Raw genomic sequence first — 246,558 nt, forward strand, 5'->3', positions numbered from 1 at the left:
GGTAAAAAAAGGAAGAAATCCATCTTCTGATCCTCTTACACTGTTTTACATCATGTCACCGCAATACTAAATTCATTAATTTGAGTCATTTGATAAAGCTGCAAATTCACTTCCCCCTAGCCTGACTCATAAACTGTGTCTGAATTTGAAGACAGATTGCGTTAGGGTGGTGCGACAAAGGCTGTTGCATTTAGAGTTCTCCTTCATATGCAGCTATCTTTACCTTGGTCTAAAGTTATCCCAGGATTCACTGCGTGACAGCTGTTGAGGTTGCCAGATCTGAGTTGCACTTCATGACAGCTGTTCACACAAACAGGAAATACTCACCAGGCCTCAGTAGGATTTCTTTTTTAATTACAATGCCCATCTACAAAGACCACACCTTCATAGAATGCAACCCCTGAAATGAGACCCACTACTGCCCAACATTTCCCACAATGGCTTTGGCAACACTCACAGACACTAGGACTGTCTGTGTAAAGTGTGGTCTTTTGTCTGACTTGTTTGTGGCTCTATTGCAGACAGAAAACAGCCCTGATGTTATGCTCTTATGACTCCATCAGCATTAGATTGCATCAAACCTAAATTCTGTATTCACTCTGTAGTTGTGGAGTTAAAAACCAGCATGTATGATGTGATGACTCGTGGGAATTGTAGGACTCATTTTAGAGTCCAAATTTATAGCTATTTGCAGAGCTATGAGTCTATTCGTTAAGTGCTGTCCCTCACTCCATGGTGTCATGGCTTCTGCTTGATGATGAAAAAACCCTATTGTTCAGCTGCCTTATTAGCATTATTAGCCATGCTAGAAAGCATGCTTGCCTTTGAGCTGTCATACTTCACATAAAGTACGAGCACATGGTCAAAACGTGAGGAAATCTCATATATCATGATCTTTTGATTGACATCATAGATTACCTCCCTCGGTAGGAATTGAAAAATAATATTCCTAAAAACCATACAGTGTAGTTTCGGCTTAAGGCAACATATCTAATGTACAGATAATCCTGATTTTACTGTATTCCTTCAATAGGAATATAAAAGTACGCAATTCTACTGGACCCAGTCATTGGATGATCTGTTGAACAACATAGTGATTGTGTTTGTGTTCCGTCTTTAGGTCAGTAATAGCTTTTGTGTCCTGATCCGATCTTTCTATAGATGTAGGCAGTAACATCAATAACAGCAGCATGATCCTTTGAATCCAAGACAAACACACACCCTTCACACAGCTGCTTTGAAAACAGACTAAACAATGACACAAAACCATGGCATACTATTAAATGACATCTAATGCACATGCTAATATTGGCAACAATAATTTGGCTTGATGTGGTGTGTCAAAACCATTGGAATACATGATTGCTTATAGAAAACAATACCTGATGCTTTAAAGTCACTTTAAATTCTCTGTTCTGCAGTGAGGCAAATGGGATAGTACATAACAGGTTCTTCAAGTTAATGTGAAACAAGCATTCTCCCTTTTGAAAAATAGCATTTCCCCAGTGTGCGTCATTTGGTATGAAACCAATGTTGTTATTAATTCGGTTGTGTAAATCTGTAACAAGTAAGGTCTTTTGTAGATTGTGTCTTTTAAATGGAGCAATCTCTTGAAAAAAATAGACATCCATGCTTCATGCTTTACATCCCGTTGTTGTGTCCACGCCGAAGTCTCTTCCCATGAATACTTATATTACATACAACCAAACCAGGAAAAAGTGCTGAAATAAGATTTGGTAAGGAGCAGCATTGGAAATGTTTGACCTTGTGTATAAAACTGGTTTGTCCTTGTGAGGGGTTCAGATAGATTTCCTTCTCTTCATGAGCTGGTGATTGTCCGTGAAGCTGTGGAGACCCGGAGACACCGAGCTAATGGGCGAAGGGAAGAAGCTGTTTTTCAAGGTGCTGGGCGAGATCTCCTCGATCCTGTAGGAGACCGAGTGAAAGTACTGATTGGGGTTCAGCTGTGAGCTGAAGGAATTCTGATGGGAGAAGGCACAGCCCAGGCCTCCCATCCCTCCCCCAGAGCTGCCGAAGTCATGCGAGTGGTAGTGCATACAGGAGCACACTGACTGCAAATCTGTCACTTCCGCTCGGTACGGCTGGCGCCGCCGCCGTCCCCGCTGCAGCGTTTCATCCTGAATGTGGATGATCATGCTGTTCCGATTTCCGGCTAGCGAGGCCCGTTCTTCGGCGTCCCGACGTTCATCCTCACTGTTCATAGTGAGGAACCGGAGCACCACCAGGTTGAGGAAGGCCCCAATGACTGTCAGGCCCACCAAAATATACATGAAGCTAAAGGCCACATACAGGGGCTTCTTCTGAAGGGCCCGGTTCTTTTGAAGGGCCACAAAGTCCCCAAAGCCTATAGTTGTTAATGTGATAAAGCAGTAATAGTAAGACTGGAAGAAGCTCCAGTCCTCGTAATGAGAGAAAGCAGCGGCTCCGATGCACAGCGTGCCAATGCAGGAGAAAAATCCCACGGTCACCATGTTCTCCATGGACACGTCAGTGATTCTCATACCACAGCACTTCTTGATGCGTTTAAGGAGGTACTTGACAAAAGTGTTCATCCTCTCACCCAGACTTTGGAACATAACAAGGGTCAAAGGGATTCCCAGGACCGCATAAAACATGCAGAAGGCCTTCCCGGCATCGGTTCCCGGTGCTGCATGCCCATAACCTGGAAAAAGAAAGCGGAGAAGTTAGTGGAAGATTTTTTGGGGAAACAATATTGTACGTCTACTCAGCCTTTGTTTACAAACATGACCAAGCAAGAACTCTCCCTATTAGTCTGAAAACACTGCCAAAAAGGTATTGGGTAGGTGAATGCCACAGAAATGTGTCCCCTCATTAATCTTATTATGGGAGGGGGAGGGGCATCCAATTAGTCAGAAGTTTCCGGTGAGGTAGAAGAGTTTGGAGTAAGGGATTGGAAAGAAGTCATGGGGGAGCCAGTGAAGCTTTTAGCTTAATTACACTTTATCTTTAGACCACAAGCTGCTGACTCACACATAAACAGACTTTTGAAAATCAACCTTTGGGGCCTAACAATAGGACTCATTCACTATATCAATTTAATTTTTTAAATGCAGCATAAATGATTTGATGTGCGCAGCGACATATATTTACTTCAGAGATTACAGCATGAATGAAGCCTGCTGCTCTTGAATACACAGGCCTTTAAAAAAAGTGTCTTATTGATTATCTCTTCTCTAGCACAGCCCATAACTGTGAGTATTAAACACCCAAATCATAGCCAAGAAACACCCACCATCAGTTGGCATGTGAATCACTTCAATAACTCCCTTCCAAAAAGAGACATCATATTTTTGGTGCGATGTACAACATTTTGTTTTTCCTGTTATTTATTTATTTATGTATTTATCTGCATGTCTTGAACAGGTTCTGTGTTCAAATATTGATCCTGTGTTCCTCACATATGGCTGTCCACCCACACCAGGATGTGTTTAGTTATGCACTTTAAGAAAATGGGAAAGAAAAGAAACTTACTGTATGTACAGTGTATGTGAACCCTGTCAAATATTCTAAATTTCTTAATAAATAGGAACTATGACATCAGCAGATCTTCACACAAATCACCCATGAGAGACAAAAGAATGTAAACCTTTGCCTATGGTATCTGATGTGACTGCTGAACAGTTGTTAAGCCTCTTTTTTTCCTTTGTAAGCAACACCAGAGATATTTTAGTTTATTTTAGTTTCATGATCAAACATGTGATACTGGATCATTTTACTTAATACATAAGAGGCAAAGTATCATTGGCTGATGTTTGGGGTCACATTTATGCAGAAATATCAAATAAATATAAAATTCACCACTGTACTTATGTATTATGTGTATAATCTACCTGAGTTCTGATCAAAGCTTAAAAGCAGTATTGTGTTTAAAAATTTCTTTTGATTTTTTTTTTTAGTTTTACATCAGAGTTCACAACCTTTTATTTTAATTGAATTACATATCAGCCAATGCTTAAATGTAAGTATATAAAAGGCCTTCTTCATACTTACAACTACACTGTTATAGCCTCTCTTTTTAGCAAGTGTCTTGACACAGGCTAACTCAGTCACCAACAGGATGGCTTTCTGCTGACACTCCCAAACCATAAACAGTCTTGTGACTTCACACACTGTGCACTGATTGGTCTGAACCAGTGCTGTTCGGGGACAAATGCACAGCATGAAGCCTGTGAAGACAAAGATACTATACTACTTCTAAGATACTATAGATCTAATGCCATTAAAACCAAACTAAAAACTGCACTAAACCTTCTGTGATATGCACTGCATTCTCTTAATGTATAAATTTAAAGTAAGCTAAGTGAAGCTAATGTTCTGAGCTTAGTGTGCCACACCACAAGCCCGTCCCCACAGCAGCAACCTAACCATGGTTTCAATACGAAGCATGGCATTGGTGTGTATTACTACACACCTGAAAGATACATAGATCTCCTGCTGAGTTAGTAAAGACACAAACACAGCAAAAAGATGAGTGAATATATATTGTGTATAAATTCCAACTGCTCCAAGCACTGGCCAAGACAACAATAAAAAGAGAGGCCACTGTGTTTGAACAATGCAAACCAATTGAAACGACATTATTATTAAATGCGAACAGAATTATGAGTTAAAATACTTTTACATGAATCTGTGAAAAAACTTATCTATTATACAATAAAAGAAAACTGATGATACATTCCTCTGTAGCCTTGTTGCTATCTGCAGGAAAACAACAATTAGAGATCATATCTCAGGTTTAGTATCAAGGTGGCTGGGTAATTCACAGGAAAATCTGAAGAAGGGATTGGCCTCTGATTCTTGTTTCTTTCAAAGAATAAGTGGAATTTGAGAACAAAACACGAAATATATCAATAACTTTCACGTCCAGATTGAACCGATCACACACAGATGTGATGTCACTGTTCATGTGGAACACAAGTAAAACTCTTCTTCTTTTGTCTGAATATATCAAACACTGAGACACACTTTTAAGCATAGGTGTTTGTTTTTAAATGCAATGTAAAAAAATGTTGGTCCTTGAAGTTTAAGTTGTGTTCTGATTGCAAATGAGCTGAAGGAATTCATCATTTCCTTGCAGGGTACGCACAAAGGGAGAGCAGTCGCAGCCAACAGAATGAACACATGACCCACTCATGCAAAGATAGCATGTTCAAAGGTGATCTTGTGGCTTATTAATCCTCTTAGAAAAACAAAATTCATTCTAATTCTTTTCTTAATACAAGAAAAAAACTGAAAATAAAGATGCAGGAAAACAGGCTGTTACTTCCCCAAAAAGTGTCAGACTGTTATAATTACATCTCAGGACAGATTTGTACATGCAGCCATCTGTCTTATCATGCTCACATTAATTGGTATTGATTCTTATTGCTTACATTTGTTCTTGTGAGTGATTAGGACATAATCAGAATCAGAATCGTGTTTATTGCCATGTAAGTGAAGGGGGTTCACATTACTAGGAATTTGCCTTAGTGATTGGTGCATACAAAGAACATATAATAATTAACATGAACTGTAATGAATTACAGTTGGAGCTTTGACAGAACGACAGCTTTCATTTCATTTGCAGGCCACAAATGTAGTCTGCAGATAATCTTTTGTGTGTGTTGTGCGATCAGACCAGAGCGTGTTTGATATCGATTCAACAATATGTGCGTAAGCATATTAAAAAACCTTCTTGTTGCAAAGATGGGCTTTAAAGCATCCATGAAAGTTCAGCTGTACAGGAGGTGATTTTGAATGATATTATAATTATACATAAATATGGGTGAGCATCCCCTTTCACTTCCTGTCACTTTTCTCTTCATGGCCTGCGAGCAGACAACATCAACCAGATGCCACAATTTCATCTGTTACAAAGTAAGTGGTCATGAGTGTATAGGCTGCGCCTTATGTGTCTGCATGTTTGTCTACACATTACAGGAAATATTTCTGGGGCAAATATTTCTACCAGCCTGTTCTCACCAGGAAGGCATAACATGAAATCCATATTACAGTTTTTGTAAACAGGATGTGGCATGTTGTTCTGGCTGCATCTCATCATGTTCATCGGAAAACAGTTGAGATTGCATCAAAATGGCGACCTTGCCAGAGTAAAGAGTTTGTCTTTTAAATTGTCTTTAAGGTTATGAACTCATGTGTTTTAAGATGATCCTAAACCCCTTACCCTGTTTTTAATGCCTGACCTTAACCACAATTTTGTTTATGCTTAAGTTCATCCATCCATTATCTGATCCTGCTTCGTCCTGCAGTGCAGGATCACAGGGGGATAGAGCCTATCCCAGCTATCTACAGGTGAGAGGCAGGGTACACCCTGGACAGGTCACCAGTCCATCACAGGGCAACATACAGACAGACAACCATTCACACTCACAACTACGGGCAATTAGAGTGAAAAATTGACCTAACAAGCAGGTCTTTAGAATGTGGGAGGAAGCCGGGGCACCCAAAGAAAACTTATGGAGGCACAGGGAGAACATGCAAACTCCACACAAAGAGATGATGATTAAAAATAATTACTAAGCACGGATGAAAATAAAACTAAACGAGTGAATACAAAACAGCTCACAGTGTCAGGGGGTTTGCATGTACCCTACCATCCCCCAACCTGCCTCCTAACACAGACGTTAGCTGCTTTTGATCAGAGTGCATGATCCATTAGCATAAATGTTGCCATGTGTCATATCTGGGTGGATGTATCATCAACCATGTGGTGTTTCATTTGAGGTGTCAGACATGTCGATTTCTTCACATAATGTGGATGCCGTTAATTGATTTGTTATTTTTCAAACTTATTAAACTAGGTTTTCTGCATCTTCCACCTTAAAAAGGTGAGAGCATAAGCTCTCATGCTTCATCAGTGTCCTTATATCCATGGAAATATAAATACATGTTGATTAAGAGGGATTTTCTGGGCTGTAGAAGGATGATCTATGGGCCTACGGAGTGGATATTAACTTGTGAAAGTAATCTTTGACATTTATCTTATCAAATAATGTCCACTGTCCATCATTGATTTACACAAGATGATACATTTAAGATCCTCTGAAAGGAGAAGCTCCATATTTCACAACTACAGTTATTACAGAGCAAAGAATGTAATTGTCAATTGTAGCATAATCTACTCCGGAGCAAGTTTCTTGAAGTATTTCGTTTGATGTGGTGGACGGGGGATGTGTGGTTTTCTGCCGCGGCGCCGCGCTGTGTAATCTGTTTGTCCTGTTATAATGACTCTATTATCTGCTGTTGTCTTGGGAACAGACATATTTGCTCTGCCACACAGAGCCCTGCCATGCACAGGTGCTTTTGTGTGAACAGGTGAACATTTGTGTGAGAGACAGTGTGTGTAGTGCACAGCAGTAAGAGAATCACACTCCTTAATGAATTATAAAAGCACAAGATGAGGCCGTCACTCAAATATCACATAAGGTGCATTTTTGAAAATGGAGGTTTATGTTGAGCTAGTAGGAGCTCCTGGAGAGGAAAGAAAGATGACAAGTGACACATTTTCAATTTGTATTCTCCAACAAGCTGCTGCAGCAGGCAAGATTTGTTTGTAAAAAAAAAAACACACACACACACAAGTCTTATCAGGCAGAAGCACAAAGTGTGTCTGCAACAGAGAAGAGATCACAATGCATTAATCAGAATGCTGCAAATTCTGCCAAATGGAAATCTGATGCTCACATAAAAAACTCATAAAAATAAATGTTTGATTATAATAAAACAATATAACAAGTGATTTCTTTAATAAGACAGACACATTTTTAATTATTTGCAGCATTGCTACAAAAGCCTAACGTTCCAAAGTCAATTAAAAATAAATCTGTTGGGCATCTGTTAGCAGGATGTAAACAGACACATTTCCTGTGTGTTTTCTTAAATCCAGTGCTCTCCTTTTTTTTCTTTCTTTCTGTATCACTGCACATCTGTTGAGTCAGTCTTCAAATGTTTGAACAAACCAGAGTGGGAAGTGTGATAACACGTCGACACAAAGGTGCCTCCTGAAAATAGAGCTGGTGTCACTCGGAGTGGGAGGAGGGATAAAAGCTGTAGCTCAACATGCTTTCATGTCACAATCTGAATTCTACATCCCAGTGGTTACTATTAAATTAGTCCCATATGTCAAAACCCCAACACACTGACACACACGGAATGGACATCTTAGTAGGCTATCTTAGTATGGATGTGTGATGTGATGATACACAATTAATCTAGCAGTTATTTCATCTTCTGATTTTAATACCTAAAGTGTTAGCAAGGGCTAAAATATCTAAATAAATGATGACTTCAGCAACAAATACCATATTTCTGCCATGTTTGTCTTTTTCTTTTTCTTCTTACCACAAGGTTTGACTGATTATTGTGATTGCACCGTCTTCTTCTATGATGCCTGCTGATTGAGAATTAAGGCTACCAGCTCTATATATTCCTTACAATATAGTGGCACATCTTCAAAAGGGTGATTAGAGTTATTGAAATGAACAGTGTTTACATTGCCGTAATTCTGCTGTAGAAGTGTCAATAAGTGCAGGTAAAAAAACTACAGATCAGGTTTCCGGCCATCACCATGGTAACCAAGAAAATGGGAGAAAGGCTTGTTGTAAATGGAATATATTTGCTCTGTATTTTCTGTGTGTCTTAACCATTGACAGTATAAACTACGGACAGAGCTTCCGTGACGTCACCCGTTTGTTTCTGAAAAGCCATTTTGAGGCTCGGTGGGAGGCTCCAGGATGCTCCAACCGCCGCCAGTTTTGACACTTCCGCATGGGCTTTAAGTCTGCGCCCCAGAGGTTGCCGCTTAGTCTTAAGTTTAAGCATGATGGTTTCCTGAAGTAATTTTGGTGTCCATGTCCAAACAGCAACTGAAAACAAAAGTAGTAGAAAATAGTTCTCTGTCATATGTCACTCATATGTGTTGGAATAGGATGAATTTGGTATAATTTCTGGATCTAAATGCTTGACATCATAACTATCTGTAAGGAGGGAATTGCAGCACACCCTACAGGCAAGGGGCTGTAATTGCAAGGACAAGAAAACTATAAACTTGGTTCTAAAATTGGCCATTGAAATAATACAAAAATCATCTGGAATAGTGCACATCATTTGGTATTAGGCCATCATATTGACTCACCGCCAGCATAATGGCTACCATAGGTGAAAGCAGTCCAGTTAACAGTATGTTATTATTCAAGAGCATTAATGTCAACATCATTGTTGCACTACAGTAGGTAGTTAAACCAGATCAACAACTGTAAATCCATCCTCTGGGGAACATCAGTGTCTCCTTACTATGTCGTGGAAATCATAACCAACTATCTGACAGACTATTATTAAATACTTACTGTTGACAATCAAAAAGTAGATTCTGCATCTAATTAAAATGATTTAAAAAAAAACCACAGACATCTTTGTGCCGCACTTTGCGTGCTGTCACATCCAGAAGTGCCTAATGTAGCTCACATTTATGAATATACTGTAGCAGCTTTCATCATAAACGGTATGACTCAACCTTTGTTTGGCTCCAATCCACTTTACTATGACTTATTTTCAATGTCTGCCCACACCCACAGTGTCAGCTCCATATATGTCTGTGTGTGAGTAAGTGAGTGTGAGTCATTCTTGCTCAAATTTAAAATTGACACAGCTGGCAGCCTAAATCCAATTATTATATCATTCTATTATTATATTGTGAATATTTCATTTTTTTCTGCTACTGGAAGTAAGTAAGGAGCATCACAGGGTCACGGAGTGCTTTAATGAATTAACCAAGAGCCTTCTTTGATGGACAGACTCATTAATTAATATTAGTCTTTAAACCAAATATAGATTAAATACAAATAGCCTATATTATATTTATCATTCAGTCTGGATGTTGTTGTGCTATTCAACAACCTGTTATCACAACACAATGGCTAGTCCATCTACCTGTTATTGTCCCATAAATAGCTATTATCACCCACTTATTATCATCCTGTAAAAATCAGTATGTTTTATAGATGTGTTAAAAGCCCAGGGTTCAACTCTCACTGGTTTGGGACATTCATTGTTTCCATTTGCATGCATTATTAATGTGGAAACAGTGTTTAATATTCATAAAAGTAATAAAAAGAAACAAAAAACATGGGTGACATTTTGTAAACATTTGATTGTCTAAACACATCTTTTTTTTTTTATCAGACTGCCGTCGGGCAGTCTCCCTGTGCTTTTCATTTATTTCCACATGTAGCTGGTTATATAATACATATCATCCATAATTCATAACACTATCAAGGTAGTCCCTCATTAGCACCCACACACACAGAGGCTGGATAGTTACTCTACAAGTGTCGAGCAGTTGCTTAAACCAACGCCTTGTGCTTCTTTGATCCGCGGGTTAATCTGCCTTGTGTTATTTCAGGTGCCCCAGTGGCATTAATTGCTACAGGCCGTGGCATTTTAATGAAAGTCAAGAAGAGCAGGGAGCACAGAGGTGAGAACACCTTGTTCAGTCTCCACACCACAGCGCCACAACAAGAGCTGTGTGTGTGTCTGGGAAGCGGGAATGCCATGGTTACCTACAACAAGTCCTTTCATTATCAGGGCTTTTAAAAAGTCTCCAGACAATTCCATTTTATTATGGTTATGGGCTTTCACCTGCTGCTCATCTTAACTCTATTGTTAAGGTAAAAATGTCAAATCCTACACACCGTCATCAACAGGCAATTCCACCGATATCTTGCAATGCCTGCCAGCAGCATGGAAAGATCACATTTACATTTTATGTGTTTTGTCCAACACTGTGTGCTATTCTGTGGGAGCATACTGACATAAAGTAGATTCACCTTATAGGGATAGTATTCAATATCCTGAGATGGAGAAAAAGGGCTTCAGTCACTGAGAGTGTGATGCACTTTCACCACCTGCCTTCCCCATTCATGTCTTTTAGTTTAGGTCCCCATGTTTCCTTCTGTCTCATGTAGAACTATTTAATAACAGTATTTATTAGGGCTAATCTCCTCCTATCTGAAGAACAAACTGGTTCTTTTTCTTTTAAAACTTTGGCACCTTAGATTTCTCAGAACAAATTGTAACATCAGTGGCACATATTGTGACCTCCCTGACTGTTCACACAAGCAAATAATGCTTGTGTTGATACAAAGTCACATGAATGCATTAAATTTGCAATATGCACTTATAGTCACTTAAATGGTAGAGAGACACAAAAACCAAAATGGTGGAAAAGGTGGGGTACAGGCCCCCAGTTTATGACAAGGTTAACACTACACTCAGACCTTGGGCCACCTAAGGCATCAAGAGTCCCTAATTAATCCAAAAATGCATTTTTGATATGTGGTAGTAAGCCAGAGCTACCCATGAAGGCAGATATTTAATGCTCTTTTGTTTTGAAAGGGTTAAACCACACCACAATAAACACATGTCAAACTTTCCTATCTGCAACAAGCTTCTCTTCTCTTTTTATTATTTTGGTTGCCATGGTGACAAGACACATTTTGTATAGACTTCAATCACAAGGCCACAGGAGGGCAACAGCCATGGAAACGTTGGCTGTTTTAGTCTAAGAGAGATTGAAACAGTAAGCAATAAGAGAATTGAAGCAGAACTATGTGGTTGGTACTCCGACTGCATTCTAATTTCACCATTTCCTGTCTGGGAAGTCAGAGAAATGTTCAAGGTCAGGGCATCAGCATTGGACTGCATACAGTAGCAATTAGGGGTAAATAAACAAGAATGGATTCTGTACATGTGGGGTCATTTTGTATTTATCTGCTGAACAGTCCAACAGTCTCGCCTCACAACTGTACTCTCATTTGCTCAGAATCGGCAAGGCAGAGGCTATATAAAGAGGTGCCAACAGCTGAGCAGCCTGAACAATAACACTGATAATCCACAGGATTGCCTGTGGATGTCGGATTCTGCAGCTCCTGAGAGAATTTCGAGATTCCTCAAATCTTGAGGTGTGTATACTGGGTGTGTAATCTGTCTCATAAGTATATGTCCTGTTACGTCAATCCTGACTGAAGATCTCTCTGTGACAGCAGCATCTTTTGTTCCATGAATGGTGAGACGGGCTCATGAACAGTGATACCCTGGTGAATCTGAGCAGCAGTGCAAGATTCAGCAGGAGGCGCAACAAACAAACCCCCGAGGCCATAAAGAACAGACACCAACAGACACACGTTGCTAAGGTATGGGATACATTGCATGTGTGAGGCAAGAGTTGCCATCGCCAAGTATGGTAATGAGAAAAGAAGCTATTATGGCAGAGGGAGGAACAGCACTACACCTCATTAACTTACAGTCTAACACCAGTGGAGACTTTTTCAGATTCTACACATTCACAGTAAAGCTGTAAGTGTAGAAAGACTGCTACCTTATATTCATGCTAATCAAAAGGAGTTATAGGCTCATAGATTATTTCCATAAATTGACCAGGTCACTTGACACCTAAGTAAAAATAGCCTTTATTCTGAGCTGCTACACAGAGCATTTAAAAAATGAGGGACCATTTCACATACTGTATCACTGTAATATCATTTTTGGATGTAGAAAAATTGCTAATGAAGGACTTGCTTCTTCCACTACATTTCCACTGTGGTATGCAACACCCATTTAACACTGGTTGAGCTTTTAGACTGCAGATCCCAACACTTTCTCACAGATAAACACTATAAACAAACTTCAGATTTGGACAAGGTGGACAGGTTTGTCTCCAATAATGTTCTAGTCCTTTTACTTTAGGAACACACAATATTATTGGCATATATGGGCCTTAACATAAGTAATCCAACATGATGGAGATACCCCCAGATAGGCTGACTAATGTTCACTGTGTCCCCTGTGGATTCTCAGAAAATGACATTATTACATCAGTGAGTGTGTGAAAGAGACAAATCTGACTGTGCTAGCATTGTTGCTGTCATCTACTGGAAGTCTTTCTATACATGTTTCATTATCTAATTCAATAAATTAAATTCAAAAAATCCCAATGTATGGGTATCAGCAGCAACACCTGGTAGTGGCAGCAGTTCAGTTCAGGATGAAACATCCATTTTGTCAGATTTTAAATAGACTTGCTGACAAAATCGCAGGTGTATGCATAACTTCTTCTGCATCTGTATATTTTTAATGTATGCAGCGGAGTGACTAGCATTTATTCCAGGTGAGCTGGACCAGTCTACCTGACCGACTTGATATTACAGCTTCTCTCTCAGCTCGATTAGCAGCTAGAAACGTTTTCTCTCCAGGCTGATCTGCTGCTTAGAAACGTTTAATCCACATATAGAGCAACAACAAAAGTCATCACCTCCATTTTTAGTCAGAATCTCAGTTGTGGTGCACAGCTGAATTATTTATCAGTCCTTTCTTGTTGTTCTCTCTCTGCTTATAATGTCTCAGTAAAGCTGCTGCTGAGGCCAAAATTATACCAGCTGTCTGTGGTCATGCTGAAAGCCACTTTAAACACATTTAGCAGGCACATGCTGCAGGAGCAATTCTTGTATCCTCCACCAGTGAGAGAAACCTCCTCTGTTTAGTTTTTACCTCACACAGATTTAAATATCAATATGTGTATATGTTTATTTTTCTGACACGCATATGCATTCAGTCACACACACGCACAGAGGACTCAGAGGTCGACCTGAGGAAAAACTACTAATCAGCAATGAGTCACTTTATCAGATAATCCTTGTAGCACCCTACTTCTGTTTTTACTACCAGCATAACGCTGTTTTTTTTGGTAATAAATACCACAAGTGTTGACCAAGGTGACTCATGCTCCTGTCACCTTCAAGGCAAATCATAATTCCATATTTTATTTGATAGGATGTTTCACTAATTCTCCTCTTTAAATGCATGCTGTGAGGTGTATCCCTCTGAAGACCGTCTGTGTCTGTCCTAAGACTGTGATCGAGCTACTACAGGATCTCCAATGATAAACCCGAGCAGAGGAGTTTACTACACAATGGTCAGCTGTCAGAAGCACCCCGAGCCCACAAGAGACTCACAGCAGGCCACTAAAGACAGAAGGGGTTCTACGCTTTTATGAGGATCAGTGTGAAAATTTAGCAAAATACAATCTTTTAAAAAAGATCAATGACCTTACACACTTTAAACAGAATGGATGCAGCTCTGTAAATTGTTATTTGCAATATGTGGTCCTGGCTAAACGGAGGGCCACTGATGCATGAAATGGACTAATTACTGGGGCTAATGTTGAGCTAGCCATTAAGGGTAAAATCAGAATGGCTCACTGTAATATTTTTATTAGCAGACCACATCATTGATGAAATATTTAAAACATTCAGACCAGGCAAATTGCTAACATTGGCCAACCAATAGTAGGCTAATAGCACATAATTTGGGGTGACCAAAAAAAGGTCTAAAACTTAAAGAAAAGTGTGGGGGAAAAAAAAGAAGACATTTAAGTAAACATAAAAAAGAACTTTACTTACTACTTTGTTAAATGCCATTTAGTACAGGGGGAGCTGCATGGTTGGTCTTGACAGTAGCCATCAAAAACAAAAGCTATTTTCGAAAAATAGATAATCAAACTTGAAAGTTATTTCTCCAATAAATGGTTGAGGAAATGTCAATGGGCTGTCAATAAAGTAAAGGTCAGCAATTAGTGCTGTGCAGGGAGGCTTACTTTCTTAGCTGACAATTATGGCTGAGAGCTGTATGGATTTCTGCTTCATCCCTGCACCATGTTTCCACCTGATATAACAGCTGGAAACTAAAATGCTGCTGACTTCTGTCACAGTAACACAATTGCTTAGTTTTCAGTTACATTTTTTCAGATTTTATTAATGTCATTCAGAGTTTCCTTCTGGACCCCAAATTTTAGGTTAAATTGAAAGTGAGTTATAATTTATTTTATATTATTATTATTATTCTGGCTAATGAGCACGGGTATGGAGTTTGGATTCTGGCTTCACAGGCTCCATTAAACATTAAAGGTAGGGTAGGAGAATTTGAAAACTCAGTGAGAGTCAGCCAGATTTCAAAAATAAACACACGCCCCTTTCTCTCGGAGCTCACCCCGAAGCCACGTCTCCCAATCACATGGACGTGCATTACCTGAAGAGCTACGGTCTGTGACTTCGGCCATCATACGCCTACCTCTCTGGTGCGCGCAGAGTGACAACCAGCCAATACTCCGCACAGGGTCGGAGGATTGGCTGACGTTTTATAGCTTCCACAGATGATTAATATTCTTTGTTTAATGCGAAACTGCTGAACTAATCGGTTGCTGTCGGATTGTAAAGAGAAGTTACACTAATTTAACAAAAAATGCATCAGAATGAAATCTCCTACTCTACCTTTAAGCCTAAGAGTATTTCATTTTAGCTCAGTTTCTGGTCATTCTCACCTAGTGGTTTGGAGGACAAAAAACACGCCAGGTTAAGCTGGATTGTGTGTGATAGCCAGATGTGAAAATAGGTCTGAACATATCCAGCTTAAAGGCTATCCGGATACAATCCCACTCTAGCTGGATTGACTTTCTTCAGTGTGAACAGGGCTCAATAGGACCTATCTGTGGTCTCCATTTAAACCAACAAAACAACAAGCTGAAAAACACTCAAATTCTTTGTAAGCATGAAAGTTTCAATGCTTTGAACAACCCTTACATACACACACTTCAGGTGGACACATTCTGGACCCCTCTCCTCACATCTGCAAATTAAAACGTAAAAAAAAATGTATATAATAATATTTGCTATTGCATAGAGACACATACCGCTCTGAATGAGCTTCTGATGGGACTAATTGTAGTGGTGTGTTCTACCATCTCAACCAAAAAACCAAGGAAAACCTGCAGCACAGCAGCATCAGCTCTGCTCACTGTCATGACAGCTAAAGTGACAACTTGAAAGCATAATCTCCTCCTATAAAATGTCAATCGAAGTTCTGTAGAGAACATTACACTGAGTGCATTCTACAGCAGCTGTAGCTCAGGGTGGTCTTCACAGTCCTCCCATTAAGAGTTTCCTCAGATATTTAAAGTCACGTCGCATGTACATCCTGCAGCTGGCTCCTGGCAGGACTCTGGAGCTGTCCCAGGGCTGTCCCACTCTGTATCCCCCCGTTAGGCTTCACCTAATGAAGCTCATTGCCTGGCATCGGGAAATATGGCCGTTGAATGCTGCTAAGCAACAGGCACTCGTGCTGTTCTCACTAAAATCACCTCCCTGGAGAAACTGACACCACTTGGCCTGGTGTGCCCCTGCTGCCTCTCTGCCCACAGATGTGGATCAGGAAAATGTTTTGCGGTAGTCCCAAGGTCATCTCGAACTGAGTTTATTTTCTTTTTTTTTATGAGCCGGACATTTGTGATGTTCATCCTGGCAGGTCTGTGATTATGTTGAACTGCAGCTTGCAATAGTCAGTGTTGCCTCTTGGCTCCACATTAGAGCTTGTTGTCACATGGACTGGAAGCAAGGCTGCACACTGCCCTTCCTGTTTTCCACATACAACTTATATCTGAAATGAGTTTAGATAAGACAGATATTGATCCTGAGGGAAATTCATGTTTTTTAGAGCACATGTATATTTGTTATATTTTCACTGCATCAACATATTTGAGTGAGTAAATTCTGCCTATTATTAAAGGTGACACAACAAAATTTAAGTACACTTTATTTATCACACCTTCTAATCCATGAAATATGAATTAGAATTATACTAGAACTTCCTTTAGGAAGTGACAGATGGAACTATTTTTAAAAGCTGCGATACCTACAGCCTGCTGTGGATGCCTCTTAGACATAACAGAAACTCAACAGTTAAACACAAAACAATCTCCAAAAATCAGAGACAGTGACTTCACTGGGTTGGTTGCCAGTAGCTGGCATTAGCTAACCAGCAGTGACAGCTTTGACAACAGCAATACAAGGGAGACCCCATTTGTATTGTAGTGATGGATGTGACCTGCAAGTATGTCATCCTATGTAGGTGTCAACACAGCTAGTGTTTACACATCTAGGGCTTTTTCCGTGTCCGTGTATAAACCTATCATATGTCATATATGATACCGTAAATCACATGGTATCCTAGAAAACACTGAAGAAGTAGTTTACTGCATAGACCTATCTGCAAGCAGTCCTTAATGTCATGGTTTCAGCCAGGTCTTTTATTTTGTAGTTTATTTTCTGTTTATAGTAGTGTTAGTTTTACTAGTCACTTCCTGTTTTATTTTGAAACTCGATCTTCCCCTGGTGTTTCAGTTCTGTTTACTTCCCCTTCCTCATGTGTGCTCCCTTCCCCCTCCTGTGATTACTAATGTGCTTCACCTGTGTCCAATTGTCTTCCCGCCCTCCTGTGTATAAAGCCTGTGTGTTTCCTGCCCCTTGTTGCCAGTTCGTTTTGTGAGTTATCCTGCGACACAGCCGTCCAAGTAGCCTTCCGCTCTTGTGATTTCCCCCAGTGAGTTTTCCGAGTGAGTTTTGGAGTTTCTGAGTGAGTTTTGGAGTCCCTTGTGAATGAACTATTTTGGATCTGACTACTGTTCGTTGCCTTCGCCCCTTTGTGATACCTTTGCCTCGTGGACTGTACTCCTGTGTACTGATTACTGCTTTGGACTTTGACCACTGGTTTTTGCCTGTGCCCTTTTGGATACCTCTGCCTCGCGGACTGAACTTCTGTGTACCGAACCTTGTCTGTATTAAAACACTGAGAATTGCCTGATACTTCCGGCTCAGCTGCATTTGTGTCCTCCACCTTATATTAACCCTGACACTTAAGTCGCCAGCACATTTAGAACCACCATCCACCTTGATTTATTGTCCTTTAGTTAGATAGCCAGATAATGGTTTAACTTCAAAATCTGCATCATACCTGAGAGTCTTTGAAAAATAATATAGTGAGAAATTGATATTTTAACAGGATATTGGAGTTAAGTACACAAAGAAGTCCACCATAGAATGGCTTAGAGAGAAGAAATAAAAGGTTATGGAATGGCCTGGAGTCAATATTCCAGCAAATCTGAGCTTCTCTGCTCATCTAGTTAAAGGAATGTGACTTAAATAATCAAACATTGCAATAACAATTAAACATGCAGACACCTTTACAAACTGCAGGTGATGCTGTGAGAATTATATCACATACTCCTTTTTTTATTGTTTTATGTTTTCCCTAGCCTATGTAATTCTACTGCCACTGTGCTATCACACTGTATTTGCTTTTCTCCCTCCAGGGGTACCGCATTTAGTATCAGAGACATTACTCCTGTATCAAAAACGTTAGCAGACCACACACTGCGCACACAAGCCGCCGACGCTGATTTCATGCTGCTGTTCCATGGCAATAACTCATACAGGAGACCACACACTCCCACTCCTTCTACAGATGGAATAAAGTGGTTGTGATAAGACCGTGTGGGAGTGTATTACAGTGCAGAGCTACAGAGGGAAGATGATTGTCAGGGTCCAGCAGGAGAGAATTAACAGCAGGTGGTAGATATGGAGTAGTACTGGTCATCTGCACTCTTACTGTATATATGTTGACAGATTATATAGAATGCCCCCAGAGCATTTTGTGCTTGTTCTTTAAGGAAATAATATGCCAGGGAGGAATATAAGTGACTCCGGGAACACAGTGTATGAACATAACAATAAGATGAAATGTAAATCCTCCTTGTGTCTGAGTAGGAACACCCAGCTCAGTTTTGGCAGCATGGTACTGTGTCATCCTGACTCACAGCCCGGGATGGCCATAGTGCAGCAAAAATGTAACAAGCAAGCCAAAGGGTGATGTGAGGTAAATGTCACATCTTATGTTACACAGCCTTCTTCACTGTCAGACTGCTGAAAGTCATTTTATGATGAATATGAGTCAGTTCATATTGCAAAATATTCAGATTTACCCCCAAAATAAACATGTTTATTATGGTATTATAAGTATTATTTTTGAAAATCATCATTATTTTTTGTCTAATAATAAGTTCACTTCTTGCATCATTAGGTGTGTGACTGTGTTAAGTGACAGCCAGGTGCCAACTCACAATGCCTGCCCACCACAGCACCACTGGTGCTTCACCTTTTTGCCTCCATTTGGAGTTTAGGCAGACTATGATGCTGCCAACATGGCGACAGTTGGAGTCCCCTTACTGGTCTGCAACTAAGTGGCCCCACACACGACAAACTGTGATGCAGACTGACCTTTCTGTCCAAACCAGGAGCGATTCCAGCTACAGAAGCTCTTCTTCTCTGTCCTTAGGACACCTTTTTGGAGGTACTGACCACAACAAACCAGGAACACTCTGTGGTCATGTAGCCATTACAATGTGGCCCAAATTTCTGCCTGATATATCCCACTCACTGACAAATGCCATGATAACCAAATAGTCATTGTTGTTCACTTCACCTGTGTGGGTGATCAGTGTGTGTTATTTAGTTACTCAGCTCGTTGTGTCAGTACATGTTGACACAGTCATATACATACTGGCAAAGCAGAAAACACAACAATAGACAGAATGTGCTGTCAGAGAGCTTCAGCGGGTGCCAAATGATCTTTTATCCTAGACATTTCACTGTTGCTAACAGATCAGAAGATTTGCAGTTTACAGGGTGCATGTTTTATGCTTACTACTCCACAAACACAAATCTAAATTCCATTTGAGATGAAGCACTAACATGTAGACAGATGCTTTAAGTTTCATCTCATATTCACACTTAAAGTTGTATGAACCAAGAATTATCCATGAGGCTGTGTTCCTCGCATGTTAAACAACATGAATGTTATTTTGTGGTGTGTGTTTTCAGTGAGGGTACTGTACATGACAGAGCTTTGGATATATAAGATCCCATCAATATTTCAAAGAACTTATATCTGCATATTTAATAAGCCCACCACTGCATGAAAAGCCATGTTATGAATCTGGCTATAAGTGATTTACTGTATGCACTGCAGCTTTTTGGTTTGTATCTGTTCATGTTGGCACACAATGCTGTTACTGTGTGCTTATTTTATTAACTGCAATGTGAAGTATTCATGTTTAATTGAGCTTTTACACTGCTTAATTACTGCACACTGATTGGATTATACTCTAAAGCATGTTGTTTACATGTTACACCAAGGTGCTGAAGACCATGACTCCTCTCTGTGAGCTGGACTCTGTGAGAGTACAAAAAGACACCACAGTAATATCAAGGTACAACTCAAACTAGCTTATTTAACTCAAACACTCATTTAAGCCTGGATAAGACCCCCTATGCCACTGCTGTGCTCCACTCCAGAACAGATAGAATGGAGCACAGCGGCGCCACCACTTGAATCCTCTAAGAAACTCTAAAATGCTTCCTTTACCATCCCCAAACTTTTGTGGCCTTTCAGCTTTTGAACACAGTATCGGTTTCACTGTTGGTCACATGTCATTGACTTTGTGATGGATGAAATCAGTTGTACAGTAAAGAGAAGCTGGAGGTGTACAGTAAAAACTAACAGATTGTTTGTTATCTGCATCTTCCTCTCTTCATCCTCACTTATGATTTATCTTACAGAAGCCTGTGTACAAGTCATTCCCCTGCAGAGGCAACCAGTGAGACCAGTATGACACCACTAGAGCACCCTGAACACCCATAAGTCCCATAAAACAGAGATAATCTGTCTAATTATTGCATGCAAATGAGAAGACTAGAATGTAAAACCATTCATATAAATTACAGGCATTTCAGCTTCATTAAGTCTAGTGATGCTAAATGTGAGCTAAATGCTAACATTAGCATACACACTCAATGACAATGCTAATGTTCTGGTGAGAGGTAGCGAATACTCAATTCATCAGTTTTGTCACAGTAGATTAGCCTGTTAGCAAGCTAATGTTTGCTAATTAGCAGGCTCCAGAGGCTGAAGGAAACACCATTAGCTGTGCAGGTACATGGTTGTAAATCAAGACCTGATGAAAAAATGGATTACAATTTGTCCCAAGAAACACATGAGTGTAAAAAAAATAACAACAGAACCCTATGCTAAAGTCACAAAGGTCAGGGAAGTTATTGTATTCTAAGGCTCTGGTCCTACATTTCCCACAATGCACATCATCAGCTTTTTTGATGATGCCTATCATAATTATGACTAGCATATGACACTTTCTAAACTCCTTTGGTTTATAAATTTGTGCCTCCAAGCCAAACAATTATTCACAAAGCTGACATCATCGGGGTGATGGATGACATCACCAGGGCTATTTTCCACTTGGAAATGTTACATTCAGAGCTGCAGACACAATGATACAGCTGTGTTCACAGGCTGTTATACAATGAATAAACAGATGAGAACCAGAGGAAGAGTGCCCCTTTAAGATAAGGACCTATAAGAGTCTTTCATATCTCACATCATTTGTTTTTTTTCCCCAGGATAAAGCTAGAGGAGCAAACTGTGCTGCACACAGGGACCTTGCGTGCACAGTTTACCCTCTGAGCAGTGAAAACAGACCAGCCGGCTCCAAGAGCCACCGACTCCCACAGAGAGCATCAGCACCACAGGAACACATTCCCATCGATCTGTGTGGAGACCTCCATCAAGCTCCCGGTAGGACGCTCCGGCAAAGTGAAAATAATCTACTTGCTACAAAGTGCAAGTAAGGTTAATGGCTAAAATCATTTTTCAATAAGCAGGCAGACAGTATATTAACCGCTGTCTTGTTTTCAGAAGAAAGGCAAATACAAACACATTGTGAGGAATTGCAGAGAACAGCAGCTGCCCTAACAGCGACGTGTTCATTTACAGCACAGATTTGATCTCACAAAATTGGGGACACAGAAATCTCAAGTGAGCAAAACCACTAAACACTCCATTAATCATTAATACAACTTGCTGGATGCATCAAAGGTAATGCTGCACAGGTGCCAGGAGGATAAGAAGCAATCTACATGGATTTAGAAAAATGTCCTACTTGTTTTTTAATCAAGGTTCTTCCATTAAAGTGCTAAATCAAAACACTGTTAATCAAAAGGTGTAGACTGAAGTACTGAACTGCATGACAGTTGTGCAGATTTTCCTATAGCCCACTAATAATGTCAACAAAATGTTTGCAAGACTTGTTGATGAAGAGGATCGTCTGTCATTTAGGCATGCCAACATTAGTAACTAGTACGTGCAAATTAATGGGGAAATTGTTGTCTGGTTGCTGTTAGAACCTTCTGTTTGAACACTTGAGCCGCAACTACAGCACAACAACTGGATGGCATGAAATGGTGATGGAATGCAGCAGGGATGTTGAACAACAACAAAAAAAGTTGGACAATATCAATAAATCAGCAAAAATACTGCAAAGTCCACCTTTATCCAGCCTATAAATATCATAATGCATAATTGTTATGCAACCCAGAGTCATGCATTATAAATAAGTGGATCACCTGTATTATATTATTAATATGCTCAATCACTTTATTGACTGCTGCTTGAGAAAAGAAGTCATACAATCCGTTTGATTTACATAATCCATACTAAGTGATGGGAAACCAGCGGTATTACAGTCCATTTGTCATCAAGAAAACTGGAGGAGTGGGTGGCCTGGTTGACCCTGGTAGTGGCTGGGTGCTTTTTAGATGCTCAAATGAGTGTATGAACGACATGACATACAGGAGGAGGGAATAATTCCCCCACTTTAAGAACCTGTGATATTGCACAACATCTCCAATCAGCCCTTGTCAACGCGATGGATGGTGTGTGTACGAGCAAATAAACACACAACAATCACCGTCCACATGCTTCACATCTCCACGACTCCACCCAACAATCCCTGTTGAGATGACAGTGTTTACTATCGAAGCAGAAGATGACAGCTGACAAGAGGCAAAGTGCAGCTTTTAGCAGCCTTCGGCTGACGAGGAGGCACCAGACAAATCACAGAGGGCACCTGTTGTTTGCAAATGAATGCCCTAAAGACACAACACTACGTCCCTGCATATAGCATTTAATTTACATATGCTTTCCTGTGAGGCTAAATATGCATTTATTCTTTGAGTATATATGACATACAATAAATAAACATCAGGTTTAAAGTAAAAAAAAAAAACAAGGAGCATCCGGTCTCAAAGTATGAATTATAATGATAAATAGAGTGAATTGTGTACGATGTACTCTCATTGTACTGCCACACAAACTGGATGAAATGTTTAGACGCAGGTTAGCAGAAAGGCCTGCGCTGGAAGTGACTGTTGCTGCGTAGTGTAATGGAAACTGTGACTGGCACAATAGCTACGACAAAGACACGGCACCTGACTCATCTCCACAAAGCACCTTCATGAGGACGGACGGCTGACGGACTGATCTGGGGAGAACTCTGCTCACAAACTAAAAGCATTTATAGTAACTACTGCTTTCAAGCTATCAACTCATGGTAAGGAGTTTGGCTTGTAATATTCAAACACAATGCTTTACTATGTTGAAGTTGCACCAAACAATATACAGTATGTGACCAAAAGTAAACCTGATGATCTTTGAAAGTCAGCAAGCAATAGTTAGCATGTTTGACCAATTATAAGCATAAAAGGCATGAAAACATGTTCATCAACATTCAAAAATAATGTAGCCCCTTGTTAACATAAAACACGCCCATACGTGTCAACCATCTGTGGTTCAGCGATCTGCACATGGCTTGAAGCCAGGCGAGGCTGTAATTGTGTAACTTTGTGCTCTCAGAACTCTCTCCAGAGTCCAGCCGCCATACCAGATAATGACCAACAATCATTCCCAGATATTTAAAGGGGATAACCTTCATTGCAGAAATGTTAAAATTCATTTTGATTAAAGGAACAGTTTTGTTCATTTAACCGCTACTAGAAGCAAATATATTCGTGATTAAAAAGCAATTATGTTTTTGTGTGGCATTTTATGCGCCATTAAAGTGCTGCTCACGCTGATTAAACTTCATTAGTGTGGGAGAGTTTTGGTGCAACCTCTGAATCTTCATGGATATCAGTGCTGTCAGTCCTTTCCAGAACTCTACATATCTACTGAATATACACACGTTGATATTTCCAAACATTTAGCACAGATGACTTTTTCCTTTTATGCTCTCCTCAGTCTCCCGGCAGCAGGCAGGTATATACACGTACATGCTGCTGCACGCCATGGCTGCTTTTCTCTCCTGTTTCATTCGCCACATGCTGTCATCACTAAGTGTCACATTTGGTGCAATTAATCACAAGGAACAAATAGGGCCAGCTCCCAGGTCGGTGTGGACGGAGGGGAGGACACTTACAGCCTGACTATGGCAGATGAGATGGGACGCTCAAGACAGCTGGACTGACATGTGCTAACAGTGTCACAGCTGGGATCTGGTTTTTGGACCTCTGGCCATTTTTCCCCTTGATCACATTAGATGAGCTGCCACAGTCTGTGTTATCAGTCAGCTATGAATGATGTTACTGTAACTATACTGTTACTGCCACTATTATCTATAATTTGGTGAGATTTGGAAGGCATGACTTTGTATAATTAAGAAAACATCTAGCTGATATTGTATGTTGATCTTTATTTATGGGTACATAACTCAGGTATACTGAGGCAGAATCTTAGCATGAAGTAAACAGAGTGAGCTGCTTTGGAAAGATGTGTAAAGTCTTAATTTAGATCCATGAAAACAGAGAAGCTGCCTTCATTACTATTCTGATTTCTTTAGTGTCATAATTACACAGCACTTGTTTTGTTGGTGATTTATGGATCCAGAAATCTATTTCAATCAGTGGCCTTTATTTATGGTTGCTTGTATTTCATCGTGATCTTTGCGTCATGACAAACCCTGCTTGAAGCCCAACCTAACCAGCAATTATTAAGGATCAAACTCAACCATGAGTGACAACAAAAGTGAGCTAAAATAAAGCAAAGCAATTCTATCAGAAGGGACACAAACCCCAAGACTCCTGGGGGGAAGTCTGCTGTATAGGATTGGTACTACTAGTCATCTCTCCAACAACTTTACGCAAACTGTGACCTGATGACATCCTTATTATTGCTACTTCTAGCCCACTATTAGCACTACTGCATATAGGGATGTCCCGATCACGTGATCGGAAATCACGGGCCCGATTACACCATTTCAGACTCAATTGGAATTGGATGTTACCTCCCGATCAGGACTCAGATATATATTTATTAGGGCTGTCAAAGTTAATGCCTCCTTTACAGTATGCCTCTTTGCTTGTAGTGTAGGGGTATGGTAGTAGATAGTATTCAAGACCTTGATGACCCAATTTGGAACGGCCGAGGTATGTATAGTTTGCAGGCATGTGTAGTGGGCAGTTTGGCAAGGTAGCACATATGTGGAAATGCACAGTAGATGTGGCTGTGATGAACAGTCAGCACTGAGTGCTGTGGACACACACGCAGACAGTTTTGCTTGCAATAACAGGCAATTGTAGCATTGTAGCAACATTTATATGCCCTGCGAAGGTGCAGGACAGCACAGCCAGCATAGCATAAATGATAGCAGCGAGCGCCTTGCTATTTGCCTTTGTAGAGAACCCTAAAAGTATCGGATCGGGACTCAGTATCGGCAGATACTCCAAATCAAATAACTCGGACTCAAGGGTAAAAAAACCTGATTGGGACATCCCTAACTACAACCAATCTAGCTGCTGCTATTATTACACCATCTGCTACCTTAGTAGCCTACTGTTGGTACCATCATTACCACTGCAGCTATATGGTGCAATACAGCCAACATGGCCTCCACTACTACTAAATACAGGATCCTGTACTGATACCATTTCTACTAGTGCTACTGACAGCACTTCCCCCATTACTACTGTTTTAACTTGTTATTAACCAGTTTATTATGATGATAGAGTGTGCTATGATAATAATGGGAAAAGCTCTTCAGGTTTACAGTGAACATGCGATGAATGCATAAGGCTGAATGCTGAAAGCATTTACTGTATTGTTAAAATGATCCCAAGGTTGGCTATTGAGCGTTTGGTGCTATTTGTTCTGATGTATGTGTACATATCGGGCAGCAAGAGCGTAAGCACGGAAGCAACACATATCTTAATAGACATCTTTGTACCTTATTTTTACAGTCCCACATGATGACACTGAATTTAATTAGTTTCCACAAACAGCTCACAGTTGACACAGCTAAAATTGTTTCCTTATCTTTGCGACAGAGTTTCATTTCACACACAGCTACTTCCACTTTTAGTGGCCGAAATGATGATTTGAAAATCCATCAATCCGCTGCAGATTAACAAATCTGGTTTCGGTTATTCATAAAGACAATAACATCTCTTTTAGGTGTGAGGTGATAAATCTCATACTGTCTGTCAGAGGCACGCTGTGAGCAAGGGCCTTCCAGTAAAACACACACAGAGAAAGAAAAAACATCAAACTGCCTTAAGACACGGCTGGCTGGGTCAAACACCACCTGCAAATGATTCTTAGCTTTAGGTTTAACCTACTTGGAGTGCAGGATGAAATGGGTCTGCCTTATGAAGTCTGAAGTGACCGGCAAATCACAAAGACGATATCAAACTGACTTCAAGACACTTTCCTGGTGATTGTCTTAACTTTGCAGCCACACATAATGTCCCCAAGGCACTGAGAGAATTCCATCTGTCCAGATCTTAAAGTAATACCACCGAGAGTACCGGACATATTGTACCCGAGCAGATGAGTGTGTGTGAGGTAGAGACTTCACCCATTTTATTCTTTCCTAGTTTCTCTTTTCAGCCTTAAAGAAACAAAGTTTACTTCTGACCTGTCTGTGAACCATTCTAAAAACTAATTTATGTTCCTATTCTTAAACTATTTCCAAAATTTTCTTCAAAAACACAGATGCACTGGTTCAACATCAAAAACGTACAATTGTTGGGGGACTATTTTCAGCTGCGGATTAGGACACATTTGGTGAAAACGTGAACATAAGTGTGCATTTGGGATTAAGGAGCTACAGTGGTAGTAAGAAGTTCTTTTCAGGTATATTAGATAAAATCATCAGCTTATTTAATGTGCAATTAGGGGACCTTTCAAAATAAAAGCACCCACTTCCTTTCATTCCCAGCTTCAATGAAAACAACTGCGGGTCCTCTTGTTTAGGATTTCAGTCAAACAAGAGTCAAGTAAAGGTCATTCCAGCGCATGTGCGATGAAAACTCTGCCTTTCCTCCATTTTCAAAAACACTCGTTAAGAGCGTGATTATACATAACGATGTTATGTTTCCTACAGAGAGGCCGTACAGTAAATGTAACCACTTCACAGAACTTGAGTATTACAATGGCTCTCGTGGCTGTAGCCTAGAAACAACGGCGGATCCAACTTCTCTGCGCTGTGCGGTCGTCCCTTTTAAAGTGTTGCCTGGCAAACTAGAGGACAGGCCTTAGTGCATTAGACACCCTCGCGCCCACCCCCACCCCCATCACCATCATCACCACCTCCACCACCAGCAGCAGCTCAAAGTCCTCATCTTGAATTACAGCATCTGACTGCTGTAATGGAAAACACGCGTCTCTGTGGCCGCTGCGCAAAAGAAGTGACTGATCTAACTCAGCTGACTGAATTTGCCTCTTTTGCTAATTGTGCCAAACGCCTTTGTTTTTATTTAAATCCAATTATCTGCACGTCACGACAGCTTTGTTGTGGGGATTAAAATGCATTAAATGTGATGTGATTGCGGTGCGTAAAAGGAAAACACAAAGTTCAAACCTTCATAAAGCAAATGCACGAGGGTGAGAAGCCGTGGTGTGTGTTTTGTGGAAGTGGAAGGATTGTGCAGCTGATGCTATCAGACTGTAGTAAATTATTTGTCTGAAACCCCTGAGGATAAACACGTTATGTTAGTTGTTGAAAGTAAATCATGATGGGTGGAGCTGACATCACGTTTCAGTTGGTAAACTCCAGTCCTGCTTGCGGCTGAAGAGGAGGAGCTGTTCTTTCAGCACCACAACCGGTGTTGTGGTGCTGAAAGAACAGCTCCTCTGAGTTCAGCCGCTCCTTACATCCAGCCTTTCCCATACAGATACCCGGGGGATGTCTGACACCCCTCAGCTCGCTCTGTTCTCTCAGACTTTTTTTTTAGGCTGCCCCGGTGACGCACCGTCAAAAGTTACATTCTGTAGCCGCAGCAAAGGACATGATGCCTGTGCGCTCCGGCGTATCATCACTCTCACTGACTGTAGAAGTATATAATAATCCAAATATTCTCGTATGTTTGCACCGTGATGGTGGCACTGAGCTCCATCCTTGCAGCACACCTCCCCCCGCGGAGCACGGAGTGAGCGCTGCAACGTGTTGCTTACAAACTTTAAAGACTTGTTGTACAGTAGAAATGTCCCTGCTCATGTCTGACTGTATGTGCTCTGAATATGAACACGTGCTCCCTCCCTAACTGCAGCCTACAAACCGCTTTATAGCCTCGAAAACCTTAGTGTCCAGATAATAAACTGTGTCCTGTTGCGCAACAGTGTGTGGACCTGTGATGATTACAGAGGCTCGTTTACACTGATTTCACAGCCTGGGACTCAGGAAAGAGACTGAGGCTTACCTATTGTGGTTATAACCGTGATGGCAAAGTAAAATGACCCTGCGAATTTCCACTGCACCCCGGCTCTGTGGGGCTCAGCCTCCATGATGATGGTCTCCAGTTTGCGGTAATCATCCTCGCTGATGTTATATTTCCCCTGGAGACGCTTCTCCTCGGCTTCCAGCTGCTCTTTTTCGCGCATCTCGAAGTCGGACTCCAGGGCGTCAAAGACGGCGGCCCCAACGAGCAAGTATGTAAACGTGCAAATAATCAGGGACAAGGTCCGCACGTTTTGCCGCTTCATGGCCAACAGGAACCGGCGACCGAAGGGCTCATGTCCCCTCGGATTCCCCGGGAAGGCGCAGCAAGCGTGGGGATAGCCGTGTGGACAGCGCCTGGACGCGGAGGCGCAGAAAGGTGCGCTCCGGTGACTGTGGTCGCGGTGGACGCCGGAGTCGGAGCACCGGTGGAACTCCCCCGCCTTCTGGTGATCCCGGTGACAGACTTCAAGATCCTGCTCCTGGTTCGCGGAAAGACACAAGAGACTGCTCGAACGCCTGGACCAGGTGCCCTGCAGCCGAGAGACCCTGCGCAAGACCTGCCCAAACCAAGTCCTCCCGGTGCGTAGTGCCATCAACAAGCTGCTTCCAAGATCGCCTGTTGGTCTCTGGTCTCCTCAAGCGATTACCGATCAGAAGAAACGCTTCCAACCAAATAAATTAGCGCGGAGTGATTCTTTTCCCCCTTTCTTTCTCTCTTTGATGCGCCTCACTAACTTCAGTCTGTGAATCAAAATGTTCTGTAACTGGGCATCTTTCTGTAAGTTTCAGCTAAACAGCAACCTGTTCATTGTAACCTCATCAGCATTCAGGCTATTTTTAGCAGCCATTATCCATACAGGCAGAAAAAAACTCAATGTACTGTCCGTGAAATCCTCAAATCTTCCTCCCAAACAGCGGGCATCCTCATCAGAAATTTGCTGAGTCGTCCATAAGCATGGGGAATGGCGGAGGAGGGGCGGGGGGGTGGGGGACATCAAGTTGGGAAATAATGCGCAGGTCTTCACATGAAGGAAATATCACAGCCTGATATGTTGCTTTATCCCTGCATCAAGTCACCACTTGTTTTAGGAATGAAAAAATATATTCCAAGAAACAAAAGCGTCGACAACAGGTTCCATCACGGAGAAGACTCCTCAAACCTTTTTAGAGGCTGGAGCAGAGGTAAGAAAAGTGCGGGGACACACAGACCTGACCGAGGGTTACAGCGCGCTCCGTGCCCGCAGTGGCACTCATGCTCCGTTGCGCACATCGGCTGAACTGTCTGCTGATCACTTTGTGGAAAAAAAACACAAGCACATGTCTCTCTTTTTCTTCCTTTTTGTCGTCGTACGTGGGGGCCTCTGAGTTAACCATGCGTGTCACGAACTGCTCGTATTTTGAAGGCTCCACATTTTATGTCTCCACACACTCTAGACTCTAATCGGTGGGCGTTGCTCCTCCTGTCTCTGTGTTTTTTTTCTCTTTCCAAGTATCACGAGTCATCCGAGTTTTGGTCTGAGTATCTGCCTGCTCCTGGAAGCTTTCTCTATGGGAGCACAGCTGGCTGATCGCCCCCACCGCACCCCTGCGCTCTCCACACCACACCACACCACACAACACAACACCACGCGACCCCTCCTACAATGACCACTCCTACCCATTACACGGACAGACAGGGGTTTAGACACAGATTGTGTCATTAGTGTTTTATTTTTTTTTAACATCCTGACAGAAGCAGCAGGGAAATAAGCTCAAACAAACCGGCCTCAGCTGCACATGTCCGTGCGCTGTCCACGGTGCTGAAGGTGGCGGCCTGCGCACGAGGAACTTACTGGAGCTGTCACAGTAACGCGTTAAAGAAGGGAAATTTACGTGATTTTAATAAACCTTCATGACACAGTAATGAAATCACATGTGGGGCCTCACTCCTCAATGCACCGTGCCCCGCAACATTACGCAGGGGGCAAAGTATAACACGATATTTATACGAGTTTAATAAATATTGTTAAACACAGTGTCGGACGTGACAAATGGTTTCATTGGCTCACATATCAAAGAGGAGAGATGCAGAGTTTTTTTATTCTATTAGTTTGTAAAATGTAAAACTGGCCCACGTTAGATGTGTCATATGTGTGACATAAGATTCACACCAGTGCTGCTGATCAGTGTTTAAATAACGACATGTCATTGAATACAGTTAAGTTAATGGTACAAACTGATTGCTTTAGTCTTTTAATCAATTGTCTAAAATCCTAAAAGATTTAGGAAAAAAATAATTTGTATATACTACCCAACATGCAGTGCAGCTAAGCTAAAATCTGCAGAAACAAAAATCAGCTAAAGGTATGGCTCTGCCCTCACACTATATATACTCATATTTATATTTAAGTAAAACTATGACTGCCATGTTATATTACTCTTTTTTTAACGATACTGTCATAGATCAACAGATTCCTTTAAATAAAATGTTTTATTTCAGTGCACTTCCTTAAATAAGCAAATGAACTCAGCAGTACAACACAGATCTGTTAGTAGTTTACTATAAGATCCTATAATCTGCCTGAGAAGAGTCTAAGAGCCTGTTAAACAACTGATTCCAAACCTCTGCATGCTCTTGAGCAAGGCGGTATTCTTTAGACCTGAATGACTGATGTTACATAACACAGCATGATCCTAATGGCTCTATTTGTCTCCTGGCGCCATGGTCAGAAAGGAGAACGCCAGGAGTTACACTGACCTAAAACACAGTACAGGAGAAAAGATGTGAAACTGTAAATACCTTCAAACTATATTAGAGCTGGTGACTGCTGTCTGAGGTGCAGCCCTGTTGACCTGATGCAAAGGTTTCTGTACTGATCTCATTTTTACAGAGCAATAATTAGAGATTAAATCCATAAAATTATACCTCCTCCCAGCCCACCCTGCACAGAGCCTGGGTCACATAGTCTCTGCTCTGAAGCTGTTGTCTTCAAATGCATTGTGTACATTTGTATTGTTTTGTTGCCTGTTGATCTTACATTCTAATATTTTAAGGACATTGGTTGAGATTGTGATAGTGTTGATAAGTTTGCTGTTTATTAGTATCAGTGTAAATGACAATTTAGCTGAATTCAACAATAAACTTAAACTTCTGTGTTAGTTAGTGACAAACCAGTCAGAATATATCTACTCCTTAGCACTGTGCTAGTGATAGCATTACATAGCAAGCAGGCTAAGCTTCACCAGCTAGGTGTGATCATTGACTGTATAGAGATAAACACAAGGTTCCACCTCGGCTCATTGTGCAAAAGTGAGGGCAAAACATCTCGCTTATGTGGGCTGCCATGTCAGAAAAAGATCTAAAAAACAGTCTGCACACAATTCCGCCCAAACACACTCCCACTCCTGCTTTAAGCTTTCAACGCAGGCTGGTGTGAGGATAGTTGGAGTTTTTAGTTTGATCCCATCCACTAAAATTAAAGGAGGTGGGGTTCATGACATACACTGCAGCTAGCCACCAACTAAATGCTTTGACATCACAATCAGGAAGCTGTTATCCATCTTTATATACAGTCTACACTTGTGACTCAGATACTGGAGTAATGTTAGCTGATAAGCTAATTTGCAAATGGAATGCAAGTCCATTTTACTTATTACATTAGTTACAACATTTGCAGGCATGTGTCTTGTATATATACGGGAATTTAAGTATTTCTTGGAAAACAGAGAAGATGTGCGAAGTTCTATAGTTACAATAAAACGGATTCTTCTTTGTTAACTGATGAAATAAACACAGGAAGGAGTCTTGAGAGTGATTAGGGCAGCACAAGCTTTTATGAACCACTAATGTTGTGCTATGCTTGGTTTATTGGAGTTTTTTTTAAATATATTGCACTGATGTAATTTCCTCCTTTCAGAGGCTTTTAAAGGTTAACCACATGAGATGTTTTTCCCCCCCTCCACTATCTGACTATTTTTGGGTTTAAAACGAAACACGGTGACTCGTCCATCGTCTCCAAGAAAACAAACGAATGCACATGGTAGCCATGGCATCTGCAGCAGCATGTCATAAATGCAGTCATTTAAAGAGTCTAAACAGCTCTGCTAATCAACAGCAGCGTCTGGATGTGAATCTCTTCTATATTTAGCTCCACGTTCTCACATCTCAACAGCCCACCTATAGAACTCCTAATGCTTTTTCTGGAGACGCTCTGAGATGAAACTTTAATAATGGCAACAGCTCAGATTAGTCACCATGGTAATGACACTGAACTCACAGTGTGAACGCTCAGCTCATCACACAGGGCCTGCACAGACAGATGATTTGTCTGCTGAATTTATCAGCATATGATCAGATAGAACATGTAAGCAGTGCTACAGGGGAGATTACAGATTATCCGTGTAAGTAGATCCAGGTGGGAACTATACTAATACACAGTCTGGAGTCGTATTATGGTTACATGACTATCTCTCGCTGCATACTGTGTGGCATCATGTTTGACATCATTTACAGATCAGCAGCAGCAACAACCAACAAAATCAATTCAAACTCATGGGTCTTGATGATTCCAGTGACGATGACATAATTTAGCTGTAATCTCTGCATCTGCTATTTCACATCTATGCACATCTTTACACGCACACACACACACACATATATATATATATATATATATATATATATATATATATATATATAGCCAATTGGCTGGCATAGTGTACAGGAACATCTGTACCGAGTATGGCCTGGAGGTCCCAAGGTCAAAATGGGACACACCCCCAAAGGAGAGAATGACGGAGCTAAGATCCTGTGGGACTTCCAGATACAGACTGACAAACTGGTGAGGGCTAACCAACCGGACATAGTAGTAGTGGACAAACAGTCATCCAGTCAACAATCCAAGAGGTGGAGATGCAGTATGTAGGTCACACAGTTCAGATACAGAACCCCACAACCTTCAGTCTCTCCTGTTTGTTTTTGATGACATCACACAGTTTGTGACCAATGGAAACCTGGGACTTTCCATGTGCTGTCCAAAAATGTGCTTATTAGACAAAAAATGTATATAACCAGAACCAATGAAACTGATCACATGGTGCAAATAAAGTTTCATTTCAAGTTCTTTTAAGTTCATGTTTAGCTCTTGCTGTAATAAAAGTTAATACTTTTATTATTCTAAAGTTCTTCCATAAACTGCAGACTCTTCAGAGTTAAGCTTTCATATTTACCTGGCTGTGTGCTGCAGCAGATAGACTATTAATTAAGTCAGAGAGTCACAGTGGATCAGTAAATAGGAGGACTACTGTGCCAGGTTTTTCTCTCTCTGCAGTGCTACAGGCGTGAGAGTGAAAGAGCGGTGCAGATGTCAAAGCCCTCGTCTTTCTTCAGCACACACCTTAATCCCCTGCATGCCCCCCCACCTCCCCCTAATGGCTCCACTCCTCTGTGATCATTTACATATCCAGGCTGCAGACGTATATGGATGGACGTGACTTACTGCTCTGTAATGACAGAGAGGAGAAGGGGGTTTAATCGAACTTCTCGAAGAGTCATTTGCATTAAAGTTGTGGCACTGTACCATCTTCAGGAGCACTCAGGGGGATTTTTTTTCTGCCACAAAATGAAAGGCTCTTGTTGTCGCTGAAATAGCTGGCAGTGAGGAAGTGCATCAGCACAGATTGATGGGTAATTGTGAGGATGAATATTATAGCACAATCTAAGACAAGTCTGACTCCATTCTATAAAATGTCCATTGAGGTCACAGTAGCAACAACAGGAGCCGAGACACACAGACCTGCCTTCAACCTCCCCCGAGAGATCCTACTAGTCCAGATGGGAGACATAATTATGTGTCGGCCCCAGGGGACATCCTTATCAGGTGGCCAAACCCCCTGGAGGAGCAGCAGATCTCCCTTTAGCCACTCTCTGATTAACCAACTTGATGGCCACGAGTAAGGGGAGGGATCAGGACAGGAAGAACAATAAACTTACTGCACCACTCTCTGGGACAGACGTCTTTTGTTCTAACCACAGCTGCACCTTTATGCCCACCTCAAACATGTCTGACTTAAGGCCAAGCATGCAGCGTCACATAAGCCTTCTCCAAGTCCACAGAGGACATGCATCCGAGACTGGCACATTCCCAAGGCCCCACTTTGTGATCTGTTACAGTCTGGACACATTGACACACCAGGATCTGAGGCAACACCATCACTTTTACATGTTTTCCAAAGCTGTGACAGCATTCACCATGGAAGCTGTGATCATTTTACACACACAAACACACACTCTGGTTATTGCAGAAACATAGGGACCACCACCATAGCCTGCCAATCCAGAGACCTTGTTAATAAATAGAATGTTGTACCAATACAGCCCAACAACTCTGAATAACCCTCCACCACCTCTGGAGTCTTATCATTCCACAGTTTTCAATGACAATTGAGGCTTTGGCAAAATCAGGGCTTAATACTTGGGCTTAACATCATTTCCCTCTATGTCTATAGATAGAGATAAACAGTACATTTGTATAGGAATACCTGGATTGTGAATCAATGAATTGCAAAAACAAAATTTCACTTTTGTAAAAATATTGCAAAAAAGTATAGTTTTAGAAAAATGTATAGTTTGGTGTCTGACGTAAAAAAAATATATTTTGTTGCTTTCAACAATTCCAACTGTTCCAACCATCACAATTAATTTCTCTATAAATTATCATCAAGTTTAACAAGTGTAAAAAAAAAACATATGTATCATCCTAGACTGCTAAACAAAAGTACTCACGTGTCACAGCACTGGGTAAAAGTGCATTTTATGAAAGCCTTGTATAACTTAACTTAACATTTATGCACCTAAACATTCCAACTCCAGTGCTAGCTTCCTGAACACATAGATTAGGCAAACACTACTTTGTGCTAACAAAACAACAATAATTCAACTTTTTCAACTCAAAAAGTTGAACAATATTGCAGCAGAGTGTCTTTTTACAGCCTGTAGAAAAATTCCTTCTTTAGAAGCTTCTTTCTGAAGCTGCAAAAGTTGAAATGATCACTCCTATGTCCACAAAATCACAGGAGGCCTCAAACACTGGTGGAAGGAAAATCTTCAATATACTTAAAACAAACATATTTACATACTGTCAGATGCTGATGTGACATTTATCAAGTAGCTACACCAAAGAAAGATATCTTAACATTGGTGACTTTACTCTTTGGTGTCACAGTGACAACTTTTAATTGCCTTGTAATTTTGAAGAGTTACCTTCCCCCCGTAAAGGTCACAGTGAGGTATATCCAGAAGGTTTTATTAGCATTTAAAAGTGAGGCTGCATTGTCCTCTTCGTGCGCACTCTCATATTGATATGTTAAGTTTTAGTGTTGCGTGCCGGAGCCTGTCTGCTTAGAGATAAACCTTTGAAAGGACAGAATACACACAATACGTTGCAATTATAATCAAAGAAATAAGCAGATAAACAAACTAATAAGCACAGAGGGCACGACTTTGGAAGTGTTTGTGTGCATTAATGACGAACTCACGTGTTAGAGGAAGGATACAAATTGATCTTACCCACAATGCACTTCTTTGGCGACTTTAAAATGACGGAGAAGTGAAAAAAAACAGTTCCTAGATGTATATAAGTCTGCACTAGTTAAATCCCAGTGCAAACAGAAACACACTGAGTGAACGGTGGCACAGGGGGGGTCTTAAATTTAACATTTAATGCTGTGATAAACAATGTCCATGTTCCTCAATCATAGATATACCATAACACGGTGTTCAGTCTGCATTCATGGTGTAAATCCACAGTTTTTTTTAAAAGGATTATTAGTCAGTGGTGGTTTTCTCTGTAATAGCTTCACAGCTTATGGATTTTAAAGAATGGAAATGTCAGACTTGAGCTTCCCCAAAAAAGCTGTGATAAAAATAAAAGGTCAAAAAAAAAACAGACACTGCCTTCTTTCAGCATTTATTTACAGCAGCTGCATTTCACACACATAATGTAGCTAATCTATGACAATAATCCAGTGTGCTGGCACAGAGGTTAGCATGACTGGCTAAACCCAGATTGTGGCACTCAAAATAAACAGTGTAGTAAGGAAAAGTCAAGATGTAGAGACAATCTAAGGTTAGCTAAGGAGTCCTGCAGTCCAGATTACCTAGCTGCTAGCAGCCTACTGCTAGTAAGCCAGTGGCCACACTGTGCTGCTAAAGTGATGTCAGAGTTTTTCTGTGGTGGATCACGTTGTTGAGGAGACTCCACTATGGCAACAGCTAATCAGTGATCATTTCTCTAAACTCGACCAAGTGAGTTTGTTGCCTGAACATAACACAAAACACAAAAAAATGTAGTGACACCACCTTAAACTGATTTTCTTTATAGCCAGCACATCTGCTGAAACATTCAAATGATATTTACATGTCTTTCAAATCAAAGACTGCTGTATTTACATACAATGATCCCTTATTCAGACATATAATATTAGTATCCCCCAGGTGTCCTCAGGCTCCGGCCTGTAGTGGTGCATCACGCGCTCTGACGTGGACACTGGGCAGAGTGAACCAGGCCAGAGGGAGCTCTCTTCCAGCGCTGTCATCTTGGAACTTAATATTAAGGTAGAAATCGCCGGTGTAGAGGAAAAGCAGGGCGCCTTCACAGACAGAACTTTCTTTGGCATTAACCTGTTGATAGACAAAGACACACACAGCTGTGAGAAGCGTAATTTGTTAATGAACCCGGAGCAGCCAGCGTGAAGCCAGCGGGGGGGGGGGGGGCTTTCTCTGAGAGGTGAGAACAATACCGATGTGAAGCTGTACTGCACATTCACCAGTATGAGAAATTCTTTCTCTCTCACCTGCTTTCAAAACTCTTTGTTCTGGCAGCAGACGGGTCTTTTTTAACCACCTGCAGCAACATTCAGGAATGATAATTTTTTTTTTACATACAAAGATACAAAGGCTCGCTACTAGGATCCTTTTGCTGCTAATTTAAAGGTTTCTGTCATGACTCTTTTGGAGTCTCTTTTAGAAAATGTAAATGTAATTTTGGACTAAATCAGAAAGAGGCATAACAATGTATTCAGGGAAATTATTACAGGTTACTGAATAAAATGAAATGAAAGGAAAGCAAAAGCTCGGTGGAGATAACAACAAGAGCAGGATGTTGGACTTTTTTAAAATATGCATGCAAAATCAGTAACTTTACAGTAACAGAAAAATAGTTTGCTAGGTCTGGTCTGAATTTTTGATCATATTTAAACAGAAGCACAGCCATCAGATCTCTTTAAAGGACTGTAGATGAAGATGAAGATTTGATACATTAGTATATAATTAGTTATTTTTGACTAAAAAAGAGAGCATGTAATGTCCAGGTTAACAGCCAACTGAGCAACCAGGCTATGCAAACAGATGTATGAGTAGAACAGCAAGAAAATGCATCTTCACTCTTCATCCTCTAATGTGAAGAAGTCGGTACCCATAAGCAAGATATTTTGGCCTTAGTATTGTACAATGGGCAGAGCATGGAGGTGATGCAAAATCTGCAAACATGCCAACTCTGCTTTGTTAGCCAAATCTCTTTTGAGCAGAACATTTTATCTGGTTTTCCAGTCCCATTGCTAAATTGGCTAACTCTAAATTGTTTTGCCAGCTAGCAGGCTGTTCGCTCTAAGATTTCACAATAATGATAGCTTGCTAACAGCTAGCGTTACACAAGCTAAAATCAATGATTTACTACTTCAATTTTATACGACTCTACAAAGTGTAAACATGACCTGTGAGCCCATCCAATACTCCATTAGTGAGCAGAATTAGCTGGCACTGAGTGGATATAGAAAAAACACCAGCCACCACCGTGAGTCTTACCACACAGAGCTGGCACAAAATGATGCTGAATGGTCCAAACGTTTGTTGCTGAGACATGTGTGAATGAAAACAGAGATGCTGCAGTCTCCGATTAGGGGAGTAAAATTCATTCCTGGGAGCTGTATTTGGTTCGGTTTGTACTTTTACGAGCACGGACGAGACTGCATCAAAGACCCTGTAGACTAGGCGCTACTTTGGCTCATTGACCCATCTAGTGGTTTAAAATGGGATTACAGCTTGTAGCTAGCAGGTTAGCATTTTAACTTCAAAACTTCAATAAAATTGAAAACTATGAAGAATTCTGATTATATAATGGTAAGCGGTTAAACATGTCTCTTGGCTGTTGCTGACAGATGACATCATTTTTATGATGCTCTTGCCGCGACTGACCGTATCAATGTAGAAGGTGTTGGAGCCGATGAAGGTGACCGCGTCCTCCAGATCGTAGTTCTGAACTCCATTCTGGAAGTCCTGATAGGGCACCACGGTCAGAGCCAGGGGGCCCACTGGGTTCTTGCTCAGATTGGTCAGCTTTACCTCCAGGGTCACAGCGTCACCCACTTTACAGTCAGCGATGACATCGCAGTCACATGGCTTCCCATTCACTAACACATCTGAAAGCAGAGAGAAAAAAGGAGAGGGTTAGTGAGTGTGTGAGAAAAATTGAAGAATTTAGCAGACACAAGAATAAAGACCTTTCAAACCAACATTCAAATGTGGTGCATGGCCATTCACAGCCTTCCCATCCAATCTACACTTCATTTGCATTGATCAGAACCCAACCAGGCCATTAACGGCCAATCATACCGTTTCTCGCAGAGGATCAATAGGCTTTGTTTGTCCTAAAATACATGTTATTGACATCAGTGGAGAGCGGCAGAGCTATGGGTATTAAACTGAATTCCCTCCTGTTAATCTCATGCATGACTAATTTCTGTCTTGAGGGGAAGAATGAGTTTGTTGGAACAATCCTACCATCACACACAGCACCCAGAAGTACATTTCTTTCTTTGCACACCCTCTCCTGTCACAAGCAAACAAGGAAAACTGAGTGAGTTCAATTCAATTCCGCTAATGTGTGGCCACTGACTTCTGATGTGGCCTCTATTTGGATGAGGTGCACGGGGAGACACGATGATTTGTTTTGAACAATGAGCTTGGTCAACTGAGTGCTTGTTTGCTCTTTGTGGGTTGAGGAGAAGGTCAACTTCGAACATGGGGTGGGGGTGGTTGGGGGGGATTCAGGGACGCCCGAAAAGATCACCCGAGTAACAACTCATCTGAGAGTAACGTACGCACACACACAACCGCCTGTCATACGCTTTCTAGTGTCACGCCCCGCGGCTGTGATAAACACTGTGAGTCAGAGCGGCTGAGCCTGTATGACAGCCTGATGAAAGAGCCGAGTGGCGTTCGGTGCCGCTGGTGTGCCGATCTGTTGCGTGCAGTGAGGAGAGGGGGGGGGTCGGATTGGAGGAGGAGTGTTGAGATAGAGAGACAATCCAGCAGGAGGGATATGAGTGGGGGGAGTCGAGGGTGGTGGTGTGGCTGAGGCCGTGTTGTCAGTGAGGGAGAGAGAGAGAGAGAGAGACAGCCCTAGGGGGAAGCTGGAGCTACAGGAGGGTGACATTCAGCTCCATGATTGTATTAAAAACACACTTCACTCAACAAAGACAGCCACGAGTATGCTCAGAAGACAGGTTTACAGGAGTTTCTTCTAAAAAAAAAACATTGTGGTAGTCATCATTTTAATGATTACATCCTACAAACTAATCATAATCCTGTGAGGTAGTTCTGGCAGTCAGTGTATTTAAAATGTAGAACTCATCAAAGTCTAGGTGTTTGTAGATGTTATTGCATGTACAGTAAGAATATAAACATTTTTGAAAGTCCATAATTACATTATGTTTTGCCAGAATGTTGTGGTTTCAATGGGATTCTGTGAGAAGCATTATGTGTTTGAGAGCGAAAAAGACATTAATCAACAATATCTCATTTGTGAAGCACGGTGGTGGCAGTGTCATTGTTTGCTGCATCTGAGCCAGGATGGCTTCTCATCATTGATGTAAAAATACATTCTGAATTATATCCACAAGTCCAAAAATAAAAAAATGTCAGGACATCTATCTGTGAGTTTAAGAGAAAGTGAGTATTGAAGCAATTCCAAGCACGAGTTGTAAGACAGAAGAGACAATAGCCCTGACCTTAAAACATTGTGTGAGTACCTGCACCAAGCAGCACCAACAGAACTGAAGCTGCTCTGTGTTAAAAAACAGGCTAAAATTCCTCTGAGCTGCCATGGATGATTCATCAGCAGTTATTGGAAACATTTCAGTGATGCTATTGCTGCACAAAGAGGTCACTGACAACAAAGATTCATACACTATTGCCAATCACAAATATGTAAGACTAGGGCTGCAACAAACCACTATTTCGACTATAATCAAATACTCCGCTGCAAATGGGTTACACTTGCATGCCATTCGATGACGTCACTAACGACTCATCGAATACTAAATTAGTTGTTGATGTATTTTGCTCAACAGGTTTACATTTTTTTAAGAACAAGGTGTTCTTTCTACAGAATGTGGGCAAAGTGTATAAGCATCAACACGAGGATTTGATGCAAACATGCTGCAAGGCAGACCTCACCAGACTCAAGCTGAAATGCAATTATCTGCATTTCTATAGTAGTAATTTGGATTTAAAAACACTGTTGGGATGACATGGCATTAGACATTAGTCAAGGATGTACAATAAAACATTCACCATGTGCATACTGCACAAGAATTTAAATGCACATCCGATATAGCAGGTCCGATTAGCACAAATGTAATGTAAATATATGACATTATGTATTTATGGTTTTGCAATTAGACCTATGATGATGGTAAATGCAAACACATAACCACACATGCATCACAATCCCTCTCATACCCAATAGCTCTGAGCCTATAGTGACACCTTGGCAAGTAGTTATATTTAGTTTATTCAAAGTCTTGTTGCTAGGAGATGTGCAAATTATAGATAGCCTACATTGGCTCTAAAACTGGAAATAAATTCTTTCACATTAAAAGCGGACAAAGGAGGATAGTTAGTCTGTAATGAGCTGATGAACTCCCACACGCAGCTCAGTCACACACACACACACCCACAGCCTGCTACAGAGTTTCTCTTGGATTGTGTGTCTCAGCAATCAGCTAGCTTAGATAACCAGCATGTACATAGAAAAACAAACAACATGTCTAACAGTGGCCCCACCATAGCGAGGGACATGGACATGGAACAATGGACCTCATTATAAATGTGCTGAATTAGAGTGATTAGACAAGACCCTGCTAGCTACTGCTTTACATTTGTGAGGATGCATTCATTATGTAAACTGCCAACAGCTGAAGAGATGAAAGCTTCTGACTGGCTTCAGTCCACTGGGGGAACTTCAGCAAACATCTTTGTATCTCCCCAAAGAGAAATCCAAAGGTCAGGGAAAATCATTGCTCTTTAGAAGCATCTGTTTGAAAGCTGTGTGTTTGATTCCCTTGTGCTACTTCCCACAGCCTACCGTGGAATAATTCCTCTGTCGAGGAATGCAACTTGTGCTACCAACAGTAGTGGGTCCAATAAGACATGTTGGAACGCTTCCAGTGACTTTGTTCACCAGCTGTCATTTGGACTGTTTGGACTTCACAAGCCTGTGAAGAAACACTTTGAATCTAGTTAATACTTGACGGAATTGTATGGGTGAAACATTATCTGCCATTTAAAATCACTTGGAACAGTAGAGTCTGAGTTCACACATGCTTCTCTTTGTCTGGACAAAAGTAGTTTGTTCACACTAACACTAACAAGAAGTTATAAGAATAAAAGGTTGCATGGCTAAGGTCCAGCCTGTCCTAACTAAGGAAAGCATAATAAGTAGGGATGTCCCGATCAGGTTTTTTTGCCTTTGAGTCCGAGTCCGAGTCCTTTGATTTTGAGTATCTGCCGATACCGAGTCCCGATCCGATACTTTCAAGATTCTCCATAAGATCAATAAACTTTAATTTCTAAAGAACATTTAACACTGGAAAGGCCCCCAATCATCAATATTATTATTATTATTATTGTTATTATTAATGATATTAATATTAATGTTGATATTATTATTATGAGTAGTGGTAGGCCTATTACCATAGCTTATCTGAGCATAGTCAATGGAGTTAAGTCAAACCAACTAGCACGTCATGAGCAACAGAGAGCCAAACAACACGCACTCTCTGGGAGTGGGCTCACCTGTATGCACATGTGCTTGTGTGCGCACGCGTTTGCATGTGTGTATGCGCATCAGGCCGCTGCAGTGAAACAAACGCCACCATGTAGACAGAAACACATAGAAACTGACAGCAGAGATGGCACAAGAGGACTGGGCAAGAGAACTAGAATGGGTGGCGCTGCAGCGAGTGCCGCCAGTGAGAAGGCAGAGAACTTCACTCGCACAACGCGGACTCTCTCTGAGAGCAGGTTCTATACATGAGCATGTTTAGTGTTGTGGTGAATTGTGGCAAAGTGTTGAACCGGTGTTGTGCAGCTTCACAGCTCTCTGTGTTGCTGTAACGTCCAAGCCCTGCGGCGCTGTGACGCAACCGTGGCGACGCAGACAGCGAGCTGACCGTGGTCTGCTCAGAACATCCCGTAAACATTACACAATGAGTTAAAAAAATAAGAACCACCTGTTGATTTGACACATTTTAAGACAGAAGCCGCGGGCCATATAAAGTCCGACGGCCTTTATACGCTACGACGCACTGGAGTGACGCCTTTTGTCATCCAGTCTCTTTGGCAGCGAGAGAGAGAGAGAGAGAAAGAGAGGAAAACAAACCAGCATGCAAATGTAATTTATCGCGGCCGAAAAACTTAATTTATCATGCAATTAATTGATTTATTGTTTATCGTGACAGCCCTAGTCATACCCCTACACTACAGGAAACAGAGCCACCCTGCACAGAAGGCGTTAACTTAGAGAGCCCTAATAAATATATATCCGAGTCCTGATCGGGAGGTAACATCCGATTCCGATCGAGTCTAAAATCACGTAATCGAGCCCGATGTCCGATCACGTGATCGGATCGGGAAATCTCTAATAATAAGAGATCAATACTTGGAAATTGCTGATGGGTATATATCTGGTGCCCACTGATTTTATCTAAATATTTCATATGATGAGTTGTTAGAGGTTGAACTTGTCACCATGCTAGCAGAAAATGGCAGCAACATAGTAAAGCTTTGATTCGTAAAACATGTTTTAAAAAATGACCACTGCTGGAAGTGAACCGGTTCATAAAGCATAAATCCCAGCCTCCAAGGTAAAGGTCTTAAAAAGAAGACACAATCCACCCCTCTGACTTCCTTTCACAGATTTTACAGTTATATTACTCAATGCGCTGTTCACGGTGTTGATTCTGAGGTAGTTGATAAGCGACTGAATGTGCCATTTGTTGGGAAGTCTTGCTAAAATCTTTATCTGACTCCACACCTCATAAAATGCATAGTGTAATCAATGTTCCAAAACTGTGCTATGAGCTAGGCTAGTCAATTCAATTGACCTGTTTGTCCTTCTTATTTTATGTTTGGGCTGCTTCTGTGTAAACAACATGATTTTTGGTTCATTTACATGCATTTGAAGCATAATGTGTTCATATAAAGCTTTGCCTCTGTGTCGAGTTATCATTTTACACATAAATATAGATACCACTACCATATACTTCTGTGTATGATAACAAGCTGTTTCACTTCATGCCGCCACATTTTGAAACCTACGACTATAGGCATCACTTTTGCAATATGAAAATCTAAAAATAGTTCAGTACAAGAAATCCTCATTGCACGTGTTAAGGAATGCGACTTACAAAGGGCCAAAGAAATGAAATCCTCTCAGTGTGATGACGTAGTGTCGAGCTGTTTGGTCTATTTAAATAAAAATGGCACCAGTTAAACAGGACACAGAATAGTTGAACGTCATCAAGGAGGACCAGGGTTTGAAATGCGACAAGATAAAGCTCCAACAAGTGCTGCATGAGCAACAGGTACAAGTCAGTGTGTGAGCACTGTTTGCTAAGACTCTAAGGCTTATTTTTAATGTACTGATTTGTTTTCTTGTCTACGCTAAAGAGCAGGTACAGCACTTACAGCATGTTATGTAACACGTGCAGCTGTGCTTGGCTTTTAGGTTGGCACACACACTTCTGCCCAGATGCTGCTGGGAGTCTGCAGAGGCGAAGAGCTGCAGCAGGCGTCGCCACAGCAACCAGGAGGGAAACAGAGAGAGAGAGAGAGAGAGAGAGAGATGACACCTCCCTCCTGTCTGAGTATGAAAGCAACTGATCAAACTACGACTCGGAGATTAAACAAGCCTCTCCGCCCCTCGCTGTATTGGTGTCACCCTTGAAGTGTGAGCGCAGGTGAAGATAAAGATGACGACCGACACAGGGTGATTTGCCAATGTTTACAAGATTATGCCGTGCGTCACAGCGGGTGTCGATTCAGCTCATTAAGATTCACCCACAAATATTGTGCAGTGAGAGAGAAGGGGGGAGAAAGAGGACACGTCTGATCCAAACAAATAGAGATGTCATGCTCATCACACCACCTCTGAAGGGAACGCTCATTAAACAAAAGCTGTGTTAAAACTGGCTACATCAGCAATATGTGCACACTGACTATGCAAGAAAAGCAGTGAAGAAGGAGCCTTATACAACCTGAGGCTTCAGTTTCTGAGCGATTAGGTTTTGTGCAGTAGAATCCAAGCAGTCCTGTTTTTTATTTTAATTGTAATTAAGGTTTTTGTGAGAGATCGAAATGTGACAAAGAGAATGTCCAGCTACCAGGAGAAGCATGTTGAAATCCTACATTTTTGGACATTGTTGTCACCCAATCTGAATCTTTAATTTTGCTTTCCCCCATTGTTTGGGTCCTGGTAACCATTACTCTGAACACGAGTGTGAAAAATATGTGCAATACCCAGAGCTGCAAGATGCATCTCAGTATCATCACAGACAAGCAACATGATGTTGACAGGTTGGAGCGCTGCTTGTGATGAATCATATTACATTCAGTCTGCCTTTGGTGGACTGTTGGTGATGGAGATAGGCTATAGGTTAACACAGAGCTCAGAGAAACCTAATGTCATGGAAGGTTTGACCATGTTTGCCAAGATGACTCCTGGCCAAGCTCACTTATATCAGATAACCCTATACTATATACAAGATTGAGTGTATGAACTGCGGCCGAAAACATCACCGCTTAGACAAGATTTTGATTGACAGATTAGTGTTAGATTTACCTGAATGACTTCATTAATAAAATTTATTCAACAACACATCCCAGAGACTCAGATAGGGGATCTGTTTCTTTTAGCTCCAGGGTAGAAAAGAGCACTGGTGTCCAAAATGTATCATAAAACACTGGTAGAACAAAAAATCCTGACTAAAGCAGCACTAAAGAACTGCAAGTAAAGCACTACACTGACAGTGAGTTACTTCTTCCAGGATGAACATTAACAAAGAGCTGTGCTCTAGCCCAGATGACCAGGTCATCAGGGTTTAACAAATCCCGGGCCAGGGGGGCGCTAGCGGTGTCAGGGTCATTGATGAATGCTCTGATGGAGGCGGAGGATGTGCTTTAAAAGGTTGAGGTGTGCAGCAGTAAGTCTAAAAATAACCTGCCAGCCTCTGATATCCCCCTAAGCCATCTGCCCCTTTTAGAATTATCCCCATAACAACCACTCACTTGATATCTGTTGTCTTTTCCTTCAGCGGCTGTTTAAAGATTCCATCTGCTCTGATGAAGAGTGGCCAGGAGCATGTTTGGCTGTTGTCCTACTCACTCGAATTGGACGTGAAGCATTTTCACGTAGACCGGGAGGCCCGTGCATCTTAATCTCTACTAATTTTGGACTGCCCTGCCGCAACATATGCGGTCCAAAAGATAGTAAATTGGTGCAGGTATTAAAAATGGAGCATATTTTAGCAGACATAACCTCTCCTATCGCAGCTTCTTTCTGAGTAATAGCTGTCCATTGAGTAATCACTGTCCATCTGTGCCTCTCAACTGTTAGCAGGGACATATTTAAAAACTGTCACCTCAAACAGGCAAAACACTGTCCTGTCCGTTTTTCAGGATTAGCAGCCTGTAGCAAAAAAGATTGGACGTTATGTTGCAGCAACAGTTTAAAAGCTCCGCAGAATAATATATGCTCGTGTCCACACAGGACACCTAGCTGAGCAGAGCTGCTTTCAGCCTGTACACAGTCATCGCTGCTCCATGGGAGCAACAGCATTACTCATCCAAAAACATTCCCCACTGCCGGCTATGTGACTTGTGTTTACGTAAATAATATTTTTTTTTTTCAGCCTTCATTCGATCTCTCAGTTTTCCCCCTCTGTGTACTCACTGCTTGCATGGTAGCGGCCAAGGTTATCGTTGTTTAGCGTACCTATCCTACACTTTCATGAGCAATCAGCAGCAGTGAGGGGCGCGCAGGTTAAGATGGATACACACACTTATTGAGACATTTAACGATGCACCTTAATGCTACGTGTCAGTTTACAAGTGGGAATAAGAGTGCACTCTGCAGTGCTTCACAAGAGAATCACAATAGAACTGAAGAGACTCTCGTATAAAAGAGAACAGGAACATAATGAATGAATACAAATCTGGGCTGAAGATTGGCTCTTAAATGTTTTAAACCTAATTTTAACACAGAGGAAGGCCTTGGATGTGATACAGAGGGTGAAAAAAAACTGCACATACAACAAAGGTGGTGGAAAAAAGGCATAAATATTTAAAAGATTGTTTGTCAGATTGTCTAGCAGCATATGAAATACATCTTTTCAAGAGGACTGGTAAGCTGCATTCCAGTCTGAGAAATAAAATTTAACACGCACACCTACAAGCCCCAAAACGAACTCTGCTGAAATGCTGCAGCAGCAGATGAATAAACAAACCAAAACAAGAATGTCCCAACATGTGAGCCATAACAAAAAAGTTACCAACATCTGATCTGGTAATGAGCTTTACCATATAGTTTTGAACTTTTGTTTTTGATAGATGATGTAAAATCTGTCCAATTAGGTTTTTAGCCTCAATGTAGCAGATTGTAAGCACATTTTTATTATTATTATGTAATTTATTCATTTTAATATGGGAGTCTATGGGACTTCAGGAGACACCCTCAAGTGGTCACTCAAGGAACTGCAAGCCGTTAGACTGCTGCTTTTGTTTATTATAAATGAATCTACTCATTTATAATATGTATGAAAATTGTATCTGTCTAGAAATGCTCAGCTTACCAGGTCCAGGTCAAAAAGGACAAGATTAAGATTAGGATTAATTTATTTAATCCCTCTAGGTGAAGCAGGTACAACAAGTCATCCTGAGATCCAGCGAGAGAAACTGTAGGTACAGATTATTTGTACTAAAAGCTAACATCTGCATACTCACACTGACACAGGCTGTGTGCATGTGTTACAACAATAATCATAACATGCATTTTTATGCAAATAATAAATCTTGACACACCAAGGAGCACCTCTGCATATAAATCCATGATGTTATTTGATTGTCTTCCTATGAAATGGGAGCCAAGTTTATTTCAATTGTCTGGCTGATCGGGTAAAGAAATAACACCATTCTGTAAGAACTAGTATCTCAGCTATACAGCAACACCCCCAAAATAAACCAAATCAATAGTGTGGGAGAACACTACTGAGATGGCTGTGTGCCATTACACTTTAATGGGCCCCATACTGGGATGGTAGACTTGGCATGGGCTTTTTTTGTAAAACTCGCACAAAGTTTTTGAGTTGCTGCCAGATTAAACTGTGGCAAAAGCAGGATAAAGAACCAACCCACGACCCTCTGTGAGTGTCCTCCACAGCACATCCACACAAGAACAGACATTAGTCCTGGACAGAGCAGTGTTATATAGTACTGTCAGCATCTCAATGGATGAACACAGCAGTCGGAGAGGGTTCCTATACCAAGACTCACACACAGAAATATACACAGTATAGTGAAATAAATTGTTTTCCTTTGTTTAATTTTACCCCCCTACACTGTCTGAGTCATGATTGACATGATTCAACGTGCTCAGCTCACAGAGAGGAGGAAGCAGATAGAATTTTGAGGCTGAAGGGTTTTCATTTTCTAACTTCAGCCACAACAAGTCACCTCACACACAGCTCTCACCAGAGCATCAAACATCTTTTCTTCACATGCTGCAGTCCTCCTGAAAACAACAACTGATGTGCAAAGTCAGGAGAATGTTGAGTGTGAAGTGGATTTTATTTTTTATTTTTATTTTCCTCCTTGTTGGAATGCAGGCAGCAACAAATCATAAACTCAGCAACCTGCAATTCATTTGTCTGGTTGATGTGGCCAATTAGCTCTGCAGGGGTGATTTCTGGCTGTGTTTTCAGTGCGGATGCCGGTGTAATATTTATTTTGTACATGGTTTGACATTGCTGGAGATAAACTTTTAGACTGTAAGTGCATTAATGTTGGGACACACTCAATGTGATTCAACACATTTACAATAAAGGCTGGAACCCAAACAAAGTTCACTAAAAGATAAAATAAAAAAACTGTATAGGTTAATGGTAAATAATGGTATCGCAAAATACTCCCACTGTACTCAGAGGTATCTGTATGTGATAACTGACTGTGAAGTACATAAAAGACATGCTGTCAGCTTGAGAGTGTTATGTCATAGGCTAAAAATAGTCATGTGTTCTAAAAAACTTCCACTCCTTTAACTTCGAAGGTTAAAAATCTGGACATACTGATAATTTTGTAATACTGTGTGTCCATGTGTGTACATGATGATAAGTGAGGTGTGTATCCATGTCCTGGGGGGGGTCATCAGCCAGTATCATGAAGACATCTAACTGGTCACAAATCCACTCTGCACCATACCCTACAGTGCTCTAGGGATTAGAGCCATGGACTGTAACATACATACAGTACATCATACTCTGTGGACCAACTATTCGTACTGCCTCAAGGGGGAGACAAAATGAGTAACTTTAGTGACTTAGCTGCTACATGCTCATGATGTTTAGTAGGTCTTAGTTTAGCATATCTTTTTGCTAATGCTTGGTGATTCAAGTAATGGACGTCACTTTCTAGATGATGGTGCTTCAACTCAAAGAGTCACCCAAATAAAGGAATACAATCCCCTCTTAGAGGAATATGTAAATACCAAAATTAGTGAGTTGAAAAGGGTTATATCCAAAAACTTAAATCCAAGTCTACTGGAGTCATAACATAGTTTTGAGTCCAGTTGCCTGGATTTTAAGCTTTTGAATACCAAAGTTAATGATTCATCAAAAAAGTGTATTATAATATTGTAGTAGTAGTAGTCATTGTTTGAGAGTTTCACCCAGATGCACCCACTGAGGTACTCCACCACATATAAACCATGTTTCCCCACCAAACAGTTAGAACTGATGAAGTTGAAGAAACGTCTTCAAGAAAACTCTACAAGTCCAGACGCCTGGTGAATGTCCTAGTGCAGCAATTTTAGTGCTACTTCAACCTTCACCTAACTTTGCTATATGGGCCAGATGATCAGATGATGTTGAACCACCTGCCCAGATGAGTGGTTCTAGCCATCTGGTCTAAGTGCAACCATCAGTTACTGGGGATGTAACAGTCAATCGAATGTATCATTTGTTTGTGAGGATGTGTTTCACTTCACATAGTGTTCATAACTATGCTAAATTTGCAACCACAAAGCTGTAAATATTTTGACATAAAAATCAGATTTGGTTTTCTCACTCGCCCACTCTGCATTCGGGAGAACATCAGCGCACACCAGCACAATATGAGCTGTGCTGAGCTTTTTTTTTTACTCCCTCTCCCTAACACTTACCTGCAACCAAACAGCAATAAATCTGTCATGATCTAATTTTTCAATTTTCGAAATTTAATTCATTACCACTTGGCCTCAATTAGGCGAAAGAAACTCTTGATTGCAGACTTCAGTTTGGGAACGATGTCAGAAAAGTGAATCAATTAAGCTTAATCACGTACACGGGTGCCGCATGCACTCATCTGCTTGAGGTGCAACAATTACACAGACCGTAATACCAACAAGACACAGGCCAAGTAGCAGTTCCTCTTACCCCTGATAAGTTTACATGATAAATAGCTTCAACAGTGACTCTAGACTTCTATAACCTTCCTGCAACACAATTTGTACTGAATCTCATAAAGCACATTATTGTAAATGTGAAATTGCAGAGGCAAAGTTAATAAAAAACAAGTTAGAAAGGAGACTTGTTGTGAATTTATATTCCCTTATTCCCACATAGGCCTGCAGTCAACCACAAGCTCATGGAGCATGTCTGAAACTACTGGCCCGTGTCTGAGCTGAGTCTAACAGCAGATAAGTGTTCAACAGCCTTGTGTAGCGAGCGTTTAAAAGCAAATCTCTGTTAATCACATATGGATGGGAAATAATTAGAGCTATCTTCCCCCCCAGCAGATGTCGATAGCCTGAGTGCGAGGCAGGAAAGAAAAAAAAAAAAACAGCTGCCGCAATAAATCTGATCTGATAATCCAGAATACTGATTTGAACACAGCAAGAGCAGTTATTCTCACGGTCAGTGACTACACACTGAAGGCGAAATGTGTCATTAGTTATAGCAAAAAAAAAAAAACTTATCCAGAGGATTTAAATAAAAACGGCTTTGAAGGTATTAAGCTGTAAAATCAAACAGCCTTGATGTTGGGCTGCAGGCAAAAATTAAAATTACAGAGTTGTAATTTTATCTACTCTAGCCACTGTCACAATAAATGCACTCATCTGTGTACTGTCAATAAAGCAAGGCTTGAAAATGTCTGCTGATTAAGCAAAAATGATTAATTTGGGGTTAGAGAGGTAGCTGTCATGGTTCAAACAACATTGTCATTTACAGTGGAGAGCAGCTTTGAACTAAGGAAATATAATCTGGCCACCATTTTGAAATTCACTATGTCGGTTTCTATGTGATGATTACAGTCAATATCAATTTCTCACTAGTTTCACTTTGTTGGTCTGTCCACACAAAAAAAAAGTGCCATGGTTGGTCCACATGGAGAAGGTGGACCGACCAGCACCTCCAAGTCCAAGGCCATGGTTCTTGACAGGAAAAGGTGGCTTGCCCTCTTCAGGTTGGAGGAGAGCTCTTGCCTCAAGTGGATGAGTTCAAGTAGCCTACCTTGGGGGCTTGTTCACAAGTGAGGAAAGGATGGAATATGAGTTTAAGAGATGGATCAGTGCAGATTCTGCAGCAATGTGGTCGATGTACCGGTCTGTCGTGATGAAGACCGGTACAATTTAGTTTACCGGTCAATCTATGTTCGTAATCTCACCTATGGTCATGAGCTGTGGGCCATGACTGGAAGGACAAGATCACAGATACAACTGGCAGAAATGAGTTTCCTCCATAGGGTGACACTGGATTAGAAGATAGCTGGATGGATGGCGAGTCCACTTAAGGATCCACTCATCTCCAGGTATTAAAAATACAAAAGCCAAAGACAGAGTCCTGTGAACCTATGCTACGACTGCATCCATGTGATGTGGTGGGAATGCCCTGAACCACCTATCTGGCTTTGCTGTTCTCGCTACCCAGGTAAGCATGACCATCAACATCAGACTAGTGATGTTTTCTGGTCTATTTGCTCTCAATGGCAGCTGCAGTCCAACCAAAACCCAAAAAGTAATGGTCACTGAGGGCCCAAATCAGGCCTCAAATTGGTCATAAAATCATCCTGTGTACAGCAAGAAAACACAACTCCAACTAGTGCTTTAACATAGCCCTTTATAAGACATATATTTTCTTTTAAGTCATATAAGGCTAATGAAGGCTGTAGCCTGGCATAACCTATCCTTCATTATGTTAATCTGGTGTCCTCTCCAGTTCTACAGGGAGAGACAGCTCTCTCTCTCACTTCAAGGGCTTTGATTCTTTCTTCCCTCTCATTTTGTAAAGCACGTCTGAGCATCACGCTCTGCGACATGCAGTAAGACGGTTCTTAATCATATCTGTTATTACAAGTCTGTGCACATCATATCTGATTAAATTTAGATTACTTTTTTCTTCTAGAATGATCATTTCTTGAATGTATCACTGTAATTAATTGGGTTCTTTTTCTATGATGTAGGAATAGACTGCAGATTTTCCTGCAGTGTATGGAGGCTCATTTGGTTTGATAAATATTACCATACTTAAGATGGCCTGACAAGCAGTCTGCAGGGAGCTCTACGGTACATAAATGTCATCGAGCTAATTAAATGGATACAATATTTACATTTTTTTCTGTTACGATGCAGTAGGGCCTAAAACAAGGGTAGCCTACACATCAGGTAACAGTGGAGTACATCTACAATAAGATGCAACAAAGAGAAGCAAACTAAAATTCTGCACACACAATGTGAACTGCATGGCCTGAGAAGAGTTTTACCATCAAATATTTGCTCACTGGGAGGGTATGGCACTCACAAGTGCAGAGAACAAGCAGCACTGTAAGGTATCATCCAAGAATGGAAAATCAAACAAGGCCACAGTACAATACAGCAGCCTGCTGTGTCAATTCCAAACTGAAGCAACAACACCAACAGACGGTGGGGTTCCTTTTTTGAAGAGTCAGAGTTGGAGAGTAGGAGGAAGGGCGGGCAGGCGGGTGACGAGTTTTGACTCATCTCCAAAAAAAATCAAAGACATTAGTAATCCTCCCCAGAGAGTCACAGCAGTGAGGTCTAAACATGTCTGCTGTCATATGCCATGCTGCACACTCCCATTTCCCTGCCTCATTACTCATTGCTGTGCCTCGTCTCTTAATATGTTCCAACCCTAATTATGCAAATGCATCCACTTTACCTTCAACGGTAAAACTCTAATATGTTGGAAACGCCTTCAAGCGTGTTGGTGGAATTCCTGTCAAAGTCCCAACCTCGCCGGCTGATGGAAAACAAGTGAGAAAAGATGCTGCCGTTGTTGTGCTGACATCTAAATAGATCTTTGCCTAATGAGGTGGAACCTCCACTGACATGATTAGCTTTCAAGAGACTTCGAAGAGAGACTAACCTTGTAGAAATGTGTATTTCTCATACGATAAAATACACAGAAGAATCCTAACTTTTGCAAAAAAATCAAATGTTCTCCCTGCATGTACTGAGAAAAGTTTTTTGTTAGGACACCTGAAGCTGCAAACAAGGTTTGTAAAGAAGCCAGGGGAAACACCTCTGCTTCCTATTCCGCCTCTGTTTGTTTTATAAGCTTGCTGTCATGTGGGAGGTTGAAAGCTGTAAAAATTGCTCCTGATGACGCAGATGCAGTGGTGACTAGAAGAGGATTTCCCAGGCATGAAGTAAAGGGTTGCTGCTGAAGGGGATGTCGTCTTTTTTTATCATTTTTTTTTCTCCTGTAAAAAAGGGGGAGTACAACAACAAATCCCTGCCTGCTCACCCACACACACACACAATCTGGTGGTGCATGATGTTCCTGGGGCTGCTTTTATGTTTCCTAAGCAGATAATACTCTGTGCAGAAACACTGCAGGGTACAGTACTTTTTATGTGGCAATTATGTCAAATTAAACCCAGGGGTATTTAAACATCTACTTAAGCTTTGACAAACTGTCTGAGAAAGAACACAAAGTTTATGCAAAAAACTTATTTTTGTTGTTGGAGGGGAAAATAAAGAGAGGTAACAAATAGGTGGTATACTGTACTTTGCACCATGACCCTGGAACACTGGCTTTGGTTGTCAAGAGTTTTTTAAAATTATGTATCATAACATTTCAGCCACTATGTGCAACTTCACAGACTTCAATCTGCTTGGTTAGGCTTGGGTAAAGATTAAGTATTTCTGCAAGTCTACATAAGGTAACATTTCCCATCAGCAACAAGCAGCTCCACCATTTTGTGGCTAATATGGGGCATTCAATGGCTAAAGGAAAGCACAGTACAATGTAAGTACCGGTCACTGTAGGGTTTTAAACATTATGAACCCGAGAATAGCCTTTAATGCTCAGTTTTCAATGGGACCTGTACTCCAAAAGCCACTGACAGGGTTTTATCATCAGGAATAGGCACATAACATTACTGTAGTTTTTTTAGACATATTATAGAAGGGCCAGGGGTGCTAATACCCAAAGCCAACCAAGCAGAGACTAAAATCAATTTTAATAATCGGAACAAAATCATATAAATCAGCAGGACAAGGTAAACAGAATAACTAAAACAGGAACAGGCTAGTTCATGGACAAACTACAACCACTGCTGTTGTTTTTCAGCTGAGGACAGACTGGTTAAAAAAGTTTGTGAAACTAGTTGGCTCATTACAGAAACTTCAGAAATGCTGTTTTACATTTAACTGCAACCTGTACTATTCCTCCATTTTGAACTCGACAGTTTTCTGTTTCCTTATCGGTCAGCACTGTCGGGTCACTTTGTGGTTGGTCAGTTATGCAAATTCTTATGTTTAAGATCAACAAAGCTGAACTCTACATGAAAGCTTTAATCGGATTTAGTTCGCCTCAGTAAGCTAATCCACTAGCTGCGGTGATTCCTTTAGAACAAATACATTTTGGTCCAAGATGTTTTCTGGTATCCTTTTATTCATTTGACATATCTGCGTACAAGGATACCAGCCTTTATCTATTTACATCCATCTTCTAACCTGCTTCATCATTTGGGTGAGAGGCGGGGTACACCCTGGACAGGTCACCAGTCCATCGCAGGGCAACACACAGACAAACAACCATTCACACACACAAGCACACCTACGGGCAATTTAGAATGACCAATTAACCTAAGCACATCTTTAGGAATGTGGGAGGAAGCTGGAGTACCTGGAGGCACAGGGAGAAACAAACTCCTCACAGAAAGGCCCCAATCAGAATCGAACCAGGAACCTTCTTATAGTGCTAACTACTGCACCACCTTGCCGCCCCTCTATCTATTTATGACACAGAATCAAGACCTTTCAACTACATAAATGAAGCACAATTTTCACACACACAAGAGTGACATGACGTGTGTGACTGTCTGGGTAATTTATCAGTGTGAAGCAGGAACAGTAAGGTAATGAGCTGTCCGTATAGCACACTAGGGGGCAAATCATTATAGACAGCAGAGCTACCTGCAAGGTTATTATTTCCTCTGCTGAATGAGTGGCAATCAATGTCTGAAAAGTTATTTCAGTCACCTGCAGAGACATCAAGGATTCTACAATTGATGCAGTAAAGTAAAAAGCCTCATCCTCAGACACAAGAATTCAGATCATTACTCAAAATATGCACATAAACTAGTGAAAAGCTAAAACCAATTTTTTTGTGGTTAAGTTATAAATCAGAGGAGCAGATTTAACTAAAGCACTTGTCTCTGTTGTGATCTGTTAGTAATGCCTCACTGCAGTTCTTTTTAAAAGGCTGCCCTGTTGTATTCTTTTAATTGCCACCCTTCTCAGTACACTGGAGATGAATGCACTTAATTTCAGATGTAAGACTTGCGAGGCAGCACATAAACAATGCAGATCATCACTGTGTGTGACTCAAGCTGAAGAGCATTTTACATCTTATAAAAGAAAACCTGTTGCGCTCTTCTTATGACAAGATTTCAGACTCTGGATTAGAAGAATTGTCTGGGAGGGAGCCAAATGATTCCATTTATATTTTGCTAGAAAGCCACTGATCCATCTGAGGGCAGGGTAATAAACAAAAACAATACCTTGTTAAATAAGACATAAGACATAACGTTCAACATTCACCTGCATAGAAAGTGGAAGAAAGCAGCACCCTTCAGGGGTAAACTTTGACAAATATGTACAAAATGTAACAAGTGCTTAGAGGACTGACACCTGATTAATGAGTCTATTGTGGTTTGCATACAGTCCCATTTGTTGCTTCTGTTACACAAAATGTTCTCTCTATGTAATGTAAACAAGATAATAATAGCTGAGGATGGATTTTTTTTAATATCCAGGATGTAGTACGGTCGCTAAACCTTCATTCTACCTCACAGGTTATATGATTAAAAACAATAATTTAAAAAAAGACACGTTTAAGACAGAATCTAAGCTCTACTTTTTAATCATCGGTCTTCAACTGAAAAGAACATGGCATTCATTTCATTTCAATTTCAATTTCAATCAAAAAAAATTTGGGGCCTTAGGTGTTGCATCACATTCCAGCTGCATCAAACGCAGCCACAAATGTGATGCCCTCCTGTGATGGTGCCAGAAGGGCAAGGGTTAACATCATCTGCATAGAGCAGAAATAAGACATCCTCATCATTATGATCATTGGTCATCATTGGTGATAGTTTGCTATGCATAGAATTGATATGTTTTGTGTGGATATTGCGGGTGTGTGTTTGGTTCAGGCAGATCTTTTAGGTACATATACCTTTAGTATATGTTTGACTGTAGGTGTAGGCAGCTACTGGACAAACCACACATTCCTAACATTCAAATATTATTTCTTTGTTATCTGTAGACAATTTGTAGACATTTGTATTTTTAGGGAACACTGGGAGGTTAAAGTAACAGGTCATTATTCCAATGCACAAACGTTGTTTGTTGTAGTCATGTTGCACACTTACTGATGTGGAACTGTTTGTCGCTCCTGTGAGCCGGCATCAGTTGACATAACACATGATTCTGATTGGACAATGTCTGTATTTTCTTTAAAAAGTGCAAACTTTGGCTCCATTATGGCAGCTTTAGCATGGCCTTACACTGCAATCTCTTTGTGAAAGAGAAGCAAGAAGTGGGAAAAAAAGTAGTCGAGACTTTACTGTTGGGATCATTATCTGGAAGGAATGGCAGCATTCACATCACTGGAGTAAAGTTTAGTCTACATGATTAATGGGGAAATAATGTGGACTCTCTCTAACAGCCTGAAGAAGGTCAAACAGAATTAGCCTATGCTAAGCAAACCAAGTTCCTAGCCTCTAAATTAAATCACCCTGAACGGCATTACATCTCTAACCTGTCCGCCATCAATCACCCTCCTAAAGCAGGTATCAGAATGCACTTGCTTCATCAGTCTGGCCTGTATCTCCTCTTTTTCCCAGATCACTCAGTCAGCCAGTGAAACTCTTTCCATCCTCCACAACTGTCTACCGACTGCACTCCATCTCCATTTCTCACCCTGTCATTTCTCAACTCTATCATTCCCACTCATTAAGTGTTGTGGGACTTGCTTGTCGTATCCATCCTCACAAGTCAAAGTTGATTCCTTTGTCCAGCTCTGTCTCATTCATTTATACCCCACCCCCCCCACCCCCGTCATCTTCTCAGCATTTCCTGTCCGTCTCTCTTCATTAGCACTGCTGGCTCCATCGCTGTGATCTTTCATTTTACTTTCCATTAGTCAGTTCTGTCTCTAAAAGTGGCCCCAGACTTTTACTACATCTGGGGATTCTTCACTAAGTAAGTTATGCAATACCGGAGTGTGTTTTCATTAAAAACTTAGTGTGTTAGTGTGCCTGTATGTTTGGACTGCACATCTCCAAACAACTCACTGTGGCTGCTGAAAAATTCAAACACATTACTTACCCTACACCTGATTTTATCAAGGTTAAGAGAAATGAAAAAATAACTGCTGTTTAACTGCAAAAGAAAGCTGATTATATAACATTTAGTAGGCTATTTACATTATTTAAGCTGAATTTAATTAGAATTCAGCATAGCAAAAATAATGAACACAGGGGGGTATCAATTACCTTTATGGGAGATAAGTGAAGTAAAATAGCTTTTAGAAGCCATCACAAAGGTCATTAAGAGACAGCCAGAGGTGTATTAAATGAGTTCACATGAGTTTCACATCCTGTGTTACTACACACAGGCTTCAATGACATACACTGAGTTTTCTATTTGATAAAATGAAATGATCAGCTGGAAATTTCACAAACAAAATAAGGTTCAACTCTTGTCCATGCTTGCAAGCATTACAAAGGAATGCACTGTCGAATTTTATGATAAATTCAAATCTTCATGATTTCAACATTAAGGAAATCAAATCTAGAATTTGATGCCAGAATTGGTCTGTTTTATTTTTTTATGTGATGTCATGACCGAGTTAAGGGCATAAGAAGTCCCACTGTACAATAATTTACTGGGATTGGTAACATCAGAGTTGCTCTTTCATGCAACAATTAAAGTATATGGTTTAACTGCAACAACCGACCCTTGTGCTTCTGCCAAGTAGCCATGATGGCGACCAGTGAAGGTGTGAAGTGTCTGCCATTTCACACATTCTGTTTCAGCACATCATCTGGGGACTTGGAGTGCCATACTTAGCAGTGTAAAGGCACTAATGTGCTCACAACAGTATGTGTGTAAAAGGTAAATACGTACTCAAAAATAAGTACTCCAAGAAAATGATGCAGGGCTTATTTTATTAGCTATGTAGAACAAAATTCTTAATGCCATGCTTTTAAATAAACTATGCATACAGTCCAAATGACCCTCCCTGGTCTATTTTCAACCAATATGAGTTTATTCAGTTAATTGAAGTGCAAAGTGGCCAACCTGCAGCTGAATCTGTTCAAATTCCACTTGCTGCACTTGGCTGAGTGATGAAAGAATGATAGATGAATAAATCTCAAGGTTAATCTGAACATGTATTATACAGCAGCTTAGCCGACCGCCATCTCCTTGATGTCAAAACTTACGCTACAACCCTTTTCTAGATCACAGTCTTGGATAAAATGCAAAACAATATTATTGCAAGGTCTGTCACTGAACACAAGTGGAATAAAAAAAATCTAATATCTAATACTGCTCAACATCTGCCCATTCATTTGCCATCTGTGCATGGACCAAACTTGTGTTACAGCATTTTTTCAACACCTGTACATATTAATGCAATAGCTCTGCAATAAATGTAGAATTTGCACACATTATTATGCAAAAATGTAGCAGAGTTACAAGGGCGTCTACTGTATGAAATATTTTGAAGCTGAAGTTCCAGGTTTGAATTGCAGTTTTTGTTTATCTACAAATAGACAAGAAAAATTAACAGAGTTAAGAGAGCACTGTTTAATTTGTGAGATGAACTGTGCAAGAGTAATAAAAGAGAGTGGGGATGGAGAAAAAAAAGACAAAAGTAGACCCCTGGAGGAGGTAATAAATGAAAGTGTAGACGGATAAGAATCAAGTGGAATTCTCTGTGGCTCTTTAGCCCTGCTGCATACAAATGACTGACTTGACGTGACATTTTCTGATGTTCAATCATTTCTGGAATGCATTATAATAAACAACCCAATAATGATAATCTCTCGCTTATTAATGCGAAATCTAAACAGTTAATCAAATGGCTGCTATTGAAAATCAAAGCAGCATCAGAGTGAGGAAGAAAGGTGACTGAATTGACTTTGAACTTGGCAGAGTGGTTCATCTGAGTGTTTTTCAAGGATTCTTACACACGACCATCTCTAAAGATTACGGCGAATGCTCTGAAAAAAAGGCAACACGCCTTACTTTGACCTTACTTGAACAACGGTGTGCTGGAAACACTCTAGCTCACCTCTGACCAGTAAATTGCACAATCAAAACCAGCAGGGGTTAAAAGATGACCACTTTGCAACGCTGCAAAAGTAACAAGTAACAGGGTGATAACTATTACCTTGAACTTGGAAAAAGAACATGATAATGTGATATATATTGAAAAAAGTATACAATAAAATATATAGATATATATAAAATAAATTATCAGATATTTTTTAAACTAAACATGCCCTTATTTCAGTGTCAACAGCTGCATACCTGCTCATTGAACTGAGTTGTAAATGCAGTGGTTATTAAAATTCTAGAGTATCTATTGAAATACCCGTCCCAAATTATATATATATATATATATGTATATATGTGTGTGTGTGTGTGTGTGTGTGTGTGTGTGTGTGTGTATATATATATATATATATATATATATATATATATATATATATATATATTCTTCCTCTATCAAAAGAAGTGACAGACAGACTTATGACTAACATTAACACACTCTATTATGCCGTGTAAAGTAAAAGCACTAGGATCACTGACACTGCGGTAAAGATGGGATACTTGAAGCTCAAGCAGCTCTAACAGGCTGGCTTAGATCGACTGCCCCCTGCCCTCCGATCAGAACTTTATTGTCTAAATGTCAATAGAAGGTTAACAAAATCTTGTTAAGGAATGAATATCAGATGCAATTATACAGGAGGCATGAGAAAGACCTCTGTGCCTCTCAGCGCAAGGTCTAATTATGCTGGGCAGGTCTGACAGAGTTTGATATAATTAAGAGGTGGAGGAGAGGCTGTGCCACTGATGAGGACCAAGATCAGAGCACAACCTGTTGAGATGGAACCATCATCCAAAACACTTGAGTATTTTATTCTGGTAATAAAATACAGAGAATGATTTGAATAAATATTAAAGTGGGCATGCAGATGCCCACTTTAATGAGCGTGCCTAAACCAGAGTGCATTAGAGCGTTGTCTCTTATGCATCACTATTACTGGCCCTGCAGCAATCTTTTACCGTGAGGCACTAAAATAGTGTTTGGAATTGATTGAACTGTGAGAAACTCTATCATAAACTAAAAACATAAAATATTTAATGCATAAAAAACAACAAAAAACAAAAAAAATCTCAAATTAACATTACGTATTATGAAAATGAAGTTATTTTTTAAATCCATCCTTTTTACTCATCCTTCTTTTCCTTGAATTATTTAATTTTAATACTAGCTGTGTAAGAGCTTCCTCAGAAATAGCTCAGACTTCTAAAAACAGCCAATGGGGGCACCAAGTTACCAAAACCTGCTAAATGATTTATGTGCGTCTGTAATAATAAACGGAGTCTGATGTATTTTGAGAATGTGGAAGAAAACACTGGCTTTGCTCTAGATGGAGGTCTTCGAGGGTGTGGCTCTTAACAACCTCTGAACGCTATACTGAGACAAAACAGACCTTCTAACCTCACATAGCTGCATCACCATTACACAGACCTCACTTCATTGCATTTGAAGGAAGCAGCTCAAGGCTTCATTGTAAAGACTGGTTTTGTGAGTGGAAAAGCAAACAGAATATAGTAAAGTAGTAAAATAATGCTTATTTTATTTTTTTTAAGTTAACTCTCAGTGATGGCTCCTCTTCTAAAGCAGTCATATGTTTCTTTATGGAGTCAGAGACTAATGGAAACACTGGAAACAAGACAAAAGTCTTATTTAATGTTATACCACTGGTTTACAATAAGAGAGAAAGTGTTTAGTGTCAGGGGTAGAGCTTCTTGGGATGTACTATTGTTAATACAAGGTATTAGTTTGAATATATGTACATTGTTTGCATGTAATTCCTCAACATTCATGGTCTCCTGAGAATGGATGACTCTAGTGCCACCGGCAGGGAAGGCATTTTACTGTAGTTTACACTGGTAAAATACTGACATAAGGAGTTAGGAAGATAAACATATTCATGGTCTCCAGAGAATGTATCCTAATGCCTTTGAAGATTTACTTGTGACTTATGTAGTGCTACAAGCAGCAAAAGTTTGCAAGATGTTAGTCAGCCCCTTTCATAAGCGATGGTACTATTTTACTATTTGCGAGCATTCATGGTCTCCAGAGAATAAATCCTATTTACTTTGGTGATGTCCTGACTTTTCATGTTGTGCCAGCAGGTACAAGTTTTCACTGTACAATGTAAAACCTAACATTACATCTCAACAAAGGAAATACTTTAACATTACTCAATCTTGGAAAAAAAGTTGTACTTACTCGTTCCAATGAATTTTATCAACTCAAAACTGAATTGCTGAAATAATAATGTTTTGCTCACCGTTATCGCTCTGGACTGGCTAAGCTAAGCTAAGCTAATGGTAGCGTAGCTAATGGTAGCGTAGCTAATGGTAGCGTGGCTAACAGTAGATTACGTAGAATATGACGTGGCCTATCTTGCCCCGCCCACTTCTAAAGAACAACTGTTGCCACGACAATGGCAGCTTCTTTGAATAGAGGCAAGTGGGCGTGGCACGTGTTGCCGTGGCAACAGTTGTTCTTTAGAAGTGGGCGGGGCAAGATAGGCCACGTCATATTCTACGTCATAAGGATCAAAGGAAACTCATTATGATGTCATATAGAAGGTTTAAAAAGAGAAGGCTGGATTGTTTTTACACTTTGAATTCAATATTGATGGTCTTTCCTACGGATGCATTATTTGCAATAGAAAGAAATAAAGATAAAATCTGTGAAGTTACCAAGGAGGAGGTTGGTCCCATTATAAATGCATTCTGTAATGGGACAACTCAAGAACAGTGGGCAGCATTGGTTTCAGTTCAGCCTGACACTGAAATGGTAAACAGGCTTACAGATCTGTTTAGGGATGTCATATTGAGGATCACAGAATGTATTGTGCGGTCACTCCCAAAAAAGCATCAAGTTTCTGAACTGGAAGTGTTTCCCATAGTGGCCGCCACGCTTCCTCAGATGTTTGCCAATGCTCTGGAAATTTCTGAAGACGTCCACAGTCGGGCGTCAGACAAGTTTTTATTCTTAATTGCCATAGAGGTCACAGAGGCAGTTAATACTATTGTCTCTAGCTGGGCATGTGAGGAGCCTGTTATCAAAAGGCCTGTCCCTTGCAGGGGTAGGCTGACGGCCTTGATCTCCTGCATGGGACAGATGATGAAGGAATTCCTCATCAAGGTGAAGCAAAGAGGAACAAGTCTCACAAAGAAGGCAGATCCTGTCGACAGTATGTCCTCTGGCAGTACTGACACGGACAGTCCACCCAGTGATGACACTCCTTCACAAGGGCTCAACCAGGTTCCCACCAAGCCTCCTGGAAAATCTAGGAAGTTGTCTCCCCCACCTCAGCAGCAGTCACCTTATTATGGTGATTGGATAGAGCCTTTGCACGCATTTCTGCAAGATCTGATTTTAAGAGTGAATAGAAATTCAAGGACAAAATTTACCATGGAGGAGCGTTTGACCATCCACTTTCGGCTTTTAAAGCAAATTCTGGATGTACTGGAGAAGGATTATTATTATATTCCTCCAGAAAATTTTAGGGATCTTGACAAACTTGTTTATTGGAACCTGATTAAAGACTGGAACAGTGCATTGAATGTGACTATTGTCATGACTGCAGGGCAAACCCTGACGGACAGAGTGATAATCAATTGTTTCTTGCAACATGCTACAAGACAGCGCCTTAGCGCTAGGCTCTCAGGAGTTCTCAGGAATGCTGCTGACAACATTAAAGTCTTTTGGGAAAGGTTTTCAAATCCTGTGCGACGCTGTTGCTCCAAATCTGTTGCCAACATTAAAATCTATTGGGGAAGGTTTTTAGATACTGTGAACCTAGCCTGTTGCTGTGGTACATTGTGGTTACTCTACTGACCCAGACCACAGACAAAGGTAGTAAACTTGTCTGCCCTCTACACCAAGTAGACACACAGAACCCACAACCACCTGTTTTGAACTTGTCTGCCGTCTACACCTAGTACATGCACACAACCCACAACCACCTGTTGTGAACTTGTCTGCTATATATCTCAACAGTATGTGTGGAGTCAAGAAGTTGCAGATATTCATTGTCTCCAGAGGATGATTCCAAATGACTTATTAAGTGTCTCCTCCTGTATGGTAAAATATTATATATATATATGAATGTTAAGAGAAGGGACTATTTTCTGCAGATATGAATGGTCTCCAGAGGATGAATCTCATTGTACTGTATAGCTCCGCTGATATTATTCCAAGCTCCAGACACTCAACTTCAAGCATCTTCCTGTTAGGATGGTGATGTGTCAGAATGCTCACATAAAGCTTATGATGTAAAGGCTGTTCCATACTCCACAAGAACAGAGAACAGAGAACTCGCTCCACGGGTGGTAAGAGTAAAAAAAAAAGTTTGTTTCGGCACGGAGGTACCATACTCCGCGAGACGTGTGTGTGCAGAACTCCTCATAGGGCCCTCCTACGCAGCGCATGTCACACACAAAAGGTTGACAATGCAATTGTATTGTAAATTGTGAGCACAGTCATGGTTACCTGGCCTAATGAGCTGATAATGTTCAGGGAAGATGGCGTACAGCATGACAATAGATAGAAGATCAGTGTAGCTGACTGTAGCAGTTTTTATCGCCACCTTTTGGACAGACACTCACCTCTGTGCGCTGTGTTTCTCCTTCCAGGAGCTGTTTGCCAGCTGCTCATTTAAACTGTCCATCGTCGTTGGACTTCCACATTCATCACGCCCACAATAAATTCCGACCAATCACAGCATGGTTGACGCACAGCCTTGAGAGAAAAAGTTCTGCCCGGGCCATGTGTGCGAGAGCGCTGCACAACGGGCGGTCCGAGATAAAATATGACGTCATTTTGTGGGCGTAACGTCTGCAGGGGGAAGGGAGTTCTCTGTTCACGCGGAGTATGGATCCAGCTTTACTTGTTTACACTGAGGCAGTAATTGCTCTTGCATCGAAATAGTCAGCAAAATACCTCCTTATAATCACTGTAATGAAAAAGGCTATTTAACAGCTAAAAGCTTTAACTTGGACAGAATCTGGAGTCTGCTAACAGTAACAAGAATCTGTAGTTACTACACGGTGCTTCACATCTGAGAGAAGACAGAGGTAAAAAAAGTAAGAGTATAACATAATGAGGGAAGATAGGAGAGCTGATTTAGTAACAACACATCAACTACATCTAACATTGTACAACGTCATCATCTACAGGCAGTTTCATTCTGTGTGCCAATCAGGTAACCTGGAATGGGTGTAAACTTCCTACATACTTTTTCAGAACTTGCCCTCTATCTTCCTATCATCTGATTCACTGCTCTGTCTTAAGAGACGTTTGACTGGCAATGCCAGCATTACACCAGGGCACGTGGCCATTCATGACAGACAAGCAAGAAGCAAGGAAGGAAAACAGAGCTGTCTGACAGCATGTCAGCAGAGTCTACTGAGCGCTGACAGCCGAGCACGGATTGCATTTGTCAATGTAAGGATTGCTTCAGATGTGATGTATTACTTTATGTCTTGACAAATTATGTGGAAGTTTAGATTTATATATCAAGTCTCGTTGGGTTCCTATTGTGGCTCAAGTACAGGTACAGGTCTTACACATTGATTATATAAAAAAAAAGGAAAGAAAAAAGAAACCATTTTAAGAACCAAGTGGAAAAGCAGCAGACCCCAACCACCAGTCTTTGGTAATAGACTGCACAACAGGAAAAATGTTCTACTTTTTAACCAGTGGAAAGGTTTTGCTGTCTATTGCATCCATTTGTGGGTCTAGACTGTCAATACTTGACAAAACACTTGACTAAAAACTATCACCTTTGAAAAGCCTGCCAGGTGACCATGAAAGGTACCTTTAAAGTACATTTGCCAATGTTCTGGATTAAAGTGAAGGTGGAACATTCTGAGCACTAAAAACCCTGCTTCAATTCCTAACAACATATCCTCGTGAAGCAGGAAAGAGCAGGGTAGACAGGACGATAAAGAACACGCTGTCTCGATGCAAGGAAACAAGCTCACAGCTCCCACTGATCCTACGCTGTGCTCTTTAGCCTTTGTTGTTACGGGTACCTGGTGTAGACAAGTCAGGGAAACACTGATTTAAAGAGAAGCGAGGTTGAAAAAGTGAGGTTGCTTCCTATTTAAGGGTGCCAACTAAACAAATCTTTTCCCAATATCAGCCAGTGTTGCAGCAGGCATGTGAGCAATTCAATAAACCAACATTTCTGTGTATTCTTTTTATTACCATGTATGTCATTCTTTTTCCATACAAGCGACATGTGGGACTGCTGTGCGACTGCAGAGAAACTGAAGAAGGCAATGCACCCCATATGATGAATGACTGAGACAGGAATGAGATTAGGAGTAGTCCTCTGAATAAATGAACAGATTAATGAAGTGAGGGGAAGAAAAAAAAGAACAGCCGCGATGCTGCCAACGACAAGACGTTCCTCTCCTTCTAAATAAAAAGTGCTGCTTCTAAGAATAGCCTCACTCGCCTCTGGTTACGGGCTGCGATCGCCATCATCATTAGCACCCTCGCGGTGTGATTCTCAACATAGCGCGAGTTGCAATGTGACAGTGGGAGATGATGGCATACTGCTAACTTGTCCTGTTTCATTTTAGAGGTTTGCTGCAGCTTCACTCACTGCCTGTAAACAACTTTATAGTTATGCAGTGAATGTGGCATCTTTAGTACCTGGCATTATAATGCATTGTGGGTGTTTTGGATAGTATTCAGGTCCAGCCTGCACAAAAAAAATATATATATAAAAAAAGGTTGAAACTTGACAAAACAAAGCGTCACAAAGCTCGGTGTAACTTCAGGTTCTCGTACCCTGCAGCAATAATGTGCTGCTGTAACTATGATTAGCTTGCATATTGCAATAATAACTTGTCACTGTCGCCTGTCACACATTTATTTTCCAACTACAGTTTAGGATCTTAAGGGAACATTTTTGAGAAAATAATATATTTGTTTGCTTTCTTGCCAAAAGTTTCACCAAAGAAGATTGATACACGGCCTCACAGGTGAATGTGTACCTCATGAAATGTGTTAATAGGTGTTGTTTCTCAGGCTATGTGAGCACCAGCTTGAGTCACTCCTTCTCCCTTTGTCCTACCAGCTGCTGAATCTAGAAACCATTGACCAATGACAGCAGAGATGAGAACTTTTATAGGCTTCTATGACACTTAGACAGTTTCCTGTACATTTAGCTGCTGTACGTAGTAAATGGTCTGCATTTATATAGTGTTTTTCTGAGTGCATCTTCAGTTTCACCCATTCAGGAACACATTCACTCAGTGATGGTGCAGACCCTGTCTTCTTCCTTCTCACATGGACTTTCACTTTTTGTTTGTTTTTTCACCATGGCAGAGGAAAGTCTGCATGTAGAAATTAACCATTTCACGAAAAAAGTACATTTTCATGTGCAAAACGTACATTGTACAGCCAGAAGACAGATTAGCTTAGCATAATGAAGTCATCATATATATTAGCTGTCATATTTCACCTGGACTTAGCACAAGCTGACCTCATTGACAACGTCATCTATATTTTTGTATGCACATACTAATGCTTCTTGGCAAAGTCACCAGCAGGTAAAGCAAGTCAGATGTGATGGACAGGTGTACTAAAAAGATGAGGTAATAGGAGACCGTTTTACTGGGGCAGAAATTTAAATATGTGTGTGTGTTTTTCCAGCAGCAGCGAAAAGGACTAGAAACTCAGCGGTTGGCAAATAAAGGTGAGCACAAGACACGCCAATATAACTTTGTTTCATAATTAAAAGGTGCCCGGTGGTGGCTTCAGACCAAGAAACCAGCCAACAGTTGATCGTAGTTGAGAGAAGGCTGGCCAGAACGAGTAATTGTGGAAGTAAAATAAGTAATTTCTTTGAAGTAAACACAAAGCCAAGGGAAGACTCACCTACACATTAAAACACAAGAAGTGGAACACAGAAAAAATGGCAGCAGGTGCTCTGGACTGATGAGTCAAATTTTAAAATATTTAGCTCCAACAGAGGAGGCAAAAACAAAGAGGGTGGAGGTTCTCTGCAGGCTGCGTTTCTGCCTCTTCTATCCCAAGAAACACAGGCAGGTTCATATCCATCACATAATACAATCACTGTCTTACTGCAAATTCTCATAATACTTCATTATAGTTAGTGATTAAAACACTGGCATTAATGCTACATAAACCAGATTCATTTGTAGGACGACCATGCAGTTTCGTACATTCTGACAGAGTAGAAGTGAGGCCAGTCAACCACTTGGGAAATGTAGGCCAGACTTTTTAAAGATGGAGGATACAGTATTTCTTATCCTTAGCTGTAGATTTGCAACCTTTTGGTGGCTTTAATAATGTGGATGGAAGGAATATATTTTTGTATTCTGAGTAATAATCCACCTTCACTGAGCCTCCTAAATGTCACAGACTTCATCATTGCAGCGGCTGGTATCTTAACAAGAGCTACTTTAAGTTGTCTTACAAGACTAATATGTTTGCTGCTCAGCAAGGTCCCTAAAGGCAAGGCTGCTTATGTCAGAATGCCATTTTATTCATGCGGCACGAACCGTGCCAGTTAACATTTTCACTACTCATTTTAAAACCCTCAGACTCAGTTTGCAGAGCTGGAGTTGATCTCTGCATTCTTACAAAGTAGGTCCACTGAATCCTGTATGAGACTGTAACAGGTTTTTTTTTTTTCCTTGCTCGGTGAGTTTTAATAATCCTTTCACCATAAATACAATGACAAAAACATGACTGTGTTGGGCTATGACTATTTTGAGAGAGTAGAGATGAAGGCATCGCTGTCAATAACTGCGACAATGGAATCACTCCAGGATGGTGTTAGGTAAAAGGAGAGCATATACCAAAATGATTCATTGAGCTAATTAGAACTGATTTATTGAAAGCATCTACTGGTTACATATGCTAATTCTCCCTATGTGTAATCCGTCAAGTGCGGAGGTCTGCACATTACAAGAAAGTGAGAATCACATGCCTGAAAAATACCAAGGTTGATTGATATTTCAGTTATGAATATGTGTGTTTTAAGATGATCTTAACCTAACCCCCTACCTTGTTTTTAATGCCTAACCATAACCAGTAGTTTTTTTATACCAAGTCCAACTGTGCTTAAAAATGAAACTTTACTGCAGGAGGTGCAGTAAAGTTTCAGGTGATGCATGAAAACAAAACAGCGGGTGGTGTCAGAAGAACTTGACCTCAGGACGCAGGATTCAAAAGTCTGCCACGTAGCATTTACTACCAGCCAAAATCTGCCTCTTAGACTTCTGTGGCTGTATCAGTCCTATAATTGGATGACAACACACAATATGATCATGTTCCGTTAAAAGTAACTCAATATAAAAGTAACCATTTGTCATATTCTGTAGATGTATTGTAAACCAAGTGTGTCTCTTTTTTAGGAGGATGTGTTGCATCAAACACAAGCCTCCTGTAGTTCTATTACTCTTTATCAAGTGTTCTCAATAAATGCTTGGTAACCTGCTGTCTTGTTTTATTTGTGAGCAGGTCTTCTCTACATAGAGGAATGGAATATCTGGCATCCCTCAAAGACGTTTGAGCTACAGCCGCAGGACAATCACAGGCAGCAAAACGATGACAGCTGAGAATTAATAAAAGGAAATAAATCCTCTTTGAACGTGTTTATCAGCACTTTGCCAAACAACTGCTTGAATAAGCACAACATGAACTAGAATGTAAAGTATGTGAACTCCAGCACAGCCTTGAAATAAAATTATTTTTGTTTGGTTTGGTTGTTTTTTTTTTAGAACTAAAAACACATAGATCCTGCTGAGTACAGGTCAGTCACATGCTGCTGCCGGCATGAGACAGGAGGATTATTTTTAATACAGTGAATACATCTTATTGTGTGTCGAGCCTTAAACATAAGTCATACCCTTTTTTTTAAAAAAAGCCATGTTCTGCTTTAGATGTAGGCCAGATTTCAATTCAAATGTATTTTTGGTATATAAATAGTATAAGAGTCACATTGTCACTGTAAGGTGTTTGTATGATTCCATGGTTGTATTGCTTATTGCTCATATTTGTTAACATTTTTCCCCAGTCATACAGGTACCCACTTATCTTAATCAGGGCTGGTTTGTGCTGTTTTTTCAACTAGCTACAGTACAGCTGTGCACATCTGCTTAAGACTTGGATCAGGTAAATAAATTAGGGTTCAGCGGGTCATGGCTAAGGCAACACCTCTGCTTCGAAGGTGAGGTCTGCTGGCACATAAGCTTAGGCGTTATTGAGAGGTGATAAAAGTGAATCATGCAGCCATGTTTTTATTGCTGTCTCATAGTTGACCACCCCACCCCGGCAGACCACCTGTGTGCACTCACAGTACAACAGTGCAGGGCATGTGGTGCCACATCACTTTGTCCACTGCAAAGTCACTGTGTAAATACAAGCAAGCAAACACTATATGTCTTTAAAATAAACATTCTAGCTGTACTTTCTCCAGCATTACATCATTTTTTTTAGAGTTGTAGATCAAGACATGTCAAAAAAACACACACACACACGGATGGATGAATGATCATGTGAACAGAAAGACTACCTGACAAGAAGAAAAAAAAGGATCTGAGGAAAGAGCATCGGGCTAATGTTGCTGTAATGAGGAGAGCAGCAACGGCCTGTTTTTTCACTCCAGCAGTTAAATCAATGAAAATCTAAAGCATTGACAGTATGCCACCCAACATTTGTATGGTGACGCTTGAGATGCCCCACAATCCCAGCGCTATTACACAGTGACAGGTGAACTGCGCTTTTTTTTAGTTACACCTAAACTGGAAGAAAAGCTAAAAATTCAGGAGTCAATAAGGCACGATGCTGCATGTTGCCACATAAATGACTCCAGACTGGATCGTTCTCCAGTGGCAAGCATGGCAGATTAATGCTGCATTTACCAATATCTGTACTTGTGAGTGTTTTGTGTGAAATCGGGAACAGACAGTTTAGCCCACACTTCTGCTATATGATGAAATCATTGTTTAATCCTTAATTTGTCCATGTAGTTTTAATAAAGGAAATATGTCTATTGTCTCAGAGATAGAAATTGCATATCAGTACATATAAATCTATCTAATATAAACAAAATCTATCACTATTTCCTTGCCCATATATGACAGCATGAGGTACAAATGTTTCTGCTCTAACTGCTGCCTCATACAAGCCCCGTTCACACTGGAGAAAGTCAATCCAGCTAGAGTAGGATTGTATCCGGATAGCCTTTAAACTGGATATGTTCAGACCTATTTTGAAATCTGGCTATCACACACGTGTGTCCGCGCTCAATCCAGCTAAATCCGGTTTATTTGTTGTCATCCAAACCACTAGGTGGCGCCTCGTAATATACATAGTAGGACCGTGTGTGTGCATGCGTTGTGCGTTGTTATGTCGCTCATTCTTTCAGTTTTTTTTTTGTTTAAAAAGCAGTTTATTCCTTTGTAGCCCTGTCAAAAATAAACTCGGGGCAAAGCTGTCATAGTTCAACGGTTGTTTACATACAGCTTTTGTACATGACCCAGACACTGTCCCCGTCAACCCAGAAGTATCACGTCGCTAGTGGGATTCGCTAGCTGCATTTGCATTCAGACCTGAGCAAGATGTAAGCCAATCCAGCTAGATCCAGCTGGATTGGATGTAAGCCAATCCAGCTAGATCTGGATTTCAATCCAGGTGGATTGAAATCCGGATTTGTGTTGTTCAGACTCAGAAAAAAATATCCGGGTATATCCAGATACGACCCGAATCCTGCTCTAGCCGGATTGATTTCCCCAGTGTGAACAGGGTCATATTGCACCTACTGAAGGTGCCATGATAACCAGAGTGTTTTTCGCTTCACCTGTCAGAACATGAAGGTTAATCTGTGTCTGTTGCTGTTTTGTTTTAGAGCACGTCAGAAACATAACCCTCAAACTATGTGCCATACCACTTTACATTCATAACTTACAACAGAGATCAGAAATAAAAGTTAAAAGAAGTAACGGAAGACAAGAATCACCCAGTCAGGTAATCGGATGGACTAGGACTGCACAGCACCACATTCCAAGTTACATAAAATCTGAAAATTAAAGAAATAAATACAATTTCAGTATAGCAAAGGAAATTTAATGTTACACATTTCATGGGCTCTGTTAGGACTAGCTTGTAAAGGAAGAGGACATGTACAGTGTGGGTGAGTATCACCCCATTAGCATGTTGCCATTTTAAACGTTAAATGGACAACATTTCGCACCTTCTCCTGCCTGCCATATCGAAACATGTCAAAAACCCACCGTCATGGCTACCAGCGTTATGCCTACACATCAAACTAAAATTGACTGTTTATTATTGGATAATACTGCAACAAAGTAAAGCATTTCTCGATGTAGCAGCATGAAACAGCCAAATCTCCCCAGAAAAACTTCACAGATGGTGTTATAGTTTTCATGTAGCTCTGTGGCCTCCTGTTGTGTAAAATAGTGCATATAAAGGATGGTTGTGGATCTAAGTCCATAGACCATGAATAAGCAAGTGGAATCCTGTCTGGTCATGTGACTGCAGCGGTTACATTTTACAGCAGTGAGAGCAGAAATTTGAATATAATCTTCAAGTTGGGAGAAGCTCCTCTGGCCCCTCTCCACTCTATTATCAAACTAGTAGAATGTCATGGTGAGAAGAGCACAAAAGGAGCAAATGAGATTGTGATTGTCGCCAGCCCCTATAGCACGCCAAATGATAATGGATTCTGCCTATAATCCCACCCTGTTTCCATGTGAGCCCCAGGTGTGCTGCGTGCTTTCAAGCACAAAGGTTCACAGCCCAGTTCTGCACACACCATACGCTCAACTGCACTTTGTGCTCAGCATCTTGACTTCTATAATTAGCTCTCACATTCTAAATCTGCTTCTCGACAGTCTGGGACAGAGAGTGAGAAAATACTCCCTGTGAACTGCAGCACTTGGGGAGACAAAAGAAAAAAAATCTGATGAGGAGTGAAAGAGAGAAGACATCTGCAGAATGTCACAGCCTACGCTACACATCTGCTCCCAGAGAGTCAGCAGAAGAAGTTTTTTTTTTTTTGGTAAAAACTGTCATCAGTTATGTCACACTGACATTGATCAAATTTTGAGGAACAAGCACCTGAAATAATCATTTGTAACAGTTCAATATTACACTGAGATGATTAACTGTTTTTGGGAAACTGAAAATGTTTTTTCAGTTTCTTTTTCATTACCGATGAAAACTGTAAAAAGTAACATTTTATTTTCAACCGCCATTGAATGTAAATGTATAATGAGACAAATGATTCTGCTGGTAAAACAAAGCTTATGTTTAGGATATAAACACAAAGCTAGGGAGTAAGGGGTGTGAAAATTCATTCTTTTTGGTTAGTGTGAAGCTACACTTATTATACTGCATACAGTATACAGATAATACATTAGGATGTACACCACCGTGTTTTTTTTCAATGAAGATAACATTAAAGTAATCAGACATACAGTCTAGACCAGGGGTCGGCAACCTTCAGCATAAAAGAGCCATTTGGGCCGGTTTCCCACTGAATAAAGCACACTCGGAGCCACAAACCCCTAACTACTAATCTACACCTATTTGACCACTAAATTGTAGGTAATATTAATCTATATATTGGCCTAATATAGATAGATATAGATAATATTTATCTGAACAAAAAATGCCAGTTTATGTTATTTTGATTTCAGTGTGCTGTCATTAATTTCCTCCATACCGTAGGCTACAGTAGTCAACCTGAATATGAATCAGGGTCCAATATAAAAATATGTATTTTCAGAATAACGGCTTGTGTAATTATTTCTTTCACCTCGTTAATGTAAGTTCTGCTCTTGAACTTCACTGCACAGCGTATCGTATCCATTTCAGGGCTGTAAGACGTCACTTTGATTTTCCCGAAGGATTGAGCTCTGATCTGTGAGGCTCGAGCGATGTTTTTTAATGTAGCTCATGATGGAAAACACCAGCTCGCACAAGTATGAGTATCCAAAGATCAACAGGACTCCAAATGCATAGGCTACGTTTCCATGTTCATATAAGTGTCAGGAATGTCATTCCATGTAGGCCGTTGAACACGAGTTTGTCCAGTGTCACAGGTGCTGTGCACAGGACGCCACCATGACGCATATTTTGACAAAATATTAAAAGTGTTGTTTAATATCACAAGAGCATCTCAATCTCCAACGAAAGAACCATTACTATGAAAAAACTAAATGAATAAAATAAAATACATTTTAAATTAAACAGCCATTATTTATTCAGATTATTATTATTTTTTTTTAAAAATGAGCTCGCCGGCTGGGAGCCACAACAGAGGGATGAAAGAGCCTCATGCGGCTCCGGAGCCGCAGGTTGCCAACCCCTGGTCTAGACAGTGTTAATGTGGTAAATGACTATTCTAGTTAGAAAAGGCTGATTTTTAATCGAATATATACAAAGATATAGAGGCACTTTTCCAGCAACCATCATTTCTATGTTCTAATGGTACATTGTGTTAGCTAATTGTGTTAAAAAGGCTAATTGATGATTAGAAAACTCCTGTGAAAATATGTTAGCACAGCTAAACTGTTGTGCTGATCAGAGAAGCTATAGAACTGGCCTGGTGACCCCAAACATTTGAACAGTAGTTTATTTGTATTTATTTATTTGTAATTATTTATTTATTTTAAAAAATAGGAAATGTACTGTCCAAAAAAACAGAAAAAGGGGTGTTATGAAAGTCCTAATAGAGTTTTGAAATGAGCACAGTGGTTTAAAATACTAATTCTGCACTTCTCTGCAGCCCTGTTACATTACAGTTTATCAGTTCAGTGTGTCAGCCCAGCTTGAGCACATAATAATTCAAACCCTCCAAATCATTTGTTCTGGAGTAGAAGTACTGCTGCTCCAGCCAGTTTACTTACTAGCTGGAGTGAACGCAGGAATACAAGCAGGGCTTCATTTGCAACAATATGAGCCTCCACCTAGTGTTGGTTATAGCTGCCTGTTTAGAAAAAAAAACAAAAAACATTTCTGGCAGGTGAATGTGACTCATACTAGACCGCAGAGGTGTTTGGAGGTGAAAAAGGTCTCTGCTTTCAAACCTATGGAAGGGCTAGGAGGTGATGGGTAGATATGGCAACATGCACTCCAGACCCTGGATACTGTGCAGTATGTTGTTGCTCTGTCAGGCGCACAGATACTCAGACACAGTTTGCAAGTGAATGTGCTGTTTATATGTGAAGGATCTTGTTCCTCTTCATAAGTCTAAACTTTCATCTTAACATAACAAATATGGTAGAATGATGTGAAGATGCTTCTCAGCTTGTTAGATTTGTGCATCTCTATAGCAGCATTAGTAGGACTTTTATTTCCAGTGTGGCCTCTGTCTGTGACTGAGGACAGTACCGGGGAGCCCAGTGCTTCATCCCCTGCTCCTGTAATTGGTGCTCTAATTACATTTAGTCACTGCCGCGAATGGAATTAAAACGTACAAAGACTTAATGCACATCCCTGAACCCCCTCTCTCACACCTTCACTCATTCCTTCCCTGACTCTCCTCTTGCTCTGGATGACTCAGTAAGCACAATCTTCCCAAAAATCTCATTAAGGCCCACCACAGCAACTGAGTGCTGTTGCATTATTCATATGTTTTTTTTCCAAGCACTCACAAAATATGGGTGAATAATTCCATCTGATGTTTAAAATGCACAGGAAGAAATCAGCTAGGTTGCATCTGAGCATACCTTTAAACTAACAATACTGTGGCTGGCTCGCTAATGATTCACAGACAACTGTTCATAAATAACAAGCTGGATTAAATCACAGAATTTGATTAGATAATTAAACATAGTTCCCTAAAGTTTAGCGATATTTAGTTATATTTAAATCACCATGTGTAACTCATCTGAGGACAGACATAAATTCGGCGGTCATTAGCTTGCAAACATTATCATTTTATGTATGCTAATCTACTGTGTGTGTTTTTAACACTCCCTGCACAGCCATCAGATCTATCCATTAGGAAAAGCTAAAGATATCTGCATTAAATCTTTATATGATGTCAGAGGACCTGTCAAACTTTAGAGACATGGAGAACTTGTCCTTGTGAGCAGACATAGGTAAAATGTCTGAACACTGTTGCACCGCAGTGAATGTAAAACACCATATCCAAAGACCTGCTCTTAAAGGGACAACATGTCTAGTAACCGGAAGGTTGGTGGTTCGATCCCAACTCCTCCCTAGTCACTGTTGTGTGTTCTTGGGCAAGACACTTCACCCTAGCCTGTGGCGCGCCTTGCTAGTCATTGTATGACACTGCTTGGCAGCAGCCGTAAAGAATTTCCCTCTGGGATTAATACAGTATCTAAAGGTAATTTGTAGTGCATTCTGCTACATTTTCCATTAATACTATACATATATCACAGTGAATGGATGTTGCATTTGCACAGTAGTGCTACATAAGAAAGACAGAACAGAGGAGTCCACCTCATAGTGTTGATGTCTGGCAAATGGCAAATGGCCAAAAAAAGACTTTCCTTGACCTTTAACTGTACTATTACATATAACACATACGCTTCACATATAACAGTTAGAGTGACTCCATTGTCTTGTAACTAGTTTTAAATTTAACATGACATTAAATAAGTGAAAAGAGAAGGCAGGTCACACACCAAAAGATTTTCAAGTTTAAAATTGGCATTGTATGTTTAAAAAAAATGATACAAAATTAGACGAATTCTATAAAAGACATACAGCTTTATAGAACAAATAATAAATGACAGCTTAAAACTGTACATTCATATTTATATTATAAACAAACAAACAACTAAAAACATATACACGCATTCATCTCTTGCATTTTCAGCATTTATCCAGCAATAAGTTAAAAAAAAAAATCATTAGATAAACTATCACTATCTGCCCAGTACAAAATGTTAGAAAGCCTACAAGTCCTTCTTCTTCTTTATCAACCTGGAAGCATTGCCACTCACTACCCTGACTGTTCAGTCAGTCACACTATATGTGTCATGTATACTACATGTTCGAAAATCTATGTATTAGGGCTATCGATTGTTTGTCGCTTTGGGTGCAAGAGGTCCTGGGTTCAAGACTCGGAGCAGCTGTTTCCTTCCTCACAAAGGCAATGCACTTTGGGTAGGTCAAAGGATTGTGCACGCTTACACACTTACACGCACACACACATAGAAAGTTTTGCCTATGCAGAAAGAAACGTGAGCAGTAACAGGTAACAGGGTTGAAGAGGAGAGAAAAAAAATGCCCTGTGACAGCGCAGCCAAGATAGCACAAATGAACGCAATGAGCAATCTGCCATTTGTCTTTGTGGAGAACCCTAAAAGTATTGGATTGGTATCGACAGACACTCAAAATCAAATGACTCGGACTCGAGGGCAAAAAAACCTGATCGAGACATCACAAATAATTACCTATGGAGTAGGAAGCACAACATTATCAGCAAGCACCATCAGCCACTACAATAGAGATATCAACAGATAACTGACTAATGCTAACTCAGAGTCTAAAGTATTAGCACTGCAAACCATCCAAAGAAAGTTGAACAATATCAACAAATTAGCAAAAATTCAATATCGTGCATCTTTACTGTACAGTTTGCAAGCTAGCTAAGATGCTATCTGCTAGCTAAATATTCAATTTGTTAACCTGCCCTGTCCTCATGCTACCTTCCTTGTTGTGAGGGTAAGTGAGGTAAATAAGGTGAAACAAAGTAGTCATAAAAACATATACATATGTTCTGGTACTGGTCACACAATGCTAGTATGAAATGTGTCAGATGCTAAAAAATGTAAAATGACACTGCGAAAAAATACTGACCCACATTATCTAAAGTGAGTCTATACATTTTCACAAGGAGAGCTCTGGCACTAGAATCAGATCCTATTTGCTTTCTTTGACTCTGATTCACTGTGATCCAGCACATCCTTCCTGCCTTCCTCTCTGGGCTACACTTATAACATGACTGTGTAAGTAATAGCAAACCTCTGAGCGAATCATGTATGAGTAATTCAAGTTGCGGTATCATATCATGACTCCATTTTTACCATCACATGTGACATGTGCTTTAGACAGGCAGGCCCCTAGAAAGGCAAGGAGATTCCAAAGCTGTTGCTGTTAAAATATGCAAATTGGTAAAATATGTTCCTAACTAAATATAACCCCTCATGAAAATTTCAGTGTTGCATTAAGCAGGAGCATAATGCAATAATGACCCCCACTGAGTCACAACCTCAGCATGATTTAACCAAACCTATACATATGAAGGCTGTAGATGTAACCAGATAAGAGAAATATATGCAAAAATGAGTTACAATTTAGTGTGTTTAATTCAGCTAAATAAAGCATCAAGAGTCTGTGAGTGTGGCCAGATTTTTACACTTCTGATTTGCTTGCAGCATGTAACTACCCACACAGTCTCATTCATGTTCTCGGCTACATAACATAAAAGTGCATGTGCAATGGTGTGTTTCCACAGCTCCAAGTGCCATAAGGGTTAAAAGTGCCTCTCATCTCCATGTGCAGCGAGAGCAGAGACTAACTTGGACTGGCAGATGGGTAGAGGGCATCCTGCTAACAGCCACACAGGTCAGAATGACATTAAAATGTCTTTCACTGGCCAGCTCAACAAAGACAGGAAGCCCTCATGCATTCATGCACAGATAGCTGTCACATAACACGGTGACTGGCTTTGTGACACACTCACATACTGTATCCCTGCAGAAGACCTAATATTATTTTCACATTTTTTTGCTGTATTATGACATTTCTTATGAAATGTACTTGTATAGTTGAGCTTTTCCGTAGTTAATTCAACTGTAACAATAGCTTTTGTCACACAGAGATGCAAGGAATGACAAGCTCTATGCAAGCCCTGTCAGCACTGAGGAGGGTTTTTTTGGATGCCGTCTGCACTGACCCCAGACCAGTAGACCAGGACATCCTGCAGTCTGCTGAGCACGTATCAGCCAGCTGGCCATGAAGCTGAGGCACGGAGCGTCAGAGAGACCTTCTCTCTTCAAGCGCCCAACATTTACAGCACACACAAACCAAGAAAGTGGTAAATGGATTACACTTACATAGTGATTTTAGCAGAGCCAAAGCATTTTTTTTTTTGCAGTTTATTCACCCCATCCATAGTGATGGGGATGCAAGGCAAAGTGCTTGCCTGCCATTGGAAACAACTTGCCCACTGACACTAGACTCAAGAGCCAATGCTGTAAATAAAGGAACTTTATCATATATATAAAGTATTTCTGATTCTGAAATGTGAATACTGATTTGAAAATGAAGGGCAAGCTCCATCAACATTCAACATTCATTAACATTCTAGAGGTGGGTGTAGCTTTGAGGAGCAAACTATGAACATGAGGTGTGCAGGCTTAAATAGGCGGAGTCTTCCCTCTAATCATAGTCATTTTAGTCCTATGCAAGCAGTGTAGTTTAATAAAATAGTGAATAAAGACTATATCAACTTTCATCAGAATATATGAAAAACTATGAGTTTTCTGGCTGGTACTTGTAACGAGCCGCCGATTCCCACAGATTGAGTGTGTGTGTGTGTGTGTGTGTGTGTGTGTGTGTGTGTATGCACAAGTGTCTGCCTCCACCTGTTATGCACCCGTGTCCTGCTCACGCCAGACTGTCTGAATCACGCTCGGGCAAGAAGGCAGAACTAAGGCCCTTCTGCTTTCATTTATAATTCAGAGCAAAGCCACATACCATTTGTCTGCTGCTGAATTACAATTTCATATCTCCATGTTTCTTGGGCACTGCTTTTTCCAGAGAAGTATAAAAAATGGGGTGCACACTTATTCAAAGGTTTCAAGTGTTCTTTTACGAGAGCTCTTTTGGGAATAAAAGAGCATCATGTTAGGAAATTTATCAGTAAAAAAAGGAAAAAAGATAAGGTATGAAACCAGTGAGATATTTCTATACAGAAAGCTTCAGGGGATTGCGTGCATTTATCAATAAGAAAATCGATAAATCTGCTCCGCTCTTGCTGCATATCATCTTCTGTCTCTGTCCAACTGTACTGACACTTCTATACAAAAATACCAAAATCTCTTTATATGTGAGTATATGAGCATATACTGTACTGGGCTTGAGGCAGTGAGCATATAAAGGGTTTTTAACCACTTAATTAGGTGAAACAAAGAGATTGCACATTGCCTGGGCAACATATTATGCACCACACAACTTCAAAGAATTTAAGCATGCATACTTAACTGTATTTTTGTGCAAAATTTCAATCAAGCAATGCTAATACAATGCCTTTTTCACATATGAGATATGTAATGCGACCACAAGTCAGTGTACATAACAATGTGACTAGGGCTGCCACAAATGACTATTTTGATTATCGAATAGCCACTGAGTGTTTTTGCGATTATTCGAGTAATCGGATCAAATGTAAATCTAGTAATTTCTTGTAATCTTCTTTCTATACTACAATATTTTGTACATTTGAAAGTATACGTAAGACTAATTGACTTCATGTCCCGATAGCAAAATTGGCTGAACTAATCCAATAACAAACTGCTACTCAGGTTCAACAAGTCTTTTCTTCCTGATCAATCCCCTTCTCACATTTCTCAAATCCAAAAAAAGCTTCCTGTAGTACAACTTAGGAAAGAAACACTGTTTGCACTGTTTCCATTGTTGCATTTAATGGTGGTATGGTATGGTATGGTATGGTATGGTATGGTATGGTATGGTATGGTATGGTATGGTATGGTATGGTATGGTATGATATGGTATGGTATGGTAAATGCAATACTAGATCAGCAAGTGTGTGGCCCATAAGAGAAACATTTTCTGAGCTCCTATAAAAAAGAGGAGTCAGTCTGCACTGTGACTCTAAATTCTACCCAAATAAAGTGATTAATACACTTTTGCTAGTCTGCTGGCAGTGCATCCTGCAAACTAATCCCACTACACAGAAGAAACTACAAAAGTTGTTTACACTTACAGTGCTCTGTTGATCTGCGCTGTCAATCTGATTATGAAGTACACTTACACATTTACAGAGAGATCAGTATAGAGACAAAACAAGGACAGTAAAATAACAGCAGTCAATCTATCATTGTATTACCTCAAAGTCAGTAACTGCACTGGAGAAGGAATACAGAGGAAAGATTTGTACTTTATAGAGAAACAGTGCACAAAAAATTCAATAATGTCCAGTGAGCGTGTGTGTGTTTGGTCTCATCTGCTGCACAGAGCAGCCTGGCTGAGACTCATTGGTCAACCTGTCATCACTGATTCTGACTCAACGCTTAACCTTTTTGAGCACACGCCATTATTTAGTATAACACTGGCCCCCGTGGGGGTGGGGTGGGGTGGATAAATGGACGGGGCATCGGTGGACGAGCTTTCCCCACCAGCCACACAGAAACTGTACTTCTTTAGTGCACTCAGCCACTAGTTGATGCATTCACAGTTCAGATTTGGTTAGTGTTCATAGGTAGCAAATGAAACAATACAGTGGCAATTTGTACTCAAACAATCAGAATCAGAATCAGAAATACTTTATTGATCCCCGGGGGGAAATTGTTTTCGTTCCAGGTGCTCCATGTATACTCAAAAAAGACAGAAATACAAATAAGGTAAAGTAGTGAGCGTAAAAAATAAAAAATATAAGATAAAAACCTAATAAATTCTAAACATTAATGTACATTCAAGTCAAAAAGAAGGGCCTTTGAATTGCTGTCCATTCTAGTAAAGTAATAAAAAAATAGCTTTGCACTGAAGAGAAAAAAAACTGGAGCATTAGTTTGACTCTAACCCAACAGCCTGCAGCTGATGCAGGTATTTCAGCTTAGGCACTATGGTGCAAGTGCAGGAGCTGTTTGGGGCATGAGCTACTGTTTTTTTTTTTTTACTTGGAAAGCAACCAAAAAGCCTTGAGGGATTTGGCAGCAATGCTGACAGTGTCACTAAAAAACTTTGCTTAAAATTGTCAGAATGGTGCTGTGTGATTCAGCAGCACAAACAGAGGCCTTCCCCTGCTGTCTAATCTCTTTCCAACATTAAAAGACCAGCCACCTGTTACAAGTAGTTGTTGCTTCCTCCTGTGATCGCAGCAACTATGAAAAAGAGTTTGGTATTATGTTTGCAGACAGTCAGCTATGAAAATAGACCTGCAAGTGGGATCCCTGGAGGTAATTACTAGCCGTGCCATGACTGTCTTTAAATACCAGGTGGGAAGAACAATGGCAGGTCCAGACAAAAGTAGAGAACAAAAGGCTGCCCCTGCTGCATTAAAGAAGGACATGAAGTGAATCAGCAGCTAAGCACACGTTGTGGGTATAAGCCTTTTTTTCCCCCGTCTGGATCCGCTGTTCTCTTTCTATATGCAGTCAGCCTCGCCTGAAAGGTCAGCGACAGAGTGATAATAATCTGTACTCACACCTCAGATTATTACACTAATAATAATCAGTGGACCAGCAGGCTTGATCAAACTGTTTAGTCGCTGATATACACAACATGTTTTCTAAAACATGACATGCCTCAGAACTATCAAGCCTTAAATGCATTAATCACAGACAGATGGTACCACCTTTTCACTTAACAATAAACTGATTTAGATAAAACGTCCACTGAGTCCATTTTGACCCCAGCAAGCTATAGTGGATATACCAGCCAGCAGGTGCAATGTACAAATTAAGCAAATCACATCATGGTATAGTATAGTATAGTATAGTATAGTATAGTATAGTATAGTATAGTATAGTATAGTATAGTATAGTATAGTATAGTATAGTATAGTATAGTATAGTATAGTATAGTACAGTATAGCATAGTATACTATAGTATAGTACAGCACAGCATAGTATAGTATAGTGCAGGTGTGGTGCGGTACCGCTAAGCAGCGTATAGGCACAGTATTGTATAGCAGAATATAGTACAGTTATGCATTGTGTAGGATAGCATAGCATAGTATAGTATAATAGTGCAATGTACTCTCATGAATACCAGGAGAGAGAACTGTTTTGCTGGGTTGAATCCTATCGACAGAATATTTAATCAATAAAGAAAATAAAATCTACAGATTACACCAGAGTAAGTTAGTAGTTATAGTCTTCCAGTTATACTGCTTTTTTCCCATCTAATAACTTTCCAAAACCAATTGCCTTTGCCTCCACATGCTTGAGTGAGTTGCTGATGATTTAATTTAACCACTATGTCTCTAATTACTGACCTAGCATTGGTGGTGGTATACGCCAAGTCAATCTCAGCAGAGCGGTCAATAAGCAGCACAATTTAGTTCAACCATGACTCTATAGTGGTGGGTACAGGTGGGGGGATAGATGTGACCACAGGGGGGGAAACATATGAGTCCTGCCAATCGATTCATCCAGGCCTACAAACCAATTACTTCTCCTGGCTCTGCGACCATCCCGAGACTTCGTTTTATTTCCCCTTTCAGTCAGCGCTCTGGTATATACGGGCAAGGCGACATCTTGGATAGGTATCACACACCAGGATCAGGAGAAAAACTACACTTTTATTTGGGCCAATCATGAGTTGACTACTTTTTTTTTTAAACCTGTAAGCAATGAATGCTGCTGAGCATTGTATACTTTGTATTGCTTTTGTATTGTGGGACGCAGATTGGTCTGCACCACTGTAGTTCTGCCATAAGAACAAAACCTGAAGCCTGGCAAACAGATTGTTCCTTGAACAATAAATACCAGAAAAATCCAGAATTGTATAGGTTAAATTTTCTGAGGTAATATAACGATTTTCGCTAGAACATAATCATTGCTCTTAAATTGCTGGTTGTGGGTTCTGTACTATATATTTCAAAAGCATGCATTTCAGCCTACAATGTAGAACTTTCACTGTGGTTCAGGTATCCTATCATTTGCATGTTATGGACTTTGAATAAAATTTGGTTTAAAGCTCCTAGCATTTTTATTAAATTGCTTTGAACTGATGTTAAATTGATATTGGATGATCTGTCCAAGTTAGTTTCTGGTATTTCTAGATATAAAGCAAAAAACTGCTGCTTTTTTATAAGCTAATGTTCTACTGGATGAAGGTTTCACTGAAAGGTTAAGAATACATGACAGCCTGTGTATTGTGCCCTGGTTAATTGTTTTTAATGGGGTCAGCGCAATTTGAATCCAACATTAGCTTGTTTAGCTCCGACTGTATCAATTTAGCGGCTTCCTACTGGGACATTTAGACTTTATTAATATTCTGTTGGTGAATGTGCCTTTGCTGACAGCTATAAAGCTGCTAATGAGTGACAATTAGGCCAATAGCTAATGATAGCATTCAGATTTATGTAGAAAGGCAACATTCATGACTGTCATTCAGATTGATAAATTGTGCTGTCTGCCAGCATCGTTTCAATTGATCTCTTGCGCTACAAAGCTTTTATCTTCTGACAATGCCAGTTCTAGTGAGCTGAACTGACCCCAGTCATTACTATCAGCACCATGAGAGGCGGTTTTTAAACTCGATGTCAAATTACTGTGTGTGTGTGCGTAGGCATGTAAGAGAGAAAGCAATAGAGTGCAAATAAAAGGAAAGGGGAAAGCGAGAAAAAGATAATGTGACAATGTGACAATGTATTCACATCAAGTGTTTCCCAAAATATACCTCCTGAGCATTCCAGGCACAGTGGGATGCTTTCTTAGTCTCCTCATAACATGCTGTCACGCAGTCGCATATTACTTTTTGCAGCTAGCCCTGCACATACAGACTCCTCATGCTCTCCTTGAAGGTACTGTTTGTATTTCATGTCAGAGGGGAATGACAGGGTAACAGTGTTCGCTCAGTAGGCGTCATGCCACAGCGATGGCCAGTAAAGTGTCCAGGCCAGTGAGCTGTCAGTAGTGAGAGTGAGCAGGATCAGTCCATTGAATACTAAAATGTGCCAGTTACCCACAGGGTTGACATGGACCTGTCAGGGGCTGCTGTTCCTGTGAATCCCAAGCCAGGCTAACATCTGATCCGCCGCATCCAAACATGATGGATCGCCTGATTCTTAGTGACGCCATGGAAAGAGATGTATAGCATGTCAACAAGGGGGAGGGGGGCAGATGGGTAGTGGTAGGGCAGCAAAAAGTATATCTTAGTAATAATGCATGACCATCAGATTAAACAATGTCCGATATAAATATGGAGTTCCCTCTGGCATGAATCACAAACAACTTATTCTGACGTGCAACTGCAGCACACTCCTGAGGCAAGCAAAGCCATTTTTATACTGTTGTGACACATCCGTAAAGAAACATGTTCATGTACAGTAAGTTTTTCCCTATTATAGACAGCCAAATCAACTCATTGTAGGCAATGTAAACAGATTTCACAGCATCTACAAACTGCAAAAAAAGCAGTCTACAAAAACCCCTGCATGGGTAAAGATCAGATTACCAGTTAGTGGCACCAGAGCATTACTGAGGAGGATCAATAGAGACAGATGATGCAGTGGAGTGACTTCTCCCTCTGAGGGGCAATGTCACGTCCCACCATCGTCAAAATGGATGGCAAGTTCTGTGCATGGACAAGAATGAGACTTCAAACCTGGAGAAAAAAAATGTCTGCAGACTGGCTTAGATTCTTTATGGAAAATCCTGGGCAGAATATAAATCTTGACAATGATACCTAAAAATAAAATATTCAATCAGGTGGCTGAGTTGGTACTACAGCCAATAAAGAGGTAGAAAAGGGGGAGGATTTGGCATTAACACAAAACCAGACTCTTCACACTAGAGTTTGTGTACTTATATTTTGGTATGGTTTAAGAAAAGGTCATACTTTTTATCTATACAGATATTTCTAGACAATGGGTTTGCTGCAATTTTCTTAGTTACCATGGTTACAATTCCTGCCATGACCAGGAGGTGTATATGCACTTATTTATATGACCACAAGAAGATAACTCCAGCTTTTCCAGTTAAAAATTGAGTCAGACAATATGATTACACTGTATTGGTTATTCCTCTCAGCACCCCTGACTCTCAGCCATCACCAAAGACTAACCAACATTGAGCCAGAAGTCTTTATTTTTAATTTTAAGCTCTTTCTAGATTATAAAGAGATGTCACTAAAAAGGCAAAGATATTCCGATAAACATAAAATATTTAATGCACTGGAAACAAAATCTTCACAACAAACCTCTGCCACATCAGGCTCTCAACTTATATATATTTTAGCACGGCTAGGATTCATTAGCATCCAAACTGCATGACAGGCTTCCACTGTTGTTGCAGCCAGTCCTTACGGACGCGTCCACTGCTGATCCGTTTCCCTACATTTGAGGATTGATGGTGCATGGCCGAGTGTAATAATAACACTGCAATACACATTTCTCTGTATCCCAGCAGGTGAAACAGCTGTGTCACAACAATATTCCCTCTTTTAGCACAATGAAACCAGAGGCTGGACTTTTGTTGCATTTAGAAAATGTCAGGTAATCTGTCTTTCAGGGATGAAAAGGCAGCCGTTGGGGATACTCGTGTTTCCTCTAAAGAAATCAATGAAGAAGGTGGTTTTATTTGATAGAAGGCGAGAAAGGGGGAAAATAGGGTTTAAGCTGAAAATAGATTTCCAGAATAAAGGGAGGCGGGGGGGCAGGCACATGGTAATTAAATGGACCCTAATACTGTAAAAGAATAGGTAAAATGAAACCAGACAAATTAGAAGAATTATTTCAAGTGTAGCATTATTCAGATACAGAATCCTAAAGTACTTCAGTTGCTATACACACCTAGGACAGATACTTTATTTGCACATTTATCACCAGTCTAAAAACAGTCCAATCTCTACTACTTTATGCCTTTGCGCCTCTGTTTTTTGCTCAAGTTTCCTTTTCTTCTCTCCCACCCCAGCAATCTAAATGAATGGGTAAGTGTGCAATGTGCTATCTGTGGCAGGCCGGAGGAGTTCTGATTTATTTCCACAGCTCACCCAAACTGACGCACTGACAGCCTGGATTGTTCTGTAGCCATGATAAATGCCCCATAAACAGACGCTCCAAGCCTGTTAAATGTGCTAACTCCAGATTCAGAGGAGAAAAGGAAAAGCTAGATAGGGAATCATAGAGTGGGCTGCTATACTCTTCCTTCTCATTTCTACATTAAAAGCTAGAATAAGACTAATGTGGTAAAAATGTATTAACAAAGATTTGTTAAGCACTCCTGTGTTATGGTAATCTTAGATGGCACATATCATTACTCACATTCATATTGGGTTAATTAGCTGGTTGAAAAAACAATTGGCAATTCCTGTCAGATGCCCGAGAGGAGGAACAATTCAAGACCTCTGAGGTGCTACCTCGCCTCGTGATTATACACGTATCCCAAGTATTTGTCTCCATCTTCACCACCCATCTTACCCTGTGTGAGTCAGCGCTGCCTTTGTAAATCACACCCAGGCCCATCAGACAGCCTTCCCAAAAGGTGCGAGTCACCTTCCTATCTCACTCTGGGTCTCAATAGGAGGCCGTCAGGATGGCTGACTAACAGAGCCCAGGTGACAAAGCTAAAAAATAAAAAGCTGATAAATTACCCTCTGAGCTCCTCATACCACTCATCAGTCAGCTAAATGGACCACACCCGCTGCAAATTTAAGCTTGGAGTTATGGGGTGAGGGAGTGTGTGTGTTTGTTTAGGTGTTGGCAGCAATGGAAACTTACGAGCCTTAAGGTCTTTAATGTATGAACTGAGGGTATATTTCAAATTCTACTTTAAAAGTAAACTGAACTTTTCCAATGTTTAGTAGAGCTCCTGAAATTAAGTTTGAGCTAACATGGACACATAGCATCACATTACCTATTTCTTCTTATTATTTGGATAAAAGACTACAGACAGGAGTATTAATATTAATAACAGGCCTGCTTCTCTGGGCGGGATCTGAGTCTTATCGTATCTTGTTTTAATTTAATTTAATCATAACAAATCACTCTGGAGTGTTTTTCTAATCACAAAACATTAACTTGAATGTCAAAAGGAGCATTAATTGAATAGTGGTTTGAAAACAAATTGATGACAATTTAGACAGTTTAAGCAAAATGTCAGACTTCTTCTACAGAGCACTGCTTTGTATTGTCTGTCTATCGTCTGATGATCTCAGAAACATTGCACTACGATTAAAATTTATCATCAAAATTATTTCTGACAACCAAATATATAACTTTGTTTAACCTGCTTTGTCTTCTTTAGGGTTATATGAGACTGGATCTTTTCCCATCTGTGGTAGTGAAACATTAATGCACCCATTTACTGGCACCTGCACAAGGAAGGCCACATACAGTATATGGTATCTTTATGTTTTAATTCTACACATTCTTCTTTCTAGTAAAAAAAGCTATAAGCCTACATTTCCCATAGTGCAACTTGCTGCAAATTCAGTGATTTGTGTGTGTTGTGCTCTATTCTATTCTATTCTATACTTATGTGTGACCGTGTTAAATAAAGCAGGTTATCTATAGGGACTTAAGCTAAAATGACAGCCATGTTTACTTTCCTTTAGCCAGCAGAATGTTATTTTCACAGCTGTAACTACAGCTTGGATTTACCGCTATTTTTTTTCCATTTGGTGCCCCATAAAGTCAACAGATAAAAAAGGGCACTGGGGATAAAGTTGAGTTAATTTAATAAATGTTAAACATCAGTTGCAGCAAAGGAAGCCTAAATAGAGTTTTGTTTTCAGTATTAGTTTTTAGATAATGTTGAACAACATTTCTGCCATCTGTCTCCAAATCAGAACTTTTAATAAGCTGCTGAATTTAAAATAAAAAACAAGATACTGGTAACTGGATACAGGTTGGCAGTGTATCACAAGGCTAATATTTGGCACTGTTTAAGAATATCTAAAATAAAACAAAAAATAAAGCACAGCAGCCAATAGATGTGTTTGCTTTTCTAGGAGCTACTGGCAGACTGGTGTGATCTCCTGCAGTAAGATTGGCCTTTAGAAGGCTTACCCACATCTCCCAGAAGCCCTATCACTGCTGTGCAGGTAACTGCAGAAGAGCCCTGAATTGATGGGCTCACAGATGTGACACATCACAGGTTATAGGTGCAATCAGAACACTTCTCTTTCATTCCAGCCATGCATGCATTCATTCGCATCCACCCTCCCAGGTCAGCGCTTCTAATCATTATCACCTGAACAGGACTTCAGTGTTTACAGGTGAGTCTGGCCTGCTTGGCAGCACCATTTGTCAAACCTGCAGCACTTGTGGCAATTGAGCACCTGACAAAAAACTTAAAGGCATATTATTCCATGAGGCGTCCCCTGTGTGTGCTGAAAAGCCACCGCCTGCGACTCCTTCACATGTCCATCTGTGTGTGTGTGCAGGGTAGAAAGGGGGAAAAAACGTGTGAGCCGGTTCAGTGCTGTCTTATTAAATTATCTCCCCGTCTTTCACAGCGAGGCCCCCACCCTTTCTCTTTCCATCTCTCTGCTAGGCTAAACATTTGTCTTTCCATTCATGGGTGAATTTGTATTCCATTGAGATGGGTTCCTGGTGGCAGAACGAGGAGAGAGGGGGGAGCAGGGAACGGGTGCAAAGTCCGTATTCAGGCTCGCTGTTTTCCATCTCACTGCTTGGTTACAGCACTCAACAGGCAAACAATGCTGAAAAGCAAAGCCTGTCCACAGCTTGAAATGAAGGCAGTTCATTATGAGTGCTTCTTTATTGATTACATAATTTTATTTAAAAATATGCATTATTATATTAGCATCTTATTTGCATATACTCCTGACTCCTGGTACATTTTTCATGTACGGTAAATGTTTTTTTTATTTGTTTTTATATTCTCTTGCTGGCAGTTTACTAATTACCTTAGGTCTGCAAATAGATTATAGTAAGGCATTAAGTACAGGGACAGTTATATTGTTCTTGTCCACAATTATTACATTTAACCTGTTTTCTGCTACATTTTTTTAGATTACTTTTAACATTTTATACACCTCTTATAAACCACTCAGGCGGCAGCCATCTGCAAAAAAAAAAAAACCTTCCCTCTGCTAACATTTAGGCTGTTCCAACAGCACTATGAGATCCACAGTCAACATATAAGGTTTAGAAAATTTCTTTAGCAGGATCTGTGGCATTTTCTGCTTGAGCAGAAAATGAATCATCATAACAATAAGGATTGCTGCAGTAGTCATAATTAATCATATTTGCAAGCTTAACTTAAATATGCTGTAAATATATTGTATACTGAAATAATAGTTTTTAAAAAATGGCAAGACAGTAGGCTTGGGCAATAAACATGTTCAAGCTGTCCACATATTTTAGGCAAAACGGTTAAAAACAAACTATGCTCGATACAGGATTGCAACCCTCTCATCCATGTTTTGTTTATTTTGAAAATAGCATTCATTTGTTTTGTTTTTACGTCTCTTATTTTGAAAAGGCCTTCTGTTTGACAGAAACACAATTTCTTTCCCATTCAGTAAATTACAACCATTCCTCTTAACCTCGAAAATGAAATTCAGCAGCAGCATTTGTAATTAAGAAATACAATACTTGCATTATTCTTTTGTAAGGAGGCTGTGAATTACATCATACATGATGCTCTGCTCATGCGACTGCCTCGGAGGTAGAATCATTAACTAAATGCCCCCCCTTTTTCCTCCCCATTCGATAATAATAATGAGCTTGTAAACGAACACAAAGCCATAAAACAGATTCTGGCACTTTTTCCATGTGCTTCGTTTACTAGAACCTGTGCGATCAAATATTCATAGGTTTCTATGGTAGCAAATCATGAAGAGGCAAGTTCCTCAGGGCCACACAATTGGCTGAGCTCAGGCAGAGATGTCACAGCCTCTATCTTGTAAGCCCAGCCTGAGGCAGAGTATCTATAAATAAAAAGCACAGACGCTGTTGACTTTTGAAATATTTCTCGGCACTATTATTTACTGCAGTACTCCTTTTGATTGATAATTAATTTTCAGGTCATCTCTTCGACTTATAATGTAAAAAACTTATCCAAACACTTACTTACTAATTACAATCACTGCACATAGCACATGATGGATTACAGTCCAGCATCAACCAGTGCTTAAGCACTGTGATTGAGAACAGACTGTGTAGAAAAGGCAAGCCGAAAGAAAGGCACACAATGATGGCTCTTAAGGAATTTACTGTATAATCAGCAGCTGGATCCTGAGGATGAAGTGCTGCTTAAGGATTTCCTCGATTAGCTAAGGAAAGACCGATGGAGCTGACCACAGGAGAGGCATCGTACACTATTCTAGCCTGTGTCCTGTATCATGTAATGTATGCTCACAGCATGTTTTCATGCATAGCTTGTGGATATAAACAGATCACGCAGACTGTGAGGCAGCGTTAATAATTTATTACTGCATAGCTATGCATACGTGTCCATGCCACACGCCACCCAGGTCATCATGAAGCTACTTAACATAGAGACAACCTTTCATTGTGTGAATAAAACGCATTTTCTTCCTAACTGCAAAAAGTAGGGAAGAAATGACTCCCTATGGCTTACAAAAATTAATTTAATAATTCCAAAGTACACTCTTCCAACATTCTCACTCACACATCCATACACACTAAGGAGGGAGCAGTGTCACTTTGAGAAGCTACAGAGCATCTGCAGCCAGCACTTGTTCTTCTTGGCCTTTTTTTGCAGCCAATTCCATCAAGTGAGCTTCCAGAACTTCTTTTTTGATTCTTTCTGCAGCCACAAGTCTGGAATCATACATGTGCTGCTTGTGTTGAGCTTCTAACAGTTGTTGCCAAAGAGCTGCACTGTCGTTGCTGTGCTGTGCCAGCATGACATGAGACTTGTCTGAGGTGATTGGAGTAGCTGAATCTGGCCTAGTTTCTTTGGTATTTGAGTGGAGCTTGGTAATCGAACAGTTCAAATAATGTAATTGTAAAATACAATAAATGTTATGGCAAAACCAGCAAAATGTTAGATACATGCACATGCACTTCTTTGACTCATCACACAGACATTTTCAAGTGAAGCCATCTTATTCTGATAGATATGATGTCCTCTCACCAACACACATTTTGGACCCCCTGAAAAGTCTGCACATTTCTAAAGGGCAATAGTTGATTTTTATACTAAGGTTAAGATCTAAGATTATGAATCCTTTAGGACAAGGTGCACTCCAGAGCCTGTCACACAGAGCACACTGTCTAGAAAAGACAGATACTTTTTAAAAAAAAGTACTGAGCCGTCACTGTCAATCACAAGCCGACCAATCAGATCAACATCCAACAAAAATGACACAACAAGACACAGAGGAGCAGTCAGCATGTCTGAAAAAGCTGCTGCAAGTACCTAAAACAGGTGTTCCATTACTTCCTAACATGGACTAGTCCGGCAAAACCTGGCAAGATGATTTGTTTGAGCTGGTGTTTTCAGAAATCTATCAATATAGCTGCCTATGTAAGAGTTGTTTCTACTATAGAAATGGAGAAGAAGTCAGAACCAATAGATTTGGTAGACAGGTAGTAGTAATATTAGTGCTATACTCACCAATGACCAGCCACATAAAAGAAAATGCATTATGTGCTAAACGACCATTGTCACATTCTCCCCCCAAAAAAGTCCTCCACAAACATAATAAATGTCTAATCCTAATATTTTTAGTCTTGAATAAACACAGACAGGTCTATCTGAACCAAGCATTTATTGCCCTCAAATATGACTTCTGATTGCAAATTTACAGAAGAAAGACAGATTCTTTTTGTTACTCGCTCTAAACAAGCGATTTTTTACTTTTATATTCTTTAGATTCTAATTTACCAAATATTCATAATATAGCAAGACAAATGCAACAGTGTCAATTATGATAGTCTCAGCTTTCATATGACACTTTGTTTGTTTGTGTGACTTGAAGTATCACAGAGCTAACAATAACCATGTGGCAAGAAGGTCGACTTTGATATGAGAGTTTTATTTTGATGATTGATAATTGATTTGCATGTTGTTGAAGTTATGTTTGATGTGTGTAAATATGACTTATATGTGCTTGTAGTAGAGTTTCTCCTGTTTAATTTGATATGCAATATGATTTTTTTTTAGTTTTTGTTTTTTTACATGGTTAGTACAGCGTTATATGGCTTTTATTGTTGGGTGCATGCAAAAGCACCCAAAAAATGGCGGCTGTGGGGTTGAAAGGGTTAAATAAATCTGTTTTTCAATAGAAGAGGTGGAAGCAATCTGGTGGTATTTGGTCAAGTCACTGATTATCAGATGTACTACTGTCTCTGAATTTGTGGGAAAAGGATGGTAAAGGCAACTATAACCAAACAACGTTTTGATCATCAATTATCAACAATTTTTTGACAGCCAGTTTCCATTCATCTGCTGCTGTGAGTGTGAAGCTTACAGAACAACAAATGCATTAGAGGCATCCTCTCAGACTAACGGCTTCAGACACAGGGGAAATGGTTGAACTGTACCCGTAATTGAGCCTCTGATAGTCTTGGCAAACCCCGATAAAGGCATCTTAATGGTCTGAGGCAAATTATCTGGCTCACAATCAGCAAGCCAAGCAAGGACCTTCAGACTGAACTGAATAACTACCTATGCAGAAATTAAGGAGATGATCAGCGCACTGAGAATGCACACATTCTGTAGTGTCAGTCTAAACACAGGTCTTATACATATTTAGAGATGATTTATTATTAGGAATGAGATTTGACTGAGGTGCATGTCGAATTCCGAAATAGCTGGAGAAGAATGAATCCAGTGATATTTGCTCCTGATCCTTCCTCCTCCTTTTATTTCTGTCTCAATAGCTTCTTACATTTCCATGCTTGATCTGCTGCGTCGCTTCATTTTGCAGATTGCTTTCTCTTTGCAAAAAAGCAGGACAGCCCCAGCTGACTAATCAAAATGCTGGCAGTGCCCAAAGAGAGGCCATGGAATCTCAGAAAACAAACACCCGCAGTAAATCAAAAGTGATTTCGGAGGATGATCACAGATGGTACGACCGGAGAGAGTGCTCCTACAAATTCTGCGCGTCCCCGGTGATTCACACATTTCCCAAGCTGCTGTCTACACTTTTCCAAAATAGCCTGTAGCCCATTATGAATGCAAATAAAAAACATGGCTTGAGACCAGTTCTGGAGGGTTTATGCACTAACTGACAGGTGAAGAGATGGCCATGTCACGACTGAGATAACAGCAATTTGCAGACAAATAAAACATGAAACATATGATGCAAAAGCAAAACTTGTCTTCCTCTTGTGTGATTGCAAGACAAGTGTGTGTGATCAGGTCATTATCTTTATCATTAGAGACTCACCCCACTGCAGAGGAGCAAGCTGTAGGTGCTCCAGGACCAGCTGGTTGAGGACCCCCTCCACGCTGGCCTCTCCACTGCGCCGAAGAGACGGGTGAGTGTGGTTAAGGACAACAGCAAGAAACAACATGGAAAATGCTGCCCGACCAATTACAGATGAAACTTGTAACACCAGGAATTAGATATAAATGGATGACAGTAAAACAGGCTAAAGATTTAACTGATATGCAATAAATACAATGTTATACTTTATGTGATATTTCACAGTAGACGTCAAACCACCACTTGATTTTCAGCATGAGAATAAAGGCCCGATGAGCACCTTGACATAGGCGTGTATCATCTGCATAAACATGAAGAACCAATAATAAAGTCACAGCTCATAGACAAACAGAAGATCTTATTGATAAGATATTGCAGAGTATAATACATTAAAACAAATGAAAAAAAAGAAAAAGAGAAAAAAAAGTAACACCCAGACCTGGGCTTGAAATAGATCTGTGAACAAATGTGTTTTACCTGTTTAATGCTAAAACAAAATCTGCTTCTGCCTAGAGACTGTTCTATGCAGCCCGTCACCACGAGGAAAAATGTGGTTGATATTTTTTCTACTTTTTACAAATGCTACTGTGTATATCAGCTGGTCGCAGGATATAAGTGTGGTTGAGGGCAGGACTCGTTTTTTTTTTTTTGCCCCATGGTCAGTTGGGCCATACGTCCATATGTTCCTTCCAGGATAAACACACCATAAAATGTGTTGTATTCTGGGAGATGTAATTATCAACTGAATGTAGGGTTTCTTCCTGCAGCTGTGTTAGGCTCAGATATGCAAAGTAAATCACATTCAATCACATTCAATCACATTTGATCTCCGGCTTATTCTTCATATATATATATGCAGGCAGCCACAGATGCTTGCATAATCTTAGATTTGGAAGTACAGCGCCTGTATAGCACACATTTCTGTGCTGTCTTTTTGTCATCCTGTGATCATAACAGTGTGCTATTTTTTTTTCCTTTGTTACACACTGCACTCCAGACAGATCCTTAAAATTATGTAAACCGTAGGGAAAATGAGCAATTTATATGACATTTTAACCCCTAACTACTACCTCTGAGGCTCATGACAATGACAAGTCCTTTCTCAAAGTGTTCTAATTGTTAATTATAAGCTTATACTGTAGTCACCCTGTGTTCTTTTTGTGCCTGACAAAGTCTAAGAGAAAATCCATCTGATGTACAGCTGCAGAAATGTGATATATAAATGTATTTAATCACAATTCTGTTAAAATAAAGTCAATCATTAACCATCAGTTGAGAGGAAATGCATTTCTGCTTCCATCAAGTCAATTAAGTCTACTACTCGCATCTTATCATCTGTGCACAGCTGCCTATGTGGTTTATTCAAAGAACTGAAATGCTAATACGATCAATACATTTAAAGGGCTACATCTACTTTGTGTGTGAGAGAGGCTTTATTAAAGATGCAACAGCTGCTTACCGTATACACAATATGTGGTTTGCTCCTCATATTACACAAACATAAGGAATTAGCATTAGCAGCATTAAAAGCAGCCACACCCAGTCTTATCTTTGTGTCATGCAATCATTTAGATGTCAAAGGTCCACACACGGGAGCATGTTCCTATAATGACAGACTAGAGTGGTGGCGGCGAGGCTATCAATGCATGAATACGGCATTGAAACAAATAAGGTTGTCAAAGAGCAATTACCCAGATAATATGTGATGATAATGACACCGCTGATCATTTACACAGCTGACATTTGGAATAATGGGTGAGACAAGCAGTGCCCAGAGCACCAAACCTGTGTCTATTAACCTTTGAGGGCGACTACAGTATGCATACAGACAGAGAGAGAGAGAGAGAGAGAGAGAGAAGATGCATCTACAGACAGCGCTGCTGGAATTGTTTTCAAACTCAAAGTGTGACTCATGATGAATCGCATGTCACAACATGCACCTGCATCTTATTCTGATGAACAATGGCACAATGGAGGTGTTGTGGCTTTGACCATTCAAGGTATGAATGTAGGGGGTTTCTAATTGAACACTTCAGAGGCGGTGGTGGATAGCAGCTGCAGCATGGAACAACCTGGATCGTCCGTTTGTTCATTAGCAATCCTCAAGTCTGCTTAAATATAGTTATGTCTATCTGCTTTCGTTTTGTTTTCAGCTTTTATATTAAGCTTAATATTTAGCTTAATGGGTCTGTCTGCAAAATGAACTTTTAAAGCACGATCAGATGAAATTTGGTGGTTGTGTGAAATGGTATTATATTACTTTTACAGTAAACAAATCAATTAGAACCCACCAAAGAGGTTATACAATCTCAATTATTATCAAGGTTGTACATTGAATCTCTTGTGTGTCCTGCACCACAGTTTTACAAATATAAATGCCTTTGGAGTATTGTTTGGAGAATTATACCTACTTTAACAGAGATAAATTTCAAGCTACTAATCTATCTTAGCAGTATTAGCTCTTTCCAGTAGCTTGCAGCATAAACACAGGCACAGATGCTTTAACAGTAATGAAGACCTTTAAACTTATGTTGAAACTGAGCTGAGCATGAAGTCTTATAGGGGATCTTTAACTAAGTCAATTTGACATGCTATTGCTTCTTTGTGGCTGCTGCATTCTAAACAAACTGTTCTGGATTTACAGTATTACATGAGCAATGACAGCTTTATAGAAAGTAACAATGATAACGAACCGTGAAGTAGACTTTTAGTGCCGGTTGGGACGGACACAAATGAACTTCTACACTGTGCATTCAGAGGGGATGAATCATGAACTTGGCTGTGACCTTCTCAAGGGGACGGCACGCAACGTTCCCCTTCATCTCCTCCGTTTTGCTTAGTGGCTGTACCGTACACTCCCTGTGAGTAAATCACAACCACTGAACATCCACTACAAAAACACGAGTAGTATTGTAGGGAGCTCATAAATTACAAATTAAAGTGACTGTTACTTTGCTCAAGGCCAAGTGAAAGGCTTCTGAGTGTGACGTGCAGTGTAATCAAATCTTTTTTTTCTTTCTGTGGTTTTTCATGTTGTGAAAGGAAAATCCAGCCTGAAGCTGAATTTACATTGTGCTTTTTTAAATGACTTCAGACAGTCAAATCACTATCTGCACAGAACAATGTGTCTCTGTGCAGGGGTGGTAACATCAGGACTTGACTTGGTGACATAACAGTAACAGTGCACGTTCATTGACACTGAAATAGTAAGTTACTAAACAGATGTTATATTCCATTGAAACAGGGCTACAGTTGAATTATGGGTATCCATAAATGTGGCTGTGCTGTAGCTCTTTCTTCAGTTAAATCAACAGGGAAATTGCCTACAGAGACCTAACAGTTTATTGAGATTGTTATTCCATATTATGGGGACGTTTACTAGGAATGTTTCAGATGTGGAGAACTTGTGCTGCTCGTCTGACTTGTTTCGTAACATTACAAGTTTGCCTGAAAGTTTCAAGATTGAGTCACAACCAGGAGATCACACAGTAATCTGCATTTTTAGAGAAGAGAACAACAAAGAAATAAAGGGCTTTTTTGCCTTTCCTATTTCTTCCCATTCCTTTTTCTTTTCCTTGCTGTTGTCTTATAAAAAGGATATGTAGTGCCACATGTAATGCTGCGCTGTTCCACTTTAAAAATGAGCCTGTCCTCTTCCACGGTTAAATTTTTTGTGTGGCGTCTCCTCTTGAGACGTATGAGTTGGAGTCTGCGTATGAAGTTCCTTCCTGCCTGCTCGACTCTGGCTGTGGTTAAAAGCTACAACAGACTATGTATTTTTAGTGAAGCTTTTGCATTGGAGGGGGCATGATTGAGTACATTGGGTTAATGCGAGCATCCACTTACCATCTGGTCAAGACATTGGTCTTGTATGCTGTTTGAGCAGGTAATCAACCTATTGTGTGGTTTAGGTATAAGGGCATGTGGGATTTGTCTTTTTAGCTTTGAAAGAAGTTTAAAAACTACACATTACATGTCTCAAATAATATCAAAAAACTGTCAAATAAGCTGTTTCAGGTGTTTTTTTCCCCCTCCTGCAGTTAAAATAGTGTGGCTGGGAGCAACATTTGTATGTCACTTTCTTTCTTCATTTCTGCCTACACACTGCCAAATTACTAGTAGATAAAACAATGCATATAATGATGGGAGTGTTTATGCCTTCATAAAAAGGGGAAAATATAATAGCAATCGCAGGAGCTGGGAGAATGGATTCATCATTAATTGCTTACCATGCTCACTAACAATCTGACAGGCAGTTCTTAAGTCTCTAAATATGTGCGCCGGTGACTGCCAGCTGATGAGTGATGGGCTGGTACGAGGCACTGAATCTGGCAGCTGATTATGTGATGCGCTCTCAAGCTCTGCTACCGTTACCAACAGTAGAAGTAAGTATGTCACACATCATGGATGTCAATGTAAATGTTGTGCCCATTCCATCCATAAATATTAGCTTAGAAATGGGTTGTTACACAAGCAGAAATATTAACCAGCACTGAAGAAAAGATGTTGGGTAATAATGATTATGAGGGAGTACTATGTTGCTACTTGCTAACTACATCATGTGCAACTACACACACACAAAAAAAAACACACTAAGACATTACTTGATGGTTTTACAGTAGCAGGCGCTTCACCATATGCTTGCCCATCTGTCAATACATGCAAACAAGTCTCCTACTGGCCAGAAGGCCCTCCAGATGAAGCATCCAGATGTGCCGTATCACTGATTGACTCATATCAAATCAACATTCAGCAGATTGAATGCTGATAAAATCTGTTTTACCACACAAAACTATTGGATATTATTACCTGCAACTGATTCACTATTGTCATCACTCACTCTGTCTTTGTAGTTGTAGCCACTAAAAGGATATAATGCTCCAACAGATTCCCAGCTTGCTGTTGATCTGGCAGCCCTGGGCGTGCTGTCGCTCCTCCTCTAGCTGTTTGGGGTTACTGAAGCGGACGGTTTCCTGGTCTGGCTGTGGAAGACTTTCAAAGTCAAACTTGTCGACCTGGATGGCCATCCTGTAACAGGAGAGAGGAGAAGTTTATTTACATATGTTGCTGCTTATGTAACTTTTGACGGGCCAAAAGGAAATTCTAATACTTGTCTCTACTATAACTGAATGACAGTTATATAACTAGCATTTGAAACTTTAAACAGAAGTTGAGGCTGTTCACAGCTGATTAAGTCACAGCTCAGGTTTTTTAAGAGATTAATGCAGGTCTTACACATTAAAGGTGAAAAGCCATTGAAAATGTAAAAATTACACTTTCAGATTACCTGGATTAGACATGCCAGAGTAATATGCAGTAAAATAGTGTTTATCACTTACAGCTTACTGTCTTGACCTAAATAAATTCAAAATGTGTCATGTAATTAGATAAGCATACAGATGCATATAAACCTATAGCAGCTTCAGAAAGCGTGTATGAATCCCCCTTCCTGCACGCACTCTGCATAAACCCCAATGACTGACTCTACTGTTGTAGCAGTGGTGCAGCGTTGTTAGCATCGTTGTCTCACAGCAAGGTAGTTCATGTTTGCTTTGAATCTGTGCCATTATTCTCTCTGTGCCTGCCTGGGTTTTTTACTCAGCACTCTGGCTTCCTCCCACATTCCAAAAGATGTGCATGTTAGGTTAAATGGAATCGGAGGCCAGATTTGATTCTCATGTTAGAATCAACAAGGCTTGTGGTCCTGCTGCAATAGATTGTGAAAAATGGACAGAGCAAGCACTCCAGCTGAAGGGGGTCAAATGGTATGCAAATGGGTTTGAAAAAGGTTTCGTAAGCCAATCCCTACACACTTGGGAAATTGGGAGACTGCACAATAGGAGGGGCCTTCAAAACAGTGGCTAATAATGCATCAAATGTGGCTGTGGATTAAGGGCGGGTCACTCTCTGGCTAGGTTGCCTGAGTGAGGTTGCATACATATTAGAAGGTGGTCTCTTTTTGGATCAAGAAGTAACATTAAATATATAACAGTAGAGATTTAATGACCAACTACTTTACATTAAGAGGTCATTGTGAGACTATGGTGGGAGGGAAATGACTATGCCAGGCCACTACAGTGAAGGGAATAAACAGAAAACAGTGCTGTTTTTGTACACTGACAAAGTAAAAATGTTGCAATAATGCAGTAGAGTCCTATGTTTGTGACTGTCATAGCAAGGGCTGCAACTTTCAAAGATTGTCCTTGAGTCTTGTAATAATGTGAAATTTAACCATCTCTGCTGTGTGTATATACAACAGAATTACAAACCATGTTTCCCCACCAAACAGTTAGAACTGATGAAGCTGCTTGGATGAGCAGTGAAACGTCTTCTAGAAAACTCTACAAGTCCAGACGCCTTGCTTCAACCTTCTCTACGTATGATGACCTGGATGACTGAGAATCTTCATCAACATGTTGCCGATCACTTTGGGAAGGACACCCTACGATTGGTGAGGGAACATGAAAAGACCTCTAGGAAACTGGCAGACTACAGGAACCACCTACGCTTCAGCCTGAGATGCAGACAGGAAAAGTTAACCCCAAACAGCCTACGTCTCGGATCCACTGTCAAGGGCCACAGAGCAGACACCATCCTGCAGAAAGCCCAGAACCAACTCCTCAACGAAAGGATCAGACAGATCAACTTCACCATAGACGCTCTCATGGTCACCATAGAGCAGACAAGATCACAGCTTGCCACCCTCCTACCCAGCGAAGTCATGGATGAAGTCATCAAACTGACTGAAAAAGTCCAGACGGCACAGCACACCAGGGGTAAGGAACGACAATAACGCAAATTCCATAAATTGAAAACTGTTTTCTCTGTTAAAAATGCAGCTAACCTTCACACATGGAGGAGGGAAGACCACTCACTGCCACAGCAGGACACCCAGGACAAATGGGTAAAGAACCTCTCAGACAGACAACTGAGCCAGCCGGAAAAAGACGTGTTGGCCAAAGGACTCAACTTTGCCATCTCGCTAGAGCAGATTCCAGTGGTGGACCTCATCACAGCCACAGAGTCAGCCATCAAGAACAACAACCTGACAGACACAGAAGCTGAGCAACTCCGCTTGAAGGTCACAGCCACACTCTCCACTGCTAAAGCACCGCCATCCAACCTCTCCAGTGATGAAAGGAAGGCCCTGATTGCACTACAAAAGGACCGGGACATCACCATCTTATCAGCAGACAAAGGAAGATGCACAGTGGTGCTCAACACACAGGACTACCACTCCAAAGTGACAGATCTCCTCAGTGACACAGCCACATATGAGACACTGAGAAGGGACCCCACCGGAAACTACAAGAAGAAACTAGTCAGCTACCTACAAAAACTGGAGAAGGACCAAATCATCAACCGCAAGCTCTACTTTCGACTGTATCCTGGGGAAGCCACTCCACGCCTGTATGGACTCCCCAAGATACACAAGGAAGGAGTCCCCCTCAGACCCATCGTCAGCAGCACAAACTCAGTCACATACAACGTGGCTAAGCACTTGGCTGAACTCCTGACACCACTGGTAGGTGACACACCACATCACATCCACAACTCTCAGGACTTTGTGAACAAGGTGGAGAAGATCCGAATGGACCCAGACGACACCATGGTCTCATTTGATGTCACCTCCTTGTGATGTCACCTGCATCCCTACATCAGAAGCCACAGAGATGGTAAGGACGTGCCTCACACAAGACAGCACACTCAAGGAGAGAACCAACCTAACGCCAGACCACATCTGTGACCTGCTGGACCTCTGCCTGACCACCACTTATTTCCAGTACAATGGGAACTTTTACAGACAGAAGCACGGCTGTGCGATGGGATCACCTGTGTCTCCTATTGTGGCCAACCTCTACATGTGGAGAGAAGAGCCCTGAGTTCCTTTCCGGGAACCACCCCCACCTACTGGTTTAGATATGTGGATGACATCTGGGTCAAAATCAAGACCAACGAAGTGGAACGTTTCACAGAACACATCAACGCAGTGGATAACAACATCAAGTTCACTCGCGAGGACACCAAGGACAACAATCTGGCCTTCTTGGACTGCACAGTACATATTGAGGAGGACAGGAGCCTCAATGTGGAAGTGTACAGGAAACCCACACACACGGACCAGTACCTGTTGTTTGATTCACACCACCCACTGGAACACAAACTGGGAGTCATCAGGACCCTGCAGCACAGAGCACAAACTGTACCAACCAGCTCAGAGGGGAAGAAGAAGGAGTAACACCACATCAGGAAGGCCCTGCAAACATGTGGCTACCCGAAGTGGGCACTCATCAAAGCCACAAAAATAAGACCCCCCAACAACAAGAAGAAGGACAACACCAGGCGGAGAAAGAACATCTCCATTCCATATGTGTCAGGAGTATCAGAGAAACTCCGCAGGATCTTCAACAACCATGACATCCCGGTCCATTTCAAACCTATGACAACACTGAGACAGAGACTGGTTCACCCGAAGGATAAGATTCCCAGGGAGAAACACAGCAATGTGATATATGCAGTCCAGTGCAGTGAGGAATGCTCTGATCTGTACATTGGAGAAACTAAACAACCACTCCACAGAAGAATGGCTCAGCACAGGAGAGCCACCTCCTCAGGACAAGACTCAGCTGTTCACCTCCATCTCAAAGACAAAGGACACTCCTTTGAGGACAACAATGTTCACATTTTAGACAGGGAGGAAAGGTGGTATGAAAGAGGATTCAAGGAAGCCATCTATGTTAAGCTGGAAAAACCTTCCCTTAACAGAGGTGGTGGCCTCAGACATCATCTTTCTACCACATACAATGCAGTGATTCCATCCATTCCCAGGAAGTTTGAACATACTCACAGCAAGAACAAAGGGCTGTCAACCAGTCCACCTCTGACAGTTTCATAGTCGTTAGCCAGTCGTTAGACACACCTGGCCCAGTCAGCCAGAACATCACAGGTAAGTATGGAAACATTTAGTGCTATTGTTTTTAATTTTTTTTTAAGTTTTACCGAGACCCACCCACATAGGTCTGTAACCACATATAAACCATGTTTCCCCACCAAACAGTTAGAACTGATGAAGCTGCTTGGATGAGCAGCGAAACGTCTTCTAGAAAACTCTACAAGTCCAGACACCTTGCTTCAACCTTCTCTACGTATGATGACCTGGATGACTGAGAATCTTCATCAACATACAAACAGGATGGGAAAAGACAGTTTACACCACATTCTACACAAATGAAATTTAAAGCAAACCAACTTGTTTCAAGCAAACCTATTGTTTCCAGTAAAAGTCTTCTTATATAACAGAGGGAGGAATATTTATTACCCAAAATATACTTGGGTGAAACATACATAAAACTAAACAGTACTCATTTCCAGTTCCCTGTAGAAAACCTCCTCACTCTCCTGCTTGATAATAACCAGTGCACGCTGCTTTGTGCGGTTTGGCAAGTGATAAATTATTTATCCAGTCTGAACAAACACCCTGAGGTCCAAATTTCTCCATCTATACAGTTTCTAAGTTATTTATTAACCTTGGAGTGTTTTGTTGCCGAGGTTAAATCAAGTGTCACATCCTGCATTCAAACTGTACCAGTAACAAACTAAGCTGAGACCGTACCTGCGGTCATTAAAACTGACACACAAGGCCGCCTCTAATTACCGCCACAGCACGCAGGCCCTCCGTTTAAAGATGAACATATCAATTGGATATATTCTTTCTCTGACTGCACAAACCTCTGTAGAGTTCAGAGCTGATTACACTGCGGCAGACACAAAATGATTGGGCTGATGTTGAGCAAGCAGCAGCACGGATTTTCACCAGGGCCATCTCATTTTTCCACAGGCAAAGACTGATGCTTAGGGGCTGCATTAATTGTGGTTCTGGTGTTGTATCAGGAAAAGGGTAAATGGTTACCCTCCTAGAAAGCTCCACTAAAAACAATTCAACAACTACATATAATGCGAACATGGCCAGGTTTTTACTGCATGGTTACTGTGGTAATAATGTAAAAATATCATAGATATGAAGTGTCTCTACGTGTAGCTATGGCATCAAGGTGCAATATTGCACTTACTAAGAATGTTACATTGGTTTGGCAATAACATTATACATGTATTATTAACATGATATTACTATCAGTGGGGGGTTTGCCTCCTTTAGGTCACAGCTCCCATTACCCCCCACTCTCAACAACAAAAGCATCAATGTAAAGAAAAAGAAACTCTGACTAAAAATTCATGCCACTGATCTGCATAAAAATAGCCAATGGAGACTGATGCCAGGAAACATTGTAGATTTTGACCATGTGCCAATGCCAGGTAGAGAATTTATAAAGATGGGTGGCATGACAGCTTCCCAAAATCAGGCAAAAAACATCTTAATCGCCGCCTAGCGGCTGGCTGCAGTATAGGTCATGAACCCTGCCTACTCCATGTAAGTATTTGGGACACGGACCCAAATAAACAGTAAAAGTGGTACACAAATACATTTTTACTAGAAATAGTTTATGGATTTTTATGCTGATCTGTGATGCATATATTTATATATATGCCAGTAGCTAATGGAGCAGTCGATTGACACCTGAATCATCCACCCAATCAGTGGCCCCCATCCATTCCTGTGAAGCCATCCATGGTGGCTGTGAGTCTGTCTGTGCCTCTCAATTTGACTTTGGCTTTTGTGGTTTTTGAAATTGTTTGCTAAGGCATTTGATTTGTCGAATCTGTGCACGCACTTGTTACAATTTGTATTCCACTGCTCTGAAACACAGAGATGTTGTTATCTGTGTTGGGACTTTGGTTTGGGCTGGGAGACAGCTTTATTTCGTGTGTTTTTCTTTCGGTAGCCGTATGAGAGCATTTTGGCTGGTTTATTTTTTTTTCTTTAATGAATTTAGCAACTCACGCCTCTGTGCACTCCTTTGTAAATGTACTTGAACACATAACAACTAAATGATTATTTGGCAACAAACAAAACAACATCTGTTTTATTGTTACTACGCTTTTCTTTCAATGAACTCAGTTGTAACAGTAGGCCAACAGGCTGTGCAGTGTGACATCAGAGATTTACATCTCATAAGACTCTTCATCCAATTGAATGCCAGCATAAACAGTGAACTAAACTAAATGACTAAATGCATACTATATACGTGACTAAATTAATACAGGTTTATCTGTTGGATGTGATTATATGGAGATGTTTGGGAAAAAAAAGCATACAGACTGTCTGTTGTTATAATCCAATAACCATTAAATAGACCACTAAACTGAACCTGCAGCAGCACTTCACACAGAGGCACAAAATATCTAAGGCCTCTTACCGGTGTCATGGTGACTGATAGGCTTTACTTCCAAGTGTTTAACTGTGAGACATACACTATCAGATTCATCTTAAAAGAGGAAAAAGGGTATAACCAGCAGTCTGTCTTCAATGCCCTCAGTACTCTCGATTCTCCTTACAGAAGTGACACAGTGACACTGAGGTGGGCAGCGAACTGCAAATTACCTGGATATCCATCTCCACAGGAGGTCCACTTTCAAAAAGAGCTTCCTATAAAAAGATTGTCCCACTCTCAGTGTGTCTTTTGAGCCTTAAGCTATATCACTGTTTAGACAGAAGCCAAGCTGATCAATGCAAATGATCCCACAGAGAATGTATTCCACAGATGAGGCCACATATGCTTAGTTTTTGTTTTCCTCACTCCAGTAGATAGGCAATGCACACCCGATCCATGTATTGATCTGTATGTTTAATTGTGGATTCCAGTTCAGAAGCCACACCAGCTCCCAGAGGAGTCATTTTCTGATTCAGTGAGAGGAAGATTGGATGCAACAGCCAGAGCTTTGTTGTCTCAATATTATCATCACTGAGAATGAAAGAAATTGATGGATTAAAGAGAACTGAAGATTTATGTACTAAGATGAAAAAAAATCATAGAAACAGGTGTTTGGCTTACCCACCTGTTTAAATCATGCAGGCCAGCAGATCATAAATTAAATTACACTACATGAAAAAAAAAATCTCTGGATGCACATACATCAAAGTGAGGTGGAGGAGGAAAAGGCAATGCAATTATCATTTCACAGCCTTTACAACAAAGCACAACACAAATTAAATAACAATTAAGACTTCAAAACAGAAACAGAAAAGAAAAGCTGCTGCCACACTTAAATACATCCGCCTTTGAAGATTTGTGGTGCTAGGCTTATGTCACTGACTGACTGACTTATGTCCCATCTTCAAATAGGTGCTGTGTTTCATTCAGTCATCTTCAAAAGCGCACATTACACACTAAAGTCTAAAAATACCAACAAGGCAAATGGTCCCTAAATGGGAAGATGCAGTCTGGCATGGCCTGGGACTGGCTTTCTTCAGAGAGGTAATTACTGAGAGCCAGACAATCACACACACACACAGCTACACCTCCACACCTCCACTGGTTTTTTATGGATAAATCAAACATCTGAGGAATAAGTTAGCTATTATTGTGAATTTAAACTAGACGCAGCTACTTTGTCAAGAGATCAATAATTTCGCTAAGCTAAACATAATTTATTGGAGTTTTTTAGCAGATTGGGAGTGATCAGAACTGCATCAATTAGCAACAGTCAGCTTAGCATTGCAGTGGTGTGCTCTTTAGTAATAACTGAGGTCAGAATGCTCGACTGACCAATCAGAATCAAGCATACACACATTTTCACCTGGCCTCTGCATTAAACAAAGATACTGTACCCACCTGCATATCAAACAAAGAATGGCATCATCAATCAGCAGCCAAAGGGACATCTTCTACAGTATCTTTGCAGCAACAATGTAGAGTAATAGTAGCTATGGCTTCCTCTCTCATGTTAACAAGCTGTCTTGTTAATATGAGAGAGGAAGGCTCTTATATTGGAATGTTGCTATCTGGTAATATTACCTACAATGAATATGTTGCAATATATAAGCAAGCCCTAGCACAGTAGTTAAAGCGTGCAACAACAGCTGCATATTGGTCTAAGGCAACCCTAAAGAGCTTTTAAAGATCGCCAAGTTCTCCACCAGCTTCTTTTTTATTGATTTGATGGTGGAGTTTTTAAAGGATTAGGCCATATCTGTAGACTAATCTAGCCTAGCCTATTACAAAGCTTTTAATAACAACCTGTGTGCTGAGCTGGGATGTGGAACATCTCTAGGCTTGTCTTTGGATGCTCTCATTCATCCAGGTCATAGCCATGTCCAAGACTTTAAATTTAAGGCTGTTCCATACTCCGCGAGACAAAGAGCGGAGAACGCACTCCACGGGTGGTAAGAGATACAAAAAAAAGGTCTTTTCCGCACTGAGGTACCATACTCCGCGAGGCGCGTGTGTGCAGAACTCCTCATACGGCCCGCCCACTAAACTATAAGGAAAGACTTTACTGAGTTTTTTAACACACCACAAGGACTTGTGCCATGGCAAGAGGGCATTATACAGAGAGGGTGCCTGCAACAGTGTGAGATGTCCGGCGATGAGTTGTGAAAATGCAACATTAAAAGTAACAATAGCAAAGATTCAGTGTTTGTGCCTTTATGACCACATTTGCACATCTACTGTGTTCCAATGTGCCTGCGATACTTCAGACTGTCCGGTGATGAGCTGTGAAGATGCGACATTAAAAGTAACAATAGCAAAGATATACAGACATTGTTAACGAGCCTGTTATGCCCGGGTATGTAGGAGTATATAGAATGGTAATAACAGTCACCATCTGGTATGTGTGAATGGCTGTCTGGAGTTATTGGTGACAAATCACCCTGACTTGCCTTTCTTTCTTTCTTTTATTGCTCATCATGCAAAACCGGTATGGTCTTATCTAAATCTGTTGAATCAGTGCTGTTTATACACCTACCTATATACCTGGAGAGGCTCTTGCGCTTCTCCACTTTCATCACGCCCACAATACATTCCGACCAATCACAGCATGGTTGCCGCACAGCCTTGAAAGACAAAGTTCGGCCCGGACCCTGTGCACAGGAGTGCGGATCAGCGGGCGGTCAGAGACAAAAAATGACGTCATTTTGTGGGCGTAACGTCTGCAGGGGGGAAAAATGTCTTTGTCTCGCGGAGTATGGATCCAGCTTTAGACTCTCTGCTTTTTCAGCAGAACTGAAGAGTGGTAAAGAATGCCTTCCAAAAACTCAAGTCCAGTTGCCTGGATTTAAACTCTTGGACATCTCTAGGTTTAATTCCCAGTCCATTTCACCTAACCCCCTCCCCTTACTACAGCACCTTACTGATAACAGACAGCTTGGCCTTTTATTTCCCTGGCTGAAAAAGGCAGATGGGAGATTGGATGGGTGGACGGATGGACCGATTTCACACAAACTTCTATGTTTCTGAAGGGGCTGAGCTGCGAAATGGTTAGTGTTCAAATGAATTTTAAAAAGGCGTGCACATACGAAAGCTAGACCTGCAGATAAAAGCACTATTATTCGTGCCCATGCATATAGATAGAGGGGTCTATTTTCTTGTCAGTTTGTCAGTCGGCGAGCCTTTGCGCTGGCCACATGCTATTTTATAATTGTTTTCATTTGTTTTGTGGACCTGTTCAGTATTTTGATGGCTCACAATGAGCTCGACTCTCAGTGACAGTGGAGGCAAAGCAGAGATGTACTGCAAGTATATGCATTGCTCCTACGTCTTGAAAGCTTATGGGTTATGCATGTTCTATGCTATTTTAATGGCTTTATCAAATAATGCATGAGTATACAGTAACAGTAACAAGTTTGTCATCCTATTTTTTCTGCAGAAATAAGAGGCTAGGCAAACAAAACAGAGGAGTTTAACTGCAAGATTTAATAACCAGCTGACCAAGCTGCCAGGAATACTGTGACTGAGTTACTTTTTAGGTTTTGAAATAAAGAAGATTATGGATCCTAAAGAAAACGGAGGACACTAACTCTTGGGTCAGCCTACACAAATATACCACCCTTGCTGCACTCAACTGAATGCAGGTAACTAGCTAAAAGCACAGTGTCAGAGGAGATAAATTCTGCTCCCCACAAGTGAGTGGATTCCGGCTTGTGGGAAAAAAAAATACATGTCAAACAAAGTCATGCATATTAAAAAAAGATAAGAGTTTTAATCATGCAGCTTACTGACACTGACTACTGGCATCATCATCATGAATCAATTTCAGTCGCATTTTAACTAGCAACTGCGCTGTTGTCTAACTTTTTAATGGGGATGATTATAATACAGTATGTGCATGCACAGATTGGGAGAAAATCAGAAAAAAATCAGAGCGATCTTAAATAAAGTTAAATAAATATGTATACATACTGTACATAAATGATTTTAATATGAAGTCAACATAACATATATAGTGCAGACAGGCCATGCCCAAGGACACACAACAATGACTAGGAGTGACTTGGGATTGAACCACCAACCTTCCGGTTATTGCTCTACCACTGAGCCACTGCTGCCCTATCTACTATGCGATAACAAAGGACACCAAAGAAGCCCAGTATAAGAAGTCTGATTTTCCTGTTTAACACACATGCTGTTTTTTTCTAAGAAAAAAATATATAAACAGACACTATTACAGCAATTCATAGATGTTATTTTACCTGACCTGCATGTCTAAGTACCGGTGTACCTAAAAAAACACACACACAGGTGGAAAAATACCACACACCAGCAGGTTTTGAAACTAGGGCCTTTGTGTTGTTAGATAATGCTGCTTACCACTGAACCAACCAAAGGGAATGATTAAATATTTGCAAGAGTTTCAACAAACAGTGGAAGCAATTTCACAACTCTTGGGAGATACTGCAAAAAAAAGGGAAACAGCTTAAAAAGTAAAAAAGAAATCCATGGGCCAGACGCACTGAGCTACAGTTATTGCGTGTATCTGTGCATAGAGGTGGCTGAGGTTTGATTTATTTTTAGGAAAACAGGCTTCCAAATCGAACCTCTATCACTAAATATCATCTCGTCCACCGGGTGTGACTTTTGACTCTGTATTGCTAATTACCGCCATCCTGCAATAAGCTGTGACACTGAAGCCTTTTTTTTAATGGCAGTAATAACAGCAGCTTAGGATGAGACGGTCACAGTGAAATGACCTCTTCCTAATTAAATGCTGTGTTGCCTCAGACCAAAAGTACATGATAATCACATTAAAGCATACGGGGGTCGCTTTCATCTGGCCACAGCAAAGTCATGAATCATTTCAACTGCCAGGTCTATAAACTCATCCCTTTTCTGCTTCAAACAGCTTGGAGCGGTGCAAATGGAAGGGATCTGATTCTGCGAAAAACAAACCAAGTAAATACATTAAATATGTTTCTGATGATGGAAATGCCGATGCCTCACATAAATACTCAGATACTGTTGTAGCAGTATTACTGTAGTCCTGCTATTGAGTTTTAAGCCAGTGTTCTGTTCTTTGAAAAGATTTTGATAGCAAATACTAGCATTTGAACTCTATAAAAGGAGTAAAAAGATGTTGCAATCTGACAATGATTGGTTGGAGTCTACGATGAAATGACATGCCTCCCTCCATATGTGTACTCTATCATTAGTGTGCACCAGCCTGGCCAAATTGCATTGTACTGCTTGCATTAGACATGTTGACATTTTTAGCTTATCCTAAGATACCTGTTGACAGTACACCTGGTGCACCATGCCACCTTGACAGCTGTAAGTACTAACAGCTGTCAAATTTAGCTAAAGTTCTTCTTCTGTGAACCTATGAGAGCTTCCTGGATGCGGTGGCCCTATTTCACGTCTGTCTTGGGTAGCATTTAAAGTTTCCCTAAGGGGAGAGGGGAGGTCTGGCCAGATCCTTTAGGGGATGCTAATTTCCAACTTTTCCAGAATTGTCAGTCGAGCCTTTTAACATGCGAGGGGATTGATAAGAATGTTACCTAAGGCGGCGTGAGATGGGACATACAGCACTCAATACATGCATGTGCGTTTCTACTCTTTGAAGTCAATAACCTTTATAGCATTTTTGTTTATGGAAATTAAAGACTGGAAGTCTGCACAGTCTAAGAAAATAGATATCTTACTTTGTGCATAAAGGCAAAGGAAGAGGAGGCTGTGCCAGGATAGCATGGTGAGGGAGTAGGTTGCCAGTTCAAAGGTGGCAGAGAGAGCCTGAAAAATGACCAACCAACATGGAAGATGGGTCACGGAAGCAATAAATCACCACAGAGCTGAGTATCTACCAGGAATATGTTCACACAGTTACCAAAAACAAACTCCAAATGGATCACTGAACTTCATGCTCTTGATGTGTCAAGACAAATTGTCAATCTGCCATTTTGAGCCAGGAGACTCAACAATTAGTATCCACCACTTCCGACCAGAGACCAAATTACAAGATTTCTAACACTGGCAACACCATAGGTCTTTGTCACATCAGTGAGGTGTGTAGACAAGGTGATGGGAAGGTCTGTTTTCTGGGAAGAAAAGGATGCACTACAGGTGGGAAAGGGTCATACCATTACAGGGGCCTACTATATTGACCTGCAGGTTAGGAGAATGACAGAAGGTGTGCTCTACGAGAAGAATGCTTTACGACAAAGTTTACGGTGATAATAGCTACCATCCAAGAGTAAGATTCATCTCCGTCACATGGCTGCAATTCTACTATTTTCCCATAAGGCTGCATGCCCATAAGGCATAAGTTTTGGTCATTAATCTGGGGACTGTTTAATAAATTGCTTGCCTTAATCAATAAAACAAGACCCCAAAATGTGATTACTATGTTCACACCTGATGAAAGGAACACAAAAAGTAAGTTGAATCAAATGCATTAAATTCTATAGGTGAGGGGTGCAGGAGGGTAGGTGGGGGTTGTACGTTTTCTACCTTTGGCCACAAACCCTTGAATTGAGCAAGCCCAGTGCAACGTGTCTTTTTTGAATTATGCCTTTCATGGCACACTGTAGAGCAGCAAATCATTTGCAATCAACATTTTATCACAGCCTTTTTGCATCTTTTTTTTAACAACCAGTGATTGTGTTATGTCATCGGGGAGAAGCTGAGAGCGACGAACATGCCGGGAGAACGTGTGTGTGTTTTTTTAAGAAGAGGGGTTATTTTTAGCTCACGTGCAAGAGCTTAAGGGCGGAGATCCATAGAGGCCTGTGCAGAGGCAGGCAAAAAGCAACAGTCTATTTTTAGACTGCAGCTGACTTAGTGTAACCCTTTGTTTGCAGCGGCTGCAGAGGCAGCGCCGCTCCATCTATTAACCTACCGTTCAATATTATAGGGAAAAGATGTTCTGTTTTTTCCCCCACAGCCAATTACTGCATGCGGATAGGTATTGAAGAATGCCTCTAAGCAGACAATCTTCTAATGCGCTGGCTGTCGTTAAGACTGAGGCTTCATAGAATATTACAAGGGTTGATGAGAGTGCTATTTTTGTTTTTGCTGTTAAAGCATAGTGGAGAGAGGCAGGCCACGGGGCGAAAGAAGGGAATGACATGCAATTGAAGCCCCCAGGCTGGATTCAAAGCAGGGATGATGCAGTTTTAAATAATAATATTCTCTTAGCGTAAGCAAATTGGAATCCGATAGAAGCAGATGGTTTAATTGTAATGTGACGACTGATTAAGTTACACTTGATTTGAAGTGATTGTTGCTGTACAGCTCTGTATATAATGACGTGTGAGATCTCTGTGTTCTAGCACCTTAAATAACCCATCTATGTAGACAGCCAGTGGGGCTAAAACGCCCCATAGGGAACACACTATTTCAAAATGTGGAGGAGAAAAAAAAAAATCCTGCAGTTGTTGAGAAGCTGAATCCCAAAGAGAGGGCAGGTTGATGAGATGTACATCTCAGCAGTCAGCGCTGATGTTTGTCTTGCTCCCTATCCCCAGCAGATACATATGTTTTTCATGATACTATTCATGTATATTATGTAGCAAGACCATCACATAATATATTCACACAGAGAACTCTAGGATGGGCATAACTGACTGCAGATGCATTACGTGCTTTACTGTCATTAGAAAAAAAAAAAAAGTGAAGTCGCACACAGAAGGGGGAAAGGTGGTCACCATGGAAACAAGCTTTGTTTGAAAAGCTGATGCAATGAGGCATGTCTACCCTTGTGTGCGCCGATGCAGTGGGGCATGGCGAATGGAGAGGAGGCATGGCGGAAAAATGAGAAACTGCTGCAGTGGGCGCTAACTCACTGCTCCACTTCAGCTATTACAGAGCTGGCTCCACACTGATAATGGTGGGTGGGTGGCAGCGAGAACTAGTTGGTGCCTAGAGGTTGATGTTGTAATGAGATGTAAAGATGCACCCCAAATGTACTGTCTACTCGCAGCTGAGGTACAGCCTGCAGGGTAACCTCACTCTTAGCTAGTGCATATTTACACCAAGTCGGTGCAAAGGACTTGTGTTGAGATGAAGGATCATGTGACAACAAAGTGTCCAACGCTGTCAAGGATTTCTACTGCTGACAGCTAAAGACATGTAACTCAGGGCCTTCACTCTCCAATTCTGATAATTAGCTACTGTTCAAACACTTGCATGAAATCCACCCAATAGAAAACAATCAGCCACCAAATGGCACTGCTGACTTCCATTCAAACCAGCGTAATTACAGAACTTAGGAACTTGTTTTATGGAAATCATATTAATAAGAGAAATTTCATCTCATTGTAATTTGCTCATTAGATCAAAGATTGAAATGCAGAAAGGTCAGGGCTGTCTGACAGTACACAGGATCCTTTTTTCCTTCAAATGAAAGAATATAAAGTATGTCAGACGAGCAGTGCTAATTCACATGCCGCTTGTGCAGAGCAGCAACCATTAGAAATAGACCTTTTTTCCCCAAGTTACCAATAGACTAAAAGGTGATTAATTTACCATTGTTTTCTTAAAACATTTTAACTATGAATAGGATTCAATCAATGCATCAAAGCCAAAAGGAAACACAAAAGTAACCTGTTAATCATTCATTTCCTACTTACTAATGTACTCAACATTAGTAAAAAATGAAAAAAAATTGTAAATGAGCTGTAAACAAAGTGATCAAGTGCACCTCTGCTTCCAATCCAATCTCTCTTTTCCTGAAAACTTAGGAGTTGCAGAAAATTGCAAAAAACTTTTTTTTGACATTTTTGACATTATCATAGGAGGCCTATGATGCATAAATCAGTGACTTTTTTTAACTTTTGACATTTTAGTAGGTTTTTGAAGATTACAACGTTGGGCCTGAAGGCTAGCAGAATACCAGTGATAACGCTCACATTTTGAACACACGAAAACTTTTGATGTTTATAGCCTTATTAACTTATGATACTCCTAAAGGCAGTTCTTTTCCTCTAAGAAGCATTGCACCTTCTGCAAAGCATGTTGGTGTAGCCTTTAGCATAGTGTTTGTATTGCCCTTTATTAGTTTTAACAGGAAAATGTCCAGTCATGCCCTTGCATACTTCTCTTGCTGGGTGTACATTAGTATTTTTTCCTCAGACAACATTTGGAGGCATCATTAGTGATATGATGTCGATAAAGATTCTCAGTCATCCAGGTCATTTTCATTCAAGGCTGAAGCAAGGCAACTGGACTTGTAGAGTTAAAGTTCTTAAAGACGTTTTGCTGCTCCTCCAAGCAGCTTCATCAATTCCTGAACTGGACTCTACAAGTCCAGTTCCCTCACTTGAACATTGATGATTGATGACTAGGGGTGGGGCGGTTCAGGAAAAAAATCCGAACCGTTCGGTACACGTGTTTCGGTTCAGGGCGCGTGTTCTGTTCGGTTCTGGACATGCGCATCGAGTAATACAGGGAGGCATTTTTACCACAGCATGGAGACGAGTGTTGGCAACTTGGCATCTGTCTCGCTACTCTCCGCAGCTTTCCAAACTTTTTTTAATCCAAAGCAACTAGTGACTCTCTCTGGTGACGTTTGGAGACTGACGTGAAAGCACATATTCTTAAGTCAGGCTAATGTCCTCAACAAGCAGCGACCGTGTGCTCCTCCCCTGTCTCAACGCACTCACAGCCGGTCACTCACTGTGGCTTCACGCAGCAGGTTCAGCTGCAGGCAGAGCAGAGAGGAGACCCACACACCCCATACAGAGCGGGATGTAAATAAATTTATTTCAATGGCAAAAAAATACAAATAAAACCACGGACATCAGTACTGTTATCAATGCATAGCTTAGCGTAGTCATAGAGTTCAGTCTATCCAACTAGCATGTCGTTCTCTGTCCGACGGTGGGAGTATGTGCGCACACGTGTCTCTGTGTGTGTGTTTGTGTGCGCATGTGTCTGTGTGTCTGTCTGTGTGTGTCTGTGCATGTGCCTGTGTATACGCACATCGTGCCTCTGTGCGCACACAGAGAGAAATGACATGGTGCTGTGCAAATAAGATAAATAACATGAGCTGTTTAGTTTGTTTAATAAAGGAACAAGGTGTAGACCTATTCTATAGGAAAGGTTATCTTATGTTATCCTATATGTAATGGCTTCTGTTATGATCTGGTGCTATATAGAAATTAAAAAGAAATAAAACTGACCTGACATAATGATGGGGAAACACTGAACTGATTCTTAAATATGGTAAATGTTGGATAATTAGGATTTAGTGTATATTTTGTGCTCAAAAGTAGAAAAAACCTCAACATTGTAAACTGAATCGAACCGAAAACCGTGACCTCAGAACCGTGATAAGAACCGAACCGTTCCACCCCTAGTTTTGACCCTTTTTAGATGGCCTCGGTGATGACATAGATGATGCAGTCAACTCTGATGATCTTACAGGTTTAAATCATTTTAGTGCAAATTATTTATAAATAAACATACACACAGGATTCAGAGGAGGAGGAGGTCTGTCAAACAATACTGTCTGACAGACCTATTGATCAGTCTATTACCATGCTATGAGCCCTTACACACCCACCTCCCTGAATATTATCACCTCGCTGTCAGTGGCTGTAGATGAGATATGCTGTAGTTACGCATTCTGCTTGTTCAGCAATTGTTTGATAAATTCTATCAAACACTTTCAAGAGGATTTAAAGCACTGATTTTAGTCCCAGTTCTTGTTATTTTGGCATTGGTGATTTTCCTTTGGCTCCCTTTCTTTCTGCTATTTTTCAGTGAATGTGGCTAAATTTTGACTCAGCTTAATCCCCAGCTCTAACACTCACAGTTCCCCACTGTGACACTCAAACATTGTGTCTGTTTTATTCACAGGATAAGTATTACTACTGTCATTTCAAGATGTCCATAGTTTCTTTTTGAATGAACTATTAAGGACCCAGCCAGTGCCTCGTAGAGAATGTGCAGAATCCTTAATTAAGCACTTGTAGTGCTTTCCTAGCTTCTCAGAGGTACTCAAAGCTCTCCTGTGCTTTACATCCACTCATTATGCATATTCACATGGAAATTGTGCAACAATTGCATGCAACTTCAGGTTCAAGTGTCTTGCCCAAGGACACAGGTTTGTGGGAGCACTCAGTAGAACTGACCAATCATGTTTGAGTTGGCTCCTGCTGTATGCAAACAAAGGAAAAAAATGGAGAGTGCACTACAATGCAAATAAATGTAATTAAAAAAACTCATTAAGGTTGAACCAGTCTAAACCAACCAAACAATAGTCGGTGCATGAAACAGGCAGGATTTGCCCATATATTTGCCCACACATTCTTTGCTGTTTTTTGTCCAGAAACAGATTCAAGATATAGTTAAATGTAATAAATAACAATTCCATTGAATTCCTTGGGTGAACATTGTATGGGAAAATATGTTCATTTGTCTCTGTAAGTTGTCAGATATTGTCAACTTCTTCTTAATCAAAGAACCGGGGAAGATGAATGAAAGGATCCAGAAGATTTTTATGTCCCCTAACAAAACGCAGAGGCAATATAAAAGAAGGGATAGAGTTACCTGTATCTCCTAAGGAGACTCAGGTCCTTTAACATCTGCCAGACCATGCTGCAGATGTTTTACCACTCGGTGGTCTCCAGCTTCATCTTCTATGCTGTAGTGTGCTGGGGCAGCAGGATGAAGACGGCCGACACCAACAGACTCAACAAGCTCATTAGGAAGGCTGGCTCGGTACTGGGAGTGGAGCTGGAGTCTGTGGTGGAGGTGACGGAGAGGAAGATACTGAGGAAACTCCTCAGTATTCGTAACAACATGTCTCACCCCCTGCACGACACACTGCTGTCCTACAGGAGCACATTCAGCATTAGACTGAGACTACCGAGAAGCAGCACAGAACACCACAGGAGGTCCTTCCTGCCAGTGGCCATCAGACTGTATAACTCCTCCCCCATTCCCTCCACTGGTCTCTATTTGTATCCATGCATCATATAATGTGCTCATACTGCGTACTGTACTCTGATTTGAATTTTAGTGACACTTATACTCTTATATCTTATCTTATCTTATCTTATCTTATCTTATCTTATCTTATTATTTCAGCTTGGTACCAGGCAAATTCTGAAAATAGACACTTAGACACGTTGACCCCTATTTCCATCTACACTAATACTTGTTCATACAGTTTCCCACATTCCACAAGCCAATCCTAATTTTTAAGATCTCGAACAAAAACAAAGCGACACTCTCTAGTAAACTTGGGGGAGAAAAGTAAGTCTTGCCATCACTATGATGGTATCACATCACTCGTTTGGATCAATGTCGGCTTCCTGAACATCAAAGTGATCATTCACATCATGAAGGTGCTTCACTTTTTTTCACTTGCCATTAAAGAACACCACAAAGGAGGTAAAGACCTTATAAAAGACAAGTCTGTGAATGATATCTGGAGATGAAAGGAGCACTCGTCGTTCACCCTCATGTGGCTGTCATGGAGAGAGAATACAAAGTCCACAAATTAAACTTACTCTTTCCATACAACCAATGGGGCTCTGTTTTCCAGCAGCAGGATTCAATAAATGTAAGATATCACCTGTCACTGTCTGAACTGAAGTAAACATGGACGAAGACACAAAACAGTTCCTATAAAACGATTAGATCAAAGTGCCATTTTCCGCTCTATGCATGGAAGCTTTTTCTCGCTTTTTCTCTTTGTGTAACCGTGACAAAGCTCAGCAGAAACAATTAAAAATGATTTGCTGTGTGAGGAAAGTGCAGATGACTGACAGAGTTATTTTTTGCGACTGTCGGATTGAACCCTTAGCTTCACCAGTCCTGGATGAAGACTCCAGAAAACATCTTGTGGCTGACACCTCATTCATCATACAACAGGGAAGAAATATGAAATGACAGGGCCATCTGATGTCGAGAGAGGATGAGTTGGAGAGGCATGCACAATATGGTTCAGCAGACGGAGATCTACCAATCTATGGCCCTGTTTCCTCTCTGTATGCAGAATCCTTCTCCACTGTGTGCGTGCGCTGGGTGTGTGTCAAAGGAAATGATCAGCGTTTTGCCAAAAATTGAGCCAGGAAAGGATCTGCTACTCTCTGCCTTGCAGGGATTATCGACAGAAATACTGTTAAGAATCTATACGCTGGATCCGAGTTAAACATTTGAAGATGAATTTACACATCTTTCAAGAGACTTGACAAGGATGGAAGCACTGACTGGTGGAGTCAAAGGCAAAAGGCTGTCTCTACGGGGAATGTCAGTCTGAGGGGGAAATGTACGTCTATATATGCATCCACAGCTGATACCAGGCTTGACGGTTTTTGCCTCAGAGGCGCCTTGTGTCATTTTCTATCAGTTTCTAAAGACGCTACATTTTTAAGGCAATTACAGAGGCAGTGCATTATGAATCATGACCTCTGCATGACATGTATGGCATTATGATCGCATCTGAGAGAGATGAAAATAAGTGAGTCTTAACCATTAGGGGAATTATGCTGGGCACTGGGCTTGTTTGCCTTATGAGCCTGTTGGCACAAAAATAACTGATTAAAGGTATTAAAGGGTTAAACCAAATTAAATTCTGTGTTTTCATATGGTTATGTGGCTGTTTTTAACAAAACGCTCCCTGCTAACTTTGGCTAATTTTCCTTTATGATCATGAAGTTTGTATCCAGCACTCCCACTTAGGTCCCTGTCTTTGATGTTTGGCAGTGTGTGACTCTCAACTCTGCCGACCTCTTCCTCTTGTTATGGCTCATTTCTATGCACTGTCTTTTGTTAACAAAAGTTAAGCTACAAAATCTACCACAAGCTTATGAAAAATACAGAAGAGTTGTTGTTTAAGCAGCAGCTCCAGAGTCCACCATGCTTCACACACTGTAGTAAGAATAGTAGCATGACGAGGGAGGGGAGATATTGTTCGCTGACACAGAGCATCAATTTTAAAGATACATAGAAGTGGTTTAAAAACTCCAAACTTTCCATTCAATGCTAGCTCTAATGATATTATTTATAAGCAGACATTTCCACATAATATTCCACAGACAGAGCAGAGGGTGGTAAATGGAAAACCAGTGCGGATCAAAATATCTTTAAAGAAAATTGCAAACTGGCAGCACAATTGCGCCTTGATTGGCAGGTATTTATGTACTATGAGGTCCGATTTGCTATGTTAAGGCCTCCACAGTCTAGAGCAACATTGCTCTATTGTTAATTCAAATACAGGCAAAGAGGTGGAGGTGATAAACCCAGACCATTTTTAACAGGAAGGTCTATAGGGATTGACTTGTTTTTGGAGCGAGGCCCCAGAGGCCATGGGAGGAACTGCAGTTTTTGACACATTTCTCTGCTCTGGAGGTTGCTGCAAGGATTTAGGATGTATGTAAAATCTTTTAATTTCTCCTATCAGTTTAGTTAGAGATAAAACTATAGCACTGATTTAAAATTAAGATTATTTCTAAATGCAACGTATTAAGGGACTTTTAAAATGATTGTTTTTTGATAATAAAAATCCTCAAAATGCTCCTAGGCTTGTTGATCTTAACAGCTCATTTCAGCACAGGCAAGATTATTTGGAGAGCTGAATGATGAGCTGTTTGGCTGTGTCTGAAAAGATCCCTTCCCACCCCCTAATTCCCCTCGAATAATAACATTCCACCCCTGTGGAGAAAGGCCTATGAGTCACCCACAGTGTACCTCTGCTCATGGCCAAGGATGCACCGGAGAGACAGCGCTGACAGGAATCATAATTTGCCACTTTCCATTGAGATGACAAGCTAAGCAAGTGGGAGAGAGAGGAAGAGAGGGAGAGAAACTGAGGTAATCTCCAGAAAGCAAGTGTGATGATGTATGCGCACAGGTGCAGGTATGTTTCAGTGTTTAGGTTAAGGACAGTAAAAAAGAAAGACAGAAAAGCATGTAAAGAAGCTTCTTGCTCCTGGCAGGAAACAAAAAGACTTTCAAATCTCACAGGACACTCAAAGTGAATCCCAGACTAATGAAATTCCTTTAGCTCCTTAAAGAAGAGTGATGAAGGGTTATTGCAGCTTTTACAGACTGACACCTTTAAAGCTCAGGAGGAGAAAGAAACTCATAAAACAGGTCTGGGGTAATGACAATAAAGCATGAGACTTTTAGAAATATGACGCTTATTAGAGAAAAGTTTAACATTTTAAGTCTTGTGTTTCCAACCTATGGGACTGCACAGTTGAAGGACGCTGATGTGCATTTTGTAGACCTATATTTAAGTATGGCCGACAAATGTGTCTCTTTTCCCTGATAATAACATATTCATCAGGTGTCCTTAATTACTTAACTAATCCCAGAGTTCATTGCACTCCAGCTAGATTCTATTAACAATAGAATACACTGGACTACACAAAATATATGTCAAAGAGTAAACTTTTGAATGTAAATGTCAATTGCAAGTTGCTAGGAAACATAAGCAGCGCGTCATGGTAAATAGAAAAGTCTTTCACGTACCATACAGTCCCAATTAACAACATTTGTAATGACCTTTGACCTGTGGTCTATGAAAAACACTGTGTCCTGCACAGCCACATATGGCGTTTAGTACCAGAGTTTATATACCATTAATTGACTGTTTATGACATGTTTCAAAAACAAAAAGAGATCCTAGTAAGTCATTATTCTGGGAAAAAAATCTTCTCAACTCCACTCACCTCTGGCACTCACTGGCATGCAGAACCAGGTCCTCATTGTTCTTGGCGCTGACAGTGAGCTCATGCTCTGTTGGGTTGAAGATGTCCAGCAGCAGATGACACTGGCGGGTGCTGTGGATACAGACACAAAGACTGAATATGGATGTATGTAGGATATGGTGACAGACCATATTAAACACTGCACACAAATGCACATAAAAAGTCATTATTTTCCTATAGATGGCCTCTGCTGCCCACAGATCATATGCATAATAACTTGTTTATGAATATGGGAGTTTATACTTAATGCATGAGGTTACAATTGCGTTCTAAAAATACACGTGGACACACTGAATGCATGAGATCAAGAGAAGACACGGTGTGAAGTACTCATCGGTCCTTGTCATAACATCAAAGGTGGCAGTGCTTTCATCAGGCCCGCAGGCCTTGCTGGAGCAGGTCATCTCCCCCATCATCCCAGGCCTGCTTTTCTCATGCAGATCATAAGAGGGCCAATTTGTGATTTAGATCAAGACAGGAGAGATGATGCTGGATTTTCAAAGAGTTAATTTTAACCCCCAAGTAGGTGTTTTTTTTTTCTCAGTAATGACAGATGAAAGGACGGGATGTCTGAAAACAGAAACACGTAACAGACTGGCCAGTGCAGCCTGTGTACTGTCACATAAGTAGTTTCTGCAGGTGTACTGTACAACAAGAATGTGACAGACTTCTTGGACCCCAGAGGGGATATTTAGTGGTTGCAACTGCAAGTACTAAAATAGTATATAAATAAAATAAAAAAGGATATTATAGAACAAAGATTATATAAAATGTAGAAAAATATATAAAAAGCATTTTAAATTGTAACAAATTGCATTTGTTGTACTAAACAGCAAATATTAAATATCTACTGTACAGTCTGTGGCGACTACTGCTCAACAATATCGTGTAGGAGAAGACGACTGAGGGCATGAGGGCATGAGGGCACGAGGCCCGAAGGAAGTAAGGTTGCCAGCGTGAGAAACCTTGAACAGGTAGTAGACACCCTGGTCTGCCTGAGGAGGCTGAAGCACATCCTGCAGATGGACCACTACAGAGACTATAGCTTGATTTATGCCTCTACATTGCAGCAGCAACCTCTGGGGATTAGATTAGAAATGAAGCCCATGCAGTGTCAAAACTGCAGTTCCCTCTGCTGCCTCTAGGGACTGGCTCCTTAAGTGAGTCAAACCCCAGTGACTCCCATGATAAAATGACCATAAAGTTACGTGTCATTATGTTTGTGAGAGAAGTGCACCAGGTAAGGCCATAGGCTATGGTGTGGATTTAACATGAAGGCCTAAGCTCTTACAAAAAGGTCTAGGCTGTAGTAGATAAAGCTCAGATAAAGTTAGCTTGGTGTTATAGACCTTTCTCTCACCTTGCCAGGAAACGTCTAGTAATAGAGTAATAGTAGTTTGGGACAGCTGACATTGTTTAAGTCAAGATACATTTGGCTGAAAACACTGATACTGAGGTTTACATTCACACCAAATTTATGGTTAATGTCCAGGCATTATTCAGGCAATACTCTGAATACTGCATTCAAATGCAGCTACAGGAACATATTCCAGTTCACATGTTAACCAGTATATGTAAATATTGAATGAAAAGCAGTGATGTGCACTAGTAGCAGTTATCCTCGAGGCACAACTCCTATGGCATCTGAGGAATATAAACCCTCTTTGGACTACATTACATGGTAGCTTTTTTGATGTATTATACATTGCTATTTACTCACAACACTCATTCACAGCCATTCACAGTAGCCTTAATGTGCCAGTTACGCCAAGAATCCCCTGTAAAAACACTATCATGTTTTTATGCTGTAACAGTCTAAGATCATCATTATCCACATGTCCTAATTTGGTTATGATTTAAGTCATTTAAAAAAAAAATCTGACATGATGATGAATATATGATGATATATAAAATTAGAAAACAGATGTGCGAATAAATATCTGAAGAACATATACATACAAAAAGTAAGGTTAAGTTTACTGAGATGAGGTAAACGAGGAGGAGGATTTGATGATGACAGCATCCTGCAGGCTGTTCATATTTGCTTCTTAGATATTTTTGGATATTGTTGTTTGTTATTATTATTGTTGTTTGTCATGCCATAAGGATTACATAGTGCACTGCAATTACAACAATTGCAGTAGAATCAGACATCCTTTGTGTGTTTTTAAATGGTGCCCGGCGTCCCATCATTCCCTTCAGGTCACACTAACCCGCTCCTGGCTGCCTCTTAAATCTCAGGGTTAATGGAGGCTTTAGTTGAGATTCCCTAATAAACTGCCATGGCAATTAAAGGAGCATATTTTTAAGGCCTTCCCATGTTTCTTTAATTGTCTAGTTGTCTTTTGTTGGCGGGGGTGATTAACGGACTAAACGGGGCGAGTTGCTGATTTATAGGACAGGCCGTTTAGCAGAGGTGATCAATCAGGCCACCTAGTTAAGAAACACAGCGTTGTTGCTCATGCGCTATATGGACTTGAGATAAGGCGAAGGAACGGAGACGGGGAGACAGGCGTTTTGATAAGACGGCAGAATAGTCCTGCAATGCATGATGGACAACTTCATTCAAGAACTGCTTCTGCAGTGTGTGTCTGCAGATGAAGGCTGGAGATTATATGTTTTTTGAACTAGTGGGAACTGAGTCATAACACTGAATCATTTTGATAAGTATTCCGCTGAGCTACTATGCCGGGCACAAAGATCTAAGCTAAATAAATAATGCAAAGCAGCCAATAGGCTTTCAAACTATTTGTCTCCATTTCAGTCTGTGGATTATTTTTTTACATTTCTGAGGTAGACCTAAATTATCCTCCAGCGTTTTCAAACACGTATTGAACCTGCGTCTTAGTGTACAAAGCAAATCATCCATCAGCGAAAATATCAATGAAAACACATGGTATTACTGCCATACTACAGCACTGCCACCATGTGTACCTGAGAAGTACATGAAAATTAATTTAAAGGACAGTCTTGAGCACAGAAGGTGAGAAAGTCGACTAATAAATGCCACTGTCTACTTCTGACAACACTAACTAATGAAACATCAGGTCTGCATTTCGCTCTTATTAAAACTGAAGAGGACTAAACTAAACCGACATGGTGCCACTGCATCCGCAAAATGACACTGAAGGGCCATAGTCTGATCATCTTGGTGCCCACACATACACTATAAAAAAAATCCATCACAACCGTTGACTTGGCATTATCTTGGACTACTAGGGACATTGTTATGGTGATAGTGGGAGGTGGAAATGATACACACCATGCAAGGAACCAAAAAAAAAAATGCAAAGATCAATAGAGCTGGGCCCACACCTCAGTCAATTCTGCAAGTACTGATCAATAAGTACTGATTTTGCAGCCTAACTCAAGCACAAAAACGTGACATATACCCTGCACAGAAAATGTAATGGCCTTAATTAGCTCTGTTGGATTGAGAGTACTGCCAACAGGGAGGGTATTTTTAGCTACAGGAGCCAATAAGGGATGGCTGAGTGAGTGAGTGAGATTATCTAATAGCAAGTGAAAATCTGATAGCCAGCATGTAAAATGATTCATTAAAATCACAAATTATCATTCATAAAGGGCTGCTTTAGGTCTCAGTTTTTTTATTAAATCACAGAAAACCAACATATCGGTGACACCAGTCTTCCACATAGGAGCTACAAAGTGTTAGAATTACTGACAAAGCTATACACTGAATGCACTTTCATTTCCCCCTCTAGAGCCATGTGTTTTTCCAGCACAACACATCTTAAGTGAACGGTGTTTTCACAGGTCCCTGTAAAGTATGGATCACTGCGTATTTCACACGCATAACAGAGCTGTCACCTTACATATGGCCTTACCCCAGAAGAGGCGTCCTCTGCGTGCCAAATGAAAATGGCCAATGAATTGTCTCATAATCATCAGAGGAAAAAGGTCAAAGAGGAGGCAAACATACATTCTGAGGAACTGACTGAATATCATACACCCCTGCTATGTTTAGGGATCCCCGGAAAGAGGCTTTCATTTTTTTTCATGGGAAAGGAGGAAGTTATATAAAAAAGTGATACCTATAGCATATGGCTAAGAGCAAAAAAGAGGCACGAATAAATACAGTGAGGAGACAAAATAGGTAAACAGAGACATGGAGTGAGAACTGCACCAAGAGAGACAGTAAAACGGAGGCAGACAAAGAGGATACAAATCCAATAAAACAACGCAAAAAATAAGTGGTCTTGTTTTGTGTTTTTCATAGAATCTCTGCATCACACTTACATGTAAGCATTTCCATTCATATACAGTTCTTGTGTATATGAAGCTAATCTTTTTGATGACTAGTCTTGATTTTCAGCCTTAATGCTATAAATTTGAATTAGAGATACTGTGTCCATGTCAATGGCATGCAAGTCCTTTGTTCTGCACATTAATCATGTTACCACAAGGGTACAAACAGCGGCCATCAGGAAACTGAGCTGCTGTGAGCAAACAGCAACTGGTGGCGCCTCATTTAATTCCTATACAGTACTGACAGATATTTTGGATGGTTTTGTTAGATACTAAGATAGGAGTTAAAAAGCTAGAGAAATAATAAGGTGTTACAACGCAATTATACAATTTCAAACTGAAACTTAAAATGTTTATATTTGAAAGAAAAGAGGAGCAAATTAAACTTTTTGTATTTTAACGCCTTCATTTGGTCACATTCTACCACACTGTATCACTGACATGCCGACACTAAGAGCAGCAAAAAGAGCCAAGTAATGCCAAGGAAGATGTGGGAGTGAGGCTGACATGGTATTTGAAACAAGAAAGAAGAAGCAGTAACAGTTAAAAAAAAGTGAAAAACTATGAGGAGAAATATTGCAGAGCAAAAAAGAAGATGAAGAGAAAGAGAAAGTAGCAGATAAGTTAAGCTTTGTGAACTCTGAGAATCTGCACTGCTGACCACAGACAGTGCTGACTTTCCACAATGTTGGCAGCTGTCTCATTAGCCGCGTTAGAAATATTAGCCTGGGCTGATGAGCGACCTCTGTGAGCTAGGTGGCAATGGGTGACTGGCTGGGCGCTAATGGAGGAGTAACAGAACAAAGGAAGGGCAAAATCTGGAAGCAGGATAGACTGACAGACGGCTTTATCTCTGTCGAACTGCATTTCCCGAGGCTCCCTGAGTTTTTATTTCTTCTTTGTCTGCACCTGTTGGATATTTTTTTAGTGCCTCGCCATGAATCGCAGAAGAGGCACAGGGAGGGAATATCACCGGCCATCCAGCAGTGCACTTCAATTTCAGGCCAAAGATGAACAGCATTTCATGCTACCTACTTGTTGAGAGCAGGTCATAAAGGATTTCATTTTCAGCATGTTAAGCATTTATAAGATAGCAGGAAATAAGGTGGAGAGAGATGCAGCTGGATTTAGACTGGGAGTGTTGCACTTCTGGGCAGGGAGAACAGACAAATAGACCAAAAGGTGACTATTTTCTGTGCTAATAATGTTCTTTTAATTGGTTCAGGTATGCCACAAAAGCTTACATTTAACAGGCAGAAACAGAAGAATAAATGTGATGCAGACTATTAGGATTAGGATTAAAACTGGATTCCACAACATCTGTTACACAATACAGCTGGCGCATGTGAAGGCCTCCTGTTCTGCTGATTAACTTCTTACACGGGCATCCGAGGATGGCAGGTATGTGTTCCATCAACAGTCACTAATTAGACATCGTCAAAGGCTGATTGCAAAACTCTAATCCACTAGTTACTTTGATTAGACCTTGTGTACCCAGCTCCCATTTTGTATCTGCTTTCCATCCTTTTTATGCAGAGAACATTATCAGACTGAAGTCCTATGTATTTGTTGAAACATAATTAAATTGTCTGCTCTTTATAAAATATTATATTTAATATATTTAAAATCAGACCATTCATCACCAGTAACCTATGGTCGATATTTCAGTCACTGAAAATGAAACACGTGTGTATTTCTCCAGCTGCATCTCTAGGTGTTCATGACTATACTGACTTTTGCAGTAATGATATATCCTGTTAACATAACGTCATGTCGGCCAATTTGTCTAGATATGCATTTTACCCACGCATTTTACCTGATGGTTTTATTACTGACCAAATATGGCATTTTTTCAAGGGGTAATGTGTAATGTTTAAGCAGAAAACATATAGAAACACATCACATATAGAAAACTAATAGTTAATCCAACTTCTGAAAGCAGAATTAAACAGGGATCATAAGTTTTGTGTTTGAACTTGTTGCTCTGTGCAGCCATATGAAAATATAAGCTTCCTCCTGGGAGCAGGTCCTCTTTTTGTCTTCAGCCCATTACCAAATCTGCCACAGCTGGGAAAGCAGTGTTTTTAAAAGGAAGAGAGAGAACGCAGCATGATGGGCCATGACGGTTAACCCAACGACTAAAAAAGTGGGGGAACACGGTTTCAAGCTATTTTTGAATCACGCTGACAGTTTTCTGTGATTGGTGTTAGTAAAAGACAAGAAGTCATTATGAATGGCTTAATGCAGGCTGTTAGTCATCTGTTACAGGCGACACTGGCCATCATCTCTGGGCGCTGAATGTTGTCTGTCTGGCGGGGTCGCCTGGGTTGTTTAGCTTGTTTTACTTAGAGTTATTGTCTTAGTCCTGGGGATGGTGGCTTGGGTCAGCACAGAGGTCAGAGCTAGTGACAGGCAGCCAACAGGAAAGGCTACTGTCATTCTGAGGGTGTTCTTGAGTGATTGCCTACACAGTTGCACGGTTATCTGGTCCATTAGTTACTAGAAATGCTGTGGTATGTGTTGAAAGTCTTCCAAAAGTGATCCCACAACTACTCGGCTGTGCCAAGTCTATTTTGGTGCTTAACCACTGCAGAGCCACATTAATTATCACCAAAAAGCTTGAGCACGCAGAAAGACAGACACAATCAATGGCATTCAAAATCTGGTTGATTTTCAACATAAAACACCAAATGTGGGCTTGTCCTTCACATTATTACAGACAGGCCACAGACACACCGCTACGAACAAGGAGAGGGTCATGTGGGAAATCATGTACAGGCCTGGAGAGACAGGGGCTTAGGACAATGGCTAACTAGGATTACAGGGGGTTTTCAGGAACATCTAATGCCCCAGGAAGTGACTGTTATGTGTGGTTCCTGACACAGACCTGGGTCTGAACTCCGAGCATACTGTCACATTGCTGATTGGAAGACCTTAATTTCCTTCGAAATCGTGGAACTATTATCATTATCCATTATTTTCTTTTTATTTGCTCACTTCACACTTGACTTTCAAAAATGTATGATGCAATTTCTTAGAATTCGTGAAACTGTTTTGTCTGGCCGGTAGTATAATTGTTATACTACGCAGTATATTATACTATAATACACTGTGTAATTATGTTGATCGACAAAATGATGAAAATAGAGTCAGCTTGCGGCAAACTGTTCTCTACAAAGTTAAAAGTGAAGTACTGCAGTCAATAAGGAAAATCAGTAGAAAGATGCTGAAGTGAAAGGACAGATGGGATAAACAGGGAGGGGGGAAAAAAACACACAAACAGATCGAAAGGATAGGTTGCTCTATTATTTAGCAATTTCATACCACCACTTCCAAATTCTCTTTTAACTCCCAGCCAAGAAAAATTCAATAGTACTTATCACAACAAGTAAAGTGTCTTAACATCTACCCTTCCAGTGGGGAAAACACGACGGAAATACACACAAATAAGGCATGAAGATGTGTTATTACATTCTAAATGGTACCTAATGTATGAGGTAAAGATCTCAGAGTCTAATGTATGTGAGCCACATACAGATATGGCTCTCTATATGCACACGTGGAGGACGGGTTCTGGTAGGGGAAGAAATAATCAGATGTTGGACTAAAAAGTAACTGTTATGCAGTAAAACATCCTTAGGTGATGTTATACTTCAAATGTTTTGCTTCTATATGTGTGCAGAGAAATAATTTGCAAACCATTTCTCTGTAATTTCAGTGTTGCCTCTGCAGAAATAACCCCGACCAGATTGTGCGATTGAGTTTCTTCTAAATGTCTGCTTCAGTATTGTTATGAATGATCACATAGATTTATTGCTTTTGTCCCATTCTCACTTTAATATCAAAAGGCAAAGGCAGCTCTGAAGGCAAAAAGGGGTCCAACCTGGTACTAGCAAGGAGGATCTAATGACCGGTAACTGTAGCATATCAGAATTAGACCCCGTTCACACTGGGGAAACCCATCCAGCTAGAGCGGGATTCGGGCTGTATCCAGATGTATGTAAACAACCCTGGAACTACGACAGCTTTGCCAAGACTTTATTTTCGACATGGCTACAAAGGAATAAACTGCTTTTTGAACAGAAAAACGAAAGAACGAGCGACACGGGACGAAAAAACAAAACAAAAAAACAAGCACAACACATGTGCACACGCAGTCCTACCGCAGACTGAATGTACTCTGTATATTATGAGGCGCCACCTAGCAGTTTGGAGGACAACAAACAAGCCGGATTGAGCACGGACACAAGTGTGTGATTTGAAAATAAGTCTGAACATATCCAGCTTAAATCCGGATTCAATCCTATTCTAGCTGAATTGACTTTCTCCAGTGAACAGGGCCTTATAGAAGCATATTGTAAACGTATTACTGTCAACCTGCAAACCTCATCAAGTCCCCAAGTGTGATATGGAGCTATACAAAAGAAAAAGCTTGAGTTTCTCACACCTAAATCTCTCTAAAGCCTTCAATTTCAACACATTTCAAATGGTGGAGATTTGGTGGAGAGCCAGTATATACTGTACATTAGGGTAGTGAGGCAGAAAGTGCTAAGGGTGCAGCAGAGATAAAAAAAAAAAACAGCTGAGGGGTGGGGGGCTGTGATGACAGGGTGAGTGTATAGCAGCCAGTGCGGCATATCTATCAGCACTGAGCCAAGATGGATGGCTTAAACTGCAGATATTATTACAGCTAATGATTCACCTCAAGTGGCCATTACTCTGCTACGATCTGTCGCGCCCGCCTTTTTTTTTAAAAAAAATGAGGAGCTGAAAAGTGAAAGAAGCTAGAAACTGGGAATAACTGTGTGTGTGTGAGAAGATGAGTAGGGATCTCTATAGTAATATGTATGTGCATCGGAAGGGAAGGGATGAGAGAGCAACTTTCTATTCATGTCTGCCACAGTCTGACCCGTCAGTGAAAATACTATTTCTGTCCCTTGAATTGGATAGAGGGAATGTCTCAGGCATAGTAAAGAAAAAGAGGTTCACTGTCAAAGAATGGGGACAGAATAAACTTTAGAATTGAGATTTATTACTAATTAAAAGGACAAGAGCCGCGTACGAGATAATTATTTTTTATCTTGTCTGGTGCTATAGTGCAGATCGAGAACTGCTGTTTTTTGTTTTTTTTTCTGACAAAGGCACGATCGCATCAAGTGAATAGCTGAGACACATACCAAGATGGCATGAAAGGCTTCAGCTTTTGTTATTAGATTTTGGAATACAATGCATAATATGAATGTATGGTTTAAAAAGAAAACATCTAGAGTTCACTGACACAAGAATCATGAAATTCGAATGAGGCAGCTGAGTGACTGAAGGCTTCTTAAGAACAAATCATGTGTCATAAGAAGAATCATTTGTCTTTCTTAAGATTAGTCCACATTCATAATTCAGTTTGCAGTTTCCAGCCACCTGCATGCAAGGACTCAGGCTGTATGTAGTGGATGATGGATTTTATGTTTCAGGTTGTCCATCTATCATATTTGCAATATTTCAGTAATGTCCTCTAAGGTATTTTTTTCATAATGTTGTACACATGATAATTTAATATCAAGGATGATCTGATTTGAATTTGCAAGTGGTCAAGTCAGTCAAATTGCAAAAAACTAGTAAAAATATCACCTAACGTCATGCATCTCTATATATATATTATATTGGCCCAGGCAGGCAGACATAAGATGCAGTTTGGTTGTCTTTATGCAAAAAAGCCCAAAATGAGCCATTAAAAACAATCAAAACTCTAAAGAGAGGTTACAAAGGGAGACAAGGTATGTGTTACCTAGGATAAAAAAAAACCCCTATGTTCAATCTCTGTACTAGGTCAACTGTACTAGGAGGGCAAACCTACTTTTTTCTCTTATTTGTGATGTTGCATATATCAATTTCCGAGAAAGCCATTAGGTAGAGTACACATCTGTCCCAGTCTAGCAGTGCAAATGAGATATGTATGGAATTTGCAAGAGATGCTGATTACTGATGGTCTTACATGAAACTGACTTTCTGTGTCCAAAGCGAACACTCTGAAAAGGGTTTTGATTGTAGTTATCAATCAGTTTATATTGGTGCCGCATATTGGTTTCACCTCACTGCAACTAACTGGTCTATATGAAAAACGGAAGTTATTGCTTTATGCAAAGTGCAAATATTATTATTATCATTAGTGTGGAGGGTGTGGGACCTTCAAAAAAAGACAGGTTCGTTTTTTTTGTTGTTACCTGGTAGCTGGAAGTGTGCTGACTCTGGTGAAAAAAACTGAAGGCTCGACATCAACATGGACGCCCAGAGACAGCTCCCTGTAGTATCCCTCTACTTTGCCTGCTCCCCCGGAGTACTTGAAGTTCAGCACAGCTTCCAAAGTCTGCGAAAGAACAAAAGGAAGGAAATAAATATAGATGAAGTTGGTTAAACAGCACTGACTTGAAGGGCTGATGATGATTCAGCCAAAAAAACACACAATGATCCATTGCTAGTGTTCAAAGGAATTTCGGTAAGGAAGACAGAGTGAGATTGTGGTCAAAGGTCAGCAACTGGCCAGCACAGTGTGTCCTGACATCCTATCAGCAAATCTGGGTTTATATTTAAGATCGATGCAATCATAACTGCACCAAAGAGCAGCTATTGTGCTGCTTAATGAAATGGAAGCGTGATGGTGACAGAGTCTGTTTTGGGGGGGTGGGGGACTCGTTGGCTGTGCTCCACAGTAATAGTGTATGGAAGTGGACAAACAGAATTGCTCACAGGCATTCTGTAGACTAAGAAAGGAGAGGGGAGGCGGCTCAGGACAAGCAGCCAAGTGGGCAAAGGATGGGGAAAATTAAAAGTGGCAGTTTATGGTGAGGGAGCACTAGCTGACTCAGGTGATGGGGCTGAAGCAGGGCAAAAGGAGCATCCAAGGTCCTGCTTTTCTTCCTATACAGCATATATCATCTCTCCACATATTGCTGATGGAGGCACTGGCTGGGTCTTTCCAGAACAAATTTCACTGATTCCTTGATTATTTTCAGTCTTTTTAGGGCGGTGGGAGCCAAAGTGGAGTGATTCTGAGGCTGCTGGCTAGACGTCTGGCCTATTACAACATAATGGCAGGAGCACAGCACTCTGATGACAACATTAAACTAAATTATTGTCATTGTTGACCAAGCACTTATGGGCTTTATTCCACATGCTCACACTGTACATATAATATATATGATTTCTTCCTTACTGGAAGGATGTCCATGTTGCCTAAAGGATGGAACCTGCTGACTTTAGCACCATATGGTTTTTTTTAAATTTTGGGTATTTCAGAAATGTCTGCAAAACTACTGGATAGATTTTCATGAAGCTTGACATTCATATGGCCCAGGGGATGAATTCTGATAATTCCTTTTTCTGTTTTTCTGAATAGTTCCTGTGAGAGGAGTTGACCATCGCCATATTGGCAGCGCAATAGTCCCCACCTAAGAGGAGGTAAAGCATGTGTGGAGATGAGGTGGGTGGGCAGTCATGAAAGCAAATCAAACTCAGCTGTCAATCAAAGCAGTCATGCCCATAACAATGCAGAAAGTTAGCCTACTGAAGTGCTAAATTAAATTAGTATATGACATGTCCTGTGCAGGCTCCACTGTCAGTATAGAGATGCACACAAATCCTTGATTAAATGTTCCATCGTGACTTAATTCTGTTTTATGCATTCAGTTGCTTCACATTGCTCTGCTACTAAGAAGATCAAAATGCAAAAACACACACATTTACATAATCACCTGAAAGAACAACAAACACTTGCTGTGGCACTTTCTTCATTGTATTGCTATTAACACATATAAAACAGTTAACATGAATTTATCTTCACAGAAAATGTTATGAATTCTCCATCAGTGGTTTTAATGCTCCGGCTGATCAGTCACTGTATACCATTAATCACAGTAAAGTGAAGAAGAAGTAGGAAAAAGCAGAAGACATGATGATGTCACATAGCGGTTCACTCAAATGTAAGGAAGCAGGCATCTCAACATGGTCTGGTGTGAAGCTTTCAGGGCCTACTGCCATTTTGAAATGTTTTGTTCTCACTTCCTGGTTGCTGTTACACATCGCGCAACTGTCGCAAAAAAAAAAGCAGGAAGCTAGATTCTTCCACTACTTCCATCATGCAGCTCTACAGTGTAAGAAACACCTTGGGAAATAATTTTATTGTCAACATCAATTATTCATTAGATCCCTAATTGCTTATTATATAGTTAGTAGACATAATGGTCAACTAACAAGCCGCTGTGTTAATAGTGGAAGTGGATGGCACACGAGGTCAAAAAAGCGCAACCAACCTGATACCGCAGGGAGCTATGTCCCGTGGAGATTCTGAAATAACCAATTAATGCCTTAGGCCGCCTGCTTGCTAAAAGCTAACAGACAAACATACACAAACACATATGTGGCTAAGGACCCTCTCCCCAGGAGCATGCTAGTTAACAGAAGGGGAAGACTGCCCTCATGTTGAAACACTAAACACAGCAAGCTTAAAGTTCTGATATGCTCTTTGACTTATTTTTCCCCTGAGGGGAGCTAATGAGGGACAAACTCATGCTGCTCTGGTAACACAACGAAAAGAACAGCACATTGATACAAATCTCATTTAAATTGACTGATGAGGAACAGGTTTTTTTTAAGCAGAGACACTGGTTGGAGGCAATTTCAATTACAGTTTGTAATTTCTCTGCTTTCTATGTTTTCCTACAGCTTGTTAAAATAATAATATGATGTTATTTTACATTTTAGTTATCATCATGAGAAGATAAAACCAACGCATTAAATAGCCACAACATGTTAACCACAGCCACTGGGGGCATATTTGCATCCAATATGGTGTCACAGTTTTAATTAATGGTGAGAGCAGACAAAAAAAAATGTAACTCATTTCTCATCTGAGCCAACAAGTGCTGTGTGACATGCAACTGTGTGATCTTGTGGCTGCCTGTGTGGTGCTAATGGCCTCAACATGAGCCTCTTGAGGTGGCAGCGATTGTCTCTGCAACACTTCACTGTGGGTACCCAGATTTTCTTTTGAGACCGTGGCCGAATCCTTGAGCTCCTCCTTCCTTCGATCCTCTTTTTCTGCTCCCTGCCCCTCCCATAAGACCCTATTTCACTCACACTGGGCTAAAAATATGTGCTGCTGTAACGAGCTGCGAGAAAGGAGAAATTAGGCTGATGTGCAGTACCTTTACATGCACAAATATAATGTGTTCAAGGAGGATCACCGTTTTATATTTCAGGTAGCCAACAAGCACATTATAATAAATGAAATTAACTCATTTGTTGAAATACAACAGAGGCACCTAAATCCTTCCTATGGATGGCAAGAAAACTGTGTATTTGTTTATTTAAATAATTATTTTTTTGTGGAAATAAATAAATAAAATAATAATCAGTATAAGATTTCATCTGCATCAACAGTTGTCTTGACTGTTTGACATAAAAGATGAGCATTTCTTTATTCTGAATTTCTAAATAAGAGCAGAATAAGGTTGAGTTTTTTCATATGTCCGAAACAAAGGCAAAATGGGATAAAATCTGGTCTGCGGGCCCCAAATAGGGCAACCCTATGACAGAAAACATGAAAAGCTAATACTATTAACGATAAAGAACCAATCCTGAATGCACGAAAGTCCTTACATGGGCAATATACAACTGTGAGCCTTTAAAATTTATGTCCTGTAAGCAAAAAGTAGCACAGATTCCGACAAACCTGTTACATTCATGTCAATTAGCTATGATTTAATACAATCCAGAAAAAAATGATTCTAAAATCATCCTTCTGCTTCTGAAGTGCTGTTGGAAATTTGGTCACATTTTGAAAATTATAATTATTGACAGATCCAAAACAACTGCACACAGTAAGGTCTGGCTGTGTGAGACTATTGTAATCATGGCCACTGATAATTAAAAGTACAGAATCTGTTTTCACTGCCCTTTGTTTTATCATCACTCCTTCACTTATTCAATCTACTGCTAAGCATTCCAGACATCTCATGGATGGCAGACTGGCTTATACCTTAAATGCCATCACTTTTTTGCTCTGTCACAACAAAGCCTCAGAAGACTATCCATCACTTTTGTCTACACAAACGCACAATTTGTTTGACAATGGAGGTGCACACTGAATGTCACACACAGCATTCTTACTCCTACACATGATGGGTGAAAAAAAAAACTGAAGAAATGCTCAAGGCTTTTTGAATGACTTGGCACTGAGATAAAGATCCTGACACGTCTTGCTGAGGAGATTATGGCATGGCCACATCTTCCCTGACAGGAATACTAAGATAAAGCATCACAGTGACAGGTAGGCAGGGGCTCTCAAAATTGCACAAGTGAAAAGAGTATAGCGCTGACGCCTCGTTGCCAGTCAGGCGATGTTGTGGTGTTTCTTAAAGCACTTGAAACTTACTCATTGGCTGCCTTACTGAGAACTACACGAGAAAATCAATATCAATTTAATATTCTGAATACAAAGTCTTGACAGCTGAGCTTTATCTTTTGTTCAAAACAAATCTATGCCTGTTTAAACTTACACTACATGCATTGTTACCTGAACAACACAAAAAAATACAGGGGAGCAAGCAAAGAAAAAGCATTCCTGATTCCATGATGTCACCTATCGTTTCGGAGGAACTGTAAGGTTCTGACTGTTGCTATGTTGCCATTGGCTTAGCCCACCTAAACTGTCAATTCGGGCAGCCAAGGAGGCAGTAAACCCATGCTGTGAGTCAGCAAAAACTCGCCACTCAAAGTGGTCACATGAAAATTTTAACTGAATATTAAGTCTTACTACTAAATAAATAAATAAACACCCAGAGGCCACAAGGGGTCACTGCAGTTCCTGGCTGCTTTAGAAGAAGCCAGAAGAAACAATTGAAACACAACAAGGCTGGTGGAGACCATCCAGAAACTGAGCTGCTGAGAGAAAGCAGTGACGGATGGTGCCCTTCCTAAAATACTAACCTGGGGAGCCTGTGTGGTTCCCAGTGTGCAAATATGTTTTACTTATTATTTGGAAAGCCATACAATGAATATTTATTTATATATATTATTTATATTTATTTAATATTTGCATAAGATTAGATTTAATACTTCCTGGCAGATGTAGACTTTACAATAATACTTGGGCAAGCAGGGATAACTGACCAAAATGACCATCTACTACAGAGACGGCTGGGAATGTGCTTTTGAAAGAAAAAAAAAACAGAACAGAACATATCAACCTACCTGCAACATTTTGCAGCTCTGGTTGTGGAATAATGTCAATGCATAGATGGAGTGAATGTCTGTTTTTTGAGTGAAACTGACTTGTAATGGCAGTAATGGCAGACACAAAAAAACAGAATTCTACCACATAATGCTCACTACCTCACCAAAAGCAACAGGAAAAAGCTCTGACGTGAAACATCATTACTTTTCAGCAGGCGGCAAAATTGGAAATAGCATAAAGCTCCTGTTTATGGAAGAAACTCATCCAACACCCATTTCTTTGTCTCTGTCCTGCAAACATTTATTTTCTGACCTTAATTTAAAGAAAATGTTTTACTCACTATACACATCAGGTGGTACACAGAGGCTTAGAGTGCAACCTGAAATTAAAGTCTGTGTGCCTAATTGCCCTTAAAATGAGGCTTGAACCCTGCTAAGGTTGCATCGGCCTATAGCAGAATGGATGTGAGCATGCAGGAAGTCAGTTCAGATATTTCGTCGCCTGATGGCCCAGGTCTCTGCAGGACAACTGAGAAACCACCTGAGGGCATTCATCAGTTGCAGTGTGAGCATTTGGAGCTGCCTCTTACATGCTTACCTAGGTGTCAATCACTGAGCCAATCAGTTGGCCAGCCCGGGCTTTCAACAGGAGAAACAACTAGGAGTTAAACAGCACTCTCAACATAGCTGAAGTGAATTACAAATCATTTACTGGGCAAGTTGTCGGACGTCTCCGCAACTAAAACCTGATGTGCTGCATTTTACCGGAGGCATTCTCAAAGTTGATGCAACACACTGGCAACAATATATGAGCAGATATGATCCTTTAATACAAAGCTTATCGATGTATGAGATCAACCCTCTTTTGGCTCTGTCTAGCCTTCCAAGAGGCAATATCAAGCAATGTGTGGCCTTGCAGCAGCTTGACATTATCATGTTTTCTGCGGTGCTTGTCGGCAATTGATGATTCATGAGAGAACGAGGGCAGGAGGCTGATAAGAGTGACTGTGTTCTCTATCGGTCCCACGTGTAATGACTTAGCAATAATTGCTGGATGATGAGGAGCAAGGGTGCTTGGAACAAGTCTATGCTGATGCTGACAGCTGATGAGGGTTAGAGCATCTAACACTGTTCGGTAACAACCGCCAGGCTGCATGGGGACCAAAATAGCTGACACTGCTGACAGGAAAAGGAAGTTTGTTTTTTTTTTTCTGGAGAGGACCCAGTGAAGCACAGGAGTTTGAATTGCATGGTATAATCACTTCACCAGCTCCCCTAAAACCTCCCCGAAAACCAAAAAAGCCTATCTGGAACAACCCTGAGCCGGTCCATTTAATGATGGTCCTGACATTTCTGCCCGCGGCGTTTATAATGTCACGCTCTGCACCCCCTCACAGTTAGGGTTTGCCTCTGATGTAGCAATTAGGATGGGAGACATTTTAAAGAGTGGCTGAGCAACCTGCCCAGCTATGAGGAATGTGTGACGAAGGGGGTTAAGGGATGTCATGCTCAACTTATTATAGGAGGTGAAGGATAGTGAAGAATATCGCCACAAAATGTAAAGAGTGTCATACAACAAATTCCCTGCAGCTGCTGCATCAGAGCTGTTTCTGTGAAATAGCAGGAGAAAGGACACAAACATGAAACTCAGCTGATGTGAAGCTTTGATTAAAATATCACCTACTTCTGATCATGAAGTTGCTGGTGACCAATCTGTACGACACTGATTGTGTCTGACAAGCACAAAGTCGTGCATCCATACTACTATTAATACTACCAGGAGATGACAATTAAAACTTGACACTTAAAGATGACGAAAAGGCTCCAACTATCAGCACAATAAATCCAAACGGTCTAGACAGAGGCCACCTGTGCACACATGTCTCATTGCTTATGATTAAAAGTGGAGCGAGTGCCTGCACTGCGGTGTCCTGTTTGAATTTGTGACAGGAGATTAGAATCTAATTTGACTACTAGATGGGAGGAATTCCCTGAAGAGATTCATTCCTGATGACAGATCTACAAGCGAAACCTTCAAATGCGTTTCACTCCCGGCCACATTCCCCGTTAGTTGTCATTACGAGATGAAATATCCACCTGAAGTTTTTAGATGTACTCTACACTTGAGTATTCCTTTTTGAATGTTTTGTTATGATTTAGTATGATGCTTTTAATCATCTGCAGACAGTTTGTTGGAACAAATACAAGGCCATTTAATAATGTACTCTCTCAGCTACTTTATTATTAGGTCGACTTGTTAACCTTCTCTTTAATGTAAAACCTAATCAGACAATCGCATGACAGCAATTCAGTGCATTTATTCAAGTAGACATTGTGAAGATGACCTGTTGCCAGTCCCTAAACATTTGAGTGACAGGTGCCTTCTCCATCCACCAGGTTCTTATGTGCTGCACCCGTCCTTTGCCCATGTTTGGATTAAACTGGCAGTCACAGAACTCAAAACTGCTCTTGCTCCATTGGTGCATATTGTTGCTAAAAGAACAGACACCAGCCTTAAAAAAATAATGAAAATATAATAGATATATACACCCATACGATAAAAATGGCTATACCTTCAGCGAGGACTATCTATTGATTGAACAGATCAATAGAGCACCGCATACTCATTGCTCCTCATATCTCTGCTTTGGCTGCTGGTGGGTGTCATTGTCATTACACATATCTAAATGGAAAAAAGTTTAATTAATTCTATGGAATTTTTTTTTTGCTCATTACCTCCCTTTACAGACACCTGTAGGTCACATGTTTGTGTTCCATCCCAATCTGAATGATACCCAGTTCTTACATCACATCCACTGGGCAGACATCAACAGGCACTTGGATTTATTATTCAACACACTTCCCTATATCTGCTGATCAAAATCAGCCTCATGATGCTGAGGACACAAGAGCCCATGCAAGTCACTTAAAGCTTTTGTCCCCTCTTTAGCTCACCAAGACCCTCTCAGGACTGTCCGTTCCCTCTAATCCTATCTCTCTGCATTCTAATTTGACAACACCAGGTTACCGGGGAAACGGCTGCATGCTGCTTGTACAAATATTTAAAACCACAACTCCCTGGGTGGTAACAGCACCAGGGTCATGACTATCCTACATTATCAGAGCCTTAGCATAACCTGACAATGTGAATTCTGATGTGTAACACCAGCACACAACATGCAGAAGATTCACAATGTGAACATTTATCTGAGATGACTAAACAAATAACACTAAAACTTGTGTGAATTTGTTGTCTAAACAGCCAATAAGCACCAATAATTTGCATTACCAACAGCTTTACAATAAAACATTAAGCTAATAACTGTGAAATACAGTCAACAAAAGCTCAATCTCAAGCCAACAGAGAAAACGAGGGGCATATTTTTGTTCTATTACCCCATTAGTATCTTATAACAATTCCTCTCTTCTCTTTAAAGCTGGCCATTAGAATCTGTATAAGGCAGCCTGTGCAGATTTCAAAAGATAACACTGAAAGATACCAAAACCTTATCTGTGTCCGCAATGTGTTATAAAGGCTTCTGCTACATCTACCAAATCTTTTTAAACTCCTCCTAAAACCCCTGCAGTTACAGAAACCACAAAAATGATGAAATACCCATTTTTTCCTTGTGTACTTGATCAGGTTAGGGTTATTAATTATTTAAAGGGTTAATTTTTCATTCACAAACACAGACATTGAGCCTGAGCTAGCCCTAGCTCTGTTAGCTGGTGATGAAGGAGGGACATCCACAGTCCATGAATATTATGGAGAAATATTAAATATAAAAGAGGCCACAGCTCAACACTTGATACAGCTTTTAATAATAATATTAATTTATTATAATAGTTTCCTTTCATTTTTTTCATAAAACTCTCTGTGCTCGCAGTTCTTCTAAGACAACAAAAAATTACTGTTGCAAAGTGATCTTAATTTCACTCCTAGTGGCTTTCAATCTACTGGATATCCTCAGCTTTGGCTACTTTTAATAGTGTTAGTGGTTGATAAGCACACACAAAGAAAACCCAGGTGTGTCTGCTGAATAATTTGATTTATTTTCTCAGAATTGACTAATTCATTTATATATGGTTGAATCTAATTATAGGCTGTGTGTCATGAAAGGGAAGGAAAGAGGATGAACAGCAGCACTAAATTTTGTCAAGGGGGGAGAGTGGCATCTGTCCGAGATAAAGAGCGGCTAATGCGCACACAAACACTTCTGTGTTCGTGTGTGAGCAGAAGTAACCCAACATGTACCTCAGACACGAAACGGCTGCTCTTTTATGTAATCCTGTGGTCCGGCGCAGGTGTCATTCCATTTACAAGCTGGAGGGACTACAAGGAGAAGAAACCTCTCATCACCCCTTGGCCCTGCTACTGTTCTTATAGTATATCAGCAGCCAGTCAACCACAGAGATGTGAAGTCAGCTTCAAAGATAGGAAAATCAGAGCTGTGAGGCAGGATCTCTAGAGATTGAAAAAAAAAATATATAAATTGCCTGGCAACACATGAGCAAACGCGCTTATATTACTACACACAAATCTCTATCTCTGACAATGACTTGAAAAAAAGCAGGTGCGCTTGCTGGATGGTGAAGCATGCTGGTATACAAACACGCTGTGGAGGGTGACTGTGGTGCAGCCAAAGGTGATCTGATCGACACCGGTTCAGTCGACAGCCATATGGAGCCATGCTTGGCCTGGCTTACTGGATTTCACACATGGATTCAAGTCCAGTGAGCATGATGAAATGCTTGATTCTCTGCTAATTTCACCCACCAGGCTTGCATACAGCAGCAATTTCACACACACAGAGCCAACAAACGTCACGTCTACTGTGACCTTCCGGGGCTGGGACTAAATTTACTTGATCTGATTCTTGATCTGAAATGACTCATACTTATGTTTAAGATGGATGACTAGGGCAGAGCATATGGATGTATTGACCCAATACAGATGCAGACAACATAAGGAAGCTGGAGAGGTGGATGGTGGCACAAATCCTGGACTCTAGAGTTGTGAACGCTGTTACTTAATGTTAGTTAACACCACTTCCATTCTGTTTCCACTTGCATTTTTTGGCATTAAACACTATTGGTTAAGATGTGGCACTGGCGTTTTGCACAACAGGAAGCTTCTACATTAAAAACTAATGAAGGTTTGTTTGTAGATTAGGCTAACTGTTAAAACTTGCTATTAGGAATGAATGTGAAGGGTTAATTATCAACTTACACTTTAACTCTTCAACTCTCCCACAAGCCTAAATATTAGATTAGCATGCTTCACTACCAATATTATCACCGGCATCAGCTCCAGAGACAGTATCATGCTAAACCTATAGTCCTAATCCCTAATCCCAGTCCTGAATAGGATGTAAATAAAGCTATAATCTGACAATATGATATTTGTTAGAGGTTTGATTTTAAGTATACTTATATATTTTCAGTAGAGCTACACAAAAGTGTCTGTAGATTAGTCAAGTTTTGCATTTAAATCAAATGACATATGTTTGTATTTATTTTCTCTCTGTGTGTGTGTGTGTGTGTGTGTGTGTGTGTACTCAACCCTATGACATACTAGATACATACGTAAGAATTCAAACGCCAAAGTTTAAATCTCTTTGGTTTCTGAATTCCAAAGCGCAGCGGAGCAAACCTGTCCACCTACTGTTGCAGCTAATAAAATGCTGCCTGGGAGCCCAGACAGAGCTGTGCATTTTACATGAATGGTAATAAGGAAGACGAATACAAAACTCAAGATGTCCCTGAGGACAGTGTCTTAATGGAGATCATTTGGCCATCAGTTAGAGACAGGAGGCCCGTGGTGCCACATCACACCGATGAAGCAGCGACAGGTCATCAGGGACAAGATGTACAGCGCTTACTTGTCTTCTCTGTGCGAGCACAGTCAGCAGGCGGGAGCTAAATGCTAAATAAAAGGACTCATGTTGTTCCCCCCTCCTTTCCCCTGCCTGTTCCAGTGATGGTTCAGAAATTTGCCATAAAGTGGTGTGCTGACTTGCAGCCAGCTCTCTTGACGGCGAGGCTTGGCCTCCAGGTTTGCTGGCTCTCAAAGGAAATCAAGCACGGCCTTCCACAATTTGCTCAAATATGAACTGTTTTCATGTGAGCGACTCTTAGAGAGTTTAATTTGATGAGCCACGTAGACCCAGCAGCCAGGAAACGCTAATAATCAAAAGCAAAACACCAGCCTCACATGTAAATCCTATCATGCAACATTTACAATATTTTTCATTCATTTTATGACCCTAATGACAAGGCTTTCTGAGGAAAAAAAAAAACAAAACATTATTATATTTGGGCTTATTAAACTAGTACCTAGGGATGAAAGAGCCTGCAGCAGGGATTGCTGTACCTCTGTCGGAGTGTGGAACAGATGCAAGGCCTGCTGAGACAATGGACGCAACCAGCATCTTCTTCTCTTATGAGTGTCTCACAGACAAGCGATTAAAAAAGGAAAGTCTGTAAATCCCTGCAGGTTATCATATCAGAATCTGCTTCTCAGGGACACATCTTCCACCCCTCCACCCACCCCCACCAACCCAAACCGCATCCATCTTCCCATTTCTCCTCACTCATGTTTCCTCCTGTCATCTATCACCCAGGCACGGGAGATGTGCTTTAAGTTGTTGCAGCCTGGAGACAACAGGCAGTTGCAGTTTTTTGATAAAAAAAAATAAAAATAATAAAAATCAAGGCATGAGGGGCACAGCTATAACTTCATATCCCCAATCAGCAAGAACTGCGTAGGTAAATTAAGCACTGGGAGATTAAACAGCTCGTAGGAATAAAAATGTTGGCAAACACACAGCAGCCGCAGTGGTGCAGGATGAGTCGACTTTCTGTGTGCACCTTATGATGATTGCAGCTTTTGATTAGTCTTAACTAAAACACATTGCTCCCGTCTCCACACAGCCACCTCCAGGCAAAGACACTAAACTTTCAAAAAAAACCTGACGCTTAAATCTAAAAATAGACACAGATTGACAGATAGCTGCATGCAACACATCCCGGAGGATGCACGGGATATTTAGCCATTTGTTGTCCACCCCACCCAGGGCCTCAGTGGAGACGTTATTTTAATATCTTTTACTGTTAAAGCTGCTTGTCAAAAAAAGGAGGAGGTTTGAGAGAAGAGAAGCAACTCTGTGATAGAGAAGTGTACTGAGGTGACCTCAGTGAAACTTTTGGAAGGGCTTTATTTCTCTGAGTAGATGCCTGGCAGGTGGGAGAAAGTCACACCACGCTAAAAATACAGGAGGGATACTGGTGCAACAGCCTGTCCAGAAAAAAACCTGTTAAGTGTCTTTGTTGCAGTGAAATTTTGTTCAGCCTCGAGGCACACATCCATCACTAGTCCACGTATACAAGAAGCCTAATTATATGCTAACTGTGTTATAGCTTTTAGCTCAACCTGCCTCTGTGTGTGTGTGTGTGTGTGTGTGTGTATCTCAAAGCCGAATAAAATGCTGTTAATAAAATGCTCTTGGCTTGTTTACAGCTGAAGTGAGCTACAGCATCAATAGCAGCAAGGTCCAACAAAGTAGAGTTCATTATGGGGGGTGTAGCACAGATTATATAAATCAGACACTCCTGAAATAATAGGGTGACAACTGCAATTTAAGCCAGAAACAACACAAGTTGCTCTAACTTAGCACATTTATTAGCTACTCTATAGTCAGCATCAGCAATGCAATCGATATAGAACATCCTTTAAAAATCAATGCCCAAAGTGGCGTTAAACTGAACATGAAGTTGGTGGTGAAACAAGAGGGGGAAAGAAAAAGAAGGAGCAGATTTAATCCTGAGCTAAGAAAAAGAAAATCATTTGGTTGTTCAGCTGGAGTTTCACACTTGGGCAGACAGCTGTGGCAGTTATAAATATCTGTATCATGAGCTGGGATCTGTATCTGTGAAAAGAGCTGAACTGCTATCGGCAGGGCCAGGCTTCTAAAAATAGCAGGCTGGCTGGCAGGGAGGCAGGCAGCCGACTCTGCCTCTGTCTCCACTGGATTTGATTAGCCCTGAAGAAGCTCTGCCCGCCCACCGACCCCAACAACCCCCCCACCCACCCCAACAACCCCCCCAGCTACACTCACCCGACACACTCTGTGTGCATCTGTGTGCTTGCGTGTGTGTGGCAGCATATCTCGAGGCATTGTCCTTCTCTTGCTGCACACATCCAGACACACTGTTCATTGTTACAAAAATGCTTACGTTGGCTTTTCCCAAGTGTGATACAGTTTTCCATCTTGCCAGTATATTTAAGATTAATATCGAGGTATATATGCTTACACACAATCTAAAAACAAACAAAACCTTGTCAAATTGTGACACTGCAAATGTGTGCGATTGCTGATGTTTGGACACATTCAAACACAATCTTCTCTTAGAAATAAGCCCTTAATGTCTATATAAGGACTGAGTCCCCTCCAAGAGAGACTGCCATGCTGTGCTGCCATGTTTCTACACTAGCCCAAAGATGACACGTTCAAGTGGTGACAACCACAAGTCTTTCCACATGCTTGGAAAAAGTCTCTCACACAATCAAACTGGGCATTTCTCATTCCCACTTTGATCGGCAGACATGGAAACATGATACTTGAGTGGACATGCCAGTTTTTGACCAGTGAATTCCATCTGTCTCCTCTCAAGCAGTGCTAAACATTGCTACCATTTGGCAGTATTCATATTTGAATTGAGACCTGTACCTGGGCCAGTATCATTTTTTTGGTCGCTGTCATTGCTATTGTGATTGCCAACACCAGTATATATGTTCAGGTTATGTGATCTGTGCTCTGTAATCAGCTAAAAGGAACTAAGCAATATTAGCATATCAGATATTTGCAAAAAAAAAAATCAAGATATTCTGCATTGCAGATGTATTTTATACAGTAGTTACCTGCCAGTCTCCTATGTAAACACAAAATATGAACAATATAGTAAGATTTTGAGCATGACAAAACAGAAATTATAGTTTTTACTGGAAAACCTCCGAGCACCTAATCCACTTTGAAAGCCCCCGTCAAATGCATTGCTTCAGAGTCCACTGCAGTAATATCTTACAAATGACCACCTAAAATGAGACCATTTCATTTCATATTTGGCTGGGTGAAGAGGTACAAGTCATATAGAAAATTGTGCTCTCTGAGACCCCAGGTGCTGGCAGGAGGAAGCCCAGTAAAAGCCTCCTTCCTCTCTCTCTCTCTCTCTCTCTCTCTCTCTCTCTCTCTCTCTCTCTCTCTCAGACTGCTTGCCTCAGAGAAACATGTGCATCTACAGCCTAACAGCAATCTCTATATTGCAGTAATGTAGCATTACTAACAGGAGAGTAAAACTGCACTAGGTGCAGCTTCACAGCGCCGAGGACATTTGGTGTTTTGAAGATAATCGCACGGCATGTCTGAGAGGTCTGCCTATTTCTGTATCATAGCTTCCCTTGAAGTGCCCCCCATGACACCCAGGGTCCACTGTAGATAGGTTCACAGGAGGGCTAAGTGAATGAGAAGGACTGCACACCAGCCAAGCAATACAGTGAGTCATGGGCAATCACAAAAGTGAGATTACTGTATCCCCTTCTTTTCTCTGTCACTCCATGTCTGTCACTCAAATCACCTCTCACATAAATCCTCTGCAGATGGAAGTTGGAGGTCCAAATCCCCATAACACTCTGCTCTAGGCACGCGCACGGACACTCCACTGGGAGCTATTAACGATACAACAGAGACAAGAAAACTGTGATGGAGCTTGAGGAGGCGATGCACTCCAAACTGAGGACAGGCAGGTTAAAATGCGACAGAAAGCTGCAGTGATGAGGTGAGACGAGTAATTTGCAGCGTCAAAGAAACCAACTTATGAGGTGCCCTCACTATCCCACGACGTGAGTCATCGAAAACATATGTGTAAATAATCAACAAAAAAAAAAACAACCCAACCTCCTTCGCACATTTTTCAAGCCCACGGGCATGCACAGTTTGGTGGGAGGACTGAAAAATGGTGGCTAAGATTGAGCGATGAAAGGTCAGTGAGATAAACATGTTGACTCCTCCTGTGCTGATTACAGATCAGTCATGATTGATTGCACTTACTCATAGTCTGCAAGTGTGCATGCCAAGAAATGCAAGTGCCAAGTAGCATACATTTACAGCTATACACAGGAAAAAAAATATATATATATAGGTGGTGGGAACTAATTCACACTTAATTGACCTACCTAACATTAAGATATAGAGGGAACACCAAGCTGAGCTGCCATCATGCACACACATGCTGACAAATTAACTTTCCTATAACACAAGCAAATAGGCGCTCAAACATATGCACAGACATATCTCAACCAGAAGGCTAGAAAAGATCATGCAATGTCTCCAAACAAATTCTGCACTTCTCTGATAGAAACTATACTGCTTTGTAATGTGGGTTGAAGAACCAACAAATAACGGCATATGGAAGCAAGATGCTGCTGGCACTTATGTCTAAATGGCTTTCCAGAAACAACCAAGTTACCAGAAAAGAACACTGACGTTGGACAATCGCATAAAATAAACACAGATTGTGTTTAACGTTTATAGTGTCTAGTGCCACAAAACTGGCCATGGTAACCACAGTATGCGTACAGGAAATATTGTAAATAATGATCAGGCTTAGATTCTGGTTTTCTCAGTGAAAGTACTACACAACTGATTCCACTCGAGCCATCCACAATCCAGCTGCCCCATGCACAGGAGGCCATGGTCGATGGTTGTCACCTTTGTCAGTGTGTGTGGTTCCATCAGATGTGCCGCAGTGTTCCAGAAACAACTTCACACAGGGTCTACAGTCTACTTTGGTACTCAATTTCCACCAAGCAGATCAAGCAGACATGAAGTCACACACAAGATTTTTTGAAAAAAAACATCAGAAGCAGTCTCCCGTTATAGTATAGTACATTGCTACATTTGACACATCCTGACTGGTGGAGGATGGCCGCTGAAAACCACCATGGAAAGTTGTTTATTTGTTGTTCTCTTGAAACATGCAGATTATTCTTGGTCTATTTTCTTCAATAGACAAAGAATATCTGACTTGTATCAGGAAACTTTATCAGGAAAGGAAACTTGTGTATGCCTGCATTTACATTGGGCAGTGCTCGTCAACCCTGTGTACGTCAAGTGCATGCTGGGCACTTTGGGTTTGTGTCAAACTGCTAAAAAACAATGCAGCCAATGACAACGATGAGTCATGCAGCTGGAAACTCAAGCTGGAATACATTTACTACAATATACAAGCACATTAGACTGCAGGCTTTTGTTGAGCACACAGTGAAATGAATCACCCTCTGTGTCTAACGCACATCTAAAAAGTACGTCACCAAAATAAAAACAGGAGCTCATGTCTTTACAACCTGCTTTAAGGCAGACTTAAAGGAGTCCTTATGTAATTGGCTTTAACAATGGTACCAAGTTCATTTTCTGCCATGAAGCTCAGACTCTGTTTCTAATAAGCCTAGCCACTGATTAAAATGTCCAGCTCACCTTAAACAACGGCTGGCTCTTTCTTAAAGCAAAGGTAGTGGTTATGCCATTAATCTATAGTGTTCCTTTGCAGTGTGAGGAGGATTAGGATATACTACACTACTAGAGATGTAAAGCTTTGTTCCCTATACATCACACACAAAGTGGCATAATTAGATTAGCTACTGTTTAAAGTGTATGGCCATAATATCAATAAAATATGTCTACAAATCATACAAAGCTTCTTACAAATATGCAAATATAAAGGTTTTCTCCAGTATCACCTGTACAAATATACCATAGGTGAAGTTAGACAGCAGCTAACTATAGGATGGAGCTATGTAGCTTGTTATTCTCTTTGGCAGAGCTATAACAAAAGGCACCTTCTGGCATTTTTTAAGGAATTAGTCACTGTCCTGTCAAACTTTTGTGAAAAAAGAAAGAAACTGTGTTTTGCAGTTTGAACATTATAAAACATGCTGTTTTCTCTGATGATTCACAAAACAGAGACATTGCTTTTTTCAAAGGCAACACAATGCAATCACCACGCTCACAGGTGGCAGATAACCCTCAGCACGTCGGCTTATTTCTATACCACACACATTCACGAGGCCTCAACAGATCTGCTAAGCGGCTCCATATGTTCAGTCTGCTCCTTTGGACGCTACAGTTTGTAGAAAAAACATGTGTAAACTGCTGTATGTATTTTGGAGTTCTAAGTCTTGATTCAAAGAGCATCTGGAGCGAAGGTGAAATACCATCCAAATAAACAGTTGTTTGGTGTTAATTATAGTTTTACTTCACGCTCACACAGTTATTGGCGTTTGCAGAAAAGGTGAGACTGTACCAGGGTGTGAATGTTTTTCCTACACTATGGTACAAGCCAGAAAACAAACAAATCCCAACTTGTATTTTGATCCGAGATTGAGAAAAAAAAACAGGATTTTTTTTGGTCCCCATGTGTTTTACAGGGGCTTTTGTTTCCTCACCTTAATATGGCTGTACTCTGCCTTGCCGGACTCAGTGCTGATGGTCTTGGTCTCAGGCCGCGGTTTGAGGACTTGGCGAAGTGGACTGGAGATTGGCAAGCCTGTCACACTGATTCCATCTGAAAAGAAATCATAGCACCACACAATGAGCCGGGAAAAATAAATAAATAAATAGTATAACAACAAAGCTATCATTAAACTAGAAGAGTCCCAGAGCAAACACTATCTATATGAGCAGCCTGTGATGCATTACAGAAACTATTTTGTGATGAATCGTTTTAATTATTTCTTTAGTGTACTCACTTTCCCTCATCGATCTCTTGTTTTAGCCAGTGATTTCTCTTAAGAATCATGTTCCATTAAATTACCTAGCAAATCCTGGACTTGCTGTAGGAGGAGGAGTATACAGCATATTAATTTCATTAGCAAACCATTATTTTAATGTGTGATCACACTTACTTCACTGAAATGACTGCCACATTTGGACAAGATATTACTATAAAAGCCTTATAAACATTCGTTACCGTCTACTTTTATGGTCGTTGCATTGGATTTTCAATCTGTGTGCATTTGAACTTGTGCTTTATGTGTCACGATACATACTGCATAGTCAACAGGCTACCAGACACTGCTGCATATTGGTTGTCCAATTATTGTTTAACTTAATTAGGGTTTTTTTTTGTAAGGGCCACATAGACTTCCACAAGGAAAGCAAGGGGCCACTAATTTTTTGTTTTGTTTTGTTTGGGGTTTTTTTAAAAAATTAACCCTTTCAACCCCACCCTTTTGTGTGCCATTTTGATAAACACAGAGTCAGAGGCATACAATCTATTACCTACACATCTGAGCAAATCTTCCAAGTGTTCCCTTTAAAATGACACCAAAATTATTCCGATACACCTTGTGGTTGCTGAGATATACTCTATTACTTTTGGACATGTCATTTTCAAGCTGAGGCCTTAAAAATAGGCTTGGGGTGGGAATGGTTAATATTATAACATATAATATATTGAGAGAGTTATTTGCTGTGCTTCACTGTTTACCTCTCTGTCTTCTCCTCTCCCTAGCCTGTGCGTGTCTGCATCTACTTCCGGTGTGCATTTTGTGTGTACACTGAAGCCTCGGAGGTGTGGCGAGGATACATTTAGTTTAGTAGTTTAAACAGTGTTTAAAACTACCGTAGTGAAAAAAAAGAAACAAACAAATCTTGAATGTCTAAAAGTAATGTGCATTTTAAGAGCAGCTGACAGAGAAACATACTGACTGCAGCACTGCAGAGAGCCTTTACCGTACACTTTACCATTGTCGTGCATCTCATTTTTAAAGTCTATAGTGTAACCATGTCTCTCTGAAGTGTAGATGGCTATGGGCTGCATTAAAAAGGACACAGGGACCGGGTCGCGGACGTGCCCAGGCTGGGCTTAACTCATTATGGGAGCTTTGGGCTTTTCAAAAGGTAAAACAAAAATATATATATCTAAAAAAAAAAAAGACATATCCAGCAAAACAGTAACTGCTGAAACTACGGTATTTTTGGCACAGGAATGAAACATGGCCCACAGGATTGGATTCTTAGTAACAGCCCATTATAGATAAAAGTATTTAACAAAATGGTGTAAACATTTACAACTAGTAGAAATAACCACTGGTGATTGGAGCATTTAACCTTAACCTTATGGACATATCACATATTAATTAAAAGGAAAAGGGCTTAACGAACAGTCAGCTGAAATTATTATCCAGCTGAAACTAAAGCACTACAGCCCTTCATAAAGGTTAGAATATTCAAAGAGGTGTTGATTAACCTTTATAGCCATTGTGGTAGCTCTGGTTTGTAGTGCTATTGAATAATTCTGAAAGGTGGTGTAATATTTTGCCTGCCCTCATCCACAAGCAATTTAATTCCTAAACTTTTTAAATGAGAGAAAATCCGAGATCAGAGGGTTCATGCTATAATGAACAAATAAAGGATTTTCTATCATGACCTTGAGAGAAGCAGGGTGGACGCAGGAAGCGGCTGCACTATCAGCAGCTGCATTAGGCACCACCACGGGGCTGCTGCTTTCAAAACCTAACCCCGACGATACTGAAAACATGATGCCCACAGCCCTCTAAGTGACGTCAACAGGATCGTATCACTCCCTGACGTCAGCAGTATCCAAAGCCCGGTAATTTCCCCTCAGAGAGGGAGGAAATTACCGGCCCTTGCAGCGGCTCAGGCAATTGGGTTCATGACAGACAGACGTAATCAGAAACTATCCAACTCTGTAATAGCTGTATTACAAAAATGGGTGAAATAGAAAAAAAACTATCAAAAGAGAGTCAGAGCTACAGAGACTATGGTGCAAAGTTTTTAAAAATGTGGATTATGCTAAATTTACCATGACAACAGGTAAACACGGAGTGTTAAATTCATATTAACAGCAGACAGGACAAGTTGGCACAGTGGGCTGCATGCAGAGCGAGCAGATGAGAAAACAGGAAGACTTCACTGGGAAGTAATAAATCATAAAACACAGAAAATTTAGGCTGTATATAAAATAATGGAAAATCAAAGACTCTACTTATTCTCTTTTATTAAAGCTCATCAATTTCTAAAGACAAGAGGAGTACTAGAAAAATGTTAGTGTCAATAAATACTATCAGCAGTCTGCTCAAATGCATAACTCTGTACACTCAGTGCCATCTTAAGTCTCTATTTATAATAGAGGCCTCTTTAGTATAGTCAAGAACAAATTAGGAACCCATTGATCCTGCAACCTGAGAACCTAAAGGCCCCTGCACACTGAGAGGTAATAGGCTGGTTTAACATTTTTTTTGGTCAACTTGGTGGAAACAGGCAAATAATGATCCCAACATTCATATATTATCACCTCTAAAGGTGGAAAACACACTCACAAAGTCCTCACACTTAAACGACAGAATAGATTTATTGCCAAAGACTCCCACAACAACTTATATGGTAGTATGGGGTGAGGTAAACTGACAACTGTCTTCACCTATCCAGTTTAAAGGCTATCCGGATTCAATCCTACTCTAGCTGGATTGACTTTCTCCAGTGTGAACGGGGCCATAGGGCACAGAGTCTGTTCATCCATCTAGTCTCTTAACCCACTTTGTCCTGTACAGGGTTGCAGGTGGGCCTAGGGACTATACCAGATACTATTGCAGACAGATAAAATGAACTACAGGTAAATGTCTTACACATGAACATATTAAACTATGAAATGTTGCTGTGTCTGTCACCAACTCAGTGCCACCTATTCAATCTGTGACTTTAGAAATCAGTAAATAAACAAGCTCAGTCTCTCTTCTTTTATTATTGTGTTTTGACACACAGTCTACATTCTAGATATAAAAAATGCAAACAACACTGTAAGACTTTATGAACTGGATCCTTCATTATGGCACACAGCCCATTTCAGAAGGTACACATGACTCGTCATGTCCCGTGGCACTGGGATCGCGTGAGTAATGGTTGGTTTGATTAACGATGGCACTGCTCACAATCATCCCCTCCTCTGCACCCACCTTCCAATCAGTATCTGTCTCGTTCTCTGTCTAACGGCCTCAGGGAGACTCAGGTGAACTGAGCGTTTCTATCACAGGCCATCTCGCTGCCAAAGCTTGGATCGGCAGCTGAGATTGGGAGTGTCACTTCTGAAATAATAATAGTAACATTATCAGCACAGATCTGTGTTGGTGAAATAATCTTTGTCAGTGGCACTTACATTTATAAACCCTTTTTTCCTGGGATAGGAAAAATCTAGTAAAATATCTAATAAATATGTAAAATATGACCTGTTAGAGTGTAAACATTAAAACCTTTTTAACATCCTGTTCAGGGGAAAGAATTATCATGCAAGTCTAACAATGCTGGTGAACTGCAGTGAGTCAAGATGCAGTGTTTCATAACTGTGGGTGACAGAGTTATTATCACGCACACAATATTTCAAATTCAGACAAAGGCAAAGACGATATGACAAAACTTCTACTGTTATACAAGATGTGGGTACAGATTTTTACCCCAGGAGCTAGGCTTTTGTGACATGCCAGATTACAGTTTTATTTTATTACATTTCATTGTTATTTAAGCACCAAAACTACTTGATTGGACTTCATCAACATTTAATGTGTTAAAACTTCTCCCACCTGCAACAACTTTGTTATTTTCTATTGACTACCGTGGTAGTAAAGATTTCAAGAGTAGTCAAAAATGTGACTCATTCATCAAGCCCTGTACATGCTGGCAACTTTTACACCAATCACGAAGTGGGTCAGAGCTGTAAAGTAAGATTTGTATTCATGGAAATAATAATAGACAAAGAAAGATGGCACAACCTTGAAAGAAAAACAATGATGGCAGTGCGTTCTGCTCACAGAATAAATAACAAAAGGGCATTAAGATGAGAAAAACATCTGATCAGACAATGAGTTGATTTAACAAGCAAACTCTATTTCAGCTAATAGAAGAGCTCTTCTCTCTGCAACAGTGTGTCAGACAGAAACACAACACTGCAAGTGCTCACTGCACTCAGATTTTACATGACAATGATCAGTGTACATTGGGCTGTATATGTCAGGTTGTTAGAAGAGTTTACTTGTTTGTGAGAAGATTGTTAAGCTCTGCATGTAGAGGGTTTCCACTTTATCAGTAACATTTCTTTCTTTTGATTTCCATATTTGGGTGGTAACCAGGTCCAGCTTTGACCATGTTTGGTCAGGCGTGTTGCATTCGGTGTTAATTTGCATTACAAAGTTGGATGTACCTTTTGTACTATGATCCAGGCCATATAGCTAGGAACACATCATCCATATCATATTAGACTTTAGTCTTTGTAGTAAGATATGTAAGATGTATTTTCTTTCCATTTCATTAAACCTGCAATAATGCAAATCAGGCAGTCTTAGTGAAGGTTAGGGGAATATGCTCCTTGTAACTGCTAAAATATTAGTAAGAGAAGTTTGATGTGCATTTTATAAAAAAATGCATATTTATAAAGTTGTATTTCAATGGGACTAGTAGCTAACATCAGTATAATTTCAATGTAAATTCGGCAGCCATTATCGTCAAGTACAGATCCTGGAGGGGATTTAGATGGAGCTATGATTACATTTGCATCTGGGAGGGAGATGCATGAATACCTATGTTCATATGCATATTATAGAGATTTATATCAGGAATTAACTGGCTGAAGAATATGCAAACAAGACCACACATCTGACATTTATCAGCAACTAAGGACTCCCTGTGCTAAAAAATGCATTTAATCATTACCAAAAAGTTACATTCTGATATGCAGATTTAGCCCTCCGAGCAAAGACCTGCCAGACTCCAGCAGTTTATACAAGGAAATATAAAAGCTTTCCTAAAAAGACTATTGGCTGAATAACAACTTTTTCTTGCATCACTTGAACACAGAACAAATCTAACATGAAAACGTCACTGGTTATTACTTTAAAAAGTGTTTTAAAGCAACGCAGCTGCTAGTCGAAGCTAAGTAATTTAAAACAAACCACACAAGTGCATTTACTCTGATGTCAGCCAAGGACAAACAAAAAGAAAAACCCAGACAACTCCTCCCTGTTCCTTTCCAGAGTGCATCTCCTTTACTGTTTGAGTCCTGTAATTCATGTCGTCATAATGTGTTTCTTGTGTCTCTTTTTCAGTTGCAGACACCGACTGCGGTACAAGGCGTTATCTTCAAAGACAGCCACCATGCTAATGTAGGCAGTTGCGCTGTCATTAGACACGACGCTCACGCCATTTAACACAATAATGCGCGCTGTAAGTGAAGGCCCATTAGTCCTGAGTGATGACATCACTCCCATCTGATCCTGAGTTATGGTGTCTTGGTGTCGAGCTGGACTCAGGATGAGGGATAAACTCGCCTGGGGATAAATCAATGAGGCTCAGGGCCTGTTTTGAATGTCCCCTCTGTGCCGTCGTCTGATTTGCCCCCCCCCCCCCTTCTGCCTGGGGTGAGGACACTGAGTGCAGGCTACGTCACAGCTAAGGGTTGATGGATTGACTTCCTCTGCAACGTGCATATGAATACCGACTGATCAATAATATAGCATACAATTAGCAAAGTTTAAAAATATCCCTGTCATCACTCTGAAGTGTCAATGAGATACAGTCCCACCTCTAGTACAGCGTGTTCTTAACTTTAGTCATGGGGCGCTGTTAGACATCTTGAGCTTACAGTTTTATTAAATATAGAGAAATGCTGATGTTAACACAGTGCACCAGCACAGAGACAGAGAGACGTGCAGCTATCATTTATCCTCTGGCTGTGGAGCTACGATGAGGAATCTAGGTATGAAAAATAGTGTAGACCTTTGTGCCCGGGCAAAGTGGAGGAATTCATTCATATGCATTTGCATCCATATTCATCCATATACTCACATTCTGTTATTGCATTTTCATTCATGACTGATTGTATTGGCTGACAGTGCCTGGTGCTGCGAAGGACAATGAATATTTATAATGGCAAAAGATTTCAATTAAAAGCATCTGTATTTCAATATTTTATCAGGATCAGATTTTTTATTTTTTTTATAATTGCTACAAACAAAGGCTGCAGAACAATTGGTCATGTGTGAATTTCATCAGGCCGGCTATCTAACAATTCAAGCAAGAGTTTAAGATGCAGCAAAGCAAAGATGAAATTATCTTGGCTTAGCATAAGATCCCTGGCAGGTTTTCTGTTATTACACCTTCCAATTATTATTTTAGTAGTCTTGTTTTTCACTGCAAGGAAACTTTACATCTCAAATCAGTTGGTGACTTCACTCGTCTACTGCGCCCCTGCGAAAAACCTGAGCCGAAAACGGCTCCTCTGGGTCAGACCGATCACAACAAGTGCATGTGGTTAAATTGTACATTACTTTGAGTTAAAGTTCTGAACGAATGCAGTCCATTTAGCATCTATTCCCCAGTGCTGTTAAAGCTTATTCCCACCAAATGGAACCAGTGATCCATTGGTTTATTCACTGTATCCAGTTGACACATTAAAATAATGCATTAAACCACTATGCTGTGTCCAAATGCAATGGCTGCTATGCAAATGTATCAAGCTACTGTGTAATGGTATGTGTCTAGAGGGGAGTTTAAGAACACTGAGGCTTGCACTGCTTCATGGCTTTTCTACTTTACAGTGATGATGTTTGATTGACAGACCAACAAACAAATCAGCAGCGGAAACTATGTGCATAAGATAATTGCCTGAACGCTTTAAGGGTGTTTAAGCTATATAAAGGTTTACATCTACGCATAATTGAGGACATCACTGATTTGGGTGCCCGACTGAGGTGGCATTTATATTATTAATATCTATTAATATCTATTAAGAAACTGTAATGAATTCTTATCTGCACAGTTTGGAAATACACAAACATGACTCACATCTTTTGTTGCTGTGCATCTTTTATTTGTTGTTCATTTGTTATTTCAGGGAGGGGTTATTTTTTTGTCTCTCACACAATACTCTGTCTTACACCAAGACGGCTAATTAGTGTCATTTTGATAATGCCACAACATGGCAGGAGGGTAGATAATTCCACAAAGCACTAATATAAATGGCATTTAAACCACTGATTGTGGAGAGGAAAACCCTGAAAAGATATTAAAATATAGTCTCCTCTAAGATTGTACTACAATAAAATCCCTTATGAGCACAAATGGCTATTTAAAGTATTTCTTTAAACAGCCAGGTGTTCAGAAAATTCTCTGATATTCACATACAATACACAATCATAAACACCACAATGTGGCAGCAACACAGTTTATATGTGACAATATGTAGTGGCTAAGCAATACAACTGCAACAATTGTGCCTAAAATAATCAAGATTTTATAGTTTAATTAGCAAAGGCAGCCCAACTCTGTAATCTTCCAGCAGCCAGGAGCACAGACAGAAAACAAAGCGAAACAACAGCTTCATGCAAATAGGTTCACACAACATCATTAATGTGACTACATTAACGTATTAGTGTGCTAGATAGTATCAAATGTGTTTAGCAAAAAACTGCATCCCATAATGTCACCATAATAACTGCATTCAGAGCCACTGTGTAAAAGAAAACACATCTTATCTCCTTCATTCAGGGACTCAATTATTGCTCGGCTAATTAAAACACTGAAACTGTATCGCTTAAATGACCTCATGAGGAGGAGTAGTGACACTGAGGCTGAGATAAACATTCGGCAACTGTATGTGTTTACTTCCTCAGTCGTGTGAATCCGCCCGCACACACAGTGAAGTCTAAGTTGTGCAGGAGCAGGTCCATATTGATCGCTCATTAATATGTATCAGCCTGTAGAGAGTCAGTAGTGAAGAGGTTCAACAGTCTGAAGGAGGTAGGGAGGTCAGAAGCAAGACAGGAAAGAAAGAAGGCAGAGCGCAGACTATATGAGAAGCAGAACACAGTGAATGAGCTTCGAGGGAGGGGAAAAGGTCGGACATTTTTTTTAAACAGGAATAGGAATTAACAGGGAGGAAATCTGACAATTGAAGTAAGGAAGCAAGCAGCAAGGAGAGAAATGGAGGTGTAGAGACCTTGAGACCTCTCTCTTATTACTACTGAATCTTAAATAAGGCAGGCAGTCGCAGTAGGAGCCATGCTACAGTGTATTAACATTCATTTCTACAACCTTGGCTGGCTTGATTTTACCGTTTAATGATTTTTACTGTACTTCTGTTATTTGTAAATAGTTGATTCATAATATAGTCCATCATTTTAAGCTAATCATTTTTAAATTCTTACATACAATAATGTTTATTAAGATTTGTATACAAGAGAGTGATTAACTGAAACCTGCTAAAAGTTCTACTGAGCAAACTTGTCTGCAGGAATTAACATGAGTTCTTTCAATCGCGTTAGCCGTGTTTACTTTGAAAGATATTTCCCCACTCACCATCATTGAGGTCCTGCAGCAGGTTTTCCTGACCAGAGAAGTCCAACTTGACTTTGATGCTGACCGTCAGTGTCACAGACTGGCCGGGCATCAGAGGCAGGTGAGACAAAGCCTCCTCCAGGTCCCAGTTCAGAAACTCCCCAAACACTTTCTCTGCACAGACAAAGAAGAGAGGGAGAAAAAAACATATAGATTATGCAAGACAGTGTACAGCAATGTGGTTAAAAGCAGAAAACTTCGTCTTTGTAGTTTCTACAAAGAAAACGAGAGTTTGGATTTTAGTGGCGAGAAAGCTGCTGATTGGCCTCCTACCTACATGAGCCTCGGCACCCGTCACTAGACCCTGCCGGCTCCAACTTCTGCCTCCACACCGCCTTTATTTTTACCTGAGACGAATGACTGCTGCATCCACTTCAGCCAGGAGTGACAAATGAATGATACATCACCTGAATAAAGCATGTGTTCTGTCTATGCAGGTAAGCCACTCCTGCTCTCTGGGATTGCATGAACAGCCAGAAGGCTGATTTTAACATAAGCACGGCAGAAGGGGGAAAGATGTGAGTTCACCGCGAGAACAACAGTTTACACGTCCCTGCTTGATTCATAACCCAAAGCTGGTAAAATCCTCTAAAAGGATGTGAACGTAGGCAGCATTAAATAAAGATTTTGTGAATAACGCTCCGCTTTAAAAATTCATAAACTCAGAGCTCCTTGCGGTGAATTAAAACAGTGAGAGGGAACAGAGTGTAAGGCAATGGGGGGAATGATTCAAAAGAAATTGAGCTTGGGAAGGGAAAAAAAACAAGGCATTGATTACGCAGCATCGGCCTTGTTATTTAAGCGGCAGACAACCAAGATTGTAGATGACGTTACTGCCATCACACCTCCTAATTATGAGTCACAACGAATAGCGGTGGAGACATCTTTCACACCTTATTTAAACATCCCTATTCTTGAAAATATAATATGGAGACCACGTCAGCGCTACTTCAAAGCAGACGTGAAACAGCTCTATTTCAAACACAGTCTGAAGCATTACGCTGCTACACTTTGGTCATCAGTAATCCATCTGATGAGAAGTGGCGAGGCAATGCAGCAGAGCTTTAAGGAAAGTACATTCAGCTCACAGTTTATTAGTTACACATACAGCACAGTTTTCTATCATATAATATAACCCTTATGAAGGTATTAATGTTATGTTAAGACGATTTTTAAATGTTCTTTCACAGGATGATTTAACTCGAGTAAAATTACATAGCTATGCAATGATGTGGAAGGAGCACTTCCAAAAAAAATCAATAAAGTCCAAAAGGCAACCCCTGATCTCTCAGGAAGAGGTTGCTGAGGAAGGACAAGAAGAAAAAAAACATACAAGGACATTTTCAACTACTTTGTGCAGTCTCTGGGAGTGGATAACTTTAATATGCACAGAAATCATTCAACACTTCACCAGAAAACTAAAATAAGGAAGGTGTGAGGGGTCATGGAATCAAAAAAATGCCCTATCTTCCTGGGTCCTTGCAACATGAACCAACACTACTGAGTCATGGTCCTGTCTTGTGGGGGGTGATGAAAACCTGCACCATGTAGGAGCTATCCTATTAAAGGTAGGCTTCAACTCTAGTTTATACTGTACCCAAAATAAACGCAGGCTGCAATTAGGGATGCATATATTATATTTTGGATATTGGTCTCAATCGACTAAACACATGCTACCTCATGCAACAAGCAACAACACAGACTGACCCAATGAGTCAGTTGTATGAAGGTATTTCATGCTTGCTACACCAAGGTCAAAAGTAACTCGCAATATCTGCATATACAATGGTATCAGGACTGTATCAGGCACAAGTATCAATATCATGACCAGAACAGGAAAAGTTGGCTCTGTGCACTGCATTGTTGTGAATGACCTCTTCATAAGCCTTTCACTTTATGTCTCATACAACATAACTAAAACACGCTCTGCACCATAATTCCATTGAAAACAAATGTAGTTGAAGGTCACTAAAATATGCACTTAAAGGTGCTACTGAAGCCTCCAATGTGACCACAGGAGGGGGCCTGGAAGACAGACTCCTTACTAATCGGAAGCTCTGTTCAAACTGCTTCATGTAAAAATGATCATGCTAACATTTAGGCGCAGACAACACTACAATGCTTTTTTATGTTTAAACATAAGCAAACTTTTAGTTGCTGATCTGAAGATGCACTGTAAGTAATGAGAAGATCACGGATATCAATAATCACATCCTAAGGGGAAAGTACTGTCTGGACCTAATTCTGTGCCAATCCACTGGAAAAAAACAGAGGGATTTTAATGGATAAGTGGGCCTAACATGCTGGAGGCTGCAGTTAACTACAAGAATGATAAGCCAATAATAACTACGGATCCCCCTGATAAACAATGCTCATTGAGATACAAATATATATTTGTATCCATGTTGTTAAAAATAGGATGACAACAAGAACACAGCTGACTTACTTTACTTTACTATCAGGCAACACAACTGCTCCAAGATAAACAGGATTCTGATGCAGTCAAATGAACATAAAGAAACGCACAGGCAGCTGACAGACAGCCCTGCTCATAGTAACAAAAAATCACTGAAGCAACATTAATCCCCTCTCTTTTTAATGGCCTCTGCAGTGGAATGTCTTTGATATGAAAGTACACAAAAGCGTTTGACAGACTGCTGAACTGAGCTGATATGTATATGCACAGAAGAGCAATAAAATAGCAGTGATGAAGAAAAGGTCTGATGGCAACTATTCAAAGACAACCCCCATTTAAATCCAATATAATGCATTAGCTGATTTTTTTGTTACCTATAAAGTATTTATGAATAAATATTTATTTTTGAGTAATGAAGCTCCCGTCTCATATCCTAAGATGGCTATGTCTCTGTGGTGGCAGAAAGAGTAATGTTTTGTTTGTTTTGCCACAAATGTCTTCCTATTGTGACTCTACTCATCTTTTATTCATTCAGCTCCTACAGTGAATGCGGTGGGCTTCACAGAGGGTTTCTCAGCAGCAGCCTGTCTAAAGCCACTACCAGGTTATGACTAAGGATCCACAGACAGGTGGGAGCAAGTTATATGATGACCAGGGAAGGCTGTGGCACTCTCAGTGCTCGGGGGAATCAATACAGAGGCTTTTTAAGCCACATGAAAACATATATTAAAATACATGAACCTAGCTTACAACATAAAATGTTGTATTAATGATAAAGTAAATTAAAATTCCTTTATAATAGGGTGAAAAAAACCTGTAGGAATCCATTCATTTTATGTTTTTTCTTACTTCAAGCTAACAGCTATAGCACAACGTAGTTTCAAACTGAAAAAGATCAACGCAAACAATAATTAATAATAATAATTGAAACCTTTATTAGTCCCACAATGGGGAAATTGCTCAAGGCAGCCCAGCAAAGAGTGCCATACACCAGTGAGTACACTGGAGGCTATGCAGGTAAAGTGTCTTGCCCAAGGACACACACCAGTGACTAGGGAGGAGTTGGGATCGAACCACCAACCTTCCGGTTACGGGACAACCCTGCTATACCGCTGCGCCACTGCTGCCCACAATTAACAGTATATTATAATATATTATAATTAAGGTTATAGTTTTGTTTGGGCAATCTATTTTGAAGAAAGCTGTACTTATATTGTGGGTTATTTTAAAATCTGGCATGATCCCAACCATGTTCAAAGTCACAGTCAGCTTTATTGTCAAAACTGCCATATGTGCTGGACATACAGAGAATCGAAATTGCGTCACTCTCAACTACACAATATATTACTAAGAACTCAGAACTTAAGTATAAGAACAAATATATAAAATGTACAAAAGAGTGAGGAAGTCCAGCAACCAGTTGCACAGCAAGGTTTTCAGCCCCAGCTGGTCCAGTTTGTTGATGAGCTGCTGTGGAATGATGGTGTTGAATGCCGAGCTGAAGTTTATGAACAGCATTCAAACACATGAGTCTTTATTTTCCAGAGCTGTGTGGAGTGCTGTGGAAACTGCATCATCGGTTGGGCCGATATGCAAACTGGAATGGGTCCATGTAGGGACAGAGGACCGTCTTGATGTGTTTCATGACAAAGTACTTCACGATGATGGGTGTGAGTGTTACTGGACGGTAGTTATTGAAGCAGGCTGGGGTGGACTTCTTCAACACTGGGGATAATTGTGGTGGCCTTGAAGCAGGTGGGGAGAACAGCCTGGCTCAGTTAGATGTTAAAGATGCCTGTGAACACTTCAGCGAGCTCCTCTGAGCACATAGCCAGGTATGTTGTCAGGACCAGGAGGTTTGAGTGCATTGTTCTGAAGTCATTCAGCTGGTTCAGCAGAGAGCTGTTGCTTTCACAGGTCTGTGGTAGGGGCTTGTAGTCAGTGATGGTCTGTATCCCCCGCCACAGGCTCTGGGTGTCCCTGCTGTCGCTGAAGTGGTGGGCAACCCTCCTGGAGTACTGCCTCTCCGCCTTCCTGATGCCACGGGACAGGTGGTTTGTGTTACATCATCAATACATTTGGTGATGTAGGCAGTGACAGTCTCTGAGTACTCCTGGAGGTCAGTGCAGTTGTTGTGGGTTGAAAAATGTTGAAACAAAGTAAAATCTGCTCCATTGTTTCCACTTGTCTCTCTGCCCTCAACCATCACACTCTTCATTTCTCTCTTCATCTTCTTCATTTCCCTGTTTGCTTTTGCTCTCTCTCTGTATTTTCTGGCCGTCACTCCCCACTTATTTCATCTGCCAATGTGTATTTAAAAATGATTTAAATTATATACACGTTCATTCAATATTTGTGATTGAGATTTATATTTTGTTTTCTTTAACACAACACATTTCTAATGTACAGTATTCTCTCATCTTCCTCAACTTCTCTCTCTCTTTGCCTTACTTGCCTCAGTTTCTCCTGTGTGTCCTCTCTTTTTAAAGGTGAGGTTCAGCTGACAGAACCTTTTCATTTTGTCTGTTGGGGAGGACAGACAGTTTTAGCTGGTATACTGCATGCAAATATCATGCTTGCAAACAATGCTCCTCTATAGCAGGATATTAACAGTACTTTTTATGGGGTGGTGTTGTCATTTAACCATGTATCTTCACTCTTGAAACTACCTGACTGACTGCTCACAGTCAGAGTTAATCAGCCTTCATGGATGGAATTGTTAGGAACAACAGCTAACTGCTTAATTCACTCAAGTGAAACTAACGAGTCAGCGCCAACGGCTTCAGGATTGAGGGGTATTATAAACACACAGCACAACACAACACCTTCACTTCTTCATACGTAGAGAAGATTGAAGCAAGGCGTCTGGACTTGTAGAGTTTTCTAGAAGATGTTTCGCTGCTCATCCAAGCAGCTTCATCAGTTCTAACTGTTTGGTGGGGAAACATGGTTTATATGTGGTTACAGACCTATGTGGGTGGGTCTGGGTAAAACTTAAAAAAACAATAGCACTAAATGTTTCCATACTTACCTGTGATGTTCTGGCTGACTGGGCCAGGTGTGTCTAACGACTGGCTAACGACTATGAAACTGCCAGAGGTGGACTGGTTGACAGCCCTTTGTTCTTGCTGTGAGTATGTGCAAACTTCCTGGGAATGGATGGAATCACTGCATTGTATGTGGTAGAAAGATGGTGTCTGAGGCCACCACCTCTGTTAAGGGAAGGTTTTTTACATAGATGGCTTCCTTGACTCCTCTTTCAAACCACCTTCACTTCTTCATCCCTTTCCAGACTTTGAACTTCAAGTAGCCGACATACTTTCTCAGCCCACATACACATGTGCGCACACACACAGACCCAAGACACTCCAGAGAATCTGAAATGTCCCAGAGGAACTGAAAACCTGCAGGAACACCGGGCTGAGTCTCATGTCCATGATGACATGTTGGCACAGTTCAGGCATAAAAATGACGCTCTTCGACAACAACTGGCCGATGCTCAACACAAGCAGCACATTTCTGACTGCAGACATGTGCCTCTAGAAAGAAAAATCCAAGCTTTACAGGCCCAACTGGAAGATGCACGCCAACAACTGTCCACGGAGCACATCGCCTCACAAAATCGGAAAGTAAGTTGTGAGTGTGCAAACCGGCAATTCAACAAATATCAGCCAACACAATAAGTAGGTCTGTCTGAGCTTGTTCTGCTGCTGCAGAAAGCTCACAGAGATTTAGACAGATACACAGCCAAGCTTCAGTCCACTGAAAGTTCAGTTGAGGACACTGAGCAACAGCATCAAGAGGGTGTTTGAAATGTTAAAAGAGGAATCATTAACCTGAGTGAAAATCTGCAGGCACAACAATTGTCCCCTGCATGTCTCCACAGGACCAGGAGACAGACGTCAAGAAGGTTAACCAGCAGATACAAAGTCCAGCTGCAACTTCTGCATCAAACCTGCAGCTTGAGAATTATCATTAATGAAAAGCCCTCAAAATACCAATGGATCTGAACATAGAGAAGATTGAGGCAAGGCGTCTGGCTATTGTTTTTTCAGTTTTTAAGTTTTTACCCAGACCCACCCACATAGGTCTGTAACCACATATAAACCATGTTTCCCCACCAAACAGTTAGAACTGATGAAGCTGCTTGGATGAGCAGCGAAACGTCTTCTAGAAAACTCTACAAGTCCAGACGCCTTGCCTCAATCTTCTCTACGTATGATGACCTGGATGACTGAGAATCTTCATCAACAAAATGGATCTGAACCTACAGTGACCAGGAGCAGCAGACTGAAAACACAGATGCTGAGACCAGCAGGATGTGGAACAAGCACCAAATACAGACAAAGACAAAGAGACACAGACAGTCCAAGATGAGCTCAATGCTGAAGAGGAAGCCACTACCCACCAACAACCACAGAAACTCTAAGAGCAGCTCAAGGCTGAAGAGAAGAGTATAAAACCACTTCAGAATTGGAAAAACACAGGCATCTTCTAAAGCTCTGATAAATTGTCTTAAGACAATGTGTTGCCCAGAAAAAAGCAGATGAGCAGCTGCAGCTCTACATCCAGCAGTGGAAGGAGGAGAGACATGCACTTCCCACAGCTAATGAAGCCCTTAATCAGACCCTTAAAGACAAAGAAAGAGTGGGCAGAAAAAGAAAAAAAAACATAATATCAAGGATGGATGCTCTGGAAACTCACTTGATGGAAATGGCTGCAAATAAAAGGGCAAGAAGAAGAAATGCTGGCTGCAGAGGCTTTTCAGCTTCTCAAAGTAACACAGCTGCCTCCTTAGTTGGAATGGATGTGTGTCTGTGTCAGACCCTGGTAACCCCTGAATACCACATCTATAATCCCCCACCCACATCACTATATTCCTCGCCCTCAATCCCCAATCCCTCACCTCATCCCCCTAACTTCACCCCCAACACTCTATTCTTCATTCCCATCACCATATTCGTCACCTTCAACCCCGTTCCCGTACCCTCACCCTCACCCCTATCCCTATGTCCTTATCCCCTACTTATCCCCTTATCTCCCACCCCCTTATATATATAAGGGGAATTAAATACACACATATGTATATATACTTCTATACCTATAGGCTATATCACACATTTCATTTGTCTTGTGGTGAGTCCTGCCCCAAACACATTTGCCATATTCACATGAGCCCAAGAGGGTGTCAATACCTTAAAAGAAACTGCCCTCACATTTCTTCCCTCACTTTGTGCAGCATGCATTAAATCTTGGACATAAGTTTGCATATGATAATGCTATTAATACAGCATGCCCCTGCTTCAATTTCTGATCACATCTTGGAATCACAGGGGAAGACTTTTTCGCTTTAGCTTTTCCAGGGCTGCAGCCAAGTCCAGGGTAAACCCTTTACTTTACTCAGCAAGTTGGCAAACAAACTGGAAGCAGGAACTTGGCTCGGGTCTGACAGAGTGGCAGCATTTATTTATCGACAAACTATACATTTATTGCTACATTCACAGTTACTGGTAACTTTTAACTGTGCAAGTGCATGCCCACTAGCAGTGTCTCTTTGATTTAATGCAATAAGGAATGGCTTCTTGGGGTCCTCATTATTTGGGCAAAAAGTAAGTAAGAGTAAGACAGCAGTAAAAATTAGAGTGACTACATTAAAAAATACAAACTGAGTGAAATTTCTTCAAACCACTTTCAAAAGTTACAGAAAAAACAGGAAAGATGATCAATACATTGCAATGCCATTAGCAGGTTGGGTTGTATTATGCAGCTCACGAGGATGTTCTTCTTCAGAGGCAATATGTATGCTTTGGCTGATTTGTCATTTTCAGACACAAAAGACTTCATCAAGCAACAGCAGGACAATGAGAATTTGTTATTCAATACCATGAAAACTTAAAATGCAGCAAATATTAATGCCTGAGAGAAACAATACACGCTGCAGTGCACAAAGGAGCACCTTCCAATGTGTGCAAATTATCCACCTCTACAACAAACATGAAACAATAGCCTGCAAATACAGGTTATTCCAAAGGCATCTCATCTACAGGCAGCTTTCCAGGGGTCACTGCAGTTAGCATAAACAAGCAGAGGCTCTGTTATAAACACAGCTTCCACGTGGTTTTAAACAGAGGAAAAACACAACCATCGCCTCATTTAGTTGAGTATAAAGTTAAGTATAAATACCTAAGTGATAAGTATATAAAAGATATAAGCAAAACCTAAATAAACAACAAAATAAATACATTTACATTTAGAGAGTTTCTTTAGTTATCAATATGTGAAAATATGACTTCATTGACCTAATAATTTATCCATCCATCCATACATCATCTGAACCCACTTCATCCTGCAGTGCAGGGTCACAGGGGGCTGGAGCCTATCCCATCTATCTATGGGTGAGAGGCGGGGTATACCCTGGATAGGTCACCAGTCCATCACAGGCCTAATAATTTATGTGCTATTGATTCATTTATTTGATACTAACTGAAATGAAATTCCCTATACTGTAGCCTTAAGACCAGCTGTGGTCAGCTGTGTTACATGCTATTTTAAAATAATGACTAAAATAATTATTTTTTATTACATATTATATATTTTTTTTGAACAGCAAAGGTACCTGTTAAATCAGTTTTGACAGCTGTACAGCATCAATAAAGAATGTACCATCGGTCCATCTGCGCAACGGTAGGGCGTCTGACTCCAGATCAGAAGGTTGCGTGTTCAAATCACGTCAGGGTCAATCTTTTACAATCTTTGCAAAATTTTTCAGCTTGGGATAAATAAAGTATTTTTATTCTATTCTATTCTATTCTATTCTATTCTATTCTATTCTATTCTATTCAATTCAAACACTTGGAACACAGCCGAGTTTCTGATTGGATTATTTTCCTTAAATATGCCTGAGTGTAACATTTATGTTTTGTATGGGTTCACAAACCTGTAAGCACCACTGTGTGGTGTAATTGCATGCAGTGGGATATCTCTAGTCAGTTTAGTCCCCGGTTTGATGTGCTAAGGTCATATTTGCTCCAGTAACAGTAAAAGGAAATGTTGATTGTGGCGCTCTCATCTCACAATTAGCTGGAGTGCTGTGTGGTGAGAGGCTGATAATGAACTGTATAGTATGGAATATACAAACAGGTGTCAAAAGTCCTAATGTGCACACATAACATTAAGAGGCTGGTTCATAATAGGTGTTGTGTTTTACTATATCTGACACTAATTCATATAAAGAGCAGAGAGGTTATGTGAGTATACAACAACATCATAGTTTTAGAAACAGGAACAAAATATTCACAGTGGTAAGGAATAAACTGCTGGGAATTAAAAGTCCAAGGTGATTAATATTAAAGGCTGCATGACAGACCTCAATATTTTGTCAGCACTGACCCTGTAATGTGTCCACAGGAACATACTGATGACTGAATTTTAGAGAGCTGACACTTATTTGATGTATTTCAGAAGGTTGACTTAAATAGTATATGGAAAGGGACTTTACAGAAAGACAGGTTTTTACTCCTTAATGTGGGTAAAAAAAAATTCATTATGACTTATGATTTTTGAGGTCACAGCTACGTTTGATCGTCAATATTTATTGAGTTCATATCTGAGTCTTTGTGTATGTTTGTGCCAAACCTCTTTTTTATAACTCCACTGTCTTGTCATATATGAACACTGAAGTGGCCCTTATATGTGATGACAATACGAGAAGTGGCCCACAGCTAATTTGATGATGAATAAGCCAAAATACAATGAATTTATGCTGGCAACATAAGCGTTACATTAATATTCTCTCTACATTCCACATTTAAAATGACCTACAATTAATCCATTTTGATAGGTTCACGGATGTTTTTGTATCAATTACATGAAATGAAAGGATAATAATTTAAAGTAAAGTGCTTTTTTTCAAAGTGAAGGGCTTTCATTCATTCAGACTTGAAGTGTTAGAAAGACTGCAGGTATACATGGTGTTCTAATTCAGGTCTAGAGAATTTACTTCTCTTTGTTTGTTCATCCAGTTGAAAGTAACATTCCCTGGGAGGCTTGACTATATTTTCATCCTAAATCATTTCCAACAACCACAACAACAGTTCTATTTCAAAGAGAACTCCTGTTAACTAGAGAGACTGCATCGTTCTTTGGAGTCCGCCCAAAAGGAAGTGGGATACGTCTGAAGAAGGGAGGTTGTAAGAGTTGATGAATGCCTTTTAATCCAAGTCTGTTTTAATAAGAGTCTTGTACTCTTATTCACTTTAAACCTACAGCTGTAATGTATGGAAGTCACCAGAAAAATACACCACCCTTCTCTCTCTCACCATGCTGTCACCGAGTCATAAATTCTACATCCCTGATGCTTCTCCCCAACTCTACACAACGTGCATGTGAGAGAAATGCACTGAAACGAAGAAAAACATACAACTGAACCATGAAAAGAGTGACAGCGACTTCCTGGAAAGACTCGATCTGAAAGTGTTTAACCCTTGGACAGTAGAAATGTGCAGCCTGTCATCACAGACCCATGGGGCCATTTTGGAAATGTCAGATCAATGCTATATATACTGGCTCCCTGCTTCTCCTTCTATGCTCATCACTGTGGGATCATCAAACTTCTGCTTAGAACCCAGGTATAAAAGTGGTTCAAAACAAGATTTATCCTCTTCCCAAGGTTAAATTACGGATGTATAACATAAAACAATTTTCTCAGTATGGTTCAGTTGAGTGTGCTCTTACAATAGAGAAAAAGATTTCTGACAAACTTTAAGATTAGATTCTCTACGTTCTGTGACTGATTGTGCTAATGAATATATTAAGACAATGGAGTCCTACAGAAGTGAATATAAGTGGAATTGGATTTTATCTTTCTAATAAATACTGTGTTTCTGCATAAAACATTATTTTATGACTACATTTAAGAATACATTTAAAAATATATATATATATATATATATTGTGCCTTAAAAATGAACATAAACTACTATAGCTTTATAGCCATAATATGGGCATCATCCTCAACAATAAAATATAGTACTTACTTTTCTCATTAAAGCCACCACCATCTTTGCAACATTCAAATCCAAATACAAGAAAAATAGTGGAGTATAAGTGGAGCTGCTGTAGGCAGACGATGAGGAAGATTGTAATCTGAGATGGCACCCACAGTCACTCAAAATGGTCACTATCAAAGTTTTCAGATATTTAACAACAGCCCAAAAATGACACACACCGGCACCAAGCTTCTGACTCTACTATAAGAACAAATAAGCGACAAGCTTCCGTGATCCTAAAAATTAGCTTTCACCAGCTGAACATCTCAGCATGGGTTGTCAACAAGACAGCAAGACACCAAAGAACGGCTTTTCTATCATGGAATACAAACCAAGCGAGCATATCATTGTGAAAGTGTCTAAATGGCTTCGCACAGCTCACAACCAAGCACTTCTTATACTCGTGTATCTCCCTCTTGTGAAAATGTGGCAAATGCTTCATGTAAAGCAGCTGAAACTAAACCAGCACTGCCACTCTATCATGCAAAAAAATACTAACCACACTGACAGAGGTGCTGATGTGTGCCATCTGTTGAAACAAAAGTGAATAGTTTTCTCAACACTTCTCATAACTTGGTTGTGAACTCTTTCCAAAAAGTGATTTTTTTTTTCAAATCCCCACACACAGACAGTGAGACAAAATGAGACACAGAAACAGTGCAGGTGAAGGGGACTGCAGAGATCTGAGGACCTGAGCAGGTGCTGAACAAAGAGATGGAACACAGACTGAAAAGCCACAGGGGCATGAAAGATGTAGAAACAAAGACAACAGGGTAGTGACCTCTGTAGCACTGCGGATGTCGAGACTGCAGCACAAAATTGGTGGGTGGTGAAGTACATCAAAGTCTGTCCCAACTAAAACAACTCTGATGACACACAGTATGCACAGTGATGTTTGATTTATAATGCTTCATTAAATCCTGTGCATATTCTTAATGCTTCCCTACTATTCTAACTAAGCACCCTAATTAATTAAAGATTTTTAGAGATTCTCACCTTTTGTGGTGACAATCTTCGAAGTTAACTCCAGAGACTCAATGTCTTCAGATCCAATGTTCTCCAAAGTGATGGTTAGTTGCTGAGTCTCTCCGTTGAATAGCTGGACAGACACAGTGCTGGACAGTTCTTCTTTGGACATGGGCTGATTCGTGTGTGCTGACCTGCACAAAATGTGTAGAGAGAGGATTCTGATTCGCTTTGGCTCGTGTCTTTAGCTAGAATGGCGTCTGTTGAGAACATTTTCCCCACAGCACACAGCCGGTAAATGTGCACTTACATTGTTAACACAAGTTAAAATGCTTACTCATACCTTGAGTAAATAGAAAAGTGACATGTGCAGCACTGACAAAGAAATGAAGGAATCACATTTAAATGTAGCAGTCCATTCAATACGCTTGAGTGGGTCTGAGCCTAAACATTTGCAGCTTACAGAGGTTTAAAAAGCTGCCGCTTGTGTCTTGTATTTGTAACATAATGCAAACACTTGAGCAACAGGGACTGTTGACAAGATTATGAAAGATCAATGTGACAGCTATCTACAGCCTCATTATACATGCACATATAGCTTTACAGCTCGAGGCTAAAATTTTCAATCTTCATCTCCAACCGTCTTTTCCTCTTGGCAGAAGGTCAACCCAAATTGAACTTTTCTCAATGTTACTGACACTTCTTATGCACTTCTAAAAGAAAACACATTTTAATTAAGAAAGTGAATGATAAAACACCAAAAGTCGCTGGAAAAATTTATCTCGACAGCTTTATAAAGGTGTGGCTGAAGGCATAGATGTTTAAAAATGCACTGTGCTGCCCTGATATTAAGAAGGGAAGCCACAGGTGCTGCATTTTTGTGCTTCAGGCAAGAAGTCAGCGCTTGTTGAAGTCAAAGCTAAAGGTCTACCTGTGGACACCATGTGACCAAATACTACATATTTTTATTCTCTTTGCTCCATGTGCTTGCTACATTACTCTTCCAGCACTTGAGAATAAAAAAGATTTTCCACAGAAAGGGCCTCTGAAGTGCTGTACTTACAGGCATGACCTATAGATTTGCAGCAGCTCTGCTGGCAGGATGATTTACAACACTTCAGCGGGGTGTTTTACCTGCTATTTGCTGTTAGGAAATTAACTTAGGGCTTCTCTCATGTTTTGTACCTTTACAGGATTGAACCTTTCATTTCAGTTTACAAGATGTACACAGAAATGATTTCAGCTATGCAGGTTTGGGGCCAACACCTTTTACAGTTACAGTGAGATACCACATATCAAACATTTTGGTTAATTGTCACTATCAGCTTTTTCATGTACTAAAAACCTTTAGAAATATTTTTGTAGCAATATTTTAGGACACAATCAGTGCCAAGGTGGTCCTTATCTGTACTGAGTAATCATAACATTAATAGACTGCCTGAAATGAAGTATAAAAAACTGTGCTCATCATAAGATTATAATAGGTTTGAGTGTGACTTTTCTTCTTCACATTTGTCAGGTGTGCTGCTGAGAACAAAGGTCAGACGCCTGGCCAGACATACCCATTTACTTTGTGAAAATTCTCTCTGAAATGGATCAGATCCCCTTAACAACCAGCTCCACACAGCGGAAACCCTATCCTACCAGTCGTTACTGTTGACATGGAATGGGGCAGGCTTTGTGTGATGACTTATACATGAGGATTCAACAGCTCCATGCTTCATTCAAAAATATTTGCACAATCACTACTTTGGATTTTCAAGTTCTGACAAGAGTTTTACTGGCGAACCTGCTCCTGATGCTGTTTTCGTTTTTTTGTTGATACTGGTGTGTGTGTTGTTGCAGTTTATTCTGCATCAGTTGGTACTGCCCCTTGGAAATCAAACTCAAATCCACAGAGGCCACACTTAATTCAAAAAAAGAATTAGGATGACTGGCAAATTCTGAAGGTCACTGCAGTGACCAGTCTGAAATTGGTCAACATACCGTGTCAGTTGCTTTCTTAGACTTTAGCTGTTTTCAATATTTCCTCAAAATACGTTGCAAACACAGTCCTTTCTGAGCATGCACCGTTTAAATAGGTATTGCACTGTTTTACAAAATGCAGTGCATCAACTGTGAAATTTTGCCATTTCTTTGCAATGTTTGATTTAACCACATCTACTACCCTGCATTCTAGAATTGTGCGTGATGTGTCAACATCACATCATTTTCATTTGTGACATTTCTTATGCTTTATAAAACACAATCCATGGAGAGAAGTCCAACAGTGACACATTTTTCATTATGTCTGTGCACTTCAGCACATGTGAGATGTGAGTTTAAAGTGCTGACTTTCAGCTTTAAGGGTGTTCACATCAATCATGTCTGAACAGAGTAGGCTCTTCATTTCATCTACAGTTATTTTTAGGGTGTAACAGCAAAGCCTTCTTTGCTGTGGAAGCAGTCACATGACCCTTAATTCAAATGAGCAAATGTTAAACTTACTGAAGACCAGAATAAAGCCAGAGGACCCCTTCACTCTGCTCACAAACTAAAAAGCAAAAATGTCAAATGATGCAGTTTTCTGTAGAACGTTTCTTACCGTGGAAGTGATGTGCTGAGCTGGAGGCGAGGAAGTGAGGGGATGACCTCCACCAAACAGCCGCCGGTCTTCACACCTGGCAGGCCTTCCAGCAGGCAATCACTAGTCACACCAAACACAGAGGTGTGGTAACCTAAAGGAAAAGGTTAAGAATTCTTAAAAAAAAAACTATTGCCAGCTCATCTGAGTTATGGAATAACTTTTCAGTTGGACTGACCGTTGACGGTGATGTTGCCAGCTGTACGTGGGACACCAACCAGAGTGACAGGGTACAGGCCAGACTCAGCAGGCAGGGACAGGGCAGCAGGCAGAGATTCAAACTCCACTCCAGAGGTCAGCAGACCCTAAATATGACACAGAAGTGGGATGATTAAAAAAAACTGATGAGGGCAAATCAAAGATTATTCCAAAACTTTATTGCCATCAGTTTAAAACCAATGAATCACTGATGCTTTGACAATCTGAGCTTGGTTGGCTTCCAGTGACGTGCAGCTGTTTGATTCTATAACATTAGTTCAGTGTGAAGTATTTATGTAACTGTTGCTTGCAATCTATCATTTTATTCTACCCATGATATCCTGATGATTAAATCTCTGACACCATTAGATGGCCCTTTTCATTGAAGAAACTCATTCTCCATGGGAATTGGCCACTTGAGCCATGTATGCCTGAGAGGCAACTGAAAATAAGCCCCGCAGATCATAACGCAGTAGGAAGCAGGATCAGAGAGGTTTCACATTCAGCAATCCAAATTCCCACTGGGGTTTTACACAGACTAGAAAATCCTGTGCCAGAGTTATTTTATGCATTACACAATGGTGGTCCAAAGGGTCATTTCGAACCCTTCAATGAAAGTGTCTGAACTGAATTTAAATGGCAGTTATATAAAAGCATCGCTCCAAGGATGATTCTGCTTTATTACAACTTAGTTTCTGCAGTTCAGGCCATCATTTGTATTGGTTATGATGACTGTAATTACACAGATAATCTGATTGTTGTTGTTTTGACCACTTCTATATAAACTGGGATAAATTGGTAAGCACAGACTTATTATTACTCTGAGGACAGACAGTAAAAGCTTTTACTCCTGCAAGCAAGTTAAAGCGAATTGTCTTTATTTTATTGATGTTCTGTCCTGTTGCTATCCAACACCAAAAAACATAGAAAGAGACACCAGGAACTACAAGGACAAAATATCTCTTCTGCCCTGGTAGATAAAGTATTTTGATAATGAATTTTACCACAAAATCTAATGTTTGTATTTGTCATGGCTTTGGACTGCAGGGTTTTGCAATGCTAATGCAGAAGGATCTGGTACAGAAACACAGGAGCACCCACTGAAAATGCAGAATCAGCTGGCAAGGGCATTTTTATTGTTTATCTTGAGTGTTATGAAAAAGCAAAAAAACCTCATGATGTTATGTTAAAACCACCAACTACGTAACGGACACATTTGCAACTTTAGCAGTCTGTTTTTTTTGTTGTAAAGGTGGAAAATCATAATGCTCCTGTAACCAACGATTATTGATTGGTTGTCCATAATCTATCAATGAATTCTGACATTTTATGGACAAACCAGTGTCCTGAAAATGTTTGTTTACTGACTAATTGTTTCAGCTTTAGAACATACAGAGATTTAGATGATAACTGGGCTTCCTGTTTCAACATAGTACAAGCACAAGTTTGGTGTCAAAAGAACTTGCCTGTCCTGACCCTAACACAGGTCATCAGACTTTACAAATGCTTAACGGACTGGACAGGAACCCATAAACATAGATGCCTTAATAACACACCTTAACTAACAGTCAGCACTGTAATCTGCTTGCAGTGACAGTACTATTGATTTGGCAATGCTTATTTAAGTTCTTTGCTTGGACCAGACCAGTCTGCAGGCACTACTGAAATGACAGGGAGGCTGGATACAGCCAGCACTATGCCTAGGTGTGGTTTAACATATTTGTAGCCTCATTCCACATGTTTGTTAAGTTGGGTGGCTGTGGCTCAGGTGGTAGAGCTGGTGGTTCTGATCCTGGCTGTTGCACTCTTGGGCAGCACCAGAGTTGCTCCTAATGGTTGCATCACCGACTTGTAAATATGTTTATGTCAATGTTAAGCAGTGTGCTCTTAGTAGGTGGAAAGGCACTATATAAATGCATACGACTTACCATATATAGGGAAATCTAGCATGCTAGCAGGAAATTAGTGGGGTTGATCAAACCTCATGCACGGTAAACACAAAAATAGGTAAAGGCTCATCTTTGTAGTACTTCAAGTTCTCTTCAAGTGCATAACCGCAGATTCTCAGAATGAGAATTTACATTCCTAGAACATACTGTCTTGTGCAACAAGGCAGACTGAGGTGACGTAATGACTGCATCAATCCCCAACTGCAGACACTACCTCACTAGAGAGAAGGCTGCCGAAGAGCTGAGCCTGTGAGGTGCCGCGACTGTGATTTAAGTGCTCCCCTGCTTTCACTTCGGGACATTATATGCCCGTATTGGATAGCAGAAGTATCAGTGCTGTAACCTATTGGATTGGTTCATTTGTATGCTGCCTTGAAAAGGTTAATTAGGTTGTTTGAACAACAATAATGATTAACGTAAAATGTGTTGTTTGAGCTGGTGTGCACTGACTTCATTCTACTGACAACATGCAGTTAGCTTCTTGTTTAGCTTTAATGCTTTGATAATAATACAATTATTTGTAATCAGGGTTTCTTTGCTCATAACTGCAAAAGTAAAAGCCAGAAAACAAAGGAAACATGGGCATTTCTCTTTACCTCGGAGTGACTTATTCATTAAATATCTTTATTTTTATTTTTTCATAGCTGAAAAAAAAAAAATCGGTCTACCTTGTCTACTGCAAATGTCTCATGTGAAGTTGAGTAAATGAAACACAAAACTTAATTTTCTAAAGCAAGTAAACATCCCAAACTTGTTTACCCTGAAGGATGTCACAGTGACCTGTCTGATAATGAACAGGTTGGGGGTTGGGGTTGTAGTAAAAAGCACCACTTTAATAGAAAATCAATAAAGCACAAAGCAAAGCTGGCTATTAGTGCACCAGTCGTGTGGTGACTGAGAAGGAGGGCCTGTCTTGCCAAACTGCTGGGTCACCTTTGTGAGAGAAGAAGGAAAAGTGACCTTGTGTGTGTGTGTGTTTGTTTCCTAGTGCGTTTCAGGGAGTTGGTTTATGTTCAGTGGATAAATGGTTGCTGCGGTGTACTGACAGTCACTTTGTCTAGGGTATAGAGGAGCTCTTGGCAGCTTGCGTCACCCTGTCTGTCTCTACCTGCGTGACTCTACAACACCACCTAAGGTTCCCAGCTGTCACAGAACGGCGACAGGCTTCAGCCTCCATCTGCGACCTGATCGATTCACCTGTAGGTGGCAGGGGTTTATGGCATTGGAATCACTATTTGACCTTGTCTGTTTCAACTTACAACAAAGTTGCATTTGCAAATGGTGCACAGGGAACACTGAGTGCAGAGCTTTAACTCTGTGAACTTTAATCTGATAGTTATACATAATAAATGTACGACAAACAGAGCAAACCTATGCTAAAAATTTGAATTTTAATTTAGCACTAATTAGAATGTGTAAAAACTGAATTCCTTAAGAAAACTAGAAAGCCCCAATTGATACATTTATAGATGTATAGATTGCATCTATAGTTGTGTGACAGAAATTCAGTGACTTATTGGCTGGGCTTCTGAGTAGTGTATAAAACTGATTTGTAAAGGTTTGCTATTGGAAAGACATGTAGATAAGCTGGAATTAGCATGTACTGTATTTTTCATTTTTGGAAACTCAAAAGGAGAAAAAGTTCTACTTTTTTCCATTTTGTGTTTTATAGTGTTGTTACTGAGATATACTACACAAAGAGCTGTTTGAGATCTCTATTTCTATCCATGACTCTGTTGTTTCCATAGAGGTGCAGGACTTTAAAGTGTTCTAAAAAATGAGCTCAGTATCTAGAAATGCAACCGGATTTTTCTTTTAAAGCTCTATTGGACTGAAGTGTTGTTTGTGTCATTATTTTGGAGCTCCATTATTGTTTATTTACTTCAAGTTAGTGCTCTTATTGTCTAAATCTTTTAGTGCTAAAAGTCTACACCTACATACAGTTTTAATTGCAGTCACACTGTGTGAACTCATAAAATGATATTCATAAGACCTAAATTTGGCTCCCTTAAGGTTTAGCACAACTGGCTACTGATTACTCCTCCAGCTTAAACACGTACCAGATGTTCTAAGTTGGAGGTCGCCTTCGTTTCCTGTGTCTATAACAGCATGAGCCGTTATCAGGCGATGCAGGACGGCTAAATCAACCAGCAAGACCTGTCCAAGTCTGTTTGGCATCAGCTCTGAGACAGCCGCTACAATTAAGAGGCCACTGTCTTTGTTCACGCTCCGTCACAAAACTTTCACGGTAATTTGTTCTTGACTTTCCAAATAATTAAAGGCAACATCCCTTTTGACAGGTAGTACATTGTGTGCGATTCAGGATGCCACCGCTGCTATCTGGTAGCTGAAAGTAGGCCTTTCCCTGCTGGCCTTTTATTGAGCCTCATGATTGCTTTGCATTTTGAGGCTGTCCCACATCGCTGCATTCATAAACAGAAGCAGTGAGCAAGGAGACAGGCAATTTATTTGGTAATATTTTGCACCCTTGAACCCGATAAAGTGGCTCAACTGGTGTGCACGTTTCAAAGGGAGTTTGTAAGGGGAGCGACACAGTACACAAATTAGAAATGGATGTGACAGAAGTGCAGGTCTGCGCTTCAGCAGGAGGTCCTTTAATAAAGAAATGCTCTGAACTTAAAAAGCTGGAGTCGCCCAGAAGCTATTAAACAATACGGCTAAATTGGACTTCCCGGTGTCTGATAGCTCTTTTAAAACTTGATTTTTTTACACAGAGCGAATGGTCTGGTGTTTACCCCAATATAGAAGCTATCTGACAGGATGGTGTGTGAAACAATAAAAGTAATGGCATCTCTCTCTGGTGTTGTTTTCTTACTGTCAGGAGGGTGAAGACTTTGTTCTCACCCTTTCATTCGATCATTACGGTATTAAACTGTCAAAAAAGCTTTTAAGGCACCTTAATTAGGCAATAAAACCATTAAGTTTTGTTGTATTGAGTTTCTAATGTGTTGCTGCTCCAAAAAAAAAATTAAGTGACATGTACGGTAAGTCATGGTTTGACATTTAAATTGATCAATCCCTCATTGTTGAATTGTCTTCTAAATTTACGATCATGGTGAATGAATTTCTCCTACCATGTTCTCTACACGGAGTTCATAAGGCATGGGGTTGTAGACCATCAGCTGCACTTCACAAACATCTCCTTGAACCCACTGGAAGTCTAGGGAAAAGAGAAAAGACAAATAGAAAATGAGTGGATAAGCCAGTACCTGGAGTTTCCAGGTAAACAGTGGTCTCTATAGTGAAAATCACTATAGCCCGCAAACCATACATACATCATTTTTACACACAATATTATATAAAAAGGAAGATATAGTAATATCAGCTGGTGGCCATGATATTGATTAAATAGGGATATTGAATATTGAACAATGAGTTTAAAACCATGGGGCTCATATGTCAGCAGCATGTGCTGGGAGACTCACAACAACACATTGATTGTGATTGGACCTATGATTTGGACCTAAATAGCTGGACTAAGGCATCCTTACTGTATACGATGATTAATGTTGCCATATGCTTTTAAAATGTTAAATTCATCCATTCAAAAACTAGCTTGCAGTGTTTTCTCTGCTTGGAACTGTTTAGTTGCAGCTGGCACTTAAGAAGACACACAAAATCAGAGAGGCTTTTGTAGTGCAGTTGTGAGAACACCTGCAACACAATTATAAAAAGTCTTTACAGCAGATCAGAGTCTGACAGTAGTTCCTTGTAGCTGATTAGCACTGAACACAGACCTCTACACTGCTATTCCAGTAAATGGTGGTCAGTCAGCCTCGACTGTGCCCTCCATGATGATATAACATATAGTGTAATGTACAGAATAAACATGTTTCAATAATAAAAGTGATACAGGAGCTGACAGGATTTACAATCGGTTCTTGGTAATTCACAGAATGAAAGTCACTATCCAATTGTGGTGGGCTACCAGCAGGGGTAATTAGTTCAAATTCATATTAGGAGCTAAGGAAATGACACCCTGGTAAAAGGCAGGTTAGAATTGCATTATGTGTTTTGTTTTGAGGAAGATTTTCTGAGGTCCAAGCATAAAAGAAATGTGCAGAGAAAAAGCTGCAGTCAGTGATTTCCTGGGAGAAAATCTTTAGAAAAAAAAATAAAATATATAACTCTGCTCTGCAGTATCCATCATTTCTGAATGAGATGTTGAAAGGTTTTGTTATATTGAAAAGCTTCTTTGGTCCCACTGTAGACCCATCTCCATTTTTGAAATGTAACTCATTCTAGATCATTTGGAGAGTCCATTGCCGTAAATAGAGTTGCAAAGGAGGACCTAAAAATCCTACCTCAGACCCTGGCAGGAAAAGGGATTTATGGAAGGCAAACTGCAGCCATGCACCTTGGGAAATTAAGCCAATCAAAGGAAAGATATCTATAATATGAATGTCTGGAAGCCCTACACAACCCTCTGGTCTGGCTCACAGACATGCTCTCATAGCCAGCCAATTAAGTGTGAAATACACCTCTGAAAATAGAAAACAAAGTGGATTGCTGCCATCTTATTTGTGCTGTCCTCACTCCTCAAGAGGTCATTGATATTCAGCACGGATCTCTAAAGGCTTCAGCTCTTTCAAACTTCGTAGTCCAAAGCAATAATGAACGTTCTTAGTCAATACATGGCTGCACGGTTAGTTAAACATTGCGTGTGTTTGCTTCCTTGAAGGGCAAATTATTTCATCAAACCGACTCATGTGTAGCGAAAATCATATTTTATTGAGCAGAGACAGAACTGAAGATGTTTGGAGTGTCTGTTTCCTACAGAGAAATATTCTACAAACCTATCAGCAACATTAATATACCTTACTGAATAATATATGCATACCAGGCCTGGGTTGCTGAAAAAAAATTCATGCATGTGAAATGAAGCAACCCCAGAGCAGTGGAAAGCATTCAAATATAACCAAAGCCAAGCTTGGAAATTAGAGTCAGTAATGCAAACAGATGGAGGAATATTCTAAATGACATTTTAGTTGATGCTTTAAATAGGAGAATTTGATCACCAAGAAACAACATACAAAAATACAGACACATTTACAAAGGTTTTATTTGCATGAAGTAGATGTGCATCTGGTTTTTTTTTTTATTTCTGTTTTTCTTTAATGCAACCCTAGCTGTGTTTTTGGCACTGTTTGTTAAAACTAAGACAGTCTGACCTTGTGGCAGGTTGAATGCCGTTTGATTTCATGAACTGAAAGATTTTTCATTTCTGGATTCACTCCCACAGTTTGAGCCCTACCACACTTGCTACTAGTCTCCACTTGGACATGCCAGCAGGGTTTCCCATGACCCCATCTTCTCATTAGCATTTGGTTTGGTTTATTTTGGTATTTGTTCTATGTTTGGTCTGCAGTGATGCATTAAAATGTGCTACACTGTTGACCCATAGAAATTAACACTATGATGATGCCTATAAAGACTTTAAGAAATAATTAAAAAAAAAAAAACAAAAAAAAAGTATTTCACTTTTTTTGCATTCTCAGGACAACACAGTTTTGACACTTTTAGAGTGGGGTCAAGCCAAAGGCATATTTTTGGAACCACTGAAGCTGAATGTTAACCATTAACCTCAGTATTGTTTTACCTCAAATCCAATATACTGGAGTTTGGAGCCAAACCAACAGAAAACGCTTCACTGGGTCCAAGTTTTCTCAGTAATGACAAAAGTAGATGAAGTGAAGTCATGTCTCTGTATGGCCATATACACACACACAACTAAATGGACTACACCATATAAAACAGTCAATTACACTGCAGACTATTTGTTTCATAGTTAAACATCACCTGGATGTTGATGATCTCGATACAGAATGACATCAAAATTGTATTCAGCATTGAGAAATGTGCCTGCATGTGGCTAATGTCACGTATCCTCAGTCAACCCACGATTCAGGGACTTGCTCTCTGCAGTCACCTCGTGCCGAAAAAGGCCTTGAATAAGATAATCGTAACTTCATTAGCAACTAGGTCTCCAGGGGTAGAAGGTCAGAGAGAGAAAGGCATGTTTGAACTTAATTCAAAGCCTCCCATCTCAAACGGCCACCAGAGGCACATCTGATTTCCACTAGCTAAGCGCTGATCAGAGGCTTCAGGGAGTGTACAGTTAATATGGGACTGATACTGCTGGCTTTGAATTAGAATTCAATTGTAGTCAGCTTAATGAGTTTACTTCTAATAGTACACATGTGAGTGAAAGAATTAGGCTTGATTGTATTTTATAAAGTCTAGACAGCACAAAAATAAAATAGAAATTGATGGTTTTAACAAGCTAATCATTGCTATAGTTGCACCACAGTCTAGACGAGTCTTTTGCATCACTTCCATCACAATGCGCAACAATCCAACAACAATCCAATATATATTGACAGTATGTGGACTCCAGTAGAGTATAAGACAACATGAAGACCTATAATAATTCTAAACAGAGGCTGGAATAGATTACCTGCAGGCCCTTAGACACAGCTGTACAAAGCTATGAAGGGTTGACACTCTCTTTAAAATGAAACAAATTAAATAAAAAAAAAATAATTGCTTAAATCATTCTAATATAACTTAATACTATAGATAACATATTACACCCTTAATAATTTCAATTATTTCTCACTTGTTTACTGCTTTCATTTTTATCCAACCCTAACATACACATAAAAACACACCTGCACTTGCCTCAAATGCAATTTTCAATTACACAGTCATGTACATATTGGTTAAAAAAATGTGAGAGCAAAGATGCAAACTTCTGCTTCAAAGAGCCACAGGTGGAGCTCAAAGGGCTTCAAAGCAAAAGAGATGAAGGGGGTCCTGTGTGATACTGCTGACTCAGCACTGCTATTGCTCAGCATTGCTGTTGACGTCTGCAACCGGATGATCAAAACACCAGCCAAATCCATTGTGGGAAGCCACAATCACTTTCTCACCTCACCACTATATATATATATATATGTATATATATATATATATATATATATATATATATATATATATATATATATATAAATAAAATATAAAAATAAAATGACCTTGCATCCAGCTGCAGCTTCTCACAGAGCAGTGATTGAGCCCAGAAACTTCAGCCCATGTCTATGCTAACATACCAAGTGATGACTACAGTGCATGTTCTTCGAGCAGAAATCATTAAGTCAGAACTGGTGGGGGTACTGCTTACAAGGACACATAATTATACAATTATAATTTTTAGATTTGAGGATCATACACATCCAATTTTAGATTTTTATGGAGTACAATACTTGGAGAAATTGTAGTAGCTTGCCAATGTAATTGTCCATAATTAATGTTGAATAGTGAAATTAGTACAGGCGTCTAAAACTGATAAGCCCAGAGAGAAAAGACTAGAGTACTCTAGTAAGTATAAATAAGGTGTATAAAATATCTTTACCATAAGAAATCTGTCATGTTTCTGCCAAGATAGGACAGCCAGACAGGACAGGTACTTAATTTATCATGATTACTCTTGGAGGAAGCAGGCACCCCCTGTTGTACGTCTCCCTGCAGGAACTGAGCCTGATAGTAGTTCTTACATTGGAGTAGGCAATTTTACAGCACTTGGTGGGTGTGAATTGATTGCCGATTGATTAATGTTACACTGGCAACTGGCAGTTTAACATATTTGTGTAAAAACTGGGAAAATGGTAGCCGTGCTAAATATAGAAACATGAAACATGTCAAAGTTGGCAGCTGCTTTGCTTCCATTGTTACTCAGTTGGTTCATGGCAACTGCTGGCCAGATCTTTGCTTTGATCTCAGTTTTCTGAAGTTAAAAAAAATCATTATGCTCTTAATCTACATTTTTACTCACAACTTTGTTTTAGGAGAGTCTCAGAAGCCCAGTAGCTACACACTGTTCTGCAAAAGATAGGTGTCAGTTCTATTTTGGAAATGTGTCGCACTCAGGACGCAACAATTTGCACCAACTAGATTGAGCAGACAGCAAGTAAGATTTTAAAATAAAACACTGTTAAGCTGAACTTTCGCCGATTTAACATCGCAACTGGCAGAGAAACAGACACGTACAAGGAGAGATTCATTTTCAAAGCAGAGAAACAGCATTTTATATGATATGACGTGCTTTTTATTTGGACAACATCAGAAAGAAAAGACAGGGAGAGAAGCAGCAGTTGTTTTCAGAGTGGACATGTATAACTGTCAGGTAAACGGGTGGATTACTAGGTGATTTTGTGAATCTCACAAGTGTTCCACAATTTCGCAGGCAGCGCTATGATTATTTTAAACCTCATAACCCAGACTGTACAGGATCTTTTTGAAAAAACTTGAAATGCAGAATGTCAGCACTTTACACTACAATACTGAGAAGGCAATTTTTGTTGGCCTTAGTTACAAGCAACATCAGCAGCCATGTGTGCATTTATGCATGATTGTGTATGTGTAGGTTGTGATAAACATCACTGGACTTACCTATCTTCTTACAACGCTCCTCTCCTCTGTTGTGCATGATGATTGGCGAGTAGATGAAGGGGCTGGCAGTAGACATATTCTGTCCCAGCAGGCCTTTCACTTTGTGGGGCCGCAGACTGACGGGCAAATTGAGGAGCTTCACCGATCTGGTCCATGAGAAACAGTGTCATGAATTTATGGGCCATTTTTTTTTCCAAAGCACTTTGTTAAGGTCATTTCAAAGAAAAACACTAGTGAAGGTGGGTCTTCTTTATGTAGAACTACTGCTTATGTAGTATAATCCAAGTGCTTGTGATGAATATTCATGATTATTACAGTATACACCAAGAGATTTATAGTACTGCTCTTTGTTAAAGGTTACAAGTTCAGCCAACCAATAAAAACAGAAGTGCAGGCACTTGAAGAAAGTGTGTGCTCCACACTTTCAGGGACTGGAGGGCTATTAATCCATACACACAGTGTAATCTACTAGATAAAGACTCCTGGTAGTCTTAGGGGAAACCTGGTGTGCCAAAGATGACATAATTAATACTAATGATTTCTAATCAAAGGGTCCAAGGCATGAGAGCTTAAGAGAGATTTAGATGCGTTTAGCTACTTCACTAGCTTCTTTCTGTGTGTTTCCAGGTCACTCAAGCATACTCATGCAGAAAGAACTCATATTTACTCAGTTATTTACTCTAAAATCGGAGGTCCTGTCCACGTATACTCCATGTATACTTTGAAGTATGAGAGTTTTGAAGTAGTGACAAGACAAGAATGCAAAATTATAGTTTGTAAAACCTCTGGATTTACATAAAAACAACTCATTTGTGTTGCCTCCAGGCAGATCTGTTTGTCATGCAGATTTGACGAGTTGTTTAAGCACAAACCTGTACAAAAAAAAATGCCTGCACTGTCAAAACACATTTTTTTGTGTTGCCCATTGGTGTGATCTCATGCTGGGAACAAAGAATGATACATCTGTAAATCTTGCACATTTCTCTCCTTTTTTTCAGCAGCCATCAGTTCGATTGTTTGAACTACTACCAGCCAATCAAAGTAGAGGTTCATGAACAGTGATAATATGTTAATGTTCACATACAGCCTGTGTCATTAGAGGCTTTTGGAGATAAATGTGACAAGCTACAATAAAGCACTGAACTCTAATTTTGCAGTGCTGCTCTATAGTGTGACAACCTACAATTTGAACATTGGGCTGTATATGAAAGTGTCTGAGAAAATGTAAAACATCAGGCTCATTGTGCAATTATCCCAGGATGTATTATAACTCCTCCAACATCAGAGTACTGTTTCTTCCCCAAGATGAAAAGAAAAATTCTCAACATTTTGACGGTGGTTATACTACTCTTGGTCACTGTAGGTCCAAGTGGAAAGCTTTCTGGACTGACACCTTTCATCCCTTGCCTTGCATTCAAATTTTAGTCTAGCGTTTCACGATTTTTGTTTGAATAGAGATAAATTGGAAGGACTTTGTGGTATTCCAATACAATTTTTGAAAGGCTATGATACATTTTCCAATTAAGACGCAGCTCAGCATGGACCAAAAATCCATAAATGTACACATTTTCACTTAAACAACAGATAACCGTTGTCATTAATTTAATGTTAAATATACTGCTTATTTCAATGCAGAGCAGCAACATAACCTATAAAGCACCTTATTAGTTAAACTGGCTTGAGAGAGATCACCACACAAGATTGTATATTGGAAAAATTCCAGGATTTTTTTTTTGTGTTACGTTTACCTAAAAGCCACACAAGTGATGATGTTGTTAACTCTTTATGAGCTTTTCCATTTTAAAGGAAGATTTCAACCACCATAAACATGCTAGGCTTTCGTTTGTACCACCCCTCACACTGTCACAAACAAAATAAGCCAACATACAGCAAAGTAAAAACAGCTCACACTCTTGTCTTACCGCACAATGGGGAGCTTTGTAAAGGGCACCGGTGGCAGCTTCAGGCCATCAGGAAGGGTGATGACCTCCATTCCACCTGGACACTTGGAGGTGTAGTTCTCCAGACTCTGGGTCACTTCTTTCTTCTCTATAAACAGAAGAAAAATCAATTGCCTCAACTATGTAAAGAAATCAATACACATAGATACACCAAGACTGCAACAATTCTGACTAAACAGCACTGCCTTTACAACCCCCTATACCCAGATAATCTGAGAGGAGGATTCAGCTTTGCATGCGATATAAATTAGCCTGACGTTAATGACCTGTGAGGTGTGTCTCTCTCAGCAATAAGAGCCCCGGCCTTCAAGTAAAATTCCAACTTTTATTGTATCATCAATACCTTTCGAAGGAACATTAGTGTTTAACCAGCCATAAAATTTGCTTTAGCTCTGCAAGTTTCAAGAGCGTCCATCAAGGAAGAGGAAGATTCCGCTGCATTTATAAACCCCATTCACTAAAATGTGCTCACAACAAATCTGCATAAACACTGGAAATGAAAATATATATTTAATCAAAAGGAGTAGCTGCTGCTTATGTTAAGCCAAGTGGAGGTGCTTGATTTTAAAAGTAAAGGGATGACTCCAAATGTTTCTCATGAAATAGTGAAAGAATGACTGGACAAACTATAACCTCGCACATAGAAACTGGGAGCCTGAAAACAACAACAACCTACAGATCAAAGGAAGAAGCCTGAAGAACAAAAAAAGAGCAAGACATAAAGGAAGTGACAGCTCTGCTCCCTTTTTTTTTAACATTTTTTTTTCCTTGTCGACCATGTCTGAAGTGTTTACAGCAGCGATGTGTTTGAGGGGCTCTCCTGAACAGTGGCCCTAGGCAGTGGTTGTGTGCTTGCTGGAAAACATCTGATTTTTTCAGCATAAAACGACCACTTCACAAGTGCACAGTATACAGCCAACTCCTGAAGGACAAGGGACACTTATGTGGGTACAACAATGTAGACAATTTGACCAGAGAAGACCGATGGTTTTGATGAGGGGCAAAGGAAGTGTGCCATGTTAAAACAACTGCAATTCACACTTTGGACAACATAAATGAAGCAACATTAGCATTAATTTAGCACCCTTGGTGTACTAGTTCACCAGCAATATGCAACGTTTGGTGCCAAGTAGGTTTATTGGAGCCTCTTCAGGGAAAACACACTCCTGGGGACAACAAGGGACATTCTGTTCTCAGAGCGGATATTAGGAGCAGGAAAAATTGACAAACCCGCATAGGCATGGGGAGAACATGCAAACTCCACACATAAAGACACCAGCCACATTCAAACCAAGAAACGTCTTGAGCTGTGAGGCTCGAAGAATTTCGAAGACAAACGAATTCAACAGACAAACTGCTGTTTCTGAAACTGTTGAAACGGTTCTGCTGGTTCTGATAGAAAAGTGTCAGACGCACACAGTTTGTTGCATATAAGGTTACAACCACTGACCAATTAGGTTATACTGGTGATGGTGAATGAACTGGCCAGCCTTATCAGACTTCAAAACAAGGGCGGATCACATAATAAGCAGTATGTATATGTTTATACCAATGAATGAAATGAATAACATCAACCTTTGGCCTTTTACCTAGGGGTTTTGCACAAAAAGCCCCAGACTATCTAGCACTAAGTAACTCTTTGAACCACAAACTTTTGTGTGCACTAGGTTTAACAGCAATTTTCAAAACATTTGTTTAGTTGTGTTTTTTTCATGCTACATCCTTGAGGCTATACCACTGTGTCAGGGCCCCTAAACAACAAAATCCTGGAGTAAAAGGTCTCAAGCTTTGTTTGTTTCTATCGTCTCTATGCAGCTTCCTGTCCACAGCACAGCACATTATTAGCCTGACAGCTGGAACACACCGTCCAGATAAACTTAAAAAAAATGTTACATTTATTAAAAAAAAAGGTGGGAGAAAAGGCACTTAGCACTTCACATCAATCCCTAAACGAAAGATCTAATTTTCAAGTGTCAAGGCTGCAGAGCGGTTTTCTCTGAATCTTATTCCCTGAAAACAGTAGCAAGCCACTGGAATTTGCACCATTTCGATGTAATTTCATATAAGAGTTTGTCTGGTGTTCTTATGTCCTGGCAACCATTTAACACTTTAAACCGTTAGTGTGACAGCAATAAAAGGGGCTCAGATGATGCCTCCCAATTTTTGAGGACAGGTCTAACAGTGGAACTCACAAAGTAGCGTGTGTCAATGTTTCTTTTAAAACACTTTAGAAAACCCAAGATGCATGAAAGGGAACACGAGGTGGGTGGGTTTAAGGGGAAATCTCAGGGAGAAAAAATTTATTGATTTATTTTTTAACATTTTTTGAACACTGCTTCGCTAAAATGAAGCATGAAAGTTTCATGTTTTATTTTTAGTTGTATAATTGTAGTTGTGAGCACCAGTTCTCTCTTCCTGGACATGGCTGATTTCTCCATCACTTCGTTAGAAGAACATTAAAGAATCAAAACAAAACAAAAAACCTTTTTCAGGTTAAATGAGGCTGAAGAGAGTATAGAGGAAGCCATTACTTGAACAATATTTAGTAGAGTTTGTAGCTGAAATATTAATGCAACATTTTAACTAACCTTATGTATAGCTTAGCAAAAATATTTGAATATATATTTATTGATGGTGGCTGCCTTGCATGCAGAAAGTAAACAATACCAAAGTGCTATTAGTCTATTCATAAAGTTAAGGCCATTTATGTACTGTACAGTATTGAAGATGCTACAATAGTTACCATTGCCTTTACATAATGTTGGGGCCTACAGGCCACATTTTGTGAACAACATACAGATGTATTTATGTCACTAGCTAGTCAAGCAGCTAAGGACATGGATAAAATAATATAAAAAAAAATCTACACAGCACAGTTCAAACTTAAAGGTAGGGTAGGAGATTTTGAAAACTCAGTGAGAGTCAGCCAGATTTTGAAAGTAAACACACGCCCCTTTCTCTCGGAGCTCACCCCGAAGCCCCGCCTCCCAACCAGTCTGTGACTTCGGCCATCATGCACGTACCTCTCTGGTGCGCGCAGAGCAGGAAGAGAGTGACAACCAGCCAATACTCGGCGCAGGTGCGCCTCGTAGGATTGGCTGATATTTTTAGCGTTTTATAGCTTCCACAGATGATTAAAATTCTTCGTTTTAAAGCGAAACTGCCGAACTAATTGGTTGCTATCAGATTGTAAAGAGAAGTTACACTAATTTAACAAAACGTGTATCAGAATGAAATCTCCTACCCTACCTTTAAGTCACAGTCCTGATATTTATAAATAAATGACATGATGAACAAGACACCACAGATAATATAGGGATTATAATCAGAGGCATCAGAAACTGAATGGAGCGCTAACCAAATGTAAAGTCAGGCAACATTTACCAATATCTCAATGTCTTTATGGCCTTAAGCTCCAGCTCCTACAGTGACACCATTATCATTCTTCTGATTCTTGTAGAGATTTACACTTGTTCACGTTAGCAGCACAGTTAACAGAGCCCTGGAGATTTCTGTCTTTGCTCATAAGACACATCACTCCTAGTCCCTTTTCAGATCTGGCATTAAGGTGTATCTTATAGGCTCTCTTTTATGGACACCACAGGGAGGTAGGACTACTAGAGCTTCAAATAACTTAAATGACAGCAAAGAGATTGGAATTGTTTTCAGAGGAAGGCTTCTCAAATTATACTGGGAAATGAAAACAACTGGTGGACCACAGACAGACATGTCAACAGTTTTTTATGAATAATTTAGAATTTCCTGTCTGCAATTGAGAGAAAATGCCAGCAGCAAAAAAGCAGTAAGTGAAACATAAATCATCAAAACAATAAACACAAAATATGCAAGGAAGCTGAGCAAGTGAGAGAGTGCCGTTCATCTTACTGGCATGAAATTCCACATAAGTAAAAGTAAGCAATATAAAGCTTATCCATCTCTATTTTTACTGGATTTATAAAACTGTTACGGCCGATGATCCACTGTTTTCCTGTTTGTCAGTGTGTATACCAGGGTGGAGGGGCATTTAATGGCACAAAGTCATGTCCTAGCAGGGAAAACATCGGTGTGTTAAAGGTTGCACTACACTTCAACCATCATCCCATCATTTCCCGAAATGCATGAGATTCCCCACAGTCGCAATACAATTATCACACTGTTGTTATTCTGGCAGCCAGCTGGGTAACATGTAATGACAGGTCCAGTGAAGCAAATTTAAGTAAGGCAAGTGCATGTCCATATTTAAACTTGTGACTGAAGAGACAAAACTGCTCTATAAGCTTGTGCCTTTAAATGCAAAGCAGAGGTTCAGGTCATGTTGCCCTCGTCACATACCATGTGTCTTACCTTTATACACTTTACTAGGCTGCCAGAGGATGCCATGTGTGTTTATAACCTCCAGCCACATACATTCAAACTTTGAATATCTGTGTCACAATCGGTGACCCATCGGTGTACGGTTCTAATAAACTCCAGGCTTGTGTTTCACTAGGTCACATATGTCAAGGCCAAGGCCCGAGTGGGTTTTATTTGGCCCACGTGATGATATTAATTTATTATTAGATCCGGCCCGCGGGCTACTGCAAGCCAGCAGCCCGCAGATATTATGTTCGCACCGAAACTACATTTCCCACAATGCAACGGTGTCGTACCGAGCGGGAGGCGGCTTCATTTCCTTATTTATTAGCGGTCATTAGCATAACAGCAAAAAGCCTACCCATCAACAATGGCAAAACGGAAGATGGACACTGAGGTGGGAGTCTGAGTACATGTTCACGGACGTCGCTGGAAAACCCGTGTGCCTTCTGTGTGGAGAAAGTGTGGCGGTGATGAAAGAGTATAATCTGAGACGGCATCATGAAACAAAATTCGCAGACAAAAACGAGAATATGGACATGGAACAAAGGCTACAGAAGGTGGAGGAATTAAAACGAGGCCTCCAATCTCGCCAGGGTCTGTTCAGAAAAGCCAAATCACAAAGCGAGGCTGCAGTCAAAGCCAGTTTTATTTTAGCAGAGGAGATCGCTAAATCTTCCCGGCCGTTTACAGAGGGGGACTTCATAAAAGACTGTATACTTAAAGTTTGTGACGAAGTTTGCCCGGACAAAAGACAGCTCTTTTTGAACGTCAGCCTGAGCAGAAATACCATTGCTGAGCGAATAGACCTGTTGTCTATAAATCTGGCAGAAAATTGCTGGTATTATTTATTTCTTTGAAGTTGCTTAAATTCAGCCCACTTTTGCTAAATGAGAAAATATAGCTGATGGTGCCTTGAATAATATCACTTTGTTCATTTAATGTTCATGTTATGAGGTGTTTTTGTATTGACATATTTGTCTTTTGTGCCAGCCTGTTGAAAATTAAAAATTACTGACAGAGTCATAACAAAATATTGCTTTATTTATCTAATCATAATATATTTGTTAGGTTTTCAGTAGGTCAAATTTTGATTTCAATGAACATTCGGACAATCCGGCCCTCGACTTGTAGCAAAATGTTTTATTTGGCCCTCCGTCCATTTGACTTTGACACCCCTGCACTAGGTTGTCAGAATCAAATAGTAAATATTGATTTGAGTGTGTGGGTTTTCTGTATACTTCAATGTCAACTAGACCAGCCAAGAAGACGGTTTCTGCTAAGGTCCTCCTGAGTGAACTTCATGTTGCTGCCCAGTGCTGCCCCATAGTTGATTCGTCTTGTAAAGGGTATATAATATGGTAGTTTCATTTTAATCTAGATTTACATTAAAGCTGAAAAAGAGTTTAACCACAACCTTTTTACACATTACTACATTATAATTATTAATGGAGAGCACACATCACATGACTCACCTTTCTGGTGCATGATTGGCTGCAACTCTTTGCAGCTTGTAGCTAAAAGTAACAGCTGATGCAATTTTACATCATCACCTACACTTGTCAGTCTTATCAGATTCAATCTGTAAGAAATGATGACATGTACTTACGTCATGTAGACGAAAACTAGGATACAAATGGGCGATGCACTTGCTCCAAACATCAGTGTATTTTTCTGTTATTGGTGACAGGATGATGAATAGGAATTTGGTGATGTTATAGGTAACTAAGTTGGTGCGCTCCCCTTTATAGTGTAACTTTGAGAGACCATACACACTCCCTGGTCTTCAAATGGAACACAAGCAAGATTTACTGATTTCATTTTAGCACTTAGATGTACCATACCTGAGTCCCACGCGACCTTTTTATCATCTCGTGGCTACATGTTAACTTATGATCTGGTGTGACTCAAAGGGCAAAGGCCATAATAAAACACCCAAGCCATGTATCTGATAATACAGCCAGTCCTCTGTGCAGAGGTGAGCAAACCAAAAGACAATTGTAGATGCCATGCCATCTGAAAAAATGTATCGTGTCTGCTTACAATCCTACACAGTGTAACTAATGTTTGCTAAAATTATTGAGCAATATCCAGAGTTATAAATATAAATTATTTGCTGCTTGGTAGTTCATATTGATTGTTTTGGACATTGAGACAGCTAACATTGGCATCAGGAGACACATCAGGACATCCCATTCTAATTCAGTGCAGGGGCAGACTTCCAGTACAAAAATACCCTTCATACATCCTGATGTCATTCACTTTTCTTGTGTCTTATTCAGCTCCATAGCGACATCACCCAAGCCTGAATGTTTAAAAAAATGTTTAGTGTCTATGATGGTCTACTCTACATGTGCAGGAGTCAAACTTTCACAAGGTTGCTTCTACTGAAGTAAAGCCGCAAAAAATGTCTTTCTGTCCATCCCTATTCTGTGCTTGACATATACACAAACACACAAACGCACAACAAAGGGGACCTTTTTTCACTAGAGCAAACTACAGTAACCTTTCTGACATTTTTAATATCAGACTGCAGACAGGAGTACAGACAATCAAAGGAGGGCACCCAAACTGCAGTAGGCCGTGCTGAGAGTCCAAGAAGTTACAAAATAAATAAGGAATGCTATTTTATTGTTGAGCACTGCTCCAGAAGTCAGCTTACAAGGTCAGTTTCTTTACTGAGAAAATACTTAGCTCACATCTAAGTATTCTTCTTCCTCAGTTCTTACACATCACACAGCATTTTGATGTGTGAAAAGCCTCAGACAGTCGTGTATTTCCAGCACAACTATTTCTAAGAGCATTTGTCCTAGCAACAGACTAAGCGGTTGCTGATGTTTAATATTTTATACTGTAAGGTTGCTTCCTCTTGTTCCTACCTCGTCTCCTTCATCCTCCCTCCCTCGCTCCTTCCCTCTCTCTCTCAATTCTCATGCTCAGTAGCCAACCAAGGATTACACTGGCCTCTATTGTGTGGCCAGTGGACCGTCTGGCTCACACTGCTTCAGTGAAAACCCTATCTCCTGGCTGCACAGGATTTCTGGTCAGAGCACAATGTTGCACTCCTGCCAAGAAAAAGCTGGCTTTGTTGTGCATCGCATACTATTAAAGGCAAGGTATAATGCTGCAATCACCAAGGGACAGATTGGCTGTTTCAAGATTTTTTTTTCCCGTCTGGGCATGAAACTGGCAGAGCCTCAAAGGGTTTAAACTCTGGGGGAAAAAAAGGTAGACTTCATTGTGAGCTGACCTTGATCAGACAGGAAATCCAGCATGGTCTGCAACAGGAAGGACAGGTGGCGCACAGACAGGCCTGGGTTGCCCATGCGACGGGAGGCGTACACCAGCTCATGCAGGAGGCGCATCTGTACAGCAGCCCAGCCTCTGTGGGTACCTGAGAGAGAGATGAGAAGGAAGTTACACTTAGAAAGCTCATTGCTGACATCTAATGTTACAGAGCTTCCAAATCAATAGTGTTGAGAAGGAAGGTGCTGGAGAAATATCAAGGGCTTAAAGAATAGCTACAAAAGATGTGGTAGGCAAAGGTAACAGTGGTCCCCATAGTAATTGGAACCCTAGGGACTGTGACCCTCAAACTGGGAGAGTGGCTCCAACAGATCCCAGGAACAACGGCAGAGCTCTCAGACCAGAAGAGGGCAGTGCTAGGAACAGCTAAGATACTGCAAAGGACCCTGAAACTCCCAGGCCTCTGGTTGAGGACCCGGCATTGAGGAAGACACACACCCCACCCATAAGAGTGAGTGAGAAGGGAATTTTATATATATATATATATATATATATATATATATTTACTTTTAATAAAATCTATATGACCTATATGACTATGGTTCATTCTCAATCTATTTGTACTGATGCGCCCAGCTAAATGTTTGATGATGCTAATAAAACCTAAAGATTATTCATAATATGTTTAGTAAAAAATATTCTGAACCATCTCCTCTACTTACAAGACATTTGAAACCTACAATCAGTCATTTCTAAATACATTTTTTATTTAATTATTGATTCAATCTCTAAGCTGGGATGTGTCTTGATTGATTCTTAAAAGAGGTAAAAGAAAATCAACCACTGCTGAGAGTACTGAGAAAGAATTGACTCAACACACACTTATGCAATGGTTATAATTAACCCACAGACTGTATATAACAAGAGAAGAACTGTCTGTGACACCATCCATAGGTTTCTAAAGAACTGTTGTGAAGCCAAGTAATGTCCCATTTAACAGCCCATGTTAGCAGCCATCACTGGAGCTAAACCCTACCAGGTCCACAAGTGAGGTATTGACAGGCAGTCAATCAGCTATTGGTGGGGAAAGAGTACACTTAATGGTACAAGGGATGGCGAGCAGCTACAGTACATAAAAACCGATGGGATTTTATAGTATTTTTGCAACCTATCAATCAGTTTGAATTTGAAAACTACTCATAATAATAATAATTGATAGAAATGCATTCAAATATCATCAGCAAATAAAACCTTTTTAGATACTGATACATTAATTTAGATTTAAGGGCATTCATTGACTAAATATAGAATTTCACAAACTCAAAAATAATTCAAAAATGTTTTGTAGAATTTTATGTTTTTTCAGTAATGTTATGTCCCAAATCCCGCCCCCAACTCTAATTTTAGCCTGAATGTCTTGTAATCACTCCTACACCATAATTACTGTCAAACATAATAACTGAACACACTGCAAAAAAGTGGGTGACAGATCTTCATAATCCTGTATTTGGCATGCTCCAAAAGCTTCACACACACACAAAGGACCACACATAATTAGATTTAATTCAAGGGTTTTCATTGGATCTCTTAAAAATGGAGGTCTTTACAAACTATCACATGTCCTTCAGTGTGGCGGTAACTTAGCTGGGTATGTTTGCTCTGCAGAGCTCCACAAGCCATCTTAATAGCATTCTAGCCTGACACCAACTGTTACATAAGGCCCTTAGCCCCTACGAGATGCCCCGCTCTACTCTCCAGCTGTCGACTGTTGACTCACTGAGTAGGAAAGAAGAACTCAAGGAGAGATGTGCTGGAAGAGGCAATGAGGGCATCAGGGAGGGAAGGCAGATACTCAGTAAACACTCAGATGTTTCCTCAGCTTAAATACCACTTCCAATATCATCAAATCATGCCTGATGCTTTTCACTTATCAGCACTTTTCTGTTATTATTCATCTCGACTCCTCGACAAACTGAAATTCCTCCATAAGCCATTCTTTTCCCCTGTTGTGAAACTGCACCCACTAAGCAGTCTAAAAATAGCTGACTTCCACCTGTCTGCCAAAAGCAGCGCTTATCTGGAGGACAGTAATCCAAAGGACACTTTGGATTTCGGAGCTCGCACACGAAAAATGACTTCATTTGTGGTATTTTCAGACCCCAACTGGAGGTGTCTGGCAATCCAATTAACACACCACCAAGATAATGAGCGTGGTGCCACGGCCAAGCAACGGCACTGTCACGCTAACTATAGAGGCACTGTATCCTCCGCCAGCCTCTGATCTGCCATTCAGATTCTTCTCGATAATAAACATCCAGACTATCACAAAAAAAGAAACCTCCCTGAATTCCTGTGACAGACTGACAGCATTTGGAACAGAGGTCTATGTGGGAGGAAGGAGGAGGACAGAAAATGAAAGCGTCCCCATTTCTAGTAACAGAAAGAAGTCTGTGAACCACTTAAAAAGCCATTTGCTCCAATGTATCTTAGGGCACAGCGGCCTTATTAAAATACACCATTTATCTCCTTTTCCTTTTTTTTCCTCTTGAACTTGCATCTCCAGCTTATTGCCTGATAAACCCCCACCTGATTCCTTCTGCCAAATGACTTAAAACCACCCTTTTTTACTTTGTTATCAGCCCTGTGGGAATTCAGAGTAGATACCTCAGCTGAGACTTGGGTGGTAGAGATGATGTGTCAGTGTGGAGAGAATATGTAATGCGAGGGCACATATATATATATACACTCAACAAAAATATAAACGCAACACTTTTGTTTTTGCTCCCAAGTTTCATGAGATGGACTTGAAGATCTAAACTTCATTCCAGATACACAATATTACCATTCCTCTCAAACATTGTTCACAAATCTGTCTAAATGTGTGATAGTGAGCACTTCTGCTTTGCTGAGATAATCCATCCCACCTCACAGGTGTGCCACATCAAGATGCTGATCTGACATCATGATTAGTGCACAGGTGTACCTTAAACTGCCCACAATAAAAGGCCACCCTGAAATGTGCATTTTGTTTCTGCTTTATTGGCGGTCTGGGGACTCAGAACCAGTCAGTATCTGGTGTGACCACCATTTGCCTCATGCAGTGCAACACATCTTCTTCGCATAGAGTTTATCAGATTGTCTATTGTGGCCTGTGGAATGTTGGTCCACTCCTCTTCAATGGCTGTGCGAAGTTGCTGGATATTAGTGGGAACTGGTGCACGCTGTCGTATACGCCGGTCAAGCACATCCCAAACATGTTCAATGGGTGACATGTCCGGTGAGTATGCTGGCCATGCAAGAACTGGGACATTTTCAGCTTCCAAGAATTGTGTACAGATCCTTGCAACATGGGGCCGTGCATTATCTTGCTGAAACATGAGGTGATGTTCATGGATGTATGGCACAACAATGGGCCTCAGGATCTCATCACGGTATCTCTGTGCATTCAAAATGCCATCAATAAAATGCACCTGTGTTCTTCGTCCATAACAGATGCCTGCCCATACCATGACCCCACCACCACCATGGGCCACTCGATCCACAACATTGACATCAGCAAAGCGCTCACCCACACGACGCCACACACGCTGTCTGCCATCTGCCCTGAACAATGTAAACCGAGATTCATCCGTGAAGAGAACACCTCTCCAACATGCTAGACGCCATCGAATGTGAGCATTTGCCCACTCAAGTCTGTTACGGCGACGATCTGGAGTCAGGTTAAGACCCCGATGAGGACGACGAGCATGCAGTTGAGCTTCCCTGAGACGGTTTCTGACAGTTTGTGCAGAAATTGTTTGGTTATGCAAAACAACAAAATTGTTTCAGCAGCTGTCTGAGTGGCTGGTCTCAGACGATCTCGGAGGTGAACCTGCTGGATGTGGAGGTCCTGGGCTGGTGTGGTTACTCGTGGTCTGCGGTTGTGAGGCCGGTTGGATGTACTGCCATATTCTCTGAAACGCCTTTGGAGACGGCTTATGGTGGAGAAATGAACATTCAATGCACGAGCAACAGATCTGGTTGACATTCCTGCTGTCAGCATGCCAATTGCACGCTCCCTCAATGCTTGTGGCATCTGTGGCATTTTGCTGTGAGACAAAACTGCACATTTCAGGGTGGCCTTTTATTGTGGGCAGTTTGAGGTACACCTGTGCACTAATCATGATGTCAGATCAGCATCTTGATGTGGCACACCTGTGAGGTGGGATGGATTATCTCAGCAAAGCAGAAGTGCTCACTATCACACATTTAGACAGATTTGTGAACAATGTTTGAGAGGAATGGTAATATTGTGTATCTGGAATGAAGTTTACATCTTCAAGTCCATCTCATGAAACATGGGAGCAAAAACAAAAGTGTTGCGTTTATATTTTTGTTGAGTGTATATATATATATACATATATACACACACACACACAGCATGTCACTGTGAACCACAGTATATTGTATTTGAAACTGCTAAATGCAAGCCGAATGGATGTAAATAAAGCAAGGAAAGTGGATTTTTATTCTTAACTTTAACTTAATAATAATCATCCTCTTTATCAAAGAAATGCAGGAGCAGAAAATAACTGTTTTGCCATATTACTCAGTATTTAGATTCATACTGCCACTCAAAAGTTTTGACATCAGATGTTTAGATTCTTACACATCATGCACTAATGATCATTTTTTCATTCAATTTATTCTGCATAACAAAGAGTCCTGCAACAGATTATATGGACCCACAGAGCCCTGATCTCTACTCATTTTAGTTGTGAATAAGTATCAGTGACAGGCAGTTAGCGCCAAATATTATCTTTAATACTCAGTTTCAGTACAAACATTTTACCTCAGATATAATGCAGCTGCTACTCACCATTTATAAAAGAAAAAAGGGCCAAAGATTAACAGGATATCAGAGGAAAAAAGACATCCTCTCACAATGTCCTTTGAATAGCGATCACAAGATAAAATACAGACGTCCCTGAGCTTTTCTGTTCACTGTGTGATCTATCTTTTATGTTACCAATGCCAACTGAGTGGCTGCAATGAGCAAGGGTCAACAGTCTGTAGAACCAAGAGGCTTATCACGAGGGCCTTACAAAAGCCCAGGTAAGGTCTCAGCCGTGCTGCTGTTTGAGCAAAGTGCTGGTGTGAATGCAGAACACCCTGAAGGAGAAAAAGCTTGGATTGAGATGAGTCAATGCCATTCATCTCCTTAATCTATTAAATATGTTTACACTGCTGTCACTCATGAACTCTGGATCACACAACAGTGTAGCGCAGTAACGCTTTCAGAAGAGATTTATTCATTGAGAATTACTCATTCGACTGATGTAAAATCCACATTAGGTGACAACTACTGACTCATAAAAACTAACAAATAATCTAACAATAGCATTAAACGCTATGCAGTAAAGTTCATTAATAGTCATTTGTGTGTCAATTACCAAGCCAGAATATTACATATTTTTCTGGGTCCAGAAGAGATAAAGAACTTGATAATAAAGACATGATCCCCACATTTTGGCATCCGAGCGTACCTTTGCTGAAGTCTTTGGGATCCAGGGACAGACTGTATCCAGGTAACGTCTCCAGCAGCAGCTTGTAACAGGCCCTCCAGCCAGGCTCTGGGATAGTGGGCGCCACGCACTGCATGGCTGCGACACGCTTAAAAAAGGCCGACTTGCGATGAAAGCCAATCAGCTCGTAGAGCTCAGACAGGATGCTGTAGCGCTGGATCTTCTCTTCCTCCGATAGCTGCAGTTATACAGACATCATAATGTGTTTTTACTTTGACTTGTATTTTCACATTAAAGAACATGCAGATGCAAAAATAACATCCACATATTTGCTCTTACAATGCTGTGACATCCTGCTAAGTACAAATGGTACACAGATCTATACTAACAATAACACAAACACACTAAATTGTGGCAGTAATTATCAAGATGTAAAATATGAGGAAAAAAAGCAAGTGAATCACTGCAAGGCTAGAAGTGACTACGTGGGTCACACAAGGAAACTAAACCAGAGCATTTAGCAGACAAAGCTTTTGTACTAAAGATGAAAAAATAGATAAAAAGAAATGCATTGCTATTGCAGTGATAAAGAGCTTGGGCAAAAGCTAATACATATTCTGAGGTCACAAAATGGTAAAAGTGAGTTGTGATTTAGTGTGCCTTTCTGCTTACAGTATGATATGCTATACAACATAGAGTCAGTGGCCGTATTAATCATCCACTGCAGCTGGAAAAGCATTTATTTCCCAGTCAGACTGCGTACCTGTCCCAGGTTGATGTAAACAGCGTTCTGCAGGAACTCGGAGGCCTCCCTGGCCCTCTTCTGAATGGCCAGCACCCTGACTGCTTTCACACAGGCCTCCAGCTCGATCACGCCTGCGTTCTTGTACTGAGGGGAGATAAGAGGAGGAGCAGGGTGTGGGGGGGATGCTCTACGTTAATGAAAAATGAATAGTCAATGAGGGTTGCCTTGAGTTTTACAACCCACCCCGTAATCAGAGGGAATGTTTTCTCATTAACATATGACCACGCTCATCAGTCACCACCACAAATGTGGGATGACGGACAAGTCTGATAACTCTTCCCCCTGTCGCTTGTCTTTTAGGGATTCCTGGCCGTTACTCTGTTTCTGTCTTCACGCTGTGCATTTTTATCTAGAAGTCCCTCGACTTCCTTCCACTTCCACCCTCGCTGTCGCCTTATTAAAATTCAATTAATATCTAACAGGCTATGTGTTGAGATGTAATTTAATTCTGAATGAACTAGTTACAGGTAAAAGGGCTGAGGGAGGTCAGTGTAAAAAGGCAATTATAATAATGAAGATAAAGCACAGGATTGCTTCTGAATAGTTAGGTAGCATAATGAGCCTATTCAGCTATTCAGCTAACCATGAGGGATACTTTAATACAATTCTTTCTGACTTTGTACAAGTACAGAGAGCAGATACATTATGCTATAAAGGCATACATGGTGTTTTGTCTGGTTAACACTGGTTCTAAAAGGTTATTGCTGACTAATATAGTTCCATTTCCAATAATTACACATGCCCGCTTGTTTGATAGCGACTCTTGTCCCCATGTAGCATTCAGTAACAAACAGCTGCTGTCAGCATGTACCGGTCTGACACCGCTCAAACACAGTGACATCACTGCCTTCACGTGTCAAACCAAATCAAATACTGCCCCCTGGTGAAATGAACAAGTATTACTGCACAGATTTCAAACCACCGGGGATGTATCAAAGAAACCTTCATCAGCCGAAACTTTAGAAGGCCAGACACTGTTTTAAATCTTTATACAGATGCAGTGATGAACTTTTAAAGAACCACTGCAGCCCAGGTCAGGACCTGCTGCGTACTGCTCAACACTTACTACTGAAGCAGAATATCAGAATATCAGCCTTTGAGCTTGTGGCTTCTTATCTACTGATCAAGTTTTGGCATTTGTAATTCTGAAGTGCCCCATCAAAGCACTAAAGTCTTTCAATACTTTGTGACCTCCCTCCTGCGACTGCGGCACTGAGCTCTAAGCCCAATTGTTCCTACTATAGCTGTATCTTTAATCTTTAGAAAGTGGTCATGAATATAAACTTTGGCTGGGCAGCTTTCTTCCATCAGGGTTTCTGCAGGGTTCAGCAAGTTTAATTTAAGACTTTCAAATCCTGTTAATGCCACACCTTTCACAATTACACCAGCCAAAACTATGAAAGTATTATGAAAAACCAGAGGATATGGTCTAGAATTATTTATCAATATATCATTTCATTATACTCCCCATCTTAATATGATTCCTAATAGTAATTAATTTAACTACCATTCTCGGTGCATTACCCAATTACATTTTTGACACTTGGTTAAAACTAAAGTAGAATTTGTTTTTAACCCTGTGACACAACTAAAACTACAGCTACAGCTTGCTTAACATGTGATTATCAGCTAGTCCATGTTTTTTATTAGATGGTAACACTATATTTTGTACAATATTTTGTTCTTATACATTTTGATATGATCTTAACCTCCTTTTGTGTTTAAGAGTTGGGATCTAAAAATGATACAATGATGATAAATTTTGCTACACTTTAATATCTATTATTATTCTTAATGAGACAACAAAACCATTGGTTAGATTTCATGCATAACAGCTGTGTAGTTGCAGGATTGTACCTTTCCATAATAGGAGATGGCCTCTTTGTATTTCTCAATAATGTCCTCCGGACTAAGGCAGTTCTTTGCTCGTCCAATCTCGGCGCTGGTGTCAGCACTAATGCCGTTGGCTGTGAGGGCACCTACACTCAGAAGAGGACAATGTGAGATGAGTACAGGAAAGATACCAAGATGGCCATCCAGTCTGTTCAGCCACTAAAGGAAAAAAGGAAACTTAAACACACCACCTAAAGTTGGACAAGTCTTTTCCTAACACTGCCATGTCCATATTTACACAATACAATGTTCACATTGACATAGAGAATACGATAAAACACAGGATTATCCTCAGTGGAGTGCAGCTCTGATGGTTACATTTGAAAATATAAACCTTTAAATCTACACCATCTAAGCGCAGACTCTGTTACACAAATACAAGTGTTAGGATGTTTAAGATGTAAGCAAACCAACACAACAAATGTCTAGTCAAAGTGCGTCTCTCAGCTAAAATTAGCTCAGAATTCAAATTTAACCAAGACAGCAGCAGCACCACGGTGCTGCATTGCACCATTTCTCAGCTGAAATAGGCAAGTACATTTTCTCAAGCTAGTTAAGCAAGTTAAATATGTTAAATAAACAGGAAGTCAAAATATGCACCAGTGATGATGCTTCCACGGAGCTACAGGTACATATCTAGAAACAGCTGATTTAAAAATACTTTGATAGGGAAAAATGATTGTTGTTTCATCAGCAAGCATAACTTGTGAGTTAATTAAATAATTGACCAGAAAATAAAGAATAGAAGCAACGGAAAGTGGCCATTTTGGCCTTCAACCATGTGACAATCATCTGCATAAAAGTGGGTACGAGAAAAAGCAGGTGAATCAAAAATAAACTAAAATGGTGACGGGAAACCAACACAGGAGACCACAATCTGTCACAGCAGGGGAAATAAATATCAGCCGATCTTCAAAACAAAATGCAAATCAATGTGGTGAAGATGCACAACAGGCACACGTGACCACATGCAAACAGGGAGACTGGTGTCTACAAGAGCTACACTGGTTAGACATTCCATACCTGGGTCAATGAGAACCTCCTGAGCCCCTACAGACAGAGAGAGAGAATGCAGATTCACTCCATGACACAAGCCGCAATGTTAGCAGGGTTAGTCCCAACAGTGTGTTTAATGGCTGCTGCTGCTTAAGTGTGGGCTGAAAGCAATGACAAACTGCTGCTTGTTTTACAAACATAATGCAAAAATTAAAGGAAAATGTGTTCACATTTAATTGAATATCTCTCTCATTGTTATCTGTATAATTTGATTTTGTATGTTGTTAGAATTAGATTAAAGCTATCCAAGAAAATAATCACAAGCTGCTAAATCACCTATCCTCACACACGTGTTTATTATGACTGCTTGTTGTTTTTTTTTGAAGACATACAGGGCAGCATTAACAGCATGTTAATTACAGAGCAAACAGTTAATATTACGTAAACGGTTAAACATGAAAAGCTTCAGCAGTTTAGGAAGCAGCTTGGCTAAGCAGTGTTTAGTAATGTTTGAGCTGCAGCAGACATTCTCACTCAATAAAAACCAACCAGGGTCATCGGGGTCACTGTGTTTTTCAGTCTGGTTACAGAGTGATCTGCTCACCTGGCCTGTGGCGCTTCCCTGCATCTGCAGGCTGGGAGATGCTGGGTTTGCGTCGCGCCATCTTCCCCCCTGTCCCTCCAGGGTAGTGAAATATAACAGAGGCTGAACATAAACCCTCCAATGCCGCTGCAGACAAACACAAAATTCAAAGTGTTTTGTCAGATACGAAATTAAAACATTATTCACTGTTGTGTAAAGTATTATAGGAAAAAAAATGTAGCATCTTCCAGACTTACCACCTAGCCAGAGGAAGTCATTAACTCCCCTGAGCAGCTCAACGGCCATGTGGTAGTGGACCAGCGCATCCTGCAGCATGCCCGCCTGGAGACACAAGTCCCCGACATGCTTCCTCATCCGTCCCTGGCACCGCTTCTTATAATGCCTGAGGGGAGAGCAGCAGGAAGAAGGAGGCAATTTTTTAGACAACAGCAGGACAAGAGAAGTGGCTGAAATTCTGGAATAAAATCCATCTTTTTGGATTTCGAATTATTATTTTCTGTCAGGGCATAAGAACATGGAATACACTACAACAGCTCAGATTATGGCTTTGTCATTTGTTATGTCAGCCAGGAGAGGAGACTCAAGTGAATCTTATCAGCCAGCTACAGAGGGGAAATATGGGGGGGCAAGCAGAAGCAAAAGACAACAAGGACAAGGACAGAGTATGATCTGTCCCCCTTTAGTCTTGCACAAAAACACATGGGAGGGAGCAGTTTAAGGACACCAGGCAAAATTTAAAGACTTTAAGGGAAGGCTTAAATACCATTGTGCATAATGTTTCAGCTGTCTGAAAGACTGGGAAGGTCACATAAAGACAATAAAGGTGATGAAAGACTTGGGATGGAATGAAGACGATTTTTCTGGCAGCACAATCTAGCGGCAGGAATATAAAAATGTCTACTCTGAAAACATGTTTCATAGTTGTTGCGGTTTAAAAATTCATAGTAATGCTCAATAGGCTACTTCTGAACAAGAAAGTTATCGTTTGACCGAGAGTGAAAGAGAAGCTCATGGAAAAATTCACCTAAATCTACTTTTAGAGGCTATTACCAAGTTTATGGTTTTAAAAGTTGGTGAAGTCAATGTTATGCCAAGCTGGAACGTAATGTATGCTCTCATGTATAAAGATAGTAAATCAATGTACCTAGGTACAGCATGGATCAGCCAAACTGCACCTTCCCAATCCCAAATGTTCTCTAAAGCTGGGGAAAACTTCAGTAGCATACGATAGGCTGTGACATGTCATGTTCAGTGAGTCCAAACTATCAGCTCCTCCTTCAGTAGACCAAACCGGTGTCTATGAATGTTTCATCAAATACTACTGCTAAAGGTAAACACATATTTTATTTGAATGTTTGTTTAAATTATAAATGGACACTAACATTTCTTTTACTTATATAATATATAAAATTGAATTTAGCCTAGAAACATTTTCAAGTAATCCATCACTTGTCAATGAATAATAGAATACCACTGTCTAAACCTTGATGACTGACAAAAAAACAATACAAACTCTAAAATACCAGTCTCATTTATAAATGCATTCCAAGTAATTGTATTAAAGAACCTAGTCCTATTTAGACAGTATTCAATCAGCACAGTTTAATTTCATTGCTTGTCTAACCTTGCGTGTCTTTTAATCAGTGCGCAATCAGGAGATCAAGCAAAAACTCTAAAAAGTACCTCCCAGCAAGCCTACAATTAATGTTCTTATATTACAAATGATTCATAAATGAATATTTAATTAATCATTTTTAATTGCCGATTTCCATTTACTCATCATTAATTTTTATATAATTTAAAACACTTTATACGATACTTTCTAGGAAATGAAAGTGAGAAAGTGGAGAATTATCCATCTCAGAAATTACATTTATTTTCTAGATAGTTAACAGTAATGCTGAAAGTCCTGACAATTAATTTATTGATGTGGCTGCTGGAAAATCGCTCAAAAAACATTCTGCAACTGGTTGCTTTATAAAGGTGACTACCTAGAAACCAGAGGTGTAACTGATACTTTAATGGATGGAGAAACAGGCACTTGGAGATACAAACCAGATGACATTTCTATATATGAATTGAGACCGAAACCAGTGTCAGTCCATACAGTTGGAAATTAGCTGTCATCTGGAGTATTTGGGCAAACATGGAGGACAAAGGTATGACTCTTTACCTGCTATCTGAACCAAATGAGACAGTGTAAGAAGTCTAAAAGTTGACTGATCTTTCATATAAAAATGTTAATTTTTTGACTTTGATACATGCCATGTTAACAGCATTATCCCATAGCATTTACAGCTTAACCAATTAGATATGGATATATTCATCAGGTTTTAGGTTGGGGTTTGTACTGTAGCTTGCAACTCCAGGTCTCTTGCATGCATGGTCAGGTCTACGTTGTGCACAAACCATCAACTAAAAGAATCACATTCATGAAAATCATTCTGTTACCATGTGGTGGATTTTAATGATCATTGATTGTCCTACAATTAATTTAGCTTTAGTTTACAACTGTATGAGTAGTAGATATTGATGGCACTTGTATTGCATTCTAGCTTTATTTTTCCAGACTTTTACTGAGGCTATTCCAAATCAGGCTGTGACTGAATTAAAATCTGCGGAGGAGCGATGAGTTTGTTTTGGAGTCATGAACAAATGAACAACAGCATAGTGTCCTTAAGGACAGAGCTAAAGCCGATGGGATCGATATGGGGGTAACTAACTTATGAGTCTAACGTCTCACCTTTTTACACCCAACAATAAACTCACAGGACAGTATGAAAGAAAAAAAAGAAGAAAGACAAATAAAGCAAGGTAAACAAACAAAAATGAATGCAGCAAAAATCAAAAGACAGATTTTTGAGAAGAGAATATTTGAGCAGGTGAGGCTGACATGTAACAAGAAACTTGACACACACAACTTGAAAATAATTTAGTATTTACAGACTACAATTAACATTCAGGCATTTTCAAAACACCCTCAAAACACTAAATAAAGGAAAATACTCACCTGCTGTCCGTGTCCAAACCCACAAAATCCTTCTTCTCAAAGGGTACACAAAGCAGTGGTATCTTGTCACCAGACTTATCTGTTGCTCGGTCGAGCCGCTTAGACTCAAGAACAATAAAAATTGACTCCACAAAGTCCTCCACTCTCTTCTCCACATCAGAGCAATCTTCAAAGCTGGGATAGAAGGCAACATCTGTACGTTGCTGCTCTGCAATCTCCCCCTGGAGCCCAAATACCAGAAGCCGGGAATCGTACAGCGTGGAGCTGTAAACCTCCTTCTGGCCGTGGAAACGCTCAGCAGTCTGGGGCCACTCCTTATTTGATTTGCAGGTGGTGATGGCAATGAGACCCACAACTTTGCGGTGCGTCTGGAAGTCACCCCACTCATTGTTTTCAGGCAGGTAGTGGTGGCGGTAGCGAATGTAGAGGAGCCGCTGAGAGTCCCTGATGCTCACCTGGCTCACACTGGCAATGCGCTTGTAGATCTTGAAGAACTGGTCCTCGGGTACGATGCCAACCGGCTGGACAACCACCAGCACTGTCTGGTGGTCCTCGGCACATTGCATGTAGTCTGGAACACTCATCTTTACATGTGGCTGCATGGGACAGGAAAACACTGAGTGGAGCTGGTTTTGTTTTACATAACAACAAACAACTAGCTTTCAATACATTGTGCAATATTCTATCTAAAGTTTTCAGTGGGAGTATTATGAGAAGAAGTTCTATTTATACTGTTTATAGCACTGATAATATAGACATGTACTGGTAATAAAACAAACCACTGAAAGTTACAGCTCACAGCTTTCAACACACTGGTGGAAAAAACTCGTTATACCACAAGTATAACAAGTTATACTAGCCAACTAGTCTCGTTGCTCCATTCAAAATTGAGGTTAACTTTAGTGGTATGGTTATAGATGTTCAAACACCACAGCGGGAGTTTATAAATACAGTCTTATTTTTGCTGTTTTACAGCTCTGTTATGGCGAATGTACTGTCGAAAAGCAAAGCTAAACAGCTGCTACAGTGGCTAAGCCAAAACATTAAGCTCTTACTATAAAATGTGGCCGCTAACAGTGTTACATTAAGATGACAACAAGATCAGCAGAACAAAAATCAAGTTCTACTATTATCATTTCTATTTAGCTTACATAATTCTGAAAGTTAATTGATTTCTGCACAAAATATGGTTCACATTCTCGTGCCAAACACTGCAGCTAGCTTACTTTAGCTAGCTAACCTGTCTTTCTACTGACAGGCTCACGGAGTAACAACGGTCGTCAGTATCAAAAAACAAGTCACTAATGCATGTAACAAATTTATCGTGTTTTACACTAGTTCCTTTAATAAATAACATCTACTCACATTGTGTTTGCAGGTACTTGTCAAATTTAGAGCTTCCTTCTTCGGAGCAGCAACACCAAAGCAACAAACGCACTTCCGATATATATTTTCAGAATAAAACGCTGAGGACACAGGTGAAAACGTTTGTCTGATTGAGCAACTAAGACACCTTAATACCTGGTGCCTTCATTTGTTGTTACGTACAGTAAAGACTCGAAAGAGCAGTCTCGGCACAGATAAAAGAATAGTAAGAAATATATTTGCATGGGAAACAAGCAGCAAAGTAACTTTTCACTTATTAATAATTAATTGTATAATTGATCTGTGAATTGTTTGTTGCTTTTATTTTTTGAGTAATCAGACAGACAGACAGCATGAATAATATAATTTCATAAGACCCTGATAAGTGAAACAAGGGAAAATAGCGATACTTCCACAGGATGTGCAACTCTTACTTTGAAATTTCTTTTTTGTAAAAGGGTCACTTCTTTTCTTCGTTATATTCTTCCTGAAAATTAGAAGTGTACTCTAGCTCATTGCTGCCTCCTAACGGACATAAAAATGTATTACAATGTTCTAAAATTGCACACCACTAAATTCTTTTCAATTTTACATTGCAATCCCTTTTTTAAAACATTGCCCATGTTATAATTAAATAATAAGCATAATCAAGAGAAGATGCATGGAAGAGTTCATTTGAAAGCAAAGCCAACCAGAATATTCCACCAACTTAAAACAAATTAAAAATGAAACTTGTTAAATTTGCAGACATCTTTGCACTGTTGTGTAAAATTCCTCATTTAACCAGGTGTACAAAAAGGTAAAAAAAAAAGTATCCACACATAAAGATTAAACTCCCGTTTTATTTTTTTTAAACCCATAAATCACTTTTCACAATCTTCTTGGAAGACAACAGCTTTTTATTCCCTATTAACTTTTTTTGGCCAAGGGGAATTGGTCCAAAAGCAAAGCAGGAGCTCAGAGAGAGAGAGAGACATGGAATGTCTAAACCATGGTTCATGAATGTACATCAATAACAAGCAAACATCAACAACCATCGACTTACAAAAACAGTGCACAGACGTTGTGTGTGAGGACTGTCGTTACCAGGATTCCCAAACCATAACAATACAATTATGGTAGAAGGAAGTGAGTGTAAGTGACAGAGGGAAACTGTGCTGTATACATCAAATGATATCAATTAATGGAATCAATTCAAATTCATAAAAATCACAATTAAGCAAAGCCTTAATTTTTCCCATGTGTGTTGAGTGTTCCCTAAGGCTGTAAGACTAAGTCAGGTCAGTCTAAACACGTCAGTTCGGATCTCTTGTGTTCAGAATGAGGCAGGGTTTCAGTGCATAGTCATGTTACTGCATCTTCATGCACAGGTACAATCAGTGAAGCTGTGACGGGAAAAGTGTAAGTAGAAGCTACACAGCTGAAAGCTCGAAACTTCACGTCTTTAGACAATCCGGTATCAAATGCTCCTTTCTGTCCATTTGGCATGTTTTTGCCCCGTCAGTCAAGAGCACCTCACAAAGCTTTCAAGTTATACAGTAAAAGTATGGGAAATGTAGAAGATGGCAGGTAAGTGCTAACACTACAGATGATATCCACCTGCGAAGGGCATTAACAGATATACATTGGCACCAAAAGTGACGTTAAGAAATGTGTTCATCCTGCTCCACCAGACACTAAAAATAAGCAGCGACCTACTGAAATGTGTAACCACTGATGAAACGAGTAAAGCAACTTGTTAATAAGTTTGGCCCATTAGAGACTTTTGGTTCCATTTGTTGACTTAATTTTCCATATTTTTGGTCTTGTCATTATTGTCACCTCTCTAGTCACTTAGGTGGGGTTTTTATTTACAATTCAAATACTTAGAATACTGTGACCAGCCAGTAAATTTACACCTGAAAAGTCCATAAAATCAGTAATTTCCTGCAAAACTACCTGGGACTAAACAGTAGCTGCAGCCTTGTTTCCCAACTATAGACCTTATTATACTGTCAGAAAATGTACCTGTAAACATCTGGATGTTTCTACAACTTCATTTAAAGGTATCCTTTAGAAGTTTTGACAATTAGTAGTGTTACTGAGTAATGTTTTACTATGGGGGTCGCTGTTTTCTACGTCCACAGATGGGATACGAGACACTCTACCACTGGTTTCATGTTATTTTTGATTGATAGCTAGTAACAACAGCACGCAATGTGCAAAAAGACTGCAAGCTAGCAAACATGTATGTAAACAATGACACATTTACAACTGCAAATATATTATGGGGAAGGAAATGTTCGGGAAAAAGTGTAACTGTACCTGTACTTCGTCACAGTTAAGCACCGGCTAAGCCATTTGCATTCAGAATATTGGTGAAAAATGTTTTTTTTAGCCAGTCTGACCTTCCATACAGGTCACATCAGATTTATTCAGGCTACAGTTGGTTCCCATTTTAGAACCAAACCTCTTGTTACATAAACACACGGAGACCTATGGACCAAAATTACTAAGAGTTGTCTGAGCCTAAAAGCAGCCTTTTGGCGGCTGTGACTCTTAATTGGGTTTAAGGAGTTTGCAGTCTTTGCTGCTTCCACGAGGAGCACGAACAACGTGCCGTCATGCACAACATGGAAACATGAAGGCTACAGAAGAAGATGTTAAGGAATGACTGATGATTGTGTGTTTGGTCTGCAGCGTCAGGAAGATTCTGGGTTTCTGAATTTTGTCATCCAATGGATTAGTTAAATCTCCACCGATCATGTGGCTGCGGCCAAGATTAGTCGACCTAATTACTGCACATTCAGACGCCGCTTTGATTCCTTGAGGACCGGAGCACTTAGTAACACTAGTCTGGCAGACAGGGGAACAGTCTGACAGGAATCAAAGGAAAGAGAAGAGAAAGACATAAAACAAGAACTGATTAAGACTGATTTAGATTCTAATGGTGCGGCGTAGGGGAATGTGTGTCTTCTGATTAGTTGCTTCAAGATATTTGGCATTGTTCAATATGGCATTGAAAGTGGGTGTTCACTGCCAGTGCTGCAGAGAGAGAGAGAGAGAGAGAGACTGGATAGTGGGCCTCCGATAGGGCACAAGGTGAATGGGGAAGTGGTTGGAGGAGATGGGGTTACAGATGGAGAAGTACACTCCTCATGCCATTTTCAGAAACTGTTCCACTGTATCTGCTTCCACCGCCTCAGAAAACATTTCATAGTTCTGTAAAGAAGAAGAACAACAAACAAAGAAATTGTATTGTGGAAAACAAAGATTGCAATCTCTCTTTTTAGTGACCACTCACACAGGGACAGATGTCAAATTTGGGCAATAGGCATTGTGTGTGTGTGTGTTTGTGTGTGTTTGTGTGTGTGTGTGTGTGTGTGTGTGTGTGTGTGTGTGTGTGTGTGTGTGTGTGTGTGTGTGTGTGTGTGTGGTCCTCACTCCGCAGTACTGGTCTTCATTGAAAAGCTGAGGAGGGACTGCCGTGGGGTCCCCTGCTTTGCTTCTCATTTCGTCACGAAGTTCACCGCCCAAAGAGATGTCAATGAGCTCGTACTGGATGCTTTTGCTGTCAAGGATCCGTATCACTTCTGCCTGTTGAGATTTCACCTGAAAAACAACAGCTTTAATTACAATCATCCCTTACCAGTGGAGAGCAGACTTTTGAGTATAGAGACATTTACCAACATGAACTTTTCTTTTCTAATATCTTAGGGGAAACGATGACACAGCGTTTTAGTCACCATATGCAAAACAACAAGCACAAGAGCTGAGGAAGCCACTCGGGGAGGTAGAGAAACATCTTCAGAAAAAAATCCATATGTTCACTTGACTCGATTTAAACTCTTGGAAACAAGCACAAGCAAACAAAGGCTTTGAGAAACTGTTCAAATAAACCTTGTACTATATGCTCTCCCTAAAGGCAGTAATACAGACACATTTTTGCATACCAGTGTGACAGGAGAAAAACAATAAGATTTAAGTACTATTGAGGCTGCTGCTGCAAAGGCAAGGAGCTTTATCTGGCTGGTGTGGGGGATGATTAATAGACGCAGCAACTGTCTGCTATCTTTTTTTTAGTGACTGAGGAAGTTGGGAGGGGGTGTTTGAAAATGTAACCACACCTAAGTGCAGCAGGAACTAGAAACACACAAGCTGGTAGATAGTTGTACGGTCAGAGTCCTTTTGTCGAACTAAAAAGGGGGAAGTTGCTTTGACTTGTTCCACAAAATTGGGAACAAAATGCTCATCTGAATTATAGGAAGTACTGAGGAATCTGCAGCTGACTTTGATTGTATACATTTTTATAGGATGTACTTTGAACAGCATTACAGAACAATGCACGAGATGTAGTTACTGCTAATACTATAATAAAATAAAATACTATATTTAATAACTAAACTCTAAATAATTAGAAAGACTTCCTTAAAAGGCTGCTGAAGTAGACCAGATGTTACCTGAAAGCACTGTTACTGCGCATGTGAGGGTTAAAAATACACGTCACTAAACTTTCTCACAACGCAATCTCCCCCCACCTATAATAGATACCAGATGTTTATCCCAGTGCACTACCATACACCATTTTAATAACGTGCTGCTTAGTATTGTCATTGCATCAGGGGACACTGTGTGTTAAACGTTTAAAAACAGCCCTGACCCTTTTCACTTACATACATACATTCACTAGAAAATGTGGCAAAACACAATTACGAAATCAAAGAATTTAAACGTATCATACGGATTAACACGGATTATTTCAAAATAATGTCAATGACTGACTTTGTTTACATGTTAAATCTTACTCTGGGTAATTCGGCTAATATATAATATACCAGGCAGCTTTTATTTCAGTAAAATGTCTGATTTTATTACCGAGTCCCCTGTTAGCTTGATGCTATCCTACCCCAACTGGACCAAGGAGACGGAAAAGCAGGTGTGCCGCCTATAGGAATGCAAACCTTTCAAAAGGACTTGTCTTCAATATATCCGATTTATACTATTATAACTAACTTTGTATTTATGTACAAAGCCTATTATCGTTTAAATTCGCCAAAAGCACGTAAAGCTTAAACTAACGGATTTTTAAATGAAGTTTGGTAAACAGTTCTAAACAGGAAACCGCTGCAAACAGCTATTCCTTGCCGTCTTATTAGCAAAAAAAAATTGACACCATGATAATTTTACTGTTTGCGTTGTGTAAAATTCATGGTTTAAAGAGAATTATGTGCACACAGCTAGCTAACATGCTGAATAAAACTCCAAACCTTTCCTCTGCTAAGGTAAGGCGAGTTAGCAAGAATAATGGAGCATGCTTCGACACGTTTAGACACATATCCCAATAATAAATTTAATTTTTAATATGTCTACAGCCAGGTCATGCAGACGTTACAATAATGATAGCGGACATTAAGCGACATAGGCCCGCTACACTGTTAGTCAGGGGGAAGCTATTACTGATAGGGTGCTGGGTGTGTCTGTTGGACTGAGCGTTGTTAGCTGCTGCCGCCACCGGAGCTGAAAACACAAACATTTAACTTCATGCATGAAGGCGGCTTCACTTACCGTCCGGGAGGCAGTGACGGTAGTGTAGTACAGTTTAACCCCCATAGCTGCAGGTCCTTTCCCTCTCTCTTTGTGTGTCTGCTTGCTTGCAAGTAGCCTTTCCTCGCTCGCGTCAAGCTGAGCACTTCAACCGGAAGGAAGTCCTGGCAACGCGTACTTTTAAAATAAAAGTCAGACGTCTTCAATTTCAATTTAAAATCAGGAAGAAAACAACATGGATTGACTGGCGTGGATTAACCCCGTGTGTGGAGAAAAGGTTAAATCAGTCCACCTAATTTTCGTTTTAATTAAATGTATAAACAAACATGTGTTTATGTGTGTTGCATGACTTTATACTGACTTTATATATTATTTATTTTATTTTATTTAAGCAGACCTAGGGCATTGGTAATTCTGCTCTTATTATGTATCTTGCTTTGTCAAATTTACTGCAGCCGCAGTTGCTGTATGTAAACTGTGTGTGTTCATATGGAAATTATTTGCACTTTACCCCGATATGATAATACCAGATGGAGATTGTAATCATCTATATTTTTATTATAAATGATATCACATTGCATGCGTTAATGCTCTTGGTATTTAGAGCTCCTTAAATCAAATGAGCAGAGATTAAATTTAATTATCACAAGCACAGCACGTTGGCCTCATCTATTGTGACTCAGACGGGGTGGAAATGTGGGAGAGAGTCCAACAGAGCCCTGCTGATTCAGGCTTTCAAGTGAGTAACTGAGCCGTGCAGTGTGGACCAGGAGGCAGCAGCTTCCTCTGTCAGAGTGCAGAGTCCGGCCAGGAAAGGGTCATCATATCTGCGTGACATCTCTAAGCGGTGTGTGAGCGCTGTCATCTCAAAACACAAGACAACAAAAAATAAGGCATCTCGGCTCATGTGGCAAAAGAAATTTCCAACACTTGGGGGCAGCAGAGATAGTTTTATATTTATTCCATCTGACAGTCAGCAAGATAGAATGAGAGAGACGTTCAATTTCCACATTTTGAAGGATTCAAACTAAAAAAAAATGTACAGTTCATGTTTCAGCTTATTGGTCTGGTATTGGTATTTCAGAGCTCTTTCATGATGACAAAAACTTGCTTGTGTTTAGCAGCATCTCGCACATAAACATATGAATGTGTCCCCTCTTCTATCAGGAAGAATTCTTTTTTCCTGTCATGAGGCAAACCCTCAGCTGTCCAGCAGACAAAATATCACATGCTCATTACATACACAGATTAGTGTGGATATGTCTACCTGCTGGCTCTCACTGGTCTGTAACTACACCACCCATTAAGCAAATAAGTATAATGCAGTACAGTTAGAGCTAAAAGACCACACAGTCCAACCACATGAGTTGGTAAGCCCAGCTCGCCTCTTCTCCTGTTCCTGGACCACTTTAGACATGTATTGGCCACCGCAGACTGGTGGAGAGGGTGCTCTGACCCAGTCGTCCACCCATATCAGTTTGGTCCAAAATCCTTCAGGTGTCCATTTTTCATAGTTCTAACATCAAAGTGGTAAAAAGTTCATTTGCTGCCTTATATATATCCCACTCACTAAAAGGTGCCATGATAACCCGATGCTCACTGTTATGTTCCTCACCAGTCAGTGCTTATAAAGTCATGCCTGATCCGTTACAAGAACAAACACTGTTGAGTTGTATTTTGGTTATTATTTCTTCCCTGGAAAAAAATCAAACATTTTATTTTAAGTTAGTTCATATTGCTTGAAATTTACACAAGACTTTTTAAGCCAGGTGCTCATAAAGTTCAAAAGTGACACCTCTCACCCACTCATCTAGCGATCACAGTTTGGGATTTTATCACTCAAAGTCGCTCAAATCCTTATTTATTTCCTGCTTCTAATCCATTTTAGATCCAAAACGTTCATTTACCGCCTAATATATCCCACCCACTAACAGGTGCCATGGTAACCAGACAATCAGTGTTATTCACTTCATCTGTCAGTTCTCCTGTCAGATTGTTATGGCTGATATCATCTGTAACACACAGACACTATAAAACAGACTATAAAATAACTACTATAATCTTATTCAAGCCAATACCATCTCATTGGCAACACTCATAGCCAACAACACTCTGTTATCTGCTCTAGGCCAGAGCTAACTTGCTGTAGCATGAGTTTTTATGGCAAAAAAAGAGTAAAAATACCCCTCCCACGAAAGATGACTAATGCCTTTTAATCGGCATCAGAACAGTGAGGTTGATGCCAAGCATTTCCAACACATGCTCGAAGTTGGTAACATAAGTTAGCTTATTTTTAATAAAAAAAAACACACATATTACTTTCAAAAATGTGTAAACATACTCTAGCAGAGGAATACACTCACATAAATCCACATAATAAAAAAACTGTAGTCAGAAAGTATATATACGGTCTAAAGTTGCAGTTGACCTGAGCTCTTTGTCATCACCCTGAGGTTGCCAGGCAACAAGAAGAGACTACAAGAACCCCCAGCACCGAGCCAAGTAACAGGCTAGCATAAACCCATGAATAAATACATTTAAATGATGGAATATATCCAGTGAATACAAAAAAATATGAGATAGATAGAGTGTGGTGGATAATGTGGATAGTAGATACTACTTCACTCCATATTTTCATTCAGGAGGAGGCTGTCACAGTTTTCTATGGGACTGTTCAGGCTTCATGTCCCGTCATTGATTTTACTGTACTTCAGTTTTCAACTTAGCACCAAGACATCTTGGTTAAAAAAATAATCCTGTCACATGTTAAACACATAGGCCCCGTTCACACTGGAGAAAGTCATTCCAGCTAGAGTAGGATTGTATCTGGATAGTCTTTAAGCTGGATACGTTCAGACCTATTTTCAACACACAAGTGTGTCCACACTCGATCCGGCTTAATCCAGCTTGTTTGCGGTCCTCCAAACCACTAGGTGGCGCCTCGTAATATACAGAGTCCGTTCAGGACTGCGTGTGTGCATGCGTTGTGCGTTTTTTTTGTCCCGTGTCGTGCCCCGTGAACCGGAAGTAACATGTCGCTAACCGGAAGTCACATCGCTAGCCGGATTCGCCACATTTGTGTTCACACCTGAGCCACATTTGAGCCAATCTGGATTGAAATCAAACTGGATACAGCCAGATTCGAGGTGTTCACACTCAGAAAAAAAACATCTGGATGCGGCCCTAATCCCGCTTTAGCCAGATTTATTTCCCCAGTGTGAACGGGGTAATACAGACATGACAAGTTTATATTATGAAACTCAGCACCCCCAAACATTTTGTTAAAAAAACAAACACTTAAATACTAATACTCAACATAATTAATGTCCAAGACAGAGTTAGTACAGGTTGTGGGTTAAACAACATGTTTTAAAAATTAAAATGAATAAACTAATTTTTGATGTTGTAATATAACGTCAAAAAACCCTGTATTGTGGTCAGGTGTGTGCACTGTTTGAACTGGAGAGAAAGGGGCTGTTGTTTTAGCCTATACAAAAATATCAAAGCCCAGATGTGTGTGTGTGTGTGCGTGTGTGTGGCAGATTTTTAAAAGACAAGAGCCAGGAAGAGCAGATTCCGGTGAGAGACTAGGGACAGATCATGTGACTTCCATCCCAACAGTCCCAACCAGATGTGATGAACTCTGTCTTGTTTGTCTGAAAAGTGTGAGGCTAGCGTAGAAATGTCAGAATGCTCAATTATATAACAACAACATTCTGTTTTTGAATCTAAAAAAAGGGTGAGTGGACGGGTAAGTCTTGGTGGTAGAGCTCAATGAGTGCTCAGCACCCCTAAAGCTATGATCCTAGAATTGCCACTTGTAACAGGCGATAATATTAATACTAAAATATTATTTAGATTTATTTTTTAATTCAAGTGCTTGTTTGATTTTCTGCAGTAAAAACACTGCAATAAATGCAGTCACAACCAATTCGACCACATACAGGCACAGGAAGAGAGCAGCATCGCTGCTCTTATGTAGCTGTGAGTACACCATCCTGCGGTTTATGTACTCTAGTTGGTAAGTGTGGATCTGACACAGGGTGCAGCAAGTTAATAAAACATGGAATATTTGATGACTCTGTCCAAAAACATCAAACCGTCCAGGAAAGCAGCACTCAGGTAAACGGAATATGAAGAAGAAGGCAGAGCTGAGGAAGAAAACCACCTGGCCCAAGTAGTAGATCATTGATGGGTCGTCTGTGGACCAGTACAAGAGTCTCTTAGTAACAGGACTACTGTCCCAGATGTAGGCGAGTGCCGAGGGCAGCACCTGACCCACCTTAGACACCCACGGTTTGCTGTCGATCCAGTATTTGCCAAAGCAGCATCCCAGGCATGAAAGACAGCTGAGGATGGTGGCAGTGGGCATAAAGATCCCCTGCACATGTCTGTGCATGCTCTCATCCACGGCATAGTAGAAGTGAACCACACCGCTGCCATACTGATACTGAGCTACCCCAAAGTAATCCAGGAAGAACAGTGCATTGTGAGACAGCTCAGACTTACCACCAAGTAAGTGAGCTGCTGCACTGAATGCTGAGTAGTTCAAGCAGGACAGGATGAGGATCAGCAGGGGCCATGAATGAGGGTCACCAACGAAGTCCACAGTCTCAGTGATTTGGTGCAGCTTGACCAGAATCACTAAAAAGGCCAGCAGGTGAGTCCAGGCATTGACGGTCTCATTGTGGCGCTGGAACAAGGACAGCAGGTAGTAGCGCCAGCTCTGGTTGAGTGGCCGGTATCCAGTGAAGACATAGCGCTCCCTGAGGGCATTGGGAACCTCAGAGTCTCTGACCGTGTTGGGCATGGAGGGCACAGCCTCGGTCAGCATCCGAGGAATCTGCCTGATCTCCTGCAGGCTGATGAAGACTCTCCCAATCTGCTCCATCGCAACGATTGCCATGACGATCAGAAGCAGATAGTGTGGATCCTGAAAGGTTCAAATACACAAAATTAACTATAAATGTATACAGACAATGTTATTACTTTACACTGTTTTTTTGTGTGTGTAGTGTTTTGTGTTTTCTCAGCAATAATCAAAACTATATGTACTGTATAATACAGCTGCAAGCAGCAAAGGAGGCTGAAGTAACAGTGTTATTTAAGTCAGAGAAACAGTCTTTAGCACTCAAAGGATTCACAGCATAATTGCAAACTCTAGTGGCCAAATAGTGCCAAATATGTTGTGATCCCTTGGGACGGGGTCAAGGATCATGTGACCATGTTTGTTTGATTATAATCTCACTTCCTGTTTGGTGGCTTGAAAGTGTGCAAGAATCATCAATGGAAGTATGAACAGTATGATGAGAACTTGGAATTCAGTTTCTAAGCCAAACACATAATGAGAAGCACATTTTTTGCAGTTATAGTGCCACCTAGAGGTCAAACTGCACCAAATTTGCTGTGACCCACAGCGAAGGGGTCGGGAGTCATTGGACCAAGTTTGGATACAACATGTCAGAGCACTGCAGAGATATGAGCTCATTTCATGTTTGACCACTTCACCATTGAATCTGGTTGGCCATAGCAGGCGAACGCTTCAAAAACAAAGACAAAAAATAATAACTTTTGTGAAGGTTAGTCAAAAGTTGACGTGTACCAAATTTCCTGACAATCGGACAAAGTATGCAACATAAAATGTAGTTTCACTACTACTACTTGAGAAAATCCAAAATGGTGGAAAATCTAAGTAGGTGTAGAATATGACGTCATATGGTGCGTTGGAATGGGCTTGATCCAATGATTCCAACGGTACCAGTTGTTTGAAAATCGGTCTCACAGGTTAAAAGTTACAGACATTAATGTCCCTGCCCCTATTTTGAGCAGCTGGTGGCGCTACAGCGTGGGTGGTGCTGACATGAAACTAATCATGGCACTGATAAGAATCAGTGTGCCAAATTGCACAAGTTTCCCACTGCTTGCCCACCAATAAGAATTGTATAAGAAACATGTGCAATGCAAGGGAAATGCATGGGCATATGTACCGTTTGAGCCATTTTACAGGTTTATGTAACAGTCAGCAAAAAAGAGGACGTATAGGCAACAGTCGTTTCTTATTGGTGTTCCACAGCACACGCATCAGTGGGCTCCAGGAAACCATTTCCCACTTTCCACTAAGGATACACGTGCGCTTCTGTGCACAACTTGTAAAAATGTTAGGCTCCCTGAATGTGACATGACACACTTTCTCACTGCGTGACACAAGTATTCTAAAATAAAACCTTTCAAAGTACAACATCGGACTTTTACATGTAAAAACAGCTGTGATGGAGCTCAGGACTCACCGCGAGGACACGTGATGTGTTTCTGTGTAAAAGCTCACCTGTGCCTGCGAAGTGAAGATGCTTCGCTTTTTCTTTTATATCCTGATGTATTACCTGCTTTACTAATTACTGAAGTTGGCGCATCTTGTGCGTAAATGCGCGTGGCTCGCTCTCTCGCTCATATCTAAGTGCAGGTATGTCAACGAAAAAATACATTAAAAAAACTACAGAAAACACAGTTGCACGCGGGAAAAAATAACTTCAGCTACTGCAGACGCATGCAACCGGCTTTTTAGTCCCACTAACCTACCCCGGCTCTGCCTTCGTCGCGTATGGATATTTAAAGCTGTGATAGACAGGACAGAAGCTGTAACACTAAACCCAGAGGGCGTTATTTCAGTAGGCGGGCCTCCAGTATGTTCCAAGACACGTGTGTGTTCGCGCTGCTGAAAGAATGTGGCCCTAACCACATATGAATGTCTGACACATTGCGTCCTGTGAGCGCGTTATGCCCAGCTATAGAGCCAGATCACCAAGGACGCATGTTAGCGCCACGCCTACCACACAGTGGTATTTTTGCTGCATGCAGGCTCAACTGGAGTTTTCCGGTTTGACAGAGTTTTTACAAAGCCTACTTATTAAATTCCTTACATTGTGATATTATTGTTAATATACTCATTATAACTTAAAGAAATAACTACACTGTGACTTCTGCCTTATTCTGCTGCTCCTTATATGTTCCCATCATGTCAGTGTTACATTCTGTATGTGACAGCACCTTCAGGTTATGTTTCCACACTGCCTCAAGCAGCTATTGTTGCTCAGTTATGTCTTTTAGGATTTCCTCATGTCTTTGTTGTGACTTAATAAAGGTTAGTGTAGTCAGACAGGCTGAGCAAACTTTTAAATGTAAACGACTGCTAGGGTAAGGACACACCTCCATTGACCTGTCAAAGGATGCAGCCCCTGAACTGGGATGCAGCCCAATTCATGCATTGTTGTTTGAAGGGGAGGGACTACAAGCACATTTAGGGTGGTAATAACAAAAAAACTAAAGGCTGGTGTTATGTGGTACAACCTCAGGCTTGAAGCTAATGCAGAAGTGTTAAAACTTGCAGTTCATGCCCCAGGCACTGCTGCTCTACTGCTGCTGAGCTACCCCAAAGTAATCCAGGCAGAACAGTGCATTGTGAAGCAGCTCAGACTTACCACCCAGTAAGTGAGCTGCTGCGCTGAATGCTGAGTAGTTCAAGGAGGACAGAATGAGGATCAGCAGGGGGCATGAATGAGGGTTGCACACAAATTTCACAGTCTCAGCGATTTTGGTTCAATTTGACCAGAGTCATACAAAAAAAAGCCAGCAGGTGAGTCCAGACGTTGACGGTCTCAATGTAGTGCTGGAACAAGGACAGCAGGTAGTAGTGCCAGTTCTGATTAAGCAGTTGGCATTGTGAGGATGTAGAGCTCCCTGACGGCATTGGGAACACCAGAGTCTCTGACTGTGCTGGGCACAAAGAGTGCAGCCTCAGTCAGCAACCAAGGGGTCCTGCCTGATGTGCCACAGGCTGATAAACACTCACCCAATCCTCTTCATAAAAGGAGTATGTATCATAAAAGGTGTTAGATGTGTCAGAATACTAATAAAAGAATACAGAACTCAGTGTAAACAGAGACATATCCTGCATTCTGCCCTCTCCTTAAGGTCAGAGTGGCATGTGTCAGAGAAAATTGACAATACAAAAGCAGGCAAGATAAAGTAGCACTGTAGAATGAAATAAATGATCTGCTTAAGAATGAATAAATATGGGACTAATAGATAGATGAAGTTATAATACTATTATATTTCAGTTGGGATCAAACATTTAAAGAAAAAAAAATCACTAAGCAAATATCTACAGGCCAAAAACTGCAGTTCCTCAAATGGCCACTTGAGGCAGGCTGCAAAAGTGAGTCATAGACCACCATGTTAAAATGTAGTCAGTCCATCATGAAAAGTAGTGCATACCCAATGGTCACTACATCAGCCAACCATCATGCATTATGCGCAACATTTTAGCCTGTGGCTCTGCAGCAGAGATGACACAAACATACAAGAAAATGATGCGTGTAGGGTTCAATAGATGCTGCAGTACTTATGTGGAGTTCAGTGGAAATGCTATCAGTCTGACATGCAAGGAAAAAGCTGCTGTCCTAAAGTAACATAAAGTAAGCACACTTACGAACAGCATGAAAGAAGCAGCATGACAAGAGGGGATAAAAAGCAAGACACACAGCGGTGCAGTGTTCATTAAACACTGAAGAGGCCCTCCTACAAAATGATAACACCAGATGTGCCCACCAGTTAATTTTAATTTTAGACCCCTGCACTACACAGACCTCTACAATAAACTCCACATAGTGATTGGACAATAGTAAATGTGAGTGGGTGGTTTTAGACAGAACCACATTTAGCACTTGTTGTGGTGAGCCGTCTTTTCGCCCCCTGTGGGCCGTCATGAATATTTCTGTGTGCCTTGACTCTCTCCCTCTCCACTGTTCCATTTTATAGGTGCTCCAATGAGGCCGCAGTTACTGCTGGGTGGAGCCCTGGGCTGATTAGGCTCGCCTCCAATCACTCTCCTGCACTCCTCTCAGACCATTCTTAAGGACCTCACTCACCTCCACTCTCTGTCAGTTCTTCAGTTATCAACCCGTGGTAACAGATAGCTCTCAATCTTATCTTCTTTGTATACCTTTTTATGACAAGCCAACTAAAATTTACTTTTTGCCTGGCAGGAGCCGCTCGGCTCAGCTCTGGTCCCGTCCAGTCTCTGCAGTCTTCCAGAGTGCCTGTTCGATATATATATATATATATATATATATATATATATATATATATATATATATATATATATATATATATATATATATATAATCACTTCTTATAAGGAAGGCCAGAGTCACGGTGAAGCGACAAATTAATATTTTGCACAAAACTTGTGTAACACCAGTAGGGTCTACTGGAGTGCAGCAGCCAGCCTTCACTTCACACACTGCTGCCTGTGACTAGAATAAGATCCTCTGTTTCCTCCACTGACTGACATGACAGCTGCTGCCTGTTCTTTATCCACGTAGATTCACTTTGAGCTGCTCGCTAATTTGAGCCCATTATCAGCACACATGCACAGCATCTCACCATCATAAGCATCCATACTGTATGCAAATAAAGGCTCAGAAGGCGCAGAAGATCATTGTTAACACGTTGCTACGGATACCAATTACCCAGAGAAGAACAACCATCAGGGTGCCATCTGTCTCACATCCAGAGACACCCTATCAGAGTACAATGACCCTCAATGTTGTTTCATAAAAAGGTTATAGTTAGCCCAGATATGGCGATAGGCATATTTTTAGTTTACGTAGATAAAAATACACCATGGTGGCTGTGGAAAGGCAGAGTGGACTCTGGAGGCCTACAAGACCACTCACCACCTCATCATCAAACACTTGACGACACATGGCCTTGGACTTGGCCATACAACTATAACAACCCACATCATTTATAGTGGTGCTTAAAAGCTTGTGAACTATTTTTTGCAAAAAAGTCACTACTCCCCAAAAAGAACACTTGCTGCCTGTCTTTGCTTGAGATCATATGGACAACCAGAGGGCTGCTGGGAAAATATTTCAATTATGTTTGAAGAAAGATCAACACTGCTTTCCTGCATCAGACTGTAAAACACAGCGGTGGTAGTATGAAGATTTGGGCCTGTTTTATTGCACCATTCAATAGTTTTTCTTGAACTGAACGAATAGGAAAATTTAATACACTTGTGCTTTATTAAAACATTTAATTCTGCACCCAGATGTGCAACTACATTCCACAGCCTTCAGTAGTAGGAATTTGCTCTATACATTTTTATAAATCAAAAGGCACGTACAGGTTTTCCAGTAAGACAACACAGTAAGTGATATAATAATACAGTGCAGTAATTGAAATAAATATATCTAAAAACAGTCAATTGTTAGGATCAAAAAATATCCAATAGCTATAGTATACAATCAAGATGTTGTGCAATATATTAGGATTAAGACGTGAAATAAAAAAATACATTCTTACAGTATAAAATCATGAAAATGGCAGCCTTCATCCTAAGACTCTAGGATAAACAAACACACCCTATTGTCACTCTCATACTCCAGCTTCTTCTACCGCTCACATCCTGTCACCATCTCAGTCAGCCAATAAGAGACAGTCCCTGCTGTCAACTGTCATTTTCAGCATTCATGATCAACCCTCATTTACCACTAGTCTTCATCAGTGCCCACGCCAAGCTCCGCAGACTCCTCATCACATAAGACCATTAGCATCTTTGCTCCCTTTCTCCTCTACCTAATCACAGCGGAATAATAATAATGTCAAACAATAACATTCAATCACATCATGTCTCCTGATTGCAGTATTGTTAACAAGCCTGAAACTGGAGAAATACAGTTGATTATCTACCAGCTCTGGTTCAGCAACCTCTCTGTAACTGCATCATTTGGCAAAAATCTTAAAAGAATCCACAGTGTAAATCACTTTCAAAAAATAAATACGTGCACATTTCACATGCTGGTCCATATATCTTCACAAACAATCACAATTTAGCATATTTAAGTGCTTGGTTTTTTAAGACCTCAGTCGGTGTCAGATTTCTGGGGGCCGACACATTTTTTAAATATTGTGACATCAAAAGCTAACGCTGGCTAGCTTCCTTGCTAACACAGCCAACCATCTGTACTTGTTGTATCTGTACAATATGAACAAAAAAATGGTGTGTCCATATACTTTTGTCCATAGAGTGCAGTTGAGTCCTTTAGCCTGCATACATATGCAGAGAGAAAGCTGTACAACAAATATGCTGATACTGATATCAGCTGCTAATACATTCATATATATCAGTTAGGCGCTAATACTCCTATAAATGCCCAATTACTGTTGGCAGTGAGACTCTCTTTTTTCATAAAAGACACAAATATTTGTTAAAAAAAATCTAATATATAGGGATATAAAATACAACAGTAACAGCTGTTACATACCATTTTTTACTTATTATCTACATTTGCTCCATTGTTATCAAGTTCTCTACAAAAAAGACACTTTTCACACTTTTCAGCCATTAATTCTACTATTTGGACTTTGTTTTAAAGTCCAGCACCTGTTTAATCTTCCTCAGAACGAAAAAGACAATTAGTGCACTCACAATCAAAGTGATAACAAACAGTCCCACAAAGACGGCAGCATCGCCGCTCTTATGCAGACTTGTGTACAGCTTCCTGTGGGTCACGTAGTCCAGGTGGGAGGCGTGGATCTGACACAGGGTGCAGCAAGAGAGAAAGACGTGGAAAATTTGATGGCTCTGTCCGATGAAATCACACCGTCCTGGGTAACAGCACTCTGGCACAGGGAACGTGAAGAAGAGGGCACAGCTGAGGAAGAAAGCCACCTGGCCAAAGTGGTAGATGAGAGCCGGGTCATTGCTTGACCAGGATATGAGTCTCAGAACCACAGGACTGATGTCCCAGATGTAGGCGAGTGTCGAGGGCAGCACCTGACCCATCTTACGTACCCAGGAAGGTTGGCTGTGGTTCCAGTATTTACCACAGCAGCATCCCAGGCATGAAAGACAGCTGAGGACGGTGGCAGTGGGCATAAAGATCCCCTGCACATGTCTGTGCATGCTCTCATCCACGGCATAGTAGAAGTGAACCACAGCGCTGCCATACTGATACTGAGCTACCCCAAAGTAATCCAGGAAGAACAGTGCATTGTGAAGCAGCTCAGACTTACCACCAAGTAAGTGAGCTGCTGCACTGAATGCTGAGTAGTTCAAGGAGGACAGGATGAGGATCAGCAGGGGCCATGAATGAGGGTCACCAACGAAGTCCACAGTTTCAGCGATTTGGTGCAGCTTGACCAGAATCACTAAAAAGGCCAGCAGGTGAGTCCAGGCGTTGACGGTCTCATTGTGGCGCTGGAACAAGGACAGCAGGTAGTAGCGCCAGCTCTGGTTGAGCGGCCGGTATCCGGTGAAGACGTAGCGCTCCCTGAAGTAGTGTGGCACCTCAGAGTCTCTGACCGTGTTGGGCATGGAGGGCGCAGCCTCAGTCAGCATCCGAGGAATCTGCCTGATCTGCTGCAGGCTGATGAACACCCGCCCAATCTGCTCCATCACAATGGTTGCCATGACGATCAGTAACTCACTGATGCACAATGGGTGGAATCTGCAGGTTTTGAAGAGTTAAAATACACAAAAGTTTGAGTCAGAGTTCAAATCCTTGTTTTAATGACACCTGTGGCCAGTAAATGAACTGCATCTTCAACTGCTATCGATGTAATATATAACTCATTTTCAAAATAAGGGTTAAATAAGCATGATCTTTTGATGATTTTGCCCGCTATCCAACATTTTCTTATAATTTCCATTATGAAGAGCATCCATACAGAATCTAAAATAAACAAGCCACCATTTCGGGATGTAACAGCACCAATCACAACCCAGTAATTCAAAAATCAAATCTTGTAACTTTACTTGTATGTCACATTAGAAATAAATCACCAACATGATGCCAAGCCACAATAACCAACCAAGCACCTCACAAACAGGTCGTCTGTTTCCACACAGACTTTATTTAATCAGAACCAAGACAACAGTCACAACACTGCCTCGAAACCATCAGTTTACTTTAGATGTAAAAATACAGGCTTTTGTATTAATTCAGGACGGATCCATGCCAACTGTTGAGTCAGCCACCTCCTGGATCCAGGCCCTGAGAACTTTACGCACAACAAAAAAAGATCCTCGCTAGAAGCTCTTTTCATTTGTTTTATTGGCAGCAATACAAGCTTTTCAGAGGGTGAAGAGGGGAGGGGGGTTTATGGAGCACCCTGCTCCTCCATCAGCCCTCCTCCATCAGCCCTCACCCACAACTGACAAGAGTCTGCGGGGGCCTGTTACACATCAAACGGACCTCACCTGCTGGGACTAAAACCTAAACCTGAGACGCGCAGATTTTACGCAAAAAAAAAAACACGCGTATCCGCTCCTGCAGGACTGGGGACCAGGACCCAGTGCAGTTCAGGAAAGTTCTCCCGCACCAGAATGAGCCTATAAGGGCGGAACTTATTCTGCGCTGCGTGCAGGCTGATCCAAACACACTTACCTTAGCGATGTCTCCTCGTAATGATCTGTTCTCCTCACAGCCCGCAGTTCAGTCGAACTCGTCCTCTTCCTCCGTGTGCCGGCAGAATATTTGACAGACTCAAAGGTTGTTCTGAAGTGACAAGAAAGCACCAAGTCACCGTGTGTTACGAACAAAATATACCGGAAGTGTAGTGATTTTTGCTGTAAAAATAAAAGCTTTTTTTGTTTGTTTTTACCTTAAATAGAATAAAAACACAAACATTTTGATTATTTCTATGAGAATGTCAACAATTTTGATATTAAAAAATAAAGTATTTTATTTATTTATTTATTATTTTATCAATAAAATAAAAAAAAACATTTGAATTAGGAAATCAAATATCAGTTTATTGTATAAATTATTGCAATTAAATACACAAACGGATGATAACTGGTCCTCAATCTTTCAGCCTTTCAGCATTCCCAAAAATAGTTCCTGGTTTTATTTCCACTATACTTGTTTATGTTTGTGTTTACGCTTAAGGTTTAGTCATATTTTAGTTACATTAGTTTATATAGGTTTGTCCGTGTTATCAAATGTGTGTCTGAAAACAGAACAGGTCTATAACAAAAGTATAAAAAGACAGTAGAAGACATGCCCTTTTGTAAAACAGGAGTTGGGGTTTTATTTTGAAAAAAACGATACCGGAAATCGCGCTTTAATGAACAGGGTGTGGAATCGTAGGATGAGGGAGGTTTTCTCAAGTGAATAAAAGTAATAAAAAAGCGATGAACGGTGCGCAAAGCTTCTCTCACATCATACACAAGCTTCAGTGGGTATGAGGAAGTTCTTATTTGGTGTTTTTAATAGAGAGTGGGTTTAGGAAGACACTTTAAAAAGTACTTGTGTCCTATTCAAAGTCTAATCCCAGTGGATGGTCTGAAAGGAGTGCACAAAGAGAGAAATTCAGATGTGAGCTGCTGGAACATTCTTCCTCGATGACTCCTAGCTGCAGCTCAGAGGTGTGTTTCCCAAGAGTTCACACAGTCATGATATAGCAGGGAGACCACTCCAGATAACACAGATTTACTATGACCACAGGGGGTTAATGCAGGCTTTTCAAGCAACAGAACCATTTAAAAAGGAAAACGTGGAATAAACTTTCTGAAGACAAGAACAAGGTTTTACATGCATTGACCTGACTAACCTGAAAGAGTGCTTTTTTTCACGGATTAAGGAGAAACATATTCAAACAATCTCTTGGAAATACGTTCACCTAAGACGTTCTTTCCGTCATGATTATGGCGTTTAATATTTCAATGTTGTGTCATTACATTCATCATGCGTTATAAGATTCTCAGGGCTTTATGTAACCCCCTCTTCTTTGCAGTTTGGACCCAAGCCAACAGATCTGGGTGTGTTATATAATTTCTTTGCATGAAGCAACAGACTGAATCAATGAATGTAAACCGTTCAGTGTGTCCACATATTTCTCATGTCTGCTCAGGGCAAAACAAGCATCTTGTCAATGGCCTCTTGTGTGATTCCTCTGTAATATGAAGCAGTCTGCCACTGAGGATCATTTCTATGCAGACCTTTTCTAACAGTACTATAGTGGGCAGAGAAAGCATGTCCATACTTTGATCAACGTAATGTTAGCACATCATTCAGGGGTAGAGGAATTCATGCAACACTTAAAGAACAGCTAAAGTATATTTGTGTAAGGACATCCTGAGTGTAAGTGTCCACTCCCCTTTTTCTTCACGTTTATCTCTCTCACATATATTTACACACTTCCTGTTGCCAACCACACTCAATTGCATATGATATCCTGCCTCAGACTACTACTTCATTTTATTTTAACATACTACAATCTCTCTCTGTGTTATTAGACCCTCATTGTGTTACTCAGGAATAAACCCCTTTTTTGTCAGTCAATAACAAGAGTTGTGTGTGTGTGTTAGAAACCATGATTGCTAAATGTGGCTAAGTAAAACTATCATCACCAAGACGTGTGTATCTTTTCTTCTGGTAATCAACCTTAGGAGGAACTCCACTTTGTCAGTTTGGGCTGAGCGCTACACATTCTGTGGACCACCAGGCACTTACCAGTCAATTGTATCACTATAGGCCTGGCAACAGGGGCAGGTCCTGGTCTTCCTGATCCAAGCAAGCTCTGTCAGAAATACCTTATTAATCCCAGGGGAGGGGATTGGTTTCTTTTACCTCTTTCATAGCAGCCTTTGTGTGGATCTTCACTTGAAACCTGTTTGCCTTAGGATGCCCTACCAGAACCATGTAGCTAAAGACAACATAGCTCTGGTGATCACTAAACTTCAGAGGCCCTTTTGGCAGGGCCGAGGCCTTGTTCCTAGAAGGTTAGAGCATTTTGTTAGGAGACTGCTGCCTTCCTTTATAGGTGTAACAGATCCAGAACACAGAAGGATTACATCTATTGGCTGACCTGAGAGCAGCTCCAGATCCAGGAGGTCTGGGTGTCTCTGCTTTCCCTGTTGCTACCATGGCCCAGGTAGAAAGAGCAATTTAGAGAATGGATGGATGGATAGAACTTGTATGTTAAAAGGCTCTTTTCATGGCCAGGTTATGGTCTGTCATATTAAAGGTTTGCATCATGTGATGCTGTTTTGGCAACGTTTACGTGACTTCTTGCATTTGGCAAACCTTCATTTTAATTCATCTTTTTTTTAAAGGATTAAAATCAAGAAGAATTCCATATGTGTGTTTCATGTCAGGACATGTAATCTCTGCACCATAATCACCTCCTGTAAGTCGTACAAAGACTTGTGTTAACAAGTTAAACCAGTTTTCCTGTAAGGTCAGATTTGTTTGTTTATATTTCACCTAAAGCTTGGTTACTGCACTCTCTCTCTCTTACACATACACACAAACACACGCACACACGCACACACACACACACACACACACACACACGTCTGGTGTTTGATCAATCTCTAACATAACCACATGGGGGCAGTGTTAACCACAGCAGAAACAGCTCATTTAGAAATATGCTTTTTGCTCTAAACAGGAAAATGATTATGATGACTTTTTATACTGGGACACAAAAATAAAACATTGTGTAAATAGGTTTGTAGGCATTTATGGTGGAAACCAATCAGAAAGCAACTCCATAGTAAAGCACAATCTATGATATCAATTAAAGATCGGACCTGATGATAAATATACTACCCATTTATAGTACGTGTAGACGCAACAAAGTTATTTGTTGTCATTTGTTTTTATCATACTAGGATTTACGCAAAGCAGTGTGACCACTTTAAATGACAGGTGGGTACTGACTCACAGCACAAGCTTCCTGCCACTGCCACTGTCTGCCTCATCTCCACTCGCCTGTATTTGGAGTTTAGGCGGAGTGTGACACTCAATCAATATGGTGACGGATGGAGCCTCCCACAGTAGGTGCCTCAGAAACTTAAAGGTGATGTCACGGGTGTCCATTGTCACAATAACCTCACAGGAAAACACTGGCCCTACGCAGCTGCCTGGCATTTGAAAACAACCTTGGGCAAAGAATGATTGTCGAACAATGTGAAGAGCGAATTTGTGTATTCTGTTGCTGAGCTGCGTTTCACCAGACTTTATTAGCTTTTAATGAAAGGACTTAGGACTTTGTGAAAAGCGATGACATTATGTACGAAAGCGAGTGCGGCTGTAAGCTCAGAGTCTCTAATCCTGGCCTCATTAACCAATAAAATATCAAACTTCTTTACTTCATCTTTCTTTTACACAAACTTTTCCAATACATTCACACAAAGTGTGGAATTAGACCTTTATTTCATTTCTAGGCTGGGTAAACCACGGTCCAGGGAGCCAAATGGGAAAGTAGCAGACACTTGACATTTTAACTTTTCAAACCTTTGACTGAAAAAGATACCATGTCACAGAGATACAGTCCCCAAAGCAGCACATCTTCTGGCCTAATTGGGTTGGAAGAGCTCAGCCAGATATCGAGGTGGCATTTTGCCGGAGAATTCCCACAGCTCCCTGATGATGAGCTCGCTGTGCCTTCGTTTATCAACGTCCGCCTGCTTTTTGCTGAGTAGTTTGTTTTTGCACTACGCACAATTTATCACCTGTCACGTCTAATGGGACCCAGTATGGAGTACACTAGGTTCCAGCAGATCCCTTGGGTTTTATCTTTGTTTCCGTTTCCAACCACTGCCATAGATAACTCCTTCAGTAGTGGCGCCCTCCAACCTGCAGTGCACTGGATGCTTCTCTGTGCGCTGGCAGGAAAACAAAGAGCAATAAGCTGTATAGAAGTGACAATAAAGCACTCAGATAATGTCTGGATCTGTTCAAAAGTGGACGTTTTTTAATTATAAAATACTAAATATATAAAAGAACTGTTTGTAGCTGCCCTACAGGGCAAAGCTGCGCTGAAGCAGGTAGATACAGGATGCTCTGTTTTCTGCCTGTGACCCTCTCAGATTTCGTGTGGACATAAATAGTCAGCAATCAAATTCATTCTTTCATATTGTTTACCAAAGGCTAGGTTGGGACTATCAGATTACATTTCACATTTAACACACATGCATGCACTTACACACACATTCAACAGTGATCAAAACAGAGGATAAAAAAAGGGACCAAGAAAATGCTCATCAATGACATCACCTAGTTTTCTAGAACGAGGTAACACTGCACAAAAGTGAAGGATCAAGTAGACTATGACATAAACTAGAATGTATATTTTGGGTGGATGGGTTCCCACTAAAAATCTGTGGAACACAAATCAACAATCATTCATTCTTCCATTTGACACAACTGAGAAACATTAAATTATGTTTTGATTAGTCAAACATTTGATCTATAAAATGGGAAAATATGACTATAAAGCCCAAGATGGTGCAACTCCAAAAGGATATTCACTTAACTATAACATAAAACACACAACTGCAGTATCAGGTTTCCACTAAAGCAGAGATTTGTAGGTGTTTTTGATTGAAAAATAATTTTTAAGAATACAAAAATACCTAGTAATAGAAATTCTTCTGCGACTGGCCACACTAACTACTCACTGTGGTGAAAATACATTAGAATGCTGTAAGGCCCAAAAACACAGATGCAATAAAGTACAGACAATTACAGTAAAGTGTTAATTTGTATATAGTTTGCATATTGCAATTTTTTTTTAATGTACCCGTTTCTAGGGTTAATCGTCTGTAATAAATGTGATACATACTTAAACAAGCAGCTACATTTAAATATAAAAATGAATTGAAACTAAATATAAATTAACTATTTACCTAAAGTGTTGAGGAACAGGTCTGCTCATATTATGCATAGGCTCTCACAAGTCCCGGAAGTTGCTGCTGTCAAGTAACACAACAGAGGCACGCTACGTGGATTAAGAGGGAAGACTTCTGGATCTACCCTTCAAAATAAAACCTATAACAAAATAAAATTAAGAAGTAGGCCTTTTAAAAATGAATGGGGATGTTTTCTTCTATTGTTACTCTACATAGAGTATGTGCTTATTCTCATTACTATGATCAAATTATCATAATTTAAGTATATAAGCAAAGGCAAAGACGGGACCTTTTTATTTTGAAATCAAACCACACATTTTCCGGTTCAGCTCCGGGTATTCGGCTGACTAAACCGTAAGTGGGGCAAATGAAGTTCATATTCCACAGCTGGTGATGGCGGATGTTGTTGAAAAAGACACCATGAGGAATTACCACATAGCGTCTGAGAAAATAAACCCGGACGCCAGTCGCTATCCTTACTGTATTGTGTGGACACCCATCCCCGTGTTGTCGTGAGTTGTGGCCGCCTGAGTTTTGAGGAAGAGCACGGGACGGAGTGACAGCTTTATTAGCCTAGCTAGCTAGCATACGAACAGTACCATCCTGTTGCTGTATTCATGACAACAATTTCTCACACTAGCTTACCTTTTCTGCTGCCAACAAGGAGTCTACGATTGCGGAAGGTTTACACGTATTGGACACAATTGAAAAACACATATACATATACTCACATATTATGTTTTTAAGGAATTGTTCAAAGTATTCATGTGAAGTAAACAGAATGGCAAATAACAAGCTTTACAGTCTCACAATATGTTTCGGTTTCTCACATAATGTTTCATAACTATATGTCTGAAAAATACATGTCAATTACGCACTGTGTAAAAAACATACTAGTGCTTGTATTGTCAATGAGATTAGCATGTTACCTTTACATATAAAGATATTTCCTGGTTGCAGAAGCTATACTCCTAATGTTTACAGTCTGAATTGTATTGAATGTGCTACACTCCATGAATAACATACGTACATGGAAAATGTATTGAGTTAGGCTACCACTTACTCTTCATTAAATGAAGCTACATTCCAGAGAAATATCAATGTGTCTATATCAATGCCAATGGTTTAAAGTGTGTGACTGAAATAAAATCAATGGATATAGTTGACAAAGTCCATATATCGTCGAATTGAATTTTAAAATTTAAAAGAACAGTGAAGATCAATGAGCACATGGTATTGATTATCCTATGGATTTCTGCCTAATACTCTGTCCAGATGAATTTCTCGTTGATTTAGCTATCTGAATACACTCCTTGTGTGTGGTGCATTTGTTTACTTTTCTGATGCACATTAAATGGTAAATTAATTAATTAATCTATGATAAATATTACATCATTTTTGGTACAGGATTTAGACATAACGCAGAAGTAGCTTGCTAGAGAAGTGGTGGTCTTTTTTTCAGACCATTTTATTTCAGACTGGAACAGAAAGCTGCGCTCTGCAGAAAACAGCGATGGTACTGTCTGACACTGTGTGGAGGTTATGTCTACTAATATATAGATATGTTGACATGTGTTTATTTTATTCATTCAGATGGCTGCTTCCATTCATTGGTCATATGGGAATCTGCACATCCACCGGAGTCATTCGGGACTTTGCTGGGCCCTACTTTGTCTCAGTGAGTAATAAGTACTCTTGGAGAAAGAGTCAACAAAAAAGTCACAAAACCTGTTTAAAATATCATTTATGTATTTATAACATTTCGCTATAAAACACAGTTACAGTGCCTAAGAGTTGATTATATCTTTCTCTTTTTAACAATGAATAAGATCAGAGGGGTCACCTTGCTGGATGTTCAGTATTGTGACAAAAAGTGGGCCATCTCCAGCTGGAAACATTTAACTGCTGCACACAAACAAACTTGATGGTGAATCCAAACAAACAGGATGGGAGGCACATTTCCTAAATTCGCAGTGTTTAACCATCTAAACTACATGTTCCGGTTTCCAGAGAGCCCCAAAGTGTCCCACTGCACTTTTGATTACTTTAGAAGAAACGGGTAGTTTACAAGCTGGGTTTAAGCTAAATAATATTATGTCTTTACAGGAAGACAACATGGCCTTTGGAAGACCAACAAAGTAAGATTTTAAGGTGTTGTGCAGTGAAGTAATTTCCGTAGAGGAAGCCTGTTTTGTTACATCTTTCCTACACAACAATGCAGTCTGCACATCTTCTTAACTGTAGGTACTGGATGCTTGACGTAAGCAAAGTGTACGCAAGTGGCTCCAACGCCTGGGACACTGCAGTGCATGATGCCTCGGAGGAGTACAAACACAGGATGGTAAGGATGTGTAAGTGTTTGGCCTTTTGTTTAGAGTGCAGGAAACACCAGGAATTAATTTGTCCTAATCTTGTTTTTTTCTCCAAAGCACAACCTGTGCTGTGATAACTGTCACTCACACGTGGCCATGGCTCTGAATCTGATGAGGTACGAGAACAGCACCTCATGGAACATGATCAACCTCTGCCTGCTCGCTCTTATTCATGGAAAACATGTCAGGTAACAAAGTATACAGTCACATGTGTCACAAAGTGATTGTACATAAACAAATAGGCTCTCAGTTGTTGCATAATGAAGCTTGAAATGACCTTGACTAGCTGTATTAGTCACCAGATCTTAGTCCAACTGAACAGGTGTCTCACCTGCTGAAAGCCTAGGGAGCAGAAAAGATGGCTGCCGTACAGGAGCATCAGCAGGAAAGAGCCTGTTCATGTCTGTGCACTGATCTCCTCCCTATAGTATAATATTTACTGCATGTGAAGTGCTTGAATTTAAAGATACATAAGACAACATGGACTCTTACCAAAAATGATGATAGCAGCATCTAACCAGATGATCAAGAGTACAGCGCTAACGCTAGCCACAGTATTATGCAGCACTAAATTACTACAAACTTCTAAAATTAACCCAATACAAACAAAATAATGCAACAGTTGCTTCTCCATCAATCACCATTTCTGCATGTTAAACCTGGTTGGTGGTCTGTCCCCTTAACACGTGCATGCAGGTTCCCTCTCTTGACAGCGTGAACCCACCAATGCACCTAAAACAATAGGAGTAAATTAAAAAAATGTAGTTTTAGAGGCACAAACAGCTAATAAAGAACTTAACAAATGTCTCACGCTAAGTCTAAAAAATATCAGATCACTATACGGTGCAAGCCCCATAATCTACAGCTGCTCTCTAAGAAGTAGGGCTGAAGCTTGTGAATGAGGCTCCCAGGGGCATGCCTTGAACCTGTTGTGTCTCAGGACACGAGAGAGAGAGAGCCCTGATTCTTAGCAAGTATGAAGAGTGTATATAGGGCATTCCTGCACAAGGCCTTTGAATACCAGCATTAAAGAATTGGACTACACATCCCAATGTTTTAAGTAAGGACTACAGTGTGAGCAATTTGTTGAATAATGGTAAAAAGTATTTATTTTGTTGGAGTGCTGGCATCTAAAAAAAAAAGGAAGAAATCTGTTTTAGTGCAGTGTTACATCCCTTCCTTATTTAAACCCTATACACGCATGTTGCACACTTATTGTAACACTAAGATTTTCTCTCAGTTTCACCCACCAGCTGCTTTAGTTTTGCCTCTCGGCAGGGTTTATCATTAAAAAATGATGTACAATCTTCACTATTTGTGTTTGTATTGCCATGGTTACAGGATTAAATGTCAGGACATTAGCATGACTTTATTAGATCTTGGGTCATACAACTATTATACCACTCTCATTTCTTTTGCACAAGCATGTCCTTATGTTTGTTTTCCTTTATGCTACACCCAGCTGTGTAGGTTTTTTGAAGACCTGGCTGCCTTTCCTCATGCTCATGGGCATCATCCTCACGGTGGCCCTGGCATTCAACCTGCGGTGACCTGGACGGCAGGTTTTTAAGGACACAGTGGGAAAAAACCCTCCCTCGGCAGGTCAGATGTGACGCTGACCTCCTGAACAACAAAAGGGGAGGGTGCATCACACGGTGTCGAGCGACAGTAACCAAGGAGATAAAGACTACTCTTCCTCTCCAAGAAGAAAGTTGTTGGACAGGAATGTCCAGCACATGCTCAGTTTGTGGAAAGCAGGCAGCCTACCACTGGCAATACTGCTGGATTAACCATTTATATTCATCTATTTTCAACTACCAGGACCACACAAACACATTCAATGGATTAAAGCAGGTTTAAACCAACCTGCAGTGGGAAAGTCAGTGAATTCTCTGAGGGAAAACACATCCATGCCTTGCTTTCATATTCTGGTGATTTTACTTTGAAACGGATCGGGGGTGTAATCCCATGATTCAGTGCTTCCAGAATGCCATTTTTTTTATACCAGGGAGCACAAACATGCTAAATCAATTAGCTGCCTTTCTAGGGGATTTAATGCATTTCATGCTTGATCTAATGTAGCTCTTCCACAGTACTACAACTAATACCTAAAATACTTGTATTTTTGTGCATTTTCTTATCTATGTACTCTACAGAATGTAATCAGTAATAGAAATATTTTCTCAGAGACATTACATGTATCACCTCATGGTACTAACGTTAACTACAGGTCATCAATGCAAAGATTGTAGCGACCTCAATGAATGTGGGGAGTATGTGGAGAAGCCGTGATGCTTCTCTTAGTTCTCATCCATGTGCCAAATGTAGGAGAACGTGAGACCAACTCAAACTGTGTCTTTGCTTCTTGTGGAACAGCTCACCAGTGACCCCCCAAAAAACCCCCACTGATTTTTTTTTTGTTTTAAACCCTGCTGCGATTGTTTTGATCAGTCTTAGAGATGACTTGCCTTCCCTTCTGCTGACTTAATGACTTATGTGGGAAAAAAAGCCGGAGTCAGTGCCTAAAAATCACCTCTCTTTTTTTTTAGGTTTACGGCCGTTTTTTTTGAGTCAACATAATGCTTGGCACTCAAAATCCGTTGCCATGGCTGTTGTGAACAGATTCAAATCCCCTTATTGTTTGCAATCAAACACACACACAAAAAAAGAAGTGTTGAGCCGTCTCTTTGTCCACGGCTCTGCCAGAAGCAGCAGGTAGCCAGGAATCCTCAGGTTTTTCACGCTCGCTGACCCCTGCTTGAATATCCCTGGTTTTTCCTCCCAGAGCCCGAGCAGCGTCGCTCCTGCTGCTTTCCCACCTCTGCTGATCAGATTGGAAGGTCATTGTGAAATGTCAGCGCCGTTTCACAAAGCTTTGATATACAGCGACCAACGCGCCGCAGTAGATGTCATTTAAGTGTGAGCTTCTAAATTAATTTTTACTTTTCGGTCGTAAGGGTTTAACAAGTGCCAGTTTTTTTTTCTTCCAGCCTCCTGTTGAAACTCTGTGGCCTCTCCTTGTGCGTGTCTCACCCATGATGCCTGTAAATACATACAAACACATCACACAATGCATTAGGTGCTCTTTATAAACATGACCACTCACTCTGCAGATTTATCCTCTGAATAATTTAACTTCTCTTTCCTCTTTCTGCATATCATGTCTGAAGATCTGTGCCTGGACGAGTGTGATTGTGTCTGTGTGCGAGTGTGTGCTTACAGCTATCTGAGAGCGCATGCAGATTGCATGCCAGCATGTGTGTGTGTGTGAGTGTGTGTGTTGCATGCATGCGAGAATATGAGCGGAGGAAGATGTTGATAGTTGTGGCTTCTTGATTAATAATCAGCTGCATTCCACTGCAGCAGTGATTGATTTCTATATTTATTAGTCCATATCTTTATCTGGTTTAAGTGTTATGTGATTGCTGGTAGACTTTAGTGAGAATAAATAATATATTAGACTGTATCGGGCCTGCTTACGTTGAGTTGATGCATTAGCCTGCTCCTGGAGACTAGAGCTGTTTTCTCCAAGCACTAATAGGAAGGAAACAAATATATCTGATCATAAAAACACATTTAAACAAACGCCTCTTCACGTAAATTAAACAAAATAATCACCTTTTATTTAAGGCAGCTTTATGCCCTGCCCTGTTAAATGATCCAAATTGGCAGACCGGTTGCTCTACATTTAGTCTTTTACTAAAAGGAGTGTGTGTTTAAGGAAAAAAAGCCTCATCATTGTATGCCCTAAACTGCAGTGACAGTTTACATCTGTCAAGCTCAGTTAATGTGGCTGAAAACTACCAAACAGAAAGGTGAAAATATACCCTTCATTCCCTCTAATTGCTCTAAAAACGTTGGGGACGTCTAAATGTGCAACAAAGCAGTTCATTCATCACATTTTCAGCTCTGAGAGGTGACGGATGAATAGCTCCTTTCAGATCAGCTGGTAGAACTCACAACATTATGTCATTATGACTGCTCCTGACACATAAATATTAGAAGACAAGAGGTAGAAATAAATAGTATGAATGCATGTCCAAGAATGCAATATTCAAGGCAGGGAGATCATTTGAATGGTTTTAGATGTTGCCTGCTGCGGTGCCTTGTTGTATCCAAGAGCCAGGTCCTGGAATGTGGAGACCTGTGGTCCCGGCGATTCAGCCCCGTTGACAAAAGACAGTTGGGGATGCTATTATTAGTGTCACTATCCATAAATATATATATATATACTTATACCAGTCTGCAATTTTCAAAACCCTCTTTTGTTTCTGTAATCCCCCCAAAAATATCTTTTCATGCTGCAGGCTCGCATAGCTCACGGGAGGAATTTTCAGAATCCTGCAAGTGGACTGTGTGAACTCCTGTTTATGACTTACAGCTATAATACCAATAAAGATGTCTATTATTGTAGAAATTTGTGGGACTTTTTTTTCATTGAATTATGGTGACTGTGTTTCATCAAGGCTGTCAGCAGGAGGGATGATGTTAGGATTTCAAGGCTTCCACCTCCTCTATAAACACACTCAGACAGTGATTCCTGTAATAATCATTAGAAGCTGTCAGAATAAACATTAAAGGAGAAGGGGGGGAGTCGTTACTGCTTTGATATTCTGCTGTCAATTGGCTAAAAGTCCCACTTTGTGGCCATTATCCTGCAGAGCATCATGGAAGGGTGAAAGCCTGTGAAGTCTGGCCAGCCAAGCACACCTCCCCCCACCTTCACCACATAAAAACTTATCAATTAGAAGTTCTTTATTTGGTAATAAAGTGTTTCTTGTTCATAATTACATATAAAATATAAACTGTATTCTGTGCCAAAACCGTTTGCCACAATCTGGTTGCGCCGTGCGTAAAAGTAAGAGAGCTCTAAAGCTGATCTCGTGGATTGCAGTTTCACGCAGGACAGAAGCCCCTCCCCGCAGATCATTGCACTACTCGATGGTCCTTTTTTTTTTTGTAAATTCATTGTTAGAGAAGAAGCGACGCCCCGTTCTGCCGCGGCAAAAGGATCAAACACCCCCTTCTGATCAGCACAACCCTCGGTTTTGTTCTCATGGAAATGAGACCCTGCCTCTAGGCGACACTTTCTGCAGAGATGCAAAGTTGAAAGCGCATTCCCAGCCGGGACACCAGATGATAATGACGTCTTGGAGGAGCTGATCGTTTCATTTGTCCCATTTCTTCCTCCTCTTCTTCTTCTGTGTGTCTTTTGCGTGTTTTTTTTTGTTCTGTCCAACATGCTGGATTTGACACAAAGCATTGTTATCTGCGCGCTCCTCGGCTCGGTTTACGCGTCGTGCCCTCCGCGCTGCGAGTGTTCAGAGGCGGCTCACACGGTGAAGTGCGTCTCCAAGGACCTGCGGAGTATCCCGACCGGGATCCCCGGATATACCAGGAATCTGTTCATAATTGGAAATCAGATCAGTCGGATCGGCCCGGAGTCTTTTAAAGGACTGGATAATGTGACCACCCTGTCTCTGAGCAATAACAGGTAACACCACCTCTGTTTACCATTACTGTAATGTAAAGTCAGCATGTGGAGACTAGTCATCCCTCAGTGGCAGTTCCCATCACATCCATCCCATAATATCATTATTACTTGTCAGTTTTCTTACACTGTGTTTTTTAAGACTGACTGTGTAATTTATTGATCTTCTCAAATGCAGAATATCCGAGGTGGAATCCCACACCTTTGCTAGACTCCGCAACCTTCGCTCTCTGGATCTGAGCAACAACCAGCTGGCTGTAATTCACCCCGAGGCCTTCACCGTCCAGAACCAGTCCCTGCGGGAGCTTAACCTAAGCCGAGCCCTCTACAACCACTCATCTGTGATGGACTTGGCCACGTCTCTGCGGTGGAGTTCCTTGGGGACCTTGCGAGGACTGGACCTGTCTGACAACAGCCTCATCTACTTGCCCTCACGCATCTTCTCTCACCTGGCCAGCCTGCGCCGCCTTTTGCTTTCCAACAACTCCCTGGTGGCCATCCACAACTCCACCTTCTCTGGTCTGGAGAACCTGGATGAACTCGATCTCACTCTCAACGCCCTGAAGACATTAACTGAGGAGGCCCTGCGAGAGCTGGACTCCATGCCCGGTGCTGCTCTCTTGCTGGGAGAAAACCCATTCACATGCACTTGTGGAATTGAACCTTTCGCCCTGTGGCTCAACAGGTCGCAGGGTCGCATCAGAGATGCCGAGAGCCTCGTTTGCTCCATCCCAGAAAGCATGAGGAACACATCCATGCTTTCTGTAGGCACAAAAGCTCTGGCATGCCACCAGAGGGACGCAGGGGCAGACCTTGCCTTGCAGACCTCTTATGTGTTCTTGGGCATAGTCCTTGGCTTTGTTGGACTCATCTTCCTTTTTGTACTTTACCTCAACCGCAAGGGCATCAAGAAGCGCATCTACGACATGCGAGACGCCTGCAGGGAGGTGTGGGAAGGCTACCACTACCGCTTTGAGATTGACTCGGACCCCAGGTTATCACAGGTCTCCACATGCACTGAAGCCTAAGAGGGACAATGAATGGTGTATTTTCTTAACAGACTTTTTTTCCAGTAGAAAAATGTAAAAAGTGTACAGATTTATTATCTGTAAATATATACATACAACAATGTTATTAATCTCTCAGCCTCAGTCGTTTGAAGCATGCTCTGCCCGTCTTTGCTCCCCACACACTCTCTTTTTGCTGTCCCTGAGTCCATAAACGGAGACACAAATGTCCAACAGTAAGTGCCTGTAGTCAGCTTGGTTCCATGTCTTCCATTAAATCCTATGAAAAAAAAAAATCTCTGGGCACATCTTTGAACAGAACCCCCACCCCACACCCCACTCTGATCCTTTTTTGGTGGAAAATAAAGTGGGGTGGGGGACAATTCAGCACAGAGCAGCGGAAATCTCTTAGCCCCCTCATTTTTTTTTCATGAAACGTTGCTTTGTTTCAACTGCTCAAGTTTTATTGTCAAAATGATGAGAACCAGTCGCAGGGCTGAGGCTGCTGAAAGCAATCTCTCTCTCTCCCTCCCTCCCTCCTTAAAGACAACAGCAGCAGAGGCTCTTTGAAGGAAAAGTTCCACGTTTTTCTGTTTAGGGGGATTTTCTTTTCCTTCTCTCCTCCTCTTCTTTCTTCCGATGATAAGATACAGATGATTCTCAAACACCAGCTACATTGTTCCATTCAGCACTTCACTCTGACCAGTTCAGGGTGAAGAAAGTGTCCTTTTAAGGGAAGCAGTTCGATCCAATGAGCCTTACATTTTTATGTTTTAAACACAAATGTTAAAAAAAGGCATGTCTCTGTGGCTTTTTGAGGAGGCGGCTAGTTGGCATTCCTCAATGTGTTTATTGCTATCTAGGTATTTGCAATTGAGGTTTTGTGGTGGGTTTTTTTGTTTTTATTGGGGGGGAGGGGGGGTGTAACAGCCTCCCATTGTTCAAAGCTGAAGCAGCATCTTCATCCCATCAAGAGACGTTTCCCCCAAACACTCCCTCTGATAGCAATCCAGAAATGTTTATAATGCTTTTTAGTGCATGTGGAATGTCAAAATAAAAGCATAAGATAATCTGTGGCCTCATTTTAGCCTAAATGTAATCGTATGAAAACAAAAAAACGGATGCGCTCATAACTTGGTATCATTTTCACGACACCACATTAAAGCCCGGGGGCATTTACTCGCAGAGGAGAAAACAATTGAGGTCCAGCGCACCCGGCACAAAAGGATGAGAGAGGGGATGCCTGAAACAAGCTTTGTTTTCCAGGACACAAAATTCTCATTCTCTTTGTGTTTTTCACAGACGGGGCCATTATGCCCCGGCGTGTAATGGGATTCACTCACGATGACAAAGTTGAGCGCTCTGATCCAAGCTTATTGTTCAAGTGTCATCGCTCTTAATAATTGTCCCATGGGAGGGACCATCCCTTTAGAGAAGTTTTTTTTATATGTGCTATTACACAACATGTCACACCCCGGGGGCATTAACCCGGCCATGGGTTATTGGTGTCAATTTGCAGAGCAGAAACAAGAAAAATGATTCCCTGCATGTCATTACTTCCGTTTGTTGCTCATTAAAGTGTGTATTAGAAGCAGTGCCTGCTTTGTCCTTTTATGAGTCTGGCTGAAAAAATATATGGTGTGTGTGCTATAGGCTGCGCTGCTCTGTCTCAGCAGGAAGTTGATGAGAAGAGAGGAACCATACAAACATATCCAGACGGTCTCCATTACTCCTCGTGTTAAAAACAAAAAAATAGCTCCAATTACCGAGCCTCCTTCAGAATATGATGAAAAGATCAGTTTCCTAACATTTGTCATATACCACTGAGCTTCCATTCCAGGAAGTAAACTTTTAGCAGTTTTATGTCGCTGTATTCACCGTCTCCGGGAACATCTTGGCACCATTACATGGGTTTAATGGCTGTGATAGAGAATATGCCTTAAAAGTAAACGCAACATCTGTGAGGAATTGAACATATTAAAAGGACACCACAACACTCAGCAGCATGACGACAAGAGACAAAGTGGCATCTAACCCCCCCCCACCCCACTGGTTAATACAGCTGTCTCTCCATCTCAGCTAAGAACACATGTCATCATTTACAGTTGGCACTGTTAAATTCTAAAAACCAAAGCCACGTTGCATCATCAGATCATCGCATCCATCGTTTCGGCTTCCTTTGGGTGTCTCCTATACATCATCTCTTAACAAGTCTGCAGAGCTCTGGCCACAGAAATGGTTCCAGTGGGGTATAACCCATTGTTCTGCTGCTCAGCTTGATCAATGAGGCTAATTGTGTTTGCCACAGGATGTAGGCAGGGAGGAGTTAGTACAGCTGGCCCAATTGCCCATTAAAAGCCAACTGACCATCCATTTATCACCTTTAGAAAGACTGCAGCAAATCACACACTCAGATGCAGCGTGCAGTGTATTCACACACACACGAATTACAGTTTGGATTAAAGGTACAGTTCAAATAAGAAGGTTCATATCACTAGATGGGATAGTGAGTCAGGGTATGAATCCAACACATAAATACAGATGACATGGCTCCTCCTCTGCCCAGTGAGGCAGGTTTTCAATAAAACTAACAAAAGGATTAGATTTAATCATATAATCTATGTGTAGAACCACCACAGAGTTTCTATGACATGTATGTGTCCCCATGTCATAATGGGATTCTTTATGCTCTTGAAAGTTAAACAAAAACCCCTTGGTGCATAACCGCAGTGGGTCCTCAGAACCGCGCAAAATGAGAAACAAATGCTCTCAACAAAGTCTTGTCTTGTATGAAAGAAAATGCTCGTGTAAAAACATTCCACCGCAACAACGCAGCTTCCCTCAGAAGTCCTCATGACTGTACTCCACTGATCTCCACTGTAAACGCAGGGACGGCACGGCACTGCCAGGACTTTAAACCCCTCCACCAGCCAACAACACTGTACCCCCCCCCACACACACACACAGCCTCCCCTCACTCATGCTGAGAGAGTATCCTGAAGCCTTGTTGTGGGCCCCCTGCCCCTGTCCTCCAGGTGGTCACAAATCAGTCTGTGGCTTGTCAGAAGTTTTGTTCAGTGGACAACTGTAAAGATGAATTGATCCCATAGCAACCAAATGTAATCAAACCATTGGATTGATTAGGCCTACCACTCTATGAAGAAAGAATAATATAATATAATAAAGAACCTCTCCTCAGGTCCTGTCGCATAAACGGAATAAGGCCTGCTTTGCTGCTTGATTATAAATGGCCTTGACCCGTTTTAAAGGAAGGGACAAGATACTCACAACTCCTGTGCTACTTCATCATCTGCTTCATGCATCGATGAGCCGGGTTAGAGCTGAGGGCAGGGCAAATATAACAGCCCGGCTGGAACCTGGAGTCATTTGAAAGCACTTGGGATCAAACTCACTGCTGTTCATTTCATATGTTGATATCATTTTTATCAGTAACACATCAGCAGAAGCCAAAGCCATCAGTGTTTGTTTAGAATATTATTGCTGCACTTAATTAATTGCTTAGTTAATAGGTATGTGTTGTTTCTCACTGTGACAAATACACAGCACGTTGGGAGCCAGTTGATTTGAAGGAGACCAAAAGAAAGCTAAAAGGAGCAGGAATGGTGGACCTGGAAATAAACACAAATTACAAATACTACACATAAGTTTTCCATTGTGTTTAAGTAACAAGCAACTACCTGCATGCTACTTTGATGCTGTCTTGATTGCATTAAGTCCTGTTCTAAGCTATTCACGTAGCATCACATGTTACAACACATGTTTCTGGCCAAAAAAGAACTTGGTGCCAACATTAACCTCCAATGTCACTTGGAACATGGAAAGATGAGGAAGCAAAAAGCAAACGTAAAGAGGCAGACTAAGGATAGAGGTGGTCGCAAAATACTGCAGACTTTAACCCAACAGTCTGGGGTTTGCATGCCACCAACACCGTTGAGTTAAACGGTACTAACTCTTTTCTAGGGTTATAAAAATAGGTGGTTAGGTTTATGAGTTACAAAACGAAGTTATATATGTTACGCTGACCTAAGAAATAGTATGCTACTACATGTCTTTTGGTGATACCAGACTGGACTCATGTCCAGTCAATCGATTGATTTTTATGTTTGGAGGCATCATTGAGGCTAGGGAAGCACATGGGCTTCAAAGATGATATTGTGCATATTGTAGGTTGAAACAACCAGAGCTGAGTGTATGTTACTTTGTTAGGATTTGGAAATTGCTTCTAAGCTCTTCCTGTAGATAAAGTGATGTCATCCTTTAAGTTTAGCGTGCCCCCACACATCTCAGAATTCCCTCCTGTGATGGCCAAACTCTATGCATAAGCAGGATTGTGGAGTACAGCCTCTCCAAGGATGATGATGAATCCTCGAGCTGCTCGTGGAATGTGTTGGGTGTGAACTCTCCACAGGTAGTTTGACCTCTCGCCTTCCCAAAGGGAGGAGACTTAAGCTCATTATTATTACCTTCATTATTTCAAATGTTGGACCAGATGCCGGAGCGGGAGGGGGCCCCGTACACCCAACAGGGATCAGAGGCACCTGATTGGTCAGGAGGAGGGTAACAGTTCGGAGGCCAAAGGGTAGATTCTTCCGGAGAGGAGACACCATCTGCTGACTGTCTGTCTTCCTGACTTCACATCATCTCACTACGTTAAGGACTTTGGATGAGGACACAGCTCTGCAGGTGACTTCCTGCCAGGTAAAAATAATTCACTCACTACAGTATCAGCATCAGGTATCAGCCCTCCAAACTCATAACACTATATGCTATATTTAATTTAATCAAACAGCCCTGCCCTTAAATGAAAAATAAGCACAACTAGCAAACAGACCAACACAAAATGATAAGATAAATATTTTAAATCCTCCAATAGCAAAGAAAAATCACCTATTACTTATTTCATAAAAATTGTTCATAGAGCCTCAAGGTAGTACTTCCTAGACACATGCATACAGGAAATTCAAGGGTTAAATACAATTATGATCTTTGTAGATATATATATATATATATATATATATATATATATATATATATATATATATATATATATATATATATATATATATATATATATATATATATATATGTATATATATATATGTATATACGTATATATATATATATATATATATATGTATATACATATATATATATATATATATACACACACACACACATGATGTGTTTGATGTTTGATGAAGTTGCTCATTGCTTATATTATATTAGCACCACATCAGATCACACAATTAATGAACAAAGACAGTTATCACACAACTGTGAAATCTGCCTCAGGTGTTTTAGCACAGCACCCGCAGCTTTTTGTCTGAGGTCACATTAACATCATACCACCTTTCATTCAAACCCAGGACCAAACAGAACTATTTAACAGCAAGATGTCTACCATTGACTATACACCAACGGGGGTGCTGCTTACAATCAATATATATAATATATATACAGTACTGAGAAAATCAATCTATACCTTTATTAATAATTTATAATTTGCCCCAAAGTTACATCTTTATATAAGCATGCCAATTGTAATACTTTAGCCCAACCAAGAAGAACAAAAAACAGATGTAATGTCCATCCTTGTCCCCTCTCTTCAGTCCATTTGGTTTGTTCCAATGACACCGATTGAACACACCTGGACCTTATCAACAAGGCTGCACTCCAGGATAGTGATGACCTCAGAAAAAGAGAGAGAAAAGTGACAAACGAAATCAAAATAAAC

The 246,558-nt window shown here is 40.5% G+C and overlaps 7 protein-coding genes across 9 annotated transcripts; 2 read left to right on the forward strand and 5 right to left on the reverse strand.

Annotated features, from left to right (window-relative positions):
• Window positions 1-1,622: 1,622 nt before the first annotated feature.
• Window positions 1,623-29,136, reverse strand: kcnk9 (potassium channel, subfamily K, member 9). The gene is made up of 2 exons (XM_028399601.1): window positions 28,524-29,136; window positions 1,623-2,683 (listed from the first exon to the last, which is right to left on the reverse strand). Exons 1-2 carry the CDS (start codon window positions 29,134-29,136, stop codon window positions 1,800-1,802), a joined length of 1,497 nt encoding a protein of 498 aa, XP_028255402.1. The 3' UTR covers window positions 1,623-1,799.
• Window positions 29,137-36,476: 7,340 nt separating this feature from the next.
• Window positions 36,477-207,778, reverse strand: trappc9 (trafficking protein particle complex subunit 9). Of its 2 annotated transcripts, XM_028400048.1 has the most exons (23): window positions 207,705-207,778; window positions 206,340-206,935; window positions 203,566-203,711; window positions 203,330-203,455; window positions 202,753-202,779; window positions 201,694-201,815; window positions 199,795-199,920; window positions 199,053-199,269; window positions 193,532-193,675; window positions 185,890-186,016; window positions 183,968-184,113; window positions 178,594-178,679; window positions 173,530-173,656; window positions 173,313-173,445; window positions 170,759-170,922; window positions 158,261-158,413; window positions 149,341-149,459; window positions 131,834-131,976; window positions 121,308-121,418; window positions 99,166-99,319; window positions 94,253-94,343; window positions 38,775-38,998; window positions 36,477-37,202 (listed from the first exon to the last, which is right to left on the reverse strand). In XM_028400048.1, exons 2-23 carry the CDS (start codon window positions 206,921-206,923, stop codon window positions 37,023-37,025), a joined length of 3,450 nt encoding a protein of 1,149 aa, XP_028255849.1. In that variant the 5' UTR covers window positions 206,924-206,935; window positions 207,705-207,778; the 3' UTR covers window positions 36,477-37,022. The 2 variants fall into 2 exon arrangements, with proteins under 2 accessions (XP_028255849.1, XP_028255851.1); XM_028400050.1 differs by lacking the exon at window positions 202,753-202,779.
• A 748-nt stretch (window positions 207,779-208,526) lies between these two features.
• On the reverse strand, window positions 208,527-213,388 carry sh3bgrl3 (SH3 domain binding glutamate-rich protein like 3). Its single transcript, XM_028400541.1, has 3 exons — window positions 213,249-213,388; window positions 211,128-211,295; window positions 208,527-210,905 (listed from the first exon to the last, which is right to left on the reverse strand). Exons 1-3 carry the CDS (start codon window positions 213,291-213,293, stop codon window positions 210,840-210,842), a joined length of 279 nt encoding a protein of 92 aa, XP_028256342.1. The 5' UTR covers window positions 213,294-213,388; the 3' UTR covers window positions 208,527-210,839.
• A 3,095-nt stretch (window positions 213,389-216,483) lies between these two features.
• On the reverse strand, window positions 216,484-226,783 carry LOC114427553 (membrane progestin receptor alpha-B-like). Of its 2 annotated transcripts, none has more exons than XM_028395677.1 (2): window positions 226,679-226,783; window positions 216,484-218,160 (listed from the first exon to the last, which is right to left on the reverse strand). In XM_028395677.1, exon 2 carries the CDS (start codon window positions 218,131-218,133, stop codon window positions 217,078-217,080), a length of 1,056 nt encoding a protein of 351 aa, XP_028251478.1. In that variant the 5' UTR covers window positions 218,134-218,160; window positions 226,679-226,783; the 3' UTR covers window positions 216,484-217,077. The 2 variants fall into 2 exon arrangements, with proteins under 2 accessions (XP_028251478.1, XP_028251487.1); XM_028395686.1 differs by lacking the exon at window positions 226,679-226,783 and adding an exon at window positions 219,553-219,681.
• Window positions 223,340-226,807, reverse strand: LOC114427544 (membrane progestin receptor alpha-B-like). The gene is made up of 2 exons (XM_028395665.1): window positions 226,679-226,807; window positions 223,340-225,739 (listed from the first exon to the last, which is right to left on the reverse strand). The coding sequence occupies exon 2, from the start codon at window positions 225,700-225,702 to the stop codon at window positions 224,644-224,646; it is 1,059 nt and encodes a 352-aa protein (XP_028251466.1). The 5' UTR covers window positions 225,703-225,739; window positions 226,679-226,807; the 3' UTR covers window positions 223,340-224,643.
• A 5,493-nt stretch (window positions 226,808-232,300) lies between these two features.
• Window positions 232,301-237,886, forward strand: tmem222b (transmembrane protein 222b). Its single transcript, XM_028400216.1, has 6 exons — window positions 232,301-232,445; window positions 233,527-233,611; window positions 234,040-234,071; window positions 234,178-234,274; window positions 234,363-234,493; window positions 235,768-237,886. Exons 1-6 carry the CDS (start codon window positions 232,327-232,329, stop codon window positions 235,853-235,855), a joined length of 552 nt encoding a protein of 183 aa, XP_028256017.1. The 5' UTR covers window positions 232,301-232,326; the 3' UTR covers window positions 235,856-237,886.
• A 1,659-nt stretch (window positions 237,887-239,545) lies between these two features.
• LOC114431848 (trophoblast glycoprotein-like) lies at window positions 239,546-241,547 on the forward strand. Its single transcript, XM_028399506.1, has 2 exons — window positions 239,546-239,799; window positions 239,975-241,547. The coding sequence occupies exons 1-2, from the start codon at window positions 239,546-239,548 to the stop codon at window positions 240,822-240,824; spliced, it is 1,104 nt and encodes a 367-aa protein (XP_028255307.1). The 3' UTR covers window positions 240,825-241,547.
• The last annotated feature ends 5,011 nt before the right edge of the window (window positions 241,548-246,558 follow it).

Source organism: Parambassis ranga, chromosome 2 (genome assembly GCF_900634625.1).
Source record: "Parambassis ranga chromosome 2, fParRan2.1, whole genome shotgun sequence".
Classification (NCBI taxonomy): Eukaryota; Metazoa; Chordata; class Actinopteri; family Ambassidae; genus Parambassis; species Parambassis ranga.

Coding starts and splice junctions, on each gene's coding strand:
- kcnk9 (XM_028399601.1), bottom strand. CDS start 29,136: ATGGCACTACGCACCGGGAGGACTTGGTTTGGGCAGGTCTTGCGCAGG. Junction 2,684..28,523: donor CACGGTTATAACCACAATAG/GTAAGCCTCAGT, acceptor TTCTTTTTCCAG/GTTATGGGCATGCAGCACCG.
- trappc9 (XM_028400048.1), bottom strand. CDS start 206,923: ATGAGTGTTCCAGACTACATGCAATGTGCCGAGGACCACCAGACAGTG. Junction 186,017..193,531: donor GGATTTCCTGTCTGATCAAG/GTCAGCTCACAA, acceptor TTCTGTTTATAG/AGAAGAAAGAAGTGACCCAG. Junction 173,657..178,593: donor AACTCCGTGTAGAGAACATG/GTAGGAGAAATT, acceptor TGTCATATTTAG/GGTCTGCTGACCTCTGGAGT.
- sh3bgrl3 (XM_028400541.1), bottom strand. CDS start 213,293: ATGGGGGTTAAACTGTACTACACTACCGTCACTGCCTCCCGGACG. Junction 211,296..213,248: donor CCGTCACTGCCTCCCGGACG/GTAAGTGAAGCC, acceptor GTTGTTTTTCAG/GTGAAATCTCAACAGGCAGA. Junction 210,906..211,127: donor ATGAAGACCAGTACTGCGGA/GTGAGGACCACA, acceptor TCTTCTTTACAG/AACTATGAAATGTTTTCTGA.
- LOC114427553 (XM_028395677.1), bottom strand. CDS start 218,133: ATGGCAATCGTTGCGATGGAGCAGATTGGGAGAGTCTTCATCAGCCTG.
- LOC114427544 (XM_028395665.1), bottom strand. CDS start 225,702: ATGGCAACCATTGTGATGGAGCAGATTGGGCGGGTGTTCATCAGCCTG.
- tmem222b (XM_028400216.1), top strand. CDS start 232,327: ATGGCGGATGTTGTTGAAAAAGACACCATGAGGAATTACCACATAGCG. Junction 234,072..234,177: donor GCCTTTGGAAGACCAACAAA/GTAAGATTTTAA, acceptor TCTTAACTGTAG/GTACTGGATGCTTGACGTAA. Junction 234,275..234,362: donor AGGAGTACAAACACAGGATG/GTAAGGATGTGT, acceptor TTTTCTCCAAAG/CACAACCTGTGCTGTGATAA.
- LOC114431848 (XM_028399506.1), top strand. CDS start 239,546: ATGCTGGATTTGACACAAAGCATTGTTATCTGCGCGCTCCTCGGCTCG. Junction 239,800..239,974: donor CTGTCTCTGAGCAATAACAG/GTAACACCACCT, acceptor TCTCAAATGCAG/AATATCCGAGGTGGAATCCC.